Consider the following 271,884-nt stretch of genomic DNA (forward strand, 5'->3'; position numbering starts at 1 on the left):
ATTTCCATATTAGGATCACTCTTCTTTTACTACAATAGATTTTGTTTGTTTTCTCTTAATAAAAATCTCTCTTCCACACTTTAACTTCTATCACTCTTTAATTATAACAGTACTTATTATAATTTGTAGTTGGAAGTTTTCCTATGTCCCGCTCTGCCCCGACTGTGGTCCAGACAAATCTCTCTCACCTGAGGTCCCACAACCACTGGGACCCAAGTAAACACACAGAGACTTATATTATTAACAAACGATATGGATTATGGCTTTAGTCGCTTGGCAGCTAGCTCTTTCATCTTAAATGAACCTATTTCTATAAATCTATATGTTGCCATGTGGCCGTGGCATTACCCATCTGCTAACATCGTGTTGCTCCTTTGGCAGTGGGCTTACATCTCTCTGCCTCTGCCTTTCTTTTTTCCTGTCTCTTTCTTGAATTTCACACCAGCCTCTAAGCTGCTTTGCCATAGGCCAAAGCAGCTTATTTATTAACCAAAGGGAACAACCTATATTCACAGCCACAGCAATAATTAACAATTTTTGTATTAAATTATTTTTACTTAAGTAAATAATATTTTATTAGCTACTTTTCTGTAGCTGTGCTAAAGCATCATGATCAAGGAAATTTATGGAACAAAGAATTTGTTTTGGCTTCTGGTTCCAGAGTTAGAGATCGCACTGGCATGGACAAGCATGGCAGCAGGCATGGAGATAAGAGCAGGAGAGCTAAGAGTTCACATCTTCAACCACAAACACAAAATGGAGAGAGAAAAACTGGAAGTGAAGCGGGGCTTTAACCTCTCACAGCCCACCTCCAGTGGTGTGTCCTCACACAAGACTGCACATTCTAATCCTCCCAAAAGTGCCATCAACTGGGCCTCAGTGTTCGAATATCTGACCAGGTGGAGGAATAAGCTCCTTCACTTACATCTATGGTACCCAGGACTGATCAAATATTGAATATTTGAAATGATGAATGAAATTCTCACTCAAGAAAACATATATGCAAGCTATAAGAAATTAGCTATCCAAATATTAAAATAACATGAACTCAAATAGGCTCATGGAATAATGTTGAATTTTAAAAATGTGAGAAGCTGGATCTATAGCACTGTAAGAGGCCATGGAGCCATGGTGAAGTCCTCTGAATTCACATGGAATCATAATTTCAAATCTCAAACTTGAATTACACAATAATGCTGAATTCAGCTAACGATTATACAATGTGATGCTACAGGACCTGAGATATAGAAGTAACTAGAGGAACAACATAGAGCACAAAGGTACAAAAAGGGATTATATGTGAGTTAAGTACCCTGTGTCTTAAATACAATATGGCATTATCTTATGAAATTATAAAAATAATTTATAGTCACAAATGATAAGCTGAGATAAATAAACACAAAAACAAATCTAAAATATCTGCAAGCCTACTAGTGTACAACTAAAATTAATTTCTTGTTCATATTTTTCTATTTTATTATAATTTAGTTATTATTGGGTAACTTTTATCTTTAATATGATATGATCATTTTACTATAATCATAAGTAATTTCAATGTGTTGCTATTTTGAATGTTATTAATATCTACTCTCTCTTACCTTATCTATCTTCTATCTTTCTGCAGGGAGTTGAACATGTGTCTTAGAAGCAATGAAAGGAGAGAGAATAAGGCAATAATTGGTTTCTGATTTTAAAAAATTAAAAGGCTAGTATTTTTTGACACAGGAAAATTGCGTTTAAAGGCAAGAACTGCTAAGATGGAGTACTCAAAATACCTTAACCTTCCCCATCTAAAATTGCAACAACTACACCCAAAGGGTGTGCACTTACGGAGTCCTCCAATGGCTTGGGAAGAGCTACACCACATATGACAATAAATTGACAAAGTTTCCTTCTCAATGACAGGAATGTATTTCCTATGGTGTATACTTGGAAACCAGAAAGAAAAGACAGGAGGGTGTTGTGATACACAGATAAACACTCCAGTTTTTTCTCAGGTTTGGCCATGGTCTTACACTGGAGATTTTTTTAAAATTAATATTTGTTCCCATGTAATAAAAACAGGATTCAAATATGTTGTGAACTGTTATGTGAAGGCTACTGAAGGGATCTAGAAAGCAAGCCAGGAGAGCTGTAACAGTGGTCACAGAACAGCTCCAATGAGCTAAAATAGAATTAATACTCAGCCAGATGCCAATGGGTTGACTTCTGCTAGAGGAGATAAATGGGGTAGAAAAGCCAGCCAGAAGACCACAAAGCCCAGCACAGCTGAGAAAGATATGCAGTTTAGTTATACCCACTTCCTTCTTCTGGATCAGGTGTAGCTTAAATCACTAGAAACATTAAACCGAATATTGTTCCCAAACTCAGCAATTACATTGTAGGATTGAAATCCCATTTTCCTTAACATGAGTGAGGTTCTTCATCTTTGCGTCAACAGCAGTGGGAAGTCCTGTGCTTTGCATCTCTGTGGCTTCTCTCTCAACAAGTTTCTCAACTGCTTTTCAGAGTTAATTTGGTTAGGTTAGAACCACCAAAATATCCCAGAAGACTTTTAAGAACTGGTCAACAGCCATAGGAAGTAGAAATGAATAACCTGTCAAGACTCCCTTTCCAAGATAAGTAACACCAAAGTGGCAAAGATCTTAGAGACCAAAATACTATCTGCTATGATTTGTCTCAAACATATTTTATTAAATTCCTGCTACTATAGTTAAGTTCTTGGTATCTTTGTTTAGAATGAAACTAAAGTTGAGAATTCCTACATCAAATGGCCACAAAGCCCTCAACCAGGGAATTTTTTAGAAGGATGGTATTTGAGGATCCTGTCCTCAAGAAATAAGGCTATATAAAATACTGGGCATTCAGTTCACAAGGGCCTATCATATGAGTATGCTGGGTAACACAAGTACAGGGAAATCTGGAGGACTGTGTAAGGGATTGTGTTGATTAATAACCTAGATATATTCTAAAAGCTCTCATTTTCCTTGAGAAAAATATCCTGATTACCCTATATCATGTCTAATCAAAGGTAATTAATTCAGAACCTTACGCAGTTGGCCAAGAAACTATAATAACCAAACAAATGGCATTGGAAGACAGGCCATGCCCACATGAAAAGTGATGAGTACATAGGACATCTGTAGGAGACTCAGCTTAAAGAAAGCATTGGAAGAACCAGACTTGTTAAACATGTGGGCCAAGTTTCTTCAAAGGAAGGGAAAAAAAGACTGATGCCTGCTCACTCAGAAGGCTGGAGTGATGGTGTCTAACAACCAGATGATCTTTCTGATATTCTATGGAGCTACTCTTCCTGAATCCCCCAATATCCTGAGCATTGTTCAGGCCCTTAACTTGAACTTAGTCTCTCAGTAAATGGAACCCATCCTCATGAAAGATATCCCATGTACATCAGTAGAATCTATCCTTATGCTTATTACAAATCCTTCCTCCTTAGGACCTTGCCCTGCACAGTTTATCAGTCAATAGAACTCATTCTTCTTTGTTTTTGTTTTTTTCAAGAGAGGGTTTCTATGTATAGCTGTGGCTGTCCTGGAACTCACTCTGTAGACCAGGATGGCCTCAAACTCAGAGGTCTGCCTGCCTCTGCCTCCTGAATGCTAGGATTAAAGGCATGTGTCATGGTCACAGATGCTTTGTTACTTTGCTAAGGAGTGTCTATGTAGCTATGCCTAAAGCTTTGTTGTGATAATTGTCATGTGATAACCTTTTCCCAAAGTTTTACTGTGCCTAGATATGTAAGAGAAATAAGCCCTGAGGTCAAACTCCGGAAGTTTTGGCCCAGAACCTGCTGTATTGATCCTTACCTGGGTTTTATTCTTCACCTCAGGTGGAGTGTTTGCCTGCAGGCCATAAGGCTTGCAAGAGTCTCTGACAGTCATCACCCTTCAGTATCAGACAGTAGATCTTTAGTTATATACAGATTCACACCTGTGCTTTAGAAGGCAGGGGATGTAAGCCAAACACACACACACACACACACACACACACACACACAAACTGTCTTCATTTGTTTCATATTACTGTAACAAAATATATCAAAAAGTGGAGTAATTTTTTAAAAAAAGAGAAAGATTGAGAAAGAAGGGGGGAGAGAGAAATTAATTTGGGATCATGTTTATCCCCAGTTCAGGTGGCTGTATCTGGTCTGGTTCTGGTGACGGCCTAATGTTGTATCATACCATGATAAAAAAGCAGAAAGGGGTTGTGGTCAGAAAGAGCACTTGTGTAAGAAATAGCCAGAGATGTAGGTGACCTGCAGTAGAGTATCTCATGCTCACAGCTGTTAATCTAGAAGCTAATTCATTCCCAAGAGAACCAACGCCAACTTTTAAGGATAATAGCTCCTTCCTATGGAAGGGTTTCCACTAACTCTGGCCTCTGAAAGGCCCCACCACCTCTTAGCACCATTACACTGAGCCTTTGGAGTTCAAACAACATCCAAACCACAGAAAAAGAAATCCAGAGACTCACACAAACTTTGCAAAGAAATCCTTGCAGGACTCGGTTTATTTTCACCTCACTGAAGTAGCCAAAATCTCTTATAAAATTCTTGCACCAAGATATTTGAGTCTTTATAAATAAAAACCAAAACTGCAAATAAATATGTGATTATGACAAATGCTGAAGAAATAATTTGTAAAAAAAATTAAAGCCTTCAAAATCTCAATGAAGTTAACAATAACAAAAAGTTTCTGAAGTATACAATCTCAAGATTAGGTAGAAATATGTGTTCATTCAGTTTATTCCTATATATGACTTGTTCAATATATATTCCTAGATATGGCAGTTCATTTCTATATATGGCATTCCAAATCAATGGAGAAGTGAAATTTAATACATACAAAACATTTGGAAATAGTAATATGCTTTCTTTGCCTTGTACCATGTACCAATATATTTAGTTAAAGTTATTAAATAACGTCAAATATAAGGCCATAAAGAAACAAAATCAAAGAAACATGGTATTGAAATCATTTCATGCCATGGTTTCTAAAAGAGAAGCAGTCAAGTTATCATACAGTTTTTATTCTGGTGGTGAATATAAATATGAGTTTTGTTTATATTTCATTTCACTTCAAAGACAACACCATCTCATAATGACAGTCCAGGATTTTAATCCTCCAGTCCCATCATTCTAAGCTGCTGCATCCTTGGAGAAATTCCATAACCACTTTATAGCTGATGTCTTTCAAAATAGCATAAAAATGAATATAATAGGATTTACTAGAAAAATAGTCTCTAGAGTTAAGGATGGGAACATAGGTGAAGTTCAAAGCAGATCTGTGTAGTGATCACTCCATGAAAACCTACTCACTTTCATTTCTCATGTTCTGTGAATCCAACAAGCAATTTCAATAATCCAGGAATCTTCCATGTCCTTAAAAACCCCATCCATTTATGCATTTACTTCATTCTTTTTCTCTAACTTTAGGGGATTTCTTACTTCATCACTGTGTTCTCTAATTTGCTTTTTGTTTTTCATGGTCTGATGTATATTTTGTTGTCTGTTTTCCTTTTCATGAAAATGCTCTTGGTATCAAAATATTTCACTTTTCATTTTCTACAATCTTTTACCTCACTTTCATTTTTGCAATTTTTTCTCCTAGTCTCTTTAACATACTGAATTGAGCTTTCCCATTTTCTTCTTTTGTGTTAATCTGTTTCAAGTATGTCCCATCTTGCTTCTTTGAATTAAGTCAAGCTTCACAAACATAGAACTATTCTTCTCTCTGGCTTTCCAGAGGAGAAACTAGGGAATGTTTGAGCAACTGAGATGATCTATCAAACAACTGATCTTTTAACGACTTGGGGAGAATTTTTTTTAGAAATTGAAACTTCCTGCAATTTCCAGTTATTAGGAAACAAAAGCAAGTCAGGTGAGAATTTTACCTTTCTTTACTACAATTTTAATTAGCTGTGCCAGATTATTGGTTTTCTTAGCTTACCACAAAAGGATCAAGTCAGGTGAGACAATATTCCCTGCTGTAAGTAGTAACCTCAGAGGTTATACCCCACTATATTCATCACAAGTATTGAACTGAATACATTTCTTCCAAAAATATGTACCATGGCCCATCTTCCTCCTAACAGATATTCCCATCACAGACAATGCCTAATGTCTACTACCCACACACATAAACTAGAATTTTTGGTAATTGCAGGTTCAACAAATAAGCTTTAGTTGAATAAATAAATGTTTCCCTCCAAGTATATATAATCTCAGTTTATCTGTCCTTTCCTCTACATGCTTTTCTGGTATTTGTGCTGGAAGGAAATTCTACAAAATTAATTACTGCTTTGGTTTCTAAGGTTGACACTTTTTATAATTTCAAGGGGGAATTTATACAAGCTGGATGATAAATTAATTATAAAATTATCATATTGAGCCATCAATCCTTTCTATAGTTATTTTTTTCTTGAGTTTAAACAGTCTTGAATTTTATTTTCTATTTAACACAAATAGAGCTTAAATAGTATGGCATGTAATTCACTCCACACTCCTCTCTATGCTGATGGAGAGACTATAGAGACAATCACTCTTACTGTGTGTGTGTGTGTGTGTGTGTGTGTGTGTGTGTGTGTGTGTGTGTGTAGCTCTTCCATTACTTTTCTACTTCTAGTATGGTGTGTTCAACTCTGCAGGAAACAGCCTGAAAAGGAGATTTCATGCAAGCATTTTACTGCAGAATGCTTTTAATACTGTAAAATCAGAGAGAATATTTTTTACTGCAGAAAAAAATCATGAAGGTTTGAGTCTTTTGCCTGCTTTAAATAAATATTCAATGAGAATATTGATGGGAGATAAACAAAAAAGTGTACTCTTACATCAGAATGAGATAAGGAGGAGAAATCCCTATATCTCAGTGAGATTCAGAAGGATGTTCCCTTTTCAATATGGAAGAGAAAAATAAAAATTATAGGAAACTTACAGAAATACAAATGGTTTCTAGGGAAGTGAGTTGTCCTGAAAACCTAGACAATGCTCTGGGATAAAATTTGGTCTCTAGGTGTTGTATTTGATTTTCCTCTTCTTGGATACAAATTTAAACTTTCTCAGTGATAAAATTTTAATAAGATGAATAGAAGACAATTTTGCTTATTTTGAGTATACTTTGTCTCTAGACAGTTAAGGGACTTCAGAGAAAGCCTTTACCTATGCCTAGGGGGAGAGTGAGGAAAGGTAAGAGGCCTTCCAGTTTCCATTTAAGTATGTGTCCACTAGCCTAAAGGTCATAGTTTGGGGTGTTGTTTTCTGAATTCTAACAAGATCAACTCTGCTGTGGAATAATCCTTTTGTATATTGTGAAGATGTTTTGCTTTCATTGGTTTAATAAAGAGCCAACTGGCTAATAGCTATGCAGAAAGAGGTAAGGCAGAAGAGCCAGACTAAGAGAAGACTGGAAAGAAGGAGGATGGAATCACCAGCCAGACACAGAGGAAGCAGGAGATGAACCCACACACATAAACTAGAATTTTTGGTAATTGCAGGTTCAACAAATAAGCTTTAGTTGAATAAATAAATGTTTCCCTCCAAGTATATATAATCTCAGTTTATCTGTCCTTTCCTCTACATGCTTTTCTGGTATTTGTGCTGGAAGGAAATTCTACAAAATTAATTACTGCTTTGGTTTCTAAGGTTGACACTTTTTATAATTTCAAGGGGGAATTTATACAAGCTGGATGATAAATTAATTATAAAATTATCATATTGAGCCATCAATCCTTTCTATAGTTATTTTTTTCTTGAGTTTAATAAAGAGCCAACTGGCTAATAGCTATGCAGAAAGAGGTAAGGCAGAAGAGCCAGACTAAGAGAAGACTGGAAAGAAGGAGGATGGAATCACCAGCCAGACACAGAGGAAGCAGGAGATGAACATGGAATTAACAGACTTTATTACTCAAATGGACCTAACAGATACCTACAGAACAGAGAACTACTAAACATAAAGGAATATGCCTTCTTCCTAGCACCTCATGTAACTTTTTCAAAATTAATCAAATACTCAGTCACAAGGCAAGCCTTTTTATGAGAGAGAGGGTTTCTCTGTGTAGCTTTTTGGAGCCTTTCCTGGAACTCACTCTGTAGAACAGGCTGGCCTCAAACTCACAGAGATCTGCCTGGCTCTGCCTCCCAAGTGCTGGGATTAAAGTGTGCACCATCACCACCTGGCACAAGGCAAGTCTTAAAAGATACAAGAAAACTGAAATAACCCCCTGCATCTTATCAGACCACCATAGGTTAAAGCTGGATTTCAGTAACAGCAGAAACAACAGAAAACCTACCAATTCACAGAAACTGAACAATTCTCTACTGAATGATAACTGGGTCAAGACAGAAATAAAGAAAGAAATTGGGGACTTCCTACTGGAGAGATCTCATGCAAGCAACTTAACAGCATACCTGAAAGCTCTGGAACAAAAAAAGTGAGCATACCCAAGAGGAATAGATGGCAGAAATTTATCAAACTGAGAGTTGAAATCAATAAAGTATAAAAAAAGAGAACAATACAAAGAATCAATGAAACAAAAAGAGAGTTGGTTCTTTGAAAAAAATCAGTAAAATAGACAAACCCTTGTCCAAACTTCAGCTGGAAAGAGAATATTCAAATTAACAAAATCAGAAATGAAATGGAGAGCACTACAACAGATCCTGGGGACATACAAAGAACCATTAGGTCATACTTCAAAAATCTGTACTCCACAAAATTGGAAAATCTAAGAGCAATAAACAAATTTCTTGATAGCTATCACTTACCAAAACTGAATAAAGTTCAACAAACAATTTAAATAGACCTATAACCCCCAAAGAAATAGAAATAGTCATTAAAAGTCTCCGAACCAAAAAAAAAAAAAAAATGCCCAGGGACTTTTGGTTTTAGCATAGAATTCCACCAGACTTTCAAAGACCTACTACCAATACTCTTCAAATTATTCCACAAAATAGAAATGGAAGGAAAATTGCCAAAATCATTTATGAGGCCAGTGACCCTGATGCCCAAAGCATACAAAGATTAAACAAAGAAAGAGAATTAAGGCCAATTTCTCTCATGAACATTGATGTAAAAATACTCAATAAGCTACTGGCAAACATAAAATAAAATCATCTATCATGATCAAGTAGGTTTCATCCCAGAGATGGTTCAATATATGAAAAACTGTCATTGTAATCCACCATATGCACAAACTAAAAGAAAAAAATCACATGATCATCTCATTAAATGCTGAAAAAGCCTTTGACAAAATCTAACACCTCTTCATGATAAAATTCTTGGAGAGATCAGGGTTAAAAGGGACATTCCTAAACATAATAAGAGCAATTTACAGCAAGCCTATAGTCAACATCAAATTAATGGAAATAAACTCAAAGCAATTTCACTAAAACAAGAACAAGGCAAGGCTGTCCACTCTCTCCATATCTGTTCACAGTAGTACTTGAAGTTCTAGCTAGAGCAATAAGACAACTGAAGGGGATCAAGAAAATACAAATTGGAAATGAAAGGGTCAAAGTATTGCTATTTGCAGATGATATGATAAACAACCCCAAAATTTCTATCAGGGAACTCCCACAGTTGATGCACACCTTCAGTGAAGTTACTGGATACAAGAATAACTAAAAGAAAATCAGTAGCCCTTGTATATGCAAATTACAAATGGGCTGAGAAAGAAATCAGGGAAACAACACCCTTCACAATAGTAGCAAATAATATAAAATATCTTGAGATAACTCTAATGAAACAAGTGAAAGTGTGATGAAATTTTCAAGTCTTTGAAGAAAGAAATTGAAGAAGATATCAGAAAATGGTAAAATTTCCCATGCTTTTAGATTGGTAGAATCAACATGGTAAAAATGGCCAACCTACCAAAGCAATCTACACATTTCAACCTAGGCCACATCAATATTGAAATGCAACTTACATAACTTTAGAGGACAATACTCAAATTCATATGGAAAAATTAAAAATCCAAATGCTAAAACAATCCTGAACAATAAAAAACTTCAGGAGGTATCACTAACCCTGATTTCAAACTGTATTACAGAGCTATTATAATAAAACCCATTTAGTATTTATATAAGAACAAACATGTTGATCAATGAAATCAAATCCAAAGACCCAGACATAAATCAACACACATATGAACACTTGATTTTTGATAAAGAAGCCAGAAAGATACAATGAAAAAAAAAGCATGTAGAAGAATACAAATAGATCCATATCTATCACCCTGCACAAAACTCAAGCCCAAGTAGATAAAAGACCTCAAAAAAAAAAATACCAGATACACTGACCCTGATAGGAGAGAAAGTAGGAAAGAGTCTTGAGCACATTGGCACAGGAGACAACTTCCTGAACAGAACACCAATAGTGCTGACACTAAAATCAACAATAAATGAGCCTTTGTGAAACTGAAAAGCTTTTGTAAGGCAAAGGGCACAATAGAAGAAAACAACAGCCTACAGAATGAGAAAAGAGTTTCACCAATTTCACATCCAATAGAGGGCTAATATCCAAAATATATAAAGAACTCAAGAAACTAAACATTAAGAAAAACAAATACTCTAATTTAAAAATGAGGTAAAGATGTAAACCGAGAATTCTCAATAGACGATACACAAATGGCTGAGAAACACTTAAAGAAATGTTTGAAACCCTTAGCCATCAGGGAAATGCAAATCAAAATTACTTTAAGAATGCATGTTATACCTGTTAGAATGACTAAGATCAAAATCACAAGTGACAGCACATGCTGAGAGTATGTGGAGCAGAAGGAATACTCTGCCATTAATGGTAGCAGTGCAGATTTGTACAACCACTATGGAAATCAATATGGTGCTCCTTAGAAAACTGGAAATTGATGGTCCTCAAGATCCAGCTATACTACTCTAGGACATATACCCAAATGATACTCCATCCTACCACAGGACATATGCTCAACTATGTTCATAGCAGCTTTGTTCATAATAGCCAGAAACTGGAAACAACGTAGACATCCTTCAATAGAAGAATGAATAAAGAAAATCTGGTACATTTGCATAATGGAGTATTACTCAGCTGTTAAGAAAAAAAAAGTAGACATCATGAAATTTGCAGACAAATGGATGAAACTAAAAATAAATTATCCTAAGTGAGGTAACCCAGACCCAGAAAGACAATATGGTATGTACTCAGTTATAAGTGGTATTATATAAGTGATAATCATGTTATAATCCACAGAACCAGAAAGATTAGGTAACAAGGACACTTGGATCTCCTTGGGTAGAGGAAATAGAATAGATTTTTTTGGGTAGATTGGGGGAGGAATCAGGTTGAGTGGAGAGGAATGGAGGGAGAAATATTGGGACAAATGAGTGAAATTGGAGGGCATTTGGGAGCATGATGTGGAAACCCAGTGCAGTAGAAACTCCCAGGATTCCAGGAGGATGATGCCCTTGAGGACCCCTAGTAATGGAGGATTCAGAGCCTGAACAAGCCATCCTTTGTAACCAAGCAAGGCTTCTAATGGTGGGACCAGGATTCCAACCCGGGCATAAAACCTTAGGCCTACAATATACCCTACTGTCAAGAAGTACTGGGGCAATGGAGGCATAGAACTTGCAGGAGTGACCAACGATTGAGTAGTCTAATTTGAGGCCCATTCCATGAGAGGGACCCATGCTTAACACCACCTAGATGACCAGGAACCTGAGGCTAGATAGCCCAGAGACCTATGATAGAAAAAAATCATCAGAATGATTCCTAATGATATTCTTATATACTCATAGATTGGTGCCTAGCCAGACCAGTCATCATCAGAAACATTTCTGCTGTCAGCTGCTGGGAGCAGATGAAATGATGAACAGCCAAACATTAGGTGAAGAGAGAACCCAAATTGGAAATCTCTATCATGTCCCTCCCCTTGAAGTGTGGGAGCCCCATGTAAGAGGAGGAGGAAGAAATGTAGGAGCCAGAGGGGTAAAGGAAACCAGGAGAACACAGCCTAAGAATCAACTAAGCAGAACTCATAAAGTCTCACAGGGACTGAAGCCAGAGTCACAGAGCCTGCATGGGTATGTATATTCTAGGTTTTCTGCATATATATTATGGTTGTTAGCTTGATGTTTTTGTAGAACTTCTAACAGTGGGAATGGGAATATCTCTGAGTCTTTTGTCTGCTCTTGAGACCCTTTTCCTCCTGCTGGGTTGACTCACCCAGACTTGATATGAGGGTTTATGCCCACTCTTATTGTTACCTTGTTATGCTATGTTTAATGGATATTCCTGTGTGGTCAGCTTTTTTCTGAAGGAAAATGGAGGAAGAGTGGATCTGGGGGAGAGAGAAGGTGAGGAGGGAAGTAGAGGGAATGGAGGGAGGGGAAACTACAGCCTGGATGTATTGAAAACAAACAAATTAATAAATAAGTTATAAAAAATATCTTTCTGTAATAAAGATACTCCTGTCATAGCCGATGCCATGGGATAAGCAATACATCTTTAAAAATATTTGGAATGGACAGACAGCTCTGCAATTAAGAGAATCTACTGCTGGTTTGGTTACCAGCATCCATATCAGGAAGCTCATAACCATCTGTAGCATCAGTTCCAGGGAGACACACATACACACACACACACACACACACACACACACACACACACACACACACACACAATCACATACTAAAACATGTGTCTAACTAGGGTACAGTTATTCATACTAATTTCATTTCAGTTACTCTTAATTTTTCACATGCTTTGAGCTTCTAAAGAATTTTTTTAGATACAAAGGATTTCACCATGCTTTTTATTGAGATTTTTTTCCTTTCAGGATAAAACTATAAGCAAAGAAAAGAAGAGTTATCTATGCTTACCCAACTGTTTGTAAATGTAAATGACCTTAAAAGCATAAGCAGCACAAAGTGGGGTAAGGAAGGACAGAAGAACAGGAAAAATATGGAAGTTTTGAGACCCTGTTTAACACATCTTTCAGCTGATAAATGTTGTCAGAAATCTATGAAGGAAATGCATTAAAATTACCTGCATGGGAATTAAAAGTTTCAAATTTGTAATGGAAGAAGAGAAAGGGCAGTTATGCCACAAGTTAATGCACCTTCATTACATTACTACAGGGAGAAGACCCAAGAGATATTTGATGGTCAAGTCAAGAAGTATCAACATATTCTATAAGTTAAAAGAGATTCCCAGAGCAATTAAATATAGGGATGTTTAAGAGTGTTTTCCTCGAAGAAATGGGTATAGAAATAGAACACTGCACTATTTTATTCTTATTTTTTTAATTCAATATAATTATATCCTACTATCCCCCATGCTGGACACTGTATTTTGAACCACCCATTGTCTAATTATAATTCACCATCACATCATTTTAGTATTCTAAATATTCAACTATGACAATTAGAACAAGGCATCCAGACAAGAATTTTTACAAGTGATACAGTGGACCAGGGATCCAGTGCTAGCTGACTGACCAGTTCTATCAGGAAGGACATTACATTTCTCTTGAGTCACAATCTCTTTCTCTATAAATTCACAGGTGATTTTTATCTACTGCATAGAAATTGATGAGAATTAAATAAGAACAGGTATTAAGTGTCATGATACCTATATTACTATACAGATATTTGCTAAAGTCAAAGCAAAGGATAAAGACATTTTTGATAACAACTTTTTGCTTCTTTGGTAAGGACTTTGGTTTTAGCAAGGGGATTTGAAATATGGTGATGAATGACACAATATGGCCATCTGATAATATGAAGGTCTCTTGAAGAGCACCTGGGAGAAGAAACAAGCAGGAGACTTTGCAATATCCATTGTGTGGGGGCAAATGGACTCAGAGTAGAGGAAAGCTGTGTTCTCCAGTGAAGTCATCAGAGACTTAATTAGACTTTAGTTTTTCCACAATAACCTCTCTCTAGTGTCTGTCAGAGCTGACATCAGAAAACTACCACAATCCAAGGAAAAACCAACATTATTCATCTGGAAACTAAATGCATGCAACTCTGTAGATAGTAACCAACAAATTATATTAATCTAACTGTAGAGAATGATTAATGGACATGCTAATTCCCTCAAGAAATTCCTAGAAATGCTAGCAGTCATGAGAAATGTATGGTTACCTGTGAAGCTAAAGGATCTGTAAATGAGAGAAAATAAATTATTTATGAGAATAAAAGGGCTCCAGAACTTAGGGAAGAGAGATGAGCAGATGACCACTCATAAAGCTTCCCTGTGTCAATATTAAAACTCCGTTTTGTCAGTCAAGGAGAAAGGACAGAAAGAGAAGAGTTTTCTTGTCATGAAGTATCTTTTAAAAAGACAAATTCTGCATACTGCACGTCTTTTTCTGATGAAATCTCCAATTCTAAAGATAGTAAAATTCTCACTTGAATTCAGGTCATGTCTTCCCATGTCATTTTTATGGAAATGACCCTGTAAGAAATGACTATTCCTTTCCCCTACTGTCTATTCAATGCAGTTATAGATATTTTGAAGTTTCAAGGAATTAGCACCCAAAAGATAGTTTCTAGGTACAGCCACAGAACCTATATCCCAACATGTAAATGATGTAAGTCACGGTAGAGCATGTGGACCACCTATGACTACATCCCAACATTAAGGGTGCAGTCTGATGTATCTGCTGGCATTGGGTTGTTCAAAGATTCCCAGGGCATGCTCATGCCCTACCATCTGCTTTGATACAGACATCTTCCTTCTAAGCTTTCTGCACTCAAATAAATGAAACACTGGGAAATTGGGTTTCATATCCTTCCTCCCAAAATTATATAATACAACAAAGAAAGAAGCCATGACCAAGCATTTATCATGAAAATGTTACACACACTTTACTTTTATGTTCTTTGGTTGGGCCTGATTTTCTTCACGAGTGAAGGTAGTGACCCTTTTTGAATGACAGGGACTCTTACCAGCTGCCTCTGTAGTAAGGTCTAAAGACAGTAGTTACACTCACCTGTATTCCTATGGATTCCCTCACTGTACTCAGGCAAGAGCTATTCTCTGAGCTCACTTTATAATATCTCCCTTTAAACAATCATAAAAATGCAAGGACTATGAATTATGATGTTGGAAAGACATGTAGTGTTGCATTAAATATTATCTACATGTAAGTGAAATTTACATGAAGAAAATTAACATTTTCTTTAGAGCCTTGGATATTGAACCTAGAGCCTCACACATTGTAGGAAAGCATTACTACTGAGCTATAACACTAGACTTTTTATTTTTTTATTTTTATGTAAGGTCCTACTAAATTGTCTAGACTGGCTTTGAAAAAATTTTAATTACATTTATTGTGTGTGTGTGTGTGTGTGTGTGTGTGTGCACGCGCGTGCATTGGGGGTATGAGGGTATGCCAAGGCACAACTGTGGGGGTCACAGAACACATTGCAAAAATCAATTAGTTCCTTCTACCATGTATACCCTGGGGATGAAACTCAAGCCACCAAGCCCAGCAGCAGATATCTTTACCCACTGAGCCATGACTCCCGCCCATGGCCTTTACATCCCATCTTAGTCTCTCAAGTAGCTCAATTTACTGGTTTGTATTTCTCTTAATTTTTTCCTATGTATTTAACTCTTTTTAATGTTTATGTTAGTTATTTTTCTGTTGTCATGCCCCAATACCTGACAGAAGTGACCTAATAGAGGAGACATTTATTTTGACTCTCAGTTTAAGGGATACAATCTACTACAACACAGAAGGCACATCAGGGTCTGTGGTGGTGGGAACTCTGGCAGTCTGCCATAGCTTCTTTTTTACAGCCTGGCATATCATAAACTGCTGTGGGATGTTCCTCTGTATGCTATGAATATGTGTTGCTATTATTGGTTGATAATAAAGCTGTTTGGCCAATGGTGAGGCAGAATAAGGTTAGATGGTATAATCAAACTGAAGATGGAGATGAAGAAGGATGGAGTTGGAGCAGATGCCAGTCAGTCGCCAAGGAAACAAGATGTGTAGAAAATGAGGTAGCAAACCATGAACCACATGGCAAAGTGTCGATAAAAAATATGAGTTAATTTAAATGTAAGAGCTAGCTAGTAATAATCCTGAGCCATTGGCCATGCATTTATAATTAACATAAGCCTCTGAGTGGTAATTTGGGGAGCAACTGCAGAATGGGATGGGACAGAAAAACATCGGTTTACAAGAAACAGAGAGAACAGAGTCAGAAGAGGGAGCTGATCTAGACCTCTCAAGCCGCTCTCCTATCACCTTAAGGCTCATGTCCAAAGGGCTCTGCCCTCCCAAAACAGCACCACCTCTAGGATACCAAATGTTCAAACACCTGAGCCTATGGGAGACATTATGCATAGAGCTCTTCACAATAATATCAACCATAATCACTATTTCTGATTGTAGAATATTCATTTCAAGTGAGTAGAAATACAGTTGACTTTAGTATTTTGAGCTTCTGTCGTGTAAATGTGCTTAATTTTTTTCATTAGTTCTAATCATTTTTCTAAAGTTTTTCAGTTTTTTTTAAGTCAAAATTTTTTAAAGATTTGTTTATTTATTATGCATACAGTGCTCTGCCTGCATGTATCCCTGCAGGCCAGAAGAAGGCACCAGATCTCATTACAGATGGTTGTGAGCTACCATGTGGTTGCTGGGAATTGAACTCAGGACCTTTGGAAGAGCAGCCAGTGCTCTTAACCTCTGAGCCATCTCTCCAGCCCAAGTTTTTCAGTTTTTAAACCATATAAAATTGCATTTATCTGGGTCTGGTATCTCAGTACTATGAAGCAGAAGAATCACAAGTTCAAGGCCAGTCTAAGAAACTTCATAAGACTCTGAACTAAAATAAAACGTTTGGTAGCTCAGTGATAGAATGATTGCCTAGAATGAGTGACATTCTACAATCAGTTCTCATTACAAAAAACCAACCTTTGTTAGAAGAGGTACAATCATCTCTTAATATCTTTTATTTCTATTCTTACCTAGTCTGTGTATCTTAGCTGTGTTTTGGGGTAACCTTTCATGTTTAGCCAGATATTCATTCTAGAATACTCCTTAATTTCAGCATGTGCTTATCCAAGATATCAGCCAGAAATTAAAAAAAAATTACCATCTTCTGTAACTTAAAAACTGAAAAACTCCTTTAATTTGAGCCTACACTCTGCCTGGTCTTCTATATATTTTTCTAAATTCCCTCATATACATGAGCAATTTGTCAATTTTCCCAAAGAAATTTTTCCTTCAATTTTTCATCCTCTGCACTGTTTTAATCAACTGTAATCTTCTGCCCCAGGTGGAAGTATATTATTTATTTGACTTAAAATAATCTCAAGAAATGTGAGACTCATACCCCTAGACTAACAACTAACAGTTCTCTAATTGGACTCAAAACTCACTCAAAAAGAGGGAGGACACACCAGGTACTGGAAACCTAGCTAACTATTCTATCTATAAAGTCATCGCTATAAGAGAAGAATCTACAACCACTAATTTACTAAATAATTCCTAACAATAATTTATAAACATTTGTCCTTATACCCAAAGATAAGTATAACTTCTGCCCCTCATGAAGGAGACCTCTTTTTGCAACAGAGACCACTACAGAAAACCATAGCCAATCAAAGCGCAGAGTTGTGGATCACAGTCCCAATGGATATGTCTACAACACACCCCTGTACATAAGATACAGGGGACATTGTGAAAGACAGGCAGAAACATTGTAAGGGTCAGAGGACCCTTTGCTGTGAGACTGTGTTTCCTAGTCATACCAGAAGCTACACCCATAAAGTCTTGCCAGCATGGCATCACAAATGTGAGCTGATCAAGGATGACACCAATGAGTCATGCCAAAGAGGACAAAGAAAATCCAGTGGAAGCTCAATCCTACAAAAAAAAAACAAAAAAACAAAAAACAAAAAAACTATTGGCAACTGAGGAAAGCTGGGAACAGGAGAGGTGGCCTTCTCTGGGGAAAACTACACCAATTGGTCACAAAACTTCCAGACCTGAACACATACATACAAGTAACATTATATGGACTAAGCATATATGTATGTACAGATACATATGTGCATGCAATGGCAATTAGTGAAAAAAGAGACCATGATTTTGAAGGAGAGTAGGCAAGGTATATGGGAAAGTTTGTACGGAGGAAAAATAAAGAAAAAAATAATTATATTATAATTTTAAAAGGGAAGAAGTAATGCTTTAGAACCAATGTATTTTCTTGTCCTAAAATTCCAAATTATGTTGAACAGAGTTGATTGATTTACATCAGAACTTTTTTTTTAATTTTATGATTTGATTTAATTTTACATATCAGCCACTTTTAGTTAGTTCTCCAGCAGATTAAAAACTATTTGAGATCAAGGCCTACTTTATTTCCTACAAAGATCAGGCCAAGAGCTCACACCTTGAATACACACTTCTGTCTTCAAGACCTCCAGTGAGTTTGGAATGGTAGAGAAGTGAGAAAAGTGAACACAGATACAACTGGCACAAGCTGCCCTGTGGCTGTCACAATTCCTTCTTTACTTCATTGCTATAAATCTTTGACCAGTTTTCAGAATCATGACAAGGTTGATTCTTATAGTTTGTTGCTCATATTTCAGTGCTTCTGTGAAGGAACAGGACCCCGGAGCTGCACAGGCTGACATTTTCACAGATTCCTTCTACATCCCTATAATTTTATCTTAGTTGTGATGGACTTCGCTTAGCACATTAGAGAGCTTTTTGCACAGTGCTACTCTTTAAGTAACGTTATATGTTTTGAATGTAGCTCTGCTACTTACTAGGAGTGTAACTCTAGTGATTCACTTTGCAAACGTTGGCGCCAGCTTTTGTAAATTAGGGAATGACAACATTAAAAAAAAAAAACCTCTCAAGTTTTTAAGGAGTATCTGGATTTCAAAATGAAATAACATCTGCAAAAAACTTCATAAAACTATAGCATGATAAAAATAGCAATTACTTAAAAAGAAAAAAATGAATGAACTCTGTTTTATGTATCATGTTCTTTGTAGTCTTTGATTCTATACAAAGATTTCCAAACTGTTTGACTTTTCTTGTTTTATTCTGTCAACCTTTCCTGTCAATCTTAATATTATAATACTTTTGACACTCACCATAAGCACTATTTTATGAAATGATATTCTCAATGATGTAAGCTAAAAGCATGTCATACAATTTGAAAAAGAATGAGATTATCCTGTTAGTTATTCAATCTAAGAAAAAATTCAGTTAGAATATAAGATGATAACATTACTGAGGAACAAATACTTCTAGCGTTGTTCAAAATGCTGTTTAAAGACAATGAAACAAAGGAGAGGCCTTTACTATCTGGGAACTCCACCAGCCAGCTGTTCAGACAGTTCCTTTACTCAAATCAGTTTGCACATTCTAGAGTTTAGTCAGTAAGAATCATTTTTAGAGAGCTTGTTTTCTTTTCTTTTTCTTCATTGAAAAAAATTAAGACAATGAAGAGTAAGTTTCTGTTTTGTCCTGTGTTAAGTCCTTGCAAGTTTCTATTTGTAATAAACAACAAGTTATTCATGGCACTACCCCAACCAAGGTCTGTGTCAGTGTCCATGGCCCCTGTTACTACTGAAGGTTGTACAGATGCCAGGAGCCTAGGTTGACACCTGAGGCCATGTCAGTGTCCAAGGGTCATGCTGTTACCAGGGCCAAAAAGATTGGAGTGGCCTGCACTGCCATTTGGGGCCATGGTGACATCTGGCCCAAGCTGAGGTCTAAGGCCATATGTGGGTCTATGGCCCTACCACAGACAGTCTGAATTGATGACAGTCACTCTTGTTACCACTGAAGGCCATGAGATTGCCCAGGGCTTGGGCCACCACCTACAGTCTGGAGACCATACTGCTGCTGGTCCCATGCTGATATGGGAGGCCCATTCTTCCATCCAGTGATATCCAGGCCCAGGCTGCTGCTGCTGGCCATGTCTGGGTCTGTGGTCCTGCACAGTTGGGGTCTGTGTCAATGTCCATTGCCCATGTTACCAGAGGGGCCCATGTGAACCATGTTGAACCATGTGTTGAACCATGAGTTGAAACATGAGTTGAAGTACAAGGGCCTCACTGGCCTGGGGAGAGCTGCTCCCCCCCCTCCACCCCTTCCCCCCCCCCCACACACACCTGAGAGCTGATCTCTTGTCAGCCCCTGGGATAGAGGATTCTGGTGACCCCAGCATGGGAGAGCTGGTTCCTGCACTTGGGAAAGTTGGTCCCACCCCTCACCAAGGGAATGAGAGTGGTGGCTCCAACCCTCACCTGAGGTGGGTGGTCCCAGCTTCACAGCCCCACCAACTCAGCTACCACCCAGGCACATATCCAGGGCTTTAAGTTGGCACTCTATGACATCTAATCCATCTATGGCCTGCTCGAGTATGTAAAGGAACTGATCCTTCAGAACTGTAGGTGCAGGAACTCCATGACTTGGGGCAACTGTAGGATATTTGAGAAGATCCAGTGAGGGTCCAGCATTGATGGCATATCAGAATCCAAGGGCCTTGATCCTCACCAACAACACATTACACAATGAACATTTGCAAGTAAAGGTGTTTGGACAAAAAGGCATACTGCATGATACACAGAAGCTCCCACTGTCACTAAGAGGAATAAAGAAGGTGGCGGAGAGGCTGGAAAGATGGAGGAGTGAGTGGTGTTTTTGTTTGATTTTATTTTTCATTTTTCTCAGTTTTGTTTGGTTGGGGGGTGTTTTTTTTGTTTGAATTAATATTCTTATTTGTATTTTTTCTATTTCTTATTTTTATCTTATTTCTGTATTTCTTTTTAAGTTTTCCTTTGTGGAGGACACTACAGAGGGACTGGGAAATGGGTGGGATAAGGGAGCATGATGTGGAATTCCCAAAGAATTAATTTAAAAACTTATGTTAAGAGAACTGAAAAAAAAAAGAAGTTCCCATTCCTTAGATCTGATGTAAACTGCTTGCAACCCCATTAAAATACCCCTGTTCCTTCTCTTTCTTTTTTTTTTTTATATAAAGTTTTTAAATGTATATCCCAGGCTGGCCTCGAACTCATGATCCTCCTGCCTCCGCCTCCTTCAGCAAATCCTACTGGTGTGTGCCACCACCACCGGCCCTTCTCTTTCACTGTATCTTTCTAACAATGTGTAACAGCCAACTCTCTCATTCCTCTCACCTTATCTTTCCTATAAAGGAGACTTCAAGAGGCCATCATGGGCTGCTCTCTCAATTCCTGACTTAGGATGAGGTAGCTGAATAGCCAGTTCCAGGTACCCAAAAGTACAGCTTGCTTTAATTTCATCTTTTCTCCTAGTGACTCTCAGGTTTAACAACACCTCATCAAAACACAAAATCAGAAACCATAATATGTAAGCAAAAGACCAGTAAGACAAAAAAAAATGCCCAAGCAAAGCAATTTGAGATGAAAAGTCTCATTTTGTGTTTGCCATTTACTGAGGTCTACCCTGAGTTTGAAGGATGAGAAACAAATCATATGTGTCTTTTTAAGAAACTATGTAGGAGGCCGGGCGGTGGTGGCGCACGCCTTTAATCCCAGCACTCGGGAGGCAGAGCCAGGCGGATCACTGTGAGTTCGAGGCCAGCCTGGGCTACCAAGTGAGCTCCAGGAAAGGCGCAAAACTACACAGAGAAACCCTGTCTCGAAAAACCAAAAAAAAAGAAAAAGAAAAAGAAACTATGTAGGAGAACCATCAGAGTGATGACTTATGACCCCATACAGGTCTCACAGCAATTAAATCTTATTTGCATAAAATATCATGATCTCTGTTATCTCACTTGAGTCTGATATCAACAATACCATTGAGAAGTAAGTATTTCCATTGGACTATTGAACTGAGTTCAAAAGCTCTGCATGATTCATTTAAAAACAATCTGCTAGGAAATGAGCTAATCATAACTCAGATCTTGATTTGACATGAAGGCCAGTTGTCTTTCTCCAGCTTCAGATAACCTCTTGCTGATCTTGTTCCACTTGTACAGTTTTCTTTTTCCTCATTCCCACACTTATTATTAACACTCTTAGGAATCACACATCTTTTAAAGATCTGTATCTAGAGGGAGGCTGTGATCTCCTCATAGAATGTATGTGTTTCTTTATACAGAGCACTTGCTGTGACTCAATAGACCAAACATGCTTCTAAAAGGGTTCTTTCCCTTTGCCTGTCTAGGGCTCCTGTGCTGAAAAATCTTTCTTTGTGGGTCAACACAAATTTTCCCACCTGTTAACTTGAAGCTAAGGTGCTCTCCTCTGTGACACAGAGGCACATTAAACCTGGGCTATTTTATTAATTTGAAATCTTTTTAATATTCATGTGTATTATATTCATGTGTACATGTTCTCGTGTGTGTGTGTGTATGTGTGTGTGTGTGTGTGTGTGTGTGTCCACATGTGTACATGTGTATGAGGTAAGAGGTGGACAGGAGGTATCTTTCTCTATCTCTCTCCAGCTTATACTTTGAGACAGAACCTCTCTCTGAACATTGAGATAACTGCTCAACAAACCACAGGGATTCTCCTGCCTCTACAACCTCTAGCTAGGGCTAGAGCTGCATGTATATTCTACCACAGCCAGCTTTTACTTGAGTAGCAGGAATTCAAACCCAAGTCCTCATGCCTGAGTACTTTACTGCCTGAGTTGTCTCCCCACACTCCTTTTACATCTTTGATACACTATTTCCAACATTTAGGTCTTAAATAATTGTGTTTTGGTTGTTGTTAAAAATCCTCTTATCCCCCAAGAGCTGCTATGAATGGATACATTCACATTTTCCACAATACTCTAGGGATACTTTTTCTAAAACTCATAAGTGATGATGCCATGTACTTTATTGAAGTTCCTTTTTAAATCTGCTGTTGTAGAACAGGAATTGCCAAAATGATCCCAGACCAAACTCAGGCCTCTGCCTTGTTTTATAAATAAAGTTTTGTTAGAATACAGACATTTCCACCCATAAACATATTGTCTATGCCATTTTTATGCTACCACAGCTAAGTCTAATAGCTGCAAAAAAGACCATATGTTTTCACAAAGTCAAAAATATTTACCATCTGGTCACTTGCACTGAAAATTTGCCAACCCATGGTATAATCTAGAGCTCACAAGTTTGGCTGACATATGGGGCCATTTGTGAAGGTCCACTCACATTTTACATTTAGCCCACAGCATATTTACTTGAAATCAAAACCACAGGAAAATATTGGTAGTCTCTAGAGGTTTGCTTTATCCACGATACTCCAGGTCCTTCTGCCCTTTCTGTTACAAATACATTTTCCTTACTTATACACATCTTAGTGACCAGCTTAGCTTTCAGTCTCAAAGGATCCCAGGTTTATGAGCATCTCTAAGTGGCTCTTCCAAAGTAGTATGAAGTCCTTTCTGTCTCACCATATGCACAAAGAATCAATCATCATTTATCTGATTTTATAAAATATTAGTTGCTATGTATTTGATAACAGTTTGTATGCATTTTTGTTGAAATCATATTCTCTCACTTTAGTCCTAGTTTTTGAGATATGTGACACTAGTCTGACTCTTGATACTTCTGACTCAACTGTCTTCTTGCCCATTTTAACATCTTGTCCCTACTGATTTTTAACTCCTAGTCTTATTTTTAAAGCATTTTCAGATTTGTATAAAATTCTAATTGAGTGAAGAGTACAGGGTTCCACATCTTCCCTTAGTTCTTCCACTCCCCTCCCTACCACACATTTCCCCTCTTATCATCTCTTACAGCAGTGGAATTTATTTGTTATCATTGATGAGCCAATACTGACCCATCGTCATCTCAAGTCTACAGCTTACATTCGGGCCCACTCTTTGTGTTGTACATGTACAGGTTGCAGCTGCACTTGAAACTCCTCTGTATCCTACCTGTTCACCTTACCTCTACCCGACCTGGGCAGCCACTGATCTTCTCACTGTCTCTATAGCTTTGTCTTTTCCAGAACACAGTTGTATTTGTATTCTTTGCAATCTTTTCAGACTGGTCTTCCCACTTACCATAGTACACGTAAGATTCTTCTACATCATCCTGTGCCTTTGTGTCTCATTTGCTGTTGTCACCAAACAACAACCTATTCTCTTGAAAAGTTTCAGGGCTTTTTGTTTTTGCTTTTTTCTTAGGCATTGCACTATTGAAGGACATCTTGGTTGGCTTCAAGGTTGGGCAAATGTGAATAACAATGCCATAGAAATATGTGAAAACATCATTGTGTTTATATAAGTCTCTACTTTGTTTGGATAAATAACAAGGAATGCAATTGTGCTGGACCATAAGATGAATATTTTCTTACCTCTGTAAAAAGTAGTCAATCTCTCTTCAAAAGAAGGATAATTTTGCCCTCCCACCAATAATGAATGAGAGTCTTGGAGAGAAGCACATTCTCAGCAGTGTTTGGTGTTGAATTATTTTAGCCAACCCAGTAGATATGGTACTCGCCATTTTATTTCATTTTTCTAACAACACAGAGTGTTGGACATCTTTCACATATATGTTTGGTATGTGTGTAACTTTATTAATATGTCTGTTCAGATCTTCTGCCCATTTTAGTTAGGTTGCTTGTTTCCTTATCATTTAATTTTTCCAATACTTTTTTGTTGTTTTTACAAATATCATCATTAACATTACCATATTCATATCATTATCTGAATTATGATAACAAATAGTCATGTGGTCTTAGCAAATTGTAGATGTAACCAATCGTCTTATTAAAATAAGAAACACAGAGCCAATGTAAAAGAGAAAGCCAAGAGGTCAGAGCTCAGAGATAAAATCTTACCTCCTGCAGTGCTCCTAACTTCCCTGAGAGAGAGCTTCTTCCTGTTTGTCTGTCTTTAAATAGTCTTTCTGTTCTGCCTTCTCATTGGTTGTAAACCCAACCACATGACTGCCTCATCACTGCCTGTAAGTACCGCCCTCCAGGTCTTAAAGGCGTATGTCTCCAATACTGGCTGTATCCCTGAACACACAGAAATCTACCTAGCTCTTCTAACCATCACACTCTTGCTATGGCTCTAATAGCTCTGACCCCAGGGCAACTTTATTTATTAGCATAAAATTAAAATCACATTTCAGTATAAATAAAATATCACCATAGCAAATGCCAAAAAAAAAGCATTTTTACAAGCATTATTCCATGTAATCCTCCACACAGCATGGTTTACCTACTTTTATCCATGAAGAAATGTCTTAGAGAGGTTCATTAACTTATCATTAACTAGGATTCCAAAGCAGGCAAGGCACAGGCCTGAATTACAACCCAGTCTTAGAATCTCCAGGGTAAAAACCATAATCAACACACAGCAATCCTTCCTTTACTCAACTGATGCCATGTGACAGGCTTCTATCATGGAGAAGTATGCTGAATAACTATGTACATCTGAATCTCATTAGAAGAAAGATCTGAAACATACCTGCCTCAGACTGGGAACAGGTCTTACTATCTCTTATTCCTTTTTTTTCTTTAACTTAATATTTTCTTGCAAAAGATAAGGCTGTCACTCATGGAGACTATGTAAATCATCATACACAACGCTAAAAAATAGAGCTTTAATATGAACTGGTATAAGAGTCAGAGAAATAAATCCCGTTTATTTTGCTTTCTCTGCAGAAATTTAACTTTGTTTGTGTGTGTGCCAACCTCAACAGGAAAACTTGTACCGCAATTCGTTTCTTACTCACACTGAAATCTTGTGGTCATGTTTCAAGTCTCCACAGGAATCCCACTGTAGATTTGGTGAAATGCTATGCTTCTAAATTGGCTGTTAGGATTTTTAATGCCTATAATGAAGAGGAAGCAACTTATTGTCTAAGCTCACCTATTCTGAAGATGAGCATTTGAAACACCATTTTCATATCAATCAGCTGGTAGACTTATTTGTGAGCCTCAGGTAGAATTTTATTTTTAAGACTTAGCATATGAATGATCATATCTTATTTTTTATTTCTTTCTTTTATTTTTTTATTCATTTTACATACCAACCATAGATCCCCCTTTAATCCCTCCTCCCCGCTCCCCCTATACCCGTCTTCTCCCCCAACCCCTACCCCTCATTCCCTCCCTCCTCCAACAAGGTAAGTTCTCCCATGTAGTGACAGCTAAGCCTGGTATATTCAGTTGAGGCAGGACCAAACCCCTCCCAGCTGCATCAAGGGTGAGCAAGGTGTCTGACCATAGGCAATGGGATCCAGAAAGCCAGCTCATGCACTCACCAGGGATAGATCCTGATCACACTGCCAGGGGTCCCTCAAACAGACCCAGCCACACAACTGTCTCCTGTATGCAGAAGGTCCAGTCCAGTCTTATGCAGGTTCTACAGCTGTCGGCCTAAAGTTCATGAGCTCCCCGGGGCCTGGTTCAGTTGTCTCTGTAGATTTCCCTATCACGATCTTGATCCCCTTTGCTCACAAAATCCTTCTTCCCTCTCTTCGACTGGATTCCCGGAGCTCTGCCTGCTGCTTGGTTGTAGATCTCTGCATCTGCCATCAGTTACTGGATTAAGGCTCTCTTAGTCCAATTGGAGCTGTCAGAGTCTGTCTCTTCTTAAATAATTTGAATCTTATTTATTTTAGACAAATTAAATTGTCTCCTATAATTAAAGCGACAAAAGTGGAAGATGTAAGGGGTTTTTCCGCTACCTCAAGTTACAAATGGATCAATTAGCAGTTTCTAATTTGGTCTGCTATTCATTTCATATGGATCAATCACTAATTCAAATAAAGGAATCCTAACATACTTAGTTAGCATAATAAGGGTATCTTCCCCTAGAGATATGTCCACACCTCTGGACATTAAGATGAGTCACAGAAATTATACACACTTTCAAAATGTTATATTAATAATGAAAACAATGCAGCCTATTAAACCCAGCACAGTCCTTGTTTTTATACTAATGCCCAATCAAAATTTAGATCTTAAGGCGGACCCTAGAGTTCTTCTAGTTCCGACTGCCATACCTTTTAACTTTCTGGCCGCTGGCAGTGGTTTTATATAGTTAGTGACATTCCATTCCAAGCCAGATGTGGTAGCACATGCCTGTAATCCCAGCACTCAGAAGGCTGAAGCTGGAAGATTGAGATTTGGAGGCTAGCCTTGACTATAGGGTAAAACCCTGACTCAAGAAACGATGCAGGTGCCAGGCGGTGGTGGTGCACGCCTTTAATCCCAGCACTCGGGAGGCAGAGGCCAAAGCTACACAATGAAACCCTGTCTCGAAAAATAAAACAAACAAACAAAAAACCAGAAAGCAACAACAAAAGAAGAAACAATGCAGGTAACAAACAAAAATATATTCTGAAGTATTCAAATGAAGAGTATAGTAAGTGCATTTGTGCTACATGTTTTTTTCTTCTTCGGTGGTCCATCTCAGATCAGCTTTGGAAAGCATATACTGAACACCTGAGTAACATAAAATTCAGTTAGATATGAGGAACATCTGGCAATCTTTCTAGAAATTGTTTGACAGCCAAAATTATGAAGCTCCTCATGCTGGTTACAACAGAAAATAAATTACTCTCAACTGAATTGTGCCTCCCAGGATCCACACATTGAATTCCTAACCCCAGTGCCATCTGGTGACAGGGTTTGGTGAGTTCAGGAGGTCAGGATAGTGTGGCTTTCATAAGACATCAGCACCCTTATAAAAGAGACACCAAAAGCCTCTCCCTCTCCCTCTCCCTCTCCCTCTCCCTCTCCCTCCCTCCCTCCCTCCCTCCCTCCTTTTTTCCCTCCCTCTCTTTCCCCTCTCTTGCCTTTCCCTATCATTCCCCCATCATTTCCCTTTCCTCTCTCCTTTACTTAGTCTTAAAATGATTTCTCTTTTCCCTTTTCACCAACCCATGTTATTAGATATAAGTCCATAGAGTTTTATGATGAAAAAAGATCACTTTTGTTTGCTTTAATAAAGAGACAGAGGAGGAATGGTAAACATTCTGGAAATTCATACCTTAAATCCCCTTGAGGCTGTTGTCCCTCATCTGCCCTACAGATGAGCTGGCTGCTCTTGTACTCTGCAGGCCTCTCTTAATCCCCCTGATAAAGACACCATAGCCCTTACCACAATAAACATAAACACTACTCATCCAGTGTAGATTGGGAATAAGACATGTAGATGTTGATTTTTTTTTCATTTTGTGTTTAGTGTGTGCAGATAAGCACATGTGTATGAGGCCTGGTGTTTGTGTGTGTGTGTGTGTGTGTGTGTGTGTGTGTGTGTGTGTGTGTGTGTGTGTCAGAACTTCACTCACCCATGAGTGTGGAGACCAAAGTCTGACATCAGCTATCATTCTTTATTGCTTTCTTATTTTTCCTGAGGTAAGCATTTTGGCTAGGCTAACTAATGAGAGTTCCAGGCTCCAGCAGGGGTGCTACCAATACAGGACCTTTTACAGACGTACTAGGGATCTGAACTCAGGTCCCTTTGCTTCCATACCAAGTACTAAGCCATCTTGCCAGCCCTAAGCTATTTTGGGAAATCTTATTCAGCTTCTTTGTATATCTTCATGAGATGAGAAAACTGAGGTTCAGAGCTGTTAGGTCATTTACCCTCAAAACACAAAATATATGCACAGTACAGGACAAGGACCTGAAACCATGTCTTTCTGCTTCATTAATCCAGCCTGCTAACTTCATTGTCCCTTCCCTGTAGTCATGCTTTTTCATCAGGACTGATGGCTCCCCAATAATGACACAAAGACTTATTATTAATTATAAAAGATCAGCTGATAGCTTAGGCTTGTTACTAACTAGCTCTTACAAGTTAAAGTAACCCATTTTTATCAATCTAATTTTTGTCTTGTGGCTTTATTATCTTTACTCTGTACCATCCATGCTGTTTCCTCTCTGTCTGCAACCACCCCACTTCCTCTTACTAGTGTCCTGTGTGCCGGAAAATCCTGCCTAGCTATTAGCAATTCAACTTTTTATTAAATCAATCAGAAGGACACATCTTCACACTGTACAGTGTGGAAAGATTATTCCACAACACTTCTTTCCAGAAATTCTGTTAGAATGTGAAATAAACATGAATGGCAAGCAGAGTTCTCTACTCATAAACAGGTCACTCCTCCCATAGATAGGCTAATAACTGAGGTGCTCCCCACCATACCCTGACACCCTTTCTCCCACAGGCAGGTGAGAATGCAGGAACCATGCCGTAGCTGAGTTCTGTTTCAGTAAAGGAATGAAATAATTTCCTTATCTATTGTAAAGAATAGAGGGAAAAAATCTCTATGGCCTCACTCTCTAGATCACACATCTCCCTAGAAGGACGTCCATGCCTGATCCATCACTCTATATATGGCACACCCTGTGTGGCATGCATGCAGAATGCAGGATGCTTAGCAAATGTTCAAGCACTTTTATTAAAATGCTGAACTGAACTATTCACATCTATAATTCATGGATGCTATGTTTCATCATTTTCTCAGTCAATAATAATAAAAATAATAACTGGTGCACATAGCCCAAATTTCAGTGAGTTCTAATTTAAGGCAGACTTTATGGAATACTCCAAATAAAATTCTTCATTAATGCCTCTTCCAGCCCATCAGTAAGCAAATAAGGAAATATTGAGGGAATGGACATCTTATAGAATTATCCAAAATTATTAAGTCCTACAATATAGATTCAAGTCCAAAACGTAATCTCCTTTTAATAGTTCTAGTTTAACTAATAAAACTTCATTGCCCTGCATTAGGTAGCATTAACAGGAAGGAAACAGAAGTGTCAATATAAGAATGTTTCATGTTATCTCAAGTACTGAAGAGGTTTTTGTTCTGTTTTGTTTTGGTTTTGGTTATAATAGCAATACAAGGATTAGAGAGACAACTTAATGAACAAGGAACCTTCCTCATGAGAATAACAGTCTATGTTCACATACCTATAACCATGTAAAGCAGACCATGGCAAGGTAGGCTATATCTGTAACCCCAGCACCCCTACAGTGAGATGGTGGACAGACACAGGAGGATCCCAAGAAACCCATAGGCTAGCTAGCCTGGATTAACCAGTGGCAAACAAAAGACCCAATCTCAAAGTGCATGAAGGACAATGACTGAAACCCAAGATTGTCCTCAGAGAACACATACACCAGGGCACTCAAGTGCCTACACTCATACACACGAACATAGACACAAGTGCCCACACATACACATGATCATGAGCATACATGCGGGCATTTTATATACATGCATACAAAAAAAAACTTATAGTTTTATCTCAAAATCTAAAATGATATACAAATGTGTCCATGATGTAAATATGCCCTTAGTAAGAAATATCCCTCCTAGGTGAGAACCTGGATTTATGAAATTCTAGACAATTTAAAGTCAGCAACTGAGAGACAATTATTGGTGAAATTATTAAGGCCACTCCACTTAGTTAAAAAGGAAGATTTATTTAGTGGGTAACTTACAAATGAAGGGATAGGTAGGTCGCGGGGGGTCTGGGGAAGGTGTATCACAGTCCAGCGGTGTTCTCTAGAGCTCTGTTTGGTCCATCTCCACTGTTCAGGGTCCTGGCACCGAGAGAGCCCTTGCCCATCCAGCTCTCAGGTCTCCAGGTGCCTCCCCTGGCCCTGCCTCGTAGGTGTGACAGTTGCCAGAGTCTCAAAGGGGGTTGGAACTTCCAGATCCAAGCTGGAATGGCTACTCACTACAGACAATAGACTCTTTTGATGAAACAGTTAATAACATTTCTGAGAATCAGCAACTAATGTGTAACTTAAAGCAACCTCAGATAATATAGACACAAACTCCTATTAGGGAAGGATCTAGTAATTTCTTAGCGTGTGCCAAATTCTTATTCCTCTTTTATGCCAAAGCAGTGGGAAATGAGGACATCACATGTCAGACATAAGTACATCACTAACAGTAAATGTATAGCAATCTCAATGTTGGTGTTTTAATATTGTCAATTGCTTTATTTTTTCAGTGTTTCATATAAAATCAATATCTTGCTCAAGACACTACCTTTTGTTTCTCACTATATATAAAGTACCTCAAATCCATTATAGCTTTAAAAAGGTCAAAAGGTTTTTCAAAAAAAACCTTTACATCATTTATCTTTGAAGGGGATGAAAGACATAATTTCCTTTCTCTGAAACATCTGCTTGCTTTGTACAACAGCTGGGCCATCAATCGTGTATGGCATGGGCTGTCCAGTGTGGGCTGATGTGGTTGTTGGCCAGAATGGTAGCAAGCTCTGAGTTTACCAACCATGCATAGTCACTCCATCATCAGGACAGCTGTACAGGGGACAGAAAACCCCTTGCCACATCTGTGTCTACTTCTGGTGAAGTTTTATGGACAGAGCTGGGAGCTACTGCTAACCGAGGTTCTGTGGCTAGAATGAATGGTATGGATGACAAAGAGAGCCAAACAAGGCATTAAAGAACTTTTGAAACCTAGAATATTTATTAATTAGGTGAATGTTATCTGAATCCTAGTGAGATTGAAGGCAATTGCATAAATTCATTGAGCATGTGCATCTTGTATTTTGTCGATTACCTGGCTGTGATTATCTCTGATTTCTCATTGGGTTTTAGGCTTTTCTGAATGGATAATACTTAAAATCTCATCTAAAAAAAAATTTTACAACAGTATCAAATAAGTTTATAGTTTGTTGCAAACACTAATTAGGCTGTATGGATTTTTTGTGATCAAATATGCCAATAATTTATAAATAACATATTGTCATCCTTTAATTTAGGCTTTTCAATTTCTTTACAAAAAGGAAATCACTTATATGAATACATTAGGTCTATGATACACATTAAATTTATTTGTCAATGAGAATTTTTGTATGATACAAAATAAAACTCTGAATTTAGAATCTCCAGACTTTAGAAACATGAGCTCTCTGGATTTATTTATAAAGAAAACTAATATTCTCTTTTGCTTCTTATAGTTAAATATAGTTTCTTGTTGGATTCATAGCTAGAAGAAAGATGAGAGAAAAAGACATCAGGTGATATTTGCATAATTGTTTCCTGTCTCCTTATCAATAAAAAGGTTCCTATTACCATGCCAAGAGGGTGATGTGAGAGGAGCTAGAAGGAAGAATATATCCCCTCAAAAATCAAACACTAACAATGAATTCCCATAACTAGGAGATTGGGGTCATTTAGAAATTACTAGGCCATGAGGGTAGAGCCTTCTGAATGGTTTTAATACTGCAGGAAGGAGGCTTCACACAGCTCCTTTGCTGTTTCTGCTGTGTGTATAAAGTGAAAAAACAGTAACCCATGAAACATCAAACAGGCCTCCAGACTCATCAAACCTCCAACACCATCATTTTCTGTTGTCCAGAAGGTAACTAGGTATTGCTACTTATTATAACAGCCAGATCAAAGACCAAGCAGTCATTTAATAGACCCAGATAAATATTAGAAATTACAAGCAGTGTGATATTGGTGTACTGCAGGACATGTTTGTAGGAGGCTCTGAACCTCTTAGGAAGATCTTCATGCTGTCAACGCAAACACAGCATAAGCCTGTGGCACAGCAGTGGGTGATACAGAGGTAGTGTTCTGGTTAACCCATTTCATTGCACATGTCGAGGACCTCAGTGTGTCCCTGACTCCATAGGGGTAATGGGGTTGCAAAGGCCTACACACAATTTATATAGGAGTTTGGTTCAAACAAAGACACTCTTCCCCCAAGATTTGTAGGGAACTTGAAACTAGAAGCACAATAATAGCTGGTGTCCATGGTGAGTAATCCTGTTATATCTCAGAAGAAAAGAGAATCAGTGATGTCACAGAAATAATCACGGAGCTGACCTTTTTGGTTGGTCATCCCATGACAGTTCACCAAGTGAACCAAAAGACATCTTGAAAATTCAAGAAACACATCCCTGCCATCCTGAGGTCATCTTATCTCCCCCAATCCTCATTCTCCCAAGCACAAGAATAATCACTTACCTGAGTCATCCAAGCATAAAATGGCTTTCTCAAACAGGCAGTTTAAACTATTGGAAAGATAGTGAAAATTTGAAATAAATATAGCTATCCCTTCTCTTTACTCCTCCCTCTCATCTGTTGGCATGGGGGAGTGGAAGGGAGCTCGGGCAGAAGATCAGGACAGTTACAGAGGAATGAATACTGAAGTGCTTGCATAGACCAGTTAATAACACTGAATTTGTTGTTAAGACATGCACATGCATATGCACACACACTTATAAGTACAGCCATGCACACATACTCATACCCTTGAACACAGCCACACAGAGACACACACATACAAACACTTTGCCTTCCTTTTTATTTTTCCAATTGCTTTATAATAACATACTACATTTTGAAGACAAGAAACATCCATTTTTGAAAGCTTAACTGGTAGTTTCAAAAATTCTCAAGCAGCTATGAATTTCAATACACTGCAAAAGCAGTTGTAGCATTTTACTTAAAACACCACTCCTACATTTCTATTCCCAACCTTCTTCGTGAATTCAGATTGAACAGGTATAGGCATCCTTGAATCATGTGATGCCATTATTTATAATTCATAGCTAAGAAGATTTTCCCAAAAATTCCCATCTGAAAATTGTATCTCAGAAATGAATTAGACAGGAGAAGCAAGATATAAACACTTCACTTACACCTGGGTGTGATCTAAATCTATTTTTAAGAGAACATATAAGCAAGCCTGTGGCTGTTTAAACAGACAACTAAAACCTAATACATTATTCCAAGGGACTTGAAAACACAAAGCAACTACCCCAGGCTCCTTTTGAGTCATTCCTTAATGTATTTATTTCAGCTTGAATTAGGCTCAAAGTTGTCCTTAGATGTAAATAAGAAAAAACAGGAAAGGTGAAGTCGAAGCCACACATTTATTAAGTACTGCCTTCTAATCACTTTAAGTGCCCTATGGGGCTTCATTCTCCCAACAACACATAACTTAAGGAAGAGCTGTGCTCATTCAAACTCTAACAGATTAACAAATTGGTACTCAAAAAGGTGTATTCACCTGCTCACGTTTGCAGCAGGAAATGGTGAGACTAATAGACCGTCTTTACTGCTCCAAAGCCAGAGCCCAGTATTTTCACTCATGCCTTTGTTTGGGGCAATGACAGTAATGCTATATGCATAGCTCGCCTTTCCAACCAACTTGTCATATTATTCTGAGCAAGTGACTCATCACACACTTTGAGACACGGGTTGAAATTAAAATGAAATGAACATCACTTAATAAAAACTAAATCAAATGTATCTACAGCACAGAGATTTGAGGGAACCGTTAGATAAGAGGTGGTCAGCCCAGACTCCAATGTGGTGATATTTGATTTGTGCTTTAATAAAGCTTTCCTGGAGATCAGGGGTAAAGGCCAGCCATTTTAAGTAAACAAAAAGTCAGGTAGCACACGCCCTTAATCAGATCACTTATCAGGCAGGGTCTCTGTGTGTTCAAGGCCATACTAGGGAACAGAGCCAAGCATGGTAACACACTCCTTTAATCCCAGTACCAGCCATAGAGACCTGGAGGTCTGTACAGACAGTGACTAGGAAGTGAGGTAGCTGGGCTAAGAGCCAATGAGAGGGCAGAACAGCAAGTCAATAAGGCATGGGTAATACAGGAAGTAGCTCACATTTGGAAGCTACAGAGTTGGTGAAGTAAGGTTGGCTAGTGGCTCTCCCTATTTCCTTGATCTCTCTAAGGTTTTCATGCCTATATTTGGCTCCATGTTTTTTTTTTTTTTTTTTTTTTTTTGGTTTTTCGAGACAGGGTTTCTCTGTGTAGCTTTGCGCCTTTCCTGGAGCTCACTTGGTAGCCCAGGCTGGCCTCGAACTCACAGAGATCCGCCTGGCTCTGCCTCCCGAGTGCTGGGATTAAAGGCGTGCGCCACCAACGCCCGGCTTGGCTCCATGTTTTTTATTTGATAAGACTATTTAGAAATTTGTCAACACTCCAGTGCTTTCTATACACAATCAGACCTGTGCAAATTGTGGCCAAAATCACTTCAATTTTTCTAAATCTCTGCATGGTGATAATTAAAGGCTAGTCTTTCAGAAATGGAGCATGTAATATCATAAATGCATCTTACCTGGGACATATAACTGCACAGATAACGGTGAACACACAAGACTTTCTGGAAGATGCCACACCATTAAAGCAACCTTGTTTCTAGTGAGAAGTTAATGTTGGATAGTGTGCCAGATAGCTTTTTTTTCTTTTTTGTCAATTTGACACAATCTAAAGTCATCAGAGAGGAGGGAACCTCAACTGAGAAAATGCCTCCATAAGATCAGACTGTAGACTAGCCTGTAAGGTATTTCCTTAATTAGTTATTGACGGGGGAGGGCTCACCCCATTGTGAGTAGTGCCATCCCCTTGGGCTGGTGGTCCAGAGTACTATAGAAAGCAGGCTGAGCAAGCCTTAGAGAACAAGCCAGTGAGCAGCACTCCTCTGTGGCCCTGCATCAGCTCCTGCCTCCAGGTCCCTACTCAGTTTCAGTTCCCATCCTGACCTCCTTCTATGGTGAACAGCAATATGGAAGTATAAGTCAAATGAACCCTTTCTTCCCCAAGTTGCTTTAGTCATGTTTCATCACAGCAATAGTAACCCAAACTAAGACAGAAAATACCATTCTGGCAGTATCTCCTGGCACTTGTACTTGGATTGAATGGTTCAAATACCAGCAAAAATTCAAGTTACAAATGGGAGAACCCTAGAGGCCTTGCTACATTGATACTCAAATACATACATAAATAAAACAATTCCTGCATTTTCTAGCAAGAAGGCACAGAGCTGGGGATATCTTATCTGAATGTACTTTATGCATGGTGGAAAATCCCCAAAGCAAGTTGCGGGATAAAGACTGCAGTGCACACTATCTCTATGTCTTACCAAGTTCCAAGTAGAGCCAAGTTTTCCTATTTCAGCAGTGGCTGTGGAATTTTAGCAGAAACTCTAGCTAGAGCAACATGTGTCCATCTGTGACAACCAAAATGTCCCAAGACCTTCCCAGCATTCTTTGATCAGCAAAATCATATTTAATTGATAGCCATTATTTCCAACTGACAGCCATAGTTAGGACCAACTTTATGTTGCTGGCACTAAGGTTCTTCTACATGATATTGTATACATTAATGCCACTACCTTGGGACAAACAGGAAGCAGCTTCCTCTCCTCCAGCACCAAAATTCCCAGAGTTGAACCTTGGTAAACTGAATGTGAGTGACATCTTGTAGAAAATTTCCTAGAACTCACTGGAAGAAAGCAAAAGTCAAAGTTGGAGTGTTTATGTTAGGAGTAGTGGATGCTAGCAGCAGCTTGTACCCACTGTCAGAGCTACTTTGAAGACCTTTGCCCAGCTCCAGGGTTCAGAGATGCCACACTGATAGGTAGAGATTGATACACTTTCACCATAGAAATTAGCAAATGCCACACATGAGGGCATTTGGTTTTGTTCCTGTGTTTCGGTCATGTGTTCTTCCCAAAGAGTTGATTTTGATCACTTATCACCACCCCACTGGGTAAGAACAAGGCCTTCCTTACCCAGAGCATGCTGACGAACATGAGCAGCGGCACAAATTTTGTAAGATCCTATATATTTTTAGGTAATGCTTTTCAAGAAGGATGGCTCTGTCACAGAATGATGACTTTAGAAATGATATGAAACTATCTTTAGTCAATCACTTCCAAACTAAGTGTCAGAAGTTCTTTGCATTCCATCATGGGGCACAGCAAACATAAAGCAAAATTAGAATTGACAGACATCATCATCGGTAGAACAATTACACCGAGGTAGACCAACATACTCTCCTGAAATGCAGGTTGCTCTGATAGTTTATGAAGCACACTCAGAACTGGGTATGAATAGTGCATGCCTCAGATACCCATGAAAACAAAGCAAAGAGGTCCTTTGTCACCATTTGAACAGTATGCCTTATGAAAGGGAGAAAGGGAAGAAAGGGGAGAGGAAGAGAGAGAGAGTGAAAGAGGGGAGAAGGAAAGAAGGTATTGAAGAACAGGATTGTATATTTAGTTTTACAGTTCAAAAGCATTTTTCATGAAATAAAAGAATATTTTAACCTTGATTTTGAAAGAACTGCAATCACTAGAAAAATTGACCCTGAGTGATGACTCCAGGATATCTCTCAGTAAAATTACTTTAACCTTTCAAAATGCAGAGGATATTACAGGCTTATGCCAAGGATTATCCTCCAGAATGCCAGACTGCTCACTGACTTGATTAAAAGTTACAAATACAGTATTAGGATTATTACCTGGGGGGGGTTTCAGATACTCTGTGAGCTCAGCTTCCTAACGCCATGACCATTGGTTGGAACATGAACCCTCACTTGTAAGAAGTAAACAGATCATTTCTCTTTGTAATGTTTTACATTATGACCCTTTCAAAATGTGTAACTCTACATAAATAAATAAACCAATCACAGTCAAAATTGAGTGAATCTGTAAAACAAACTCCACAGTATTTCCAAAGTTTATATTTTCAAATTTAAACTTACTTTAAAATACCCAGAATCTCAAAATAAAGTTTGCTTATTTAATGCAATTAAATTATCCAATCAGTAGCTATGTAAAGTGATGGATCTGTTAATTATCTTGATTGTGATAATCACTTCACTACATATATACAATCATCAAATTGTGTCACTTGAATATCTACAATTTCCATTTGTCAATTATAGCACAATTAAAAGGAAAGGGTAAAAAAAAATTATCCAATCAGCAGAAAGATAATCTCTCAAATACATATAACACTCTCATATGCAGTATAAGCATACAGCCTTGCACACACACACACACACACAGAGAGAGAGAGAGAGAGAGAGAGAGAGAGAGAGAGAGAGAGAGAGAGAGAGAGGACATATATAAATACTCGTGATTGATCTTTTGTCTCTGAAGGTCTTATACCAAGATATCCAGTGTTGTCACCATTAAAGTACATTAATCTCCAAGCAACTATTATTCTGTCATTTAAAAAAAAATTACAGATCAGTTGTTCATCTAAGACAACCCAGGACACCCTGTCCTCAGGTAGCCTCCAACTAACAAGTCCTATTGTAGTGCACAGTGGGAGATGCTTTGTTACACCCCATTAGTTAAGCTATTTGTTCTCCTTTGAGATTTGACATAAACATTAGTGTAGCTATTATCACAGCCCTAAGATACATATGTGCATGATTTATCTGCTTTTTATCTCTCAAAACTATTGCACTCTCTTGACTAATGTGATATTTGGATGTGTTTTGAATTTTAATTATTCGCATCTGGAAGGCTTGCATATTTAAAATCTGTGATGCAAAGCCGGGTCTCTGGGATTTACAGTCGCAAGCAGAAGCATAGAATCAGCCAGCTATGTGAATCTGCAGAGTGACAGCACAGGGTACATCTCCCAGGATTTTGGGGACTCCCTGCTTTCCTAATACAACAGGACCCAAGGAAAGCCAGGGGAAAAAATCTGTTTCTCTATCATAAAGTTCAATTGTCATCTGCAAGTTCATCCCCACCAATACAAACAGAGAAGATCTGTCTGCACACAGGTGTCCAAGGGGCAGAAGGAACTGAGAGCCATAAGACCTTCAAAATGGGAGCTTGGTTAAAGAACTATGCAAAAACTATCCAATTATAATCCATTCATTGGCCATTATCTGTATGTGATATGTGCAGGAGAATTTAATTCAACAATGTGAGTAAACTATAAGAGAGAAAAGCTACTTATTTGTGAAGGGAAAGTGGTATTTATTGTACAGAGACAGAGACTGCAGTCCCTACTTGGTCATGAGCAGAGCTTTGTATCATCTCTCTCAACATGTGGGAGCCAAATAAACCCCTCAAGCATTATTCCCATGGTCATGGTCCCTGCCCCACACCCCTCACCTTAGAAGGACTTAGAGAACCACACTGCAGCCTAGATTTCATCTCACTCTCAACATACTGAAACTGATCCTTTTTCTTAACACAAATTCCACAGTAGCCTGAACCATCGTTTCTGGAGTAGTTTCCTGTTGCTGTTTCCCACCAAGCCTGGAACATTTTCTTCCTTGCCTTATTCTTATCAGGACTTCCAGTCAGTCATCACTCTGATTCTCCTGGGTGCCATCTGTCCTATACCAAATGTCTCCGTGATGATGAACAACCATGCAACTACCTTCCTCTTACCAGCTCCCACCAAAGCTGGCTCTCAGCTTCCCTTCTGTACTTGGGTATTGCCCACTTTTCAGAAAATTACATTCATAATAGGAAGGCTATTCATAATTATTGGGCCACAGCATCAATTCAATCATTACTTTATTACCAGATGAATATTTAGCCCAAGAATTGTGGCAAAAGGTGAATACATAATATCTCATGCAAAACTTCCACATACACACATGAATACCACATTGGCACAATTTACTAAGATATGTGTATTTGCCCAATGTCAAATACAAGAAACTCAATATTTCTCCTATCTGAGAACTATTAACTGTTAACTGTTAACTATAACTTGCTCCAGGTCTGGTTGTCAGTTATATCCATCTTGCTAAACTTTTTTTTTTCATTTTTAAAATTTATTTATTAAATTTAATTTTACATATCAGCCACGGATTCCCTTGTTCTCCCACTCCCCTCCCACCCCCCACGTCCTCCCACCCCCACCTCCACCTTCCCCCCAGCCCACCTCCCATTCCCATCTCCTCCAGGGCAGAGACTCCCCCGAGGATTGAGTTCAACCTGGTAGATTCAGTCTAGACAGGTCCAGTCCCCTCCTCCCAGGCTGAGACAAGTGTCCCTGTATAAGCCCCAGATTCCAAACTGCCAGTTCATGCACTGAGGACAGGACCCGGTCCCACTGTCTGGATGCCTCCCAAGCAGATCAAGCTAATCAACTGTCTTATTTATCCGGAGGGCCTGATCCAGTTGGGGGCTACTCAGCTATTTGTTCATAGTTCATGTGTTTCCTTTCGTTTGTATATTTATCCCTGTGCTTTTTCCAACCTTGGTCTCAACAATTCTAGCTCATACAAACCCTCCTCTTTCTCACCAATTGGACTCCTGGAGCTCCACCTGGGGCCTGACCGTGGGTCTCTGTATCCGGTTCCCTCAGTCATTGGATGGGGTTTCTAGCACGACAATTGGGATGTTTGGCCAGGTGGCCTTTGAATACTTCAGAGATCTATTCAGAGGGCCTGATCCAGTTGGGGAGCCCTGAGCCTTTGGTTCATAGTTCATGTGTTTCCATTTGTTTGGCTATTTGTCCCTGTGCTTTATCCAACCTTGGTTTCAACAATTCTTACTCATATAAACCCTCCTCTTTCTAGCTAATTGGACTCCCGGAGCTCCACCCGGGGCCTAGCCGTGGATCTCTGCATCCAGATTCCTCAGTCCTTGGTGGGTTTTCTGGCATGACTATGAGGGTGTTTGCCATCCCATCACCAAAGTAGGTCAGTTCCGGCTGTCTCTCGACCATTGCCAGCCGTCTATTGTGGGGGTATCTTTGTGAATTTCTGTGGGCCTCTCTAGCACTTTGTTTCTTTCTTTTCTCATGTGGTCTTCATTTACCAAGGTCTCCTATTCCTTGTTCTCCCTCTCTGTTCTTGATCCCGCTGGGATCTTCCGCTCCCAGAGGCTCTCTTTCCCTCGACCCTTGCCCTCCATTACTTCCACTCATGTCCAGGTTGTTCATATAGATCTCAGCCATTTCTCTGTCATTGGGCTATCCTCGTGTCATTCTTGGGGTCCTGTTTTCCAGGTAGCCTCTCTGGTGTTGTGAGTAGCAGTCCACTCATCCTTGTTCCACCTCTAGTATCCTCCTATGAGTGAGTACATACCATATTTGTCTTTCTGAGTCTGGGTTACCTCACTCAGGATGAATTTTTCTAGATCCATCCATTTGCCTGCAAACCTCATGATGTCATTGTTTTTCTATGCTGAGTACTATTCCATTGTGTATATGTGCCATAATTTATTTATCCATTCTTCAGTTGAAGGGCATTTAGGTTGTTTCCAGGTTTTGGCTATTACAAACAATGCTGATATGAACATAGCTGAGCAAGTGCTCTTGTGGTATGATTGAGCATTCATTGGATATATGCCCAAGAGTGGTATAGCTGGATCTTGGGGGAGAGTGATTCCCAATTTTCTAAGAAAGCACCGTATTGATTTCCAAAGTGGTTGTACAAGCTTGCATTCCCACCAGCAGTGGAGGAGAGTTCCCCTAGCTCCACATCCTCTCCAGCATAAAGTGTCTTCAGTGTTTTTGATCTTAGCCATTCTGACAGGCGTAAGGTGGTATCTCAGCGTTGTTTTGATTTGCATTTCCCTGATAATTAGGGATGTTGAGCAATTCCTTAAATGTATTTCAACCATTTGAGTTTCCTCTGTTGAGAATTATGTTTAGATTTATAGCCCATTTCTTAATTGGACTGTTGGGCATTTTGATGTCTAATTTCTTGAGTTCCTTATATATTCTGGATATCAGTCCTGTGTCAGATGTGGGTTGGTGAAGATCTTTTCCCATTCTGTAGGCTGTTGCTTTGCCTTGTTGACCATATCCTTTGCTCTAAAAAAGCTTCTCAGTTTCAAGAGGTCCCATTGATTGATTGTTTCTCTCAGTGCCTGTGCTACTGATGTTATATTTAGGAAGTGATCTCCTATGCCAATGCATTCAAGAGTACTTCCTACTTTCTCTTCTAGCAGGTTCAGAGTAGCTGGATTTATGTTGAGATCCTTGATCTACTTGGACTTAAGTTTTGTGCATGGTGACAGATATGGATCTATTTGGAGCCTTCTACATGTTGATATCCAGTTATGCCAGCACCATTTGTTGAAGATGCTTTCTTTTTTCCATTGTACACTTTTGGCTTCTTTGTCAAAAATTATATATTCATAGGTGTGTGGGTTAATATCAGGGTCTTCAATTCCATTCCATTGGTCCACATGTCGGTTTTTATGCCAACACAAAGCTGTTTTTATTACTGTAGCTCTATAGTAGAGCTTGAAGTCAGGGATCATGATGCCTCCAGAGGTTGTTTTATTGTACAGGATTCTTTTGGCTATCCTGGGTTTTTTGTTTTTCTATATGAAGTTGAGTATTATTCTTTCCAGGTCTGTGAAGAGTTGTATTGGTATTTTGATGGGGATTGCATTGAATCTGTAGATTGCTTTTGGTAAAATTGCCATTTTTACTATGTTGGTCCTGCCTATCCATGAGCATGGGACATCTTTCCATTTTCTGACATCTTCTTCAATTTCTTTTTTCAGGGACTTATCATATCAAAGTTCTTGTCATATAGGTCCTTCACTTGCTTGGTTAGTGTTACCCCAAGGTATTTTATATTATTTGTGGCTATTGTAAAGGGTGATGTATCTCTGATTTCCTTCTCAGCTTCTTTGTCCATTGTATATAGGAGGGCTACTGATTTTTTTTTAGGTGATCTTGTATCCTGCTATGTTGCTGAAGGTGTTTATAAACTTTATCAGTTCCTTGGTGGAATCTTTGAGGTCACTCCAGTATACTATCATGTCATCTGCAAATAGGGAAAGCTTGACTTCTTCCTTTCCAATCTGTATCCCCTTAATCTCCTTATGTTGTCTTATTGCTCTGGCTAGAACTTCAAGTACTATATTGAATAAGTATGGGGAGAGCAGACAACCTTGCCTCATTCCTGATTTTAGTGGAATTGCTTTGAGTTTCTCTCCATTTAATTTGATGTTGGCTGTTGGCTTACTGTAAATTGCCTTTATTATGTTTAGGTATGTTCCCTGTATTCCTGATCACTCCAAGACTTTTATCATGAATGGGTGTTGGATTTTGTCAAATGTCTTTTCTGCATCTAGTGAGATGATCATGTGTTTTTTTTTCTTTGAGTTTGTTTATATGGTGTATTACATTGATGGACTTTTGTATGTTGAACCACCCTTGCATCCCTAGGATGAAGCCTACTTGATCATGGTGGATAATTGTTTTGATGTGTTCTTGGAGTCTGTTTGCCAGTATTTTATTGAGTATTTTTGCATCGATGTTCATGAGGGAGATTGGTCTGTAGTTCTCCTTCTTTGTTGTATCCTTGTTTGGTTTAGGAATCAGGGTAATTGTAGCCTCATAGAAGGAGTTTGGTAATGTTCCTTCTGTTTCTATTGTGTGGAACACTTTAGAGAGTATTGGTATTAATTCTTCTTTGAAGATCTGGTAGAATTCTGCGATGAAACATCTGGTCCTGCACTTTTTTTGGTTGGGAGACTTTTAATGACTGTTTCTATTTCCTGAGGGGTTATTGGACTATTTAAGTAGTGTATCTGGTCTTGATTTAACTTGGGTATGTGGTACCTATCCAGAAAATTGGCCATTTCTTTTAGGTTTTCCAGTTTTGTGGAGTAGAGGTTTTTGAAATATGACCTGATAATTCTCTGGATTTCCTCAATGTCTGTTGTTATGTCCCCCTTTTCATTTCTGATTTTGTTGATTTGGATTCTCTCTGTGTGTCTTTTGGTTAGTTTGGATAGGGGCTTGTCTATCTTGTTGATTTTCTCAAAGAACCAACTCCTTGTTTCATTAATTTTTTATATTGTTCTCTTAGTTTCTATTTTATTGATTTCACCTCTCACTTTGATAATTTTCTGGTGTCTATTCTTCCTGGGAGACTTTGCTTCTTCTTGTTCTAGAGCTTTCAGGTGTGCTGTTAAGTCACTAGTGTGAGATTTCTCCAACTTCTTTATGTGGGCATTTAGTGCTATGAATTTACCTCTTAGCACTGCTTTCATAGTGTCCCATAAGTTTGGATATGTGGTGTCTTCATTTTTGTTGATCTCTAGGAAGTCTTTAATTTCTTTTTTTGTTCTTCCTTAACCCATTTGTGATTCAGTTGAGCATTATTCAGTTTCCATGAGATTGTAGGTTTTCTGTAGTTTTCGTTGTTGTTGAAATCTAACTTTAAATCTTGGTGGTCTGATAGAACACAGGAGGCTATTCCAATTGTTTTCTATATGTTGAGATTTGCTTTGTGGACAAGTATGTGGTCAATTTTAGAGAAAGTTCCATAGGGTGCTGAGAAGAAGGTTTATTCTTTCTTTTTAGGATGGAATGTTCTGTAGATATCTATTAGGTCCATTTGGGTCATGACATCAGTTAAGTCCTGTATTTCTCTGTGAAGTTTCGATTTGGGAGATCTGTCCAGTGGTGAAAGTGAGGTGTTGAGATCTCCCACTATTAATGTGTGGGGTTTTATATGTGGTTTAAGCTTTAGTAATGTTTCTTTTACATATGTGGGTGCCCTTGTGTTTGGGGCATAAATGTTCAGAATTGAAAATTCATCTTGATGGATCTTTCCTGTGATGAGTATGTAATGCCCTTCTTGATCTCTTTTGATTGATTTTAGTTTTAAGTCTATTTTGCTGGATATGAGGATGGCTACACCCACTTGTTTCTTAAGACCGTTTGGTTGGAAAGTCTTTTCCCAGCCTTTTATTCTTAGGCAGTATCTGTCTTTGAATTTGAGATGTGTTTCTTGTATGCAGCAGAAAGATGGGTCCTGCTTTCATATCCATTCTGTAAGCCTATGTCTTTTTATAGGTGAATTAAGTCCATTGATATTAAGGGATATTAATGACCAGTGATTGTTCATCCCTGTTATTTTTGGTGGTAGTGTGTATGTACTTTTCTTCTTTGGGGTTTACTGCTGTGGCTTTATCTATTGCCTGTGTTTTCGAGGGTGTATCTGACTTCCTTCGGTTGGAATTTTCCTTCTAGTGCTTTCTGTAGGGCTGGGTTTGTGGATAAGTATTGTTTAAATCTGGCTTTGTCTTGGAATGTCTTGTTCATTCCGTCTATGATGATTAAAAGTTTTGCTGGGTATATTAGTCTGGGTTGACATCCATGGTCTCTTAGTGTCTGCATTACATCTGTCCAGGTCCTTCTGGCTTTCAAAGACTCCATTGAGAAATCGGGTGTTATTCTGATGGGTTTGCCTTTATAGGTCACTTGGCCTTTTTCCTTTACTGTTCTTAATATTCTTTCTTTATTCTGTATGTTTAGTTGTTTAATTATTATGTGGCGAGGGGACTTTTTTGGGGGTCTATTCTGTTTGGTGTTCTATAGGCTTCTTGTATCTTCATAGGCATTTCCTTCTTTAAGCTGGGAAAGTTTTCTTCTGTGATTTTGTTGAATATATTTTCTGTGCCTTTGAGTTGGTATTCTTCACCTTCTTCTATCCCTATTATTCGTAGGTTTGGTCTTTTCATGGTGTCCCAAATTTCTTGGACATTTTGGTTCATGACTTTGTTGGCTTTAGTGTTTTCTTTGACTGGTGAATCTATTTCTTCTACTTTATCTTCAATGCCAGAGATCCTTTCTTCCATCTCTTGCATTCTGCTGGTTATACTTGCATCTGAAGTTCCTGATCGTTTACTCAGATTTTCTATTTCCAGCATTCCCTCTGTTCGTGTCTTCTTCATTTTTTCTATTTCCCTTTTCAGGTCTTGGACTGTTTCCTTTATTTGTTTCATTGCTTTTTCATGATTTTCTTTCAGTACTTTATTGTTTTCTTCCAGGACTTTATTGTTTTCTTCTAATTTGTTTGCCCTTTCCTCTAGTTGTTTATAACATTCTTGCCATTTTTTGTCTTTTCCTCTACATAAGCCTCTACCTTCTTCATGATGTTATTCATAAGGCTGTTTTCTTCTGCTTCTTCCAGTTTTTGATGTTCAGGTCTAGATGCTGGAAGCGGGCTAGGTTCTGGTGATGCTGTATTGCTCTTCATTTTGTTGTATGCACTTCTGCCTTGTGGTTCCTTCTTGGTCTTATCAGCACACTTGGTTCTGACAAAGCTGACAGATTTAGGAAGTCTCTCTCTCTTGTCCAGATGGGAGCTCTCTTGTCCAAATGGGAAGTCCAGGGCAGGATGGGAGCCCTCTCTGGTCCAGAAGGGAGGTCCAGGGCAGGATGGGAGCTGGGGGCCAGTCTCTAAGTCTCAGGAAGTGGCTGGGGTCTCAGGCGGATGGATGTGGGGGCAGGGCATGGAGATTGCAGGGTCTGCCGGGGGTCTTGGAGAAGGAGATCCTTCCCGGTGGGGCTAGAAGGGAACCTGGCCAGTGGCCAGAACCTGGGGCCAAGTTGGGCAGATCTTCCCCGAAGTGGCTGGTGCCCAGGGATAGGGTCCAGGCTAAGCTAGGACACTCAACTCTGGTCCAGAAGGGAAGTCCGGGGCAGGATGGGAGCTGGGGGTCCTAAAAAAAAAATCATGTTGTGGTTACCCAGCTCGGCCATGTTCTCTGCTCAGCTCCCTGCAGCAACTCTCACAGCACTGCACACAAAACTGCTGGCACCCGTTTCTCTTCAAAGCCAAGCTTCCCATCTTGCTAAACTTAATCAAGATACCACCCCTCCCTCAGAGGTGATGAGATTGGATTGTCTCCAGACAAGATCAGATCTTGAGAAGACATGAAGCTTCTGCTCTGATTTCCCACAGCCTTCTTGTTGTCTGTGACAGAAGCCAGGTGACTTCCTCTACTGTTCCCACATTATGAAATCCTCATCAGAATATCTATAATGAAACTTAACAGGAAGGCTGGCCCTGGGAAGTCAGGCATCTTGCTGCGTTTTTATTACACCATAGGGCTTTGCTCGAGAGCTGTGGTTTTGAATTGGCAGCTGCTCCATCTTAATGTGGAAATACCAACTGTGAACAGGAGACCCATATCTCAACACACACCAGTGGTATTCTCATATTCAGATCAGAACTTTTCCTTTGGGGAATATAGATTTGCTCTTTTCTGCAAGTAGTCATTGACCCAGAGAAAATGATAAGTCACTGAGATAAAAAATTGAACAGCCTCACAGTTTAATCAAACACAACACATTGGAGGATTATTTTTCCCTGTCTCTCTTTGACATAAACCATTCACAGCCTCCTTCCACCTTTGTTTCATCACTCATCAACTGAGAGGTTTCTTACATCCTGTCAAACTTTTAAGGGAAACAGAGCTAGAAATTGTAATATTCTGGGGGCAATCTAGTAAAGGAAAACGACTATGCAAAAAACTATGTACATATCCTCTATATGGGATAGATTTGTTTGCATAATAAAATTCCCAATCAAGAGTCATGTAAACAGAGTCCTCTTTGGGAGAAAACCAGTTTTTCCTTAAGCAGTAAAACTTTCCAAGCTGTTCTTGGAAACAGCTCACTGTGCTGAGCTCTGTTTCCTTAAGAAACTTCCAAGTTTCTCTAGCCATGTTAATAGCTTTAGGCATGGGACAGTCCTCTTAAGCCATGCTTTCATATATCAACAGCTCTAAGAAGTCAGGCAATATTCCCCAAATAAAATTATTTACCATAGAGATTAGGAACATAAATAATTTCATAGTATCATTTTAAATTCTTTGGTCCCAAGCTGGCACTCAGGTGACATCCCTTTGTCATTTTTCTTTACTATTCTCTCATAAGGTTTTAGTTTGAGTGATTTCTCTTGGTCTGCCTATGAGGGTGGGACATAGGGCTTGAGTCTGGTCTGGTGAATACCAGAGCAGAATTGGACATTTTTATTGCTAGGTTACCATCAGGGCTCCACAGATGTAAACTTGTCCAGCAATGGGCTGCTGCTGTCTGGTGCATCGTAAGAGCTCAGGGGATTTTTCTCAGTGTTCCCATCCTACCTTTAACCTCTGCTGTCCAAGCCTGCCTGTGCCACTCACCCAGGGCTTTTCTTCTGTCCCTGACTAGCAGTCTGGGCTGATGACTACCAGATGCTGAGCTCCTTGTGGTTGCAGAGAGGTTTCCCAGGTGTAGCCTTAACCTACATCTGACCTTGAGCACCTGAACCTCTCAGGTGTGCTTGTCTCGGCAATTCTGCATCCTCCTTGCTCCTTCAAGGTGGAAGAAAGTGCTCCCTGCCCCTACTCCACCCCTGGGTACAGACAAATGGTGGATCTCTGCCTGAGTTCTAAAGACAGATAACTTCCTTGTGTTTATAACACTAACATCTCAGGGTTCTTGCTTCTGAGTAAAGCTGTTTGGCAGGTTAGGAACCACTTAACAAACATAAATAATTACCCATACTCATCACTGTGCAGATATTTTTGAGGTATTTTCTGTATAAAATGATACACTAAAGAAAACTCAGATGGTTTATATCACCAAGTTATTATCCCAGTCATTAAAATAGGGTGAGAAAACAGCAGTATTATATTTTGTTCATCTGTTCTCTAGTTTGATTTTCAATTACATAGAATCCTATTTTTATAAACAAACCCTCTTTAATTTCTTGCTACTGCAAAGAATATAATGAACATTGTTTAAAGGTTTATGCTAGGGGACAGGGAGATAGATATCCCAGTGCTGAAGATGTCCTTGCAGAGGACCCAGAAATGGTTCTTAGGCTCATCCATACCCAGTGGTATTAATGACTACAGGCTCATAATTGAGAATTGGAGACACTGAAGGCTTTGAAGGCTTCTGCAACAACCTCTCCCCCCAGCAAGAAAAATAAAAAGATAAAAAAATAAAAGAAACAGTCTAGACAGGAAGGCATTGAAGAGAATTCTTAAAAATTGTGATAAATGTGCTAAAACGTAGCTCTTCACAATTGTTGGCTTCTGTCAAGAGAATGAGAAAGGACTGAGTTTTCTTTATGGGGCTGGCCACTGGGAATTTGATCTTGCTTCAGTGAGTATATGGCAACATAAATTGTACTTGGTGTATTTGGGGGCAGGAAGCACAGGATAGGAGGATGGATCTGGGAGGAACGGGAAGTGAGTGTGATCAGAATGCATTTTATGAAATTCACAAATAACCAATAAAAATATTATGTTGGAAAAAAACTAAAGGGTTGAAGCATGTTGTAAAAAAATTTGTAAGAATTAAAATTAAAGAAAAATAACATGGTTGTAACTAAGTTAACTATAATTCAAGGTTATTAAAATCCCTAAGGCTAAAATGCAATTCTCTGAGATAAAATTCTTATTTTCCGTCTATAACAATGAAAGTTTTTGAAAGATTGATCTGCCCAAACTAGCTCAAATAACAAAGAGTTTGTGCTTGATGCATTTACTGAATAAATATTTTGAGACTCAATAATGAGATTTCATCCAGATTCTGTTTATGTTTTTCAAAATTTCATTTGCCAAATAACCACTGCCATAACAATAGGAAGAATTCTATTCTAAAACAATTGTTTCTGTTTGGGGCATTCTTTCTAAATTACAAATATTTAAATCAATTTATAAAATTTGACCTGTTATACAAAACTGTGGTGTGTGTGTGTGTGTGTGTGTAAATCCCCCAGTCTTCTAATTTGATGAATAAATAGATCAATGACACTAACTGTCAAAATTCGCTAAAGCTTTCAGCTTCTGTAGGCTAGGATACTCTCTTAATTCTTCTAAATCTAAGATCTGTCCCTTTTTAAAAACATCTATTAGCTTCTAAACAAAAGAAATACTAATTGTCCTATGAAAGTTAAATAAAAACCTTTATGAGCTGTCTCTGTAAAGAAAAACATGTACTAGTATATGAGACTTTAAAATGTGGTCATTGAAAATCCATAATTGCTTACAGAATATTTCTACAATGAGTTCCCAAGGGGGAAAACATACCTGGACATATAAAAGTTAAAAACAGGTGAATTTCTTAACTAGGAAAGACATCTCATCAAAGACATATTTCAACGCTGGGAGAAAGGCTGAGTCAGAAACTCCTAACCATGCCTACTTCAAGAAACAAACACTTGGCTTCATATTCCTCACCCCTGACTTGAATCAGTTTCTTCTGACAACATGTTCTCATGGGCTTCAGGAAAGCTGCATGACGTTCATCTTCAACTGCAAAGACAAATGAGTGTCTCAAATAACCAAACTCAAAACTCCTCTCACCACACGTGCCACTCTTGTTTCTTTAATATTTCTCATGTAACTTTGTGTTTAAATACTTTGAAATTTTTCTTTAAATAATGTTCATCTAAATTCAAAGATGACTTGCTTTTAATCCCCAGAGTCCATATGATGAGACAATCAGTTCCCACAAGTGTTCCTTTGGCCTCCATACATATAGCAGGGCATTCACGTGTGTATGTATGCATGCATGTATATGCATGCAAACACAGAAAAGGGGGATAAAAATTGTTTTTTGTAAGGCTATGGATTAGGATAATGTCATATCATCACATTAATTATATTCTGTTATATCTGTTTTCCTACCCAGACCTCCAACCTCACATAAACCAAGATTTCATTTGTAAAAAGATTCTCTAGACACACAGTCTGGTTAAGAATATCAGGATGCATGCAGAGGATATTTGGTAAGTAAGGATGCTGACTGCCTTCATCTGCTACCTGTCTTTTCAACCTTTTTTAAAATTCTTAAGTTTATGTGTTGTTAATGTGGGTGCGAGGGGTTGGCCATATCACAGTGCACATACAGAAAGCCAAGGTCAGCTTTCAGGAATGGGTTCTCTCTTTCCAATATGTAGGTTCCAGCTATTAAACTCAGGTCATCAGGCTTCCTCTTATGCAGCAAACCATCTCACTGGACCTTCTACCTTCACTGCTACATACAATGCTGTGTTGATTTTTTTTAAATTGAAAATAGATTTTTTTCATACATTATATCCTGATTATGGTTCCCCCTGTTCTACTCCTACCAATTCTATCCCTCCTCCTCTCCCATCTGGATCCAACCCCTTTCTGTGTCTCATCAGAAAATAAACAGGCTTCTAAGGAGTATTAATAAAATAAATTAAAACATAATTAAACAAAAAAGAAATCAGAATATAAGCAAAACAAACAGAAAGGAAAGACCCCCTCTAAAGGCATAAGAAACAGACACAGAGATCCACTTCTTCACATACTCAGGAATCCTATAAAAAATATAAAACCAGAAGACATAATATACATGCATTCATCCCCCCAGTCCCTTACTCTACACCTAACCTCTGTAATTCTACAAATTGTAGCTTGCTTATCATTAACTTAAGAGCTAATATCTATGTATAAAATATATACGATATTTGAGATCTGGGTTGCCTCGCTTAGGATGACTGTTTTGTTTTTTATTTGTTAGCTTGTTTGTTGTTTTTATGGTACCATCCATTGTAGCATGAATCTTAAAGAGTCTTATTAATAAAATCAAAGCTGAGGCCAGTTATTGGGGTGAACACTGGAAGGTCAGAGAGACAGAACAAGCCACAGCTAACCTCACCTGGCCAACTTCTCAGCTGATCTTGTTTCCTCAGACTGGAAGCCTCTGTGTCCTCATATCTGAATGGCTCTCAGCTGAACTATGCTGCTCAAAACCTAAAAGCTTAACCAGCCAAATGCTTCTAGTTTCTGGTCTTCATGCCTTATATATCTTTCTGCTTTCTGCCCCACTCCCTGGGATTAAAGGCTCACTTTCTGGGATTAAAGGTATGAGTCACCATGCTTGGCTGTGTCCTTGAACACGTGGACTTCTTCTTCAGGAATGCCAGGATTAAAGGCATGTGCTACCACTGCCTATCCTAAGTATCTAGTGGCTTTTCTGTTCTCTGACCCCAGATAATTTTATTAGGGTACACAATATTTTTGGGAACACAATACCACCACAATCCCTTTACTTGCAAATTTCAAGTTTCAATTTTTTAATGCCTGAGTAATATTCCATTTTGTAAATCTATCACATTTTATTATCTATTCATCTGTTAACAAACAGCTAGGTTGTGTCTAATTTCTGATTATTCTGAAAAGAGTGTAAATGAATATGGTTGAACACGTGATAAGATTCTTTGGGTATATGCCCAAAACTGGTATATTTCAATCTTGAGATAGATCAATTTCCAACTTCCTGAGGAACTGCCACACTGATCTGTACAACTTTGCCTTTTCACCAGCAATGGGTAAGTTTTCCCCTTACTCCACATCTTTTCCAGCATGAGCTGTTATTTGTTTTATTGATCTCACCAATTCTGGTGGGTAGAAGATAAAATCTCAAAGTAAATTTTATTTGCAGTCTCCTGATGACTAAGGATGTTGAATATTTCTTTAAGTGCTTTTTAGTCATTTGAGTTTCCTCTACTGAAAATTCTCTATTTATAAATGTACCCCATTTTTTGATTGGGTTATTTGGGGTTTTTTGTATCTAGTTTTTTTTAATTCATCATATATTTTGGATAGTAGCCTTCTATGGTATGTGTAGTTGGCACAAATCTTTCCTCACTCTTTCCTCACTACCTTGTTCAAATGACAGTGCCCTTTGTTGTGCAAAAGCTTTTCAGTTTCATGAGGTTCCAAGTATTCATTGTTGATCTTAGTGCGTGTAGTACTAGTGTTCTGCTCAGAAGATCTTTCCTTGTACCAGTGAGTTCAAGGTATTCCCCACTTTCTCTTCTATTTTATGTTGAGGTCTTTGATCCACTTGGAGTTGAGTTTTGTGCAGGATGATTTTTCTAAATTCAGCCGTCCAGTTTGACCAGCACCATTTCTTAAAGATGCCGTCTTTTTCTCATTGTGAATTTCTGGTTACTTTATCAAAAATCAGTTGTCCATATGTATGTAGGTTTATGCCTTGTTCTTCACTTTGATTCCCTTGATCTACTTGTCTGTTTCTATGCCAGTCCAATGCTGTTTTAATTACTGTAGCTCTGGAGTACAATTTGAGGTCAGCGATGGTGAAACCAGCAATTCTATTATTATTCAGGATAGTTTTAGCTATCCTGGGTTTTGTTTATTTGCTTGTTTGCTGGTTTGTTTGTTAGTTTGGTATCTCTGTGTGTTTCCATATGAAACTGAAAATTGTTCTTTCAAAATACATGAGGAATTTTGTTGAAATTTTGATAGGGACTACATTGAAGCTGTAAATTACTTTAATGGAATGGCCATTTTTTACTACATTAATCCTACTGATCTATGAGCATGGGAGATCTTTCCATCTTCTGAACTCATCTTCAATTTCTTTCTTCAGTGTCTTAAAGGTTTTATCATGCAAGGCTGTCGCTTGTTTGGTTAGAGTTAACACCAAGATATTTTGTAATTTTTGAGGCTATTGTGAACATTATTATTTTCCTGATTTTTTCTCAGTCCATTTGTGATTGGTAAATAGGAGGGATACTGATTCTTGTGAGTTAATTTTGTATCCATCTACTTTGCTGAAAGTGTTTATCAGCTGTCGGAGTTTCCCAACAGAATTTCTGAGTCACTTATGTATGCTATCATGCTATTTAAGTTCTTTCTTTCCAATTTGTATTCCCTTGATCTCTTTCAGTTATATTATTTCAGAAAGACTTCAGGTACTGTACTGAATATGTATGGAAAGAGGGGACAACATTGTCTTATTCCTGATTTTAGTGGAATTGCTTTGAGTTTCTCTCCACTTAAACTGATGTTGACTATGGTCTTGCCATAACCCACATTTATTATGTTGAAGTATATCTCTTATATCCCTAATCTCTCCCTGAGTTTCAAAGTGAAGAGGTATTGAAGTTGTCAAAAGCCTTTTCTGCATCTACTGAGTTGATTAGGTAGTTTTTGTCTTTCCATTTGTTTATATGGTGGATTGCATTTATCACCTATGTTGAACAATCCCTGTATCTCTGGTATGAAGCCTACTTGATCACATCTATTTTGAGGTGGTATTGGATTCAGTTTGCAAGTATTTTATTGAGAATTTTTGCATCTATGTTCATAAGGGAAATTGTGGGTTTTTTTTTCTTCCTGACTACAGTTTCCCCTCCCCTCCCCCAGGCTCTCCCCTCAACTCTCCTCTCCCTAGATCCAACCCCCTCTTCCTCCTCTCAGAAAAGATAAGGCTTCCCAGGGACATCCATCATACATGGCATAACAAGTTACCACCGAACTAGGCATATGTTATCACATCAAGTCTAGATGAGGCAACACAGTAGGACAAGAAGGGTCACACAAGTAGGCAAAAGAATCAGAGACAGCCCCGACACCCACTGTTAGGATTTCCACAAAATCACCAAACTATTCAGCCATAACATATATGCAGAGGTCCTAGGTCAGACCCCTACAGGCTCCCTGATTTCTATGAGTGTGAGTCTTCATGAGTCCCAGTCAGTTGGTTCTGTTGTTCTTGTGGTGTCCCTGATCCCTCTGGTTTCTCTGATCCTCCCTCTTTATTCTCTGCATTCCTCCCTGAGCTCCACCTAACATTTGGCTGTGAGACTCTGCATCTGCTCCCATCAGTTGATGGATGAAGTCTCTCTGGTCTCTTTGATGACAATTCTGCTGGGCTCTGGTCCAAGAATACTATGCAGGCAAGTCAAACTCTAGGCAGATGGTTTTGTGGCTGAGTTGGTGTCCTAATCCCTCCATTTGAGGCTTTGCCTGGTTATAGAAGATGGCCTATTCAGGCTTTGTGTCTCCCATTACTAAAAGTCTTTGCTAGGGTCACTCTCATAGATTCCATGGATTTCCATTGCACTAGTTTTCCATCTCACCATTGAAATGGTCCCCAATTCCAAAATTCCAGTTGTTTTCCCCAGTATTTTCTCCCACCCTAAGCCCCCACTTGATCCCTCCTGTTCCCAACCCCACCCACCCCTAATCCACCCACAAAATCTATTTTATTTCCCCTTCCCAGGGAGATCCTTACATACTCACTTAATCCCTCCTTGTTACCTAGTTTAGTTAGGGTTTCTATTACTGTGAAGAGACACCAAGAACATGACAACTCTCACAGAGGAAAAACATTTAATTAGGGTGGCTTGTATTTTTGGAGGTCTAGTCCATTATCATCATGGTGTGCTGTGGATATGTTCTGTATGCTGTGAATGTGTTGCTCTGATTGGTTGATACATAAAATACTGATTGGCCAGTAGCCAGGAAGGACAAAGAGGTAGGAGAATGCTGGGAGGTGAAAGGCTGAGTCAGGAGACACTGCCAGCCTCCGCCATGAGAAGCAAGATGTAAGGTACAGGTAAGCCACAATCCACGTGGCAACTTATAGATTAATAGAAATGGGTTAATTTAAGATATAACAACTACATAGCAAGAAGCCTGAGACATTAGGCCAAACAGTTTAAATAATATAAGCGTCTGTGTGTTTATTTGGGTCTGAGTGGCTGTGGGTCTGAGTAGGACTGAAGAAAACTCCAACTACCATGGTGCAACATGATGGTATGCAGACAGACATGGTGTTGGAGAAGTATTCAAGTGTCCCACATCTTGACTTGTAGGGAACAGGAAGTGGTCTATCTCACTGAGTGTGGTTTGAGCACATATAAGACCTCAAAGCCCACCTCCACAATGACACATTTCTTCAAACAAGACTACACCTACTCCAAGGCCACACCTCCCATTAGTGCCATTCCCTGTGGGAGAACATACCATGTTTGTTTTTCTAGGTCTGTGTTACCTCACTTAGAATGATTTTTTTTTTATAGTTTCAGCCATTTGCCTGTAAGTTTCATGATAGCATTTAACAGCTTTATTTTCCATTGTGTAAATGTAGCACATTTTCTTTATCCATTCTTCAGTTGAGGGACATCCATATTGTTTCTAGTCTTTAACTATTATGAATAAACACAGTGGAGCAAGTGGCCCTGTGATAGGACAGAGTGCCCTTTACCTATATCCCCAAGAATGGTATAGCTGGGTCTTGAGATAGATCCATTCCTAATTTTCTGAAAAAGAGCCATGTTGATTTCCAAAGTGGTTGTACAAGTTTACACTCCCACCAGCAATGGAGGATTGTTCCCCTTTCCCCACACCCTTGCCAGCATAAGTGGTTTTGATCTTAGCCCTTCTGACAGGTGTAAGATGGAATGTTAAAGTCATTTTCATTTGTATTTCCCTGGTGGCTAAGGATGGTAAACATTTCTTTAAGTGTTTCTCAGCCATTTGAGATTCCTCTATTGAGAATTCTTTGTTTATATCTGTACCCCATTTTTAACTGGATTATTAGTTCTCTTGATATCTGATTTCTTGAGTTCTTTATATATTTTGGATATTAGTCTGGTCTTAGGGTTTCATTTGATGTGACAAAACACAATAACTAAAAACAAGTTGGGGAGAAAAGGGTTTATTTTGGCTTACACTTCCATTTTGCTGTTCATTATTGAAGGACAGGAATTCAAGCAGGGCAAGATCTTGGAGGCAGGAGCTGATGCAGAAGTCATGGGGGACTGCTTACTGACTTGCTTCACATGGCTTGTTCATACTGTTTTCTTATAGAATCCAGGGCTACCACCCACAATAGACTGGACCTGCATCCATATCAATCATGAATTGAAAAAAAGCCTTACAGCTGAATCTCATGGAGGTATTTCCCCAACTGCAGTTCCTTCCTCTCTGATGAATCTAGCTGTGTCAAGTTTACACACATAACTGGCCAGTACAAGTCCTCTGTCAGATGTTGGGTTGGTGAAAATATTTTCCCATTCTGTGGGCCACCATTTTGTCCTGTTGATAGTGACCTTTGTCTTATAGGAGCTTTTCAGTTTCATGAGGGCCCATTTGATTAATTGTTGATTTTAGTGCCTGAACTATTGGTGTTCTATTCAGGAACTTGTCTCCTGTACCAATGCATTCAAGGCTATTTCCCCACTTTCTCTTCTATCAGGTTCAGCGTATCTGGTTTTATGTTGAGGCCTTTAATCCACTTGAACTTGAGTTTTATGGATGATCATGGAACTATTTGCATTCTTCTACATCCAGTTATACTAGCACCATTTGTTGAAGAGGCTTTCTTTTTTCCATTGTATATTTCTAGCTTCTTTGTCAGTGTCCATACATGTGTGGATTTAAATCTGGAACTTTGATTCAGGTCCATTGATCAACCTGTCTGTGATTATGCCAATACCATGCAGTTTTTATTACTATTTATTTGTACAACTTGAAATCAGGGATGGTGACATCACTGAAGTTCCTTTATTGTATAGGTTTGGTTTAGCCATCTGGGTTTTTTGGTTTTCCATATGAAATTGACTATTGTTCTTTCAAAGTCTGTAAAGAATTCTCTGATTTTTTCCTCAGCCTGTTTGTCATTTGTGTATTGGAGGGCAACTGAATTTTTAGTTAATCTTGTATCCAGCCACTTTGCTGAAGGTGTTTATCTTTCACCAGTAGAAATGGGTTAATTTAAGATATAACAACTACATAGCAAGAAGCCTGAGACATTAGGCCAAACAGTTTAAATAATATAAGTGTCTGTGTGTTTATTTGGGTCTGAGTGGCTGTGGGTCTGAGTGGGACTGAAGAAAACTCCAGCTACAATGGTGCAACATGATGGTATGCAGGCAGACATGGTGTTGGAGAAGTAGTCAAGTGTCCCACATCTTGACTTGAGGATTTCCCCAGTAGAATTTTTGGGTCCCTTATGTATACTAGCATATCATTCTGCAAATAGGAATACTTTCACTTCTTCCTTAACAATTGGTATCCACTTGATCTCCATTTGTTGTCTTATTGCTTCAATTAGAAGTTCAAGTACTATATTGAACAGATATGGAGAGAGTGGACAGTCTTGTCTTGTTCCTGATTTTAGTGGAGTTGCTTGCAGTTTCTCTCCATTAATTTGATATTGGCTATAGGCTTGCTGCAAATTGCCTTTATTATGTTTAGGAATGTCCCTTTAATCTTGATCTCTCTGAGACTTTTATCATGAAGTGGTGTTCGATTTTGTCAAAGACTTTTTCAGCATCTAATGAGATGATTGTGTTCTTTTTTTTCCCCTTCAGTTTGTTTATATGGTGGATTAAATTGACAATTTTTCATATGTTGAACCATCTCTGCATCTCTGGGATAAAGCATATTTGATCATGATGAATGTTCATCTTATATTTTCTTGGATACAGTTTGCCAGTAGTTTATTGAGTATTTTTGTATCAATGTTCATGATAGAAATTGGTCTGTAATTCTCTTTCTTTTTTGAATTTTTGTGTGCTTTGTATATCAGGGTTACAGTAGCCTCATAAAATGAATGTTCCTTCTATTTCTACTTTGTAAAATAATTTGAGGAGTATTAGTATTAGGTCTTTGAAAATCTGGTAGAATTCTATGCAAAATCATCTGTCCCCGGGCTTTTTTGGTTTGGAAAATTTTAATGACTGTTTTTGCTTCTTTAGAGGTTGTAGGTCTATTTAAATTGTTTATCTGACCTTGATTTAACTTTGGTAAGTATGTATCTATCAAGCAAATTGTTCATTTCTTTTAGATTTTTCCAATATTGTAGAGTACAGGTTTTTGAAGTATGACCTAATGATTCTTTGGATTTCTTCAGGGTTTCTTGTAATATGCCCTCTTTTCATTTCTGATTTTGTTAATTTGTATATTCTCTCTCTGCCTCTTGGTTAGTTTGGATAAGGGTTTTTCTATCTTGTTGATATTCTCAAAGAACCAACTTTTTGTTTCATTGATCTCTCTTTTGTTGTTGTCTTTTTTTTCTGTTTTATTGATTTCAGCCCTCAGTTTGATAAATTCCTGCCATCTACTCCTCTTAGGTGTGCTTATTTCTTTTTGTTCTAGATCTTTCAGGTGTGCTGTTCAGTTGTTAACATGATATCTCTCCTATTCCTTTTTGTATCCACTTAATGACATGAACTTGCCTCCTAGCACTACTTCCACTGTGTCCCATGAGTTTGGGTATATTGTGCATTCACTTTCATTAAATTCTAGGAAGTCTTTAATTTCTTTCTTGTGGTCATTCAGTAGGGAGTTTTTCCATTTTTCAGTTCCTATGAGTTTGTAGGCTTTCTATTACTGTTGTTATTGAAATCCAGCTTTAACCTATGGTGGTCTGAGAGGATACAGGGGATTATTTCAATTTTCTTGTATGTTTTAAGACTTACTTTGTAATCGAGTATGTGACTGTCCTTGATAGTATCTCTTGATATTTCTCTCATAAGCATTCTTTATTCTATAGTTTGTTTCTGAGATAAGGGGAATGTTAACCTGTGTTTTCCAATGCTGCAATGAATCATATCCCCATAAATCTATTGTTATGTTAGCTACATATGGTTTCAATTTTCCTATCTGTCCTTCTGGCCCTATACACCAACCCATCTTGTATTCTGTTTTACTGGAGAGAAACTGCCAATCCCTAAAAGCTGAACATTTATTTCCTGAAGAGGCCAACCTGGATGTCATGATTTTGGTGCAGTTATTGTCTGGTGCATGGTGTTTGGTGCACTATGTCTACCAAACCCTCAAGTTCTATGCTGTTTATTTGTACTTTTAACTTTGGCTTTTGATCATCTTTGATCAAAAGATCATTAGAAGTTTGCCAGAATATTTGCTTTATAGTTTCCCCTGAAAATTTTGTTTTATTTTCTAAAGTTGTTCTGGCATCCATAGCCATAGGGTTTTTAACAACAGGCATAATATTATTTAATTGTTTTGTGGAGGTTTTTCCCCAATGCTGGCAACAAATTATTGAACTGAATTTGACACTGGGGCCTGTGAGACACCCTGCCAGATGTTTCGCAGTGGCAAAGGGTTACCTTGCCTGTCCCTTATTGATCTATATTCATTAGTCTAATGCCGGCCTTTACCACACTTTCTGCATACTCCAAAAGGCTGGGGCCTCCTATTTGAATTATTTCTATAATAAACGTTATTTCTAGGAACAATTTGCCTACACTTTCTTTTCAGATGAACTTGTCTGGCACAATTAAAACACCTAACATTTTAATTTTTTTTTCATATTTTTAGAAAGCAATGTTCCTATCCAAGTATCATCATTAGAAGTATGGGAGCCAATACCAGTTGTTTGTCTGATCCATTCTTCTATGGATGCTGACCTTGCCTTTAAAGGCCTAATCACCCTCTTACATTCTACATGAGCATTTTCAAAAGTCAAATATTTAATTAATATTTGTCTAGCATATGGATCAGATATCATTCTATTAACAGCTGGTGTTAATCTGTGCAAAAAATCAGTGAAAGCTTCTTTCAGGCCTTGTATAATTTTAGTAAATTATTCACTCCTCTTCCCTGATTCTTCAACCCTGTCCCAAGCTTTCAAAGCTGCTATATGATGTAGAATCAGGGTGTTATCATCCAACATATACTGTCTTTGCAAATCAGCATACTGACCCTCACCAAAAATGATCAGTATTGTACCAATGTAATTTAAATCATCAATCTTCCCATATTCTGCTTCTAACTTCAAGCCTTCTAAGGTAGCATTATAGAGAGGCCCTAGCACCCTGCATTGTTATGTCTCCCATTCTTAACATAGAAAAAAAATCTCTTTTCAATATTATTTAATTTTCTCCTGCTCTCCTAAAAGATTTCCCAAGTCCCTTACCAATTCTGTTAACTTCTCCGGGCAAGCAACAGCCGACTGCTAACATGGAGAATTTCAGACGGCAGACACAGCCGAGCCGGCAGGCATGACCCTTCTTTTCATGTGGTTCTACCACCCATTGGTGCACCAATTGCTGTCCTTTTATTTAATTGTTGCTGCCTTTTAAGCCATGGCTGTCCATATCAACAACTGCAACACGACCGATACCAGCAGCAGTTAGGCCCCAAGGGCCATAACCGGAGAGGATTCTATTTCCTCAGGCACTGGTTCTTTCAAAGCTACTAAGGGAAAACATCTAAGTCTCTGTTCCTCTGAAGAACTCAAGATTCAAAGGTTAAGGTGGAATTCTGCTCTTCAGAGAGGCTGAATAGCAAGCAGCTCACCTCCTCTCCTTGCTCACATCTTCCAAAAAGCCTTTGTGCTTCTCCCCACCTCTCCTTATAAACCCCTTTTCACCTGGCTCCTCACTACCACTTCCGGTCAGCTAGTTGCTGGCTCAGCCTCCTGAGTGCAGGTGAATTTTAGTTAATCAAACACATCTTTGCATCATTAAACACATGTTCCAGAGCATAAACAAGTAACACACCTTAAAATAATATTCTGCTGTGAAGGCAATACAGACTCCATCTTAGGGGAGGGCCACCATCTTAGACCACCTGCTGTATTCAGTTCCAGGAAAGACCTAAGGAATGTGCCATGACCACTCAAACAGATACAGGGTAGTATGCTCTTGTAAACATTTTGTCTGCAATTTATGGCCCTTGAAGATATCTAGATAATCCTGCTGAGCAACCCATATAATCCTGCTCAGCAAGTTGTGGTTCTCCACCAAAAAGTCCAACCCAATAGTTTCAAAGGTGGTTTCATGCCTAAAGTCAAGACCAATTGTTTCAAAAAATCACCTTGCCCCATATCCCTTCTACCGAATCCCAAGTTGCCAAAGCATGTAATTCCTGGCTTGCAGTTTTTAACCTACAAAAACTCTTTACACATGGGCCCACAGCTGCCACATTTCCCCCCATCTACCTAGTAGTGGCCCAGGTTTGAACCTGACAATAAAAGGACCCCGATGTGCTTGCATTGGAAACTGGCTCCTTGGTGATCTTTGGGGATTTTGATAAAGGGGCACAACACTGCAACAAAATATCTTGTTTTCTCCATCTATAATGACTGAAAGTTTTTCTCAGTATATTAGTTTGGGCTGGCATCTGTGGTCTTGTAGAGTGTGCAAGACATGAGAGTCTCCATTGAGAAATCAGGTGTAATTCTAATGGGTCTGCCTTTACATGCTAGTTGGCCTTTTCCCTTGCAACTTTTAATATTCTTTCTCTGTTCTGTATGTTTGGTGTTTTGATTATTATGTATCATGGGGACTTTCTTTTGTAGTCCAACCTATTTGATGTTCTGAATGCTTCTTGTACCTTTATAGGCATGTCCTTCTTTAGATTAGGAAAATTTTCTTCTATGATTTTGTAAAATATATTTTCTGGATTTTTGAGCTGGGATTCTTCCTCTTCTTCTATTCCTGTTATCCTTAGGTTTTGTCTTTTTGTGGTGTCCCAGATTTCCTGAATGTTTTGTGTTAGAAATTTTTAGATTTAACTATTTCATTGACCAATGTATCTGTTTCTTCTATTGCATCTTCACTGTCTGAATTTATCTCTTCTGTCGCTTGTACTCTGTTGCTGATGCTTGTGTCTATAGCTTCACCTCACTTACCTAGATTTTTCCAATTTGTGTTTTCTTTATTGCTTCTATTTCCACTTTCAGGTCTTAAAGTTTCCTTCACTGTTTTTTGTTTGTTTGTTTATTTGTTTTCATGGATTCCTGGGCATTCTTTAAGGGATTTATTGATTTCCTCCAATTTTTAATTTGTCTTTTCCTTGATTTCTTTAAGTGATTTTTCATTTCCTCTGTAAGGACCTATACATCATCATAAAGTTGGCTTTAAGGTTGTTTTCTTGTGCTTCAGCTGAGTTGGAATATTCAGGTCTTGCTGTTGTAGGATAGCTGGGCTCTGGTGGTGCCGTATTTCCCTGGCTGTTGTTGATTGTGTTCTTACTCTGGCATTTAGGCATGTGGGTTTTGGATGATAATAGGTCTAGGTGCTGACATCTGAGTTTGTTTTTGTTGGATGGGTGTTCATTGGTTTCCATTTCATCTTTGGTTCTTTGTGGCCTGGAATTCTGGTGGCCAGCCTGACCTCTCATCCTGTAGGGAATCGCTTTCCAATTTGGGGGCTAGACTTCTGGAGGCTCTTTTGGCTCTGGTGCGGCAGCAGGAGGGGACAGTGGTGGGGCAAGACTGGAGGTTGCATTGGAGTGGGGCTTCAGGAACTGAATCTGGGGAGTGGGGCACTTCAGCGTCCAGGCAGGTCCCGCACCTGTTCTTCTGAGTGGTGTGGCCTGCCCCAGAGCAGCTCAAGTCTGTCAAAGTTTGGAGGCAGATGGCCAGCAGTGAGGAGGGGGGTCAGGAAATTGTTTTTAATTTTCTTTTTTTTTTTTGGTTGGGTTGTTATGTGGTTTAGGTATCAGAATAAATGTGGTCTCATTAAACAAATTGGGCAATAGTCTTTGAGTTTCTATTTTGTAGAATAATTTCAGGAGTATTAGCATTAACTCTTCCTTGAAAGTCTGGTAGAATTCTGTGCTAAATCCATTTGGCCCCTTTCTTTTTCTTTTCTTTTTCTGTTTTCTTTTTTTTTTTTCTTAGTAGATTTTTAATAAATGCTTCTATTTCACTGGAGGTTATAGGTCAGTTTAAATTGCTTATCTGATCTTGATTTAAACTTTGGCATGTGGTATATATTGAGAAAATTATCTATTTCTTTTAGATTTTTTCCAGTTTGGTGGGGTACAGCTTTTAAAGTATGTCCTTGAGAATCTCTGAATTTCCTTATTGTCTTTTGTTATGTGCCCATTTTCATCTCTAATTTTGGTACTTTTGATCTTTTCTTTCCAACTTTTCATTAATTTGGCTAAGGATTTGTCAATCTTAACTATTTTTATAAAGAACAAACTCTTTGTTTCATTGATTCTTTGTATTGATTTGTTATTGATGATGTTTCTATTTTATTTATTTTAGTTCTGAGTTCAATTATTTCTAGCTGTCTACTCCTTTACAGTGTGATTTCTTCTTTCTGATCTAGTGCTTTCAACTATGCTGTTAAGTTACTAGCCTAAAGTTGCTGCATTTACGTATTTGTTTGTTTTATGTAGAAACTTTGTGCTATGGACTTGCCTCTTAGAACTGACTTCACTGTGTTCCATAAGTTTGAACACAATGGGTATTCATTTTCATTAAATTCTAGAAAGTCTTTAATTTCTTTCTTACTTACTATTTTGATCCATTTTTCACTCAGGAATGAAGTTAGTTCGGTTTCCATGAGTTTGTAAGCTTTCTATTATTTCTGTTTTTGATGATTGCCACATTTAATCCATGGTTGTCAGATAGGTTGAGGGGTTATTTTAATTTTCTTGTGTCTGTTGACACTTGCTTTGTGTCTGAGTATGTGGTCAATTTGGAGAAAGTTCTATGAGCTGCTGAGAAGAAGGTATGTACTTTAGTGTTTAGATGAAATGTTCTATAAATATCTGTTAGGTACATTTGTTTTATAATGTCAGTTAGCTACAACATTTCTTTTCTTGGCTTTTGTCTGGCTGACCAGTCTATTGGTAATAGTAGAGTATTGACGTCTCTCACTATCAGTGTGTGAGGGTCAATATGTGAATTAAGCTGTAGTAGTGTTTCTTTCACAACATTGAGTGCCCTTATTTTGAAGCATTGATGCTGAGAATTGCAAAGTCCTATTGGTGGATTTTTCTTAATGAGTATGGAATGACCTTCTCTGTCTCTTCTGATTACTTTTGGTTTGAATTCTAATTTGTCAGATATAAAAATGGCTATGCCGTCTTGTTTTTTATGTTCATTTGCTTGGAATATATATATTTTTTATCCTTTTATCCTGAGTTGATATCTACCCTGAATGTTAAGGGTGTGTTTCCTGAATGCAGCAGAAGGAAGGATCCTGTTTTTGCATCCATTCTCATAGTCTGTGTCTTCGGGGGAGGGGGGCGGGGGAGAGGAAGTGAGACCAACTAACATTGAGAATATCAATGAGCAGCACTTACCGATTGTTATTTTTTGTCATGATGTGGTTTTCTTTTCCCTCATTTTTTATTTCTGTTCTGAAATTATTTATTTTTATCATGTTTTCTTGGGTGTAGTTAACATTTTAGTTTAGAGTTTTCCTTATAGTACCTTCTGGAGATCTAGATTTGTAGATAAAAAATGCTTAAACTTGGTTTTATCATGGAATGTCTTATTTTTTCCACCTATAGTGATTGAAAGTTTCGCTGGGTATAGTAGTCTTACTGGCATCTATGGCCTCTTGGGGTTTGTAGAACATCTGTCCATCTCTTGTATCATGTTGGTGAGGTTTGTCTTTGAGGCTCCTGTTTAATTTCTAAATTTTTCATTTCAATGTTTTCCTCTGTTTGAGTTTTCTTTATTGATTCCATTACCACTTTCAGGTCTTGAATATTTTATTCATTTCCTTCCACTGTTTATGTTTTCACATGTTTCTTTAGTGGATTTTTCTCCTTTCTTCTTTAATAACTTCTATCATAATCCTAAATGCTATTTTAGGGTCCTTCACTGCTGCATTTTTTTAAACTATGTAAAGATGTGTTGCATTTGTTTAACCTTGCCTGCCTAAGGCACCTGATTGGTCTAATGAAAAGCTTAATGGCCAATAGCTAGGTGATAGAGTGATAGGCAGGGGTGACAGGCAGAAAGAATAAGTAGGAGGCAGAATCTAGCCTCCAGAGAGAAAGAGAGAGAGACACCCAGAACCAGCCAGCCAGCCAGGCAGCTGCCAAACAGACAGACACAGAGGACACAGGAAAGTAATATATACAGAATGAAAGAAAGGTAAAAGGCCCTGAATCAAAATGTAGATAGAGAGAAACCAGCTAAATTAAGTTAGAAGAGATAGTGGGACAAGTATAAGATAAGGCTGAGTGTTCATAACTAATAATAAGTCTCCATGTCATGATTTGGGAGCTGGCAGTACAAGAAAGTCTGCTATAGTTACCTGCTTCTTCTGCACTCCTGTGTGAGCTAAATTCTTTGAATAAGAGAACAAACCTAGGCCAAGATTCAGACCACCAGCAATGCTTTATCTGCTTTTACCTACTGTTTTTTAATTGGCCTATTGAGGTTGTTAGCCAAGCCTATCTTGCTAGGGCTTCCGAGGCCCAAGCTTTAACACTAACAACTCCAAAAACATTTCACTCTTCGGAATGTGGTGCATCCTGTTCCATGGAACCTGCCTGGATAGGAAAGGAGAGGATCTTCTAGTGAATGTGGCCTTTCCTTTCTTTTTGGTAGGAAGCATGTAGTCTTGCCAATTTCCACCTGAAGTATATTTCAGAGTCTTTTATATTCTATTCCCGGTGCTTCTCAGAGTTTAAAAGGGCAGTACAACTTGCTCACATGTAAGTCTTGAGTGGTTTGTTTTGCTTTGTCTTTTAATCATGTGTGTATGTCTCTGTGTGTCTGGGTGGGGTTATGTTCATGAGTGCAGGTGCCTATGGAAGCTAGAAAAAGGCATTGGATCCCCTGGATTTACATAGAGGTGAGGTGCCTGACATGGGCACAAAGAAACAAACTCAGGTCCTCTGCACAAGTAGTGTGTGTGCTGGTAACCTCTGGTGACACTCCAGCATATTTTTGTGTATGTGCATAACATATCAGTAGATACAGAGTTAGGAGACATTCTGATGTGAATAGCATGAACTTTAAATTTTTTCTATCCAAGTTCATAGGTTAGAGTCCAAAAAAATTGCATTAGTTTATCCTCTACAAGTAGTATATTAATATTCCTATTTCCTTGTAAGTTCCCACTTACTATTATATTTTAATATTTGCCAAATATACAGTGAAAGAGAATGTCTCAAGATCTCAAGATTTTTCATTTGAAGATTGCCAATGTGTGTGTATGTATGTGTGTGTGTGTTTGTGCTTCCATATGTGTATCATGGGTGTATGTATATGCATGTGTGTGTGTAGTAGAGGTTTTCCTGTGTTCACCTGGCTCCTGCAGCTGCTCAGACCCAAGTAAAAACACAGAGACTTATATTACTTATAAACTGCATGGCCGTGGCAGGCTTCTTGCTATCTAGTTCTTATATCTTAAATTAACCCATTTCTATTAATCTATAAGTTGTCATGTGGCTTGTGGCTTACTGGTACTTTTACATCTTGCCTTCTCTGTGTCTGGCTGGTGACTCCTGACTCAGGCTTCCTCTTCCCAGAATTCTCCTCTCTGCTTATCCCACCTATACTATACTTCCTGCCTGGCTACTGGCCAATCAGAACTTTATTTATCAACCAATCAGAGCAACACATTTACAGCATACAGAAAGACATCCTCAGCATGTATATATTGGTATATGTAGGTCTATGTGTCTATATAAATTTATATGTGTCCACATGTGTATCTGTTCATATGTATGTATAGGTGTAGGTGTATGTGTGCATATGTATTGTGTGCTTGCATGTGAATATGTGTACATATATGTTTATGTGTGCTACTGTATGAGTATATGCATGTGTCTGCATGTGTGTATAAAGGTGTAGTGTGTGTACATGAATGTGTGTGCATAATTATGTGTATGTATATGATATATGTTTATATGTATGTTTGCATGTGAATATGTATGAAAATATGTTTATATGTGTTCGTGTATGTGTGTGTAAACATGGGTGAATTAGATGTGCAAAACTGTGTGTTTGTATGTGTGTGTGTGCATGAGTTGGTGTATAAGTATGTATAGGTAGGAGGGGTAGATGGGTGTATCTGTGTACATGTATGTTTCAGAAGTATTTAAGGCATTGCCATTTTTCTATTGGGTTAATCTATTTATAAATACATTTTATAATAATATGTAAATATGTAACATAAAATTGTATATAATTTATATAAAATTATATACTTACATAAGTATATATTTCTATATTTTTAGAAGAGGGTCTTTCTCCTGTGAATAGCAATTTTCCACCTACTCTGCCACTTGTCTTCTAACATTGTTTTTGAGGTTGATTCTTGTTCATAAATATGAATATGAATGGAGAATATTTAGCAATCATTCTTTTATGATTTTTAAGTTTCATGCCATGCTTTAAAAGAGGGATTCACTCTAACTTGTACTTTAAGAGTCACTAAACTGTTATATAAAATAAAATAAATTCTACACAAATGTCAAGAACTAAGATAAAGCTGTATGAACCATCACATCAATAGGTCCCTAATATACCAATTTTTAAAAATCTTTTATTATTTCACTGAATTCTTATAAATATCTATAAAAGTAACATTGTTCTTTCCACAATGTTAGTAATAAGAGAGCTGAGATACAAAGAGTTAAGTACCTTTTAATGTAAAATTTAATAGAAAATGAAGGGACCAGAATTTTCCATGGTCTAAATAACACTGAAGAATATCATTGACCAAACTGTTTAGGTGTGTATTGGTAGATTTTTTCTTGCTATGACAAAATACTAAGGGCAAGCTAACTCTTAAAAAAAATGGAGGTCTGAGTAGTCGAAGGATTTCCTGTGTCTCACCTGGCCCCGTGTGGGGACAAATCTCTCTCACCTGCAGCCTAGCAACCTTTTATAAAACAATAACACAGAGGCTTAATATTAATTACAAACTGTATGGCCTATGGCTAAGAATTCTTGCTAGCTAGCTCTTTCATCTTAAATTATTCCATTTCTATTAATCCATGTATTGCCACATGGCCATGGCATTACTGGTCTGCAGGCATGTTGCTCCTTGGGCGGCAGGCTGGTGTCTGCTTTTCTTCTTCCTGTCTCTCTCTCTCTTGGATTTCTTGCCTGGCTATAACCTGACTTGCCATAGGCCAGAGCAGCTTATGATTAACCAATCATATATCAATACATATTCACAGCATACAGAAAGACATCCCACAGCACTTGGCCTTTTATGTCTAATTAAAAAGGAAGGTTTTAACTATAACATAATAAAATTACATATAATAAACAGTTATCAAGCAAAACTTACAGTTACAATATCTAGTCTATTTGTATTTGGCAAATTTAAAGAAAAGATTTTGTCATCTATCCTACATTTGTGAGTCTAAAGTTTTATATATAATTTATCTTTTATCATAATTAAGAAAAATTATAGTTATAACTATCTAGGCTTCAACTTCATCAAAGACATTTATTACCTAAATAAACAGGAAATGCATTGTATGCAAATTCCAAAATTCTGGAAATGACAGAGACAGCTGGCTGCCTGCACTGTCACCAAAAGTTTTTCTGCAATGTTGGGGCACCCATCTTCAGCCTATAGGCCTAGAGTGTCCCAATTGCTTTTCCCTGTGTCCTCTAGAATGTCTGGCAGTGCCCTCTGAAAAGCAGGAACCTGAAGGACCATTTCGCCTTGCAAAGTTCAGTGGTCATTTTCCTATGGGTCCTATATGTTCAGTTTATACAACATATCAAGGAGTGCAGGCAAGAGCAATTTCTTGCCTTAATGGCTATTTTTGCCATAAAGAAAGCAAACTACATGTGGAGTTTCTTTCATGACCATTATCCTCTTTGAAGTATTTGGTGCTGCCAGGAGCAGACATGTCTCATTGTCCAGAAAAGTCTAAGTTTTTAAAACATTTTAAATGCCATATTTGAAGTGTTTGAAGATTGCCTACCTAATTGAAATATATCTGTATATACCTAGAAAATTTAACTAATATGACTATAAGTGTAATTATCACAGATGACTAATTACTAATCTCTATTTCTTAATTATGCATTACAATTTTAAATAAGTTCCATAAACATAATACCTTAAATAATAATAGAAATATATATAGTATAACAAAATTAATTTTAAATTTGTATCAATAAAATAAAGCTAAAATCCATAGCAGTGTAAAACATTTTAAACATGTTGCTCTTTAAAAGTAGATTCAATAATCTACCCTTTTATTCTATCATATCTATATCATATCCCCATTTTAATAAAAATAAACATTTATAAACAATCTTTTGTGAAATTGGGCAGTTTCTCATACTACTTCCTGCTGGTTGGGGGTGCTGGCAATCTTATGGAGATCCTAAGAAAATTTGAGATAATGATCATGTCCTGGGAAGACCGTGTATAAACTTTGGTGATAGATACCATCTGTCAAGGTTCAGGAGGTCTCACTTGATCAAATCTGATCCATCTTAACCTGGAACATCTTTTCTGTGGAAACAAAAGTAGAGCCTCCTTTCCAAAGCCATATATCCTTAGACCCAAATTTTGAAGTCAAGAAACTATATATATATATATATATATATATATATATATATATATATATGTGTGTGTGTGTGTGTGTGTGTGTGTGTGTGTATCAGCCTTTATAATCAAATGTCTCTCTCCAGTTAAAAATCCTAAAGAGTGTAATTTCCATCTTTACATGGCCTATTATATTCTTTATATATTTTTTTAAGACTTTGTTTTATTTTTATGACTATCTGTACCCTTTCTCTTCTATCTCTCAAGCCTATGTACCTTTTTACACACACTGTAAACCATTTAGATTTTTATTAAATCTGAATCTGTCATATTATGAATCTGCAATCCTTCTCTGACCAGGAGAGATTTAAAATTGCTAAACTGCATGGCTAGGACCAACGCAGGGTCCTTGGCTGCTGACTCCACCACTTTTGGCTTCCCAACATGGCAGAGGTACCCAAGAGAGTCACACTTACCTTGCCAACTCTGGGGTCCATGCTGCTACTAGGTAACATGCAGTTGGCCCACAAACCATTTTTTTTTTTTGTCTGTATGAGAAAAACTAAATCTGCCATGCATCATGCTGTGGAGCTTGGAGACACCTCTGTGTACCAAGTTGGGAATCCACCATGTTGTGCTCAAGCCCACATGCAGCATCTCTGTACCATGGCCCACATGAGAAACAGAAGTAGGAAGCTGTTTTTGACTTCATTGTTGCAGGTTTAGAAGCCCCCACCCCCTTTTGCTTTTTACAGATGGGTTTTCTCCTTATAGATTTGGTGCCTGTCCTGAATCTCATTCTGTAAACAAGACTGGCCTCAAACTCACAGAGATCCTCCTGGCTCTGCATCCTGAGTGCTGGGACTAAAGGCATGCTCCACTGCTGCCCGGATTAGAAGCCCTTCTTAAACTCTTTAAGGTCTATGGAAATTCCAGTACCCCAAGTTGGTTTGCCAAGTGCAGTTGAAAGATTTCCTGTGTCCTGCCCAGCCTGTGTAGGAACAAATCTCTCTCACCTGCACTCCTGCAACTACTTATAAAATAATCATTCAAAGGCTTAATATTAATTACAAACTATATGGCCTATGGCTAAGAATTCTTGCTAGCTAGCTCTTTCATCTTAAATTATTCCATTTCTATTATCTATGTATTGCCACATGGCCATGGCATTACTGGTCTGCTGCCATGTTGCTCCTTGGGAGGCAGGCTGGTGTCTGCCTTTCTTCTTCCTGTCTCTCTTGGATTTCCTGCTTGGCTATAACCTGACTTGTCATAGGCCATACCAGCTTCTTCATTAACTAATCATAGCTACACATATTCACAACATACAGAAAGTCATTCTACAGCAGTCTAGTTAGATTGCAGTTTTGGAGACTAAACATGAAACAGCACAGTGCTGGCTCTGATAAGAACTCCATGGCCATTGGCAGATGGTGAGGTAGAGAGATATGAAAGGAATCACACTTTGAAAAGGCAGTGAAAGAGCTAGTGTGCCAGAGTCAGGGTTACAGCAGCCCCCTAGAGAACTATGAAGGATTTCCTTGAGAAGTCACTGCATCCCTTCCAAGGGCAGCTATAGATGAATTGCTAAACAACCTTATTAACAAAAAACACAGAGCCAAAAATTGGAGTTAAAGCTGAGAGATTAAAGGAACAGGATAATTCACAAGCCAACCTCACCTCATCAACCTTCAGTCTCAAAAGAGACTTACTTCCTGTATACCCATGCCTATATTTCTTTCTGTTCTGCTTACTCATTTCCTCTCTCCATCCAGCTACATCACTCCCTCTTTCTGCCCAGCTCTGTCACTTCCTGTCTGTCTGTACAGACCTCCACACCTTTATGGTTAACTAGTGTTGGAATTTAAGGCATGTGCCACTATGCTTGCTCTGTTCCCAGTGTGGCCTTGAACTCACAAAGATCCAGACATATCCCTGCTTCACAAGTGATAGGATTAAAGGCATGTGCTACCATTGCCTGACTTCTATGTCTAATATAGTGGCTGGCTCTTCCCTCTGATACTCAGATAAACTTTATTGGGGACACAGATAAAATATCACCACATTTGCCCTTTCTTTGTCTAATAAAAATAAAAAAGTTACAATAAAATAAATATATCAATAATGTCTAGTCCATTTGCATTTGACAAATTCAGAGAAAATACTTCATTGTCTATTCAATTTTGGTAAGTCCAATATGTACCTAATTCATGTTCTATTCTCTCTTGTATTACGAACAGAAAACTGTCTTTTATGTTTTTTAAATTTATGCACATTACACCTCTAAGTGACTTTCTTTTCTGAAATTGTTAACCAGGAAAACAGTAACTACAACTATCTAATCTTCAACTCCCTCAGAGACCTGAGAAGGATATATTAACTAGTAAAACAGGAAGTGCAAACAAGCAACTTTCAAAAAAAAATGTGAGTTATGATAGACACATCCAGCTGCCTGGAGAGTCACCCAAGGTTTCTCTGGAATGTTGGGGCATCATCTTCAGCCTACAGGCTTAGTGTATCTGACAGACTCATTTGTGAAGCAGGATGTACACAAGGACTACAGCTTGACCCCAAATTTGGTGCAAGTATTCCATGTACCAGATAAACTTGAATTCTGTCAGTATCATATCATGATTCAGGATTTTAAATTCTGGAAATTGCTGGCATTTTTGGAATTTGGCTTCCCATTCTTCTTGGCTTGTGGGTGGCTACATCTCCTTTATTAACTGCCAGTCTATCATTGAGAGGTCAGACTCCATCACCCTAGTTACTCCTCCAAGAATAACTGTTCCAGCCACTGTTCTACTGCACACCAGGAGCCATCAGCCCACTGCCTGCTCAGCTGCCTTCAAAGGAAGGGGCACTGGACCTTTTCCAGATTGCAAAGCCAGTTCAGCAATGGTGACATACTGTCCTGGCCCCATAGGATGTCTGTTGCCAAAGTTACAAGCACACTTGTCTTGGCAAGGATCATCAGTCCTTTGTTTTGTGTCCTGCTTGTCCATTTGGATAACATACTGTCATCAGTCAATGTGAGGACACTTTCTTGCCCAGTGGCTAACTTTTCCCACAGTGAAAGTTAACTCCATCTGGAGGTTCTTCAATGCTCATCATTTTCTCTGAAGTAGATTGGTGTTGCCAGGAACAGACATGTCTCATACTCATAAAAAAAAGAAAAAAATATATGCTATTAAAACATCTTAAATGCCATATTCTGTAACTCTCTGAAGGTTTTGAAGATATATCTAATATATAATCTTTGCTGGACCTTGAAAACATATAATATGACTACAAGTTTAGTTATAGTGACTAACTACTAACTTTCATATCTTTATATCTTAATAGTTGATAATAATAACTTTCAAGGATTAGCAAATTGCATTACAATGTTAAATGAACTATATAGGTACAATATCTTGAACAGGATTAGAAATGTGTGTACAGAATTTTCTAACAAAATCAATCTCAAATTTGTATTAATATATAAAAATCCAATCCAATGTAAAATATTTAAAAGTAGTAGTTACCTTCTAAGAGTAGATTCAATCATCTACCTTTTTATCTTATAATATCTATAGAAATCAATTTCAAGTGTGTAGCAATATACATAATGTGTACACAATATACAAAAATCAAATCCAATGTAAAATATTCAAAACTAGTAGTTGCCTTTTAAAAGTAGATTCAATATTCTACATTTTTATCTATGTCATATCTATATTCCCTCTTTCTTCTTTTCAGAGTAGACTCAATGATCTACCCTTATTCTATTAATTCTATATCATTTTTTCAGAGTAGACTCAATAATCTACCTCTTATCTATATCCACTTTTTTCTTTTTCTTTTTTTCAAACAAGAACCTTAAATCTAATCTAATGTGTTTAGTATTTTTCCTGACCATTAACAATAACAACTTGTAATCAACCATCCTAAACCATGACAATTACAAAAAAACACATTGAATAACCTAAAACCACCTACCCTACCTCTTGGGAATATGGGTGCCATGTTCATAAAATTGCTTCCTGCTGTTTGAGGGTGAAGGCATCTTTAAGGGATCCTGAAATGAAAATTTTTAGTTAAATGTCAAGTCCTGGGAGAGGTAGCTTTATCAGTTGTTGTCCAGTCTCAGAATAATGCAAACGTGCAGGGCTTATCTCAAGTCCTTGTTTGAGTAGTCTGCGAAGCTGCATCATCTCAGCTAGTCATCTCGAAATTGTCCTGAGCAGTTTGGAGTCCAAAGCTGATCTTTTACTGATGCTTGTCAGCTTAGTTAGAATCATGGATGTGGGGCCCCATCATTTTTTTTTTTTTTTTTTTTTTTTTTTTTTTTTTTATTATTATTATTATTTTACAACACCATTCAGTTCAACATAATAGCCACAGAATCCCCTGTTCTCCCCCTCTCGCCCACCCCTCCCCCCAGCCCACCCCCCATTCCCACCTCCTCCAGATCAAGGTCTCCCCCGAGGACCAGGGTTGACCTGGTAGACTCAGTCCAGGCAGGTCCATTCCCCCCTCCCAGACCGAGCCAAGTGTCCCTGCATAAGTCCCAGGATTCAAACAGCCAACTCATGCAACGAGCCCAGGACCTGGCACCAATGCACAGCTGCCTCCCAAACAGATCAAGCCAACTGACTGTCTCACCCGTTCAGGTGGCCTGATCCAGTTGGGGGCCCCTCAGCCTTTGGTTCATAGATCCTGTGCTTCCATTCATTTGGTTATTTATCCCGGTGCTTTATCCAACCTTGGCTTCAACAATTCTCGCTCATATAAATCCTCTTCATACTCACTAATTAGACTCCCAGTGCTCCACCAGGGGGGCCCCATCATTTTTTTGGAGACTTCAAATTTGCTGTGAGGCCTGGAATCTTTTCCCTGCAGAAAACTGATACAGACTCAAACACAAAAACATGTATAGACTGCTAAATGAAGCCTTTTTCCTAGAATTAGTTAATACTCTATATATGACCATTAATATCACAACAAACGTTTATATATATATTTACATCTTATAAATTGTGATGTAAAATTTATACCTTAAGGAAAGTTTAAAGAATCAAAATAAAACCAAAGAATTGTGAAATTAGAGCAATAGAACAGCCCCTTAATTTTGGTTTTCTTCTGTCCCATCTTTTGACATAAAACAATAATATTGTATTTTCTTTTAACAAGCATGGTAGGGTTTAGAGAAGGGGAGAGCCACTTTCAAACTCCAAAGCCCACTTTAATTTTTAAATAAAGTGGGACTACAAAAAGACCATTTGTGTTATATGTCTGTAGAGAAGAGCAGAAACAAACATTTAGGAAGATTTATGAAATTTTATATGTGATATACTAATAGGCAAATTTCCTCTTTTTCTTGGGACATTTTTTTTTTCTTGGATGATTTGTCCTTTTTCTTCAGATGTCTCATTTGTCCATTGTTCTTTGGATTCCTTAGCCTTCCTTCATTCTCCTGAAAGACAAAAACAGAAACACTTCCCCAAGCCTAACTTTGGGGAGGTTCCCTTTTGGCAAGTTATATCTGATTAAATGCAAACCATTTGTTGGTGGTATAAGTTAATTTAAATGGGATGGTCATGCTGGTTGATGAACTATGACCTCTCCTAATTAAGAGGTCTCTCTTGTTCAAATCAAACTTTTATCAATTGTGATGGTATCCATAGCTTTTTTTTCCCATGTAGAAACAAAAGCAAAACCTAATCCCCAAAGTAATACATATCCTGGTTTCCATTCTGAGGTCAGGATGCCCTTAAAGAACATAGGCTGATTTAATTTCATAGTTTTTTTTATTGTTCAATGTCTCTCCACAGCTGTTGTTCCTTTCTCATTAACACTGATAAAATTCAAAGTTAATAGAGCATTGGGTAATCTATATCTAGGGGTTTATGTTACTCCTTTCTGATTATTTAGCATATCCTTTAGAGTTTGATTTGATCTTTCTGTAACTGCTTGGCCTGTAGGATTATGTGGTATACCTGTAATATGTTTTATATTGTAATAAGCAAAGAACTATTTCATGTTACCAGAGATATATGCTTCAGTTTTTTCAGTTTTAAATTGTGCAAGTATACACATGAGGACCATAATTTCTAGTAAATGTGTGATTATAGAATCAGCCTTTTCAGAACTCAGAGCAATTGCCCTTTGAAATCCTGAATGGGTATCAATGGTGTGGTGTACATATTTTAATTTTCCAAAATCTGCAAAGTGAAACATATACATCTGCCAGATTCATTCCTCTGAATACCCTTTGGGTTACATCCTGCTGGTAGTGGAGTCTGATTATAAAAAGAACAAGTAGAGAATTTCCTTATAATTTCCTTGGTTTTTTGCCAGGTTATGGAAAAATTCTTTTTTAAACCTTTACTATTGACATGATGTTTTTTATAAAATTCTGAGGCCTCCAGCACATTTCTTATCAATAGTTTATCAACCTTGTCATTACCTTGTGCTAGAGGGCCTGGCAGACCTTTATGAGATCCAATGTGAGTTATGTATAAGGGATGCTTCCTATTCCTGATTATATCATGTAACTGAATAAATAACAAAGTTAATTTCTGACTCAGTGGGGATAAATTCTGCAGTTTGAATATATAAAACCACTCTTTCAGCACACTGAGAGTCAGTAGCTATGTTGAGAGTTTCCAAAAAATTCATTAATACCATCAGAATAGCACATAATTCTGATTTTGAACCGAATTATAAGGATTTTGAACCACTTCACTTAAGTTTTCTGATTTGTAACCTGCCTTTCCTTGTTTGTTTGCATCTATATAAAATGTACAGGCTCCAGATATGGGCATTTCCTGTACAATGAGAGGCAGAATCCAATCAGCTCTCTTTGTAAGTTGAATTATATCAATTTTGAGATATTTGCTATTAATCTCTCTCCAAAAATTACTGCAAGCTCTTTGCTAAGGTTCACTTTCTGCCCATAATTTGTCAATGTCATCCTTAGTTAAAGGCACTACAATTTCTGCTGGGTCTATTCCTGCTAATTGACGAAGTTTTGATACTCCTTTCAAAATCAACTCAGAACATTTCCACATAACTTTTTAATTTTTTACTCTGTTTATTTAGTAGAAATATTCATTCCACTATAATATCATCCCTCTGCTCTAAAATTACTGTAGAAGAATGCTTAGAGGGTAATATAACCAAAAAGCAATCAAGCTTTGGATTCACACAATACACATGTACATCCTGTACTTCCTTTTCCATCAAGGCCAACTCTCTCTCAGCTTCAGCTGATAGTTCTCTTGGACTATTTAAGTCCTTGTCACCTTCATAGGTTTTGAACAAATTATTCAGTTCATCATTTTTACCAAAATAACAGTCCATATATAGGAAATCCCTTTTTTGAAGGTCATTAAGTATCTGTAATTGATCTCTCCTAATTTGCACCTTTGAGGGTCCAATTTTTTGTAGACCTATTTTATATCCTAAATAATCAATAGAATCTCCTCTTTGTATCTTTTCAGGAGCAATTTATAATACCCAGCAAGGCAAAATTTTCTTTACTTCTTCAAACATTCTTTCTAAGGTATCTGCATTTAAATCAGTTAGTAAAATATCATCCATGTAATGATGAATTATAGATTTAAGAAAGTGTTTATATATTATTACCAATAGCTGTTATACATAATATTAGCACAGGCTTGGCTATTTAACATTCCCTGTGGAAGAACCCTCCATTGATATGTCTTAACCAGCTGAGAATTATTATAAATAGGCACCATGAACACAAATATTTCTTTGTCTTTTTCTTGTAAGGGTATTGAGAAGAAAGAGTCTTTTAAATCAATAACTATAAGAGGCCACCCTTTAGGTAACAGAGTAGGCAAAGGAATTTCAGCTTGTAGAGAGTCCATTGGCTGAATTTCCTTGTAACTAGAGTTTTCCTGCCTTGCCCACAGTCAGGACAAATCTTTGTCACCCGCCAGTCCCACAGCCGCTCAGACCCAACCAAGTAAACACAGAGACTTATATTGCTTACAAACTGTATGGCCATGGCAGGCTTCTTGTTAACTGTTTTTATAGCTTAAATTAATCCATTTCCATAAATCTATACCTTGTCACGTGGCTGGTGCTTACCGGTGTCTTCACATGCTACTGGTCATGGCGGCAGCTGGCAGTGTCTCCCTCCCTCAGCCTTCTGCTTCCCAGAATTCTCCTCTCTCCTTGTCCCACCTACTTCCTGCCTGGCCACTGGCTAATCAGTGTTTTATTTATTGACCAATCAGAGCAACAGATTTGACATACTGACCATCCATTTCCTTGTTAATTGCTCTTAAGTCTGTTACCAGATTTCATTTTAACAACAAATACAAGAGAAATCCAAGGGCTGGTTGATTCTTCAATGGAGTGAGCATTTAATGACTCTTGTAACAGCTCTTCTAGAGCCTGCAGTTTCTCTGTTGTTAAAGGCTATTGCTGAACCTATACAGGCTTGTATGTTAAACATTTTAAAGGTAGAGTTATTGCTGTCTTTGAAAGATCAGCATCTGCTATCCCTTCTTCTTGTACAATCTGGATGGCTGGTGACTGTTCTTTGTAATACCTCCTAATATTTCTCTCAGAAACACATGTTAGTTTATGGTTTGTTTCTGAGGTTGTAGGAATGTTAATCTGGGTGTACTATTGTTGTAATAGATTATGGCCCCATATATTATTAGCCACATATGGCTCTAATTTTCCTCTCTGTCCTTCTGGTCTTATACATTGGACCCACCTTGTGCTCTGTTTCACTTGAGATAATGTTCCAATCCCCAAGAGCTGAACATTTACCTCTTGAAGAAGGTCAATTTAAATGCCAAAATTCTGGTACAATTATTGTGACATCCATACCTGTGTCTACAAGACCTTTTAAGAAAACGTCATTTATTCATATTTTTAATTTTGGCCTTTGTTCATTTATAGGTTTGCCCAAAAATTCACTTTATGGTTTCTCCTGAATTTCCTATTTTCTCTGCTATAGCTGTTCTATCATCCCAAGCAGTATGGTTTATTAGAATAGGCACTTGGCTATTTAATTGCTCTGAGAAAGGGTTTCTTCTATGATGACAGGAAAGGATTGAACTGAATTTGCCATGGGGGCCTGGAAGAGGTACCCCAGGGAGTTTCCAAATGGCAAAGGCAAAGGATCACTTTGTCTGTCCCTTGTTGATGTACATTCATTAGTCCAATATTTACCTTTACCACACCTTCTGCATATTCCAGAAAGGAGTAGTGTTCTGTTGCCATTGTTCCTTGAAGAAACATTGTTTCCAGGAATGCCCTGTTTACATTCCCTATTTAGGTGATTTTGTTTACCACAATTAAAGCATCTGACATTATTGCTTTTCTTCAAAGCTCTTGAAATCTCCTCTTTTATCCACATATCATCATGGTCATGAGACTCAATATTAATTGTGTCCCTGATCCAATCTTCCAAGGGTGCTGATCTGGCCTTTAATGGCTTGATTACCCTTTTTCATGCTGCATTAGCATTCTCAAAAGCTAAAGATTCAATTAGTATCTGTCTAGCTTCTGAATTTGGTATCAATTTATTTACTACTGAAGACAGCCTTTGTAAGAAATCCATGAAGGTTTCTTTTGGGCCCTGTATAATGTTCTTAAATTACTCAATTTTTTTCCTGTTTCCTCACTTCTGTCTCATGCATTCATGTCTGACATGTAGCATAAAATTAGGGTTTGGTTATCATATAAACATTGGCTTTGTATATCAGCATAATCGCCTTCTCCAAAAAGGTGATCATGGTAAATTGCCATACCTCTAGTTCTACATCTTTGTTCTATAGTTTTAGCCTCCTCTTTCCACCATGTTCTCCACTGTAACTGTGGTCTGGCCTCTAATACCACTGTAACCAATTCTTTCCGGTCCTGAGGGATAATTCTATTACAAGTTGACCACGAGTGTAACATCTGTTTTACAAATGGAGAATGCATTCCATATGATACTATAGCTTCTTTGAATCTCCTCAAATATAACATTTCCACTGGAGTTCAGTTAGCTTTTACACATCCTTGAGCATTTGGCAGTTCCTGTAAGGTTACCAGGTAGATTAATATTTGTTGCCTGGTAATCTGAGGCTGTTTCTCTGTAACCATATAATTCAATCCTGAGATAAGTTCACTTTTAAATTCTTCTGTCTGGTTCTGAATTTCTCTATAATTTATTTTAATAGGTTTTTCTGAAGTTTTTATCTTGGCCCTCAAATTGACCAACCTTTTTAGTGCTAAAATAAAAAATGATCAAGCAAATAATATTCATAGTTGATGTTATACACATTTCATCAACATTAATTATCCTCTCATTTAATTGTTCCACTCTCAGACTGCCTAATGTTTTATCAAACAGAGACCAAATTCTTTCCATTGTAAAAATGTTTCCCATTTTTTTAATGTGGGAAATAATTCTCTTTTAACTAATTCCTCCCTTTAAGATATCTTAATTGACTTACTAAGTCTGTCAACTATGTAGAACAGTAGAAGTCTGAGGGAATTTCAATGCAGCTACCTATTGTAGTAGCAGTCTAAAATGAGAATCCAGAGAGAGCCCACTCTACACCAAGAAAAGAAACCCAAAGAGACTCCAGCCCACAAGGGGTGGAGATCTTGCCACATGCAGATCCAGCCTAATTCATAGAACTCAGGCCTACACTGAGGGCCTGTAAGGCCACAAGCAGCTTTTTAGTAAATTATTACCACAATTGTTGGAGTGCCAATTGTAGATGAATTGCTAAATGATCTTATTAATAAGAAACACAGTGCCAAAAATTGGAGTTAAAGCTGAGAGATCAGAGGAATAGGACAATCCACAAGCCAACCTCACCTCATCAACCTTCAGTCTCAAAAGTGACCTACTTCCTGTATACCCACACCTATATTCCTTTCTGTTCTGCTAACTCATTTCCTCTCTCCATCCAGCTATATCACTTCCTCTTTCTGCCCAGCTCTGTCACTTCCTGTCTGTCTGTACAGACCTCCACACCTGTATGGTTAACTAGTGTTGAAATTTAAGGCATGTGCCACTATGCTTGCTCTGTTCCCAGTGTGGCCTTGAACTCACAAAGATCCAGACAGATCCCTGCTTCACAAGTGATAGGATTAAAGGCATGTGCTACCATTGCCTGACTTCTATGTCTAATATAGTGGCTGGCTCTTCCCTCTGATCCTCAGATAAACGTTATTGGGGGACACATAAAATATCACCACAGGCAGCACTCTCAGTTGACATAAGAACTTCTTATGAGTCCCTACCTCTAGCAGGCTCCATAAATCCTCACAATGCCATCACCCTGGGGACCATGCTTCCAGCACATCAGTGATGAGGGCATAAATAAGATCCAAATCATGTAGAATATGAAGAATCTTTTGTGGGCTTCTCAAGCTGTCTCCTGTCTCCTGTTTTTGAATAGATTTGACAATCACAAATAAACTGAAAAAATTGAAGTCTTCTAATGAAGTCCATATTCATGAGTGGAAATTTCTAGTGTTTTTGCACCACCCATGTCTGCAATGAGTTATTATTAATTTTATAATGTGATTTAATCAATCAGACTTCAGAACCAAATCCATGTGCTTCTCTAAGCAGGGAGAGCAGTGTTAAATATTCTCCAAATTTCTTTGTACCTTAAAGATAGTTTAGGACAGAATTTAGAAGATTTAGTGAAATAGTACTCTTCTAAAAAAATTGGACACAAGACATAGGAAGGAGAAGAAAAGAGCAGACAAAGTTCATGAAGACATTAAATTATAATTTGATAAGGGACATGAGTTTGTCATTCAGTTGCAGAGTAGATGTCTTAACCACTGTTTTATTGTTGTGAAGAGACAGCATAACCAGGCAACTCCTAAAAAAGAAAATATTTCATTGTGAGCTTACTTGCAGTTGAAGAATTTAGTCCATCATCTTTATGGCAGGGTACATGGTGACATGAAGGCAAACACGGTGCTGGAGAAGTAGCTGAGAATTCTACACCCTGATCTTTAGGCACAGAGAGAGCAATTGGTCCTGTTTTGGGACTCTGAAACCTCAAAATCCACCTCTTTGATATACTTCATCCAACAACAACACACTTTCTAATCCTTTCAAATAGTGCCACTCTGGTTGATATATTGTGCGTGCCAATAAACTTATCTGGGGGTCAGAGAACAGAACAGCCACTATATTAAACACAGAGGTTAGGCAGTGGTAGCACACACCTTTAATCCTAGCATTAGAGAGGCTGAGCTCCATCTGGATCTCTTTGAATTCAGGGAAACAATGGGAACAGAGCCAGGCATGGTGGCACACATCTTTAATCCTAGCACTTGAGATCTCATGTCTTTGCTTGGGAAGGACACATGCCTTTAATCCCCGGAAGTGATGGCAGGAAGCAGAAAAGTATATAAGGTGTGAGGACAAGAAACTAGAAGCTTTTAGCAGCAGTTCCACTAAGATCCATTTAGGTGAAGACTCAGAGGCTTTCAGTCTGAAGAAACAAGATCAGCTGAAGAGTTGGCAAAGGGAGATTGGCTGTGGCTTGTTCTGCTTCTCTGATCTCTCAGTTTTCATGCCTATGTCTGGCTCTGTTTTTTTTTTTTTTTATTACTAAGAAACTTAGCAATTCACCTTACATTTAGTACCCAATGTTTGTGGCATGAATTCATGAAAAAAGCTGCTTGCCTATGGCCTTTCAGTCCCCAACTAAGGCATGAGCTCAAGCAGCTGGGTGTGGTGCCTCTCACTGGTAGGTTTTGCTGAAGGAGGTGGTGGCAGGAGGATCCCAAGTTTGAGGCCAGCCTAGGAGGTTTGCTGAGTAGAAGCTGCAGTCAGGGCTAGGCTAGGCCACAAACCCAAGCCAGAACACAAACTGTGGCAGCTGGACCATGGAGGCGGTGGCTGCTTCTCTGAGTTGGTGGCTGCTGCTCTGAGTTGCTAATTGCTTCTTATTGTGTTGGTGATGGCAGTGATGCTGCTACTGGAGATGAAGGGTTTACAGCTGCTTGTCTAGAGAATAATTGTGAAGACCATCGTGTTACAAGAAAGCATTGGCAAAGGTTGGTTTGGAGAAGTTTGGTGAGGCAAGTGGTGGTTCCAAGAGACAGCGATTTATCAGACTGATGTTACACCATGAAAACATCCTAGGATTGATAGCAGCAGACAACAAAGACAATGAATGGCACATGGACTCAGCTGTGGCTGGTGTCAGATTACCATGAGCATGGATCCCTTTTTGATTACTTGAATAGATACACTGGTCTTGCCCATCTTCACATGGAGATTGTTAGTACCAAAGGAAAGCCTTCTATTGCTCACAGAGATTTTAAATCAAAGAATATCTTGGTGAAGAAGAATGGAATCTGTTGTATTGCAAATTTAAGACTGTGAGCCATGATTCTGCCACAGATAAAATTGATATTGCTCCAAACCACAGAGTAGGCACAAAAAAAAATTCTGCAGGGAACCATGACCACACCTAACAGTGATTTTGAAATCTCTAAAAAGATGATGAGATCCTACAACAATGATTCCACATGGACTATGATAAAGCCACCCAAAGATCAGCTTTGGACTACAAACTGCACAGGACAATTTCGAGATGGCTGGCTGAGATGATCCAGCTTCACAGTCAACTTGAGCAATGACTTAAGATAAGCCCTACACTTTCCCATTATACTGTACAAATTATACAGCTAACTCTTCCAGGACTTGACAACTAACTCAAAAATTTTCTTTTCAGGATTCCCTAAAGATGCTTCCACTCCCAGACAGCAGGAAGTAATTTTAACATCCACATTCCCAAGTGGTGGGATGGGTGGGTTTTGGTCAATCAATGGGCTATGGATAATTGTAATTTGTAATTATGGTGTATAAGCATAATACCTTAAACAAGAATAGAAATATACATACAGTATAAAAATTAACTTTAAATTTGTATCAATAAATTAAAATCCATCCCAATATAAAATATTTTGAGATAAACAGTTGTTTTTGGATTAAAGTAGATTGAGTAATCTATCTTATTTTTAACATTTTTTTATCCTATCCCCTTTCTTCTTTAGAAAGAGATTGACTGTCCAATAACAATTTATAACCAACCCTCCTTAAGTGAAAACACACATTCATTAACAGTATTTTGGGGATTTAGGCATAGTTCTCTAGACTACTTCCTGTTGATTGTGGGCACCGGTAATCTTATGGGGACCCTGAGAAAATTTAGAATTATAGTCAAGTCCTGAATGGGGTATCTGTACGGTTGGTCAATCTCAACCAGTAACCTTGAAGCTATTTTGGATGCATAACTCAGAGGAAACTGTAACAGAGGTACATTGAAACATTGAATCATGGCTACCCATTTTTATTGGTGTCTGATTCCCTTGTTCTGAAAATATATAAACTTTTAAAGGTAAAATATATATCTGTGTTAACATAAATATAAATTGTGTGTTATTCACAAACCAACCAAAGATAACCTTTTGTTTTATGTTTGAGCAGGTAAAATATGCAGTCTTGTAGTTACTTTAAGTTGATTTTTTTCCATGTCTGTAGTTAGGATTTTCAGGGGTCTTCTTGATCAAACCTGATTTTCTTAACCCAGAATGAATCCTAGTCTCTCATTTCCTGTGGAAACAATAATATAACTTCTCCTCAAAAGTGACACATTTTTTAACTTAAATTTTTGAGTTAAGATATTTTCAAATATATAGGTTGGTTTAATATAGCAGCTTTTATACTTGAATGTCTCATAGTAGTCAAAATTTTTAAAGACAACACAATAGTATACATAATCCAGACTCTCTGTGTATTTTCCATTTTTAGGTGGTTATTTTTTATATTACTTTATTCCCCTTTTTAGTGACTTTAATTTATGACTGTTTGTACTCTTTCTCTCCCAAGCCTACACACATTTTTTAAACATGCTGTGACCTATTTATAGGCCTTTTTGTCTGAATTTGTTTTTACTGTATATCTTTAACTCTTTTTGTCTGTATGAGGGAAAACCCTAAATCTGCTGCACAATACATGACTGGGAAAAGCCTCTCTTCATCTTGTCCCATGTTGGAGAATGCAGGAACCTACCATGCTGCAGCTCAAATCTGAAAACCACAAATATGGCAGCCTGCATGAGAGATGTGAACTATGAAGCTGCTTTTGGCTCCATTTTAGTGTGTCTAGAATCCCCCTCCCCCTTTTTAAAGCTTTTTCAGGCTTTATGTGAATGTATGTGCCTCATGTTGAGTACCATTTGTAAACAGAGGTGGAGCTTTCTCCCCCATCTGCCCTATTATACCCAGCAGTCACTTCCCAAATTACAGCACAGAGACTTATACTAATTATAAATGCTAGGCCAGTGGCTCAGGCTTATTACTAACTAGCCCTTACATTTAAATTAATCTGTTTCTAATGATCTATGTATCACCATGTGGCCTGTGGCTTATATGTCCTTTAACATCTTGTTCCTTGGGCAGCTGGCTTGCATCTGCCTCGACTCTGCCTTTTTTCCTCAGTTTGATTGAACTGCCCAACCTTATCTTGCCTTGTCATAGGACAAGACTGCCTTATTATCAACCAAGGAGAGCAACTCATATTCAGAGCATACAGAAGGACATCCCACAGTACATTAACTACTACAAAAGTGTTTGTAACAATGAAATCCAGAGTAGAGGTTAATTACAGGTTTAATTCTTCCCCTTGAACAATATAAATACCCTAACGATCTTTATGGCAGGGCATGCAAGGGTGTTTTACAAAAGCTTATTCATCTGCATTGATCAAAACCCACATAATTAGATTTGCTTCAAGGTCACTAAGTTCAGTGGTATGTTTCCATGCAAACATTCACATTTTTTCCCTACCATCCATTTCAGTTCATCTTTACGCTCAAATTTGTCAGAAGCACATTTCTGTGTGCCCTCTGGAGCCAAGACAAATCACAGCAGCATCAACAATTCCCAAAACAAGCATTATATAAAAGTGTGTGCTATAAAAGTCCTCATCAAACCATTAAGATCTACTACTATGTGGTAAGTCTTTTAAATGTTTATAATAATAAAAATAACATTTCAAAGGAGAGGTTTATTAGAATCTAATGCAGACCCAGAGACCTGCAGCATGTTACAGGTTAAGTATTCCTCATCTGGAGGGTTTGACAGCAAAGGGGTTTATGATTTGGAATTTCATTGGATTTTAAAATCTTCTCATCTATATAATGAGCTATTTCAAGGATGAGACACAAACCCAAACACAGAATTCATTAGTTCCTTTCCTTAAACAGTAACCTGAAGATAATTTTCTGTATTATTTTCAATGAGCCAAATATTTTGACTGCCAGGGATGCCAGGAGGTCACAGATGGAATTGTCTATTTGTTACATGCTACATCTTGTCTGTGTCCAACAGATATGGATTTAGAGTTAATTATTGATTTTCTGGTTTCATACAATGGATTTTAATTACATTTGCCTCTTGCTCCAATTTTTCCCAGATCTAGCCTCACTTCCCCCTCCCTACCTCAACCTGCATTTTTTTTTATTTTCACCCATCAAGTCCATTTCTGATAAACAGATATTCTTGGATATATGGTGTTCCACTGGAGAGTGGTTGACCAACCAGGGACAGAACTTTTGAAGAAAACTGATTCTCCCTTTCCCAACAGCTATCAATTGCCTATAGCTCCTCAGCGAGGGGTAGGGCTTTACATTCCTCTCCCCTTCTCCATGCCGGGATTTGTTGTCCTGTTCAAATAAAGGGCAATGGGTATAATAACTGAGACATAAATCAAAATCCATGGAATCTCAGGAGCAGAGGGGAGTCTGTAGATAAGTCTGCATAATGAAGTAAGCAGAAAATCTTTCATCATGTACACAAGATTGTGCTCAAGTTTTCATTCTTGATAATTTCAGTCTTTTTCCATTCATTCAGACTCAGAGTCAATTCTCATTGTGTTTTCCATCACAAGCACTTTGTGAATACACACAAGCATGTGTTTACATGACTTAAACCTAAGGGCTTTGAGGTGAGACCTACTGCAAGTTCATATGGAAATCTCATGCTCACAGAAATCATCAGTTCATGTCCACATAGTTGACAAGAATGAAGATGCAATCAGAAGCTAACTTTCTTGCCAGGGTTCTTAAGATTATATGCAGTGACATCTTTAGTAGGGATATTCCTGTGTGTCAGTCTGGAAGGACATAAAAGATGTAGCTGGGAAATACCACAAGGGCTAGTTTCCTCTATACTGAAGTATTTCAGTGTATGTATATTCCCAAGATGGATGAAGTAGCTCTGTATGTGTGTATGTGTGTGTGTGTGTGGTGTGTATACATATACAATACATATAACATATATATTATTATAATATAATTTTTCAATGCTGCAATCTAGTTATATTTCAGAGACAGGTAATTTCCCAAATGATTACAAAAGTTCAATTACTGATTGGCATGTAAATCAATGGAATTCTTCATGACCTTAATTTATTCCAGCTCCTTGTATGGTAGTCTCAGTCAAGACCTAGACACTGGGCTTCAAAACATACAACTGGGGACACAAAGGATTCACCTGTATTTGAATTCAATTTTTTCCTTCTCTTTTCTTTAACATACATCCTAATATAGTAATCTTAAAGTTCCCATGCCAATTGGTCTGGCATAAATAAATGGTGCAGGCACTATTTAAATAACTATTATAAAGGATCACAAAATAAGTGAAAGTAATGAAAATTACTTCTGCACACTAAGACAAATGAGCCACTTACAGAAACTGTCTATTCTATAGCAGTATAGCAGGTGTCCATGATTATCTGGGCGCTTACCACACCAAAATAAGCCCCTTCAAAAGCTAAAATATAATGTAACTGACTAAACCTTAACAAAAACAATAATAATTATGATGATTTATTGAACATCTCTATACTGCTGTAATTATCTATTACCACATAACAAATTATCCAAAGATGTTGCAGCCTCAAGCAGCAATGCCTCACAATTTCTGAAGAACAAAAATTCAGGAGCAGTTTATTTGCTCATGAGGTCTCCTGAGATCATAGTCATAATGTCATCAAGCGCCCCAGTCACCTGAAGATTTGATTGAAGCTAGAGTCTTCATTCTAAGGTGGCACATTGGCATGGCTATTGGCTAGAGATGTCAGTTTCCACCCATGGTCCTCTCTTTAAGCATAACTGAGTATCTTATAGCTTCCATGCCAAGTGATCCACAAAAGGAATGCAGAGGATAAAACAGCACTTATGATATAGGCTCAATAGTTATAGTCATCAACTCTACTGTGAGAGAAGATAAGAATAACAAGATGTGGGACCCATTGCAGTCACCACGCAACTACGTCCCAAATCCACTTAACACTTCACAGGAACTGTTTCTTTTTTATTTGTTATAGCCCCATGGGATAAAATGGTTGCATTGGTGAGAATTTATGGGCATATAATACTCATATGTAGATAACACCCATCTATGGATCTGAAAATTAATACTTAGGTCTTAAAAATGAGCCCAAGTGGAAGCTTCTCTGGTGATGGCTGAGCAAGACACTAATCTGGTAACTTTGCTGAAGAGGAAGAGGAAAGATTCTAAGAGCCAATGGGGATGGAAGGCACCAAGGAGCAATGGCTTCCAGACACAACAGGACTGACATATAAAGGAACTCACAGAGACAGTGGCAGTATGCACAGGGCCTACATAGGTCCAAACCAGATGGGGTCCAAATGCTGAAATGGCGAATTAGACATGTTCCCCATCCCTAATCAAGAAGTTATCTCTGGTTGGCAACTATTTGCAAAGGGAAATTTGTTTTTTTCCAATGGAGTCTAACTGGGTATATAAACCACACTTAAGGGCAGGACCCATGCCCAGCAGTAGGTGGCCAACTCAAAACAAATTCAATGAAATTTTTGGAAATTTTTTTGCATGTGTATGTCACATAATGCTTTTTCCAGGAATTTTTTTTTAACCTTACTGGTGCTTATATAATATGGTTTCCAATTTTGTGTTTTGGGGGGTTTCTGTGTGTGCATGTGTCTCTCTGTGTGTATGCTCTTCTCATGCTTTTCCTTTGGTTTTGGTTTTGGGTTTTTTTGTTGTTTTGTTTTGTTTTCTGTTTGCTTTGTTCTTTTTTGGTTTATTTATTTATTGTTTTTATTTGCCTGTTTGTTTTATAGAGAAAGAAAAAGAAGGCTTGGAGTAGGATGGGTGGAGAGTTAGGAAGGATCTGAGAGGAGGTGAGAGAGAGGAAATCATGATCACAATACAATGCATTTCTAAAAATCTATTTTCAATAAAGAAAGAAAAGAAAAGGAAAAGAAAGTAACCCCAAAGCTGACAGACAGATGTATTGAAACAGGTTAACTAAGCATTCTTGTCTGAGCAGTGTGTGTGTGTGTGTGTGTGTGTGTGTGTGTGTGTGTGTGTGTGTGTGTATGTGATATTCAGGTACCCAGGGAGGACAGAAGAATATGTCAAATACCCTGGATCTGTAGTTTCGGGCAATAGCAGGCCACTCAAGTGGATGTAAGAAACAAACTCAGGTCCTCTGAAAGAATAGCAAGTGCTCTTAACCACTGAGCCATCTCTCCAGTTCTCTGTCTCTGCACTTTGCTATGGACTTTCAGTCATGAATGATATAAATCTAGAAAAACATGAATGTGGTTTCACTATTGGGAAGCTAAATTCTGTTCCTTGCTGTTGAAGAATAATTGTGGGGTTGATGCACACATAATGTTGAGTGGAGAAGAGCTGCAATGCAATGGCAGACGATGGCTGCTTCACCATGGCTGTAAAGGAGGACACAGAAACCATCGGTGAAATGACCCTTCTGTGACTCACCCACTATCTTGCAGCAGTGGCCTGATTAATTACCTAAGATCCAGCTTACCTGGCTCCAACTACTATCTATCTACTTTTCCAGGAAGAACTACATTTCAGAAAACAGCCCTTGGGACAATGGACTATATGTAATGTCCTGGAATCCATAAAGAGACTCTCCATTGTAAGCTAATACATCAGGAACAGATTTATAAATTTCTGTCTTGGTTGGGTCCACATTAGATGGCACAAATCTAAGGATAAGATCTCACCAGTGGCAGGCTTGTGAGATGGCTCAGAGTGTAAAGGCACCTGCCACCAAGCTTAACTCTTGAATTTGACCCCTAGAATCCACACAGTGGAAGGAGAGAATCTACTCCCACCCCACAAGCTGTCTTCCATCCTCTGTACATGCATTATGTCTCATGTACACACATACACAGATAACACACAATAAATAAGTAAACAAACATAAAATATAATTTAAAATGAATGTTTAAAAATTAAAGATCTTGTTGGTTGTTTGCTCAAGATCCTTCTTTAAATCAATAAGCAGATTTTTAAAGTAAAAACAGCTAGCTAGCTCTAGACATAGGAGCTCATATTCAGTCACTCCAAACTGATGTTTCTGACTTCATGAACAACAGAACACCAAGTCCCAAACCAAAGAATGGTGCCCACATTAGAGATTGTGGAGAAAGAATGCTCCTTCCAAAGACCAAGTAGGCATCCTTCCAAGAGCAATTCTCTCTTATCTGAGTTTATTAAAAAACATTTACTTTTGAAAAGTAGACATAACCTCCAGCACCAAATCCAGTTTCACTCTGAAACCTAATCTCTGCCACTTTATAAATAATAGCCAGATGAGCAATACAAAGGCAAATAAGGACTGGTGGCTGGAGGGGAAGCAATCTTGAGAGAATTGGTTTATCTCCTGGGTAGTGGAGACAACAGACTGATGTGCACGTTAGTTTGTTCTCTTTCACACCATGGGGAAAGAGCTAATAAGCAGCTAGGACACAGCTGTGGAATGCGTCCTGCAGCACAATTATTTGGGTTCCCATGGTTGCTCTCAGCTTTCTCATGGTATCATTTGATGGTTTCTGGAACTATGATTGCTTCTCTTTGTCCCTACAACGCTGGCACAGTATATGTCCTCAACTTGGGACTGCTGAGATCCCTTATACGTAACCACCATTTTCTCTAAGAACAAAGTTAAAGTTCTAGGTCCAAAAAAGCAGGTCTGTGATGGCAATCCAGTATTTTCACAGTGGTGTTCTCCCTGAACACTTCCATTCATGTTAAGGAGGCAGGTTCAGAGTCCCTGGCAGGAATTGTAGAACTTGCTATACCATATCACAAGACACAGCACCAAGATTCATTCCATATATACATATCTTGATGGAGAAGGAAAACCACTCCTCTGGGCATGCCTTAATCATGGTAGTAGCTGAACTGGGCTTCCCATATATCTATAAAGTTAAATAGTCAGTGCTCAATAGGAAAATTTTGTATATAATCTCCCCATGCCTTCTGCAAAATTCACTTAAAAGTAAACAATAGATCATTTACAGTATATCTTAGAAAGAAAATGTATTAATATAAATCTAGGTCAATAACACTTGACTACCAATAACCATGGTGAAAATGTTCAGCAGAGCTGACTGCCCATGAGACAGCCATGGCTTGACCACCTGCATTGACCTGAACCCTAGACTGTGCTCTGTGACTTCCATTTAGCCAGGACTGTGATGGTGTGGTATGACCTTCCATCCCTCCCTTTGTTTTCTCACCCACACAGAAGCAGCTTCAGTACAATCTTCCATATTAAAATTCTTATGTTTTCAAAAATCCCGGAATATATTTTCCTGTATACCCTCATACTTTAACTGGAAGTATGACACTAACTCAATTATTTTTTTTCCTTTCATTATCCTCTTGGATCAGGTGTTACAGGCAAGAATTCTAACACTCTTCAATGGTACTTCACAAAAGATTGAGAAATTTAATTAAACAAAGAATTGAAACAAAAATGTTAATGAGGAGATTGATATTGCTTTATATTTGTGCTGTTTTTAAAAACTGCCTGCCTTAATAAAAGACAGTGGTTCCTGCACTGGAGCTGCAGCAATCTCACACCTCCCCCAGCCTGTGGAAAATTCCACTGGGCACTCATGAGCTAATGACAGTGAAAAGTCAAAGACTATACTGTCACCATGGAAAATGTTTCACACTCTCCACACTCCCCGAAATAGTGTTGAGGAATCCCAGAGCTCCCCAGAGCATACTCGGAGCACTGTCGAAAAGAGCTTCTGAAACCAAGAAGTGGTGCTATTTTAAATAGGATGGTGAACAGGAGAAGATAATAGCCCTTGTGTAACCAGGATTTTATAACACAAATCCCAGCTCTACCAGCCCTTGAGCTACCGATCCCACATGGCCAATTAAGAGAAGGGTAATGGAAACTGTGGAGATGGCTCTATAGGTAAGGAGCCGTTGTTGCACAAAAACGGAGGCATGAGTCCATATCCCTAGCACCCATATAAAAAGCAAGGCATAGAGGTCAGGCAGTGGTGGCACACTCCTTTAATCCTATCACTTGGGAGGCAGAGATCTGTCTAGATCTCTGAGTTCAAGGCCACACTGGGCTACATGAGATTGATCCAGTATTGGAGAGAAACAGAGCCAGGCAGTGGTGGCACATGCCTTTAATCCTAGCACTTGAGATCCCATGCCTTTGCTTGGGAAGCACACACGCCTTTAATCCCAGGAAGTAATGTGGCACCGCAGAGAAAGGTATATGAGGCGTGAGAAGACAGGAACTCACTCCCTTGAGGCTGAAGATTTTGTAGAGAAAAGAACTAGTGACTGGCTGTTCTGCTTCTCTCATCTTTCAGCATTCACCCTGAAAAAAAAAAAAAAAAAAAAGCAAGGCATGCCCCTGTGTGCCAATACTCCCAGTGTGGTAAGGGGTAGACATAGGGGATGGCTGAGGCTTACTGGCTGCCAGCCTAGGCCCAGGTTCAGTGAAACACTATGTCTAAAGAGAGTAAGAGAAAAAGAGGGTAGATCAGGACATGCAATGTCCTCCTCTGGCCTCTGTGTATGTATACACATAGGCACAGGCACCCTCCTATATACATGCACTTACACAACACAGAGACACACACAGAAACACAATAAAATAAGCAAGTGATCAGTCTAATTAAGCAGTCATGGGCAAAATGTGTTCCCACCAATCATTGTCTCCGCTCTGCCACAGCAAGGTGATCCCAAAAGGAGGTGTCAAAGCAGTCATTGCACAAGGGAACAAATTTATTTCCTTCCTTCGAGATGGTCAGTGCCAGGATATAACATTGCATGCCAGATAACTGTCTTCAATGGGATTGGGTAGCAATCCTGGACTACAAGGCATGGTTGTTCCTGGAATCCAAGATGACTTCCAATTTTGGAGAATGAGGTCTTTCTGTCTTTATCCTTGAAGAGGGGTGACATAGGTTAGGTAGATACATACTAACTCAGCGATTGTTTTGTCTTTACAGAGTTAAGCAAGAGTCTAACCCAAAGTAAAGGAGACACAAACTGAAGACAGAAATGCTAGGCTTGTTCAGCTTTTAGCTACCTTGTGGGCCTAAGTGAGACATCAATGCCTTTTAATCAAAAGCATTTTCTGAGTGCCTTTTACACTTAGGTATGTGAAGCAATGCTTAAGCTTGTTCACAGTAAAAGAAAATCCTAAAGTCATAGTAAAACACTATTTATTAAACTTGTTTTAATGCTTTCTCAAAAGATTGACTGTTGAACTTACTGGAAATGCTGGGGAAAACCCTCCCACAGAAAGAATTTCAGAACTCGGAATGTGGGTTCTCAACAGCACTCTCAGGGCTGGAGAGATGGCTCATCAGTTAAGAGTGTGCACTCCTCTTGCAGAGGGCCTGAGTTCAGTTCCCAGCACCCATTTTAAGCAACTCACAGTTGCTATAATTCTAGCTACAGCATATACATCAGGCTTCTTCAGGTACCTCACATACCCACATGAGACACACACACACACACACACACACACACACACACACACACAATTAAAAAGAAGATAAATATCTAAACAGCATGTTCATGTGGAGGAAACCAGAAGTGCTCAATAAATAGCTGAGTTCCAGTCTGCAGGAGAAGTGTGCAAGGTGAGTCTTGAAAGATGTGAGAATGAGAATGTTGAAAACTGTTAGCATTGTGTCTAAAGGGTTCAAGAGTCTAAATGAGGCTCCAGGTTGCCATATGTGGTACAATTTCAACATCAATAAGAGTAATAACTCTAATTTATTAAAACTTTTTTAAAGCACTTAAATGTTGTTTATCTTAATAGCAAAAATAATAATAATGGCAATAATTGGTCAGCTTTGAAAAATTATGGTATTTGAAACATAGCCAATAAATGGAAATTAAAGGTGTTATCCCCTGGCTTTGTATAAGAATTATACTAACTTGTTACCAAATAGCAAAGGAAGACAATTTCTCTTTATGGAAGAATTCAGATAGTAAGTTCAGTAATGAGTCAATTCTACCATTGTATAAGTCCCAGGAATTATTCATTCTAATTGTCAATGATAGTTAATATGACCAAAGGAGAGATAAACATATCTCTTGTGGAATATGACAGACAAGCCCACCAATAAGGTACCCTTGGAGGGAAAAAAAAACACTGAATCAAAGTAAGCATTTAAATTTGGTTACCTAGTTGTCCAGTTGGCAAGAAGCATTTATTACATAGAGTCCAAAGGTATCAGTGCGTATGTGGCATTTCTCAAAGAGCTGCACCCCTACAGGTCACACATCTTAGACTTTCTTATCATGAATACTCCCAGACAGCCAGATCTTTGATAGTTCTTCCACCAACTAAATAATTTTTGCTGATTGTCAGGAGGTTTCCATTAGCACATCTGCAAGGAGATTTGACCAAATTGCTAGCCTTCTCTTGAACCAGAAAAATCCTCTGATTGATAGGACTATGAGAACGGTACTTAGCCATTCACTTTTTTTAATGTGTGTCCAGATAAAAGAACAAGTTAAAAGATCACAAATGGTGACATACTGAAAGGTCACAAGTATAAAGCAGACAAATTAATGAAAATGATTGTGTCAGAAATTGTGTGTGTAAAAGTTTCCTAAATTCTTGAATGGAAAACCACTGAATATTTAATAACACTATAGAGAAAACAGAATCCTTGTAGTAACTATGTCTCCTGGTGTGCAGAAACACTGTGCCATGGTTCATCTGCACAGAAGCTGCATGTGATAGAAGAGACTTCAAGATTAGTTTATAAAGATGGTGACTTCCATTTTTATTGAATGATGCTCATTGTATCTCACTCTCCCCATCCCTCCTCTCTTCCTCTGCCTCCTTCCTTGTCTGCTCCCCTCCTTATCTGCACTTAAGAGCACATCCTGCCTTTCCAGAGGACTGCATTTCTGTTCCCAGTACCTCCATTGGATGCTTTACAACTGTCTGTAAATCTAGCTTCATAGGATCCAGTGTCCTTTTCTGGTTTCCATGCAAATATGGACATATGTGGCATACATCACAAAGACACATACACACATAAATAAAAATAAATGTGAAAATACTGTTTTATTTCAAAAAAACACATAACTGGTAGAAATTTGAAAACAGCTTATCTAGGGAATTCTGCCTCTAGGTTCCTCTAAGTTGTAGACAAGCTGTCTGTGAGGTCTGTAGCCTTCTCAACGTGTAACAAGCTTGAGCAGTCTGTTTCTAAGTTCACTAATGCACTTGGCTGCTAGGCATCATTCCTTCCTGAAAGCTGGTTGAAGGCTTTGATTTTTTTCCCCTGTGGACCTCTCATAAGGCTGCCCACAGTATGAGAGAATGTAACACACACACACACACACACACAAAAGAGTAACAATAACATCTGTGCCAAATGGAACTTTGTTTTGCACTGAACAGGTATTAATGATTACATGGCAGGTCTGTAAGAATAGTGCAATGGAGCTAGAGGTTTATCTCAGTGGTTGATCTCTTGCCTAAAGTATGCAAGGCCCTGAGTGCAATCCCAAGCACTGCCCAAGAAAAGGGAAAGCAGTGAATTAAATAAAAACATGGATGATGAAGAAGAAAAAGATAAAATGGATCAAAATGATGAGTTATATGATCATTTTACTTCAATATCTCAGACTCACAAGACATAAAGAAAAATGGACATAAGGAAAAGGAAACATAACTTAAAAAATGATTAGGGCTGAGGGGAAAGGAGCAAAAAGAAAAAAAGAAAGGCAAATTAACTAGGAATTGCATAGAATGTTGAGCCACAAAACTTAGGAGTAGAGGGATAAGCCCTTGCCTCTTGACACAGTGTGCTGGCTTTTGTTCAGCTTTGGGATCTTGTTTGCCATAAGACAGTATCAAGAATGACAAATATCTTGTGAAGGAAAGATCCAACACTGACAGTGCTTGTTGGTTTCCTGGCTCATGACTGGAGTGCAGTGTGGCTCTGGGACACTGCTCTAAAATGGATACCACTGAAGAATTTTAAGTCTCAATCAAGTTTCCAGGCTTGTGAATACCTTGAGCCCCCTGGGAAATTGAGTGACTTGGGGTTTGTGACTTCTGGATCCCTTTCCAAAACATCAAATTCTCTGTGAAAATAGGCCTGCAGGCATCTTAAAGGCTACTAATTAAGTATGATTTGCATTACATTCTGAAATTGTGTTTCATTGGTGCAATATAAAACTGCTTTATTAGCCACATTTATGTCTTATTAACAATATAAAAGCATTGAGGTGACTTGCTTGGGTAGCCCATGTACTACTTGCCTCTTTGTTGCCCATATTAATTACAAACCCATCCTTGAAAGAGAGGTATGATAAGCTTGGCTGATGTTAAATAGGAATTGGGGCTCTTTTTCTCTTTCTCTCAGCCCATTCTCTGTTGAAATCTGGATGGTGCTTGGGTAAATGATGTTCAAGAGTCTCCATTTCTAATGCCCTTAATGAGACCATTAAAACCAAAAAGGGAGAAACTGTACATGTTACAAAAAGGAGGCCAGGGGGAGTGAATGGCTCGTGCCTAGTGAAAAATCTAATACTCAGTGCTTGCTTGGGAAGTCAGGTGTGAGGAAAAATCAGCATCCATCTGGACACTTAAATCTTAAAATAATATGGAGGGGAAATTCACAGAATTGAAAATGAAGAGGAGAGCAACAGATGCTAGACTGGGGAGAGAAAGTAGGGTAAGACTGTGTCCTAGCCTATGAATAATGAAAATATGACTGTACTGGAATATGAAAGCTGACAGCAGATAGCCCCAGAGCCTCGTTTGCACGTGTGCTGATTGTCCTGATTTTTATTGTTCATAAAACGTTTCCAATTCAACACATCAGAAAAATCTAAGAATTTGTACATTGGCCATCTCTTGATTGCCCTTTTATGTATCTAAAGGGACAGACCCATGCGTTTGAGAGGAATGTGCACAATGTTCAGCAAGGATGATATTGGAGGCTTTTCTAAACAGAGGGAAGGCATGCACAGAGCAGGGATACAAACATGGGCCATATCTATCTGTACTTCATTCTTTACATTGAAAGCCAGCCATCACACACACACACATACACACACACACACACACACACACACACACACACACACACACACACACACACTGAGTAAACCCCTTGGTTGAAGATATCATTACAACTTTCTAATTTGTTTCTTCATCCAAAAACACAGGACTTTCAAGAGGGCAGAGGGAATGACCAGGGAGAAATTTCATCACTACATTTTTATAGATTCAGACAATAAGTATTATTATGGTAATTAAATCCCAAAGAATTTCAGTAACAATAAGCACAAACAGTAAACTGTGCTGGTTAGTTTTTGTCAACTTGAAGCAAACTAGAGTCACCAAGGAAGAAGAAACCTCAACTGAGGAGTTGCCTCCATCAGATTGGCTTATGGGCATATCTATGGGACATTTTCTTGATTAATGATTGATGTGAGAGAGCCCAGGTAAGTGTGTGTTGTGCCCTGGGGACAGGTAGCCCTGGCTTGTATACAAAGCAATCTGACCAAGCCAAGGGAAGTGAGCAAATAAGAAGCATCCCTCCATGGTCTCTGCCTCCACATTCCTGCCTTGAGCTCCTGCATCGGCTTCTCTCAGGACCGGACCCTAACTGAAAGATGCAATAAACCCATTTCTCCCTCAGTTGCATTTAGTCATAGCATTATATGGCAGGAACAAAAGCAAACTAAGACAGTGTACTTTAGAAAACCAAAGCCAACAGGGCCTGGTAGCACACGTCTTTAATTCCAGGAAGCACTTGGGAGGTGGATTCAGAAGACCATGAACTCCTTGTCACTCTCAGCTGTATCGCAAGGCCAGTCTTGGCTATGTGAGACCCTTTCTCAAAAGACAAAATAAAAGAAGTCATAGCATAGTGGGATAGATTTTTTTCCCATTATTGAAATTATAGATTTTGTCTTTTCTGGAAAAATTTCAATTTCTTAACCATCACGGAAAGATGAGGATAAAAGTCACCAGACAAATGGGATGGATAAGGATGGAAGCATTCAGTCCAGGAAACTGAACACACGAGGTCAGTGAAGGAGTCTCCATAACCACAGACAGATGGTCAACTTTCCTCACTGCCAGGCAAGGTAGACGTCACTAAAAGCTCTCTAGTGAATTCCCTGCCTCAGAGTTTACAGGGAGGAGGAAGGTAGCAGATGCTTTGACAGCATGCATTCCCCATGGGTGGCAGGGACAAAATACTCAAGGAGTCAGAATCACACCACCAGAGGTGACTAAGAAATCTATCATGAACAGATGGATGTACTAGCGACAGCAAAGGACAGGAAGCAGACTGTCTCAGACTTTAGGAAAAACATTCGCCCATGCTCTGATGCTCTGATCCTGTACGTATGCACATTCTCAAAGGAAGGCTGCTCATTCCTTCACAGGCTTACCACACCCCTAGAAGACAGTCAAGAGTAGAGGGTGACGCACCAGCTTTGGGGGAGGAAATGTGTTAAGATCACAGTCCATCATTAAAGGAGGCAAGGCAGTAACTCAAGCAGGAATCTTGGAGGCAGGAACAGAAGCAGAGACCACAAAAGAACACTAGTTATTAAGTTTGCTTTCAAGGATTGCTCAGTTTTATTTCTTATATAACTTAGGACCATCTGACTAGTAGTGATTACCCACAGTGAGCTGGGCCCTCTCAGATCAATCATTAATCAAGAAAATTGCCACATAGACTTGCCAACAGGCCAATCTGATGGAAACAATTCCTCACTTGAGGGACTCTCTTTCTAGATGACTTTAGCTTGCATCAAGTAGACAAAATCTAACTGGCAGAGTAACCTCGTCTTTTTTTTTCTTCTATAGACTAAGAATAGTGCTATCTTTTGCAGACACCCTGACAATGTAGGGTCTGGTGGTACAACATGTCATCTTGATATATCAACTCAAATTTATTATTTATTATTATTGCTTCCTTTATTTGTTGGTGTATTCCCTCATGTATTGATGTTCCTATAAAATTCTGGACAGAATTTCAGTGATCGCTACTTGAGCTCAGTGGATTTCTAATTTGAAAACCCCATTTTTTAAAAAAGGAAAACCTCACTATATTTTGAAATGTTATTTATGTTTTGCAATATTATTATTAGCATATGAGGGGACCTTAAGTAATCTAAAGGAAAAAGAAAATCTGAGAGAGGAATATCTAGAGAAGGAAAATAACTATGAAAAGTACTGATATGTCCAAAATTTCCAAATTTACATAGAGGTCTGTGGTGCTATTTTATTTGGGCTGGAATGTGATATTTTATTTGTATGTTAATAAATAAAGTTTGCCTGGAGATCAGAGGTCATAGTCAGCCAAAAACAGAAGTCAGGAGGTGGTAGCATATGCCTTTAATCCAATCACATGGCAGGCAGAGTCTCTGTGTGTTCTAGGACACAGCCAAGCGTGGTGACACACACCTTTAATCTCAGTACCAACCATAGACAGGTAGTTATGAGGAAGTGATATGGCTGGGCTTAGAGCCAATGAGAAGGCAGAACAGGGAGGCAATAAAGTCGTAGGTTAGACAGGAAGAGGCTCTCTTGGGAAACTATGGCAATGTGGTGAGCTAAGGTTAATTGTTGGCTATTGCTCTGATCTCTATGGCTTGCACCCTTGTATTTGGCTCTGTGTTTCTTATTTAATAAGCCTGTTTAGAAATTCATCTACAGAGGTCTCATAAGTCAATACAGAATAAATAACATAGAAAGTGACTCTAAAGAGCAATTTCCTCAACATGTACTTGTATGATTCATCTGGGGTGTCCAGCAAAGGGGATGTGTAGTTTGAGCCCCTACAAGGCTGAGCAAATAGATAGATAGATCATGATGATGATGATGATGAAGAAGAAGAAGAAAGAAAGATAGATAGATAGATAGATAGATAGATAGATAGATAGATGATAGATAGATAGATAGATAGATAGATAGATAGATAGATAGATAGATAGACCACTGAAAAAAATATCCAACAGAACAAACAGCAAAAGAGTAAAGCTAGAAAACATAAAGTGAACACTATTGGGACACAAATGGAAGAAACCATGACCCCCTACTACTAGAACCTTCTTAGAGCAATTGAACTGAGTGTGGAAACACTGTCCACTGCATTTCATTTTGTCTTTTAAAATTCTAGTTGAGGGTCAGAGAGATGGTTCAGTTGTTAAGAGGACTTGCTCTTCCAGAGAATCAGGTTTAATTTCCAGCACCCATGTGGCAGTTCATGACAGTCTGCAATTCCAGTGTCAGGGGCTCCAACTCCCTCCTCTGGGTACTATGTACACATGGCAAACATACATACATTCAGACAAACACTCATACACATAAAATAAAAGTAAATACGTCTGGGGGGAAAACCTGGCTACTCTTCTCTTATTTCACACAGGAGGAAATAGTCACCATCACCAGAGACAAAGCAACTGGAAACTCAGTTTCTTTAAAGGCAATTGCTCCAATTTGAAGCTGGGAGTTTCTCACTGACTGTCTCCGTCTCTCCACTAGACTCACACTCTCTTTCCCGAGAGACAAAACGAAATTTCTTTCTCTTGGGAATTCTGAGAATAGACTTCATATTTGAGAGATGCAGCTCTCTCTATAGGAAAAATTAATGATATCTTTCCCCAGTGTAATTCCTTCCAGCTTTTGATTTCTCTACATTCTCCTTCTCTCAGCCTGGGCTACTAGTTGACCTACTTTAGGAGTTGAAGAAAAGACCCTGTAAGAGAGGAAAGAGTCAGCTCTGAAATGTCATCAGGATTTCTGGGTTTTAATGAGGCGGTGATAAATGCAAAGTTTCAGATATGATGGCAGCATCATCTCATACTGCCTAGAGGCTTATGAAACATGTACACTGATTGACAGTGTTGTCAAAAACAAACAGAATAGAAACATATACCTTGATGTCAATAACAGCTTTGAAATAGGCTGGATATCAATGTATAGCTCCAGCTTATAAAATAATTTGACCCGTATAAATTCATCAAAAATATTCCCCAGAAACTAAATGATTAGACATAACATGGTATTTTCTGTTATTGTTTGTCCCTGATGTCTGTTCTTCACAATTGCCTGGGTTCAAGTCAAGGTGCTGCTTTTCTTAACATCATTCCCACTTTCTTTACCTATAAATTAATGATGATACAATTTACCCATGGGATATATTTAGGAATAAATAAAACCATGCAATTGTAGTATATATACATGCTTGTGCATGTTTTAACTTTTAGCTTTGTTTGTGGGGTGCCCATTCTCTGGATCTACCAAGGCCAACCCCTGAAATGTGCTTATCATCTCAGCTTAATTATGCCAAGCTTCGTGTATTTGATCAATCAAGTCCCAGGTTCCACTAGACATCAGAACCACTTGCTGCTGGCTGTTCTAACCATTGGCATCATCTCTGTGTTTTAAGACTCCAGTGACAATGTGTTCTAAACTTGGTGGTCTTAAACAAAAAGAACTTGCTGTCTTCCAGTTCTGGAAGTCTAAAATCAAGGTGTCTAAGACTGGAAATAGAATCCTTCCTTCTCTCTTCTCAGCTTCTTGTCATGACTACTGATCTGTTTTTGTGGTTTAACTGCTGTATCACTCCAATCTCTGCTTCTCTTGTCACACAGCTTCTTGTCTATGTGCATCTGTCTTGACAGGTCACTTTTGCATTTTTACATAAATGCTAGTCATCTTGGATTATGGCTCCACCCTAATGACTTTAAAGACATCTGTGAAGAGCCTGTTCCTAGATAAGGTTATATCTAGACATCAGAAGCTCACATGATTTCAGTGTATTTCCTGAGGATACAAGTCAATTTATAATAACAGGTTTCTGCTTTGTTTGTATATTGATACTATTAGGATTTTTCCTTATCATGTGCCAGGCAACATAATTGTAATCAAGAAAAATTATGGTCCTTACCCCTATGGAAATATCAATCCATCGAGGGAGGCAGATATTAAAGAGCTAACAAAATAGAATAGTGGTCAACTGCAATGGTAGTGAGTTGCCAAGGTTGGTATAAGTATACATAGCAAGGAGTCCTTGCCTAATACACAGAAGAAGAAAGCTTCTCTTGGAACTGGAAAGACTGTGAGGGAGCTAGGTGAGTGAGTTGGGTAGAACTAAGCAGTAATCAAGGTACCAGAACCATATGGACACAGTTCCTAAGAACAGAAAGGAGATAGATACCTGAGAGGAAGCCAGGGCTGAGGATGTTTCTCAGTGGTCTAATACCTGCTTACTGAGTTGGATCCCTAGTACCAAAACCAGAACAGACCAAACCAACCAAGGAAAACAAAATAAGTCAATGTGATTAGAACAGAGAGAACAAGGGATGAAGGCATAGGAAAGAACCAAAATAGCTCTAAGGAATTTGATCCTAAGATATTGGCATCCATGGTAGAGAAGGCTGTTGTTAGTAACTATTTTCGTGAATGACACCATTGGTAACACTCATGCAGAAATACCTTCTGGGTCTCTTAGTAGAGCACTCTTAGATTCTGACTTGATTTGCTGTCTTATTTATTTATAATCAGTGTTGTGGTTGGTATCTTGCTGGTTTCTGTGCCTTGCCTTTATTTTCTTTCCACTCATTTTCATCCGTGTTAGTCAGCTTCCAACCACCAAGACATTGCCTTGACTTCAAGAAAGAAGATGCAAGGAGCATTTGATTTAAATATCTTTACTGTGCTATGTCGTTGGTCTCACTGAAAACAGCTCAAATAAAAGCCTCACTAAATGAAACTGGAAGAAACAGGAACATTGTTACATATGCCATTATGTGTTATATGTAAATATGTATTAAATTAAATAGATATAAATAGATAGAGCCAGTCTCTCTTATCTAGGTCCTATACCCTTTCATTCAGTAAATGGTATCAGTTCTGAAAATGTTCAGAACTATTTTTCCTGTCATTATCCCCCAAACAATTACTACTTATATATCATTTATATTTTATTTGTGTATTGAAGCAATATAGAAAGGATATGAAGTATAAAAGTATGAGCAATGGGTTATATTCAAATAGTCCACACAATTTTATATAAAGGACATGAGTAACTGGAGATTGAATACGGCTGTACACTGACCACACAGAGGGCGTGGGGGACATAAGAAAGAGGAGAGAGAAAGAAAGAGGACTAGAGTTAGCCCTTTAACAAGGTGTGAATAGAAAATGTAAACAATTATCAAAGTCATTTTAAGTCCCATGGTTGTAGACAAGATTTCTTCACCTGAGTGGAAATATCATAGGACCCACACCCTTATAAATTGAACAGAACTGGCATTTTAAGGGCTTTTATAAATTGGTAATACTAGATACAAACATTCGTGCTGTGGTGGTTATTTTCCTTAAATGATCATCTTTATTGGCTTGGAGACAGAACAAAGTAAAATCTATTTCATTTACAATTGTTGAACTAATGAAAGAGAAACTGTAGTGATTTGTCCAAACATTCACTCTATTCAGAGATTTGTTAAATGTTTGAGTGAAGTGGGATCCTATTAAATTCTAGGCTCTAAAAGGGGGAAAAATTACTTTATTCCACTCTGCAGCCTAATGCACGGTTTTCTTTGTTAAATCAGGAATCATAAATACCAAGGATTTAGTTTGAGTTTTGGATCACCCTATGCCTCCAGGATTAATGCCTCCTGGCACTAAGCAAGAATATTAAATTAAGGAAAATGCCAGTCTTATAGCTTTACTAAATGTAATTTATAGCTTAGCCATCATATTAAATCCTTTAATTGAAATTTGTAAAACAAACGGCAGTATTAGTAATTCCTTTATCAGCTTCCAGTTCTCTGCCTGCTTAACATTAGCCTCTAACCCAAGGGAAATATAGTTCCCAAGCACAATCCTTGGACTTGGGAAAACGTCATTGAATCTTCACATTACCTAACCTTCATGTTCACTATTCCTACAAGATAACACTTTCATTTATCACACAAATGCACTCATTTCCTTTCTGTGGTACAAATGCCTATTAACAGGGGCTTTCCAGCTTAATGTTATCTAGACTTCCGGCTGAGGCTGTAATTATACATCAGAAAGAACAATAGTTCAAATGGAATCGGGAGTAGAAAAGCAACCGAAGTGCCAGCTGAAGTGCTGGAAAGTCAAAATCCAAACACAAAACAATAGCAAATCTATGGAATCAGAGAGAAATGCAGGGACAAAGCTAATGAGAGAAGGCGAGTGCAGGCAGAATGTCATTATTTTCTCCTTCAAACACAGTTTGCTGCTTTCTATAACTGCTGCTTTCCAAATAACTGTACATGGGGGGGCGTCTCCTATATATTTGGTCATGTGCCTATAGACCTAGCAACCTCTCCCTATTGGAAAGGAAAAGGGAGGTAAATCCTACCTAGACCCTTAAACATCCCTAGATTCACAAACCATTCTGCTGCACAGAGTCCAGGTAGTGTGGGAGTGAGGGGAGGGTCTGCCAGGAGAAGCCGTCTAGGAGACAATGAGGGATGCTCAGGTGACCCCACCACTTCCCACAGACTTGAAGAAGCACAGCTGAGGGGTCAGGAGAAGCAGTTGCAGAAGTCAAGGCAGCGTGTAAGAGGACACAGATTTGACCATAACCTCTAAACAGTCTTGACTTGTACCAAAGACCAGTGACATCCACAAGGAAAACTAGAGCAGGCTCAGTCTGTATCATGTTGCAAGATCTTAGTGGGTAGAGCAGAGAGCTCTATAGCCACTCAAAACAGAAGCTCCAGCTGAGGACAAGAGACAATCCAATTGTCCATTGAAGGTACCTAGGGGCTTTTCAACCCTGCCACAGAGTCCATGAAAGCCATGTTAGTTCACATTTTTTTCTTACTCAAAGGACTGAGACCCAGGACATCACACATTGCACGTCTTCCCCTCCCTGCACTGTCACAAGCACAGGATTTCCTTCCCAGTGGCATATGCATTTCCTAGAGACACTGTTGTCAGCCACTATTTCTGTGGAATCAAGCCACCAATGGCTTTGAGCTTTGTAATCTACTATAGAAGCATATTCTCAATCTCTTAGCAAAGGTTTTTGTCAGCTATAGGTGACAATGGGAGGGGTGCTGTTGGGGTCAAGTTGGACAGGCTCTGAGGAATGTTGGTAGTCTGTGGCCAGGGTCTTACTTGGCGTTCTGGGTATAGGTGTGGCCTCTGGGGTTCTGGATACTGATGTGACCTCTGCTAGAGCAGGGTGATGGTTAGTTTTAATTGTCAACACAATCTAGAACCACTTGAGAAGAGGACCTCATGAGGGATTGTGTGGATCAGCTTGGCCTGTGGCTGTGACTATGGAAATTTGTCTTGGTTGCTTTAACTGAGTTGAGAAGAGCCAACCCACCACGCGTAGGTCAATTCCCTGGGTTTCAGTCCTGGAATGTGTAAATGTAGAGAATGAACTAAGCTCAAGTAAGCATCCATGTATTAATTGCCCTTTGCAGCCTGAGGAGTCCTAGAGGTAAGACATGGCAGTGACTTGTTTCTTGACTCTCTGATCTTTCAGCATTTACCCCAGAATCTGGTTCTGGGTTTTTTATTAAAAGACCATTTAGAAATTCCTATTACAGCCAGTTCTCCCACGATGTACTCCCACCTCATCTGTGCTCATGGAATTATTCAGGCAGCTATGTGGCTTGGGTTTGCCACCAAGGGATGGGGCTAGCTCTTCTGTGCCCATGCCACCAATTATCTCCTCTAAAACCTATTTGTCTTAACTACTCAATACCTGCAATGACCCCACAGATCACTTTGTATTCCATATTCTTTTGTTTGCCACTTTCTCTTTGGATTTGTAAAAATTTGTTGAAAATTTTCCCTAGGTCTTTAGTCCTCCATTCTCCCCAAATCAGATTCTGAATTTATCCTGTACATGTTTTCCTTTATGAAATGTGAAGTACTTCATCATTGAACTTTCTTGGAAGTTTCCTGCCTAGTTTGCATCACAGAGAGCGGGAAAGATGAGCCTGTACCCTCAATATAACAACTGAGCAAACCTCTATGACCATTAGTGCTGAAAGAATCAGAAGATAATTCTAACCACTGTCAGAAAAGAAGAATAAGCCATACATGTTTTCCACCTCTTTAAACTCATTTTGTCTCTGAGTTTTACAAATATGCTTTTGTTTTATATTCTATGTATGATGTGAAGATATGTCAGGCTAGGTTAAAGTCCCCTTCTAATGCATCCCTCCCTCCCAACGAGCTCATGCTATTCCTCAGGAAGCCACAGTTGTCAGTATGTCCTCCCTCCTTCCAGGTGGGTTTCAAGGAATTTCTGTTCACAAATGGCTTTAGGAAATGTATAGTGATATTGTTTTTGTATATTTAACACTAATTTTATTATATCCAAGCTACATTCTTCCTACTATACCATTTGAAATATCAGAGTCCTCAAAAGTTGTCATGATAGAAAACTATTAGACCTACATTGAAACCCTTTCCTCTGGACCTGTTTGTCAGGGATGATAATGAACTTGGAGATGGAAGAGGCTAATGCCATCGAAACTCAGAACCAAGAAAACTGGAAATGATTTAATTGATAGTGGGCACTGTATGCCAGATAAAAGAAAATCAGCCACCACATAAATTCCTTCCATTTTGCCAAGGCACCCAACACTTCATCAACAAGGTGTACAGGGTAGAGTCTGGTTGACACCAATGACCATTGCAGTTTTTTCTTCAAGACAAAATCTTAATGAAAAGACCAAATTAGTTTCCTTAAAATACCCAAGACCCTCTTCAAATTTGTCAGGATGGCTACAAAGATTAAGGGTGAGTACAAGGCATGTATTTTAAGGATCTCCCTTCAATTATTCTTTTCCCTTCATTGTTGAGAATCAGTGCCTGAGTTAGAAGGACTGGGACTGAGTTCTTTTCAGAAATTCATTACATGCAGCAGCTACTTTCTGACCTTTGCCTGGGAGTGATTTTGTAATGCACTCATTGTGGACGATTTTTAAACTCTAAAGGTTGATAAAGTGGCATTGTGCTATCTGTGGTGAAAGGAGCATCAGTACCTTGAAATTGAATTCTTTGAGGGAGGGATATCATGGCAAAAGAGAGAAAGAATTGTGTCTTGATTTTCAATATATTAACTTATTCAAAGAGCTCCATCTACTTCCAGAAAGGAATCACAGGGCGCTAGGTTCCAAAACACGTTAGAAATAATTCAGCTAGTGAAATAAAAATGCATAGAAGCAATGGAAGGGGCAGACAAACTGCAGTGATAGATCAAGGTCACACATCTTGTTAGTGGACAGGACAAGAAATACCCAGACTTCCTGTACTGGGTGCAATAGTGTGTGCTCTGCATTGTACTGCCTACTTAACTTGACATCTTGACCATGACTGATCCATGAATTGAATGATGAACTGGGATAGGGTGATGCCTTTGGGACAGAGTATGTTATGCAGGAAAGGTGCTAGAATGAACTTCAAACTTAGTCTGCCACTTGTGATGTAACTTCAGGTAAACTGATAGACAGGTTTAGTGTACCTACTTGAAAAGCCTGCAGGACACTGGGAGAAAGTAAGAAAACCTTCTGTAGACCACAGCAGGCTCTAGCTACCGAAGTGATGGCTCCTGTCTTCTCTGTATCTCTGTATATATATAAAAAAAAATGTCACAAGTGTGTGTAAGGTGCGCGTGCGCGCAGGGGTGGGGGGACAGAAGAGACAACAAAACCCAGGAATAACCCTTACTGGAAATATTTCTTACCTTGGGTTAGCCTATTTTCTTATTATTACTGAGCTAGTAAATAAAAGTGTCCAGTCTTAACTGTGTTTGACAGATCACAATGTGATCTTGAGAACCCTGGCTTGCTGGTGTTGCATTTGGATCTGTATTGGGAGCTGTTCCCTACAAATTCATGTTACTTTGCTTTCTAGCTGGTAGTGCTAGAGGGGACTAGCAGAACCTTTAGAAGGGGGGTCCCTCAGCAGAAGCCAGTAGGTCCATGGGGACAAGCCTTTAATAAAGATACCAAGACCCTGTCCACTTCTTCATGATTTAAAAAGCTTTCCCTGGCCATATCGGCCCCACCATAATGTTCAGCCTCACGTAGGACAAAAGTGATGAGCCAAGAGACTATGAGCTGAGCCTTCTGAATTCAGGAGCCAAACAAAACATTCTGAAATGTTTGTTGATGTTATCCCGGGAAAGACTGTCAGTGATGACCCTCTTAAATGGTACAGAACTATCTGGATTATGTAGTATCCCAAGATTAGTTACTTTGAGGCATCAGTAATTATTTCTTAGGTGGTATCTTCAGCAGTCAGAAAACTCATTTTTTGCCTCCCAAGTACGAGGACTAAAGGTTTGTGCCACCACTACCCAGCAAATATGTTTAATCTAGTGGCTTGTTCTGTTCTTTGATCTTCAGGCAAATTCTATTAGGGTACACAATATATCATCACAACTGGCCCCACACCTTGCTGGTCCACAGCACTCTGGTATATGTGGTGGCATGGGTGCCACAGGACTTTCCTCCTCAGCTAATGGTTTCTGGCATCAGTGAAGGCAAAGAAAGACTCCTCCTCCCTTAAGGGGCTGGCCACTAGAAATTTGACCAAACTCTCGTGAACATATGGACAACACAAAATAGACTTTTTTGGGGAAGGAGGACACACAGGAAGGGGTTGCACATGAAAGGACTGGGAGGTGAGTATGACTGGGGTGCATGGATTGGCTTCAAGTGGTTTTGAAAATTGCCTTATTGAAATTTTTAAGTTATTGTATCTTGACTAAATTGACATATAAACTTGTTTGTTCAACTAAAAAAAGAAGAGATATTGATTGTGTTATTATTCATCATTAATAATAATATGATACTGTGGTAGCTAATCTTGGTTGTATACTTCATATATCTGGGAAGAGAAAAGCTCATTAAAAAATTGCCTCCATCATATTGGCCTGTATCTTTGGAGCATTTTCCTGATTGGTATTTAATATAGGAGGCCCCAGTCCACTGTAGATGGTGCAATCCCTAAGCAAATGAGCTTGGACTATGTAAGAAAGGTAACTGAATTTGAGCTTGAAACCAAGCCAAGTAAGAGCATTCTTCCATTGGTTTTTACTTCAAGCTCTTATCTTGAGTACCCATCTTAACTTCCCCTTGATGTTGGGCTGTAATGAAAGCTAAAATAACCTCCCCCCCCTGCCACATTCTTTTAGCTATGGTTATCACAACAACAGAGGAGGAAACGAGAACAGAAATTCTTCAACAAGAAAAATGTCAATAACCTACTACCTACTAAATTTAATACCCTTCTTAACATGCATACATAAACATCTCAAATGAAAACATAAACATAATGCATTTCAAATAAATTGTGGATAGTCAGTGAAAATAATTAAATATGAAATCAAAAATTAAACAAATAAGGAAATTAGATCAAAAGTACTATTATAGTAATGTGGATGTGTCAGTGTATGGGACCAACATGAAGCAGCTGGAAAATATTCAGTCTCTACCTCGGCACAAATAGCACAGGAAAAAATCTAAACATGAGTTCTTTTTCATCAACTAAAAAAAGCTTCTCTGTTAATTAAACAGTATGAAAGAAATTCTACAAAGTGCCATAGGCTGTTAAGCAATCATAACAGATATGCATGTTAAAACCACCTTCCAGCTGAAGCCCCTTACCTTTTGTCAAGGATTCTTTGGAGTCTCTCACTAAAGTTGCCTCCAACTCCCCCCAAATCACTGGGTACTTCTGGATTTCCTAACAGTTACACATTTTCTATTTAAGTCAGGATCCTTGTGGAATATTTTAAATACACATGCAAATGTACAATTTTTTAAAGCAATCTGACAAGTGCAGTGGAATGCCTTGACCATCATGAAACTGTTTCATCTTGCAACAGGAAGAGAGAAACATTTTCAGTGTAGAAGAACAGTTTTTTTGAGCATTTCAGTAATACTGGTGATAAGCAACAGCACCCTGAATCAGATACATATAACATGTAACTCTTGTCATCTTTAAATTTGTTACTTAATGGGAGAGGAGGTCTTCATGAACAATAAATAGAATATTCAAAAGTGTGACATTGATGAGCAACAGCATCAGTAAAAAATTACCCCAATATCAAGAAAACAAATAATAGTAACAACAACCAAAAAAAAAAATTTTAAACTATGTGAGAATAGCATGTAATTAACTCAAACACTTAAGATTAAAGTGAGAATGGAGTCTTGGTCAGGTTGAAAATGTAACTAATAAACTAGTGAATTATCTGCACAGGTTAATAAAAGGTTAAATTTCCTGCCAATTTGACACAAAATACCAACTGAGGTAATATAAAAGCAATTATACCCCAGTGCCACCTGAACCTCAACAATAAACCGGTTAACAGAGGACACTAATTTAGAGAGTGTTTAAGACGACTTGCTGCCAAGGTAAACTTTAAACACTGAGCTATTTTATAGTTTATAGGTGACAGAAATTTAGAAGACAATTTCCCAAACTTGATAACAATACTCAAAACGTGCATGTATAAATCTTCAAAGACTGTTTTTTTCTAAGACACTAATAATGAAAGATTTCTATTACCCACTCTACACACCAAATCATCTTTATATTCTCCACACAGAAAAGCTACATTGCAGAAATCACTGTCCTATAAAGGGGCTATCAAAACATACAAAAGAAAAAAAGGACAAGGAAACAGGGTCTGTCCTGTTAAAGAGAAACACCATGTTTCTGAATTCTGTGATGCTTCTGATATTTTCCAGCTATTTAACTTTAGAATTTGGGCCAGTATTGTGCAACAGTTTTCTCTGAGACTGAAACATTACATCCTGCAAGGAAGCTCTTTAAGTAGGGAGGTAAACTACTCAAAATAGCTTCGGGAAGTTCCTAAAACTGATCAGATTCACTAGGCCCCTCCCTGCTAGAGTAAGCAATAAAAGTTATAAAGACTCTCAGACAAGCAAAGCTGCAAAGAAGACTCTGAGACAAGCCAGATCCCTGGAAGAAGCAGGTAGCAGCTGAGCTGCCTAGAAGAGGTTGAGACCAACTGAGGCACTTAGAAAAGACACTCCAACCTGTTGAGCTTCCTGCAGGATGTGTAGTGTGGTCCACGTTCCCAGCTTTTGTAAACTGTGTAGCCCACCAGTCCTAAAGTTGTCTCTGATGATGCAGCTGTCCTTGAGTTATTTCTGCTCCTATTAGTAACCCCTCATCCACGTTTCTGTAAATAACCCCAATAAAACTCATTGTTTCACCAAGTTGGAGTTGGTGGTTTCTGTACTTTGGTCTGCCTCAGCCTCCCTGTCAAGGGTGAGTAGAGGTGCCTGCAGCATCTCCCCATGAAAACTTTGGTCACAAAACAGCCAGTGAGATAGATAGATAAAGATGTTTTCTGATAAGGTTGATGTCCTGAGATCGATCCCTGAGACCCATGAGGTGGTAAGAGAATCAATTTCCACAAGTTGTTCCTAAACGCCACATGTGCACTATGACACACGCATACTCCACACACATACATACAAATGAATAAACAGACTAATTTTTAAAGTTTATTTACTTGTAATTATGAGTATACATATTTGGCCATGTGTGCTTATGTGCACAAGTCCAGGTGCCCATGAAGACCAGAGGAGCTGAAGCTGGAGTCATAGGTACTTGACGGTTGCCCTTTGTAGATGCTGGAAATCAAACTCAGTATCAACCCTTAACTGCTGAAGAACCATCTCTCTGGCCCCATATTTGTTATTGTTGTTGTTTTTGTTTTAATCTGGAATCTTGTTGGGGTCAATTTTCTCTTCAAAATGAGTGTTCTTTGTTGTATTTAATTAGTTTCTGATTCTATATTTTGTCACCAAGAAACTTGCCACTCCAAGTTATCACATCTACAACACACATCCCTCCTATAGCTGGATGAGATGTGGGTAGGATCAATGTGGGGACTTTTAACCCTTTCCTTTTGGAAGCACAGGCAGTTGTCTATGGTCCCGTTTGAGCATAGCTAGTCTATTTGTGACTCACTCTTACCTAAGGCTTGAGACTCAGGAGTGCTGATTTTTCTAGAGAACATTCTCTTCTTGGACTCCTTCTCCACCACCAAGCAGGTCCCTCAATGTGCAAGTTTAGCAAAATGACCAGAGAGCAGCCGAGAGCTTCAGTGTTCCAAGTGCACACTCTCACTCTGACCTGGCAGCTCTTTACCATCATGGCACTTAACGGCATTTCAGAATTCGAAATTGTTTAAACCCTGTGTTTCTGGTCGTCTGGAGTGCAGTAGTCAATCTGAACTGTCAGTCAGCCACAGTTCTGGACATAAATCTTTGTTTACCTGTTTTAAACCAGAATTACAAGGAGCCTTCTACTCTAGTGGCCATGGTCTTGCTCTTCTCTTTTGAAAGACAAAAGCAAAGCAAAACAAACAAACAAAAAAAGTGTTATTAAGATTACAAAAAACAGGCCAGGCAGTGGTGGTGCACATCTTTAATCCCAGCATTCAGGAGGCAGACCCAGGTGGATCACTGTGAGTTCAAGGCCAGCCTGGGCTACAGAGTGAGTTCCAGGAAAGATGCAAAGCTACACAGAGAAACCCTGTCTTGAAAAAAACCAAAAAAAAATTACACAAAAAATAATTCTAAATACAAAATTATTTTAACCCCAGTAAGCAAAATGAGATGAATGTCCCAGCACAAAGTCCTTGATGGAAATGTTTTGCCTGCTTTAGAGTCCTGGACAAGCTACCATTTTAAACTGTGTTTTCATTTTTGGTTTTGTTCTCAGCACTTTATAGTAGGCACTTTCTCACATCATTAAAAATGCTTAATGAATGTTTCAGTTGGTTGTGCAATAAAAGTATATGTGTGCTCTAAATTACATAGTGATAATGTGTGCAATTCCCTTTATTAACGAATAAGCATCTGAGGGTAATAAAACATGCATATGTTCACCTAAGCACTTCATTGCATAAAGTTCAACTCCGTAGAACATCCATCACCAACCCAAAGCCTGGCTAAAGCACTTGACTTCAGACCACCCCCTTGCCCACTCAGTACCTCTCTACCTTTAGGCAGCCACTGGACAGTGGGAGGAATCCCCCCACCCAAGCAATACCAAGTGTAGGTGTTTTGGGGTTACAGTGTACCCAGCTCTATTTCAAATCTTTCCTCCACCCAGGTATGAGTAACTGGATAGGAAGTAAACAGAAGAGGGTCAGATCCATAGTTAGAGAAGAATGTGCTGTTCTTAAGGAAGGGCTGCAAGCTGGAGAGAGCCCGTGTCCATTCACCCATTTTCCTAATGCTTCAGCTCAGAACCTGAATGTTTTCTTTGTGAACAAAAGTCCCAGGAAAGAATCCCACTTTAGGGTAAGGCTAATTAATTGATTAAAATTCTATCATTGTGGAAAGAGTAGAATGTTGCAGGTCCATACACTAACTACAATTTATATTGGACTATCTTTAGGGATTATAAAAGCCCGGCCTTATCCATTTCTTTGTCTGGCCTAACAATCTTGTAACTAACAGGTGAAACCTTTTGGAATATAGTAACAGAAAAAACTTATCAGCTAGCATCTGAGGCCTATGCCAAAATTTCCCCTGCCTTACTGTAAATATCTGTTAATGTTTCCACCAGTGTTATTTGCAAATGCCTTGATTTATGACTTTCTTTGCCCTGTTGCTATAAAAAAATGTCATGAACCCATATGGGAACATGGAATTTTGGGTGACTTGAATCTGTGTTCCAAGGCCATGGTCCCTCTTATAAAGCTTCAGAATAAACCATCTCTTATCCACTTTGAGGTGAGAATTGTGTTTTTGTGGCAAGAACTTCTACTCATTGACCAAAGAATTTTCATGTCTCAGCCAAAATATCAATAGATATGGTTATTATTAATACTTCCCATCCTTTTCAAACCAAGACAAACCAAGGGGAAATAGAAGTAAGAATTATGCATGAATGGCAAAAATCTACCCATATCCTGACCCTCTTTACACTAAAACCTGGCCATGATGGCTGGACCACATGGCCTTAGCAGCACTGAGCTAAGATGGTTCTTAGAAGGAACCTGTACATGTATATGAAATTACCATAGCAGAACTAGCCAGCCTTAATTTGACATAATTTTATAAGATAGAGGACTAAATAGCCTCTGCCTTTTACTGTACTTTTGGTGCTATAATTTACAATATAAACAAACAAGAATGAGCTTAGGTAAAAACAGGACGTGTATGAGCAATACCTTCAAGAGATTTTTATGTACAAATAAGCAAAGACATGGGATGGAAACTGGAAGGGGTACAGTGAATTTTGTTTTCTACTTAAGGTGGGAAATGCTATAGCATGTTATGTAAATATAAGTAGACCCTAGTGAGGATGAAAGTTGATTAGTACGGAACAGAGAATAACTGAAATACTATATTGATTAAACCATGTTTTCAGGCCATAGTTATCCATATTTGGCTTCTGAATTAACAATCTCATTCCCTGTGAGGCCAGAGCTGTGTTTTTTTTAAATCAGTATCTGTTATAGGTACTTAAATTATTTAAAGAAACTATTTCCATTCCATTAATTTTTTCTGGGACTTTTAACTTAGGAGAAGAAGTTGCTACCTAAACTCTACATATTGAAAGTATCAATAATAATTGAATCTCTTGAAGACTTTAAATCTATTTTCCCTGTCATTTTTCTCATTTACAACTGAGAACATAAAGAATGGGTTTCACTGCTTATAATACATGAGTAAGGGTATAGAATATAAGAAGAAATGGCTCACAGATGATGTTTACCATCTTGAAAATCAAAATGTATGGCACAGAAAGTTAATAAAGCAAAGAGAGTGTGGCAGTTTGAATGATAATGGCCCCCATAGGCTTATATATTTGAATACTTGGTCACCATTTGGTAGAAATCATTTCAGAAGAATTAGGAGGTGTAGCCTTATAGAAGGACATGTATTACTGGGACTGGGCTTTGAGGTTTCAAAAGCCCATGCCATTCCAGTTGGTCTTCTCTACATCATACTTACAGATCTGGATGTAAATTCTCAACTGCTGCTCCAGCACTGTGCCTGTCTGTCTACTGCCATGGTTCCCACCATTATGATCATGAACTCTAACCCTCTGCAACCATAAATCCCAAATTAAACATTTTCTTTTACAAGTTGCATTGGTTGACAGTGTTTTCTCACAGCAAAAGAAAAGTAACAAGACAAAGAGCAAACTCTCCTTTCTTAATATAGTTCAAAACCACACTGTTTGATAGAATTGCTATAACTCCAAACATATAAATCCACCCACAGCACTAGCCAATGTACAGAGAATGTTCTCTCTCTGGGGTAAGCAGCATGGTATTTTCACCTGAATAACATGCTGCTTTTCTTTCATACTCCATCATGTAAGATCTAAGATCCTTTTCAATGCATATGTTTTCCACTAGAATGGGTTTGGGGAAAGATACCAGGAATTACATTTGAAGCCAGTCACTGTGAGCTGCCTGTCAATCATCCCAATGGAGATGGCTAGCAACAAGCTGGCCCAGAGTGCAGGGATAATTAGGACAGGTGATAAAATTTTTGGTGTCACCAGTCTTTAATGTATTAAGCTATGAGACAGGTAGGACCAACTATGGACTTAATTTAGTAAAGAGTAATGAGGCCAGGTCTTAAAGGTGGCCCCAGAGGATGGCATTTAGAATTTATAGAAATGAGGAAATAGTTAAACAAGGGAGACCAATGAAGAGTTGCCAGTAAGACAGAAGAAAAACAGAAGAGTGGCATGCTTGTGGCAAAGAGAGATTATTCTAAGAGATCTGTCTTTGGGAAATAGTCAGGTAAAAAGAGAATGGGAACACCTGACTACATGAAATCCAAGTTATTAATGATCCTTGCACAGACAACAAGCATGAAAGGTTGAAGTAGAAAGCTCCTGATGTGAGATCAAGACAGAGTTTCACAGAAATCCACAATTCATTCTGGAGTTTTTCTGCAAGTAAGAAGAGAAAGAAATTGATAAAGATAAGGAAGTTTGTGTTTGTTCTTTATCAAAAAGAAAGACATGTTGCTTGATTTATGTGCATGATCAAGAAGAAAGGGAGAAGCTATGATGGTGTGAGAGAAGGGGAAATTAAATTACTGAAGGGATACTAGGGAGAACTAAAGACTCAACATACAAAAAGAGCATGTGGTTATGTGACTGATCTGACAATGGAGCCTAAGCAGTGAGATAATGCCCTAAGTGTGAGCTTACTCCCCTCCGTTGGGCTAACAGACCATATTAAAGCAGGGGCCATAAAATTATGAACCTCAAGTAATTAAATGCTGGGGGAGGAAAGGCTCAAGTTCTGGTGCCCAAGAGAAAATTTGCCTGGCAGGAAGGGATTTCATGGAGTTTGAATAGCTTATATCACAGCTCAGTTGGCATGTGTATAATCCCTGTCTTTTGTTGCATGTTTTCTATTAAACGGTAACACTCCTACTGATAAAGCACAGAAAAGCTAGGAGTACTTCTCTCCCCAATATGCCCACGCTATAAATAAATCCATTTTGTTTTACCAACTTCTAATTCCCAATTTCTTTTAAAATACAGGGAAACTGAGTGGTAAACTCATGGACCTAGGTGCATGGGAGCATGGACAGTTTCAAAACAATAAGAAGGGTAAAATGTAGCACATGTAGAAACCAAAGCAAGTGGAAGTTTGAGGTTGTGATAAGAGTTGGTGAGGCCGGGCGGTGGTGGCGCATGCCTTTAATCCCAGCACTCAGGAGGCAGAGCCAGGCAACCTCTGTGAGTTAGAGGCCAGCCTGGACTACCAAGTGAGTTCCAGGAAAGGCACAAAGCTACACAGAGAAACCCTGTCTCGAGGGAAAAAAAAAAAAAAGAGTTGGTGGGAGCTCTCTGACTTATTTACTTGTGAGCTAGATGAAGAACAAGAGAAAACATTGGAGGTTTAATGGTAGAAAAGGAAGAAAAGAATACCTACTCAAGAGCAAGGAGCTGAAAATGAACCTCAGGTATGTGGTGTGATTTCCTTATAGCTTAAAAGATGTCCTTGAGATGACTGAGCTTTAGAATAAATGGGAAAAAAAGCAAATACCGTTGTGTTTTACAATGTGTATTCTCGGTTTTGGCTCTAAGCTTATTGCCAGTGTTGTTCCCCAAGAAGTATGACAAGATGAAGGTGATCAGCATTGAAGGTGTCTGCAAGCAAAAACAAAATGATCACAAAATTAAAGTTTACATCACAAGAAGAAGAAAGTGTGAAAGGTGACAAATATGAAAGCATCAGAGCCAGATAGGTGGCTCAGCCAGTAAGAGCACTCACTGCTCTTACAGAGGACCCAGGCTTGGTCCTCAGCACCCACATGGTGATACACAACCATCTGCAGCTACAGTTCCAGAAGATCTGATGGCTTCTTCTGGCCTCTGCAGGCACCTGCATGCCCACAATGCACATACAGATACTTAGCAACACACCCATAAAATAGAAAACAAAATTGATTCTTTTTTAAAAAAACAATAAAATAACTCCAGATACATGACAAATAAATATAAAAATAATACATGAGATATCAAAGCAGAGTGACCATGCTGAAACATATTAATTTCATAGTAATGAATTACAATGGGAAAATGAAAACTAATATTTGATCCACCAAATGTCCCAGCTATCACACCTCTGGGTATTTACCTAGAAGACTGGGAGTTATCATATCCCAGAGATACTTGTACATCACTGTTTATTGTGGCACTATCCATAATAGCTAAGTTATGAAAACAACTTTGCTACCCAACAAAAGAAATAAAAAAAAACAGTGGGATACATACACAATATAATTTTTTTCAGCCATAAAGAAGGAAGTCGTGTCTTTTGCAGGAAAATGCAACTTGGGATAAGCATAGTAAATTAAGCCAGTATTAATGACAGATACCATATATTTTCTCTCTCATGTGTGGTTCCTAGATTTTATATTGATGCATAGAATCACAGATGTGCATGAAAATAGAAGCCAAAGAGACTAATATAGGGAAACAAATAGTACTGGAGGGAAGGAAGAGAGTAGGAAACAAGGTATGCAGCAGAGAATAGTCCTAAAGTAAATTATCCTTGTATTTAAATGCCCTTCTTATGAAAGCTACTACCAATGAACATATGACAAGTTAAATGTTATTAATAGCAAAAGAACTGACCAAGAAATAGAGATGAGAGAGCTGTATAAGAGCTTAAATTGGTTATTTGGAAGAAGGTCCAACTTGACACTTGTATAAAGGTGAGTGAGGTCAGAATTAGAACAGGATTGTTAAACAATATATTGAGGTTATCAATATTCCACGGGATTAGAATGATGCTTATGTGTACTTGGCCACTCAACTATAATTGGATCAAATGTGTCAGTGACAGGAAGTTATCACCTGGCTGTTCATGGCCAGGCAGCCACAGATGCCTGATACACAGATGAGTCTTCATGTAAGTAGCCTTGTACTCTAATCACAGGAAATGAGGTGGCCAGGACTTGCATGGAGGAAACAAATAGCATGTAAGAAAGGGCAATGCGGTACAGGAAAAACCTGCCACCTCCTCTGATATCGAGGTGTTATTCTTGGGGGTAAAGCTACAAGAAGTGTGGGGTCCTGAGGGAAGGTTTGGGATTCAGTTCAACCAAATCCAATGGTCCCTGGTCATTGTGTTTAGGGTGTACTGGAGTATGACAAATGGTGGAGATAGAAGAGCCACTCAGGAAACAGTTGTGATAATGGAAGTGGAGGAAGATGGTGGCTTATGTCGGGAAGGTAGTATGAGGTGTAAAGAAGTTGGCTTCTGAGAATTTTTTAATACAGCCTGTTTCACTGCACTATTAGTTTTAAGCTGGCCCCTCCAGAGTTGTTCATTGTATTTAACACTGTGAAAACAAATAATGCTATCAGTGAAATAATGAAATATTTCTTATATGTATAAACTGTATAGTGTTTGAATACAAAGACACTAAGAAAGGAATTCTTTTCTCAAATAGAGAATCTTCAGCAGACTGAATATTCAGCAATTTTTAAGTCTTCATAGAAAAAAAAAATCTACCCTGAGCTGCTTGTGTCCATTGTGACAGTTCCTAATAGACTCCACATTTCCCTATGAAACCTCCAGGGCCTCTCTTTACAGCCCACAGTTTCTCAGCCTTCTTGTCTTTCAAACTTTCACCAGAATGACCTGTTAATTTCTGCTTACAATATTGGAGTTTTCTAGCCTCAAGTTCCAAATTCTGAAATTTCTTCTACAAAACAAATATGAATGCCTATGAATCACGTTGGCATGTTTACCACAGCAACAGCCCTGCTCCTGGCACCATTTTTTGGTCGTAGTTTTTTTCCCTGATGCTACAATAAACTATCCTCAGGGCTGGAGGAATAACTCTGTGGTTAAGAGCACTGGCCACTCTTACAGAGAACCAGGATTTGCTTCCTAGCACCCCAAGACAGCTAGCAACTTCCTGTAACTCCAGTCCCAGGGGATCTGACACCCTCTTCTGGCCCACTTAGACACTGCATGCACATGGTACATAGGCATGCATGCAGGCAAACCACATAAAACAAAAATTGAAAAAAGCAACTTAGAGGAGAAGTGCTTCATTTTGGCTTATAGTACCTGGGTGAGGTGTGTATAAATCATGACAGGGAAGGCAGGGTGGCAGGAGCAGAAAGCTGCCTGGTCACATTGCATCCATGCTCAGGAAGGAGAGCTTGTGACAGGAAGTGCGGGCCAGACTATAAAGCCTCAAGACTTGCCATTCTGTCATGATGTGACTGTGAGGTTCCACCTTCTGAAGTCCACAATCTCCCCAAGCAGTGCCAACATTCATGGACCAAATATTTAAAGCCTATTGAGAACATTTCACACTGAAACCACACCGTGGATGTATGTCATATATATGAGTACATACATGTGTATGTGTGATGGTCATCAGTCATAGGGTCATCCTGAGCCATAATTTCATAATGACTATATATATAAATCATCAAGAAAAATAAACCATATGAGGAGAGGAAAATTATAAATTAATTGATTTGTGGCTATTAATGATAAGAACACCCAAATACATGGCTTCAACAAGTTTTCATTAAGACCACACTCAGACTTAGTAACAAGTTGTCAATCACTTTCTAATACAATTTTATATTCATTTTTGATCCTGCTGTATATCACTGCAGGGCTAATTCAGTTATGGCCTATTTATAGATGAATTGATCTGAGCATATCAATGTTTATTACTTATTCATGAGGAAACATCCAAGCACACCTCATTTTTCAATGTTAGCTGTATATTTGAATCACGTGGAACTTTTCAATATCCTGGAGATTGGAACTCACCCCCAGAGATTATGATCTCATGAATCTGGAGGGAGTCTACAGATAACTATTTTTAAAATGTAATCTAAAGTGTTTTAAATGTGTGCCAGATTATGAGCCACTAAGGAATACCTGCCAGTTAAACATGCCATGGGAAAAAGGAGCTTTCAAATCAAAACCCTAAAACCTGTAATTTGGCACAGAATACTGCTTTGGGCTTTTATTTCTGCAGCCATATTCATTGGTGACAGTGTTAAATTGGTAACACGGGGGATTCTAAGGCATCTCCCATAGTTATCAGATGTGAACCATTAACTGCAAATCACACGTAGTACGTGGAGACACAAATGATAAGTAAATTGATCCATGGCAATCCATTTAAGCAATCCAAGTCATGAGGAGTTATTTGTTGACATGAACTAATTAGTAAGTAGGTGGCCTGTATATCAAGACAAGGCCAGTTAACACAAGGCCTTACTTTTTATCAAGCAGCTGGGGGTAGTTTTTTTTCCTACCAAGCCTTAAAAATTGCTGAATATTCACTCTGCTAAAGGTTCAATATTTCATACTTTCCTGACTGACAACTCCAGACACTTCTTAAGAAAGTGTTACTGTGCTACCAAGATATTAACTCCTTGTGCAATCCTAAGTATTGCTTCTTCTATTGCTTAAACCCCCACAAATCTGGGACTGGAGAGATGACTCAGTGTTTTAAAGCACTTGCTATTCTTCCTGAACCCTTGAGTTCAGTTCCTAGCTCCCTTGTCAGGCAGCTTACAATCACCTATAATTCCAGATCCAAAGGATCCAACAGCTTCTTCTGAGCTCTGCAAGCATCCTCACATATTTGATCTTTACTCAAACAGAGACACTTATACATAAAGTAATGAAAATAAATACATTTAAAAAAAAAACCACAAACCTCTCAAATTTCATCTGGTGCATCATTTGATCAAGGCTCTTTTGGGGCCACAAAATGAGGAACATACAGTTTCTTTAGCATCTAAATAGTGAAAAGCCATGAGAACAACTCCCTCCAGATTCTAAATATTACCTGGTATTAGAGTAATCGAAGAGTTGCATGGTATTGGGTGGTGCTGGAGAAAGAGTTTTAAGTAGTGTATAGCATGGTCCAATGTGCTTTTACAAATAAATTTCGATATTTTCCAGAAAATAAAGATTGGAAAAAGAAATAAATCTGTGCAAGAAGATTAATTCAGAAGTGAAAATATCTTTTACCTATACCAGTGGTGGTGGAGATGGGAATGAAGAAAAATGAACTTATTCAAAATACATTTAGTGGCTTCTAGTTCAATATGGCAAGTTCTATGCTGCCTTTCCTCCCAGTGAGTCTCCAACAGCCAAACTGGGAAGACAGGAATTTGCCATGAAAGTAATAGCAATAAAAGTGTGCTGAAGATGAGAGGATAAATATGCTTAACGAAGCGGAGAGGATGGACATTCTGGAACACAGTCACTGACATGGCCTCCTAAGGCAGGCTCACAAAAGTGGGGCCTGAGGTTGTACAGTGTTTTCCCAAAATACTTAGGTGTGCGGGTATGGCCCAAATGGATTACAGGTGGCTACATTTTCGTAAATAAATGCCAGATCTATTTACAACCGTTACTTTAATCTCTGCATCACTCATGCTGCAGCCCCTTCTGAGGAGGGTGTAGTCCTGAATCCTTTGTAAACACCATCCTGTCTACTAGGTAACCCACCCCTACTCCTCTTTGTCCAGCTAACATAAACGCATCACTCATGCCCAAGCTGGAATCTGTCCCTCACTGAATCCTGTCCCCTTTCTTAATCCAGTTAACCTGTTGAATCACACAGTCACAAGCTTTCTTTTTCTTTCAAAAACACCACCCAATTTATAATTGTGTGTTTGCTTCTAACTTTGTGTAACGTCTGCCTTGAAACACTGTGGGTGTCCAATAAATAACTGTAGAATAAATGGACTAAAGAAATACATTAAACAAAAACTATTCAAGCTGTGGTGCTGCTTTCAGAAGCTGCAGCTTCTTGCAAAAGCATGAGTTTTAACTGTTTTCCGAATAGAATATACTATAGGTGAAAGAAGACACTGCTTCCTAATGCCCCACAAATCTGTCTTCAAGGGGAAGTCATCTGGACCTAGACCTTTCTTATAACTAGAAAGAAGCAACTCTTTTCTCCACTAAAAGGCTAAGCAACTAATAAAGTCCATGAGAAATGCATGAAATCAAGTTGTACCTTAATCCAAAGATGACAAAGGGACCAATAAAGTTTTCAGGTAAGACATTACCCATCTTAGCAAGAAGTAATGTGTACTTCATCCTGAGAATCCTCTATTTGACTTCAAAACTTCAGCAAGGACAGCTCAGAAGCAGGTAGCATGAGGCTTATGGGTAGAAATCCTGCCTGCTTCCCCAGATTATTGCAGCTGACATCTGAGATAATGTGGCAAGCTGAGGTGAGTTAATGATGAAAGGTTAAAATATGAGACACTAATTTAGTTAATCGTAGTGCCTTCATTTCCAAGCCATTTGTGATCCATTCATTTCCAAGACGAGGCTATTTCAACAGCACCATAGCTCATCATTAACACCTGTGAAAAGTCAGACTCGCTAATGGGGTCAGCTGAGATACTTAGGGAAAAAAGCAACACCTTTTGCTGGCTGTGTGTGTTGGATAGAAACATTTTTCCTCTTTAATCATTTTCTCAGCCATAGACAGATGACTGGCATCATAAGAATTTCAAGGCCACAAATTTGTTATCTGGAATTCACATGAAATTTTTCTGCCTTCATGATAGTTGAAGTTGTCTCCTTGGAAAAATTGCAAATGAGGTAAGATTGAGATTACAAAAGGGAGGAAGCATGTAGATTAGTCAGCAGTCAGTATTCTCCATGTTAACCAAGAGGATGTTTTGGCACTTGCCAAATGTTATGCACACAATGAGAGAACAATTTTGGAGGCAGAGCAGTTCATTATCTGCTGACTGCAAACTCGTGTTATAGCTCAGTCAAAAGTTAAAGGCCGGAGCCACAGGAATTGATGGTGTGGATCCCATTTGCAGCAGCTAAGATGGTCCAGCTCCAACCGTGAAACAGGAAAGGAAGACTGGGTGTACACTTCTCCTTCCTCTGCCTTTTGTTTTATCCAGGCATCTGTGAGTTGATTCTACCCACCCACACTAAAGAGGGTGTCCACTCTACTGAGTCCACCATTCCAGTCTTAATCTCTGGAAACATCCTCATATCAGATAGAAATAATGTTTAATATGGAAACAAAAATTTAGCCATCTCAATGTGGATAGGAAAGGAAAGGCATATACAGAAGTAAAAAGAAACAAATGAAATTAATCAGGAGCATTCTAGAACAAGACTGGCCCAACTCTTGCGTGTATTCATGCTTTTTTAGACATCTAAATGGATAAGATAGTTAAACTTTTAATTATTCTTTGGAAATTTTAATAAAATGTAGAATAACAGATGTCCCAGAATGAAGTTATTGAAGACTCATCTGTCAGCCTCATCTGTAATAAAACTGCGCAGAGTGAAAATTAGCTCCTGTCCGTAGGAAGCAACTAGAAGCTGCCTCTGCAGTGGTTGGTTAAGGAGAATCAGCAGAGGAAAGAACAGACTATTTGAAAGGCAGAGGAAGGACTTCAAGATTTCACATGAAAGGTCTAAACTTTTCCACTTTACAATTGACTTTAGATTTCAGTTGTTGAGAGGGGCAAACTGGTGTCTCTCCCAACAAAGGGACATTTATCAACAATTATATACAGGGACAAGGGAGAGAGCCCAAACAAGGCCTGGGGCAGCCCCACAATGTCTCAAGGGCAGTTTCTGCAAACCCCTTGAAACTTATTCAAGTATGTCCAAAGATAAAACCTCAGCAAATTAAAAGTATACTCATATAACAGCTGCTTATTTAACCAATCATATTTGAGATGACCTAACTGTTCCAGATATTCCCCTAGTTATGTTTAAAAGGAGCCTGCCCGCTCCTTTCAGGGTCACGGCCATTTTGTACAGGTGAACAACTCCCACATATGCTGGTAAATAAATGCTCTTTGCTCTAACATACTGTTTGAGTCTAGGGTCTTGCTTCAACATTTTCCATGAATCCTACATTTGCTGGGAAATGTTGGGGGCCCCAACTCATTAGTAGAGCATTTTAGGAGAGCATGTTCTGTTCTCTGCCAGTTGGTGAGTCTGGGTGTGTTTATGTATGTCATGGTTCAGTCTTTGTTCTGTTCTGGTGTTCAGACAAAAACTGGAGACCTACTGAGAAAGGGCAGATGTGCTGTCAGCTTCCTCCTGGTCGGTGAGTCTGAGGACACTTAGAACTCCCTTCTGGTGGAACCAGGGAGTTCCAATCTATTAGAGTTAGGAAGCTGCAATCTGGTTATGGTGACCACCAATGTCTGGGTGGAGCCTGAGCATGGGACATCTGTGTCTTTCCAGTTTCTTTTTCAAACACTGGTGGTCTGTTTTGTATATATATTTTGATGTTCTGTTCATCCTCTTTTGTGGTCTTTAAAAATATTATTATGGGACAGGCAGCAAGTTCCAACCCCTGGATCTAGTCTGGTCACATTTCAAGGATGGTAAACAGTGAGCAGGGAGTCTGGGGTTAATTGTTCAGCTGGAGAAGCTAGCAATCTTTTGCAGGACTACCGACTGCCAGGGACTCTGTGCCCACCAGCTACTGCACTGCCTATACAGCCACTGCTTCGCTCCCCTTCCTAAAACCAAATTCTTCATGTTGATAACCAAATACAATTTACAGCCTTGTGATAAAACCTCCCTCCACCAAGGTCCTTGGTACTTCTACTTTCCTGCCTTAACTCTTTCCTATCCTGACACTGCCTACAATATAAATTGTTAAAGATAATTAAAAAAAATTTTTTTAATGACAAATGACAACTGCTAAAAAAAACATTAAATTATAAAATGAACTGCTAAATTAAATCAGCCTATATACTTTAGGATGTCTTGGTTTCAGAATAAAAGTAAAAAATATATTTGGAACAAAATACACTTTTGCTTCCACAGGAAAAATAATATGGCTTCCTTCAAAATTAATAAAGATCAGATTTGACAGGGTAGACCTCCTGAGGATCTTGGCTACAGACATGAAGGGAAAAACCAGGAAGGACTAAAGGAAAGATGAAATATATGCTGATTCCTCTGCATGAAAACAGTCCTGAGACTAAATGAAATTTTTTTGCCTGTCCTGGATCTTGCTCTGTAGACCAGGCTGGCCTCAAACTCATAGAGATCCACCTGGCCTTGCCTCCCAAGTGCTGGGATTAAAGGTATGAGCCACTGCTGCCCAGCTAAATGACAAATTTACAACTAGTTTTCGCAGGACTTGGCCATTTTATCAAATATTCTTAGGGATCCCTAAAAGATGTTTTCACCTTCATAGAGCAAGAAAAAGTCTAGAGAACACAGTACCCACAATCCCAAAAGATGAAATAGATGTTTTTTGTCATTCAGATTTGGTGGGTTATAAATATTTGTCATCATTTAGCGGTATTGGTTATAAATTATTATTATTAGTCATGGTTAAAAAAAACCTACTCAAATATTTCCCATTGGTGTTGATTTTTATACATTGATACAAATTTAAGGTTATTTTTGTTATTATGTGCTACTCTTATTTAAGGTATTGTATCTATATAATATATTTAAAATATGATATATAATTTTAAAAAATACAGGTTAATAATTAGCATGTCACAGCCCTCTAGTTGTAGAGTTCTATGTGATCAGCCTTCTATTAAATGGCAGGACTAAAGCTCTTAGCTATTCAAAGTTTCATAGAGAAGTTCAAACCTGTTTCTTAAAAGTTGTCAACCTCATATCTATGGTCTATAAATAAAAACAACAGTCTAACTACTCCTATAATGTCTAACGATATACTTATGTCTATGGATAAAAAATTTCCTATAAAATAAAAAACATGGCCTGAGAGATCCATTTGACTAATGTATCTATAGGGTAACATGATGGCCTGGTTGTTGTCACCAAACTTAGATATGTTTTCAATATTAAGCCTAGGTTTGTTTAGTTCAGATACATTTAATAGATTATGGTCCTCAAACCTATCAAAGATCTGTTGAATATGACATTTAAATTACTTAATAAAAAAGCTTACTATGACAAACAAGGACTCCCAGTTCGTAGCAGTGACCCCCAAGGTCTCCAAAGACGATAATGGAACACCACAACAACTCCACTTGGATTGTTGGTAGTACTGACCACTGGGCAGTCATTTTAACTGATACATAGGCCATTTGAATTATACTTCATGTTATAATTTAACCTTCTCAGATCTCTGACAGTATTGAAGGCTAGGCTAACTATGCTTTGTCAGCTTAGCAGCAACAGGTAACCAGATTCTTCCACAAGGCTAATGCCAGCTTGCTAGCTCATTTTATATGTAAAAATCAAGCCTTGCTTTTACTAAAACTACTAGGTTTCCTATAGAGAAAAGATAAACAAATTTCAGATATAATTTTCCACTAAAGAAACATGATTTAAAATGACTGTTCTCAATAATAACTGCTAATGTCTCTAATAAATAATGAGATAAAAAACATTAAAGTCTATACAAATTTTAAAGATCTAAGAATGTCTTAAAATACAAGTTTTGAAAATATAAAAAAAAATTATAAAAGGCCAGAGAGGATATGAACTGTTTTTGCTTTCATTTCTCATACCTGCAAATACTGAATTTAAAAAGAAACCATAAAACATGTTAGACTGAAATAAACCACAGGAAGAACTTTAATAAAAAAAAAATTTGTGTCATCTAAAAAACAAAGAGACTAAAATAATTTTAAAAATTATCTAAACTAAAAATATCTGGGTGAACCAAAGGAATGGAAATTTAAAAAAAAAAGCCTGACCTAAAGATATGAGTCTACTCCTGCTATTTTATAGACACCTGTTACCTGATTTTTCTACAATATAGATTTCAATACAGATTGAAAATGCTAATGTATCTAAAACTTTTACATCTTTTTATAAACTAAGAATTCATATAAACTTCAAAATATTGAGAAAGACATAAAACTTGGATCCACTTTTCACAGATCAAAAAGACTCCAAATAAGTACGGCCTAAGCTTCCCCACCGATCTATTCCTGAGAATGATATCTCTCTCTCTTTCTTTCTCTCTCCTGGTCTTGAGACTCCTCTCATTCCCAATTACCAGGACTATGGTCCTGAAAGTTCCAAATGTAACATTTTTTCCTTTAAGTTCATAAATTTTAACTTCTGTCTCTAGTCTATATTTGTCCAAGGAGATTTCCACTTGGCTGACAGACACATCCAAGGATCAGCTATTGACTACAACCTGCTCCACATGACTGGGAGCCCTGGACTTGCTAAAAGCTGATGAGGACTAATCCATCCAATGTAATGCTCCGTGTCTCCTCAGCAGGATCAACAAAGCAGACACTTCTGACAAATGCCCCATTGCCTGAATTCCCTCCTTGCCTTTGACTAACATTCCAGACTTCCTGGGCCCTGACAACAATGTGCTAGTTTCAACAGGAAATAATTATAAAAGGGAATAGATTGATTCTTGTCCCCCAACAAAATGAAATGTTAGATCAAGAGGAAACTCCCTATAACAGGGGAGATAAGATAAAATAAGTAACTAGTCCCCATTCTCATTTTCATGTTCCTTCTAGATAAGGAACTCCATCAACCACCACAGGGCCTTTGGCCCTTCTGCTTCTGCTAATTGCTATTGGCTCTTGAATCACTGATGCCTTAACTAAATGATAATTCCTATATGGGTACCACTAAACTGATGATTATTAGATCCCAATATCAGCCCCTAGACTCATCTCAAGGATTTAAAATGGAGCCAGTCTCAAGGGAGGAGTGAAGGGTTTAAACTTTTCCACTTTTACAACTGAATTTAGGTTTCAGTTCTCTGAGAGGGGCAAACAGGTGTCTCTCCCAACAAAGGGACATTTATTAACAAATTACATCCAGGGGCGAGGGAGAGAGTCCAAACAAGGCCTGAGTCAGGCCCACAATGTCTCAGGGACAGTTCCTGCAACCCCCTTGAAACTTATCCAAGCATGTCCAAAGATAAAACCTCAGCCAGTTAAAGGTATACTAATGTCATTGCTGCTTATTTAACCAATAGTATTTGAGATGACCTAACTGTTCCTCAAATTCCCCTAGCTGTGCTTAGAAGGACCCTGTACGCTCCACTCAGAATCATCACCATTTTCTACAGGTGATCGAACCCCACATATTCTGGTAAATAAATGCTCTTTGCTCTTACATACTATTTGAGTCTCGGGTCTTCCTTCAGCATTTTCCATAGACCTCATATACAAAGATGGTTACAGAACAGAGGGAAGCACCAAGAAAAGGGCAGAGGTGGCACTTGGAAAAGAACCCAAAGCAAGCCTAGGTGCAGCTGTGCCTTTCCCCATGTGAGGAGAACCCGAGGATTTATCCAGCACTTAAGTCACGCAGCCCTGCTGTGAAGAGACAGTGGACATACTCTCAAACAAGCCTCAAATGTGCCTGCAGAGTTTGGTGAGAGAGTGTAGCCTCTCATGAAAATGGAATTTCACCTTAACTTACCTACCATAGATATAAACTACTGCAGCTTCCCAGGAATGAGTGACAGTAATCCCTTCAACCCTTCTCTGCATCTATCCAAAGAATGAATTGAGTTTGTATTCTGATTATCAGAATTGAATATATTCTGATTCTCTTCCTGGAGTTCATTGATTTAAATGAGTATTTTCCATGAGTATACTATGACTACTGTGGTTTTATTTTAGGGTCAAGTTGTAGATCACAGCCAATGTTAAAGCCTAAGGCTGAGAAGGTCATGGGCCCAAGTGGGGACATACTTCTGTTCCTTCCCCTATGTGGGCATATTGTAAAGCTTCCTATGTCGGCAGCAGTATGTTTGCTGCCTTAATTTTAAATGCCTTTTTTTGTCCTGTCCCAGTTAAGTTGTTTGTGTGAAAAATGTGCAGTTGGGTTCCATAGGGTGCTGGGGATCAGTTCCCCTGTGGTTTTTCCTGTTTGGAAAACAGTGTCCAGCTTGCCTCCGGATACAGAGTAACCATTCCTTGACCCCTGCTGTTAGAGGGGTATATAAGCCCATGTTGGTACGAATAAAGAGAGCTGCTTGCCTGATGAACTGAAACTGGGTGTCTAGAGTGCTGTTTAACCTCAGCATCCCTCACCAGATCTTATGCTCAAGTTGCACGGGCCTTGGCATTCCTATTTTTGTTTATGCCCATAGACAGCATTGGGTATACAGGCTCCTTTTGTCAGAGGGCAAAAATTAATGCAGAGATTCCTGTCTGGTCAAAGTACAGAGAATAAGTGACTAATGAGCACTGAACCCTAAGCAGGACATCTATATCTCCACCACCACCCACCCAAGGCCCAAGGAACATTGAAGAACATGGTAATGAAAGAATTTAAGAGTCACAGAATGAGCCGGGCGGTGGTGGCACACGCCTTTAATCCCAGCACTCTGGGAGGCAGAGGCAGGCGGATCTCTGTGAGTTCAAGGCCAGCCTGGGCTACCAAGTGAGTTCCAGGAAAAGCGCAAAGCTACACAGAGAAATCCTGTCTCAAAAAACCAAAAAAAAAAAAAAAAAAAGAGTCACAGAGTGAAGAAGAGTACTATGAAATGCTGCCATTCAAATACAACATGGTCTATAGCCATACCACCCTGAATACAACAAGTCTCATTAGATATAACATTGGCCATTGCAATCATGGACATACCAGCACAAGATTGGACCCTTTAGCATTTTGCCTTGAATGAGAATGTTCTCACCAGGCTCCACCCCTTGCTATGGAGGTCTTGACTGTAATGGTTGCTAAAGAGGGGGGGTGTCATTTTCTTTAATAGTATATCCATTGGGAAGAAAAATAATTCAGAGAGAAAGAAAAGGTAATAATAGAGAGTGATGCAGGTGACTATACACACAATAAATTGTATGTATTAATGAAACTATAGAAAATAAAACATTTAAGAAAAAAATGCTGACCCTTTTATAATGCGTGTATCCTTCTCTTCTCTGGGGCTGTGATGAACATGATATTTCAGTTCATTTATGTCTCTGAACTCTGGCCACAGGCACATTTTGGGGGCTTTCTTCTTGCTCATTTCCATGAACATTTCATAGAGTTCTAATTTCAAAAGGTAAATATAATTTCATATCACATACATATAGCAAATGCATAGACAATCTCTTTGATGAAAGGGCAGAAGTTGAATGCTACCTGATAGTACCCATCTTGTCAAATTAAGAAATTTCCAAAATGAACAACAGGTAATAGAATATAGTGGTGGGGAAATATCCTTAAGATAAACTTCAAGAGTATGCTATGTTTGGGAAAGGGATAGAATTGAGATATCTTGTTAGTTAAATTTTCTTCATACTAAATAAAACTTTATTGGTCTATGTATTTTATTTCTGAGTATATTTTATAAGTAAAAAAGTAACAGTGGCAAGAGAACTGTTCACATTTTGCCAAAACAGCCTACAGCGGAGATTCTCTTGCATTTATCCATTATTACAGTACATAAGAAATGTCAACCATTGAAATTACATTTCTAAAATTACACAAAATACTTGTGCTGTATTGTTTTCTGCAGTATTACTTTGGCACATCTCAAAAACCATATGCTTCTGGGTAGTATTTTTCTAGTGAATGCCATTAAGATTTTATTGTAAATAGTTTCCTAGACCAAGGATGTCTCCTTCCTTGCCTTTAACCCCTAGGATTAAATTCCAGGTGCAACATTTTTTTGTTGAATCAGTAATGTATCTGACAAGGCACTCATGATAGTGTAGATGCAATATTTCCTAAGCAGTAAGTAAAAAATAATCATTTTAGGAAAGAAGAACTCAAAGCAACTAAATTTCATACCTTCTATGTGGTTCTAGACCCGGTAGCAGGCTCTTATCCCCTGTAACTGAGCTAGGCCTGATCTCAACATAATGCGGCAAGCTTGTAATCACTAGTGATTGATGACATGGAATACACACTACTAAGAGTCCAATACTCTCAGTGGTATACTAAGTAGTCAGCACTATGAGATTTGAATTTTATAAATAAATGACTCCCAGCCTCCAGGCTTTCCCTGCTAGAAGTAGCTAGAAGTAGCCTGTCTCCACATTAAATTCATCTTTTTGAAACGCTGAAAGCTAGTGCAGAAACTCACAACTCACCAAATAGGTGTCAGCGGGTGCTCAGCCACAAATGGGACATCTATATCACACACTCTCTAATGCTCAGAGACCATCACAGAAGAGTGAGAAGAAAGATTATAAGAGCCAGAGGTTGAGGAGAGCCAGAACAAAAGGGTGTCTTCAAAACGTGGTAGAACTCAAGCATGAACTCCCAGCAGCTATGACTGGCTACATGACACCTGTACAAGACCAAGCCCGTCAACACTTCAGCTTGATTGAAGGGGTATCACAAACCCTCACCCCTAGCTGAGGAGCTAATGGCAGTTAATGAATGCTAGGAGAGAAACAAATTTCTGAAAGAGTGTGGCCCCTAGTAGATCAGGGATGCTCCCATGGATGGCCCATACCCATGTGTATATAGGCAGCACAAATTAGACTATATGAGTTATAAAAAAAGAATGTATGGAGTTGCAAGGATGGTGGGGTTAAGGTAGATGTGGGAGGAGTTGGGGTGAATGGAGGGTAATACAATCAAAATTGTAGGCATATATGAAATTCTCTAGGAGTTAATAAAAAGTTATATATTTCATAAGTACTGGGACCTGATCTTGGAACCTATAGATTTCTCTGTATAAAGTGAAAGGGTAGACATATATTGAATTATGGACGTTGTTATCTGTTTTTTATTATCTACAGTGGCTGCCCCTGAAGCAATGGCTGTATTGGTCATTAGAGATTGCAGATTAGAGATTGCAGCTCTGCTGCTACCAGCAGCAGTTTGGCTGCAAGGGCCGCAGCCTGAGGGGATTCTGTTCCCTCTGACACCACTTCTTTCAAAGCTACTAAGGGAAACTTTATCTAAACCCCAAGAACTCATGATTCAATGGTTTAGGTGGAATTTTACTCACTCAAAGAGGCTGAATAGCAAGTTGCTAACATTCTCCCTTTGCTGGTGTCTTCCAAAAAACCCAGAGTCATCCTCTCAGCCCCCACTTAAAAAACCCTTGCTACACACAGTTCCTCCTTACCACTTCCTGTCAGCTACTTGCTGACTCAGCCTCCTGCTTGCAGGTTAATTTCATTTCATCAAAAACATCTTTGAATTATTCACAAAAGCAGTAGGAAAAGTGCAACACACTTTAAAATAATATTCCCCAACATATGGAATCTGAGGTGATCCTTATATTTAGTCATATATGTCAGTAAAAAAAAAAAAAGGCAGACGACCATGTCACATAGAAAGAGGAGCTAATAACGCACATAGAAAAATGACTTGAAAAATGGAGAAAAAAATGGGAACAAGTCAAAGACTGCAACAGCCAAATAGAAACTGGAAAAGGCAGTAAACAGATTCTCCCTGAATATTCCCAAAGGAATATAGCCCTTGCAGCACCCACACTGATACTCACATGCTCTTCTCACACTTATACCATTCAGAAATAGAATAAATACATGATTTTTTATTTTTTTATTAAGAAATTTTTTATTCATTTTACATACCAATCATAGATCCCCCTTTTCCCTCCTCCTGCCCCTCCAGCCTCCCCCTCAAACACACCCCCCATTCCCTCCTACAAGAAGGTAAGGCCTCCCATGAGGAGTCAGTCTAGCCTGGTTCATTCATTAAAGGCAGGTCCAAGCCCATCTCCCTGCCTCAAGGCTGGATGAGGTGTTCCACCATAGGTAGTGGGCTCCAAAAAGTCTCCTCATGAACCAGGACCACAGGGCCCCTTAAGCAGATCAAGCTACACAACTGTCTCACCTATGCAGAGGGCCTAAAGAGGGATGCATGGATCACCCTGGGAAGGAGAAATAGATGAGATCTCCATGAGTAATGTGAGGATGAGGCGTGGGCAATGGAGGGTAAGGGATAGAGGATGAGAACCAAACCAATCTAGTGGAATGCATGATGTTTTAAGCAATCAGTTTCACAGTGAAATTTTGTAATGTCCTGTTCTGGCTTCCTCTTGCTGTGATAAAACACTCTTATTTAGCTTGCACTTCCAAATCACAGACTGTCATTGAGGGGAATCAGGGAAGAAGCTCAAGAAGAAACCACAGAGGGATGCCACCTGTTGTCTTGCTCATAGGCTCACACTTAACTAGCTTTCTTATACAGCCCAAGACTACCTCCCTAGTAATGGTTCTGATCACAGTGGGCCAGACCCTCCTACATCAGTTAATAATCAAGACAGTCTCCCACAGAGAAGGCATTGGGCAATACCTCAATTGAGACTCCCATCTCAGGTTATTCTGGGCTGTGTCAAGTTGACAAAGCTAACTAAGACACAGCCACATAAAACTAATACGGCATCAAAGCTGTACCAATCAAAGGCATATTTGACAACAGGCAAGACAAGGAGTTAAGTAATGGAACCGTAGGAATGTGGGGTTTTTGGTAACATATTTCCACTACCAGTCTGAGAGGGCAAGAGAAAGGAGAAGTTAGCCTCTTTAAACTCAAATAGAGCTGTGCAGTTCACCAACATGAGCTTTAATAAACTGAGCCTGTGGTAAGAAAGATGGTGTAAGAAATATCTCATACTCACCCCTTTTCCTCCCAGGCAAAGGAGACTTCTCATAAATTTCTCAAAAGATACAGTAGATAACACAGAGGAGCTAGCAATATGTGTATCCAAAGAATAAAGCAGAGAACATCAAAACAACATCCTATGCAATTGCAATGATTACTCTAACCATTTGGTTATTCTACTCTGCTTCAGACCCCAGGAACACTGCCACCCCATCCACCCTCACTGCTGTCCACCTCATTCTTAATAAATGCTTATTGTATACAATTGACAAGATTTTTCATAGAAAACTCAGAGACTCTAGACTCTTATTTCCTAATTTATTCCATACTGTTTCTTTTTATGAACCTTTTCTCTGGGGTACAGAATGGATGATGTAATTGTTACCAAGCATGTTCAACTCTTCCCAGCTCCACAGCTCTTGTGTGTGCTTCCTTCGAATCAGTAGCACTTGATGGTAGTGTCCTGCTGATATTCATGTGCATGTCATAACTCAACTTGAAGATCACAATTTCCTTGAGAGTTCCCTCCATCACATAGAATTGTGCATCTTAAATAGAATTTAGCCAACACCTTTCAAAAATAAGTTCGTTACAAGGATTGTCAACTAAACTGAAACCTGTTTGTTAATTTGTCGATTTCATGGTCACCTACTCTCTGTTTGTTTTTCCTATAACAAGATAATAAAATCTTCCTCAAACATCATTTATTTCAATACCATGTTTTCCTTTTTTAATAGAAGAGATGATTTTAGACTTTCAGATGAAGTTGGGTGTGCACTTTTGACTTATGTGATTAACAATTCATAGATGTGCTATTTGTTATTTTGTAAGACATATTATGAAGGGCTTTCCTCATGGGTGGTAGAAGGTAATGGGGGGTAGTAACTGATCTTTGGAACATTTCTTACATCTCTAGTTTCCATCTTTAATTTGTCGGTTTGGGGAATTTTTTTCAGGGCTTAGAGCAAGTTAAAATGACATTTTAATATAACTGAATGAAAAAAAAAAGAAAAAGGAGACAGGATACCACAGTAGCATGTACTCTAATCAGGTTCTATAGCATTTTAATAACAGCTATATTAGAGGAACAAATGTTAGATGCAAGAAAGCTGAAAGGAGATATTTTTCTGCAAAGTTATTGCCTCTTAACATCAGAATCAGCATTTAAAACACCCCTCAGCCATGATTACTGGAAAGAGTTAGCTACACCTGTGACAGTTTTTTAAATTAACTGTCCCATTTCACTATGACATCACCTTAAAAGGGAACAGTGAGCTGTGTATCTCTCCCCAAGGACTTTTATAAGGGATGGTATGAATGCATAATATATTGGCTTTATTGCTGTCAGAAATAAACACATACTTTCAAATATAAAAGCTAGGAAGTTCAGTAACTATATTTTGTAAATAACTATAGAACCATAATGACATCCTAGAAAGAAAAAGGCCTCATATATGAACGCCTTTAGAAATGCTCAAGTTCTTTAATATTTGAATTGCTTATAAATGTTTATCTGTGTTATGTTTTTCTTCTAAAAGCTATGAAGCTTACTTCATTGCAAGGCATAAGTCAATATTTGCATATGGATTTGAATAAACACAGCTTTGCTGCTGATTCATTTAGATGCAATGGACAGAATAAAATATATATTTTCTAAAGGAACATCCTCTTGGCTATTCACTGAGGGCTCAAAAGCAAATGGATGTTCAATGTTTCATATCTATCTAAACCAGTGGGGACTTAATAGCTGAATTCTCAAGGAAAAACATATTTGAAAATGAAGAACCCAGTGAATTATGCAGAACTGAAGTAGCCTGCTGTTCTCTGAGCATGGACTCACCACACCTTCTGCTTTGGAAGACCTCCTTCAGACTCTGTTATAAAAGCAAGACTTCTAATTCTCAGCAGCCATGGCAATTTTCTGGGTCCCAAGGTGACCCACAGAGGTCATAATTGATGCTAACTAGAAATGAGTCAACTCATCAAATTAATTGTGAGCCATAGTAAAATGACAGACTTTCAACTCATCTACAGAGATGTGCACGTTACAGAACACCTTCCCCCAATCCATGCTGATTATACTACAAAAGCCTGTGTGCCCATGCTTTAAGTATCCAAACAGCTCTGACTTCTGGATTCTTTCTTACATCAATCCCCACCCCTGTGTGTGTGTGTGTGTGTGTGTGTGTGTGTGTGTGTGTGTGTGTGTCTGTGTCTGTGTCTGTGTCTGTGTATGTATGTGTCTGTGTATAGGCATGCACATGCCAAAGTGTGTGTATGTAGATCAGAGGATAACCCAATTGTCAATCAGTCATATTCTACTTTGTTTGGGACAGGTGAAGCAGGGTCTCAATGCTTTACACTGATGCTAGCAGATGAGCTTCTGGGGGTTCTCTGATCTCTGCCTCCCACTCAGTATATGTGCATTGGGCTCACAGCCACATGTTCACACAGCCTTTTTTTTTTTACATGGATTCTGAGAATGCAAAGTCAGGTCCTAATTTTTGCTGGGGGAACACTTTACCCACTGATCTGCTCAGTCCCTCCATCTTCTCTTTGCAGATTCAGTTTTCTGACTTGCTGGCTATTCTAGCACACCTAATCCCAGAAGAGGAGGCTGAAACAGGGAGATTGTCACTCTGGCCAGCCTGGAATACATAGTAAAATTCTCTAAATAAATAAATATTGTCTGTTATTCTGAAACAAAATATTTAAAACCAAGATAATAATAATACAAAGGACTAGTGGGCATGTTTAAAAATAATTCACTTGATAAACTGAGTGAGTCAGTGATTCTGGTCGGGAACTTTAAGAGAATTTTGGATCCCTTGCAGCAAAAGAGAGGTGAATATTTTCAAGTTTTCCTGTATAGTTGAACAGGCTGTTTCATATTCATATTAAGCTTTAGGATCCATAGGTACCAGGGAGAAGTGAAGATCAGAAGTAAACTCTTCACTTCAAAGCTCCCCAGCCTACCAGAAAGCAATGTGGAAACATGTCAGGAATTTGTGTCCAAAGGAGACTACAATTCCAGATGACCCATCCCACAAGGCTTCATCAAGAATAGAGTGGAGGTGGGCCTGTAATACAGTACTTACTTAGAGCTATAGGTCAATGCAGCTTTATTTTATCAACCAATCAGAGCAACACATATTCACAGTATACAGAAAGACATCCCATAGCAGGTTGCACTAAATATGAGTAACAGAATAAAAATGATGGTAGTTCTAGAGAGCAAGTAGGCATTAGTTCTGACATTCAGATGGGCAAGAATTTATTTCTTCGTGTCATAAATTGCCTCTTAACTCCAACATTCTTTGCTAAGCTTGTGGAAAATTCAGCCCTAATCATTCTTGACCACGGCCCGCCCACTTCAGAATTGTGGCAAGGATTCCATGCCTTAAAACTTCCAGAAAATTGAAGAAGGCCCCTGAGTCCCACTCAGGTCTTTTACCTGACTGGCATTTGCATGTACACTTAATATCATAGAACAGCTGTGGTGATATTTTATCTGTGTCTCCCAATAAAGTTTAACTGAGAATCAGAGGAAAAAGCCAGCCACTATAGTAAACAGAGATCAGGCAAAGGTAGCACACACCTTTAATCCTATCACTCAGTAGGCACAGATCCATCTGGATCTTTCTGAGTTCAAGGCCATACTGGGAACAGAACCAGGCATGGTGGTATATGAATTAAATCCTAGCACTAACCATAAAGGTCTGGAGGTCTGTACAGACAGACAGGAAGTGACAGAACTAAGCAGGAAGAGGAAGTGATGTACCTGGGCAGAGAGGAAATGAGATGGCAGAACAGAAAGGCATATAGGCATGAGTATACAGGAAGTAGGTCTCTTAGGAAGCTGTGGAGTTGGTGAGGTGAGATTAGCTGTGGCTATTCCTACTCCTCTGATATTTCAGGTTTTAACCCCTATATCTGGCTCTGGGTTTTTTCTTAAAAGACTGTTTAGCACTTTGTTCTACAAACAGCTCACCTGTGGTCACTCTGCCCTTTCTTTCTGCGTTTTTGTTGTGCTGGAACTGAAGCAGGCCATGCTACCCAAGTGTTCTGCCACTGAGCTAATACCAAGCCCCTGGTGCAACCTCTGAAGAAACTGGAATCCACCTATATTGTGCAGGAATTGCCAGGAAGAGATAGGTTCCTTCTGTCAAGAAGAGCCTAAGACTCTCTTCCTCCTAAAGCTTTTAACAGCAAACAACTCAGTTTTTCCACATTTCTATCACATTTTTATCATTTTTCAAACAAATATTTCCCCTAGAAAATCCTGAAAGTTTTTCTAAAATCTCTGAACATGAGTCCAATCCTGACACAGGAAGAATGAAAGGCAGGATGTGTAAGAGTAAAGGTTTCAAATAGTAATGACCATGTTTTCTGTGTTGTTTATGCACCTACCACCTGCCAATCACCTCTCCTGGCCTGTGGAGACATTTCCCTCTTAACTTGACAAATGAATGGTATTAAATAAGTTTTTCAAGTTCTCACAGATAGCAAGGACAGAATTGGGATGAACCTGCCTTCAGACCTGGCACACCACCCCCTGCATCTGCATTTCCTGTGGATGTAGTTAGAGCTAAAAAGGTGAGCAGTGGAGAGCGGGTGTCTGATAGGTTGTAAAAAGAAACAAAGTAGCAAATGATGGATATTTAAAGGTAAGTAGAAAATAATGATGCTAAGAACAAGGTTGAGGGCAAATGGTAAACATATTAGAAAGTCATTGTTTTGAAGTAAAAGAACTGCCTATTGAGAACTTGGAAAGAAGTGACAAAAAAGACTTTATGGAATTAATGATGACTAGAAAATTTTATGATGCAAACTTAATATTCATGATAACTTGCCTATATACTATCAATAAATAAGCAAACCTCGAAGCTAAAAGCATATCATTTACAGTAACACGCCTAAAATATGAGGTACCCAGCAACAACTATATGAAGAAAACTGTGTCATAACATAAGTTCAAAAGAAATAAATCATGACATAGTCTTCCTTTAGAAATGGAAGACATAATGTTTACTGAGGTATATGTTCTCCTCTCATTGGACTATAGATTCTGAAGCCATTTCAATAAAAATCTGAAATTGGTATGGAGAGGTTATGCTGGGCAACAAACTGATAGCAATGCATACAGAAGCAAAAGAACAAAATTGGGAGTGTAACACTACTAGCATTTAAGAATTACTATTAGGAATAACTCCTCAACTCCCTGGAATCAATGAGGGTGACCCTAGTGAAGACATCTAGTAATAGGGAATACAAAGCCTGAACAGCCATCTTCTGTAACCAGGAAAGGCAAACTGCAATTTTTCCTGCCTGCAAAATGTTCTAAGGTCAAGGATATGCAAAACTTATGAGAGTGGCCAAGTAATGACTGGTCCAAATTGAGATGCATGCCAGGTGAGGGAGTCCATGCCTGACATTGCCTGGAGAGCCAGGACCAGAAAGGCTCAATAGCCCAAGGACCTAGGATAGAACCAAACACAGCTGGCAAAAAAAGTCAATGAAATGATTCCTAATGACATTCTGCTATACTCGTAGACCAGTGTCTAGCATAGTCATCATTGGAGAGGCTTCAACCAGCAACTGATAAAAACAAATGCAGAGACTCTCAGTCAAACAGTAGGTGGAGTGCAGGAAATCACAAGGAAGAAGGGGAGGAAGGATTGTTGGAACCCAGCAGGTCAAGGATACCAGGAGAACATGGCCCACAGGCTTTCAACTAAGCAGGATTCACAGGAGCTCACAGAGACTGAACCAACAATCAGGGAGCCTGCATGGGTCTGACCTACTCCTCTGCATACGTGTTATGGTTGTGTAGTCTGGTGTTCTTGTGAGACTCCAACAGTGGGAGCCGGAACAGTCTCTGACTGTTTTGTCTGTTTTTCTCCTACTGGGTTGCCTTGTCCAGCCTTGATATGAGGGTATGTGCCTTGTCTTATTGTAATTTGTTATGCCATGTTTGGTTCATATCCCTGGGAGGCCTGCTCTTTTCTGAAGGGAAACAAAGAAGGAGTGGATCTTGGGAAGATTGGAGGTGGAGGAGGGGGACTGGGAGGAGAGGAGAAGGGAAAACTGCCATCAGGATATAATATATGAAAGAAGAATAAATAAATAAGAAATAAATAAATAAATAAATATGTAGCAGGAATGTTAAAAGTTCTTATTAATAAAATCAAACCTGAGGCAAGTTATTGGGGTCCATGCTGGTAGATCAGAGAGACAGAACAAGCCACAGCTATCTCACCTCACCAGTTCCTCAGCTGGTCTTGTTTCCTCAGACTGGAAGCTTCTGTGTCTTCATCCCAATGGCTCTCAGCTGAATGCTTAACCAGCCAAATGCTTAACCAACCAAAAGCTTCTAGTTTCTGGTCCTCACGCCTTATATATCTTTCTGTTTTCTACCACCACTCCCTGGTATTAAAGGCTGGCTTTCTGGGATTAAAGGCATGTGTCACCATGCTTGGCTATTTCCAATGTGGCCTTGAACTCACAGAGATCCAGAGGGATTTCTATCTCTGGAATGCTAGGATTAAAGGTGTGAGTGCCACCATTTTCTAGCCTTTGTATCTAGTGGCTGTCTGTTCTCTGACCCCAGATAAATTTATTAGAATACACAATATTTTGGGGAACACAATACCACCACATAAATAAATAAATAAAATAGAATAGAATAAATAGAATAAGTCCTTAAATACTGAATTTAAGGATATTTAAAGGTTGAAATATTAGACAAGGAATTCAGAAGTAGTCTTTAAAAAATAGTCAATGGAGACAGGCCCAGCGGCAGCCCACAGAGACAGACAGGCCCGGCGGCGACCTGCAGAGACAGACAGGACCAGCAGCGGTGGCCCACAGAGGCAGGTAGGTCCGGCAGCAGCCCACTTAGGGAGACAGGCCCAGCAGAGGCAGACAAGTCCAGTGAGGAGGCAGGAAGGCCCAGCAGACGGTGGCCGAAACACAGTTGAAATAAAGACCAGAAACTGAGCTATTACCCACTGAAGAGCTAGTGAAAATAAGCTCTTAATCAAGAGCTTGGAACAGGGACGCCTTTAATCACAACATCCTGGGAAGAAGCTGTCTCCATGGGACGGAACCAGAACAAATGTGAACACTCTGTCTGAGGACAACCCAAGGCCCAGCTGCTGATCCTGCGAGACCCAACAACTTGGAGGTGTTGGCGAGACTACCCCACTCAGCTGAAATCCATCCGGGAGAGGATTCAGATCCCTACAGTTTGAAGTCTGAAGAAACAAGATCAGCTGAGGAGTCGACAAATGAACAAAACGTGACCTGGGAACACAGAAGAACGCGTTGCCCAGCCACCAAACCAGATCACCAGAATCATAAGTATATACTTCACCAACTGAGATCAGCTGCTCATGAAGAAACAGCCCAACAGCACCAATTTAACCAAGAATTCCTACTAAACCAAGACTAAAAATTAGAACAAGAGAGGCACTCTCAGACACAGACACCACCTGCACCGAGCAGAGGAAGAAATGAGTAGATGCCAGTGCAAAAATACAGGCAACAACATAAAGACCTATATGGCAACATCAGAATCTAGTGATTCTACACCTGCAAGACCTGAACATACCAAGACAGAAGAAACAGAAGAAATCAATCCTAAAAATGACTTTAAGAAGATGATAGAGGCCCTTAAATAAGAAATAAAAAAAATCCCTTAAAGAGGAAATAAAAAACTCCCTTAAAGAAATGGAAGAAAAAACAAACAAAAAAATGGGAAGAAATCAAAGAAAGCCAAGAAAAAGCAATTAAACAGATGAAAGAAACATTCCAAGATCTGAAAAATGAATTTGAGACAATAAAGAAAACACATGCTGAGGGAATGCTAGAAATAGAAATCCTGACTAAACGAATAGGAACTACAGAAACAAGCATAACCAACCGATTGCAAGAGATGGAACAGAGAATCTCTGACACTGAAAACACAATAGAGAAAATATATTAGTCAGTCAAAGAAAACACTAAAGACAAAAAAAGTCATAACACAAAACGTCCAGGAAATTTGGGACACCATGAAAAGACCAAACCTAAGAATAATAGGGATAGAAGAAGGAGAAGAATACCAACTCAAAGGCACACAAAATATATTCAACAAAATCATAGAAGAAAACTTTCCTAACCTAAAGAAAGAAATATCTATGAAGATTCAAGAAGCTTACAGAACACCAAATAGGCTGGATCCAAAAACAAAAGTCCCCTCGCCACATAATAATCAAAACACTAAACACACAGAACAAAGAAAAAATATTAAGAGCCGCAAAGGAAAAAGACCAAGTAACATATAAAGGCAAACCCATCAGAATAACACCAGACTTCTCAATAGAGACTATGAAAGCTAGAAGGTCATGGACAAATCTTATGCAGACACTAAGAGACCACGGATACCAACCCAGACTATTATACCCAGAAAAACTCTCAATCACCATAGGCGGAGTAAACAAAATATTCCAGGATAAAACCAGATTTAATCAATACCTGTCCACAAACCCAGCCATACAGAAAGCACTAGAAGGGAAAATCCAACCCAAAGAAGCTAAATACATCCATGAAAAATCAAGCAATAGATAATCCCACACCAACATACACCAAAGAAGGACAACACAACACAATCACAAAAAATAACAGGAATTAACAATCACTGGTCATTAATATCCATCAATATCAATGGTCTCAACTCACCTATAAAAAGACACAGGCTAACAGAATGGATAAGAAAACATGACCCATCCATCTGCTGCATACAAGAAACACACCTTAACTTCAAAGACAGAGACTACCTCTGAGTAAAGGGCTGGGAAAAGTCTTTCCAAGCAAATGGACCTAAGAAACAAGCTAGTATAGCTATCCTAATATCTAATAAAATAGACTTCAAACTAAAATCAATCAAAAGAGATCAAGAAGGGCATTACATATGCATCACAGGAAAGATCAACCAAGATGAAGTCTCGATTTTCAACATTTATGCCCCAAATGCAAAAGCACCCACATTCATAAAAGAAACACTACTAAAGTTTAAAATGCATATCAAATCCCACACATTAGTAGTGGGAGATTTTAACACACCACTCTCACCAAAAGATAGATCTACCAGACTGAAACTTAACAAAGAAATAAAGGACCTAACAGATGTTATGACTCAAATGGACTTACTAGATATCTACAGAACATTCCATCCTAACACAAAAGAATATACCTTCTTCTCAGCACCCCATGGAACCTTCTAAAAAATTGACCACATGCTGGCCACAAAACAAATCTCAACAGATACAAAAAAAATGGAATAACCTCCTGTATCTTATCAGACCACCATGCCTTAAAGTTAGACCTCAACAAAAAAATTATAGAAAACCGACAAACTCATGAAAACTGAATAATGCCCACCTGAAACATCAATGGGTCAAGGAAGAAATAAAGAAAGAAATTAAAGATTTCCTAGAATTCAATGAAAGTGAAAGTACAACATACCCAAACTTATGGGACACTATGAAAGCAGTGCTAAGAGGAAAATTCATAGCTCTAAATGCACACATAAAGAAGATGGAGCAATCTCATACCAACGAATTAACAGCACAACTGAAAGCTCTAGAACAAAAAGAAACAAACTCACCCAGAGGAAATAGATGCCAGGAAATAATCAAATTAAGGGCTGAAATCAACGAAATAGAAAACAAGAGAACAATACAAAAAAATCAATGAAACAGAGTTGGTTCTTTGAAAAAAATCAACAAGATAGACAAACCCCTAGCCAAATTAACCAAAAGGCAAAGAGAAAGCACCCAAATTAACAAAATCAGAAATGAAAAGGGAGACATAACAACAGACAATGAGGAATCCAGCAAATCATCAGATCATACTTCAAAAACCTGTACTCCACAAAAATGGAAAACCAGGAAGAAATGGACAATTTTCTGGATAAATACTGAAAGACCCCCGAAGGTAGTCTTCCCTCTGGAGAGACCCTCGCCCAGAGATCACACCGAGACCACAAGTCAGATGCAAACAGCAAGAGGCTTTATTCAGGAACACAGGTACCCGGGGCAACACAGTCCCTCAAGAGGCTCAAGAGACTGGCGCGCCCACGGGCTGGAGTGGAGGGTTTTTATAGGGTCTGGCAGCAGGAGCACGAGGAGCATGGTTTACAGGGTTCTGATTGGGCGATTCAAATGAGGCCAGGTTCAAACTCAGGACAGTTCGTGGTTTTTCCCCGAGCTCGACACGCCTGTTGACTTGGTTACAAGTTGTTTTTCTGACCTATAGTACCCTGTTCTGGGGCCAGGTGGCCGGCCGTAGACACCCCGTGCTTTTCAGACCTTACTCGAAATGGCGTTAGGCTAAGCTAGTATGCTGGGGTCTTTCATTCCCCCATTTTCTTATCTCAGGGAATGGAATCCTCCATTCATGGGGAAGAATAGGGATGTGGCTCCATTTCCATCTGGTTGAGTCGTTGGTATTGTTGGGTCAATACCAAGGTCTGAACAATAGAAACACGTTCCCTGATAAATTGGACAAGTCTGTTTAGGATGCAGGGCCCGAGCGTCAGAAGGAGCAATAAAATCAGAAGGGGCCCTATAAGGGTGGAGATGAGGGTGGTGAGCCAGGGGGACCTTCCGAACCATCCTTCAAACCACCCCTGCTGTTTTTCAAAGAGTTTTTGTCTTTGTTCTAATCTCTTTCTTAATTTAGCCATGCTATCTCTCACCACCCCAGTATGATCCGCATAAAAGCAACATTCTTCTCTAAGGGCAGCACATAACCCCCCTTCCTGCAGGAAGAGGAGGTCTAATCCCCTCCGGTTCTGCAGAACTACCTCAGACAGGGAGGTGAGTGACTTTTCCAAGGCACTCACGGATTCCTCCAGTGCCTGGATATCAGTATGCATGGCAACCTGGAGTTGTCTGAACTGGTTGGTTTCCATGAGGGCAGTGGTACCTGTGCCTATTCCGGTGGCGATTCCTCCCATAGTTAATCCACCTAGTATTAGGGCCAGGGTTAGCGAGACTGGCTCTCTTTTTATACGGGGGACCCCTGTTTCATATCAGGCATAGATATCTTCAGGTGTATGGTAGACTATCCTGGGGTACAGTTCTATGAGCACACAATAATCGGCCGTGTTAGCTAGTATTGAGGGGAGAGGCATGGTGTAAGTCCAGTGCTACAGGCCCAGTAAGTTCCGTTGGGAGCCACGAGATAATGGGGTCCTGGAACAAGTACCTGGGTGCGATTACACAGGTGTTGGTGGGTGTAGGGTACTGTCCCCAGACATAGTCCTTGTCCTGACACCTCGGAGATTGTGAGCTTATGCTGAGGTGTCGAGGCACATCTTGATGGGGGTGAAGAAGAATTGGTGAAGCTTCCGACTACGGCCACCCCCTCATAATAGGGAGGTGTGGAAACTAGGCATAACCAGCACTCCTGAGTCCGATTTGGGTTGGTAACATTGAGGGCTGAGTAAGTGCCCTCTATAAGATTCAATAGCCGGTCTCCCGTTCCGGGTCTGGGTGGCTGGAGGGTGGCTGGGGTTACAGCGGCATTTGGAGCCGTGCTTGGGCGAATGGCCGAATTGGGTCGGGGGGTAGCCCTCGGGGGTGCCGGAGCGGGTAAAGAGGGACGCTTTTGGTCAGAGAGAACCTGGTTGGGACCTATAAAGGCGGAGGGCTCTGTGATTTTAAGCTTAATCGTAAACACGACTCCCTGGTCCCGTCCCGTCATGTAAAGTCTAAGTCCCCATGTTTTACCTTTAGTCCAGTCTTGTGCTATCTCCCTTCCCTTCTGAGTGAAAGATATATTCAGGGGGTTGCAGGTGAAATTTACACAGGGGCCCCCTCCCTCCCAGTAAGTGTTATCTCTCCCTGACGTGACAGTTCCCCAGCAACTTCCTTGGGTAAGGGGACGCCATGAGTGGCTTTCTCCTTGGGTAGTCCTAGTTACCCTAATGAGGTCCCAAGTGGATGAAGGCTTCCAATAGGTATTACCAGTTGTTTCACATCCCCATGCTTTACAGAAGTAACTTTCATAACCCCCACATTGTCTAATCATCTTTCTGTCCCTACCATCCCGGGGGCAGACGTAGAAGGATAGTTGTGACAGGGCTGCTCTGGTTTCAGGGTGACTACATCCGTATCTCCCGTCACTACATTTGCAAGTTCCCTTACCATCCTGACAGACGTCTGGTGCTCTGGGGTTCATGGGGTCAGTGGTAGGGATGTCCCAGTCCTCTGACCCTGCTGCTAGTTGGCAGAGATCTGGATGCAAGTTAGGCCACCATGTAAAGGGGGTGTGAAGGGCGGTCGTTTGCCAGACCGTTTCCCAGTTTGTGAGATGACCTGCCAAGCACCGTGATTCCAGGTTCTTGGTCTGGTGTCGTCGGACCCAAACGGAGTCCCCGATCTGGAAGGGGTGGGGCACCACCGGCTTGTCTAGCTGCTCCTGATAAGCCTTGGCCAGGGGCTTCCAGATCTCCCTCTGCACCAGTTGGAGGGCTTGAAGATGTGCCTCTAAAGTAGGGGTGGTGGCAAAAGATGAAATATCAGGATGGAGAAAGTTTACAACAGGAGGTGGGGCCCCATACATGATCTCAAAAGGGGTTAGGCCGTGTGGGCCAGGAGTATTTCGGGCTCGGTAGAGAGCCAAGGGAAGTAGGAGCACCCAATCTCTAGTGCCAGTTGCAAGCGTTAATTTGGTTAAAGTCTCCTTGATTGTTCTATTAGCTCGTTCTACCTGTCCTGAGCTTTGGGGGCGGTATGCACAATGAAGTTTCCAATCAACCCCCAATAGTTTGGCCACCTTCTGACTTACCTGGGAGACGAAGGCAGGCCCATTATCCGACCCCAATATTTGAGGCATCCCATACCTGGGGAAGATTTCTTCCAACAGTTTCTTTGTTACCACGTTAGCCATCTCATTCTTGGTTGGAAATGCCTCGATCCATCCGGGAAAAGTGTCCACGAAGACCAGGAGGTACCGGTACCCGTAGAGTCCGGGTTTTACTTCTGTAAAGTCTATTTCCCAATGAACACCGGGACGATGGCCTCTTTGGCGGGCCCCCTTGTTTAGATGAACCTTTCCTGCGTTGACTTGAGCACAGGCTGGGCAGGTGGAAGTTACCTGCTGGAGTACCTGATCCTGGTTCTGCAGCACTGTCCAGGTATTTTCTCTGTCTAATAGGGTCTTCATTTTGTTTTTGCTCAAATGGGTCAATGCATGGAGGAATCTCAGCATATATCGGGTATGGGAGGTTGGCATGACCATCCGGTCCCCTAGTATATATACCTGTCTTCTTTGTTCCCAGTCCGCCCCCATTTTCTTTGCTAGCTCATGGTCTTCTGGGCTATATGGCACGGGGTCTCTCTTAGGCTGTGGTTCTTGTATAGCCATCAACTGGCTGTTTCCTGCTGGCTGGGAAGCCACTGTTCGGGCAGTCAGATCTGCCAGCCGATTCCCTCTGGCTACCGCAGAGTCATCCTTTTGATGCCCCGGGCAGTGGACAATACTGAGTTGGAGCGGGAGGAACAGGGCCTTTAGGAGGTCTAGGATCTCTTCTTTGTTTTTGATTTCCTTACCCGCGGACGTCAGCAGGCCTCTTCGTCTGTAGATTTCCCCGTGGACATGCGCAGTGGCGAAGGCATATCTGCTGTCAGTATAAACTGTGAGCTTCTTACCTTCTGCCATCCGGAGAGCTTGGGTGAGCGCAATCAGTTCTGCGCGCTGGGCCGATGTCCCGGGCGGGAGCGACGATGCCCATACCACTTCCGATTCAGTGGTTATAGCTGCCCCGGCTCTGCGTTCCCCCTCCTCCAGGAAACTGCTCCCATCTGTGTACCAGACAGCGTCTGGATCCTTAAGCGGCTGATCTGTCAGATCAGGGCGGGTGCCATGTGCTTCGGCTAGAATCTGGAGGCAGTCATGCTCCTCGGAGGGGCTAGGCAGTGGCAGCAAGGTAGCAGGGTTAAGGGAAACTGTCGACCCGAAATTTACCCGGTCTGAGTCCAGTAGTAAGGCCTGATAGTAAGTCATTCTGGTGTTAGAAAGCCATCTGTCCGGTGGTTGTCAGACCAAGGTCTCCACTGCATGGGAGGCCAGCACAGTCAATGGTTGTCCCAGAGTCAGTTTTCCGGCATCTTTGAGTAATATGGCAATGGCTGCCACCATGCGGAGGCATGGAGGCCATCCTGTAGCCACCGGGTCCAATTTCTTGGACAAGTACGCTACAGGTCTCCTCCAAGGTCCCAGTCTTTGCACCAGTACCCCCTTGGCAACACCTGAGTTCTCATCCACAAACAGCTCAAAGGGCTTGGTTAGATCTGGCAGACCCAGAGCCGGGGCCTCGAGTAAGGCCTTTTTGATCTGTTGAAACGCTTTCTGATGTTTCTCCTCCCATTGGAACATGGTCCCTGGTTTAGTGAGGGGGTATAATGGGGCTGCCAGTTCGGCAAAGCCAGGAATCCAAAGGCGGCAGTACCCAGCCGTACCCAGGAATTCTCGAACTTGGCGGGGGTTCCGAGGAGGGGGGATGGAGATTATCGTCTCCTTCCTTGCTTCTGTTAACCATCTTTGCCCCCCGCTCAGGGTGTAGCCTAGGTAGGTGACCTTGTCTCGGCATATTTGGGCCTTTTTGGCTGAGGCTCTATAGCCCTTCTGCCCAAGTCTGGCCAGTAAGGCTCGAGTGCCCTCCATGCACTCGGTTCGACTCCTGGCCGCCAGGAGTAGATCATCCACGTACTGGAGCAGAGTCAGGGTTGGGTGTTCGACCCGGAATCCGGCCAGATCTGCATGTAGGGCCTCATCAAAGAGGGTTGGGCTATTCTTGAAGCCCTGAGGGAGCCTGGTCCAGGTTAATTGTCCCGAGAGCCCTTTTCTGGGTCCCTCCATTCAAAAGCGAATAGCAGTTGACTTTGAGGGTGCAGTTTTAAACAAAAGAAGGCATCCTTCAGATCTAGCACAGTGTACCAGACGTGGGTCGGTGGGAGGGTGCTCAGAAGGTTATAGGGGTTAGGCACCGTGGGGTGTATGTCCTCCACCCGCTTATTGACCTCTCTCAAGTCCTGAACCGGCCTGTAGTCTCCTGTCCCCGGTTTCTTAACAGGCAAGAGAGGGGTGTTCCAAGGTGACTGGCAGGGCTTTAGCACCCCTTGGTCCAGGAGCCTCCGAATATGGGGCTTGATCCCCTCATGAGCTTCCCGTGACATTGGGTATTGTCTGATTGAAACAGGAGTCGCGGAGGCCTTTAGTGAGATCATCAGCGGTGGCTGATCGCGTGCCATCCCCAAGCCCCCAGTCTCTGCCCAGGCCTGAGGAAACTCTCTCAGCCAGTTCAGTAGCTCCTCAGGAGATTTTTCTGGGGGTTCTGCCTCAAACAAACGGTATTCTTCCTCTAAACTGAGGGCAAGGATTTGTAGGGGGTCTCCTTTAGGACCCGTGATTCTTGGTCCCTTCTCATCAAAGTAGATTTGTGCCTTCAATTTGGTTAATAGGTCCCGTCCCAACAGTGGATGGGGGCATTCAGGTATATGCAGGAAGGAGTGAGTTACTTGCCCTGATGCCAGTTGGACCTTTCTCTCGGTAGTCCAGTAATACCTCTTGTTTCCAGTTGCCCCCTGCACCAGTGCAGAATGCCGGCTAAGAGGCACTCCGGCATGGGTTAGGACTGAATGTTCGGCACCAGTATCAACCAGGAAGGTCACAGGCTGCCCCCCGATCTTGAGGGTTATCCTAGGCTCAGGGGGGGGCTCCTGGCCTCGACTCCCCTAGTCCTCTAGATTAAGGAGGTCCACGGTTTTGGGCTTGGGTCGGTGGTGTCCTTGTGGCTTCTTGGGGCACTCTCGGGCCCAGTGTCCCTTCTCCTTACAGTAAGCACATTGATCTTTATCAAGGGGTGGCCTCCTTCACTCTCCTGACCTATCTCCCTCTCTCCGCTGTCCCTGAGACACAACGGCGGCCAAAACCTTTTTCATTTCCCTATGCTGTTCCTTGTCCCTTTCTTCTTGTTTCTGCCATCTCCTTTCCTCACGCTCCTCAGGAGTTTCTCTCTTATTGAACACTTTCTCTGCTTCCTTCAATAAATCTGGCAAACCTAGCGCCTGCAAAATTTCCAACCACTGCAATTTGGTTCGGATATCTGGGCTAGACTGGTATATAAATGACAGGATGACACCTGGTGCTTGCCCTGGGTCTTCTGGATCATACGGAGTATACATCCTATAAGCCTCCTTCAGCCTCTCTAAAAATGCAGCGGGTGATTCTTCCTTTCCCTGTATCACGTTCCTTACCTGAGCCAAATTGGTAGGCCTTCTGGCGGCCGCTCGGAGACCCGCTAAGAGCAACTGGCGATAGAGACATAGATGCTCCCTACCTTCAGGTGTATTGAAGTCCCAGTCTGGGCGGGTCAAGGGAAAAGCTGCATCGATGATATTTGGGAGTTGGGTTGGCCTCCCGTCATCGCCCGGAACCTGCTTCCGGGCCTCCAGGAAAACTCTCTGCTTTTCCTCTACTGTTAAGAGGGTCTGCAGGAGCTGCTGACAGTCATCCCAAGTCGGCCTGTGAGTCACTATGATGGACTCAATTAGGCCGGTCAAGGCAACAGGATCCCTGGAGAAAGGGGGATTATGTTGTTTCCAATTATAAAGGTCTGAGGCAGAAAAGGGCCAATATTGTAACTGATGGTTGGGTCCTTCCCGGAGCGGGAAGGCTTTGGACTCAGTGGGGGGGCTGGCTCGGCGGCCCCTGAGGTGGCCCGCGATGGGGGACTGGACTGTCTCTTTGTCTTACTCCGAGTCCCCAGCGAGCGGGGTCATCACGGGGGGGGGGGGGGTGGCCGCCGGGGAGGTCGCAGCCGGCATCGCGACTAGGGCCGCCGCGGGCACAGCCGCCGGGGTCGCGGCCGGCACCGCGGCAGGGGCCGCCGCGAGCACAGCCGCCGGGGTTGCGGGTGACGCTGGGGGGGTCGGCTGGTAGGGCAGCGGTTCATTTACCAGCAGGTCTACGAGAGGAGAGTTAGGGTCAGGGGGAAGGACAGGGGGCTTGGAAGGCTCCCTGTGGGGAAGGACTGGGTAGAGAGAAGAAAGGGGGTTAGGAGGCGCCGAAGGCTGGGGAGTGAGAGGGGGTTGTGGGAGGAAGGGCTTGACCCAGGGGAATGGGTTTTCAACCAGGGATCTCCAAATGGTGATGTAGGGAACCTGGTCTGGATGCCCATGGGGGCTGGGGGCAAATACCTTCCTCTCAACCTGTGAAATGAGAGAGAGATTAAATGACCCTTCCCGTGGCCATCCTACATTCATCATGACCCACTCGGCCTCACAGAGGGTCATCCATTTATTTTTCTTGATGACTACACCTTCATTGCTCCCCCGGCCTTTGACGTCCGACCAATGGTCAGTAGTTAGGCTCAAGGGGGTAACGACAGTCTGTCCCATATTAGTTCCTGGATGGAGAAGGATTAGACAAAGAACACAAAACAAACCGACAACACAAACAAGAAACAGTTTCGCTGCGCGGCTCCGGTGTAAAACCGAAAGCAAAAACTCAGATGGGGACACGGAGTGTTTGAATTCTCCGTCCCCTACCAGCACCACGTATTCTTCTGATTCGGGGGTGGCCCCGAAAAACCGTGCCCCAGAGGGGACTTCAGACCGTGCCCCAGAGGGGACTTCAAACCGTGCCCCAGAGGGGACTTCAGACCGTGCCCCAGAGGGGACTTCAGACCGTGCCCCAGAGGGGACTTCAGACCGTGCCCCAGAGGGGACTTCAGACCGTGCCCCAGAGGGGACTTCAAACCGTGCCCCAGAGGGGACTTCCCATGCCCCAGAGGGGACTTCAGACCGTGCCCCAGAGGGGACTTCCCGTGCCCCAGAGGGGACTTCAGACCGTGCCCCAGAGGGGACTTCCCGTGCCCCAGAGGGGACTTCAGAGACCCGTGGAACGTCTTCCAGGGTCGCAGTGGTGAAGTCCGAGCTCGTCAGCTCCTTCAGCCCCACTGACTCCAGACCGATTCAGGCGCGCAAACAGACAACATTCAACATTCAGACAAACCGACAACACTCAGACAGGACAGAGATGACATACATCAAGGCCGGCCGGCTTACCTCCTGACAGTGGGTCGGTGGTCCCGAGGCAGGGGGTCTCTGATCCCGGACGAGCCCCCAAATGAAAGACCCCCGAAGGTAGTCTTCCCTCTGGAGAGACCCTCGCCCAGAGATCACACCGAGACCACAAGTCAGATGCAAACAGCAAGAGGCTTTATTCAGGAACACAGGTACCCGGGGCAACACAGTCCCTCAAGAGGCTCAAGAGACTGGCGCACCCACGGGCTGGAGTGGAGGGTTTTTATAGGGTCTGGCAGCAGGAGCACGAGGAGCATGGTTTACAGGGTTCTGATTGGGCGATTCAAATGAGGCCAGGTTCAAACTCAGGACAGTTCATGGTTTTTCCCCGAGCTCGACACGCCTGTTGACTTGGTTACAAGTTGTTTTTCTGACCTATAGTACCCTGTTCTGGGGCCAGGTGGCCGGCCGTAGACACCCCGTGCTTTTCAGACCTTACTCGAAATGGCGTTAGGCTAAGCTAGTATGCTGGGGTCTTTCAATACCACATGCCAAAATCAAGACCAGATAAATCATTTAAATAGACCAATAACCCCTAAAGAAATAGAAACAGTTATCAAAAGTCTCCCAACCAAAAAAAGCCCAGTACCAGATGGTTTCAGTGCAGAATTCTACCAGACTTTCAAAGAAGAAATAATACCAATACCCTTCAAAATGTTCCACATAATAGAAACAGAAGGAACACTACCAAACTCTTTTTATGAAGCTACAATCTCTCTGATACCCAAACCACACAAAGATGCAACAAAGAAAGAGAACTACAGACCAATCTCCCTCATGAACATTGATGTAAAAATACTCAACAAAATATTGGCAAACCGAATCCAAGAATACATCAAAACAATTATCCATCACGACCAATTAGGATTCATCCCAGGGATGCAAGGATGGTTCAACATACGAAAATCAGTCAATGTAATACACCATATAAACAAACTGAAAGGGAAAAAAACACATAATCATCTCATTAGATGCTGGAAAAGACTTTGACAAAATCCAACACCCCTTCATAATAAAGGTCTTAGAAAGATCAGGAATACAAGGAACATTCCTAAACATAATAATGGCAATTTATAGCAAGCCAACAGCAAACATCAAATTAAATGGAGAGAAACTCAAAGCGATATCACTAAATTCAGGAACAAGACAAGGCTGTCCACTCTCCCCATATTTATTCAATATAGTACTTGAAGTTCTAGCTAGAGCAATAAGACAACAAAAGGAGATCAAAGGGATACAAATTGGAAAAGAAGAAGTCAAACTTTCACTATTTGCAGATGATATGATAGTATACATAAGTGACCCCAAAAACTCTACCAGGGAACTCCTACAGCTGATAAACTCCTTCAGTAAAGTGGCAGGATACAAGATTAACTCAAAAAAAAATCAGTAGCGCTCCTATACACAAATGATAAAAGGGCTGAGAAAGAAGTCAGAGAAAGATCACCCTTTACAATAGCCACAAATAATATAAAATACCTTGGGATAACACTAACTAAACAAGTGAAGGACCTTTTTGATAAGAATTTTAAATCTCTAAAGAAAGAAATTGAAGAAGATATCAGAAAATGGAAGGATCTCCCATGCTCATGGATAGGCAGGATTAACATAGTAAAAATGGCAATTTTATCAAAAGCAATCTACAGATTCAATGCAATCCCCATCAAAATCCCAACACAATTCTTCACAGACTTGGAAAGAAACATACTCAACTTCATATGGAAAAACAAAAGACCCAGGATAGCTAAAAGAATCCTATACGATAAAGCAACCTTTGGAGGCATCACCATCCTTGAACTCAAACTCTACAATAGAGCTATAATAATAAAAACAGCTTGGTACTGGTATAAAAACCAACATACAGACCAATGGAATCAAATTGAAGACCCTGACATTAATCCATGCACATATGAACACCTGGTTTTTGACAAAGGAGCCAAAACTATACAATGGAACAAAGAAAGTATCTTCAACAAATGGTGCTGGCATAACTGGATGTCAATATATAAAAGATTACAAATAGATCCATATCTGTCACCATGCACAAAACTTAAGTCCAAGTGGATCAAAGACCTGAACATAAATCCAGCTACACTAAACTTAATAGAAAAGAAAGTAGGAAGCACTTTTGAATGCATTGGCACCGGAGACCATTTCCTAAATAAAACACCAGCAGCACAGACCCTGAGCACAACAATTAATAAATGGGGCCTCTCGAAACTGAGAAGCTTTTGCAGGGCAAAAGACACAGAAAATAAGACAAAAAGACAGCCAACAGAATGGGAAAAGATCTTCACCAACGCCACATCTGACAGAAGATTGATCTCCACAGTATATAAAGAACTCAAGAAACTAGACATCAAAATACTGAACAGTCCAATTAAAAAATGGGCTAAAGAGCTAAACAGAGAATTCACAAAACAAGAATCATAAATGGCTGAAAGACATTTAAAGAAATGCTCAACATCCTTAATCATCAGAGAAATGAAAATCAAAACGACTCTGAGATACCACCTTACACCTGTCAGAATGGCTGTGATCAAAAACACCAATGACAGTCAATGTTGGAGAGGATGTGGAGCAAAGGGAACACTCCTCCACTGTTGGTGTGAATGCAAGCTTGTACAACCACTGTGTAAATCAGTATGGCGGTTTCTCAGAAAATTAGGAATTGAACTACCTCAAGACCCAGCCATCCCACTCTTGGGCATATACCCAAGGAATGCTGATTCATACCATAAAGATACATGCTCAGCTATGTTCATAGCAGCACTATTTGTAATAGCCAGAACCTGGAAACAATCTAGATGCCCATCAACTGAAGAATGGATTAAAAAAATGTGGTACATATACACAATGGAGTACTACTCAGCAGAGAAAAACAATGAAAGCATGAAATTTGCAGGCAAATGGATGGAACTGGAAAAAATCATCCTGAGTGAGGTAACCCAAACCCAGAAAGACAGTCATGGTATGTACTCACTCATAAGTGGATTTTAGATATAAAATAAAGAACAATGAGACTACAACCCACAGAACCATGGAGGCTATATGTATAGCATGGAGGTCCCTAGGATGACTGTAGCTAATAATAAATTTTGGTTTTACTCAATTACTGAGCAAACCTCAATGAAACATCTCACTATTAAGATAAGAGTACATACTCTATCAAGCTGATAATAGAAAATTTAATTAATTAATTAATTTTAAACAATAAAAAATCAATAAAAATAAAAGAAAAACTTGAAATATTAAACAAACAAACAAACATTTTACTAAAGTTTTAAAAAGGGAGAACTAGGGACTCATCATTCCTCTCCACCTTCTATTCTTTCCCTTGTTTTATATATTTAAAATTTTTTTATCGGTGGATTCTGCTGGAGGATCCAATGCACATAAGCACTGGAGGGCTCCTGTTGCAAATAACCCTCTGGAGCAATGGAAGGATCTTTCTACTAGCACATGGAGGAGACCCGATCTAGTGTTGGTGTGGCCCCGGAGTTTGGCTTATGTCTTTCCTCAGGACAATGAGATTCCTCTTTGAATTCCTGAGCACTGAACGCACCCTGTGGCTGCTGCTGAAGCCCAACATGACAGAGACCTAATGGGTCTTCATGAAAAAATCTACCCTTCTGATGCCAATGGAGATTGAGAGCCCAATATGGCCAACTTTGGCAAGCATTAATGTAAGCCTAGGAACTGTAGCCATGAGATTGGATTCTCCAGAAGAGCTGCCAGCTAAAGTCATGCTGGGATCAAGAAAAACGGGCCTTGACAGTTCATGTTCCCGGAGTTGTATCCATACCAGTGGGTGTCCACAGAGAGAATTTGACATTGCTGCTGCTGCTGTTGCTGTTATAACAATGGCACACACTGCTGCTACTGTTTCTGGGATTACCATTTCATAATTGCTTACTACAGCTAGCACAGTGGAGACCCTGGCAACAAAAGTAGCTACCACAGTTAGTTAATATTTCATTCTATTTGGGCATGATAAATTTAATTCAGTAGTTATATACATCTCGATTGGCTTTGAAAATTATAAATTTATAAACTCAAGTTCCAGTTGCTTTTGGGATACTATCTTACAAGGACTCCAACGAACAGTATGGCTCATTAAGGAAGGGAATGGCTCAGTTGCCTTTAGCCTGCTGGGTATCCGTGAGATAGGACCTCTGTTGGTCTTTTCTATATCAAACACACACATTGCAAGCCTAGTGCCACTTTGAGATCTTTGGAAGCAATTAACCATGGAGCTCACACACGATTGATCCAGTATAATAATGAGTATTCAGAGACGGGTAATGCCTGGGGGCACTCACCAACCTAAGACAGAGCACCTGTGTGGCCTGGACAGGCATCTCCATGAAGGGTAAGGTGACCTGCTGACGTCCCACACAACCCAAGTCAGAAGCTCATTTTTTTAATAAAAGGGGGACCTGCAGGTCCCTGGCCCCCGTTTTGGGTAACTGTTGCCTTGCTTGTGGACCTTGACCTTGATATCCTCCCAATGCTAATTCCCTGCCAGGTTCCACCCGCCTGAATGCTTTAGGGAAGTTCCTTGTCTGTGTATCCTGAATAATGGGCATTAACAGTTTAGATGCAAGATTGTAAAACATCAGTAGCGAACTTCTGCCCTCCGGGGTCCTCCCATTGTGCTGAAATCCTGTATTTTACCTCCTACCCCCTTCAAGAAATGACATTCGACATTTAAAATTAAAAATATAAATATATGTATATATATATATATATATATATATACACATATATATAATTGAATGAATACTGCGAATGTAATCTATGAATACCACAAATGTGATTAATATCATGAGTGTAAGTAATGAATATCATGAGTATAATTTTAAAAAATAATAAAAAAAGGAAAAAAAACTTTAAAAAATTGTAAAAAAAAAAGTCAATGATTTAAAGAAGAAACAAAAATATGAATGAAGTAAGGACATCAATTCAGAATGTAGAAGGAAAAAGCATCAATGTCAAGGAGATTGTCAGCTATAGAGATGAGAAATTCAACAAGAAAATTTTGACCCTAAAAATATGGTAAAGATATTGAAAATGTAATACTATATTAGTACTATAAAAACAACAACAACACTGTACCACTATGGACAGTATCACCATAGACTAGATCAAGGAGAAGAAAGAAACCAGGGGTGGAAGACATGATTGAGGAAAAACTACATTCAGATACCAAGACAGAAACAAAATAGAAAACATAAAGCTAAAGCATTCAAGAACTTTGCAATGCTATCAAGAGACCAAGCTAAGAATCAACTGAGTAAAAAAGGGAGTTAAAATGAAAAGTAAAGCCACAAGAACTCCATTTATGAAACCATAGCAGATTATTTTCTTAAATCTGGGGAAATATATGGTTATCCAAGCACAAGAGGCATTGAAAACAAATAGACAGGACCAGAGAAAAGCAACTCCATGCTATGCTATAGTGAAAACTCTCCATACTATAAACCAAAGAAGCAATATTAAAATCTTCAAGAAAACAAAACATTCACTCACTTACAAAGGAACATGAATCACAACAGAAACCCTAAAGCCAGTCAACCATGGCATGATATATTTCATTGCTGAAATTAAGTAACTGTCAGCCAAGATAGCTGTGTCTAGCAAAGTTAGCGTGTAAAACAGATGGAGAAATACACAAATTTCAAGTTAAGTGCAAACTAAAGTGAGTCATGAGTACTAAGCCACTTTAGGAATCCTAAATACAAAGAAGGAAGAATGAAATGCTCAATCAGAGAAGCATAGCAAAGGATAAGTTTCACGAAAGGAAAAGATGAACAAAGAACTGGGAAGAAGTCTCTACTAAAAATACTCTGACAGAAGAGAGGTGAGGAAGGGCTTATTCTGGCTCACAGTGCAAGGGTGTGGTCCAGCATGACAGGAAACTTAAGGCTATAGGAACTTGAAGCAGCTGGTCACATGATATCACATCAGTAATCAGGAACAGAGAGAAATGAATGCATGTTGCTATTCAACAGAATCCAGGACCTCAGCCAAGTAAGGCTCCACCCATAGTGCATGGATTTTCCATTTCCAGTTAATGTAATCAAGATATAGCCGAGGGTACAGCCAGAGGTCCACAACCCATACTCTAGAGTCTGTCAAGTTGACAATTAACACTAATGATAGAATTGATCATTTCTAGCTCAATAAACCAGCAAACCTCAAAGACAAATGAAGAGAAAGAAAAGAATAAGCAATAATCCGGGAGAGCAGCCAACACAAGTACAGGAATCAGCAAAGCCTTCTAATTAATAACAGTTAAATGTAAATTGTCTTAAATTTTCCAATTACAAGATGGAGAACACTAATTTTTTTTTAAAAAAAAGAGAGAAATCTAAGTATTTGTTACCTATCATACATCTGTCAAAGAAACACAGACTTAGAATCAAAAGGTGAGATCGATATAGCGGGCAAGCAAAAGCCCCAAAGGAGTAAGGAGAGCTATACTTACATCTGCTGAAGCAGACTATAAGCCAAAATTAGTCAAAAGGGGTTAGGAAAATCACTACACCTTACTAAAGGGAATAATCCATCAGGAAGATATAACAGTCATAAATATAGTGCTGTACCCAATTTCATAAAACAAACACTACTGGACATGAGAAGACAGATAGGTACAGATATAATTAAAAGCACAAATTCACTATGCCAGTCTAGAAAACTCAGCAAAGAAACGTCAAGGTTAAATTGTACCATAGATCAAAGAGATGTGAGCCAGACCCACAGAATAGTCCTTCCAACAAGTGGAAAATACTTTGTTCTCAGCAGCCCTTGGAACTTTACTTCAGTTGACCATATTTTATGTCCATAAAAAGAAAGTATTTAAAAAATTTAATCAGTATAATTTCTTGTATCTTCTCAGATCACAATGAAGTAAAATTAGAAAACAGCAGCAAGAGAAACAAATTATAGAAATGCTTAGAGAATGAACAAAACTCTTGAACAAACAGTAGGTCATAGTTGTGTTTTGAATAAAGTCCAAGTGCTTAAACACTTTGTGATCGGCTGATAGGGCTGCTTGAAAAGGTTGCAGAACCTTTAGAAGGCAGAACCTTGTGGAGCAAGTGTGTCCATGCATACCTGGCCCCACTGGTTGTATTCTGCTCTGCCTGCTGACTGTCGAGGTGGCTTCACACTGTCTGACTGCTGTGACTTCCCCACCATGAAGGACTGTACCCATCTGAAACTGTAAACCAAATAAACTCTTTCTTTCCTAAGTTGCTTTTGTCAGGGAATTTTATCACACTAAGAGAAAAGTAACTAATCAAATCATGGAAGAAATCAGTGAAGAAACTCAAAAATTCTGTCTCTTTATACTACTTCTAATAGTATTTTTGACTTTATCTTATCTGTAACTGATTTTTACCATTTCCATTCTTACATTTATATAATCTTTCTTTTCGAGTTTTTTCCTAATCTCTTGCGATTTTTCTTCCTCTCCATAAAATTATTCTCAACTCTCTTTCTTCTTTCTGTCTTATTTAATCTTCCTTATCTTCTATTTCCTTCCCCATACCTCCTTCCTTTATCTCATTCACAATTTTCATATTTACTCTAAATCGTCTTTAACTTCCAAATACATTCTGCATTTGTTTTACAACTTGCCATTTTATAATTACTGGTGATATCAATCATGAGGCTTAAAATTAATTTCAGTATTTTTACATAGTGTACAGTTGGATGTTGTTGCTCTTGTAGAAGCTTGTTTTTACCCCTCTGAGTATCACTGGAGATCAAACCCTTGAAAAAGCTTCCAAATAAGGGAATACCTAAATTTAAAAAAAAAAAAAAAAAAGAGAGAGAGAGAGATACCAAATGAAGACAAGCACAGATCCCAACACAGAAATTCTAGATGCAAGAAAAACAGAGTGGCAGGATTCCTATAAAAGTATCATGACTTGCCAGGCAGTGGTGGCGCACGCCTTTAATCCCAGCACTCGGGAGGCAGAGCCAGGTGGATCTCTGTGAGTTCGAGGCCAGCCTAGGCTACCAAGTGAGTTCCAGGAAAGGCGCAAAGCTACACAGAGAAACCCTGTCTCGAAAAATCAAAAAAAAAAAAAAGTATCATGACTCATCAACTACTGGATATAAGATACTAGACTTGATAAATTGTTGGATACATGTTCCAAAAGCTTATTATTAAAAAGATATCAGGAACTTAGGAGGAGATACCACAAGGAAAAAAAATTTTATATAGGACCTGGAGAAAAAGACAAGACAGAGGAAAGTTTAGAAAAAAGAAATGGATCAACCACAAGAAAGAAAAATTTAGCAAGGATATTGAGACTTTAAAAAAGTAGAAAACTTGGAAGTGAAAAACTCAATGAATCAAAATAAAAATATAGTTGTGGTAGTTTAAAGAAAAATAGCCCCACAGGGAGTGGTGTGACCTTGTTAGAGGAAATGTGTCACTGTGGGAGTGGGCTTTGAGGTCTCTTTTCTCAAGCTTCACTTGCTGTGACAGTCAGTCGACTTCCTGTTGACTCAGGGTCAAGATGTAGGACTCTCAGCTCCAGCACCACATCTGCCTGTAGGCTGCCATGCTCCCTGCCATGATGATAATGGACTGAACCTCTGAAACTGTAAGCAAGCCCCCTCAATTGAATGCTTTCTTTATAAGAGTTGTCATGGTCATGGTGTCTCTTCACAGCAATAAAAACCCTACCTAAGACAATAGTCAAAAGAATCACCAATAGACTTGACCAAGCAGAAAAAAAAAGCACCAGGATATAGAACAACATAGAAGAAATAGTAGATCAAAATTCTATAAGAGAAAAATAATTATCAAAATGTCTGGAAACTCTGGGATAGTAGCAAGAAACCAAACCTAAGAATCCATAGAATATATGAAGGAGCTAACATAAAGCTAAAAGCTTAGAGACCTATTCAATGAAGCTTTATCAGCAAACCCCAAATCTTGAAAGAGAAACATACATTCATTTAGAACCTCAAATGAGTATGAGAATGGGTAAAAGGAAAGAATATGATCAAAATATAGTATGTGTAAAGAAGGTTATTTTTTTTCCAAATGATAAAAATAAAATAAACCAAAAAGATATACTCCTCCAAACAGGTGTGTCTGACCTTTTCACATTACAGCATGCCTAAGTAATCAAACTAGTGTGTTGGGCCCATCCACAGCTATCCTGGGAAATATACAGGCCCACAAATTGGACATATCTGCAGGAAATTGCAAAGATTAAAAATAATAATAATAAGCATGATAAGAGAGAATTCTTTCTTTAACATGTCATGGCTAACATTTCAAAATTATAAAACAAAGACACAATTATAAAACTACAAGGAGAAAAACAACTTAACTTCAAAGGAATATATATGTGTGTGTGTGTGTGTGTGTGTGTGTGTGTGTGTGTGTGTCTGAATGTACATATTTGAATAATATCTAATCCCTCATCAACAACCCTCAGCTAAGAAAGCACTGAGAAAGAAACAGCAGATCCTTAAAGTGTTGACCTAAAGTGCTATATTCAGCAATGCTATCTTTTAAAAATGACAGAGAAGCCGGGTGGTAGTGGTATATGCCTTTAATCCCAGCACTCAGGAGGCAGAGATAGGCACATCTCTGTGAGTTCAAGGCCAGCCTTGTTTACAGAGTGAGTTCCAGGAAAGGCTCCATAGCTACACAGAGAAACCCTGTCTCGAAAAACCAAAAAAAAAAAAAAAAAAAGACAGAGAAATAACATTTCACAAAAAGCACAGAACAAGGTTTATGAACAGCATGCCAATGTTGTAGAAGATTCTGAAAGTAATATTTAAGAGGAGATATCATAGAGGGGAAAAAAGAGTTAAAAAAAAAGTCTCAAAGTCTCAACCATAAGAGAATAAATAAATAAATAAATAAATAAATAAATAAATAAATAAATAAATACATAAATCCATGAAGGGGCTAGATGAACAAAACAGAACTAGGAAAGAATTTATCATGTCCAGAACAGTAACACCAGAAAATCTCTAATACTTAATATGAAAGAAAGAACAATAAGCTGACCAACCAGAAAAAGTGCCAATCTCTCAATATTCCATATACCTTATGTGTATAGGGCCTCCACTCACAAATAAAGAGATGCTCAATAGTGACTAGATTGGAAAACATGAACCAGCTATCCATTGTCTCCAAGACCACATCTTAACCAGTAAAGATACAAGGAAACTGGAGTCAATGGATGGAGAGCAGTCTATCAAATGAACAGGAGCTGAAAACAAGCTGGCATAACAATGCTGACATAATAAAGTAGATTTGAAACCAAAACTAAAAGAGATAAAGGGAGCCAGTATTCATAAGTAGAAAAATTCACCAAGAAGATACAACTTGGAAGATGTCTTAGTAGGCAATGAAGACCAGAGTGATCAGATCCTCAGAATCCACAAAAGTGATTGATAGGTGTGGTTATGCGCCTGTAATTCTAGCACTAGAAGGCAGATGGCGGATTCCTGGGATAAACTGCTTGGCTATACTAGCATTATAGGCAAGTTCTGGATTCAATTGAAAGACCTTGCCTCAATGAATAGTGTGAAGAAAGACTAAGGAAGACTCTCCACCTTAACCTCTACTCCTAGATATATACACATGCAGTATACACAGAGACGCATGCAAAGAAAAAGAAGATACAGTGATAGTAAATATTTATGTATCTAATGGTAAGGCCTCCAAATTGATTTTTAAAAGACCCTTACGAGTATAAATGATCAACAGTTTCTGATACAATAGTTGGTGATTTTAATACCCCATATTCATCTTTATATAGGATAACTAAATGAAAATAAACAAAGAAACTTTAGAAGTAAACTATACTGTATGTCAAATAGATTTAACAGATACCTGTGGACTATTCCATCCAATAGATATAGAATACACATTCTTTTCAGGACCCACAGAACATTCTCTAAACTAGATCCTTTTATATGTTTCAAAACAAGTCTCACCAAATAGTAAAGTATTCAATAATATCTTGTATCATATCAAATAATAGTGGAATACAACTAGAATTTAGTATAAAGAGAAGCTGCAGAAGCTACACAAACATGTGGGAACTGAATAATACACTCTTGACCAGCAAGTGGGTCACTGAAGAACTCAAGGAGGTAACTTTAAAACTCTTAGAATAAAAGAAAAATACAACTTACCAGAATCTTTGGAATAATTATGAGAAAGTTATAAAAGAAAAGTTTATTGCTAAGTATTTACACTTAATATCAGAGAGAGCTTAAGTAATTAAATCAATTATGAACCCAAGGTCTTAAAAAAAGAAAAATCAAAGCAGCAGGTGGTAAAAATAACAAAACATGGGGCATATATTAGTGAAATGCAGGCTAAAAGAACAATTCATAGAATCAATACAATCAAAAGGTAGTTCTTTGAAACAATAATAAGGCTACTGGGCTAATTTCCTTTGTGTCTATCCTTCTAAGTCACAGTCTATTACTGAGTCAGGGAAGAAACAAGATATCAAACAAAAACCAAGGAGGAATGTTACTTACTAGTTTGCACTCAGGGTCAAATTCAACAGTTGAGGCCCACCTGCCTAGGGATGGTACAGCCCACAGTGTGTTGATCCCTCCCTCATCAACTAGCAATCAAGAAAAGGGCCCCATAAATATGTCCACAAGTCAATCTGGTGGAGGCAGATTTTTCTCTTAAAGTTCCCTTTTCCGCAGCATGTCAAATGGACAACCAAAATTAGCTATCACAGTTACTGAAACTCTGGCCGAACTAACCTAAAGAAAAGATTCAAATGAAGAAATGTAGAGATGAAAGAGGGATTCACAAGAAATTTCAATGAAACCCAGACTACCACTGGGAAATACTTTGAAAACTTGCTTTCTAAAGACCTGGAAAATCAAGAAGAAATGGATAAGTCCCTGTTACCTACCAAAGTGAATCAAGAAGATACACTTAAATAAACCCATAATAATCAATGAAATTGAAGTAGTAATAAAATCTCCCTGTAAAGAGTTGGCCAGACTCATATGGATTCTCTGAAGAATTATGCAATACCATTAAGGAAATGCAAAAAATAATACCCCTCAAATGGTTCAACAGACTAGAAAGATAAGTTATATTGCCAAAGTGATTCTATAAAATCAGTATTACTATGATATCAAAACTGGATGCAGACCCAGCAAGCAAAAAATCAAAAATACAAAATAACGTCTTTTTTAATAAAATTGCACAATAAGAATGCAAATTTAATTAAAGAAATGCTAAGAAGACATTGCAGGCTGAAGGAAGCTTTATCCCAGAGATGTAAGGATGGTTCAGTAGTACAAACTAATACATGCAACACAGTGTATAAACAGACCTGGGACAGAATTTGCATTCCCAGTAGATGGAGTAAGGGACACTGGAAAAGTTCAACATTTGTTTTCCTTGTAAAAAGTCAAAAATAGCAAGTAATAAAGGAAATATATCTCACCATAATAAACCCTACTTACAACAAATCTATAGCCAATATTATACCAAAGAGGTAAAAACTGAAAGCATTTCATCTAAAATCATGTGTTAAGCAAGGATACAGTCTTCTCTTGTTCAATACAGTATTCAATCCCTTAGCTAGAGCAATATGACAAGAAAAAATGGATACATACAGTTAAAGAGAGATTCAAACCATCTCTATTTGCAGACATGATTCTATATTTAAAAGATGCTAAAGACTCCATAAGAGACCTCTCAGACCTAATATAATACATTCAGCAAAGTATCAGGATACAAAGTCAACATGTAAAAATCAGTAGCCTTTGTATATGCCACATAAACTTGTGAAAAAGAAGTTCACTGGCATGATTCATTTCAAAGTAGCTTCAACACAACACTCTAGGAACAATTTAACCAAAGAGGTGAAATACTTCCGCAACAGAAACACTAAAATACAAAAGAAAGAAGGTGAAGAACACAATAGAAGACGAGAAGATATTACATGCTCATGGATAGGCAAAATTGGTACTATAAAAATGTCTATAACACTTAAAGAGATCCACAGACTCAACAAAAATCCCTATTATGATTCTGTCTTAGTTAAGGTTTCTATTGATATGAAGAGACACCATAATAATGGCAACTCTTATAAAAGAAAGCATTTAACTGGGGCTAGCTTACAGGTTCAGAGGTTTAGTCTATTATCATCATGGCAGGAAGCATGGTGGCACACAGGTAGACATGGTGCTAGAGAATAAGCTAAGAGTTCTATACCTGAATCTGCAGGCAGCAGGAAAAACGAGTGAGCTACTGGGCCTGGCTTGAGCTTCTGAAACCTCAATGCCCACCTCCAGTCACACACTCCATCCAACAAGGCCACACCTATTCCAACAAGGCCACACCTCCTAATAGTGCCACTGTCTGGTGACTCAGCATTTAAATATACGAGTTATGGAGGGCCATTTCTATTCAAACCACCACAAATTCCAAGTGTGTTTTTCACAGAAGTAGGAAAGTATTCTAATATTCATATGGAAATAGAAAAGATCCCAGATAGCCTAAACCATCCCAAGGAAAAATAATAATGGATCTCAAATTATACTGCAGAGACATAATAACAAAAAATGTATGGCATGTGCATACTAAATAGAATAGAGAATTCAGAAATTAACCCTCACACACACAGCCACCCAATCACTGACAAAGGTGTTTAAAAAAATTAAGATCCATTCTGGCAGCATAGCACCAGTCAAAAGCCCATAGCTAGGGACATCAATGGCCATGGAGAATTTACTATTGATGCTTTGCCCCATGTACATGAAGTGAAGTGGATCTGAAATTCTCAAAGAACTAATAAAAAATAAAATAAAAGATATTGTCAAATAAAAAATTTTTAAAAAAAAAATAACATGAGAAAAAGCCTTTTCAACAAATGATACAGAAAAATACTGGATATTTATTGTTTAGGAGAATGAAACAAAAATCCATCTCTCTCTCACCTTGAACAAAACTCATCTCAGAATGAACCAAAAGCCTTAATATAAACCATGACACAATAAAAATGTCGTTGAAAATGGAAGAAATGACTCAGACATAGGCAAGTTCTTTCTGAAAAAGACTCTAGAAGGTCAGAAAAAAGCCGGAACTAACTTATAGTCACATGAAATTAAAAGGCTGCACAGCAAAGAATCTGGTCACCAGAGTGTAAAAAGAGACTACAGAATGGGAAAATCTTTGGCAACCATACTCAGACAGGGGACTGGTGTCTAGAATATTCAGACAACTACAAAATTAAACACCAAAGTTCATCCAAGTAAGAAACCTGGTTATTAGTTGAATGGATGGTTCTCAGAAAAGATATTCAAGAAGTCAATAAATATTTGGGAAAAAAATGTTCAATATCCTTCATCATCAAGGAAACACAAATTAAAATTATGCTGAAATTTTGTGAAAATGGATTGACTAAGTTGGGGGGACCCTCTCTCAATGTGGGTGACACCACTCCAGAAGCAGGGGTCCTGATGGGATAAAGGGAGAGAGGGAGAAGAGCCACTAGGAAAGCATATTCTCCACCCCCCTTTCTCTGTGTGTGTGTGTGTGTTTTCTATTCTCCATGAGGTAAGAACCTGTCCTATCATGCTGCTATGGCTCACACTGGGCCTTTAATCAATGGAGCCAAGAACTATTTAAATCATTGAAACCATGACCAAAACAAACACTTCCACCCTAAAGCTGTTTATGTCAGGCTTTTTTGTCACATTGAGAGAAAGTCTGGCTGACACCAACAATTAATCCTAGGAGTAGAACTTTTGCCATGATCTTGCTATTCATAAGCCTACAACTGGTTTGCAGGAGGTCGCTAGAAAAGTTTGAAGTTGCTGGATAGAAAAGTTCAGTTTGATGGATTCTGAAGAGTGCTTAGAAAGTCAGAATGCCAGTGGGAACACAGACAGTAAAGACTACACCGTAAATCCAGATGACAACAGAACTCTGTGGGGGAACTGGGCTGCTGGCCATTAATGCTATATTCTGGTTAAAATGTTGTCTATATTTTGTTCCTGTTGAAGACTTTGTGGGAAGCAAACTTTAAAGTTGATGGACTAATTAAACTGGTAGAGAAATTTTTAAGTTCATCCAACTGTCAGATGGATAGTGTTGGCCGCTTTTCATAAAGTTTAAGTAAAATTTGTGAGCAAAAAGCCAAGTGGCAAGGTTTGGGAAACTTGCAGTTTGCCCAGAAGAGAGTGTTCGAAGTTGGAGTCCAGAAAAGCTTGGCTGCTGAAGAGATCAGAGTCATTTAAAAGACGATGAGTGCTTTGTGCCAGGACGATAGGAAAGATGCCTTGAGTGTATTTGAGGAGTTGGCGAGATTCTCACCCTCACTGGCTCTAGGGTGTATCAGTTTAAACTCATTTGAAAGACTTCACTTTAGGAAGACAACTCCAGGGCTCCCTGCCCACACATGGCAGCCTAAGAAAGGTTTTCCCTGAATTCAGCCATCCAAACACAGAGGACGTTGTAGCCAGTGATCTGAGGAGACATGACCACTACTCAGACTGGTAGAGCTTCATGTCATCCACACCGTGCTGGTTTTGTAGGTTTTTACAAAGATCTCAAAGGAAATCCTGGGAGGCCAGGAAGTGAGTGACAGGGTTAGATTTCCTGTAGGCAACTCCTTGGACAAAAGAAATGAAGCTGTGAGGGTGACACTAAAGGATCAGTGAAGTCTCAAGAGGAACCTGCAAATACAGGTGATGAGCTCTCATAAGTTGAGGGTCCTCACTAATATAAACGCTCTCTCTCCCTCTCCCTCTCCCTCTCCCTCTCCCTCTCCCTCTCCCTCTCCCTCTCCCTCTCCCTCTCCCTCTCCCTTTCCCTCTCCCCATGTCACATCTTCCATCAAGTTAGTCACACCTGCCACTGTTCCTACCACCATGATGTTGCCTCACTAAAGGCTCATAATCATCAGAGTCAAAGATTACAGACTAAAATCCCTGAGGCCATGATTAAAAATAACCCTCCCTAAAGTAATCTATGTCGAGTATTCATTCCACCACAGTGACAGAAAGTCTGACTAATACACTATTCACTTTGGTCTTCTACTGAGGATTTCTATAGACGTGGAAGTGACCTATGTCCACATCCAAAGCTTAACCCAAGGCATAGTGTCCAGGGAGAAGAGGGAATGGAGATGGCGAAGGAAACAAAATTCCTCTGCAATTGATCACTGAGTGCAGTATGTGAAAGAGAGCAGGACGTGAGACTGATGATGTCACAGGGACATAACTTCAGGCTTGAATTCTGGTGTATGCCCTTGTTCAAAACTGAGGGTGGGACAAGAAAAGGGGACAAAGTCCTTGGGAATTAGAAGAGTGATGGCTGCATGAAAAGAAGCATAGAATGTAAAAAAGAAAGCAGAAGAGAGAAGGACCTAGCACCATCCCATAATTTAGTTAAGGCACATTCAACAAAACACCAATTTAGGACTCTGAGGGACTGGCCTGTGCCACACTACTGTAGTGCATATAGTAGCTGGGGAATTTTACAAATGTTCTCCGTGACTGCCTAGCAGGCAGCAATCTTCCACTTGGCTCTGCAGCTAGTTTCCTGGAAACAGCAGGCAATGCTCTGAAGAAACCAGTTCTTCAGCTTCAGAGAGAGAAAATTGGTCAAATCAATCATAAATAGCTAACCCAAGAAGCAGTGCTCAGGGAGAAAGCTGTGCTGTCCTGAAGAGGAGCGTGGACTTTAAATCAAAGACATGGGTATCGCGTACAATTTCTTCTACTTAATGAACTTGAACCCAAAATAAGTTACTCTCTCTTACTTCCAGGTTTTTTTTCTCATTTAATATGTAAATACTAGTGCAGGCCTTGGGATTATCATGGGTACAAGTGGGGTGCTTTCTGTGAAGGGGCTTTGTAAGGTGCTATGCAAAACAGAAGGGTTTAAAGTTTCTTCTTTAAAGTTTAAAGTTACTTCTGTTCAGAAGACTAAGAAATCTTTAATTCCATGTGGAATCTAGATGGAAAAGAATTCACCAGAAAAAAAAATAGTTTCATACTTACTAAAGCAATCTCAAGTTGTTGAACCCATTGTAAACACTTTGCAGCTTTTTCTGGACCAAGACTCTTCTTTGGAAACCAAATAACAAAAGGTACCATACCTGACTACCACTCATTATAGCCTAGGGTCAGAGATTGTCTAAGAATCTCTACTTTGGAATTTGGAGGTGTTTTTAAGAAGTCCAAGAATATTTGTTTAATAAGGGTCCCTAATTTCTCTGCAGAAATATTATCTAAAAGCATTAGTGATCAGGTACTCAAATTCTAAATCACCACCCAGAAACTCGTACTAGAGATGTCTGCCACAACTCCTAGGCTGCTCCCATGCTGCTAATTTCTTCAGCAGAGGGAATTGTGAGCAAGCGTAGGCAATCCCTTACAAAACCTATTCTTGAGAATAATATTGTTTTCTGGTCATTGGAAATGTAATAAACACAGTGGTATATAGCCTTGGGTACCAGACACGAAAATTGGGGCCTCTCCCTATCCTAAAAGTAGAGTCTAACCCTCTACCCTGAACTAGAGTTTCTCTTGTACTCAACCCATGACCTCTCACCTCTCTCTCCCTGCATCTCTTAGATCTGTTGAATCATCTACTGATGTTGATAACATCACTCAAAACTGTCTGACTCAACACTGTTGTACAATAAGCCAGCCCCAAACCCCCACTTCTTATTGATGATCTCAGCAAGGGTCTCTCACTTACCATGGCACGGCTGATCTAGGGTAACCTTAACTTCAACAGCCTGGCTCTTCTATGTCTCACATCCCTGTAGCAGGCTAGGCTGGGCATCATATTATGGCAGACCCATGACAGGACCCTAAAAGGAAAAAAAGAAACATATACAAGCACTTTTGCTGATCTCAGCTTTCATCAAGTTGCAGATTTCCTCATTGTGCTGCTGCCCATACCTTCATGCTGCCTTGCTCTTACCTCCAACCTGCACCCTTGAGCAGTATCCACTTTCTTTTAAGGTAATGGTCTGATAATGTATACATTGCTTCATAGCATATTTCCATTCTTAGTCATACAGAATCATTGTATTTCCTACTATAAAGCTTTATTCTATAGCAGGGATCAAATACTCCTTACTGAATGTTTCCATGTAGCTTCTGAGCTACAGTAGTTTTTAAATTAAAAACCACTGGGGAGAAAAGTTTTAAAAGAATACTATTTTGTGGTGCAAGAAAATTTTATAAAATTCATATTCAAGGTCTGAATATAATGAGTACTTTATTTACTTATTGAGTACAGATGTCCCCCCAGCACAGCAGTGAGTTCAGTCATTGCTGCTGAGACCACAAACCCCCAAAGCCTGCTTGATACTTTGTCCTATATGGAAAACATTTTCCAACACCTCTTCTACGGTGGGATCACCACAGACTAACAGCAAAGCAGTTGTTTTTAGGGGTATGTGTGGTTGCACTGTCAAGGTCTAAGCTGTGTGAGCTGAAACAGGACCCTGCTCAGCTTTTGATATGAGAGCTAACTACTCTAAAAAGGAAATAGTGTGTTCACCCTTGGAATTATTTTTTCACTTAATTTTCAGAAATGGAAATGTTGAGGCAAAAGCAAGAATGTTTTAAGGTTTTTTTATTCATACTTTCAGGATGAGATATGGAATCACTTAAGATATAATTTTATGCCCATTTTTAAGTAGCTGTTACTATTATATTACTTTTGATGTGTAATTTTACCAAGCTTTGCTCGGTCTCTAATTGAGATAATAGTTTGATTTTTCATTTCATATTATGGAAATATGATCAGTTATGAAGGAAATGCACCTACACTAACTTTTAATTTGTTATTATTCATCTTTAAATGCAAAATAAAACAATTTAGTACAGAACTTTATTTAATACAAAATATTGAGGCTGATTTCTCATGACTCACCATTTCCTATCTAGACCTACAGCTTACACAGCCTGAGAAGGAGAGAACTGCCCCTACTCTACATTCTGCTGTTTTCCCTGGCTTCCTCTGAGATGCCCTTTTAGACCACATCAGAAAACATCTAATTCCTTCCTTTCATCCATAGAAGAGTCCTTAAAATTCTGGGCATTTGTACTACTTCTGTGGTTTACCAAGATTTTACCAAATGCCTGATTCTGAGAGGCCAAAAAAGATTTAGCTAGATTATTCCCTATATCATATAGCCATCTCATTGCCTGATGCACTGAATCAACAAGAGAAGTAAGGCTGCCCAGCCTAGACTGGAGTGATTTTCTGAGCCAATGCTTTGCTTTCTCAAAAGGGCATTCACAATGGTGCCCCTGTCACTCAGTTTAGTGGCTCTGAAGATTAATAGCAAAATTTTATTAGAATCTCTGGCTCATGGTGGCTCTCTCTCCAGTACTTCAGGGTCAGTGCAGACTTTTCTACATTCACAGGGTTTCTGGGAGAAAAACTTGTTTAAAGGCTAATGATACATTTGTATGATATCATCTATGCAGGAAGCTCTTCTTTTGACAGTAGAAACTAGAGACTACCATCCACCTATTAACAATTTGGCACATAGCAAAATCCTTTACTCCTCTGTTCCACCCATCCCTGCTTCTGTCCACTCCCCTATATGCTCCATCCCAGTGTGCTTTAAATTCTCTGCAGTGTCCTTTGGGATATCTGCCGACATCCTCTGTATGGCTATTCTCTGAATTAGTGCCCTCCTAGTTGGCAAATAAGGAAGAGGTAGGCACAAATGTTTGCTTAGGTGTACATTATAATCCAAAAGGAAGAGAACACAGTGTGAGACAGAGGTTATGAAAGGAAATTCATTGCTAAGTCCAAGGATAATTCAAAATCACAAACAAGTTCATGAGGCGGGATTCATAGCTAGACAGAGAGTGATGGGAATGGGAGGCAGTATGAGACAGATATTCTGTCTACAGTGAAGGTGGCTGCCACTTATGGAATGCTGGGAGACCTGGGAAGTCTTAACAATAAAGAGTAAGGAAGGGCCCAAAGTTTCAACTATACCTAGTATTTAACCAACTCCAAGGATAATTTTATGAATCTCAGTGAGGAATAAAGTCTATTGCTGTCCTTGTTTACCTGGATGCTGTAACAAAATGCTATAAACCAGGTCTAATGTAATCAACAGAAATTTGTCTCTCAGAGTGTTGGGGGGTGAAAGTGCAAGATGACATGACATTATCAGCATACTCAGCATCTGCCTAAGAGATGGCATCCTCCCCTGTGTCCCAATGTGATAAAAATGACCAAAAAAAAAAGCTATGTGGGGTCTCTTTTATAATAACACTTATGAACTCCAAGAGGTCCTACCTCCTACCATCATCACCTTCCAAATTAAGATTTCTATGTCTGAATTTGGGGAAAACACAGATGTACAGTCAATGGAGATCATTCAAAATCAAAATTCAGAAATTTGTTATAAGATTTTTTTAAGGAAAAATTCCTTTACCTCCTCTAGGCCCACATGCAAATTCTGCATTATCTTATCCAATGTATTTTAAAAGGTTAAAAAGATAAGTGCCACCTTTGAATTTGTTCAACAAGTTAAGCATGTACATTAGAGCCAATTATTAGAGGCAATTGGCTTGTAATTGTCCTGTATAACAATGTGATGCACAAGTGCCCCTAAGATTTGAGTTTCTTTTAGAGCTAAATATAATAATAAATATCCTACATGCTCGCTGAAAGGCCTGTGACAAAACACTGCCCTCTCTAACTGGACATTTTTCTTAGAGTGTAACACAGGAGATGATAAAAGGGAAGAGACATTAAGCAGGTCACCATGTGTTTCAGACTTGTCTTGCTGGCCTCTGGGACTTGTGGGGCTCGTCATAATCCTGTGGACTTTACCCTGGATCAGACTCAGTCTTCACAATGATAGATGGTGGAAGTGATCTCTGAAACTCCCCTCTTACTAAGAAGCTGCTCACTGAGGGAGAATCACACCTTATTGATGGTATGGCCACTGATAGGTCTCCATTCTCCAGTAGATACCCACACCTATGCACATATGGGCAGCATTAATTGGACTTACTGGATTATCAAAAAAGAAAAAGAAAAAAGATACAGGCATGAAGTTGGAAGGGGAATATGTTGGAGGGTAGCAGAGAGCATGAGAGGGGGAATGAGTAGGTGTGATATTTCCTCGTATGTGTATATGTATGTATATATATTCTCAAGAATTAAAAAAAAACTATTTTTAAAAATTCAAAACAGGTAAAACTGTGATATCTGTCAAAGTCATCATAAATGATCCATATTTTCCCTCTCCCCTTTCCTCTCCTCTCCTCCTTCCTACAAACTAATAATGAAATAATATAACTGTTGACAAATATATTTTTATTGTGTGATCCTTAGACTAAGGTGGCATCACTGCCATGGATTCTTCTGTAAACAAAGCAAAGCCCACCTTGATGACCAAAGTAAGACTTTGTCAGAAACTGCCAACTGATCATCTCACTAGAACTTTACCCACTTCAACCAAATTCTTTCTTCTTGCTTTGTATCCTCTAAAAGTTTTTAGAGGGAATGAGAGGTCCTTGAGAGCTTGCAGCATAGTAACTAATGAATTAACATGCGTGTTGCATGCATATGTGAAATTTCACAATGGAACCCATTATTCTGTATATTAATATGTACTAATAAAAATAAATTTATAATAAAACAAATGTTATAACAATAAAATAATAATCTGAAAGAAAAACATATACAAACTGTAAATTTGTTTTTCCGAGTAGTTGTGCAGTGTTTGGAAGGAAAAAATAAACAATTCCAAAGATTACTTGAATTCCACAATTTGGAAAAAGGAGAACCATCACATTAAGAAAAGCTCACTGATTAACATGCAGAGAAGCCAATTTATGGTGTTGACTTTAATATAACTACAATATAATCTCAAAAACAAAATAAATGGTTTTTAAAAGCCAATACAGTGGTGCTGGGTTAGGAGGCAACATTAAGACTCTAACATTTTGCTTAAGGAAAGGGTTTGGTAGAAAGCCAACCAACAGAGATACAGAGAGCATTCTCTTCTCTGTACAGTGATATTTTATTTGTGCTGAAATGTGATTTTATTTGTATGTTAATAAATAAAGTTGCCTGGGGGTCAGAGCTAATAGCAAGCCATTTAGCAGAAGTCTGGCAGTGGTAGCACATGCCCTTAATCCCGATCACATGACAGGCAGAATCTCTGTGTATTCAAGGACACAGCCAGCATGGAGACACATGCCTTTAATCTCAATACCAACCATAGAGACCTGGAGCTCTGTATAGACAGGCAGTGATGAGGAGGTCATGTGGTTGGATTTACAATCAATGAGAAGGCAGAACAGAAAGTCAATAAAAATACAGACACACCGGAAGTAGGTCTCTCTCTCAGGGGAAGGGCGGCGGCAGCAGCAGGTGGTAAGAAAGTGGTCTCAGCTCTTGGCTATTGCTCTCTGATCTCTGGGCTTTTAATTCTGCATTTGGCTCTTTGTTTCTTATTTAATAAGACCATTCAGAATTACTGAGGCTGCAATGGCTTGTAAGATTTCCTGGGGCCACTTGGTTGCTGAGAGATGATTCTAGTATGTGAACACAGACCCTCTAGCTGCACAGCACCATGTGTTGCTACATGACCACATATACACTGTGCAGTAGCCAAGCAAGAGGCTTAGTCATTGGTGGAGGCAGATACAGAGATCTATGGCCAGGTTCCAGGCTGGGCTCCAGGAATCCAATTGATAAGAAAGAGAGAAGAAATACTGCAGGTGAGGGACATCAAGAAAAAATACAATCTGACAACAAAAAATCAAATGGAAAAGTAATGATTCAAAGCTGGAGACATAGTTCAGCAGTTAAGATCTCACACTGCTTTTGTAGATGACCTGTGTGCAAACGTCCAAAGCAGGAAACTCACAACATGCTGTAACTTCATCTCCAAGGAATCCATTGTCCTCTTCTGGTATCTGGGGGTGTCTGTACTCATGCACTCACACCTTCATACTGACATACACACACATAACCAAAAACAAAGATAAATCAAACTATTACTTCTCAAAAGAAAAGTAATAATTCATAAAGTAAGGGTTTAAAGAGGAAAAAAAGAGGACATGATTATATTTTCCTTCAAAGTATAGCTCTTATATAAACAAATCAAAATTTGACAGGTCAACAAGTATGAAGAAATGTCAACTAGAAAAATAACTAGATTTTCAATTGTCCAAGATTAATTTTAAAATTATGATAAATTCATTGACTTTAAACAAAATGAATGATTTCTTTAGAATGATAAAGACAAGATTTCCTTTAAGATAGCACAAGGTCTAAGAGTTTTTAAGGGCAAACTCCAAGTTATAAACATCTGAGTCTTTCAATGTCACTCAGCTCTTCCAGAACACAGGAACACACCAGGGGGGAATAAAACACTCTTTAACTCACCCTATGAGGACAGAGTAACTCAATGCACCTTGAATTGAAATTGGAACAGGACAAGGATGGCAAAGAGAATAAGGAGGGATGTTACAACATAGAAAGTGTAACTGTTCAAAGTGAAATGCCAGCAAATACAAGTTGGGAATACATGAATATGGATCATTCCAGATAAGGAACTAAAGGAGTGATTATAAATATGTTTAAAGAATTATTTAAATCCTCTTGAACACAAACAGCTGAATGTAATAAAGAAGCCAATACAAGATACAAATAAAGAATTTCATACAGAGAAATCCAGAAGGAAAACCAACTGAAGGACTGAAGGATGGTTCAGCTGGTAAGAAGAAGAAACCAAGTTTGGTTCCAGCATCAGAAAACTTATGACCACCTGTAACTCCAACTCCAAGAGGTTTGACATCCTCCTCTGGCCTCCATAGCTACCCAAATATGAATATGCATATAAATACACACAGAGACACTCACCCACACATAATTAAAAACAAAAAAATCTTCACTAATAGTTCCTCAGTTAGAGAGAGAACGTCATGTCCATCTGCCCCTACATGCTCAGATTTTCTCTTACTTGGTCTTCTGAATGTCTTTTGCATGCTGATACAACCATTATATGTTCTTACGTGTAACTGCCCTGTTGTGTCTAGAAACACTGCTTGATTGTAGTCATCCATCACTCCTGGCTCTTTCAATCTTTCTGCCTCCTCTTCCAATATGATCCCTAAGCCTAGAAAAGGAAAATTTGGTTTTCTTTAACAGTGTGGCCTCAGGTAAGTTGACCACACTCTGTTGATGGCTATTAAACTGGGTGGATCTATAAAAGAAAATGAAGACACTAAGCCTATCAAGTACAACATGGGAGGTGGATTTGGGAGGAACTGGGATGATTATGATCAAAATACAATGTATGAACACCCCATTTATGAATTATATGTCAAAAAAGAATATTTTTTAAGTGAAGCAACCTAGCATTAGGAAAAACACTCTTAAAGTTCTCCCAAATGTTCAGCTAGTAAAGCTCAGCTTTGAAATTTGAATACATTCCAATGTCTCATCCCTGATGAGGTCTCTTCAAGGATCGCCAACTTTTGGCTGGGTTTGCAATGACAAGATACATGTCTTCATTGACAGCACCACCCAGGCATCAGGCTCTTCTGTGCACCTATCACCTGGGCTTTTGCTCTGATGAGTTCTACAGTTTGTTATGCAGATGAAATGAGATCATGAAAATGGCTTGGAAAGATGGAAGTCTAAAAATGGAGGAAGTGGTTCCTTGTCATTCCCCCAAAAAAGCTTTAGCAAGCAGCTCCCCAGGGAAGGCAGATTCCTTCCTACAAAATGGAAAGAATAAACCCACCTAGTATTTTCAGCCTAATTCCAATGGTGTTTTGCTATAACTAAGCTTTGAAGCTGATAAACCAGTACATTATTTGAATATTTCTGTCAACCCTTTAAAGTGAAAAAAAAAAAAAAAAATGAAGCAGCAGCCTTTACCAGATGACTGAATGTTTTCCAAGTAACATATCTCATGGATACAGGACAGGAAGTAATTTGAAATACCAAAGTATATTTCTAAAAAGCCATAATACTAATGCAAAGAAACAGAGCTTTTAAAGTTAAAAAAAAATAATCTTGGTCACACTGTGAGCTTACTTAGCATTTCTTTTCAAGAAAAAAAAAATCCTTTGTGCTGACAATGGATTTTAGGTGGCAAGGCCTTAAGCAGAGAAACAGCCTAAAACAAAGAGGGGAAGTACCAGGAGAACCAGGCTAGAGCAATTGTAATTTATATTACAATATAATTTAAAATGAGGGCTGATGATCTCACCTCCAGGGTCAGCTGTCACATCCTGAAGGATCTGGCCATCTGCAATGCTCTATGAGTTCCTAACACAAGCAGGAGCCAAGCTCTCCAATTATGAATGGAATATTAAAAACTACTGTTAAGATTCTCCAAGTCATTTCAGGTATTGTTTTCCCGCTCATAAATTACAGAGTGGGAGGTAGTACAGCATTCTCTGTACTGACCTCTTCTTGACAAGCAGCTTGAGTTCTGAGTCCCATCCACCTACTAAGAGACAACCAATACTAACTTGGTTTCTACCATACTAAACCCCACTCCCTGTCTCCTTAGCCTTCCTTTGACTTCCTGTCTGAAGAAGCTTGTGGCTGTGCAAAGAACATGTCACTTGTTCTAACCCACACCTGACCACTGCCCTTCCCTCTTTCTTAGAGCTCTGCCAATCGCTACTGCTCCCTTGAGAGGCAGATGTAAGTGTGTGTTTCTCAAGCTCTGAGAGACATTGGTGGAAATACAATCAGGAGAGATGAGGCCTCTGCTTTGTAGCTTCCATGAAAAGATGGAATCTTAACATAAATAGTTGCTAACTAACAGACACAGCAGTTTAATCAACTTCCCCAGCTCTAATAAATTCCCACTCACTCACCTCCTTTCTCCGTTACTCTCCCTTCAAAATGCCCACCCATTTCCACACATATTAGAATTGGCTCCTTCCCTGTTACTCCTTGTTAAGAGAACAAGAATAATTTGTACCACTAACGCCTGGCTTCATTTATCACAGCCAACACACACACACACACACACACACACACACACACAATGTGATCAAATCCAGTGAGCTTTCCTCTTCATTGTTTCGCAGAATTAACCCATTGCCACCTCTTCCTTCCTCACTTTGCCCCTACTAGCAGCAGTAGGTACTATTATTCCCATTTAACAATTGAAAACACTGGGCTTAGCATGTACCTACCTACAACTTTCCCTAAGAAATTTACAAATGGTGAAACGTGGTGTGACCCAAGCTTGAGTCCTTAACCACATATGACATGTTGACAGGCATCCAAATATTTTTTCATTAATTTATTTTATTTATGTCTATTTTGACCTGAATGTATATATGCATACCATGTGTGTGCCTGGCACCAAATGGAGGTCAGAGAAGGGTGTGATTTCCCCAGGAACTGGAGTTTATGGATAGTTGTGAATCAATATGTAGATGCTGGAAAACAAACACAGGATCTCTTGTAAAAGCAACAAGTGCTCTTAATCTTAATCAAAGAGGCATCTATCCAGCCCAGAATCATTTGTTTTTGAGGCATGGTCTCACTATATAGCCCAGACTAGCCTCAAACTAGCAACGACAGACACACTACTCTAAGGTCATCTCATCAATGAGAGACAAATTCATACCTACAAGTCATCACAAGTAGTTCTTGTCTGAGTGTTTATCTGCCCACATTCTAATGGCAAATTTGATGAAATTTTTTCTCAGTAAATATCACTATAGATATGCTTATTTTAGTAATTAAGGAAACAAATAGTGAACAGTACTCAAAGGTAAACCAAATCACATTGTAGCCAATTCTTTAAGAAAGGAAGTTGAGTCCAAGTAGAGAGCTCTTGGTTACTATTCTTGCACATTAGAGTTGCCATGCCATGCTGGTGATTGATGTTGTTCATAAGCATCACAACTGAGTAGTACTGTTCATGGTCTCCTTCCTTTGAAAGTCCCAATGAACACATCTACAAAAACTCCCTTACCTAAGGATCTGGGGACATTGTGAAACAGAAGGCAGAAAGATTGTAAGAGCCAGAGGATTGGGAAGTTTGTTGTGAGAGTATGTCTCTTAGTATTTATATCAGAAGATATACCCAAAAAGTTTCATTAACATGACTGCCCAAACATAACACCAAAAGACATGTCAAACTTGTTGGTGGAAAGTCTACAAGGTTCAACACTATACACACACACACACACACACACACACAAAAAAAAAAAAAAAAAAAAAAAAAAAAAAACCACTACAGGCAACTGAGGAACGCTGGGAGCAGGAGAGGTAATCCTCCTCAGGGTAGAGCACACCAATTGGTTAGCCAGTGCCAAACTTCAGCCCTAGAAACAAAAATACAAGTAGCATTACATGGACTGAACAAGTTATATTTGGAAATATACATATATTTACATATACATAGAGACATGCAATAACAATTAGTGAAAAAAAAGGCCTGAGTTTGAAGGAGATATGGAGGGGTATATGGGAGGTTTGGGAGGGAAGAAAGGAAAAGAAGTGCTGTAATTACAGTCTCAAAGAATGATAAAGTCAGTATAGTCCTCAAAAAAAGAAAAGAAATTGATAAATTCTAAAAACAAGCTTCTTATTTTAAAAATAAAGATGAAAGACAAAGTACAGAGCACATGGTACAAGTACTCCATTCTCCCCATTATCTCTGGACACATCTAGACCTTATGCTAACCATGTGGGGGTGGGGTAGCATAGGTGTCCCTACTTCTTCCTGAGCAGATCATGAGATTAGCCAGGACAGAAGCTAGTGATTCCATGACCTGTACCCAGTGGCATGTTCATTCACTTCACTATGTTGCCCTGGATTTTATGGTGGGTGATTTGGGCCCAGGGTCCACATTGACACCAGAACCAGTTTCCATATATCTCTTGGAGCTAAGCAGTTCTGATTCTAAAGTAGCTGGACATACTCTACTGTGATTCCTTCAAGGATAGCCTGGCAGTTACTACAGGATTGTAGCATTGACTTGGGAGCTAAATTCTACAGGACCAGAGAAGGGATCGCAGCTGGTGTTCTCATATTTGCCATATATACAAAGCTCTCTCTGCCAGCAGTTATCAGTCTCTAGTAAAAGAGCTGAGCTCCCTCCATAAGATAATTCATACCTATTATACAGCTTTACCATATCCTGTCCCTTGAAGTGACGTGTCTAGAATCATCATCATCATCCAGTCAGTGACAAAAGTTGATCCCACATTTTGAGCTGTGTCTATAGTCAGCAACTTAGAATTCCACTATTAGACCATAATTTAATAAGTCAATTATGAAGCAATTTAGGTACTAATAGACTTCAGCCTATTTAAGAAATAATCCAGAAAATGGGACCTGTGTTTGCACATTATTTATATTCTGAAGTTAAAGATAATTTGCAAAATGAAAAAGTGAATACCTGTATTTGATGTTCTCACAACAACCATGATGCATGTCTTGTTGAGCTAACAAGTTCTGATTTTAAAGTAGTTGGACCTATTGTACTATGTTTCCTTCAAGGATGGCCTGGCAGAGTATGAGGAGTCACTACAGGGCTGAAGTATTGACTTGGGAGGTAAATTTCACAAGTCCAGAGATTGGAATACCAACAGTCCTCCTTCAGTCACCCCCTTCCCTTGTTCTTTTGGTCAAAACAAGACTAAGCTCCATAGGAAGAACAAATTGGCCTGTGTTAATCTTTATCTGTCCTTTAAAAACTTTAGTTTTTCTAGCTAAGAGCTTTATGAAACTCTTCTTCCTACAAATAGACCTACACATTGTAAAGCACAGACCTATATCTGCCCAGACCACACAATTAAGAATTCTTAGCTCTGGTATTGGCATAAAAACTGACATGTGGACCAAAGGAATCGAATTGAAGACCCTGACATTAACCCACATACCTATGAACATATAATTTTTGACAAAGAAGCCAAAAGTGTACAATGGAAAAAAGAAAGCATCTTCAACAAATGGTGCTGGCATAACTATTGGGGAAAATTATAAAGGCCACTCCACGTAGTTAAAAGTAAGATTTATTTAGTGGATGACTCACAAATGAAAGAATGGATAGGTCGCGGGGGTCTGGGGAAGGCGTATAGCAATCCAGCGGTGTTCTCTGGAGCTCTGCACAATCAATCTCCACCATCCAGGGTCCAGGTGCAGAGAGCGCGCCCAGAGCGAGCGCTTGCCCATCCAGCTCCTAGGTTTCCAGCACCTCCCCTCGCCCCGCCTCGTAGGCGTGACAGTTGCCAGAGTCTCAATGGGGGTTGGAGCTTCCAGATCCAAACTGGAATGGCTACCCACTACACATAACTGGATATCAACATGTAGAAGGCTGCAAATAGATCCATATCTGTCACCGTGCACAAAACTTAAGTCCAAGTGGATCAAGAACCTCAACATAAATCCAGCTACTCTGAACCTGCTAGAAGAGAAAGTAGGAAGTAGTCTTGAATGCATTGGCATAGGAGATCACTTCCTAAATATTACACCAGTAGCACAGGCACTGAGAGAAACAATCAATCAATGGGACCTCTTGAAACTGAGAAGCTTTTGTAGAGCAAAGGATACAGTCAACAAGGCAAAGCGACAGCCTACAGAATGGGAAAAGATCTTCACCAACCCCACATCTGACAGAGGACTGATATCCAGAATATATAAGGAACTCAAGAAATTAGACATCAAAATGCCCAACAGTCCAATTAAGAAATGGGCTTGCCGGGCGGTGGTGGCGCACGCCTTTAATCCCAGCACTCGGGAGGCAGAGGCAGGCGGATCTCTGTGAGTTCGAGGCCAGCCTGGGCTACCAAGTGAGTTCCAGGAAAGGCGCAAAGCTACACAGAGAAACCCTGTCTCGAAAAACCAAAAAAAAAAAAAAAAAAAAAAAAAAAAAAAAAAAAGAAATGGGCTATAGAACTAAACAGAGAATTCTCAAAAGAGGAAACTCAAATGGCTGAAAGACATTTAAGGAATTGCTCAACATCCCTAATCATCAGGGAAATGCAAATCAAAACAAATCTGAGATACCACCTTACCCCTGTCAGAATGGCTAAGATCAAAAACACTGAGGACACTTTATGCTGGAGAGGATGTGGAACTAGGGGAACTCTCCTCCACTGCTGGTGGGAATGCAAGCTTGTACAACCACTTTGGAAATCAATTTGGTGCTTTCTTAGAAAATTGGGAATCAATCTCCCCCAAGATCCAGCTATACCACTCCTGGCCATATACCCAAGAAATGCTCAATCATACCACAAGAGCACTTGCTCAGCTATGTTCATATCAGCATTGTTTGTAATAGCCAAAACCTGGAAACAACCTAGATGCCCTTCAACTGAAGAATGGATAAATAAATTGTGGCACATATACACAATGGAATCCTACTCAGCAGAGAAAAACAATGACATCATGAGGTTTGCAGGCAAATGGATGGATCTAGAAAAAATCATCCTGAGTGAGGTAACCAAGACTCAGAAAGACAAATATGGTATGTACTCACTCATAGGAGGATACTAGATGTGGAACAAGGATGACTGGACTGCTACTCACATCACCAGTGAGGCTACCTGGAAAACAGGACCCCAAGAAAGACACGGGGATCACCCAATGACAGAGAAATGGATGAGATCTACATGAATAGCCTGGACATGAGTGGGAGCAATGAACAGTGAGGGTTGAGGGAAAGAGAGCCTGTGGGAGTGGGAGAACCCAGCTGGATCAAGAACAAAAAGGGAGAACAAGGAATAGGAGACCATGGTAAATGAAGACCACATGAGAAAAGGAAGAAACAAAGTGCTAAAGAGGCCCACAGAAATCCACAAAGATACCCCCACAAAAGACTGTTGGCAATGGTCAAGAGACAGCCGGGACTGACCTACTCTGGTGATGGGATGGCCAAACACCCTAATAGTTGTGCCAGAAACCCCATCCAAGTACTGAGGAATCTGGATGCAGACATCCACAGCTAGGCCCCGGGTGGAGCGCTGGGAGTCTAATTAGCAAGAAAGAGGAGGGTTTGTATGAGCGAGAATTGTTGAAACCAAGGTTGGATAAAGCACAGGGACAAATACCCAAACGAATGGAAACACATGAACTATGAACCAAAGGCTGAGGGGCCCCCAACTGGATCAGGCCCTCTGAATAGGTGAGACAGTTGATTGGCTTGATCTGTTTGGGAGGCATCTAGACAGTGGTACCAGGTCCTGGGCTCGCTGCATGAGATAGCTGTTTGAAACCTGGGACTTTTACAGGGACGCTTGACTCAATCTGGGAGGAGGGGATTGGACCTGCCTGGACTGAGTCTATCGGGTCGATCTCAGTCCTCGGGGGTGGCCTTGATCTGGAGGTGGTGGGAATGGGGGATGGGCTGGGGGGAAGGGGAGGGGGGCAGGAAGGGAGAGAACAAGGGAATCTATGGCTGTTATGTAGAACTGAATAGTATTGTAAAATAAAATAAAATAAAGAAATTTTCAAATTAAAAAAAAAGAATTCTTAGCTCAGTCTCTGGAATGTAGGAAAGAAGTCTGGCAAGTTAGCTGCTCTGTATATTTAATCAGTGTGGAGCACTCATCAACCTTGCTTTGCTTTATTCCTGTACCTCTCAAACCTTTGATCAGTGAGCTTGGTATATCTAACATCTTTTGAAATAATACTTAAAGAATTAATGTGATACAGCAAGATTTGAGGCCAGGATCTCTGGCTTTGAATTCCAGGTTAGTTTCTGACAAGCTAATCTTAATAACTGTCTTCAATCCTTAGAATCACCCTAACCTGCCTCCCCAAAGCATAACAATCATACATAATGAAAGAAGGTTTATGTGGGCTTTTGTTTGGAGAAGAATGACATTTAGGCACTTACGACTTTAGGGAAATATCTATTGATTTGCCTTGACATGTATAGTGAGTGATCTAATAATCCAATCGAGAAATTTTAAGCACCATTTTCAGGTGCTGGACTTGGCAGAGGTATTCTTCCAAAAAGGGGCAAGTCACAAGAGCACAGGTTGGAGGCTGAGTAGGATTCAAAGAAAGATGTACAGTGGCCTCCACAAAGGACATGGTAGTCCATGGATTTTGTAATATATCTCACACAATTAGGAGAAGAGGGGCAGTCTGGCATGACAAAGAAGAAGATGGTCCCAGTACATTGTCCCAAGTCCACTGTCTGGAATTTTGAATGACCATCCACCGAGACATCACTGGTTGGTCTAAGTGGCTCTGTCAGGACCAAATGAACTGTGCCTATATCTATCAAAAATTTAACAGACTTGCCCTCTACCTTTAATGTAACCTTGGGCTCCTAGGAACTCAGTGGAATAGAGCCCTGGTCTCATAAGTTCTCACCCAGATGAAGAATGGATCATCCTTCTTTCCCCTTCTGATTTGTGCATTCATTTTTCTAATGTCCCTTTTTATTTAAGAAATTTTTTATTCATTTTCCATATCAACCACAGATCCCCCTCTCATCCCTCCTCCAGCTCCTGCCCCCCCAGCCTTCCCCCTCCAAACCCACCCCCCATTCCCTCCTCCCAAAGGATAAGTGTTCCCTTGGGGAGTCAGCAAAGCCTAGTACATTCAGTTGAGACAAGACCAAGCTCCTCCCCGATGCATCAAGGCTGATCAAGTTGGCCCATCATAGGTAATGACCTCCAAACAGCCAGGTCATACACCAGGGATAGATAGATCCTGATCCCACTGCCTTTTTGTTTGCAATAATCACTTTGGTCCTTTATTGGTATCTCTTTTTCCTGGTAGTTCTGACTTTTACTCTAGGATCCCTTTTATCACTGTCCCTAAGTACTGCCACTACAGCTCTGGTCAATCTTTTATTCTGCTTTCCTTTCATGGAGTCATAGTTGTTGTCAACCTTTTGAGCAATCTCCAATAACTGGGACCTGTTCATACCCTCAAACCCTTCAACTTCTGAAGTTTCTAATATCTGGAGGGGACTGCATAATTAAAGCAATATTGGTTGCTCATTGGTTTTCTGGTCTGTCTGGGTCCATGAGGGCAAATACCCAGTAAGTTTCACAGAGGTGCTCCTGGAGCATAGCATGCAATTCTTAGGGCTCTTGTATCACCTCACTCATCTTAGACAGATTGGTAGGTATTTTAGCAGCTGCCTTCAATACTCCTAAGAGGGCCTGATGAAGAGTGGTCTTAGTGATAAGGCACAGGTCTTAAGCCACAGGGGTAGGTTTTGCACCAGAGAAAGCCATTGGTCAATATAGGGAAATTAGTTGGGTTGGCCAAAGTTTCCTGGGTTTACCATATTCCAGAAGGCTTGAGCCATTGGGGGTCCAAATAGCCATTACTAGGACTCCCAACTAAAAAAGAGAAGCAATTGATTTCACAGACTGTCCAGAGTCTTCAGGAGAGAAATTGACAAAATATCCATTCTCATCAACAAAACCCTACCTGAAGTATTTTATCATGCACTTTACACCGCTCACTCACCCTACCATTTTAAATCAGTTTTCCCAATCAAGAGAATGGGCAGAAACACAGAGAGAGACACCCAGATGCCAGTAGCCATTAAGAATATACAGCAGATGGCAACTGATAGTTCAGGTGTCAACCCACCAGACAGATAACACTCTGATTGGATGAATCTCATCAAGCAAGGCTTATGGTACCACAGACACTGAAAACTTGTTGCTTCTATCTGTAGTTTTTCTCATGTGCCACTACATTTCTTCCCTAAAAAAGAGCTATGGGTGTTTCCCCACTGCTTGTATGTTTATCTCATGTATATATTCCATCTGTGGGCACGCATATAGCTGTGAGTGATTAGGAAGATGATTTCTGCTTAAGGTATATAATTCTGATGACTAGAAATAATACTAGGATATTTTTCATACTCAGACTGACATAGGAAAATAACTGTATTCTCAGCCACAAAGACAGCTTTTGAAACATTTAACTAGGACCTCAGAGCAAATCCAAAATAGAGACAAATGCACAAGGGCAAGTTCCCGGGTATCTGTTTGTTGAACCAAAGCCTGGCAGATAATAGCAAAGACACAATTCCCTGCAGCAACTGCCTTTCTGCACATACTTCTAACCTCAAGGTTCAGCCAACTAACTATTCATTGTTTAAGTCCTGAATTTCAATGTCACTCTCTTTCTGAGAACCCAAACCATTCAAAACTATATGCCTTCTTTATTTACCATGCCTGGTCAGCATGACCTCCCTAGGCTGAGAGAAACTATGTGACTTATCATGTGTTATTAGAATGGGTAGGATCTATGGTGATATTTTATTTGTGCACCCCAATAAAGCTTGTCTGAGAACCAGAGGGAAAAGCCAGCCACTATATTACACACAGAGGTCAGGCAGTGGTAGCACATGCCCTTAATCCTAGCATTCAGGAGACAGAGATTCATCTGGATCTCTGTGAATTCAAGGCCACACTGGGAACAGAGCCAGGCCTGGAGGCACATGCCTTTAATCCCAGCAGTAGTTAACCATAGAGGTCTGGAAGTCTGTACAGACAGATAGGAAGTGACAGAGCTGGACAGAAAGAGGAATTGATACAGCTGGGCAGAAAGAGGAAGTGAGATGGCAGAGACAGGATATTGGTGAGAGTATACAGGAAGTGGCTCTCTCTTGGGCTGAGGATTTCCTAGGGTAAGAACTTGTGACTGTAGCTTATTCTGCTACTCTGATCTCTTGGCTTTCACCCCAATATCTGGCTCCAGGTTTTTTATTAATAAGACTGTTTAGTAATTAATATTACAAAGACCCTGTATATGTAACTCATAAATGTCCAGAGTTTGGCTGTTGAAGGAGGTGGGTGTGAAGAGGTGAATGAGTGAGTGATCGAGCAAGCAAGCAAGTAAGTAATGTAGAAGAGAAATACAAGTTATGAGTGAATAAGTATAGCAGAATAGAGAGAAGAAATGTGTGTAGAGGAGAACTGTGAAAATAGAGAAATATAGAAGAAAGATATATGCTGTGTGGAGACAGAGATTTTCAAAAAAAAAAAGATATTTTAAGGTGAAGTTAAAGAGAAAGTTACCATCAGAAAGCATTATTACCCCTCAGATGGAAAAGTCCAGCCCTCACCTCATTCATGGATTTTGTGTGTGTGTGTGTGTGTGTGTGTGTGTGTGTGTGTGTGTGTGTGTGTATACTCTGGATGCAGTCTTGGAACAGGACCTCCCAAAGGCAGCTGATATCCAGAGAGACAAATGGTAAAGACAACCAGGAGTAGCTTAAGTGCACACCCTTAAGCCAGGGGGTCCTGTGTCTTCTCACAGGGATCCTGAACACTGGAATTAGGGTCATGTCCAACCTTTCCTAACTGCCCTATTCATAAGGTGCCATAAATAGACTCACCTCTGGAGGGGACAAATCCAGATGACTTTCTGTAACTTCCATTTAGGGTGGAGATGGTGGGAACCTCTGGGATAGTAGGAGCAGAAGTATGAGAAGTTCCTGGAGCCCTAAAATGTCTTAGGGTGCAAAACCCCTAGGAACTGTTTCTTTTCCATTCTATCACCCCAAGATGCCCTTGATGCCCTGGCATCTGTTTCTGGGGAATCTCACTGGAGCCTTCAGAAATGTTGCAAGGTAAAGTCTATCAGAGAATATCACATGCACCTCTTAAAGCCATAGAGAAAATCTCTATTTCTAGCCTGTAGATGCACAGGGAACTTGCCCAAAGTCCCAGCTCTTTGTCTTTTATGCACAGAAAGGCATCCTGGTTGTCACACTTCGGTTAACAATAGGCAGAACCACAGAAGCCAAAAGGCAAGATTAATGCACAGTTTGTACATTTAGGGATGCTTTCCTCAGGAACCATTGACTTAGCCTTTGTTCAGGTTTTGAGAGGTAGCCTAGGTCTTTCCTTCTGTTTTGGCAGGAGTTGCAGCCTTCATGCTGGGTTTCAAGTCCTGAATGGGGCTTCTAACATGATGTCAGTTATGCTAAGCTTAGTCTGGGGCCTCTTACAAGCTTAACTCACAAACCTTAAATAAGGGTTTATGTTATGATGCCATATAAATATTCAATCAAATATACCTGAATACTGGTATGAAGGTATTCTGAAGATAAAGCAAGTTTTTATAATCCATAGACATGAGTAGAGCAGATCACAGTCGACAATGTAAGTGGGTCTCATCCAGTCTTCTACAGGTCTTTAAATAAAACTGAAGTCTTCAGAGGAAGGGTTCCTACAAGACAATCTTGAGACAGGAAACTCAGTAGCAACTTCTTCCTAAGTCTCCAATCTGTGAGCCATAGCCTTTCCTTCAGAATTAAATTATCAGAGCCAACTGCACACTCATATCTGAACAATCATAACATCTCATGATCTCACGATTGTGGTTTCCTCCTTTCAAAATCCTCTATACAAGATCCTTTGTAATTCCTCTTCTTCTCAATACAGCATTAGTTAATTAATTGATTAATTCTGTAATTCCTCTCAGCCCCGGTCAAGGTCCTCTTTTATAGACTCCACTCCATCCACAAAGGACTTTACCTACAAACACACTTCATCACCACCCACATATTGCTGACTCCAGCCCAGATTTCTCTGAGGTCCAGATTCACATAGCCAGGTGCTCTTCAGAAAGCTCTTACCTATATACTCAGATACCGTGTTCTTAGCATATCAGGGAAGGAGATCTTGTCCTACAGGAACAAGGGGGACAATGTTCACAAGAGGCTGCTCAAATTTTCTTTTCATCCTTTACCAAGCTTGTTTCTCCATTCAACAATGTAATCTGAAAGTCAACAAAGTCCTTCTCTAACTTGAATTCTGCCCCCTGAGAAGTTGGCCATTTCTGTGACTTCAGTTCATGGAGAACCACATCAGATCCAGGGGCAAATTGAGAATGAACAACAAATCCAGTCCTCTTCAGTACCTCCACCAGGCCATGTAGGCCATGTTGATAAATGTAGGGTTTCAAATATGTCTCAGTGGCTGCACTAGATGTCCCTCTAGCTTCTCTACTCTGTTTATGAAGATTAAAAAAAAAAAGGATTTTGTATCTATTCATCGCCATGCCATTTTTATTTTTGCCCTTGGCATCTTGCAAGTTGAGTAGGCTCCACTAGACATAATATTTGCTAACTTACCATGCAGAATATCATGCCCATTCTGACAAATGAGCAGTATCTTTTGATATTTGCCTGTGTCCTATCAGTTTTTCAATGGAACTCATGACAAAGCTCAAACATAATTGCTAAAGGTTCTCCTTGCTCTGACATTCTCTGAGTCAGCAATTGTTCCAAATCTTCTGATCCCAGTTACCTCTAGGAGTTTACATTGTGCTACATTCAGACACATGTTTTTAATCTGGAGCATTAATGTCTGGAGACACACTAGTAAAAACGCACCTCTGGTGTGTGAGCTTTGAAATACTTCAGCAACAGTCTAATAGCCCAGTGTACCTCCCTTAGTGTTCTGTCTTTGAATACGATCTATCAGCTTAAATACAGTGTATCTGCTGCTCCATCTCCTTATTGCCTTTGGATCTTCTTTTCCAAAGCCTCTACATTTTTACGGAACAAAGGCTGTGCATGATAGTGAGTACATGAAGATATGCAATTATCTGTTCTGGACAGATGAGGAAACATGATTAGAAGGGGTAACAGCAATGATGAATACCTTCTGAGTCTCAGATAGGAAGCTCAAGACTGATCAAGGGCACCACTATAAAGATCAAGCCTTTATTTTCATGCTTTTGGACTACCCACCCTCTTAGCTGGTGAAGATAAACAAGACTGATATTAGTTTTCAGTTTCCACCCATCTGTATCTAAGAGAAAAAAATGGAAAAAAGCAATTTTTATCCAACTACAGATTTTGAGTCATTTTTTTCTCCAAGGAAATATCCTAGGCATATTATAAAATTCAATCCATGAATTTAAAACAATAGCTTTGCAGTTAGCTTTGAAATCCAAACTCCAAAACACCTGGTCTGCAGTATGCTGTTTCTTGAGCACACTATAGACTCAGAGAATGGCTGATGTACTGAAGTTTACCATTGGTTTTTCAACTTAATGATGGCTATGTTAGCTGATTTTCTAATGGATGTGACAAAATCATTGTTAAAAGCAACATCAGGAAGGAAGGTTCATCTTGGTTCAAGGATACAGTTCATCCTAGTGGGGAAGACATGGCATCAGGCTGGTCATATTGCATCCACAATCAGGGTTTAGAAGAGAGAGACAAAAGCTGGTGCCCTGCTCAATTTACTTTTTATTCAATCTTGGACTCATGTCCCGACAAAGCTCAGGAATAATTGCAAAAAAAGCGGGGGTGGGGGGGGTGGAATGGTTGTAAGAACCAGAGGTAGTGAATGTCTAGAGTAAACCAGTATTTACTGGACATAACAGAGCCATTGTACACCTAAATACTTAAAATGTCCATACTACCAAATGAGATCTACATATTCAATGTAATACACATCAAAATTCCAATAACATTGTTCACAGGAATACAGGGCTAAAAATCTAAAATTCTTATGAAAGTATAAAATATCCAAGACGAAGGAATTCTGACAACAAAGAGCAATGTTCTAGGTACTACTATAAGTAAATATAAATTATAAGGCAGAGGCACAGTACCAAATGTTTCAAGAACAGACACGCAGACAAATGCAGTAGAATAGATCGGAGGACCAGAAATAAACCCTGACAACTACAGCCATATGATTTTTAATAATTGTGTGTGCCAAAAAAAATTAAAGAAAAACAACTTCTTTTTCAGGTTGTTCTGGAACACTGGATATACATAAGGGTGTGTGTGTGTGTGTGTGTGTGTGTGTGTGTGTGTGTGTGTGTGTGTAATTAGGTACTTATCTCTCACTATGTACAACAATAAGTTCAAAACTTAATTGGTCCTTAAGGTCAGATTTGAATCTTTAAAATCACTATAAGAAAACATACAAGAAACCTCCAATGATGTAGGCACAGGCAGTGGCTTTCTGAATGACTCCCACAGCTCAGGAAACAGTAAAATAAATTGACAAATAAGATTATATAAAAACTAGACATCCTCTCCAGCAAAGGAAGAAATAGAATGGGAGAAAATCTTTGCCAGCCAGTTATCTGGCAGAGCATTAATGTTCAAAATACATAAGAAACTCAAAATATTAAACACCAAAACAACAAATCTAAATAAAAATGGGCAACACAGATTCAGTTAAATTGTGCCAATAGCTGATATTACATAAAAAATGTTTAACATTTTTAGCAAATCAAAACCACGTTGAATTTCCATCCCATCTGCCAGCATGGTTATTATCAAGAAACAAATAATAAATGTTTATGAGAATTTAGGAATTAAGGAAACCTTATACCCTGTTTTTACGGACAAAAGACTCACAAGTGCTATGGAACTCAGTATGGACAGTCTTCAAAAATAATTGAAAGTACAATTAATCCAACTACACAGCTCCTGGGTATGTGGCTAAAAGAATCTGAACATACCATAGAGACAACTGCACACCCATGTTTATTGTTGCACTAGTAACAATAACCAAGAGATGAGACCAGCCTAGATATCCATCAACAAAGGAATGGATAAAGAAAAAGTATCATGACCACACAATGAAATCTTATTCCCTCATGAAGAAGAATGAAACCACATCATGAACAGGAAAAAGGAATTAGACTGGGCATCAACATCTCAGAATATAAGTCACTGGCCAGTGATAACACATGCCTTAAATCCCAGCACTCAGGAGGCAGAAGCAGGTAGAGCTCTGAGTTCAAGGCTGGCCTGTCTACAGAGTGAGTTCCAGGACAGCCAGAGCTACACAGAGAAACCTGTCTCTGAGGGGGGAAAAAGACTATTAGCTAGACTCAGAATGACAATGTTGCATGTTCTCTCCTAGGTGGGATTCAGAGGCAAAAGTTCTAGGGAATAGAATGGAAACTATTAGAGAAGAGGAATGAAATTAAGGGAATTGTGGTCAAACCTGCAGGAGAATAAGGAAGTGTGTATTATTAAGGCATGCTATATGCATGTATGAAAATATCACAATGAAATCTTTTGTTTTTTACAATTAGTACACACTAATAAACATATTTTCTAAGTACTTTGAGTGGTTCATACCCACACTAAATTTGAAAGAACCACTGATTTAAAACATTGACCATCTTTTGGGGCTTGTATATCATATGCCTATTATGGTATATTATGCAATTCAAATAATAGAAAAAACAGAGAAGTACTATCCAGCTAAAGAGTGTTGATATCTACCTATGGATTAAATACTAAGAACATATAGATTCAGGAAAATGTGTAGTACCATGCTTAGCGAAACACTAGATACAATCAAGGTATTATTCATTCATTCACTTATCAATAAATGTTTGCTAATCTTACATCAATGCCAGGTACTGCTATGACCCCTTCTCTCATAAGCCTGGGAATGGTAACTTGATAAGAGCCAGAGGATCTTCGGAGCAGCTGGAGGCCAGGTTCTTTGTTGCAGAACTCTTTCATGTGCTCAGAAATGCTCAAGAGATTGAACAGAGCCCAGTAAAAGTGACTATAAGCATATCCCAGGTTGTAGATTGCCCATCTTCTGAGACTGGTGAATCCCATTTGTATTTAACTCTGCTACAGTGGTTCAAAAACAACCAAGTATCAATAATGTAAAGTGACAGGCAATTCCAGGAAAATAAAATGTTTATTATCCCTCAACACTTTCTCTACTCTTATGATACATGAAGTGACTAAAATCTATGAGGCACAGACACAGTCTTGGTTAATGGAGATTTTCACAGAGGCCAGCTTATCAAGCCTCTAAGCAATAAGAGATTAAGACAGCATGAGTGGAACCATAGTTACAAATGACTTTCAGCATAGAAGCAACACTGAATTCTTAGAAAGGAGGCTTTTCTGAGATAGAGTTCAGTTCTCCCTTGTATCATGGTAGCCCTAAAGAGAGAGAAAGGGTAGGGGGAGAGAGAGGAGAGAGCACTCAAGGAAGACATGGTCCGGAAGACATTAGTACAAATACGAAGAGAAGAAAGGTAAACAGAGAAAAGGGCATAGCAGGTAACTCTGGGCAGGGTTAGAGAGGAGCAGGTAGCAGAGTTCAGGTTAGACAGATCACACTGACACCTGAACTTACTGCCCTACTCCAACCCCTTCACTCTTATAGAAGGGACAGTAAATCCCACGAGATTCAGTCTTAGGTTTTCCACAGAAAGCACTGTGGAGTTGAAAAGTCTTCTAGCCACACTGAAAATACTCACCATCTACTTTGTAAACAATTTTCATTCATAAAATTATGTCAGGTAGTGCATGTGGCCAGGGGAAAATGAGAACACTTTGCTTGTAATGGTATGGAAGAGATGATAAGAAGTGATTTTTTTTCATAAATTGACTAGCTGATCCTAAAATTTATATGGACTCAAATGAGCCAAAAGAGTCTTAAAAAAGGACAAAGTCAAAGCATTCATACTTCTCAGCGTCAAAACTTGCTACAATTCTACACTAATCAAGATTGTCCATTACTGGCATAAAGGTGGACATAAAGATCAATAGTATAAAATAGAATGGACAGGTGTTGGTGGCACACGCCTTTAATCCCAGCACTCAGGAGGCAGAGGCAGGTGGATTTCTGTGAGTTCGAGGTCAGCCTGGTCTACAGAGTGAGTTCTAGGACAGGCTTCAAAGCTACACAGAGAAACCCTGTCTTGAAAAAAAACAAAAACAAAAACAAAAACAAAAACAAAAAAAAAGCTAGAATGAATTTGGGGCTGGAGAGATGGCTCAGAGGTTAAGAGCACCGACTGCTCTTCCAGAGGTCCTGAGTTCAATTCCCAGCACCCACATGGTAGCTCACAAGCAATCTGTAATGAGATCTGGCACCCTCTTCCATACACATAAAAAATAAATAAATCTTTTTTAAAAATAGAATGGAAGAGAAGGGAAAGGCAAGGAAAAGGATGGGGAGGGCAGGGGAGAGGGAAAGAAAGGGGAAGAACAAAGGAGAGGGGAAGGTAGTAAAGTTTGCAATAATTCCCCACATTTGATGGCAAATGACTTTATGGGGGGTGGAGGGCTTGACAATTCAACATCGAAATAGTAAATGACTCTTTTTAAGTGGTGCTGAGCACTTGATTATTCACATGCAAATGACTGAAATGAGCCCCTACTTCACACCAAGTAACTCAAAACAGATTATATCCCAATCATATCTGAACTATAAAACTTTTAGAAGAAAACAGGGAATCTTTGCAGTATCACATTAGGCAGCAGTTCCTCGGATACTATGCAAAAAAGAAAGAAAGAAAGAAAGAAAGAAAGAAAGAAAGAAAGAAAGAAAGAAAGAAAGAAAGAAAGAAAGAAAGAAAGAAAAGAAAGATTAGACCAAGACTACATCAAAATTAAAACATGAATAGTAGAGGTATCCAAACTCCCTGCTAACTGCTTTGGAGCATCCCAGAGAACTAGAGAAGGAGGCCATGTTGAAAATATGGACTACAAGCCCAAACTTTAGACAGCATGGAGAATTTCCCAGATGATACCCATGCTGACAGATAACTGCAAGCAGAATCCTCCAGTTCAGACATTCCAACAAGGACAGGAGCCAGAATGATCAGAAGATGCACAAATATTTTCTTATGACAAGATGATGAGGTATTTCCTACATATATATAAAGAAAAGTGTATTTTAATACATTTATTAAAACCAAATATTTATTGGCACCATGATGCATATGTATTTGGGCTCCATGAAGTGTTTAATCTTCTATAGTTCAAAAGCCATTATACGTAATACTTAAAAGTTTAAAAAAAAAAAAAAAACTAGTAACAATTGTTTGCAATGTTTGTGAAAAAAAAAAAAGATAATGTCTTTCAGGTTTTTTAATACCTTTTACAATTCATCAAGTAATAAAACAATGATGGGGAATTGACATAAATGATCCACAAAAGAAAATAAATTAACAAATGTAAAGTGCAAGTATGTGAAATGGTGTTACTGGAATGGGAACTAAACTGATAAAAATGCCATGTGTGCCTATCAGGTTGATGAACACACAGTGAATAACGCACTGGCAAGGTGTCATTGGAAGAGAGGTTTTTGGTTCTGCCTGTGGCAGTTGAAGTCACCAAAAAAAGGATCCAGATATGGTCCTGTATGCCAGTATCCCAGAATTCTTGTGAGTTCAACAACAGCCTAGGATTCATTGCACTGATATATACATATATGGAATGCTTCTAATGCACTAGTTAGAATACATGGGATTAATTATTAATTGCACTAATTCTTCTAATGCACAAACACACATGTACATACACACACACACATACACACACACACACACACACACACACGTGTGTGTGTGTGTGCACGCATGTATATGGAATGCCCTAATATGAGTCTCATCTTCGTTAGTTCACATTGGATTATGTTGCCATGACATACAGTGATAAATAAACATATTAAATTTTATTTAATTGGCCATGGATTGGCTGTGGCATTGATTCACACCTTTCAATTCTGGTTAGGTGAATATTGCTAACAGGGTTGTGCTGCTGTGTGACAGTGGGAAATGGTACTAAAAACAACAATGGCCCTCAGTGGTTCTGCTTGGCTCTATCCACACATTCCTCTTCATATGATGTTGTCCTATGATGACATGGTTCCAACAAAGAGATTGGTGGAACATACTTAGACCCATTCCTATGCCAACCAGAGATGGAAGCCTGAGTACTGTCACGTAGCATCCAAACCCCATTCTCCAATCCAAAGAATGGGTAGTCCTGTCAAATAGTCTGCACCCCACTCCCCTATCTCTGTTGTATATTGTGGGCCACCTATTAGCTAATACGGGTCACTGTGATGCAGAACCTCTCTTTCTTCTGAACCCTTTGATAGTAGACACTTTGCTCTCCCTTGTGAAGCTCAAGCTTCTTACATGACACCTCACACACACAGCACTATTAATAAACCTCCAGCCTGAAAGATGATTCCAACTCAGTGCCTCTCTCTCTCAACCTTTCTTTCCCACATCAAAATCTAACAGTGGACAACCCAAAGTAAGGCTGAGCTGCCTGATTTCAATAAGAGAACCATTAGAATTGATTGGACTCCTCCCCTTTCTGACACTAAGATTTTAGTATTCTATGGTTCTGCTAACGGCATCCACAAGCCAGTGAGAACAGTGAAATGGAAGAAGATAATAAAAATAACCACCAGTGTCTCTTGGTTTTGAAAGTGAAGTACATGTGGGAAATGACCCTAATTATAACCCAATTTGCCTGTCATTATCTTACAGAATGGATGGGACAGGCTTTTGTCTCCCTCTAACAAATCCAATAAATATGTTTTGTGCATCTGTTTTTAAGTCAGTACCATATTTCAGAAAAACAAATATTGTTATTGTTTTCCATGGTCATTATTGCTAACAATCAAATATATTGTACTCTCTTAGGAGATCTTACCCTGACTGATCGGCACTGTGAAGAGCAGATTTCAAGCTGTATTGTCTGTATTGTCTTATTAGGTCTCCACCATCACTTGCTTTATTTCCTAAATTGCCTTCTTTGAATCACGGAGTATCCATGAGCCCCAATCATACTATGATCAATATAAATGTATTTCTGAGATGGTTTCTGTCTATAAGCACATTAGTGGAGCCACCAATATGAATAGCCAGAGAGAGGTTGCTGGAGTGAAACATTTTGCAAAGCAGGGCTATTCACTACTTTATTCAATTTTTTCTCTCTATCTGAGCTTGAACAGAATCTTTACTGAGTGACAACTCTCTGATCTATTTTTGTCCCTTCCTTCTGCTGTGTTATTGAGACAGAGGAAGTAAACATGAGCAATCCAAATAGGAAACTTTATTTCATTTGTTCTCACCCTGTCTTCAATAGTTCTTTTTTTAAAAGATGAAACTTCCTGTTTTAAATAAATTATTTAATTCATTCCAAATCTCAAACAAAAACTAATTTAGGATTCAGTTTTAGTGAGTATCCATCCAAATACCTGTCGCCATGGACCTTCCAACAAACACAGCTGCCTGATGGGGACAATGAAGGTCACACCAGCTGGAAGAGCAGCGGGGGACAGAGGGTGAGGATATTGAAGCCAGATGGGCTTTCTAGAAAAGAATTTGAGAGAAGGGTTGCAAGCTCATGCCCTGATCTCAAGTTCCACACAAAATGCGAGCATCTGGCTCTGATGAGCTAGAACCAGCTGGTCCAGCTTGAGAAAGCTGGTAAGGCTTCATCACTCCATTTAGAATGGCTATGTTCAAAAAGGCTGAAGGTAGTAAGCTTTGGGGAAGGTGTGGGGAAAAGGGAATCCTTGCACACTGACAGTGGGAATGTAAATACAGCCACATGAAAAGTAGCATAGTGTTTCTTTAAAAGTTATAGAATAAAGCTACCATATGATCCATGAGTTGTGCTATATGTATATATTGAAAGGAAATGAGGTCAGCACACTAAAGAAATCTCTGTACTCTCATGTTCACGGCAGTACTATTGACAGTAGACAGGAAATGTGAGCAACCCAAGTGCTCAACAACTAAAGAATGTATAAGAAACTATGATACATAGAGACCGTGGGATACTACTCAGCCATAAAATAGAATGAAATACTATCAAGGGGAACAGTACAGGTGAAACTGGAGATGACTGTGTTAAATAAAATAAGCTGAAAAATAAGTACTTTGTGTCCTCACCCCACAATGGAATTTAAGAGCTGGTCTTGAAAAAGTTGAGAGTGAAAAAGGTATTTATTGGAAACAAAGAAGGATACCCAGAGAAGAAAGGATAGGTGTCTTAGGGTTTCTACTGCTGCGATGAAACACCATAACTAAAGCAACTTGGGGAAGAAATGGTTTATTTGACCTATACTTCAACATCACAATTCATCCTCAAAGAAAGACAGGATCAGAACTCAAGCAGAGCAGGAATGGGAGGCAGGAGCTAATGCAAAGGCTATGGAAAGGTACTGCTTACTGGCTTGCTCCTCATGGCTTAATCAGTGTGTTTTCTTGTAGAACCCAGGATCACCAGCCCAGATATGGCACCATCCACAATGGGCTGAGCCCTCCCCCATTAATCACTAATTAAGAAAATGCTTACAAGTTTACCTACAGCCCGATCTTATGCAGACATTTTCTTAATTAAGGCTCCCTCCTCTCAGATGTCTTTAGCTTATGTCAGGTTGTCATAAAGCTATCCAGCACAGTGGAAAAAGGTTGGTCAGTAGGTACTATGATATAGTTGGTCAGACTGACTATGACTGGAATACACAGTAGGGTGATTTCAGGCCACCATGGTGCCTTATACCATTGAAAAACCTAAAATAAAAAACTTGAAAATCTTTACCATAATGAAATTAAGCTGAGAAGTACTCAAACCCATCAGACAGAGGTAGGAGTGTCCCTGGTTCAAGGCCAGTCTAGGCTATACAGTGAGTTCTTCATTGTAGTGTAAGACCTTGTCTCAGAAAACCAAAAACCAAGCAAACAAAATCTAAGGGCTGACTAAAGAAAAAGAAATAAATATAAATGTCCGAGAAATAAATGTATCTAACCTAATTTAAATATTAAATATATCTACATGCAAAAAGACATTGAATATTACCCCCACTAATACAATGTTGTTTGTTTTTATACCAGTCAAAAAATTAATTTTAAGAGCTTTCAGAATTCATATAAACCAGTTATCAAATTGTTTGTAGCTTGATATTAGCCATGGTAGGAGTATTTATCCTGTATATTGGCAGCCAAGGCATTTGTTTTCAAAGAGTCAGTTGTTAACACTAACCAACATCACCCTGCTCTAGGAAGTGGTTGCTATTCTGAAACCCAGGGAAGTGAGAGGTCCACATCTCTCTTCAGGATATCCACTTAGTATTCAGAGACCCAAAATGGACATCAAGAAAATATTATCCCGTCACTGGACACTCATCGTTCCATCTGTGCAGGCTTTCTCACCATATGACCAATGTTCAAAGCCACTGATGAAGAGCCAGAACAAAGACACCATCAGAGGCCACAGCCTCACCTGGTTCTGCTGGTCTCCTGTTCACAGTGGACAGGAGAGCTGAAAATGAGGCTGTGGAAAGCAGGAATGTGAGAAAATACTGAAGCTTTGCCTATGGTATTGTAATACGTGAGAGGGAGGGGAGATGTTTATTAAAAAAAATCCTCCAGGCAGTGCTTCCTCTCTTTTTGGAATGACATAATGTAAGATGAAGCATACATATACACACAAATACAGACATGCAAACCCATATACATGCATACACATGTATAAACACACACATATATGCATACACATACACACATTCATGGAAACAAGAGGTCTGTCTCCACCTGCCACTGAGTCACAGAATCAGCTTCAAAGACAGACATCCACGACCATTGCCTGAGGCTGCAAACCAAAGCCCTAGCAAGAAAAACTCTGGGAAGGAGGAGAAGCTGCTTATATATGACCAATTCCTCTGTGTGTGATCATACCAGAACCAAGATGGGATGGGAGTCTTGAATCTAGGTTTCATTTGGTCAGAAGGAGATGGCCTAGCCACAAACCCAATTTGTGGGGAGAAGTGAGAGCAGAAGTGAGGGGGCACCACTCAATAAGATCCCAGAGGGAAATAAAACTTCAAAGTACATTAAAATCTCAAACCATTATGATGGTCGGCTTTCATTGACAACTTGATTGAGTCTGGCACTAAGAGACACACCTGAGTGAGTCTGCTGGGGGTATTTTCAAGGGTTTACTGAGAGGGAAGATGCTCCCCAAAGTGGATAGCACCTTGTACTGGTGGCTGAGATATGGAGATCCTGTGGGACAACAATGTTCCTGGCTTGTCCACCTTTGCTTCTTGCTGGTGAGTACAATCCTTTCCATACCATCAAACCCGTCTTCTTCAGCTCTCCAGCATGCAGTGAGGACAAGAAGCTTTCCAGGAACATCCCCGGGCTTCCAGCACCAGATTGGGACTGCTGTGGCATCCAGCCTCCTGAATTGAGGAGTCACTGGGTTCTCATCCTCTCCAGTTTGAAAGCAACCATTGTTGGACTATCCAGCTTATATTGCATAAGCCAATCTAATAAAATCCCTTTAGTAATAACACCTGTCTATTTCATCAGTTCTTGTAGTGGATAGCCATTCCAGCTTGGATCTGGAAGTTCCAACTCTACTGAGACTCTGGCAACTGTCACGCCTACGAGGGGGGAGCAGGGGAGGTGCCTAGAGACCCGAGATCTGGATGGGTGAGCACTCTCTTGGTCCCAGGACCCTGAATTGTGGAGGTGGACTTAGCAGAGCTCCAGAGAACACCGCTGGACTGCGATACACCTTCCTCAGACCCCGCGACCTACCTATCCCTTAATTTGTAAGTAACCCACTAAATAAAACTTCCTTTTAACGACGTGGAGTGGCCTTAATAATTTCACCAGTATCTGGCGCTCATGTGGGGCAAATTCCAAAGGCCTGGGTGGCTCCCACCCTCTCCTCCCTGGCTGGCAGGTACCTAAACCCACCTGCAAAGTTCCATATAAGCAGGGAATGCATACAAGGTTCCATTCCCGAAAAAAGGAGCAGCTAGTCCGGTCTCAGTTCCCTAGCTTAGCCCTGAGGCCAGCGAAAGAGACACTGGCCTGTTCCCTGTGTGCTGGCTCTGGTTTCCACCATCTCGACACTGGCCAATATTGCTAGCAAGCCCTGTTTTGGAACTGTACCAACGCCACCTGCTGGCTGAAAAGTGCTACTACATGCCCCCAAAACACAAAAGGTAAGCATATTGTTTCAAGTAAAGGTACTTGATAATTTTACACCTTAAAATTGACTAACAAATTTTGACTAATTCTTGAAATATGGCCGACAACATTACCTCACAAGAATTTAAAAACCTTTTTGCCTGTATGATGAATGACATCTTCCTGGAAATATACGACATTCATAAGACATATCTGGCCTGTACCATTTTGGCATTCATCATAATAATTCACACAGTGTTCAAACACTGGTTTAAGAACAAAGATGAGTCATTATTGGGACTGATACAGGCTTTAAAAGATAGCAATGAAGGCTTACAGAAAAAGATTCTCTTTCTGGAATCTGCTTTAAAAGATAGCAATGAAGGCTTACAGGAAAAGATTCTCTCTCTGGAATCTGCTAACCAGGATTTACAGGCTTTCAAAGATAGCAATGAAGGCTTACAGAAAAAGACTCTTTCTCTAGAATCTGCTAATCAGGATTTACAAAACAGGCTTGTACCCAAAATTGATTTTATTGATAATAAATATGAATATCTAATGGATAGAACACTAACTCTCCAGAGTGAAATTATGGCTACTCAGACACTACATAAGGAAGAAAGATTACCATTAATTGATAAGATAAGGTCCATGGAATCGTGTGTTTCTGAGGAACATAAAAACTTCTATGATTCCATGAGAAATCTGGAGTCCCTTGCAAGAGAGGAGGTTCACTCCTTAGAACAGACCCTAGGTGCTCATTTGCAAGCCCTAGAAGAAACTCTCAGTAAACATGATAAGGGAACTAATAAGCAGAAGGTCAAGACCATAGAGGTTGTAACATCTCCAAATGGCTCTCATACAATGGCTTATCCTGTTATCGTCCATGAGAAGCCAGCAGATGACACACACCCCAAACATATAATACATATACATTACAACCAATTTCAGCAAGAAACTTTAAAAATATAAAGGAAGCAGTAGTTATGTATGGGATACACTCCACATACATAAAACAGATGTCAAATTCGTGGTCTACCTCACATAGAATCATTCCAGATGACAGGCATCAGTTAATTTCAGCTGTTCTAGAATATAGCCAGCATTTACAGTGGAAAGCTGGTTGAGAGAAGAGGCAAAAAAATTAAAACAACAAGGTAAAATCAGAGGTTTTGTGATCTCCCAAGATCAAATACCTGGTGAGGGATGTTTTGCTGACAGGAATGTAAAAGCCACTTATGATGAGCATACAATATCCCTATGCCGTACAGCAGCTCTAAATGCTTGGGGGGAAATTTGAGAACCTGGAAAACCAACTGAGGTATACACAAAGATATTTCAGGGACCGCATGAACCCTTCACTGATTTTTTACAAAGACTGAACACAGCTATAACAAGAGCTGTGTCAGATAAAGAATTAAGAAAAGTATTAACTGAGTCTTTGGCGTTCAACAATGCTAATGCAGAATGCAGAAGAATACTTATATCATTAAAGATCAGATCAGCTCCTATGGAAGAATGGATTCAATATACTTATGGTGTTCAGTCTCTTAACTACAGTAATGAGGCTTGAATAGGAGAGACAAATCCCAGAGGTGAAAGAAGGCCCTGTTGTACCAAATGTTTTAAATGTGGTACACCAGGTCATATAAGTAAAAACTGTACATGGGGTACTCCTAAAAGTAATACTCCTTCTAGGAATAGCCTAAACAGGAGACCCCAACCACCTCCTGGATTATGTAGAAAATGTGGCAAAGGCCGACATTGGACCAGTGAGTGCAGAGCAAAAATAGATATACAAGGCAACCCTTTACTGGCAGGAAATGCCTCAGGGGGCCTCTTGCAGGCCCCCAAATCAAACATAGTACAAACATTCCCAGCCACTGTGGAAGAAATTCCTCTCCAGGACAACTGAATAAACCAATGCCTAATGTAAAAATCGATACTGCAATGGATGATAAAACAGCATTGATAGATGGATCACAGTTTACAAAGAACATTATAAAACAAATATTTTGGCAGACTTCCATAAATGAACAAAGACCAAAGCATAGAATTCGAATTAATGGCTTGGTTCAGGAGGGCCTGGTAGACAGAGGTGCAGATGTGACTATAATTACACCAAAATCATGGCATCCGAATGGGCCTCTTTAAGAGGTAGATGTCCAAATTTTAGGGATTGGCACCCTATCTCAGATAAAACACAGTTAAAGATGGGTTGAATGCATAGGGCCGGAAGGACAGAGAGGAAGGTTGAAGCCATATGTAGCAAATGTAGCAGTAAATCTTTGGGGCCGAGATCTGTTACAATAGTGGAATACCCAGATTAAAATTCCTACACTCTCAGAAAAGGAATACAGACTAATGCATGTTTCTAGGAATAATATCATGACATGCTATAAAAATCAGTCACCAACCATTCAGGCTTTTCACAAACAGAGCATGACTGTTGTTGAACTCTCAGAAGTACCAACTGCCTTACCTTTAAAATGGCTAACTAATAAACCTGTCTGGGTTGGACAATGGCCTTTGATGAAAGAGAAGCTACAAGCTTTAGAACAGCTGGTTCAAGAGCAGTTAAATGTTCAACACATTGAAGAATCTACCAGCCCTTGGAATTCTCCTGTATTTGTTATTTTAAAAAAATCTGGTAATTGGAGAATGCTGACATATCTGAGAGCTATTAATAAAGTAATTCAACCAATGGGCTCTCTACAGACTGGGATGCCCTTGCCATCTCTGCTACCCACAGAATGGCCTATAATAGTTATTGACTTAAAAGACTATTTATTTACCATACAAGAAAATAATAGAGAAAAATTTGCCTTCACAGTACCTAATTATAATAATTCTCAGCCAGTCAAGAGATATCAATGGAAGGTCCTCCCACAGAGATTGTTAAACAGCCCTACTTTGTGCCAATACTTTGTGAAGAAACCATTAGAGATAATTCGTGTAAAGTTTCCACAATCCATAATTTATCACTATATGAATGATATCCTATTAGCTGATCCAAAGTTAGATGATACATTAGAAAGCATGTTTGAAGAAGTAAAAAAAAAGTTTTGCCTCACTGGGGACTGCAAATTGCTCCTGAAAAAATACAAAGAGGAGATTCTATTAATTACTTAGGATATAAGATAGAGCTACAAAAAATTAGACCCCAAAAGGTACAACTAAGGAGAGATAGATTGAAGACTCTTAATGATTTTCAAAAGTTATTAGAAAGCATTTCCAACTTACTGGGTATCATGGGAATACCCAAAGATGGACTACAAAATTTGGCTAATACTCTAGAAGGGGACAAAGACTTAAATATTCCAAGAGAATTATCAGCCGAAGCTGAGAAGGAATTGGCTCTAGTAGAAAAGACAATTCGAGAAGCACATGTGGATCGTGTGGATCCAGAACTTAAATGCATTCTTGTCATATTCCCCTCCAGACATTCCCCAACAGGTATTTTGATGCAGAGGGAAGATATAATATCAGAATGGATATTCCTACCACGTAAACCAAATAAGAAATTAAAGATTTATATAGAAAAGATCTCTGATTTGATTCAAAAGGGTAAATTAAGACTTCGCCAGTTGACAGGAATAGGCCCAGCAGAAATTGTAGTACCTTTAACTAATGAGGAAATTTTATCACTATGGAAAGATAATGAATACTGGCAGAGAGCCTGCAGTAACTTTTTGGGAGAGATTAACAACCACTATCCCAAAAGCAAGAGAATAGAATTCATAAAGAAGACTGAATGGGTCCTTCCTCACATTGTACGACAAAAGCCAATTTCTGGAGTCCTCACATTCTATGCTGATGCAAATAAATCAGGGAAAGCAGGATATAAATCAGGAGACTTAAGTGAAGTGGTACAAAGTCCATGCAGCTCTGTACAAAAGGCAGAACTGTATGCCATGCTTATGGTCCTGATGGACTTCACAGAACCCCTCAATATAGTCATTGACTCTCAATATGCAGAGAGAGTTGTTTTACATATTGAAACTGCTGAATTTATTCCTGATAATACAGAATTAACTTCATTATTCATACAATTGCAGGAAATCATCAGAAAAAGGGAATATATATATATATATAAAACACATATCAGATCCCATACAGGTCTGCCAGGACCTCTAGCACAAGGTAATGATGAGATTGATCAGTTACTAATAGGTAATGTGCTAAAAGCCTCAGAATGTATTAAGAAATACCATGTAAATAGCAAAGGTTTGAAGAAGGATTTCTCCATCACTTGGCAACAGGCTAAGGATATTGTGAAAAAAATGTCCTAATTGTTCCATCTATAACCAAACTCCATTACCTGCAGGGAGCAATCCAAAAGGTATACAAAGAAATGAAATTTGGCAGATGGATGTGTTTCATTTTGCAGAATTTGGAAGATTAAAGTATGTACATCATACCATTGACACCTATTCAGGATTTCAATGGGCAGCTCCTATGAGTTCTGAAAAGGCTGATTCTGTGATTACACACCTATTAGAAGTTATGGCCATCATGGGAATACCTGTACAAATTAAGACAGACAATGCCCCAGCATATGTCTCCAATAAAATGAGACAATTCTTTGCTTATTACAATATAAAGCATGTTACAGGTATACCACACAATCCTACAGGCCAAGCAGTCATAGAAAGATCCAATCGAACCTTAAAGGATATGCTAAATAAACAGCAACAGGTAACAATGACTCCTAGAAATAGACTGCATAGTGCTTTGCTAACCTTGAATTTTCTCAATGCTGATGAGAAAGGAACAACAGCTGCAGAGAGACACTGGATAACAGACAAAACTCCTGAGCTAAACCAACCAGTTTATTCCAAGGATGTGCTGACATCAGAATGGAAACCTGGATATGTTCTACGTTGGGGAAGAGGTTTTGCTTTTGTTTCTCCAGAAGAAGAAAAGCTATGAATACCAACAAAATTAATAAAAATTCGATTCAAACAGGAAAAAACCCTTGATGAAGAGAAGTAAAAGATCATCTACCAATGTGACATCTCTACAAGTTGTAAGAAAAATTTAACAATCAAAGGGTGGGGTAGGGTTCTGTTTTTGTCTTTCCAGGATAACGGAAATACCCATCTTCCAAAAATCATAAGGCCTTGGATATCTGGATGTTTACAGCAGAAAGAAAGAATCTATTGGTACCAATCTACACATGGTAAAATCTCACTGTCTAACATCTCTCTATCAATCTAGAAAAGTTGTGGCTCCAATTCAATTATAAGCCAAGCTGGCTTTGGAGATGGAATTGGCTTACTCCTTCTCTAAACCCAAGCATATTGCTAAAAGAACAGTTTGAGATTCTTCAGTCTCATATCAGAAGAGCCCTCTGGTATGGGACAGAAGGAAACCAATAAAAAGGGACCTTTGTCTTCTAAATTCTAATTCTCTCCATGCTTACTCTTGATTTCTTAGAATCCTTTCTTACATGCTATGTCCTCTTTAAATCCAAACCTCCCATTTTTTATAACAAATAAGTTTTTCCAATAGCAATCTCAGAAGTCTCCAGAAGGAAGATGGAGCCCCAACAACAACAACTCTACCCAATCCAAAATGATGCCATGGTAATCATCATCATACTACACTTCTTGCCAGAATTTCAGACAATCTTACCTACTACTGTAAAACTTGCTGCATAACCTATAGTTAGTCTAACTGAGATTTAACTATCTGAGCCTTCTCACAGTACCCAACAGAGATAACATCACCCCCTAAATGGCAGGAAGCAATTCTAAGAAAATGACATCTCTTCTCCCTTAGGTTTCATAATTCTCAGGATTATGGATGATGGTTATAGGGTTGGGGGTAGAAGAAAATATTAGACTCTGTAGCTAGAATTTTCCTGCCTTGCCCACAGTCAGGACAAATCTTTGTCACCCGCCAGTCCCACAGCTGCTCAGACCCAATCAAGTAAACACAGAGACTTATATTGCTTACAAACTGTATGGCCATGGCAGGCTTCTTGCTAACTGTTCTTATAGCTTAAATTAATCCATTTCTATAAATCTATACCTTGCCACGTGGCTGGTGGCTTACCGGCGTCTTTACATGTTGCTTGTCCTGGCGGTGGCTGCAGGGTCTCTCTGCCTCAGCCTTCTGCTTCCCAGAATTCTCCTCTCTCCTTGTCCCACCTACTTCCTGCCTGGCCACTAGCCAATCAGTGTTTTATTTATTGACCAATCAGAGCAACAGATTTGACATACAGACCATCCCACAGCAAGACTCAGTATTCCAAAAAAAAAGGGGAAGAGGGAGAAGAAATGGAATGGATAGGTATAAGATATTAAAGTAGATCATTGTATATACTAGTAAACAAATTTAGTAAAATAGCAACCTTAGATAATTTGCACTGTAACTTGTACTGTTATGGATTCTTATATGTTGATACAAATGTAAACTATTCTTATATTCCTGTTTAAAATAATTTGTATATTGATACTAATACAGAACTATATTTGTTATAATGTACATATATTTCTACTCTTATTTGAAATATTTGTATATTGATACAACTGTAAATTTGTATCTGTCATACTGTATGCATGTTCTACTTTTGTTTAGGATGTTCAGTATGTTGATATATATTTAAGATTATTGTCACATTGCATATCGCACTATATATTCCTACCTCTATTATAAATATATTGTGTATTGTCACAATTTTGAAGTCTTCGTTCTTCACCATACATTTGCTTATAGACTGTTTACCTTGTTTACATGAAGCCTTAGTCCTTAGGTTATTTTGGTAGATAAGACTTATAGATTTATAGTCACCTATGCCTGTCATCTCTATAGTTACATTAGTTAGATTATCCAGATTTACAGATACATAGGTCAGATGGACAGGTAATCATCAAACACTTCATAGACCTAGAGAATATGGCATTTAAATAACTTAGAATTCTGTTGACGTGAGACACAATTGCTCCTGACAGCACCAATTTGATCCTGAGAGAATGTTGGACTTCTAAGACATTTCCATTTGGAAGTTTGTCTTCTTGGCACAAAATGGCCTACTGGGCAAAGAACTGCCCTTGCCTTGATGGCTGACAGTACAAATGCAGTGCTGTCCTCTCTGGACAAGCGGGACACAAGGAAAGTGACCACTGCACTGTGCCAAGACAGGGTAGTATGGTCTTTCAGAATTCCTGCTTCTGAAAAATGGTTGGTCAAATACTCTAGGCTTGTAGCCAATTTGAATGCACCAACAATGCTGAGAAACATTAGGTGACTGTCCAGGCTGCCACCTGTCTTGGTCTACTCTTGCAAGATTCCCAAAAGTTGCTTGCATCCATCTACCATTTCTCAGGTACCATTATGTTCTTTCTCAGGTCTTTGATGGGATTGAAGACTAGCAGTTATAGTTAAAACTTAGTATATATAATATCTTAGATAGAACATATTAAGTATTAGATTCAGGTTCTTTAGGATAGGACACCTTTTGGAATGATCTTACCTATGCTCTATACTTCTCTGGATTTTAGTATGTGTTTCTTGCTAGATATTGTTTGCATTGGTTGTAGTTCCATCTTATCTAGGTCATTATCCCTCATTACTCCTGGACAATATTTGATAACCATTCCTTTGTATATAGCCTTGTATTAGTTTAGAACCTTCTTATTTAGACAAAAAGGGGGAGATGTAGTGGGTAGCCATTCCAGCTTGGATCTGGAAATTCCAACCTCCATTGAGACTCTGGCAACTGTCATGCCTACGAGGCAGGGCCAGGGGAGGCGCCTGGAGACCCAAGATCTGGATGGGCAAGCGCTCAGTGCTGGGACCCTGAACAGTGGCGGTGGACCTAGCAGAGCTCCAGAGAACACCACTGGATTGTGATACACCTTCCCCAGACCCTGCAACCTACCTATCCCTTAATTTGTAAGTTACCCACTAAATAAATCTTCCTTTTAACTACATGGAGTGGCCTTGATAATTTCACCAATAAGTTCTATTCTCCTGGAGAGCCCTAATACAACTATGAAGAACAACCTGAAAAAATCAACAGTAGAAAATAGATATGGTGGTATAGGCCTATAATCTCAGCACTGGAGAGACTAAAGCAAGGGAACTGACAGTTCAAGGCCAGCCTGAACTACATAGAAAGAACCTTCTAAAAAATAAAAACAAAAAAATTAATAATATGTGTGTAGCTGTACTAGATCCAGCCCATTGATACCCTGTCATAGAAGGATGAAGGATTCATGGAATTCCACCTCTTGCTGATGAGTTAAAGTAAATGGTTGATGGAGAAAGAAGAGACATTTTCTTTAGTGGTGTAACCCATGCTTCTGTAAACAACCTACTGAATCAAACAAAATAAAAGAGGTATGAGATTAGAAGGAGGACTAGTTGAGAAAAGGAAGAGTATTCATGGTAGTGGAAAAGGGCAGGAGAAGGAATTAGGGAGGGATAAACAGGATCAAAATGCATTGTCTACATGTCCACAAAACGTCATAACAAAATTCATTATTGTTTATAATTAATATATGCTAATAAAAACATTTTAAATCAACAATACAAATTTTATAACAACAAAAGTGTTAATATAACAAGGGAATCCATTTTTCAAAGTACAGTAAGATCATGAAACAAAGTGGAACAGTTAACAAAGACAAACAACCAGTAACAGAACCCACGCAAAGGACAATCTATTCTTGGCTTGAAGCCTACCCAGAAATCTGTGTCTCCACAGTCCATAGTGTAATGGAACTGACTCCTGCAAATACTAGGTTTCCCAACATGTGCCCTTGTGTTGCTCAGCCTTGTGGAGAACAGCTCTGAATCAATCAATGTATGTCCTTCCAAAATACCAGTGAAGTTCTTTCTGCTTTTCTCATAGGCATTGAAACTTGGAAATCCTCACCCTTCTCTCTATAACACAGATGTTCCAAATAGGAACAGAAATTGTTAAGGAGTTCCTGACCCCTGGGAAAAGACCAGGGACTCCATCCAACTATAATTAAAAGATTTATTGATTACTGCTAAAGGACAACAGTCTCTGAGCCAAACATGGAAAGGAAGGAAGGGAAGGATTTTTTTAAAGGCAAAAATCACAAGAAAACTAAGAGCTGTTTTGCTCTGCTAAGATTAGGTAGTCAAGGTGACCTGAATGTCTGTATATGCATGTTACAGAAGCCAAAAAGCAGTTAGTCATAACATAACAAGTAGATTGTCACAGCTGTGTATTTCTGGATGGGGGAATCACTGAGTCAAGATTACTGGTAACTTATCTTACAGGTTCTGGAGTCAGAGACAAATGGCTAGTGAGTACCAAGATGGATGCTTAGCATAAAACTGAGTTTTTTTCAGACATCACAAAATGAGCATGGCTTGATCTATGCTCAGGATGTTTGACATGACAAGCCTGAGTCTCCCAAAGCCAATCTTGACATTGTGATCATAGGTAGGTGATATGCTGGGGTATAACCTAGGTGAGTCAATAAGGAGTTGTGGAGCAAGGTAGAAAATAATAAACTACAAATTGAGGTTACAGCTTGTATCTGATGTCCCTCAGAGGTCCATGTCTCCAGCTTGGGGATTATTAAGAGGTGCTAAATCTTTAGGAGATGGGCATAGTAGAGGACGTTATATCATTGATGGTGCATCCTGGAAATCTCAACATCAGGTCCTATTCTTCCTCCTTCTTTGCCTCCAGGCTGTCATGATATAAGAAATTTCCTCTTATATGGGCTCTTGCCATGATGTCCTACCACATCACAGGTCATAAAACAATAGAATCCATCAGCCATGGATGAAACCTTGGAAACTATGAACTAAAAGACACTTATTAACCTGAGTATCTCAGGTATTTTGCTTTAGCAATGGAAACTGACTAGCACTGTTGAGTTTATCTGGAAGGTAATTTCAGACAGTCTGTGCCTCACCATGATTCCATAGAAACTGTACCTCAGAGACCTTCCTTCCTCAAGGCAAGGGAGCTGGGTAGTCATGCTCCAGGCATTTATTAGCATCAATTTCAGATATTTTTCACTCTGTATGCCTAAAGGAAGGCAGCCACCATTGCCCAGAGGCAGGATATAAAAAAATATAAAAAGCCACATTGGAACAAAAAACACCCAGGAGCCCAGGGACAGAATCACAGAAAAGGTAGTCATCTCAAGAGACATAAGCACTCAGCTGTCACCTGCCATATTTAATCTTGCTGTCAGTAGCTAAGAACATTTGTGGTACAACTCCAGAGAATTTAGCTAACAAGGAAGACCCAAAGAGGGATGCATGAATCACCCTGGGAAGGGGAAATAGATGAGATCTCCATGAGTAAACTGGGGAAGAGGTGTAGGCAATGGAGGGTAGGGGATATGGGATGAGAACATAAGGGAATGGGATGGTTGAGCTGGAACAGGGATGGAGTGGAAAAGCAATGAAAGAGATACCATGATAGAGGGAGACATCATAGGGATAGGGAGAAACCCAGTGCTAGGGAAGTTGCCAGGAATCCCCAAAGATGACCCCAATTTGGTCTACTAGCAATAGTAGAGAGGGTGCCTGAACTGAACTGGCTTGCCTCAGATAGCAGACCAGTGAATACCCTAACTGTCCTCACAGAGCTTTTCTCCAATGACTGATAGAAGCAAATGAAGAGATCCACAGCCAAACACCAGGCAGAGCTCCAGGAGTCCAGTCAAAGAGAGAGAAGAGGGATTCTATGAGCAAGTTCATCAGAATCATGATGGGGAAACCTGAAGAGATGACCAAACCAAACTAGTAGGAACTCATGAAAGTTGGATCAATGGCTGTGAAGCCTGCATGGGACTGGACTAGGCCCTCTGCATGGCAAGACAATTGTGTAGTTTGATCTGCTTGGGGGTCCCCTGGAGGTAGAATCAGAATCCATCCCTGGTGCATGAGCAGGCTTTTTGGAGCCCACTACCTATGATGGGACACTCATGCAGCCTTGAGGCAGGGGGAAAGGCTTAAACTTGCCTCTGTTGGATGTGCTTCCCCATGGGAGTCCTTGTCTTCTTGTGGGTGGGAGTGGGTATGGGTTGGAAGGGGGAGGCTGGGGAATGGAAGGAGGAAAGAGGGGGATCTTTGATTGGTGTGTAAAATGAATGAAACAATTTTCTTAACAAAAAAAAGGAAGTTTGTGGCAAATGATCATAAGTTTCCAGAAGGTGAGGAGGCAAGAAATAGAAGGAAAATATCATTCAGAATCTATCTCATTCACAAGTGCATGTAAAGAATATGCCAAAAGGCCTGAGTATAAATGAGCATTGGCAGGTGGCAATAAATTGCCCAGATCTAGGTGAGCCTCAGAACTTAAACTTGCTTCAATTTTTCACCAAAAAAGTGACCCCCACAAGTCATATCACTCACTTATGAAGTATTTGAAAGTATGAAAGATTCATTTCAAAAGTTATTGGCAATTCTACATGTCATAAGGTTGTATATTCTGTATTAACTTTGTATAAGGACATGCAGCACTGTTCTTATAATTAGAAGGTCTGACAGAACAACTTCAGCACATGTGTCTCTTTCTCTGAGTAAATTATTAATGAAGGCCCAGTTAAGTGGTAAATGAACCAAGGATTTAAGAAACAATAATGTAGTATCATTGATGCTCATAGAGAAAGTTGCAAAGAAGTCTCAGACTTAATAATTTACGTCAATGAGTTTATGTGTGGATGCTTTTATTGAATCAACCAGGGTAATCAAAACACACTTCCTGAAAACATAAAATAATTGTTATGAAAATACTTCTGTTGCCTTGGTGACCACCTACAACTCCAGAGTATTGGCATGACTAATATAACTTCTGTTTCTGCACCCCTTTCTTCTTGTGGCAGGCATAAGGATAGAGATTTGAGTGAAAGTTCTCTAGCAAGGCCCATTCCTCAAATTAACACCTTTATAATTCCTTGAACATGAAGAAGTCAAGCTGATGACTGCCTAGATTCTTTATTCCTGCTGTATAGTATTCTAGGTACTGGTTCTCTGCATGATACCAAAGGAGAAAAATGCACATCAACCCAGCTACAAGTACTTCAATCTGCAATGGTGTCCTGCCTGTAAGACATACTAGTGTAATAGTGGCACAAAGCTTATGGGAGTAACCAACCAAAATCTGATAAGGCCTATCTACTAAATGGAACCCATATCTGACACTGCTTGAGTGACCAAGAACCTGAGACTAGATAGCCCAGGGAACTAGTGAAAAACCAAAGACTACTGTTCTACAAAAGGAATGCAGCAATAAAATGACTCCTAATGATATTCTGCTATACACATATATCATCAGTACCTTGCTCAGCCATCATCAGAGAAGCATCCTCCTGTAGCAGATAGGACCAAATACAGAGAGCCACAGCCAGTCAATATACAGAGAGGGAGAGATTTTTGGAACACTCAGCCCTAAATGGGATGTCTCCATCAAATCCTTCCCCTTAAGGCTTAGCAAACCCTGTGGAAGAGGAGGCAGTAAGAGTGTTTTGCATATATATTACAGCTTCTGGTTTTGTTTTTATGGGATTTCTGAGTATGCAAACAAGTGTGTTTCTGCATTTATATCAGCATCTTGACCCTCTACTTGGACTCATTTTCTTCTGTTTGTTTGTTTGTTTGTTAGTTTGTTTTGCCCTGCTCCAATTTGTCTTGTTTATCTTATCCTATTTTATTTTATCTTATTATAATTCCTTTGGTGCCAGTTTTTTTTTTCTAATGAAAGACAGAAAGTGGATCTGGATGGAAAAGCTGGTGGGAAAGAACTAGAAGGAACAGAGAAAATCATATTCAGGATATATTTTGTGAGGAAAAAAATCTGTTTTTTAACAAAATGGGAAAAATGACACTTCCTGGGAATCCACAGGCCATCCATGACAGGGAAGCAGGCAGGCTAACTGCAGATCTTCACCTCTCCCTCTGCTCCTCCAGATCCAATCCCCCAAGCTTATTCCCAGCTATGCAGCCAGATGCCTCTTGCAGTCTCCCTTCTCCCCCTGAACCCACCTCCAGTGGATCACACAGGTCTTCTTCCTCTCTAAACTTCCTTCCTCCCATCATTGTTTTGTACCAGCCCCCACCTCCAGCAGGCACTCCATAGGAACCCACAGGGCACTCAGACCAGGGAAGCAAGTAGGCATTGCAGATCTTTACCTTTCCCTCCATTCCTCTAAGTCTAATACCCTGGTCTCATCCACCACTCAGCAGCAGACCTGCTGTGGCCTTTCCCCATTCTCTACTCCCATTCCTAGGGGACTAAGTATATCTTTGAGGAATACCCTTATTCCCTCCCTCCTATGGACACCCCCCAGCACATCTCCATTCCTTAGTGTTAATTCCCAATACTAAGAAACATATTTTACCTAAAATCACTAGTGGCCACACCTATCAGGACTTCAGACGAATTTCTTTCTGGGCAACACAATGACCACACTCTCCTAAGAAACAGAAAACAGAAACAATAGAACAAAACACCCACCCAACAAAGACAAAACCAAATATCAGAACCTAGAATTATTATCTTCTCAATCCTAGACACCTAGACACTAGTGTGAAAACACAGTCAATAACAGCCAGGCAATACATCTTCCCTAGAGCCTAGCAACCCTACTACATCAGGCCCTAAATATCCCAACATAACTGCAGAACAATAAAATGACTTTAAAACAGCCTTTATGAATGTGATAGAGACCCTTCAAGAAGAAATTAATAAATAGTTCCTTAAATAAATTTATGAAAACATAAGCAAACAGTTGAAAGAAATGAATAAAACCATTCAATACCTAAAAGTAGAAACAGAATCAATAAAGAAAATCAAAAGTGAAGGAAATCTGAAAATGAAGTTTTAGGTCTCTGACAGGAACCACAGAGATAAGCTTCATCAACTGATTATAAGAGATGCAAGAGAGAATCTCAGGCATTGAAAACAAAATAGAATAAATGAGTATATCAACCAAGACAGAGCCTGTCCCAACCAGGAAACAAGGCCTTTTCTAGGGAGCTCAGTTTTCTCCTATTGTCTCCTACCCTATTTCTTGTAGAGTCCCACACAACTGCATACAACCATATGGAGGAACTGGCCATTGTGTTCTGATTTTGAGCATGACTGAGAGGGGTGTGTAAGACAGATGGAAATTAATTAAAGCTCTGTAATTCTGATTTGAATTTTCAGGGACACCTGCATTACTGACCTCCCATCTCTGTCAATCAGCAACATCAAGGACAGTGACCAGCTGGGCAAATTCCTCCTGTACATAACATGATCTTTTATATCACTTCCCACTGAGTAACTGGGGCTTTGTGAATTTGTTGATTCCAGCTCTAGTGAAGAAAAAGTTCAAGATGAGCCTTAAATAGTTTGTTATATTAAATAACAAAGAAACTAATAAGTATCACTAGAGATGTGTCAATGGGCTTCAGAGATATCCTGGATAAACCTCCCACTAGCCAAAGAAGGAGCATGTCAGTGATCCATAAGACAATCATTGAAATGGATCAGAACACATCAAATAGAGCTGATATCTGCAAATGCATTCTGCTCTCATAGATGATGCTTCGACCTTTTTCCTCACATGACAGAGGATACAAGAAAGCTCACTTGAGCCTCTTTCCTAGTGGCACTAATCCCATTCATAATGGCAGGACCCTAGTGACTTACTTTCCAAAGGCTTTACCTCTTCATGTTATTGTGATAGATACTGGGATCCAACATATGAGCTTGGTGTGGACACTGACATCCAGACCATAGCAAAGCCATACACAATCCTGAATGCTTACATATCAGTTTTCTGAACAGCAAGCTTTCACTCAGCTCCAACACAGCTGTTCTGACTCCTTATTAAAACAAGCAAAGCCCAGTTAGGATTCCCCAACAGCCCTCTAAAGGTTCTGCACAGAGGAAGCTAGACACCATGATGGGCATGTTTCTCAGTAAGAGTAATAACTGAGTGCACAACTTACAAGCATTAATGGGCCTTAGCTTTCTCTTTGCACTAACTTGGTGCTAGGTTAGACTCTGCCCAACACAGATATTAACTTTGGTTGAACCAGCCACCACCTGCTCGGCTAGCACATTAGACATCTGCTAGAAGAACCCTAAGTACTTGGGGAATGCAGATCCTCATTGCCTTGGATGTAGGGTTCAAAGTCCAGGTTCTTGGGGTCACTGGGTATACTGAGTCTATCCCTGGACTCTAGGCACCTCAGTCTTTCAGAGAACACACCAATCCATCCATCTGACTCATATCCACCTTAATTCCTCAGCAGAAACTTCTCAAAGCTTTAACTTCTTTTTAATCAGGTCAAATAAAAATGTTTTTAATTAACTGTCTTGGCTTTTCTTTCTCATCCCCAGCTGCTTTCTGCAATCTGGCAGCTCCAATCTGTCAGCTTTAAGTAGACTGCTTCTGTATTCATTGCACTTTTCCCATCCCTCTACTGAACCACCCTGGACACCCATGGGGTTGTCCTCCATGCTACAGAGACAAAACACTAGGAGAAGCATTGTTCCAGACATGTAGAACATACATCCTTGGGGTGTTTCCAGAGAATCTGATAAGATTGATAACACCTAGAGAGAGATGAGGACCATACTTTAGGGACCCAAAAATAATCCATTGAGAAGGCATCTTTCTGACTTAAAGAAAGAATTGACCAAATGAAGGAGGAATTTTGCAAAAGATATGAAAGACAAAGAGCCACAGAAGCCTTCCCAATGTTTCCAAAAGCAAGAAAATCTATGCTTTTGGGATTAATGAAACAATGAATAAAAACAAATATATGTTACCAATTTTTCTTGGAGGTCTGTAAATTCTCTCTACCAGGTTGAGTAATATGCAAATTAATACACTGTCACTAGTTTCCTGAATCTGACCAGCACAGAAGTAAGATAGTCTCTATCTTACTGTTACTGAAGCGAAGGAAGCTTCAGCAGCAGGGGAGTGACAGATCTGAGTCTTCATGGAGGCCTTGCTAAAAAGGAATGCCTCAGATAAGGCAGAGAGGTAGACAGGTGTGCTGAAGATGAGCCAACTCTAAATCCCCTGAGGTGATGAAGGGTGATTGGACGTAAGCCAGGAGTTCTCCTGGGCAAGTCACAGTATAAGCATCTTCCACAGACTCCCCAGCAAACTGTGGAAACCACACTGAGTCCATTCTTCCAGAGTAATCAAGCTTCCTAAAAGCGACTTCATCCAATCCAAAGTGGTTATGCTTCTCTGGAACCCAGATGGCTGAGGAGAACCTCAGGCTGATTTAGATGTTGAGGAGAAAAGGAGATAGGTGGAGAGAACAAGGGGGGGCATAGGAGGAAACAAAGTATGGCTTTTATATTAATCTTTTAAAGTTCATACCTGATTTGTTCTTTTTAATGGTCTGGCTGGACCCAGTTCCTCTCAGCCTCACATATCATTTTACACACGTTCACTCCTGTGCATGAAAAGTTTCCTCTGAATATACACCAAAAGTATCATCAATGCAAGGACAGCTTCTGCTCCTCTACAGTCCCATAGCTCCTAAAGCACAGCACACAGCACACAATATACAACACACAGCACATGGCACAGCTGGAACCTGGTAGGTGCCTGCTGTTTAGTATATAGGTCCATTGATCACAATATAAATAGAACAGATAAGTTGTTTTCAGAAATGTGGCCTGTGTGAGGAGAGGTCTCTTAGGAGTTTCTTGTGATCACTCCTCTTGCAAAGATCTGGAGGGGAAAGAATGCCCCACACAGTTTATAGATTAGTGTAATTGAGTCCCTGATGGAGTGTGTGAGTCATTGAAAAAATATGCATTCTGCCTCCCAAACCTCTTGGGAAAAAAGGCAGCTGATCACAGATGTAGATCCTCCTTCCCACGCCAGCATTGCCCTGCAGCAGACAGCCTGAGACTGGGACTGAAGATCCCTAGCTATTTAATTAAATTGACAGAGTCAGTTACTTTTTCTTAATCAATGCTGTGATTATGTCAGTTACAAAAGCCTGCAATCCCTCTTCCAACTTGGCAGAGTAAGGGAAAACACAGCGTGGCCAATGCATATAAAGGGGCTTCTGTGACATATGTCCCCAGGTGGGACAGGAGATGAAAATTCCAATCTCCTTCTGCCGTGAACTTCATCTGGGGTCTGGAGTAAATCTCGACTAAAGTGCACATACTGATTAAGCGCTTGCAGGGAGTGAAGCACTCTGCTTGCCATGAGCAGGAGATGATAACAATAAAAATGTCCGACATATCTTATGCTTAGCAGGTTAGAAAATACTTTGACCTGCTCACTCGTGCTATCCTCGTTACTTTTCTGAAAAGCAGACATGCCCACTGCACTGCAACACAACAGAGGTCTTAATGGGCTAGCCACAGACCTACTGCTACCAAAACTGTGAAGAAACGTCTGTAGGCGCATGTTGGGACTCCAAATTTATCACACTTTGCAGAATATGGTGATTGGCCAATGAATGAGATAAAAATGTTCCCCCAACTTTCCAGTCTGACTTGTGTGGGTGGAAAGTAAGGCAGACTTGATAGACAACAAACATGAAAACCACAACTAGATTTTTTTCTGGTTTAGCAACATCCTGTAGGATTCTCTTTTGCAAGGCTAGGTTGCAGCACAGAGCTGAAGCTCCTAGCCAGCCATAGGCTCATGAGGGGAACGACCCAGACTTGCAGTGCACTGTGTTGCTAAGCTAGAGCGTTTGGTAAGCAAGGTATATAAAATGCACATTTAACATACAGTATTTTCAGCCGTGAAGTTTTCAACTAACAGTAGATTTATTGGGATGGGTGTGGGAAGGAATTTCTGCATATTACAGTCATTACAGTGTGGATGGTGAAGGAAGAAAAAGAATATGCTTGGTCCAGTGAAACTGGGTAAGTTGCTGGGAGATGGGCTGGCTTCCAAATGCAGACCCACCACTGAGCACATCTAAGATCCAGAGTTGAACAGCAGGGCCCCCGTGTGGACATAGAGAACATCCTCCTCTCTAAAGACAAGCTGGAAAGTCCTCCAGGCTTGAGCACTATGTCTTACAGACAAGCAAAAGGATGCTGTGATTATCCTTGCCTTGGAGAGGAAAACCTGAGGCGGGATCACTGTACAGAGCATCAATAGATGCCCAGGTACAGCCACATGGACTCCAACCAGACATCTATCTCCTAAACTTTAAGCTACATGTTGCAGTTTCTTTCCAAAGGGGGCCTCAGGGACTCAGTAGCACATCTATGTAAGGACATGATCTCCATCTCCCTGCTGACCCTCAGGACACAGTGGCTCTTACATCTTCCCAACATTGTGTAATGGGGAGAGCAATAGCTCCAGAGTAAGAGCACTTGGATGCAACTCCACTGTGCCATACAGTATTTGATGCTCTTCTCACTGACAGTGGGGGCCTACCTGTCTTCTCTTACTGAAATGAAGTGAGCTGTGAGGAGAGGATGGCAAGTGGGAACAGATGGAGTGGGGGAGGGGTTGGGATGAGGGGAGGGGCACTGTGGCCAGAATGTAAAATAAATGAATTTTTTTTAAAATAAAAGAATACCCCAACAATAGACTGCTGGCAATGGTCGAGAGACAGCCCAAACTGACCTACTCTGGTGACGGGATTGCCAAACACCCTAATAGTTGTGCCAGAAACCCCATCCAAGGATTGAGGAATCTGGGTGCAGAGATCCACGGCTAGGCCCTGGGTGGAGCGCTGGGAGTCTAATTAGTGAGAAAGAGGAGGGTTTATATGAGCAAGAATTGTTGAAACCAGGTTGGATAAAGCACAGGGACAAATAGCCAAACAAATGGAAACACAGGAACTATGAACCAAAGGCTGAGGGGCCCCCAACTGAATCAGGTCCTCTGAATAGGTGAGACAGTTGATTGGCTTGATCTGTTTGGGAGGCATCTAGGCAGTGGTACCAGGTCCTGTGCTCATTGCATGAGTTGGCTGAAACCTGGGCCTTATGCAGGGACGCTTGGCTCAATCTGGGAGGAGGGGACTGGACCTGCCTGGACTGAGTCTACCAGGTCGATCTCAGTCCTCAAGGGGAGGCTTTGCCCTGGAGGAGGTGGGAATGGAGGGTAGGCTGGGGGGAGGGCAGGGGAGGGGGCAGGAGGGGGGGAGAACAAGGGAATCCATGGCTGATATGTAGAACTGAATGATATTGTAAAATAAAATAAAAGAAAGAAAAGAAAAGAATGAGACTGCTTCAAGAAGCAACATGGAAAGGAGAAGGTGTTCTGTGTGCAAGAATATGTGAAAAATTAAGTTTGCAGGAGGGAAAAAAAAGGATGGGAATGTAGACAACTTCAAACAGGTAAAAAGGCTTTATTTCATGCCAGAGAATTTGTGCCTTAGTACTGGTGCACTGTGGTCAGGGCACCAGACCCAGCCACTCTCTAACGAGAATTCAAGAAAATACAGATTCTGTGCTTCAAACTGGGATTTCTGTAGTGAAGGATAGGGAAGGGGAAAGGGGGTGCATTTGGGGAAGAATGGTGAAATTCGCTGTTTTCTTTAAACATGCTGGTTTTGAAACTACAATGTTTATTATCTCTTTTTGCAACCACTGGGTGTGCAGGGTTGAGTCACCTAATTTGTTCCTGCAATCCCCACAGAATTAACTTCCTGGAACTTTAAGCTCAGGTTAGTGCCTTGGCTGGATGTGACAGGATTGTTTATTTACTGTGGCTTTCTTAGTCAAAACATGCCCTACACCTCTTGCCTTGCTTATTAGAATGCTTGGCCTGTGGTAGTCCCTTTATGGATGCTTCCTTGTGACACAAGGTGCCATGTTGAGATGGGTCCAGGTAGAGGACACATGTAAGTGATCTGGGCAACAGTTCAGACATCCTGCTCCAAGAGCCACACATACACCTGTTCAGAGCACCTACAATCCCAGAGCTCTATGGAGCAGAGACAAAACATCCCAGCTGTACCCACAGGAGCTGGAGGATAAAAGAGTTCTACCATGCCACTGAGTTTGGGGACAACTCATTACACACCAGAAGAAAATGAGAGTATAACATCTTCAAGTAGCATTTGTGGGACTTCAGGGAAATAGTTGCCTTTTTTTTTTTTAAAGAACCCCTTCCATGCCACAGTGATTTTTAAATCTCATTTCACACATCCTTGTCAGGTCTAAATGAGACAAAATACAACACAGGTCAAACCCTACAAGGGAGGATTTCTAAGTGAGATGAGAATGGGACTTTGGTTTATCTCAAAAAGGTCTCATCTTCCATGTTGTAGAAGCTCCTCTGGCACATACTCCAGGGACTCAGACCACAAAGGGTCAACTCTGCCCCAGACCACTTCTACTCAGCCTTTTTGTAGGTAAAAACCTGGTGGAATCAGAGGCAGCCATAACAAAGTCGATTTTTTTCTGTCTGAATCCCCTCTTTCCTGACTCAGAGTCTAAACTTGTAGGAAGAGACCACATGCATTGGCCTCTTCTGAAGCCTGCTGACCTTCCACAGTGACTCAGCAGTGGTTTGATGCCACAACCATTACAATCACTCAGTAGTAGTACTTTGGGGGTCTCCTTACCTGTCCCCTTTTCTACATTAAATTGTGCATGAGTCTCATAATCTAAGTTTAAATATGACAGGAATATATGTACCCAGAATGGCATAGAGCAGGGGAAATAATTATGTAGGTGTCCTTCTTTATCAGGGGTCAGTTCATTCAAGGTAGCAGGAGATCCTAAGAATTCTAGGAGCTAACTTCCTGTCCCCTCAAGTCTGGGCCTGGAAGAGGAGAAGAGGAACAAACTGCTGCTCTACTTGTGTGTATTCATTATTTTTTCTTTTTGCCATGACAAAATACCTAGCAAGAAGGTACTTATGGTAAATGTGATGGTTAAACTTCCTTGTCAACATGAGTAGATTTAGAGTCACCATGGAAACACACTTGTGAGTGTATCTATGTGTATGCTTATAGGAAGATTTAACAGAGGAAGGAAGATCTACCCGACATATGGGTGGCACTTTCTTACAGACTTGGGTCCAGGCCTGAATAAACCCAAGGAGTTCAGTGAAATACCAGCATCCATCTTGCTCTGCTTCCTGACTGCTGATTCAGTGTCCTTGCTGATTCAGTGTGGCCAACTGGCTTATAATCCTGTCACCTTGACTTCTCGGCTATGATGGACAGTACCCTCAAAATGTGAGCCAAAATACGTCCTTCTTTTTGCCAGGCATTTCATCACAGCAAAACGAAAAATAACTAACATACTAAGCACGCTTTATTTTTGCTCATATTTAAGGGGACAGAGTCTATCATGGAGAAGGGACAGTGGCAGGCGAGGCTTTCTGCTGAGGCAGCAGGTAATTGTTCATATCTGGGCAGATCAAGAAGCAGAGAGAATAGTGCCAGTACTCACATGGTTTTCCTATTCTTCCTCTTCTGTTTGCTGTAGGACCCAGCTCACAAGATGGTGCCACCCATATTCACACAGTGTGCCTTCCTGAATGTGGACTTTTGTGAAACATTAGGCAATGGAAAAAAAAGGTTTCTGATCATGAAACAACCAAAAATTAATTTAAAACCAAACATGGAACAAATCCAAAGTCTTTGCCAGTATTTACCTGTGTTGCAGAGTGTGACTTCACTGTAACCTTGGTTCTGAACACAAATGTGTACTTTGCACACCATGCCATGCCAAAGAACACTTGAATTTCACTTAAAAATGTAAAATGAATTTTGATATGTATTTACAAAATTTCTGAAATGGCCCTAGACATACCCCAACCATTTTGTACTAAGTATTTGTGTGTGTGTGTGTGTGTGTGTGTGTGTGTGTGTGTGTGTGTGTGTTTAACAATATATTGGTATATTTTGGAGGTGGCTGCTGAGTTGTAAGCATTGGGACAGCTATACTCACATAGATTGATGTGATCCTACCTCTAAGCTTTCATCACTTCCAATTAATGTCATCACACTATGAATCCATCAGTGGGTTGATCTGTTGGGTAGGTCAGAAACCTCATGGTCTAAACACCTTTCAATGATTGGATCTCCCAGCCGGGGTCCAAGTTCTCAACACTGTGGTGGAACATTTCACATTCAAACTGTAGGAGAGAGATCAAAGCATGAGAAGAACTCTCCAGACAGAGGAAACTATAAGTCACATGGGGCTAGACAGAAGGGCAAGGGGAGGGTGGCTTGAGCTGAGCAGGTAGGTCAGCTGGAAAAGCTACTATAAATCCTCACACTTCAGTAAGGCATGTGGACCTCACCCATGGGAGTGATGAGAAGTTGTCAAAAGATCTTGAGAAACTTGATCTTGGGCTAGAGAGGTAGCTCAGAGGTTAAGAGCACTGGTTGTTCTTACAGAGGTCATGAGTTCAATTCCCAGCAACCACATGGTGGCTCACAGCCATCTGTAATGAGGTCAGGCAGACATAAGAACATCTGTTCAGGAAGCCATGAGCTGGTTCCAGAAAGAAACATGGCTTAGAACAGGGTTGTCTCCATGGAAATGGAGACATTAATGTAGCCTGTGGGATACGGAGCATCATAAGCACATACCCTGATGCTACCAAGAAAAAGTTAAAGCTGATAGAGCTAATCTCTAGTGAGAAGGAAACCGAAGCTGCCTTCTAGCATCTCCAACAGAGGCTGTCCAGGGTCAACAGGAGGAAGCTTGCTCCTTCCTGAGGCAGCCCTTCTAAAGACCCCCACTGGTGTCTCATTTTATCGAAACCTCACAACAGCAACAACTCAGATGCTTGCCATCTACCTTGTATCTAGGGAACCAACTTAGACAAGGAAGGACCATACTCTAACATTGGCTGTCACACCCAAGGAGGGGATTGATTCATTGGCTCATTGACTTGTCAGAATTCTAACACTTGGACTATGGTGGCTGCCTGGTTAATACTCAAAATTCCACTTTCAGTTCCATCTCAATCAGTTCTTCCCGTCCACAGTACAGATCTTCTCACCATCCTGTGGAACAAAGGAAACACCAGCCCCAGGACCTATCCAGAACTGACTGGTCAATAAACAGACAAAATGTGTGCACGAGGCCAGGTCAAGGAGCAAAGGAGCAGCCATGAAGAATCCCAGAGTATAAGAACAAGAAGGATCTTCCTCAGTGCCAGACAGTGGGCACTGAAGTGTAAGTGAGCAAAGGGAAGAGATGTGCACCAAGTCAGAACTTTGTCATAAGTCACAAAAGGATAGAGACAGCACAGTTCCAGCCCAGGACAGACACTGGAGGCCTTTTAAGCCACATGTCAACACACTAGAACTTGGACAAGGAAGTCCCACTGGGCCCAACAGGACACCTGATAGCTCTTTGCCTTCTTGAGTGAGCTGAGAAAGTAACTTTGGATTTTTTCACTGATTCCCTTGTCAGCCACACAAACACATGTAAAGAAAATGTCAACTTCTTCCTCTCTTGGTGGTGGAAGAACCTGAGATATAAAAATGCTTCTCTTCAGAGTTACAACACTGCAGACACCCAAGGGGCCCTGTGTAGGAACAAAGTAAGAAGCTTCAAGCAAAGATTCTATGAACCACCAAGAGGCCCTGGAAATTATCCTCAAAAGATGAAGCTGTGACTGGGGTTCAGCAAGTGAAAATCTAGTCATTGTGGAGAAGAAAAGGCATCACCCTCAGAACCTAGGGAGAAATAGCCAGAATCACCTGGCCAGTGAACACAAAAAGTGTACACACAGGGCCAGAGCAAGGAACAAGGCAGTTCTCACTTTAGTGAAAGAACAGAAGAACATGGATGAAAGGGCTGAGGATCCAAGGGAGGGGTGCGCCTGCTCCATGATCAGAACTTCTAACCACGTCTTACCCTGTTACTATGTACATGGGGATTTCCAGCTCATTTTTGGCTATATGATTAGTTTCACTTGAGAATAATTCCAGGCTTCCCAATACAATGGCAAAGATGGCTCCCATACAGTGATCACCTGGAAAAGACAGATGAGCAGCATGAAATGGCAGAAGGAAGCCTGGAGCCAAGAGTGATTCAGAGTCCCTGTGTCTGCAAATTGCTGTGGAGCATTGGCACTAGGTGATGAGTACTTGGGCACCAGCTCCCTGGGCCTGGGGATCACATCAGGAGAGTTCTCTGCATACATCCCAGGAAGAACTTGAAGCAATGATAAAGGAGGGACTCATCAGTGGATTGAATAAATGAAGAACAGGACAGACTTTTCAGAGCTGTCTCAGCATCGGTAGCAACACATACCCAAAGCGGAGGGATTTTAAAGTAACAGTAGTAGCCCAAAGGGGCTGCAAGAAATGACTGATACACACAGGCAAGTATCTTAAAGCTGATGGGCTGAAGGCATGAAGAAAATGCCACTGTGTGGGGACCTGTAGAAAGTCAGAGAAACTTTTCTAAATTGTAAAGTAAGGGCCAGTGAGATGGCTCGGCGGGTAAGGGCACCTGACACCAAGCCTGATGGCCTGAGTCTCAAGCTCTAGGACTCACATAACAAAAGGAGACAACCACCTGCCACAAATTACTTGTGGGTCCACTTTCATGCACCCCCCAGCATACACACAGCATATATAATCAATCAATTAAATAAACAATTTTAAAATGTTTACAAAGAAGCACTATTCACAATAGGTTAAAGTTGATAACCAATGACAGATCTATAAAATGAAATATTATTTCATATTAAAGAAATAGACTGCCACCAGAGGGCTGGAAAGATGGAACTTTCTTCTATTGTAAAGAACTCAGTTTTGATGCCCAGCACATAGCAGCTTAGAACCAACTACAACTCCAGTTCCAGGACCGCTAACACCCTCACCTCCATGGACACCAGACACGCACATAGTGCAAATACATACATCCAAGTAGGCACTCACACATATGAAATAATGGACTGCTACATTTGTCAAGATGTATTGAAACTCAAAGTGCTAGGCTGGGGAGATGGCTTAGTTGGTAAAGCACAGGGACCTGAATCACTCCCAAGAATGAACATACAAAATGAAATAAGTAAGACCTCTATCATTCTTCAAGGTAGTTTCCAGGGCCAAAGACTTACATGAAACATTGACTGACTGACTGGTTAATTTAAAGGATGCACCTTACTTTGTAGCCCAACCTAGCCCTGAACTCATTATGTAGCCCAAACTAGCTTCTAATTGGTGATCTTTCTGCCTTAACCTTCCATGTAGTGGGATGGTAGACATGCTTCATAACATCCTGTTCACTATTTCTTCTTTCCTTTTCTGGGCAGTCTCTCTTCTGGACTCCTTGACAGAAGATCTTATCATACTTTGTGGCTTCCAGACCAGTGTCCAACAGATAACAAAGCTTGATAAGTATTTGTTAACTGGAATTCAACTCTAGTGATGAACCTACCCCAACTAGACACACGGGAACCAGGATGCCTCTTCCTGGCAGCCCTTGGTGGCTCCAGGAAAGAGCCCAACTTCTTTAAAGTCATAGAGATAAACAGCAGAAACATTGAACCTACTTTAGGGGACTATATCAACAACTGTGTTAGCCTGGGTTCTCTAGAGGGACAGAACTGACAAGAATAGATAGATTAGATAGATGGATACATACATACATACAAACATACATAAGGAGAGAGAGAGAGAGAGAGAGAGAGAGAGAGAGAGAGAGAGAGAGAGAGAGAGATTCATTAGAATTGCTTACAAACTGTAGTCCAGCTACTCCAACAATGGCCAATGGAAAAGTTATGCAGTTCATGAGACTGGATGTCTCAGCTGGTCTTAAGTACACACTGGAATCCCCAAGAAGTAGGCTCTAATGCCAGTGAAGGAATCTCACTTGCCAGTGAGAGTGAAAGCAAGCAGGTAAAGACAGCAAGGTTCCTTCTTCCATGGCCTTCATATAGGCTGCTAGCAGATGTGTCCAAGATTAAAGGTATATCTTCCCACCTCAAAAGGTCAGATTTAAAGTGCATCTTCCCACTTCAAATGATTTAATTAAGAAAACCCCTTACAGATGTACTCAGTGCTTGGGTTTTGTTTTGTTTTGTTTTATTTCAGATGTAGTCAAATTGACAACCAAAAATAACCATCACAGCAGCAGAACCCAACTTTGAACAGGCTGTCATGCAGAAAGCAGAACACAGCAAGCATGTTGATTCTGATCAGCGACTCCTTGCTAGTTATATGGCTCAATTGTGTGGCTTCATGACAGGATGCCTCAGTGTTTCTATCTCTCAAATTGGTAAGCAAAACTTCTCTTCCTTCCAGAAAAGAGATTCACTGAAGAAGCTAAGGCATAGGGCTCCTAGTACTAATAAGAAGATAAGAAAGTACAGGATTAGTTCCCAGCTTTGTGAAAGACATTTGACCTCTCTGGGACATCAACTTTTCCTTCATAAAGGAGGGGTCCTTTTCCTCTGTTTCTGTAAACCTTTAGATATGGAAGACATACTATTTGCAGTTGATGTCTTGTATATTTTTAGTTGTTTTTACAGGTATAATTATCTACCCATTTAGCACCTCTAAAATACAGGCATATTTTAAAAAAAAAAACTTCTGATAGAATGTTTATAATTAGATACACTTGTGAACACAGTACGATTATAACAGAGGTAAGGTGATTTCCCCACTATTTTGACAATGGTTGGGAATGATGAAGTACTGCCTGTAACACTGAAAAGCAGAGTTTTACACCTCAAAATGAAGTGTTTTAATGGACTGAAACAGTGGTTGCCCCTTAGAGTGTACTACACATCAAATTATTGCTATTGCAATAATCATACCATGATTCTAATGCATTCCATTTAACAATGGAGACTGTATTTGCTAAGTAGTTGGAGGTAAATTATTGCTTATCCATTTGGTGGTTCTTATACAGCACCTGAGCAAAAGTTAAGGGCAAAATGTAAGGCCTTATAGTCTAAATAGACTTAATTTCAAATGCTCAAAACTGATCTTTGGTCTGCCTGAACAGAACCTACATGGTTTCATTCCTTTTGTCAAAATCTCCTTGGATAATAATTCCTTAATTGCTTCTTGGATGGAAATATTCATCATGGGGGCTGCCTGAATATAACCAAAATTACAGAGTTTCTTATCCCAGAAGGTTAATGCCAAGGCAATTCTCTTCCAATCTTCTCTTTCCTGACACACAGTTTATTTGGAGCCAATCAGCTTTTCTTTTGAATTATGGTCAAGCTAATTGTCATTTCTCCTCAGAATATCTTGGTTCCTTGAGGAGGGAAATCATGTCTAATTTATCTCTGGATTTGCTATGTACCCTATATGCAATGATAGACTTGGCCTGGCTTCAAACAATGAAACTGATTTAAGTAAACCCAGACAATCCCCTCCTACCAATTACATCACTGTTCCTGTTTGGGTGTGTAATGATTTGCCATGTGGTTGGTTCATTCAATAGACTAGTTTGAAGGGGAGCACAGGGCTTAATATTTAACTGTTCCTTAATGAACAGAGATTAAACTTCAGCCTTGTGATTGGTTTTGTGTGTGGTACTGGCAGTTCAAAATAAAAGACATATGCTGCCCGCCCTCTACCAACTCACAGTGTATTAATGGAAGATTGATTTTAAAATGATGAATTAACAAAACAAACTATTAGGCAGTATAATAGAAACAGAATCAGTATGTTTGTACTTTGGTCCTCTTAGTTTGACAAATGTGTAATTAAAAAAAATAATAAAAAAAAACTCTCTTGAGTTTTTTTTTTGAGAATCTATCCAATTTGTAGGTGCTTAAGGCTTCCCTTTTGAGAAGAAGATCAATTTCCATAATTGAGAGGTCACCAACTAGTAAAGGTAAGGCAGAGGGCAACCACCCAGAATTTCAGACAGAAATACTTGGAAAATTCAAAGGTATACAGATCAAGACGATGTTTGACTCAGTCTTAAGTTTATGTTGGAGGAACAAGAGAAGAAATGAGTTTTTCACATTATGTATTAAAGCTTCACTAAAACCAAAAGATGAAGTTTGAAAAAAGTTTATTTAAAGAATTAGTAAATTGAAGATAACAGGCTACAGGACAGGGTAAAGCCATGTCTCACAAGACCCCTGATGTAAGACCAGGGCAAGAGAGTGAGCACCTACTTTCGTAATAGTTAAGAAAAGAAAAGGTAACCAAAAGAACTCTCTATGTGTATGTGGGTCTGTCTGTCTGTCTGCATGTGTTTGTGCCTGTGTGTGCATGAAAATGTCTCTTGGAGTTAGAACGTAAAATTCAACAAATATAGAAAGAGAACTCATTGAAAATTTGCATTGGTTATGAATTGGGGAAAATATTAACTTTGATTTCCTCCTTAAATCATATATTGAATAAATTTCTAAATGAATTACAGAGCTACATATTAAGACATTAAATTCCAATTACAGAAAAACAAGACTATGAAATTGGAATATCAAGTATGTAAATTTGGAAGTAATAGAAGAAATCACAAAGAATAGATCATCAGATTTAATTACATACAATTAAAGTTTTTTGCATAGCTAAAGAAACCAAAATAAAAAGGCAGATGAGACAAGAAATGCTTCTGTAAATATATTTGTAGAAAAAAACAAAGAGGTAATGATTTTATTCTGTGATTAACAATGGAGCATCAATTTGAAAAGGAAAAACAAATAGTAGATGAATAAGTAACATATTCTTAAAAGAATAAAAGGTATTATTACCATTATTCTATCATCCTACTTATTATTATTAAATAACATTTAACAATGATTACTACCTGGCATTATGGAAAGTGTTGAATATACTGTCTCTCTTGTAGACACTAGTTGATAACGAAGTTGACTACAGGAGATAGACTTCCCTCTGGGTTCCCAATTGCTGGCTCTCTAAATAAACATAGAGACACAATTCAAAAAGTTAGTTTCTGGTTTTGCTTCACTGTGACAGGCAACAGAGGTGGAATTGGAGTTTAACTCTGAAAATTGCCTCTGTCACTCTTCTACTAGCCTCTCCATCCCTTCTCCAATGTGCAGATGAGGAGGAAGAATGTCGAAATGACTCTCTGAAGATCAGCTCCCATGGAAACACAGCTGCCCGGAGGAACCAGCAAATGAGGGGATTTGGATCTTCTGAGGCCCATGTAGGCTTGTAAGGTTGTAAGGTTTCCCCTTACAAGCCGGCTATCCATGAGCTGCAGACATCCACCTACACACAACACTGTCCCTGAAGACATGACAGCTACATATTTTCTTTGCTGTTCGTTCCCCAAGTGTGACCTGTGTATTGGATAGACAAAGCTTGTGAGACAGAGTCAGAATATCCCTTACCTTTGTCCTAATGCCTCTTTACTTCTAGTAATACAGTCATGACATTAGTATAATTGTATTAATGACATTAATATATAAAATGGCATAAATAAACAAAATGGCATCTTGAATTATCTACTCTTTATTGTCCTCTCCCTTTCTTCTTCCTTCTTCTCTCCCTCTCTCCCTCCTACAGACTCTACTCCCTGCCCCACAAGTTCCTCCCAGGTCTTACCACATAGATTGACTCAATAAACACACATTCTTTGGCAAGGTTTCCATTGATACATTGACAATGTGTTAACATAACAATTATGTGAACATCACTTACAGCCTGTTAGTTCAGCGTTGTGTCAGCTCTTAACACAATTACCTTCTATAGACATCATGGGAGAACTACACAGATGAGAAACTGAATCCCAGAAAAAGGTGGATAACTGTCCAGAGTGCATAGTTGCAGGGACCAGGAGCAGTACCAGTCGAATATCCTCTAGGCCCCAATCAGAACCACACTACAGAAAACCATTATTGCTTTCCCCTAACTGAAATTGCCTAATGCCCTTTAAATTTGCTCAGTAGGATGAGCTTTTATTTTTTTTTTCATCTGTTCCTGGGATAAATTCCCAGGACTTTCCTGATCATTTCTGGTTATTATAAAATCCTAAAGTCATTTGAAATCACAAAGCTGGGTCTTGATTGGGAAATCAGAAGACTCAAGCTGTATGCAGTCATCAGCATTTCAATCTTAATTTGAAAATAAGGTTCCTGGCCTTTCTTCGCTAGGGCTTCCTGCTGGCACAGAGCATCCTTCCTGCAGTCTATTTTTCCTGCTTGCTGGCTGTTATTTTTATATCAATTCCTTGGGTTTTTTTAATATGGAAGTTTCTGGGCATGCACAAACAAAAAGACACTGCTTATCTTGACACTGACCATCTGGCCAATACGTGGTTGCTATTGTTTCAGCTACCACCACTTGCATCCTGTTACCTGGGCGTCTCTTCTTTCACCATTACATCTTCCCCTGCACCAGGCAAAGGAGAATTAAAAACAGCGGTGGATGCTCTCACCACAGCCAGAGTGGAAAGCGCCATGCACGATACCATGAAGCAGAATGCATGGTCTAGAGGGGAGGCTGGTGAGAAAATAATGGCATGCAAACATAGTCTCGTGTTCCACATTAAAACACTGACTCTAATGTAATTTTCCATCAAAATGGGGTGGAAAAGAGATGAATGGCCTTGTGAAAACTACCATTTCTCTAAGCTTAAGTCATCTCAAGGTGAAAGTTCAAGATATAATCAAGTACATGATGCACACCTATATGTGCATCTCAACTGTATGCTCAACGGTCAAAGGCTGAGGCAGGAGTATTGGCGTTCTCAGCTAATATGAGATCCTGGGTTCAATGCTCATCACTGTACAGAGGGGGAAAGAAACCTACTGAAATAGAATTAACAATAAAATCATATCTAGACACCTGTCAGAAAGTGTGGTAGGCTACTTGTAAATCTTTTCTCCCTCTGTTTCCCCAGATACAATCCCCCAGTCTCATCCCCAGCTCTGTAGCAGAAAATCTACTACAGCCTCCCTTTCCTCTCTGACTCCATCCCCAGTGGATCACATGATTTTCTCCCCCAACCTCCTTCCCCTAAGTCATCCTATTATCCTAGTGTCCAACACCAGCAGACATTCACTGGGAACACACTTGCTGAGCAGGCCAGATAAACAGGTAAGCCTATTGAATACCTTCACCACTCCTTCTTCCCCTCCAAATCCAATCCTCCAGTTTTATCTCTAGCTTTGCAACAGAATACCAGATGCAACCTTCCTTCCCCTCCTACCCACATCTCTTGTGAATTGCACAGAACATTACCGCTGAACTTACTTCTCCCAACCCATTGCTTTATCACAGCCCCCAACTCCAGCAGGTACTCCCTACTAACCCATAGGTCATGTCTGCCAGATAATCCAGTAGGTTACCTGTAGAATTTTCCTTCTCCCGTTTCCCCAGATCCAATCTCCCAACTTCATCTCCCACTCTGCAGGAGAACACATATGGCAGCCTTCTCTGGCACCATGCTCCCACCTCCTATGGATCCCACAGATCTTCCCCTTCTAGCCTCCCTTCCCCCACTCTTTCCTTTTTCCCAGCCTCCAGCCCTGGCAGACAACCTCTGCTAACCCTAGAGCCACTTTCACCAGGGCAACAAGTGGTCTGACAGTGGATTCACGATTCAACTTCTGCTCCTCCAGATCCAATCCCCTAGTCTCATCCCCAGCCCTGTAGCAGAAAACCTGGTGCAGTTTTCTTTCCTCACTGACCCCACCTCCAAAAGAAAAGAAAGATCCTCAAACCTTCCTTCTCCCAACTCATCACATTGTCCCAGCCTTCCACACCAGCCAGCATTCCCCGTGAACACACCAGATGAGCAGGTCAGAGAAAACGGTCCGCAGAAAATTTCCTACCAGGCATCACAAAACCATCACACCCTCCTAAAGTCTAGGGAGGAAACAGAAACCAAGGAACAAGACACCCAACAGAGACAAAACTAGATATCATGACCCAGACCTATAATCATCTCAATCACAGATATCTAGATAGCAACATAACAACACAATCAGTAAAAGCCAAGGCAATATGTTTCTACTGAGGCCCATCAACCCTACCACAGCAGGCCCTAAATATTCCAACATGGCTGAAACACAAGAAAAAGACCTTGAAACAGCCTGTATAAAGATGATACTGGTCTTTGAGGAGGAAATTAATAAATCCCTTCAAGAAATCCAGGAAAACACAAACAAAAATATGAGGAAATGAATAAACCCCTTAAAGAAATTTAATAGAACACAAATAAAATGTGTGAAGAAATTAATAAAACTGTTAAAGATCTGAAGATGAAAATAGAATCAATGAAGAAAACCCAAACTGAGGGAATGCAGGAAATGAAAATTTGGGAATTCAAACAGGAATTAACAAATTACAAGAGATAGGAGAAATAATCTTAGGAGTTAAAGATATGATAGGAAAAAAATGGTCACATCAGTCAAAGAAAATATTAAATCTAACAATTTCCTCACATAAATCATCAAGAAAATCTGGGTCACCATGAAAAGACCAAATCTAAGAATAATAGGAAGAGAGGAAGGAGAAGAAACCCAGATCAAAGACTCAGAAAGTATTTTCAACAAAATAATAGAAGGAAATGTTTCTAGCCTAAAGAAAGAGATGCCTATAAAGATACAAGAAGCATACAGAGCATCAAATAGATTGGACCAGAAGAGAAAGGCCCCTCAACACATAATACTCAAAACACTAAATGTATAGGACAAAGAAAGAATATTAAAAGATGCAAGGGGAAAAGACCAAGTAACATATAAAGGCAGAGCTGTTAGAATTGTACCTGACTTTTCAATGGTGACTCTAAAAGCCAGAAGGGCCTGGAAAAATGTGCTGTAGAAACCAAGAGACCTCAGGTGCCAGCCAAGACTACTCTACCTAGCAAAACTCAATCACCAAATGGAGAAAATAAGACATCCCCGATAAAAACAAATTTAAACAATATTTATCTACAAATTCAGCCTTTTAGAGGTTAGAAGGAAAACTGCAACCTAATGAAGTTAACTACAACCATGAAAACACAGGGAATAATAATCCCAGACCACCAAAATCAAAGGAAGAGGGACACACACACACACACACACACACACACACACACACACACACACACACCATTACCACCACCACCAGCAGCAACAACAACAAAATAACACAAATCAACAGTCATACAGTCATTGTTCATTGGTATCTCTCAATATCAGTGGTTTTTATTGCCCAATAAAAGACACAGACTAACAAAATGGATATAGAAACAGGACCCATCCTTTTGCTGCATACAAGAAACACATCTCAACATCAAAAATAGACATTACCTCAGGATAACGGGTGGGAAAAAGATATTCCAAGCAAATGCACCTAAGAAAGCAATTGGTGTAGCCTTCTTTAATATCTAACAAAACAGACTTCAGACCAAAACTAATCAGAAGAGATAGGGAATACATACTCATCAAAGGAAAAATCCACCAAGATGACATTTCAGTTCTTTTTTATTATTTATTTATTTATTTATTATGTACACACAGAAGAGGGTACCAGATCTCATTACAGATGGTTGTGAGCCACCATATGGGTGCTGGGAATTGAACTCAGGACCTCTAGAAGAACAGTCGTGCTCTTAACCACTGAGCCATCTCTCCAGCCCCAACATTTCAGTTCTTAACATTTATTCCCCAAACACAAGAGCACCCACATTCTAAAAGAAACAGTACTACAGTTTAAATCATACATTGATCCTTAAAAACTGATAGTGGGAAACTTCAGTACTCCACCCTCTCCAACAGACAAGTTATATAGACAAAAACTAAATAGAAATATTAGAGCTAACAATTGTCATAAAACAAATGACATAACAGATATTTACAGAACATTTCACCCAAACACAAATATATATACATATATACTCTTCTCTGCACCTCACAGAACATCCAAAATTTACCACATACTCAGTCACAAAGCAAGTCTCAACAGATAGAAGAAAATTGAAATAACTACCTGCATCCTATCAGACCACTGCAGATTAAAGCTGGATAATAACGACAACAGAAACAACAGAAAGCTTACAAACTCATGGAAACTGGGCAACTCTCTACTGAGTGAAAACTGGGTCAATACAGAAGTAAAGAAAAAATAAAGACTTTTTAGAATTCAATGAAAATAAATACACAGGATACCCAAACTTATGGGACATAGTAAAATCAGTTTTAAGAGGCAATTTCATATAACTAAGTGCCTACATAAAAATCTAGAGAGATCTCATACTAGCAACTCAATAGCACACCTGGAAGCTCTAGAACAAAAAGAAGAAATCACACCCAAAGGGAATTAATGGTGAGAAATAATCAAACTCGGTGCTGAAATCAATAAAATAGAAACAAAGAGAACAATACAAAGAATCAATGAAACAAAGAGTTGGTTCTTTGAGAAAAATCAATCAGATTGGAAAACCCTTATCCAAACTAACTAAATGACAGAGAGAGAGAATATCCAGATTAACAAAATTAGAAATGAAAAGGGGACATAACAACAGATGCCAAGTAAACTCAAAGAATCATCAGGACATGCTTTAAAAACTGTACTCCAAGGATAGAAAACGGTGTTCACAGATGACAGTGCCCACAGCCAAGCTGCAGCCCAGCAGGTCTACAGGAAGCCAACTCAAGGATAGCTCTCCATGGTGCTGCTGGCAAGAGGCAGGGCCATCTCTCCTGCTCTCAGGGCCTTCTACCACCGACATGGGGCAGGGCCAGCTCTCCCAAGCTCACACCACCCCTCCATCCACCTCCAAAGCCAACTCTGCTGTGCTACCCAGGCAAGATGAGGGCAATCCTCTGGAGTTGTGGAGCCTGTGAGGGGCAGGGCCAGCTCTCCCGGTCTCAGGCCCTCAGGACCAGGTCTCTCACACTGCCAACGGGAAAGATGGGAACAGCTCTCCCCAGTGCCACAGCCAGTAAGAGGCAGGGCCAGCTCTGGGCAGCTCTCAGACATCAACATGGCCCCAGGCAGTAGCCCAGACCAGGGATATCCCCATGGCCTTTGGTGGTAACATGGGCCATGGATAGCTATTCAGATTGCTACCATCACAGGGTCATGGGCCCAGACATGGCCCTCAGCAGCAGCAAAGGCCAGTGCATCCCTGTGGCCTCAGCACATCAAGCTGTTCCTCACCACCCTTGCATCTCCAGTTCTGCCTGTCTTCACAGTACACAAGCCGTTCCGCTTCTCTTTCTCTCCCACCTCTCCACCATGTACTTACTCATCATAGTGGCACCAATCCTGCCTGTGCTTCATGACTGCAGGTCGGGGGCATCTCAGGTGTCTTCTGCCCCACATGTGCCATGTGGCTGTGGGTGGGGGAATCTCAGGTATCCTCTACCCACCCAGGTGTCCTCTACCTGCCTGGGTCTACCAACACTGGACGGGCCTGTGGGTATCTTCCACCTGCCCAGACCCAGCAGCACCAGACAGGCCTGTTACAGATAGGCAATTTAAACAAACCTATAACCCCTGTGAAATAGAAGCAGTCATTAACTGTCCCAACCAAAAAAAAGCCTAGGGCCAGACAGTTTTAATGCAGAATTTTACCAGACTTTCAAAGAAGATTTAACACCAGTACTCCTCAAATTAGTCCACAAAATAGAAACAGAAGGGACATTTACTAATTTGTTTTATGAGGCCACAGTTACCCTGATAGCGAAACTACATAAGGACCTAACAAAGAAAGATAATTACAGATCAATTTCCCTTATGAACATGGATCTAAAAATTCTCAATAAAATTATTGCAAACTGAATCCAAGTACACATTAAAAAGGATAAATCATGAATAAGTAGGCTTCATCCCAGATATATATAGTTCAGTATACATAAATCAATAAATATAATCCAACATGTAAACAATCTTAAAGACAAAAACAACTACATGATCATCTCATTAGATGCAGAAAAGGCCTTTGATAAAAATCCTGGAGAAATTAGAAATACAAGGGACATGCCTCAACATAATAAATGCAGTTTACAGCAAGCTATAGCCAACATCAAATTATATGGAGAGAAAATCAAAGTAATTCCAATAAAATCAGAAAAAGACAAGATTGTCCACTATCCCCATACCTATTCAGTATAGTACCTGAAGTTTTAGCTAAAACAATAAGGCAACTGAAGGAGATCAAGGGGATACAACTTGGGAAGGAAGAAGTCAAAGTATCTTTATTTGCAGATGATGTGATAGTATACATGAATAACCCTAAAAATTCCACCAGGGAAATGTAACAGCTGATAAACACTCTCAGGAAATTAGGTGAGTACAAAATTAACTCACAAAAATCAATAGCCTTCCTATATACAAATGACAAACAAACTGAGAAAGAAATCAGGGAAACAATGCCTTTCACGATAGTCTCAAGTAATATAAAATATCTCAGGATAATTCTAAACAAGCAAGTAAAAGGCCTATATGACAAGAACTTCAAGTCTTTGAAGAAAGAAATTAGTGAAGATATCAGATGAGAGAGAGATCTCCCATGCTCATGGATCAGTAGTATTAACATAGTCAAAATTGCCATCTTACCAAAAGCCATCTACAGATTCAAAGCAATCCCCATCAAAATTCCAACGCAATTCTTTATAGAGGACAATTCTCAACTTCATATGGAAACACACACACACACACACACACACAAAAAAAAAAAAAAAAAAAAAAAAGGAAGAAAAAAAACCCCTCGGGATAGCTAAAACAATCCTGAACAATAAAAGAACTGCTAGAGGTCTCCCCATCCTGATCTCAGTTACACTTTCTGAAAATAACTCCAGTAGTATAGGCACTAAGATCAACAATTAGTAAATGAGACCTCATGATACTGAAAAACTTTTGTAAGGCAAAGGACACTGTCATTCAGACAAAGCAGCAGCCTATGAAATAGGAAAGTATTTTTTACCAACTCCACATACAATAGAGGACTAATGTCCAAAATACATAAAGAACTTAAAAATTGATATCAAAAAAGCAAATAACCTGATTAAAAAATGGATAATCTCAATAAACAAAACTCAAATGGCTGAGAAATACTTCAAGACATGTTCAACATCCTTAGCCATCAGGGAAATGCAAATCAAAGTTACTTTGAGATTCCAACTTATACCTGTCATAATGGCTAAGAACAATAATACAAGTGACGTCTCATGGTGGCAAGGATGTAGAACAATGGGAACACTCCTCCATTGCTGGTAGGAGTACAAATTTGTACAGCTACTTTGAAAATCAGTATGACAGTTTCTCAGAGAGATGGGAATCAATCCACCTCAAGGTCCAGCTATACCACTAGGATATACACCAAAGGCACACTTGCTCAACCATGTTCATTGCTGTTCTATTCATAAAAGCAAGAAACTGGAAGCAACATAGATGTCCCCCAACAGAAGAATGGATAAAGAAAATGTGGTATATTTTCACAATGGAGTATTACTCAGCTTTTTTAAAAAATGACATCATGAAAGCTGTAGGAAAATGGATGGAAAAAGAAAAAAAATCATCCTGGGTGAGGTAACTTAGAACCAGCAAGATAAATATAGTATGTATTTGCTTATATTCAGATATTAGCCCTTAAATAAATGATAGCCAAGCTACAGTCCATAGACCCAGAGAGGTTAGGTATAGAAAAAGGGATGGGGTAAGTGGAGAGGGGGAACACATGGTTCTCCCTGGAATGGGGGGGAATAGATTTTATGGGTAGACTGGGATGTGACGGTGGGGGTTTACAAAAGTCAGAAGATCAGGTGGGAAGGGGGAGGAAAGATGGGATTGAGGGACAGAATGATGTGGGGACAGCTAGTATTGAAGAGCATTTGAAGAGAATTTTAGCGGCAATATGGAACCTTAGTGCTGTGGAAACTTCCTGTAATATATGTAGGCAATCCTAATGAAGTCTCCAAATAATGAGATAATGAGGAAGGTAGAGCCCCTACTGGCCTTCTCTTGTCACTAAATGAAGCTTCCAGTGCCAGTATGAGGTTTTATCCAGCTGAGTTTTGGATAAAAGGATCCCATGAAACACCTACTCAAGCCAGGCTGTTGCCAAGACAATGTGCTGCTCTCCACAAACTGACAGCAAGACTCCCATTGCTAAAGACAACACCCACACAACTCATTGAACATGGAAAGGTTGAGCTGGGGCCTTCATAAAGGCTTCACCTCCATGGTCTAGTGTCTATGTCATGGAAATGTACTCTGCAGGTTACCAAAAGAGAAAAATAAACACCAACCCAACCACAAAACCTTTGACCTATAATCGGTCCTGCCTGCAAGATGTGCTAGGGCAATGGCAGCGCTTTGTGGGAGTGACCAACCAATGTCTGATTTGACTTAAGGCCCACTCCATGAGAGGAACCCACACCTAACCAAGAAACAGAGACACCAGAGACTAGATAGCCTAGAGACCTAGGGCAAAACCAAATCCTACTGATCTTGAAAAAAAAAGTAACAATAACATGACTCTAATGATATTCTGCTATACTGATAGATGAGTACCTTATTCAGTCATCATCAAACACAGAGACCCACAGCAAGACATTACACAGAAAGAGACCTTGGAACACATAGCTCTCAATGGGATGCCTCAATCAAATACGTCCCCTCAGAGCAGGGAACCCCACAGAGGAAGAGGCAAAAGGAGTGGGGGAGGAAAAGGTGATGGAGGACACCAGGAGAACAAGGCCCTTTAAAACTAAGCAAAGCTCATGTGAACTCACAGAAACTGAAGCAGCAAGTACAAAGCCTACATGGGTCTGCACAAGGTCCTCTGCATTATACTACAGTTTTCAGTTTAGCAATTTTATGGGACTCCTGAATATGTAAATAAATAGGCCTCTGATTCTTTTTCCTTTCTTAGGGCTCTTTATTTTTCTGTTAGCTTGTCTTGTCCAACTTTGATATGATGGTTTTCAATTTATCTCATTATATTTTATTTTATTGTGTTTTGTTGTTATCTCCTAGAAGTCTGTTCTTTTCTAATAGAGAGAAAAAGTGTACATCCAGACGAGAGAGGAGATGGGGAGCATCTGGGAGGGAAAACAGTATTCAGATAAAAAACCAAAAAAAAAATTTAAAGAATCATATCTATATAAGGTATTAACCTTGATATGGTTGATACATATAACCATTAATCACTACAATCATGCTCATTAACAGGACTTCACTTCCCATAGTTAACTTTTCTTTCCTTTTTTGGTTTCATCATATTACCCAAGCTGAACTCAACTTGATACCTTCTCTTAAGTGATGCTGGGATTATAGGTGTGTGTGTGGTCAGTTTTCCAAAGTGTTTCCGATAGAACCCAGGGCATTCTGCATGCTAGACAAGCACTCTACCCCAAGCCAGAGTCTGGCCCTACAGGTTTACTCACACCCATTGCAAAAGGGAGAGCTTGTCTAGTTTCTAAGACTGAATAAGAATGCCCCCCCTTAGGTTCATATATTTGAATGCTTAGTCATCAAGGAGTTGAACTGTTTAAGGATTAGAAGGATTATGAGGTGTGGCCTTATTGGAGTAGGTGTGTCACAAAGAGAGTAGGCTTTGAAGTTTCAAAAGCCCACACTAGGCTGGGAGTTTCTCTTTCTCTCTCTCTTCCTCTCTGCCTACATGTCAGGATATGGCTCTCAGCTACTGCTCCAGTGCCATGTTCCCACCCATTTCAAATATTTTGTATATTCATACAAATGTAAATTTATATCTGTCGTACTGTATGTATGTTCTACCTCTGTTTAGGATATTTTGTATATTGATATATATTTAGGATTATTGACATATTGCATATTGCACTATACATTCTGACCTCTGTTAAAGGTATTTTGTGTATTGTCACAATTTTGAAGTCATCGTCCTTTTACCATACATTTGCTTACAGACTGTTTACCTTGTTTATATGAAGCCTTAATCCTTAAGTTATTTAGGTAGATAAGGTGATTTATAGTCATGTATGCTTGTCATCTCTATAGTTATATTAGTTAGGTTATCCAGATGGACAGGTAATCTTCAAACATTTCATGGACCTAGAGAATATGGTATTTAAATAACTTAGAATTCTGTTGACATGAGGCACAATTGCTCCTGGCAGCACCAATTTGATCCAGAGAGAATGTTGGGCTTCTAAGACATTTCCATTTGGAAGTTTGTCTTCTTGGCACAAAATGGCCTACTGGGCAAAGAACTGCCCTTGCCTCAACTGCTGACAGTACAAATGCTACCCTTCTGGACAAGCGAGACACAAGGAAAAGTGACTACTGAACTCTGCCAAGACAGGGTAAGATGGACTTTCAGAATTCCTGCTTCTGAAAATGGTCTGTCAGATACACTAGGCCTGTAGCCATTTTGAATGCACCAACAATGCTGAGAAACATTAGGTGACTGTCCAGGCTGCCAGCTGTCTCAGTCTACACTTGCAAGACTCCCAAAAGTTGCTGGCATTTCTCAGGTATCATCATATTCCTTCTCAGGTCTTTGATGAGATTGAAGACTAGCAGTTATACAACTTAGTATATATACAATTCTTAGAGAGAACATATTAAGTATTAGATTTAGGTTCTTTAGGATAGGACACCTTTTGGAATGATCTCTGTAACGTGTCATTTACCTGTGTTCCAGACTTCTCTGGATTTTAGTATGTGTTTCTTGTTTGATATTGTTTGTGATGGTTGTAGTTCCATCTTTTCTAAGTCATTATCCCTTATTACTCCTGGACAACATTTGATCATCATTCCTATTGTATATAGTCTTGTATTAGATCAGAACCTTCTAATTTAGACAAAAGGGGGAGATGTAGTGGGTAGCCATTCTAACTTTGATCTGGAAGTTCCAACCCCCATTGAGGCTTCGATTGATAACTGTCATGCCTACAAGGTGGGGCCAAAAGAGGACCCTGAAGACCGAGATCTGGATGCGCCGGCTCTCTTGGTTCCTGGACCCTGGACGCTGGAGGTAGACCCAGCAGAGTTCTCCAGAGAATACCATTGGACTGTGTTACACCTTTCCCAGACCCAGTAACCTATCCCTTTACTTGTAAGTTACCCCACAAAATAAACCTCCCTTTTAACTATGTGGAGTTGCCTTAATACTACAACCATTACACTCCTGATGCATCTTTCAAAAGTTACAGTGGTCAGATGTTGATAGTGGTACCTGTGGGAGCATCAGCACTGGTTTTCCCCATCTCAGAAGTAGCTGGATGCCAGATCGTGTGCTTGCAAAACAGATTAAATGGCTTGACAGGAGTGTCCCTGGCAAGGCTCTCCCCACCCCCTTCTCCAGATAGCCTGCAGACCCTGTGTCTCAATCTCCCTACTCTGCAGACTCCTGAAGCCCCACAGCCACAGTAACCAGCCCTGTGGTAGACTGTTGCCACTCTCATTTTCAGGCCTGATGCTGTTCCCAAAGAGAAAATAAAACCAAATACAATTCAGCCTGCCGCTGTTCATCTGCGGTCATTTCAGAACGTTGCTACAGTGATTAGCGAGGACTAGACAGTCAATATCCTTCCTTCCTTCTTTCCCAGATGCTCCTCCACCTGACTGTCATAGCTGAAGACCAGGGCCACTCTAGCTATCAGCACCATCTCAGGTGTGAGGCTTCTACTCAAAATATTGGAGAACAGACCCACCTAGGGCCTGGGACCAGGGCCAGGCAGCTAGCACTGTTTACATGATCCCACCCAGGCAGGTCAGCCTCCCAGACTGGCCTGGTCCTATGAGGACACATGAAGGCCATGAGGAGTCTGAGCACTGTTAGCATTGACGAGACAGGAGATGGAAAAGGAAAAGGAAACTATTCAACGGGGTCTCTGCTATCTACCTCTGAGGCCCTGGGAGACTCCTCAGTGTATCAGTATCAGAGAACTATGTTTGGGTGGATTCTTCATTCTCTCCAAGCTCCTCAGAGACTTTAAAGACCTTGCCCATGCCCTCCCAGCAGGAGGCTGTCTTCAGTCTCATGCTGTCTTCTTTTCTAATCAAAAGATAAGGGTAAAACACAGCTGAGTGATAGGTGACTCACAATCATGCATGAGTTTGGGAGAAGGAGGCCTGAAGTCTCATTCAGGTCAATACTGATGTGACTGAGCCAGGATCCCATCTTTTACGTTGGTGGTACTCATAGGAACCATCAACATGGATTACAGTACACACTGTACCAGCCAAGAGACTCATAGACGTAGTCAAAACCTACCTGTGAGAATGCACAGTGCCTCCACAGCCAGCCCTCACTGTTGCATGTGTTTGAAGCCAATAGTGTAGCAAAGAAAACGGATTTATGAGAAATGACTTCTGGGTGATAGCAAACCTCTTCAGAGTTGCTGTTTCCATCTGATGCAGAGTAGTGTTTAAAAGTATCACTGGCCAGCAGCTTGCACAGAACAGGGCATGAGCAGCAAGCCGCTGCCATAGCCTTTCAACCCTGAATGCAATCTGTCCCAAAGGCTCCTCTGTGGCCTGGGTCTGCAGCAAGTAGCAAAAGATGGAGCTGTGGCTATAGAAACAAGGTTCTTGAGGCCTCACTAATGGAGTTCCAAGAGCAGCCAGAGCTGAAGTCTAGCCAGCCTGCCTTTCCAGCAAACCCCAAAGCCAACCTGGAGACTAATCCTGACCCATCAGTGTTGTTCCACACACTTGTCTCATCTGCCCTGCACAGGGCTGCCTCTCCTTGAAAGCTGAGACCTTTGGAAACAGAACTGTGAATATGGTTCTATGCTGACAGTGCCTGCATTCCATTCTCCAGCACCATTAGAGATCAGAGCCCAAGCATTGTCCTGAATGGAAGAAGGAGAGAAGAGAATCTGGTTAGTCTGTTTTAGCTAGTTTTCTGTTGCTGTGATAAAACACCATGACCAAGAGCAAATTGTGGAAGAAAGAGTTTATTTTAGCTTACACTTCCAGAGGCCTAAGACTCCATCCTAGCGGGGAAGCATGGCAATAATCCACAGGCATGGCCACAGGAGCAGGAAGCTGAGTGCTCCCACCTTCAAATGCAAGGACAAAGCAGAGAGTAAACAGGTAATGAGGCAAGACTACAAATAACAAATTTGCTCAGCAAGATGCCACCTCTCCATGATTCTACAACCTCCCCAAGTAGTGCCACCAACTAGGGATCAGTTGTTCAAATATCTGAGCCCATAAAGGGTATTTTTTATTTAAACCACCGCATTCTGTAGCAGAGCTTTAGACCTACAGAAAATTCTGCACATGGTCCTGGGATTTGCCTGTTCATGCCCAGCACAGGGCAGATAACTGTTACAGAGTTCCCGCATCTACCTAAATACAAAGGTATCCTTCAGGCCAGGAGCTAGGCTGTTACAGAAACAATGCAAGCCTAACAAGAACTTAATGTTCCAAAGATTCCTGAGACACAGAAAAGATAATTAACTCACCCAAGGTCACACATCTTGAAAATGGTATCTGTAACTCCAATTCATCACTCTTGAATATAGGATTCCTGCATCTTCACCACCAGTTTTCACCACCAGACAGAACAGTCTGGAATGAGATAATAATGCAGAGGTCAGTCCTGCCTGTGTTGCCCTGTTCACTTCCCCACTCCTCTGATCCTTCAGGCCATACAAGCTAGAAATAGAGAAAAGAAACCAGGATGGAGGCCGAGTCAGGTACGTAGGACAAAAGCCTCTATCCCAAGCCCCTCCCCCTTGCCTTGCTGTCCAGCCCCTTGCCTAAGGTGTCCCACCAAGTCTCCTTCACGGTCCAGTATTAAGCCACAGCCATGCCCTCCATCTCCTGTGCCACCCACCTGAGCCCCCAGCAGCCTTTCTCCTGGGTGTACGCCCAGCCTGATGACCTTCCAAGTCAGATGTGGGGTGACAAAGATCAGAGCTCCCAGTGGCCTCTTAATTCCCAGTCATCCTTCTATTCTTGCCCTAGCTAGGTAGGCCTGGCTCCTTCTCAGCTTGGCCTATCTCCTTGGGTACTCCAGCCCAGGCTAGCTGGCATGGCTCATGCCCTACCTTCCTCAGAGCTGGCTCCTCTTCTCTTCAGTGTTGCCCCAAGTTCATGTCTGGATGGCTCAGCTATCAGGTGCCTTCATATGTCAATTCAAGGATATCCCTGTAGCCTTGGCTGGCTCCAGGCACCAGCATGGGCTGTCCACTCCCCATAACCTGCTGGACATTCCTCTTTCCTCATTTAAATCTTATTCATCATTACTGGGGACCTCCCGTACACAAGGCATTAGAGTTACACGACCTAGTTAAGAAAATTACCTTGGGCTGAGCTGATGGCAATAATATCTTAGAGGTAATAACCATGCTGCAGATGCTATCCCTGAGTGCTTTGTATATATTAACTTAACCCTCATGGTGAATTTCATAAAATAAGAATTGTTAATGTCTTCATTTTACAGACTACATCAAGGCACAGACAGGTTAGGGAACTCAAAACGTCCAGAGAAGGGTCTGGATCCTCCTGCCAGACTCAGATTGACACACAAGGGGGTCAGTGTTAGTACAAGAAGAGCTTAAATCATCCCAGCCATTTACTCAAATCAGTTCAAGTCCAAGTGATAATTTTTAAGACAGTGTCTATAACTAGATCTCCTCCCCTGGGAAGGGGAGGCCTTTGGGAGAAATGTGCCTTTATTAATTACTGTGACACTTTTTACCCTGGTCTGACTAGTTCTAGAATCTTCCTTGCCCACTGGCCACTGGCCAGCACATCCAGGACTCACAGCTTACTTCATGTGTCTAAGGCCAGACTTCCCAGGGGATAGCAAATAAATATTTTCCTTCTCATTCTCCAGGAAAGATAAGGCCACATCAGGCTAGTGCCCTCTGTGTGTGTTGTTGGTGCCTAGGACCCACCCTGTGGGAAAGCCTGGTGCAGACATTGCTAGGGCGGGCTCTCCCTATACCCAGCTGGATGGTGCCACCTGCTGGATGTACTGCAGGCTCCTCTGTGACTGCTGCACCAGCGACTGGACTTCCTGGGTCCTCTTCCCTTTCTCTGCCCAAATTTTAGAAAAGGCTAGGTCTCCCTGTCTTGGATCATTCACACGCTAGATCAATAACAAAACTTCCCAGTTAGTACAAATCTGTACTATTTGCCTTTCTGAGTCCCTGGGGCCTGCAACCCTCCTCCCAGGTACTCTCCCAGTCACCCCTGCCTTGGGGACATCTAATATGTGTTTTCTAACTTATGAGGACTCTGGCAGGATGTTTCCAACACGAAAAAGCATCTGTTTGGGACAGCATACGGTGACTATACACCTGCCTAAATAAGCCAGGTGCTGGGTCTGTGTCACACAGACCCCTAACAAGTGGGGACAATATGGCTACACATTGTCTTAGTTCTCAAATATTATCAGAACAAAACAGTTCCTCTGTGAACTGTGTTCAGAAGGGCAGAACCTTTGGTAAGCACTCTAGGCAGTTCCTTTACTGTCCAGCCTGTGGAAGTGGAGACACAGATGCAAAAGCAACATCAATGTCCTACAGAATAATAAACGAGGGCCAGACCTTGACTCTGAGAAACTTCCCAGAACCACACTAATCCACTCCGTTTCATCTAAACATGGAACTCTTTCCCTTTTTTCTTTTTGTTCCATAGGCCCTCTTTTCCTTTCCATCTTTTCTTCTTCTTCTTTTTTTAACTGAAAATAGATTCTTCTCTCATACAACACATCCCAACCATAGTTCCCCCTCCCTCCACTCCTCCTAGCTCTCCCCCACCTCCTACTTGCCCTCTGCCCTAAATTCACTCCCCCTCTTCAGAAAAGAGCAGGCCTCCAAGAGGCAACAACCAAACAAGACAAAACAAGATACAGGACAAGGCTAAAGTCCTCATATCAAGGCTAGACAAGGCAACTCAATAGGAGGAAAAGAGTCCCAAGAACAGACAAAAGAGTCAGAGATACTCCTGCTCCCACCATTGGACGTGCACACAAACACCAAGCTAACAGCCATGCCATATAAACAGAGGACCAGTGTAGACCCATGCAGGCCCCATGCTTGCCTCTTCAGTCTCTGTGGGCCCATATGAGCCCTGATTAGTTGATTCAGTGGACCATGTTCTCCTGGTGTCCTCCAACCCATCTGACTTCTACAATGTTTCCTCCCCATCTTCTGCTGGGTTCTCCCATCTCTGTGGGGAGGGTCTTGATGGAGACCTCCAATTTAGACTCTCTCTATGTGATGTCTGGCTGTTGGTCTCTGCACTGCCCCCATCTGCTGCCAGAGGAAGCCTCTCTGATGACAACTAGAAAAGGCACTGATCTATGAGTATAACAGAGTATCATTAGGAATCATTTCATTGTTTTTGTTTTGCCAGTGATGTTTGGTTCTACCCTAGGTCTATGGACTCTCCAGTCTTCAGTTCCTGACTATCTAGCCAGTATAGGGCATGGGCTCTCTCTCACAGTGTAGGCCTGAATTTAAGCTTTTCATCTTTTCTATATTGAATTTTGTCCCCTCCAAACACATATGTTAAAGACCTGAAGTCTGAGTAGAACTATATCTGGAGACAAGCCTTTTAAAGGGGGAAATTAAGTTAATATGACATTATTAGAAAGGGCCTAATCAAATCTGACTAGTCTCAGTCAGAAGAAAAAAATGGATGGATTTTAAGAGGCACCAGAGAGGCCAGCAAGATGGCTCAGTGGATAACCAAGCTTACTGCCAAGCCTGATGACCTGAGTTTGAAGGGTCCAGGAATATAGAAATATAAAATTATAAACTTAGGGAATGGAAACTGACAGCTATCAACTTGGCTAGGAAAAAAAAAAAGAATTAACCTTTAACTGGGCCCCTCCATGTTTTACGGGCAGCTCTGTCAACAACCCAAATGTTAGTTGTTGTTGTTGTTGTTTTAAATAAAGATTGCCCTTTGCAGTCCTGGGGTTAGCTATTCTTCAATAACCCCCTACCACTCACTACCAAAACCAAAGTTAACTTTTAATGAGTTCTATGTGACAACCTGCCTTGCATTGTTTCTTATTCCCCTCCTATGGGAACCTATCTATGTCAGGAGAAGTTGCAGATTTGGACAAACATCAACTAACTGAGTCAGGAAGGGCTGCAGGGATATACAAATATTGTTTAGCCAAAACCCCTTAAAACCTTGTTAATGGAAAATTGTAAAAACCTAAAACAATTTGTCTCTAAAAGTTTGACTTCAAAATTGTAAAAATTCCTTTGTCTATGTCTCATGCTTACCCTTTACTATAAAAAGAGGCTCATAACCCCTCTCCAGCTGCCACAGTATCAGAATTCCAACACTGGCTGTGGTCTCAGCTAGCTGATTAGCTGTTGTGCCCTGCAGTGTTTTATAATTTTATTTTTTTTATTTTTCTGGAATAATATTTTTATTTTTAGTATAAATATAATTTTTTTTCTGGTTTAATAGACTTTGATGGTCTGTCCCTCATTATTGCGAGACCCCTAATCCAACAACTTCAGTCCCTGGGATCCACATAGTAGAAGGAGATATGTCTCCTGCAGAGTGTCCTCCAACCTCACAACCACGAACACATGCATGTTCACATGCATGCATGTGCACACACACTACCACCACCATGTCTACCATCATGTCCACCAACATGTCCACCACCATGTCCACCGCCACCACCACCACCACTACCACCATGTCCACCACCACCACCACTACCATGTCCACCACTACCATGTCCACCACCACCATCACCACCACCACCATGTCCACCACCACTACTATGTCCACCACCACCACCACCACATCCACCACCACCACCATGTCCACCACCACCTTTACCCTACAAAACAAAGAAACAAATGAGTAACTACGTTTTTATTATTTTAAGAGATACAGAAGGAAAGACCACAGACTGAGAAAGCATCCCTTGGTCTTGGACTTATCATCCTCAAAACCTCAGGAACAATAAACTTGTTTTTGGGCAACCTTGTCTATGGAATTTGGTTAGATAACCCAAGTAAGTTAATGTGCCCTCTTAGCTCAATAGCCCCCTGCAGCTTGATGAGAGATGGAATCAGCCCCTAGGGGCAGAGAAGATTTTCCTAAGTACAAACCCAGCCCCCAAAGAGCAGGGTCAGCCTCAGCTAATACATGTGCTCTCTTGCTCTGTCTGGGGCATAGTAGTATCAGATCCAGTGGAAGGAAATCCCATACTGCACAGCCTAGCATGGCCTGCCTGGGACTCTACATGACCTCTAATCCCACTACCCAATGCCACCAATTCCCCCTGTGGAGAAAATGATTCATAAACCACAGGGTCCAACTGCAAGGGTCACTGAAGGGCAAGGTCACCTCTCCCTGTGGCTCTAAAGAGAGACTGCACTTTATGGCTGTGTGAGATGTTTACAACAGAGACATTTGTTTCTCAAACTGCTCTTAGGCTGCTGGAGTGAGTTTCCTCTAAAGCTGAGAAGTGCCCATCCATCTGTTTGATGGCAACTTCCCTGGAGGCAGGGAGAGCAGAGGCCTGGGAAGCTGATGGTGTTCAGGGCTAGAAAAGAAAGCCACAGTGAGGGTGTGTGTTGGGACAGTCCCTGTATGTGGCCATATATTTGAACCAAAATACAGGTTACATATTCACTAACCTATAATCATAAATATAAAATACAAAACACTCTAAAATCTGAAACATTGGACATCAACTGTGTATAAACAGACAGCATACTTCTCCATGGTATGGCCGAGGGGAAGGTTTTTCTTTAGATATGAGTGAGAGTATAGCCAGAGGTATCTGGAAGAGTCCAGAGCAGAGAGAGAAATTAGTATACTGGACATGACCAGCAGACTGGACCTGGCCATGAGAGAAGCAGCAGCAGAATAGAGAGAGAGGAGGAGCTGAAGAGAAGAGCAAGAGAGCATGTAGCCAAAATAGCAGGGTTATAAGGAGAAATGAGAGAAGAAGGCCGGGAGTTGGAGAAGTTTAGGGCAGCAGTATGGGAGGAAGTGATACTGAGGGAGCCCAGAGGCCAGCATGCACATTGTTATGCTAACAGGCACCACTGACAGTCATTTGTCCCTTCTGCCAGTGATAAGGGAAATGGCTCCGTTGGTAGAGGGGAGCCAGCTTCACATTTTCTAGAAGAATGCCAGCTTTTGCCATCCACCGGAATTTGGGGAAATGGAGTTTCCTTTGGACCTGACAAATGGAATATCACAAGCAGAAAAAGTCTACCTTTGATGTCACCTGACCTGTGTGATCAACATTCTGGCACACTAACAACAAAGGTGTAAAATGACCCTCAGATTGTATGGATAGAGTGTATATAAAACAAAGATAAATTCCCCAAGATATCTTAGTAGTGTAACCCCAAATTTAAAATAAATCTAAAATGCAAAAACATTTATAGTCAAGATAGTCACAGGTATCTGGGAAAAAGTTATAGTGAATCTGGATGGAGAAGGGGGAGAGACAGAGAATGAGGGGAACAGAGAGAAGGAAGCAAGACAGAGGTGAGAGAAAGAGAGGGCGGGACAGGAGGAAGGAGAGGGAGTCAGAGTAATAGGGAAAAGAAACCAAAAGGAGGAAGTGGGGAGGGAAGGAAGGAGAACTAATGGTCCCAATATGTTATTTTTATTTGTGTAAAGTGTTTTACAAATATGAATCACATTTATCACAGATCCAAAAGCATTTCAACATTAAAACTTGTGTCATTTCAAAACTTTTCAAAAGCTATGTTCCATTTAGATGGAGTGCAGCTGGGTTGGACGTTCTGAAAAGCCCTGGGGAACAGAAAGCCAAGGCTCATGCTCAGGGAGTTTGTGATCAATGGGGCAGGCAAGCTTAATTCAAGAGCAGAGACTGTAGCACAGGAACAGGACTGGGAGGCATGATCATACAGGCAGGTGTGTGCGGACTCAGGCCAGTCTATGAAACTGCAAAATGCTCAAAGGGAACACAGCTACAATCCAACATCAGAGTCTCACTCAAAAGCACTGAGGTGTGGGCAACATCCCTTTTGCTCCCAGGAAGGCAGGTTGACCTCAAAGCATTAATGGGTTTGCATTCTGTATGCTTCTGTCTCCTCATCTCAGCCATGCTAGAGCACCCAGCTCAAACCAATACGTCACCAGGCAGGTACCAGCCACATAAAGACAGCCAAAGTCAAAATTACTTGAAGCTAAGAATGGTGAAAAGGAAGAGAGATGTCTAGACCAGAGGTAGTAGTGGAGAGTGCAGGGCCAGCTCAGTGCTTTGGGAATGCCAGCAAAAGACTAAGCACCAAAGGAAAGGCCTGAGGCACATGCTGCCCTTATGGGAAGCTTTTTCAACTGCTCTTTGGGGGACTTGGACACCATTGGCATAAATAGGAATGTGAAGAAAGAGCCTAGTTTCTGACCATGTAATGTTTATGTCTCTATGATTCATAGTAATGGGGGACCAGCCAGTGTTGTTACAGTGCCTTGTAATACATAGAGAAGAATTCAGAGCATTTGCCATCATGCACTTACCCTGCTGGCTAGCATCCTGTGGCCTTCAGAGCATCTCATGTGCTATCTAGCAGAAGTCTATACACACAAAGTCTATACCACCAGTTTAGGAAATGCTGGTTCTTGGAAAAAGCCAGAGCAAAGAGAGAAGCAGGAGGGCAAATGGAGGCAGCCACACAACAGAATGTCCATAAGTAGAATGGCTTATGAACCCATGTGAGAGATGTCCTGGTTCTTCTAGGCTGCCTCACAGTGAGGAGCAAAACCCAGGCCCTGCACAGTGATGCACATGCCTCCTATAAATGTAATTCTATTTATGCCCCCACGGACAGAATGCTGTGAACTAAGCCCCCCAGGAATTGAGCTGGTGCAAGAAACATAGATGAAAGTTTAGCTCCCCATTTGGGAAGACCCACCATTCAAGGTTCTGACAGGTCTGATAGGAGAAATTGATGGCAGGTGCAGCCCAAGCCATGCAAATGAACAGGCAGTGTGCACATTTTAATCCTGGGAAAATGAAAAGATGTTCAAGAAAGAAAATGTAATCATTGAACCTACTTGACCTGCAGTGAACAATATTTTTAATTAAATTGCAAGGACCTGGGTGGTTGAGGAGACTAAAGGAAAGATGAGGGGTACAGGAGAACTGAGTCTACCCACCACCTACAAGAAGTCCACAGATAATTACATCCAGCAGAGAAGCTGAGAAACCGCTCTCAAATTCAGAAAAAGAACAGGAAGTGTAGAGATGTAGCTGACAAACTAAGGGAATTGGGATGTCTAGGGAGTGGATGGGATAGAAAAGGGGGACCTTCAGCCCCTCAGTGACATCCAGTAGACCTCTAACTTCCTGCTCTGAGACTCAGTTTCCCTTTTTGAGTCATTGTGGGCTCAACTGAGTGACATCTTCTAACTGTCCAGTGTTCAGCTGTCCTACCTACAAGGCAAGCTTTAATTTCACCTGTTCCCAGATTGAGGGCCTGGACACAAGAAGGCACCTGGGAATTTGTATCGCTGCAGCTGGAGGCACTGAACATGCTGAGCAAGCATCTCTTCAGGGCAGAGACTGACAGCCCTTCCAACAGGAGGCATTGTCCCTTCTGCCTGCTGGTGCTTCCAGGACCGCCCCACTCCATTTTCCTGATTCCACTCTACAATCACTCACTAGAACTATCTGGTGGGCAGGGCCAAAATATGTGCTCTACTACTGGGCTACACTACCAGGTATTTTTTTGTTTTTGTTGTTCTATGACAAGGTCTTATTACCTAGCCCAGGCTGACTTTGAATTCACAATCCTCCTGCCTCCGTCTCTTAATTACTGGAATTGAAAGCATGCATGCACCACTGCATACAGCCTTTTAAATGCATTTTAATGTCATGGTGAATATTTGGTGTTTATATTGCTGGGCTTTTTTATATTTGGTTTGGCTTTGACAGTGTAGAATCAACAAAATATTATAAAGCATTTCTCTGGTTCAGTCACTGATACCATCCTGCTTCACAGCCTGATAGTTTGAGTTCCTCTTTGTTACAATGGCAAGGTTTTCTCTTCTGTTGTTTCCAAAATGCAAGCAATGCTGCTTGACTCGCCTTCCACCTTCACCTATTGTAAAATGACAGCATCTTTACAAATCTCACGGGGTACTGGATCTGCACAGGGAATGAAGTACAGAAGCTGGGATATGGGATAGATGGAGAGACACAAGAACAGTGTCCTGTCCAGCGAGCTCCCTACATTCCTGAAGCTCATCCTGCAGCACTCTCTCCTGTTGCCTCATGGTTCATTAACATCCTCAGCACAGTGACTATCTGTTCTCTAAATGGCCAAAGGATTTCCTGATCCTCCTGCAAACTGGGGCCATAAAGATTTCAGCCTCAGCCATGTTTATCCATCCAGATACTGCAGAGCTCAACCAACTGGTCTCACATGTGCTACTGAAAGGAACTCCTCTGGAGCTTGGAACAGGTCAGGGACCTGCCCAAGACTCAGCATGTGGGCCCTTCCCAGAGTCCTATGTTTTCAATCCAACTTGCCCCCACCCCTGGTTCACCAGATCGGGGTCATACACCTGACACTTCTAGTACCATGCAGGATATGGCATGCATGCTGGCCTAGACCCCAAGACAATCCTGTCAGGCCCTATCCCTGGACTTACATCAGATGATCTGGTGTACTCTTTGGCACTATTAGAACTCAAGATAGAAAATTCTTTAGTAAAATGTGATCTGCTGGACTTCTACCTTCCAGCTTTGTCTTTCTCTGGTTTGAGCAAGGGTGCTGCTTTTCCCACATAATGTCCCTGCTGTGGGTTAAGTGATAGAAGATTTTCTTACTAGCTTGACCAAGGAAACCAATCCCATGCATTCTCCCAGTATCTACAGTCCAGACCATTCCATTCTGTCTCATTGTTCTACCTTGCAGGATCTTGATATGCCTCAGTAGCACAACTGTTCTGTAAAAGTTAGTAGAATTCACCCATGATTTTACTGTCACAGTTAAAAGTTACACAGAGCTCTTGAAACACTGGGCCCAGCCCACCTGTGCCCACTGGCACCTCTCCACCAAACCTCAGGTATAGGCATGAGATAGAGGTAACAAAGGCTGCCCCAGAGGCAGAAGAACCTGTTGATTTTTTTTTATGCTGGACCGACTTTGGTAGAACGAGTTGTGGCATTTTCTAGATGTTGCCAAGAGAAGCAGATTCAACATCCTGTCTTCTGAGCATCTCTATCCCTGCACTCTCCCTGTTAAAAACATAAAATTTTTCTGAACACATTTCTGCCCTTGCTATGAGACCTTGTCAAAATCAGAGGTTGCTTGGGTGCCTTATAGTCCTTGTCTCCTGAATTATACAGAGAAAAGAAAAAAGGAAAAAAAAAAAAAAAAAAAAAAAAAAAAAAAAAAAAAAAAAAAAAAACATGGTCCAATGACTCAAGAGTAGAGCCCAAGGCCACAGGAGGAGTTAACAACTGGGCTGGTACCAGGATCTGGCAGACAGACTTCTGCTTCTTCCCTAACTCCACACTTAAATAAACATTCATACCTCAAAACAACGCTCAGCATCCTGGCAGCCCCTGAAGGGCTGCACATGACTATAGAAACAGAGATTATTAGATGGCAGACTTGAGTGATCAGCATTACCTGTGATAGGGCCAGGGTTTTAGCTAAGTCAAGAGCACTGTGATGCAAAATCAATACAAAATCAACATTTCCCAATATGAAGTCAAAGGCTTTGACTGTGTACCCCAGAGTTTACATATTGGAAACATACATTACTGAAAGAGTCTTAAGGGATGCACCTTGAAGAGGGGTCAGGAAGACTCTTCATAAATAGGTTAGTGTCCCTATTGCAGAAGTAGGGTCCTTATAACAATGAGCTTGCCCCTTCGTTTGCTCTCACTAGCAATATGACGCCTTCTGCTACATTCAGATGTAAGAAAAAGACCTTTTCCAACTAATACTATCTTGGAATCCCTGGCCTGAAGAACTGTGAGCCAAATAAACTCTGTAATTATAAATTATCCAGCCCATGGTATCCTGTTATAGAAGTCTAAAATGGATGAAGATGGGAGTCACTGGCTAATTAATATGATAGATATCTGTTGCACATGTGCAAAGACACACACATTAAGCTTAACAAACTTTCTGTGCCAAAGTAAGAGAGATGTACCTCTCTCCTTATCAGGCCCCATGTGGAGAGCTGCATTCACTTTAAGAAAATTGACAAGCCAGAGCATATGCAAAGAAAAGCAAACCACAGCAGCTGACTCAAAATAGCATGAGAAATTGTTTTTAGAAGCCCAAGAGAAAATTTGCTTATAGAAGAGGAGACTAAACATACATTATAGCTGTATATACGTACAACTTCGCTAGCTAAAAAAACAATAATGTGGAAAGGGGAACAGAGTTCATGGGTCATTGTAGAGGGTACAGCTGGCTTCAAAAGCAAGAGCAAAAGCACATTTCAAACACCCAAAGTCTTTACATTGGAAGGCTGCTTTGTTAAGCCCCAAGCTCATCTTTTCACAATATCAAGGTGGAGGTAGGAGACAGCAGAGGTCTTGCTGAGTTGGATCTAAATGAAACTCAGACAGCAGGGATATGATTGAACAAGAGCAAGTTGCTCTACAATCTGGGTGACTGTAAATTCCCTTTGCTAATGTTCAGAGTGAAGGAAGATGAGGGAAAATGGGGAAGGGTGTGGGAACTGAGCTACCCTCTAGGAGTCAAGGTCAGAGGAGGTGGCAGTATGCTTGCCAGCCTATGAGCCTGTGACCACCTTTTGTGATCCAATGTTAATTATGAGTCCTCAGTAGCATGTTGCTGACTGTATATTTTAATCATAACATACAAATATAGAAGGTGTGTTTGTTTAGTTTTTCATAAGAACATGGGGCCAGATATAGTGGAGCATACCTATGATCCTTACACACAGAATACTGAGGCAGGAGTATTGAGAGTTCAAGGCCAACCTGGGCTACATACTGAAACCTGATCTCAAAAGAAAACTAAAAAATTGGCATCCTGGTTTACCTTCTGGGTTCTTTATCAATGGATTCTTTTGGCTCATGGCTGCAGAACAGAGATGGGAAAGTTAATGTACACTGCCCAGACATCTTGATTTCTGGTGAAGACCTTGTACTGTTTCATACATGACAAAAGGGTAAAAAGGGAAGTTACTGCCTATAGGAGAAAGAATGTATCAGGGACAAACTCCCTACATAACAATCCATTCTCAGGATCATGAAGTCAGCCAGAATCTGCTCCATTACAGAACAACCCACCCCAGAGATGAGTACAGTGACATATATCCATATCCATAATCTTGGAAGTAGAGATAGAAGGATCAAGAGTTCAAGGCCAGCCTCAGCCATACAGGAATTCCAGTCTAGCCTGGCCTATACCAGACCCTGTCTCAATGAGCCAAAAGCAAGGAAAAAGAATGAGAAAAGAAGCAACCCACTCCCACAATAATAGTATCAATATTAATTCATTCACTAGGATACATAGATCCCCCTTGACACAGCCAACTCTTAATGACCCCAACACTTCTCAACATCATTACATTAGCAATTAAATTTAGCATGAGTTTTTGGAGAGTACTAATCATATTCAAACCATAGGGTGACCTGATTTCATCTCCCTTTCTTGCAACTCTGCCTCTCCCTGAACATCCATTTTCCTCTTGTTCTCTAGAAATGACTTCATTGAATTCTCCAAGATCTCAAGTTTGTAATTTAACATTTATTCTGAGAGACTACTGTTTCTCTAATTTGCTTAAGTTTGACAACTACCTGGAGTGCCTATTAAAGAGAGCGATTGCTGGAACCTAGCCTAGATGCAATGGTTTGGAGTTTGGAGGACGGGGCAGATATACCAGAAATTCTCATTACTGTGCTGTTTGAAAAGCTTTGCAGAGGTGACTCAGGGTAACTGAATGTTTTTGAGCAGGGTGTGACCTAAATACAGCCATGCTTCTGGGAGATTATGTGGTGCCTCTGGGGAAGCTAGACCACCAGCAGCTAGACATAAAGATTCTGTAATGAGAGCCCAGTGCAAGGGTCCTAGGGTGCATCTCTAATACCTGAGTGGAGGGATAAGAAGTAAAGGCCCTTACAGCAATGTCCCTCATGTCCCCACATGGCCACAGTTGAGAGGCCAGCATAAACATATGGGGGTGGGGGGGCGACACAGTTGGGTTATCCTCTTTGTAGATTCAGAGCTGGTGTCTAAATGACTCTCAGCTTTAGATCCTGCCCAGCCCACCATATTCCGATCAAAGCTCAGCCTGCTTTGATGCCTTTGGCCAGGTGCTGCTCCTCCTTTGAACGTGCTGCCTGTGCTAACCATCTCTCCTTACCCTGTTCATTTCCTCCCAACCCCATCTTAGGTGTGTATGTGTCTCCACACTCAGCGACTAAGCTATAAACTCTGGAATGAGTTGAAGTTCTGCTTCCTTTCCCCCTGATTTGTTCCAACACACCTTGGATGTGTCTCAGAGTGGACATCAGAAAAGCAGGTCTTGGGGCTGTGAAGATAGCTCAGTAGGTAAAGTATTTGCTGTACATTCAGGGTGATCTGAATTAAATCTCCATTACCCACATAGAAAGCTGAACAGGGTGTATACACTTGTAATCCCAGTGCTGAGGAGGGAACAGCAAGTGAATCCCTGGGACTCACTTGTCAGGCTAGCCTAATTGGCAAGTCGCAAGTCCAACTGGCTCACAAAAGGTCCTCTCCTACATGAGCTCTTTCAGTCTGTCCACTGGCTTTGCAGACAGCAGGGATTCTTCCAGTCTGCCCACTGAGACAGCCATACTTATCCTGGAAGAAATCTGCAAAGGACCGGTACAAGCAGGAGGCCCAGCTCCAAGGCCTTCTCCAGCTCAGCTGCCTCTTCTCCCTCCTGCTCTAACCTGGGCCTTCTTATATTGCCAAAAGCCTTCTTCCTTAACACCACATATGTGAGGTAGGCTGCTCCTGTGCCCCACAATGGTAGTGCAAGTGCAATGGCTAGTTTCAAGCAGCGCCCTATTTAAAAAAAAAAAAAAAATCAAGGCAAACCTGAAAGGTTAGAAGGGCTTTGGAAAGGCAATGTCCTCTTTTAAAATTGAACTTTTTTTCCCCTCCCCGGGTGCTCTGTACTGGTTTGAGGTTTCATCATTTATTCCTTGGCCCACTCCAGAGGAGAGTCAGCCTGAAATCCTATATCCAATCAGCAGCCAAGTGCTGCCAATCTTGTCTCCTTATCTCAGACACGCCCCTTTCTCTCTGTCCTGAGCTTGTAGCTGCTGATTCCAGCTCTTGTCTTCTCTCACATGGTGATTGCAGTTGCTTCCTAACCAGTCTGCCTGGCTACAATTTCCCGGAACAGTCCACTTTTCCTTCCCTGTTGATAACTTCATTGCCCTTTAGGAAACTTAAACTCTAACCCCCGAAAACATAGCTAGTACTTCCTACTTCCTGCCTGCTGCCTTCAGTCTGTCCTACCCAGGACTACACTCAGACTTTGGGCATCTTCTGCTGTGTTGACCCTCACAGAGCTGCAGTGTAGCACATGGGGAAGCCATGCAGGGTTAATGCCCATATTCCTCACAGAATGCTGTTCTTCTTCCATGCCCAACATGTCACTTCCATCCCTACCTAGAAGAGTTCCAATCATGTACTCAGAAACACTCTGTTCCACTCAAACTCTTCCAGGGAAGCATGGGGTTGGAACACTTGGCCCTTTCTCTGGATGATGTCACATTTTTCAGACTTACTCAACAGCTGGCCTCTCACAAAGCTGCTCAAGGCAGAGGCTTTTCCTCCTTTCTAAAAGTGCAGCCCACTCTGTGAAGTAAGCAGAATTCTGCTAAACTTATTGATTGTAGGAAACTTTCATGAAAATTGACTTCATTAATTCCCTTTTAGTATATTATAAGATTTTGTTTTATTGTATAGCATCATACAGACTGAGCAGGTTTTATATATCTGTATTTAGGAATACATATATATATAAAAACATATACAAACATATACCAACAATTAAAGAAAAATGCCATAAATATGAAAGCAAGTAAGGTGGGTAGTTATATAGGAGGTTTGAAGGGAGGAAAATGGGGAAGGAGGAATTAGGTTCAGCTACAACTAACAGTGACACAAAACGACAATGGCTCAGGCCAGGTAAAGACCAATACTTCCCTTATTTCAAAATCTGAAGGTCAGCTGGTCATCAGGCTGGGCTAGCATCTGCAGAATCACAGCCCATCACTATTCCTAGGGGAAAAAATCTCCAGCACATCCCTATTACAGCAATGAGGAAGTAGAGCGCTACAAGAGGCAAGCATCCCTGAAGATACTATGTATCAAAACCACTGGATCCTGTCACCTGGAATATAGTCACACAGTGTATTAGTTACTTTCTTATTGCTCTAATAAAACTCCGTGACCAAGGCAACTTACAGAAGAAAGAGTCTATTTGGGCTTATGGAGTTAGAGTCCATGATGGCAGCTGGGACACCAAGCTCGGAGTGTACATCTCCAACTGCAAGCAGGAGAAACAAAGAGCACACCCGAAATGTTTTTAAACTCATTAAGCCCACTCTAGTGACATACTTATTCCAGCAAGGCCACACCTTCAAATCCCAAACAGTGCCACCAAGTAGGGACCATTCATTCAAATGGCTGAGACTCTAGGGGGACATTACCTTTCAAATCACTGCATATGACTTACCCATCTGCAAAATAAAACAGGAAATGGAGTCTTCATCCCAGGTAGCAATGTGTCCCAGTAAACTGTCTGTATCTGACATAGTGCTTAATATTAAGTACATTGTCAGTATTATAACAATGTTATTTCAAAGTGATGATATAAATAAATTACTCTTCTTTATAAAAGAAAATGTGGGGCTGGAGAGACGGTTCAACAATTAAGAGCACTTACTGGACCCCAGTTCTGTTCTCAGCAGCTACATTAGGTGTCTCACAACCACCTGTTACTCCAGCTCCACAGTATTCAACACCCTCTTCTGTCCTAAACAGCCACTGAACTGTTAATGCAAATGCACACAGATATGCACGTACGTATGCACACACACGCACACACACATACACACACACACAATGTGCCAATAAAAATAAATATTTTTTAAAAAGAAAATGCATGCAAGCATGCATATGCTGATGGTGTGCTCAATCAAAGGGATTCCAGCTACACTAAGAAGCCTAGAAAGCATGAAAGAAAATGACTACTAAATTCCTCATGCACTGAGGTCCAGTATGGAGGTCTCAAGTGAATTCCACTTAGCTATGATAGTGGAAATCATGTACAATTTATAGCGCATATCCTATGTAATGTAGAAGCACTGGATGCATTCTCAATGCAGTCAAATACAAGTATGCACACTACCACAACCCTTACTTCACACTCTAGAAATAAAAGCCAATGCTGTCAGAAGAGAGAAGGAAACCACAAGGTCACAACAGCACATAAAGAGGAAATGGTAAAAATAAGAAATAATACAACAAATGGAAAACATTACAGTGACAGAAATAAGTTCTAATTTAATGACAATAACAAAAAGAATCCAAGTGTGTTAAACTTACAGTTAAAAATGAAACTCTCACACTATATTAAACAAATGCATATCCACTAGCAGTTATCTGATACATGCAAATTTGAAACCAAAGAACAGAGAGAAAATCTATTTAAAAGATATCCAGCTGAATAGGAAGCAAAAGAAAGCTACAAGAACAATATTTGACAAAATGAAATCCAAAACACAAACAGAAAGATAACATATTGATCAAAACAAATAGCAGAGTAGGAAAACATAATCATGAATATTTATGATATTACATTTTAATTTCAAAATGTATAAAGCAATGACTAACTTCAGAAAAATATTGAATCAACTCTTATATTTGAAGCCTTAATACTCTCTCAGGTACTAAGCAATAAATCATAAGATGTCTAAGTGACTGAGTTATTGAATACAGAGGATTCTGTGTCCAGCAATTATAGAGTATATATTTTAATTAAATATTAAACATAAATCAGAAGATAGGCCACCTTAAAATGTCAATAAATTCTAAGCACTCATGATCACAGAGTATATATTGTCTTCCCATAATATATAACATTAGAATTTAATAGCAAAAAGTTAGTTTTGAAATCAAATGAATTGTGAAACAAGGTCATCCACTACTAAAATTTGGTCTAACAAAACCAGAGATAAAATTTGTACTTAAAACTCAATAACAATCAAAATACTTCATTTCAAGATTTTTATGGAAAAAGTTAAAACAGACAGTTCAGTCCTCTGTACATTTATTAAAATATAGTGTTACACACAAACATTCAATTCAAGAAGTTATAATAACACTTTCGTTACAGAACCTAGAGAAATCAAGTTGAACCAACCTGTAAACTTCTTCCCTACTGCTTAAATGGTAGAATGGCACCCTACTACAAGATGCCATGCAGTCCAGTGGAAAGTTAAAATCCATCGATGGTCTTCACTATGCCAGGGGTTGACCCAGCATTCTACAATATCAACCTGCTAGGTAAGATGCGCTCACTGGTACAATACTGGCATGACAGTGATGGAGATCACCAACCACTTTATTTTATGCTTGGATCTGAGGACCTGTCCACAATAGGGAATTTAAGCCTATACTATGAACTTGGTCAAAATTCCATGGCTCAGGAAGCCTTGGACTCCAAGGGTACTCTACTGCTGCTGTCTAGCTAAATGAACATGTTGTCAAACTATCTTTAAATATCTGTGTTTACACTCATAAATTAGTGCTGCTTTCAACTTTTTTTTACAGTGGCTTCTTTTTACAGTGAGCAGTGGCTAATACAGAGATTCACGGCTGAGAATAAGTGACTGTTGAGTGCTCAGCCCTAAATGAGACATCTATATTAAACTCTGTGCCTCCTAAGGCCCAGGGACCATCTCAGAGTGGTGACAGTGAGACCTTAAGAGCAAGAGGATCAGGAAGAGTGGTGTAAAATGCTGACTTCAGAACATGATATGGCTGATGCAGCCACTGTGGTTACCTGCACAAGATGCAACCAGTCAATAATTTCAGTATGGATTGGGAAGGCATTCATGAGGACTCACTGCTAACTGAGGATGTACGGGCAGTTGATGGTCACTGTGGTGACAGGAAATCATTTTTCTTTGGGGATATGGCCACTGATAGGTTGCTCAGACTATGGTAAATGACCCTATACCCATATACATGTGAACAACATGAATTGGATTAAATAGGATTTGGTATATTTTTAAAGAAGAGGACATGAAGGTGGGAAAGGGATATGCTTGGGGAGGTCAAAGGGGAGGGGACAGGGGACAGCTTGGAGTGCTAATGATCAAAATACATTGTATTCATGTGTGAAATTATAAAGCCATATATTAGAAAATATTATAAACAAAAAGAAGTTTTGAGAATTATAGTAGGACAAAGAAAAAAGAAATACTATTGTCAGTGGCAAAAGTAAATAAAAATCAATGTTTTAAAATTTGACATTCTATAAAAATAAAAAACAGCTGTTTGAAAAACTTAACAAGAAAGTTGTTTCTTTCTGAATGGGCTGATAAAGACAAAAATATAAAATAAGCTAACTACTGAATGGACTAGAAAATATCTGTAGACATAATACAGGAGAAAAGATATTAAATACAGCCACCATATGTAAATAAATTTGAAATTTTAAATAAAAGGACAATTCTTGGCAGGAAGAAAACAACTTTGAAACAGTGAGCATCTGTTTCACTCAGATTCCAGCTCCTCTGATAAAGGATTTCAGCTCAGACACAGGCAAGCTCACCTGTCATCCTTCCACCCTCAGGTCCATCTCATCTCTGTGAAGACACCCATCCTATAGCACTCAGGTCCTAGAATGGTCCAAACCTTGCATCTGACCACATTGCATTCCTCCATGGATCTGAGGGACTGTCACAGGTGGGAAAGAGCAGCCTAAGATACAGAGTGACAAATATGATCAGCATCCCAGGTGAAATTCTGGAAGTCAAATGGTTCTTTTCAGTAAGACTAAGGAAGATGGAATGTACTGTGGACATCAGCTAACACATAGATACTGGGTCATCAATTGTGTTAAATATGTATCCATACCTATAACACTTTAAGATGAGGAAAATAGGTAAAACTTCTATGAATACTTCCTATCTGAAAAACACTTCTAACAGCAAGCAGATGAATAGTTGTTGTCTAGGGTTCATTGTTTGGTGTGTTGATTGGTTCATTGATTGATTGGTGATTGATTGATTGATTGATTGATTGATTGATTAGAATGATTGATTGATTATAGGTGAGAGATTTTGTTGTGGTTTTTCTTATATCATTCAATTCTATAATTCTCTGTATAGTAACTGATTTTACTACAATTTAATTCCTAAATTAGCGCAGATTTTACAGATTGAGACAGGGGTCCAGCCCCACAAGACCATCCTAGCTTCTGATACTTTTCAAAATCTTAGGCCACTTGTAATCTGACAGGTGATCTATAAAGTTTGGGTTGGGGTTCCCATTACCTCCTCCTTAGGCTCCATAATTTCTTGGAATGGTTCACAGAACTCAGAATAACTATGTGTTCAATATTACCAGTTTATTATAAAGGATACAACTTATTGGCATGAGCATATGGCTCTGTGGGTAAAGCACTTGCCATATAAGCATGTTCAGATCTCCAGAACCCCATAAAGCCAAATATGTCAGCACAGACATATGACCCCAGCATTCCTATGGCCAGATGAGAAGTGGTGACAGGAAAATCCCTGGAAACTCATGGACCAGCTAACCTAGCATAAGCTCACTGACCAGATAACTTAGAATGTGTAGGCAGGAACAACAAAACACTGTCTCAAATGAAGTGGAAGGCAAGGACTGAGACTTGAGTTTGCTCTGATTGCCACATGTGTAGTCTGACATGTTTGTGCCTCTAGTCATACACACGTATATGCACATTGCACACCTGCATATGTATACACACACACACACACACACACACACACACACACACACACACATACACACACACAGTTTTTTTAATCGAAAAGGACAATATTAAGGAGCAACTGAATAGAAGAGATACATGGGCAGGGTAAAAGAGAAGGGTTGCAGAGCTCACATACCTTCTCCAGATGCTTCTACTACTCCCCCAACTTCTCCATGTGTTCACCAACCTGAAAGCTCTCCCAACACCATTGTCTAGGTGGAATTCTTAGCCTGTCAGGCACAATTGAATAAATCTTTGGTCTTGTTTGTTATCGCATTAGCATTAGGGGTGTTTGATTGGGGCTTATATTAAATATTTCTTTCACCCAAATTATTTATGGAATGCAAATGGGTTCTAAAAGCCTGTACCAGGTGCCCAAATCAAAGATTGAAGATGTATTCCCTGTTGTACCAATATCATAGGTTTAGGACCAAAGAGATGGCTCAATGGATATAGGTGTTTGCCTTGAAAGCCTTACAACCCAAGTTCAAGCAACAATTAAAGTTTAGATCCCAGCATTTGGCTAAAAGGAACTCCTCCATGAGTCAGAGCATCTGGTGTGGATCTTTTGAATCTAGATGGCTTGGACTGTATGCTATGCTGCCTCCCTTTAAACACAGGTCATTCTTAGTAGTCAGCTCTGAGTTCTTAACAAGAACTGGGCCCATTGGGTCCTTGCCTAAGCTCCCTCTTCTAGGTTAGGCTGCCAGGCTCTGTCTAAACTGAATAAAATATTGCTGGGTTGGAGACTCAGTGGTTAAGAGTACTGGCTGCTCTTCCAAAGGTCCTGAGTTCAGTTCATAGAACCCAGACTATGACATAGCCCACCCCAACACCCACCTCATCTGTGATCTGCTGGCGCATGTGAAGGGGCCAGTCCTGCAGATCCAAAGCCACAGGCTCTCCATGACACAAGGCAACAACAAGATATCCAAGAGGAATCCCAGTGAGGGCCCATTATTGAGGGTGTAGCAGAAGTCAGAGGCCTTGATCCAAACCGATTGAGAGATCTAAAATTTCCTCCATTTTTCAAACCAGGTCTAAGTTCCAGTTTTTTAAACAAAGGGCTATTAATCAACAACTGTAGCTAAAGTTTTCCTGGTTCTGTTCAGCTCCTGCAGCCCTGTGGCTGGCCGCTTGGACCCAAGTAAACACACAGAGACTTTTATTATTTGCAAACTGTATGGCCTAATGGCGCAGGCTTCTTACTAGCTATTCTTATATCTTAAATTAGCCCATTTCTATTAATCTATAAGTTGCCACGTGGCTTGTGGCTTACTGGTACTTTACATCTTCTAATAGCGGCGGCTGGCAGCACCTCCTGATTCAGCTTTCTACTTCCCAGAATTCTCCACTCTCTTTGTCCTGCCTGTACTTCCTGCCTGGCTACTGGCCAATCAGCACTTTATTTATTAACCAATTAGAGCAACACATTCAGAGCATACAGAACATCCCACAGCAAACAACACCCATGACAGCAGAGATGAGGGAGAGAGCACATATGAGGCCTGAGCCAACCCCCTACAGTATTTCAAGGCAATGGCCAAATAAGGACAGTTCCTGCAGCCACCCCCACCCCCACCCTACCCCCTGCTCAAAATATGTCCGGATTTGTCTAAACTTGCCCAGACTTGCCCCATTATATCCAAATATGGTAAAACTAACTTCAGTCAATCAAAAGTATACTAGTGTAGCCACTGCTTGCTTAGCCAATCATGTTTGGGATGACCTAAGATCCTGGAGTTTCCTCTAGCTGTGCTTAAAAGGAGCCTACGTGCTCCATTTTGTAAAAGTGGTCAACCCTGCATGCTGGTTGTTTCTGCAGAATACATGTTCTTGGTTTTTACATAATATTTGAGTTTGGGATCTTTTTTTGGCCATTCTCAGACCCTTACACAGTGATTCATTACAATGAATACTTACAAGTAAAGATGCATGGACTAAATGCATGGAATACTGTGTGACTCATTGGGCCACACTACAGTTTCCATTCATTTTGTTTTGTTTGTTTGCTTTTGTTTTTGTTTTACTTTTAAATTATGTTTTGTTTTGGGAGGGGGGCTGCAAGGGTAGAGGGCAGAAACTAGGGGATGGGGAGATTATATCAGGTGCCTGATATAAAATTCACAAAGAATTAATAAAAAGTTAAAGTTAAAGTTCAAAAAATATTGCCTCATTTCATAAGAAAGCATGAAAATAAAACAGAATAGACAGCTTCTAAAAACCTTTCCAGTTCTAAGGAAAGTCCCTAAATTTCTCCATCAAAGCTGCACAGCCAGACTCTTAACATCCCCATATCCTTCCTCCTGCAGACACTTTATTTTCAGTTCTCTGCAGTTTTGCTAGAAGTGAATGAAACCCCCTCATGAGCCTCCAGCTTGCTTTCCTCCCAGGCCGCATATGAAGCAAATGCCTATGCTTGGAAACCTGGGGTGGGCTGAGGGGTAAATGCCAAGCAGCCACACATAGAAGCTACTTCAAAAGTAACAGATGTCATTTCCATCCACAGCCCCCTCACTCATCTGGCAAAGAGCAGGGAGAGGATTAGAAAGGAAGAGGGTTCCATACAGTCAGGCAAAATTAATTAGCTGCAATTTCACTGCAGAGCTGCCAGGTAAATTTCACAGCACAATCACTCCAAGTTCCTGCCTTTGTATAGCAGTAACACCGTATACGCTTTCAATACTGCATTTTCCTCTATACATGGACAAGCAGAAGGTGCCATGCTTGGCTTAGAATCTTAGGATAATCACTTTTGTACAGGATTGCACATTAAGAATCTCAATAGCTTCTGGTCCCATTTTTTCCTCCTCTAACTCTCATCTTCCTCACTCCAGGGAGGAGGGGGAGTGCTGGAGTCCCTTCTCTGGGCCCACAATCAGTGTACTGCTTAGCAGAGCCAGGCCTTTGGAAAAGCTGCAGAATGCACAAAGGGGCCTCTGATGTGATACTAATTAATTCTGGACATTTGGCTTAACTTTCTGGTTCTTTGTTTCCTCATCTACTCAACAGGACTAGTAGCATCTGCCTCAGAAGGCCCCAAGCATGGCATCATATAGGACTGTGGAAGACACAGTCTGAAAACCTAACAGCAAGTTGGTCCCAGACAATGTCTCATTAGCCAAAACTAATTAATTAGCATGAAGATGAATGCTCATGGTATTATGGGCTCTTACACTCCATACCTGGTGTGGGCCTTGCAGGCTGAGCCCTGGCTGTGTCGGGTTCTGCATAAATACTAGAAGCTACAGACATGGGTGGGATGTCCATCTCTACTGCCCACTGCTGCTTTTTGGGAAAAAAACATGTCATTCCTCATGTCTGTTGTTGCGTCTTCACCAAAACATCGATGCAGTCATTTATTTGTAATGGATTGTCAAGAAACCTACAGCCCTATGATTGAGCTATAAGGGTGACAAGACACTTTTCACATGAAACTAAGCAGTTAAGAAAATAAACTGACATTGGGGTGTGATCCCAGCCATACACGGGAGTTAAGTAGTCAACTCCATCACCATGTTGAATAAAGCCTGTCTCTACAGCCTCAAATTCCTGGTTTCCTTGCCTCTAAAAGGGAAGGAGGATACCTACCTATCTCACTGTGCTGTTGAGGTGTGCCTACCTCCACATACCTAGTACATAATCATTGCTCAACTATTGGTGAAATTATTAAGGCTACTCCCCATAGTTAAAAGGGAGGTTTTTTTGTGGGGTAACTCACAAGTGAAGGGATAAGTTACAGGGTCTGGGAAAAGTGTAGCACAGTCCAGTGGTGTTCTTTGGAGAACTCTGCTTGGTCTACCTCCAGCATCCAGGGTCCAGGAACCAAGAGAGCCGGCCATCCGATTCTTGGATCTTCAGGGTCCTCTTTTGGCCCTGTCTTGTAGGTGTGACAGTTACCAAAGCCTCAATGGAGGTTGGAACTTCCAGATCAAAGCTAGAATGGCTACCCACTACATCTCCCCCTTTTGTCTAAATAAGAAGGTTCTAACCTAATACAAGACTATACACAAAGGAATGGTTATCAAATATTGTCCAGGAGTAATAAAGGATAATGACCTAGATAAGATGGAACTACAACCAATGCAAACAATATCAAGCAAGAAACACATACTAAAATCCAGAGAAGTCTAGAGTGTAGGTAAATGGCATGTTACAAAGTTCATTCCAAAAGGTGTCCTATCCTAAAGTACCGGAATCTAATACTTAATATGTTTTATCTAAGATATTATATATATATATACTAAGTTGTAACTATAACTGCTAGTCTTTAATCCCATCAAAGACCTGAGAAGGAATATAAATGGCTGAAGACAGATGCCCCAACTTTACAAAGGAACATTAGGTGACTGTCCAGGCTGCCAGCTGTCTCTGTCTACCCTGCAAGACTCCCAAAAGTTGTTCATATCCTTCTTCCATTTCTCAGGTAATAGTATATCCTTCTGGGGTCTTTGATGTAGCTGAAGACTAAATAGTTATAATTTCCTTAGTTATGATAAGAGATAATTTAGATATAAATCCTTAGACTTACACATATAAAAAAGATAGAATATCTTCTTTAATTTTGTCAAATACAAATAGACTAGATATTATAAATAGACTAGATATTATAACTGCAATTCTTGCTTGATAATTGTTTTGTTATATGTAATTTTACTATGTGAAAATTGAAACCTTCCTTTTTGAAAATAAAGAAAAGGGGGAATGCTGTGGATATTGCTCTGTATAAATAAAACACTGATTGGCCAGTAACCAGGCAGGAAGTATAGGCGGGATGAGGAGAGAGGAGAATTCTGGGAAGTGGAAGGCTGAGGCAGAGAGATGCTGCCAGCTGCCACCATGAAAAGTGAGATGATAGATACCGGTAAGCCACAAGCCATGTAACAACTTATAGATTAATAGAAATGGGTTACTTTAAGATATAAGAACAGCTAGCTAGAAGCCTGCCATGGCCATACAGTTTATAAGTAATATAAGCATCTGAGTGATTATTTTATAAATGGGCTGTGGGACTGTGGAGGCTTGGCTGGAGCTGGAGAGAAAAACTCCAGCTACACTCAACAGAACTCTATGGGGCCACAGCCATGAAGCATACACCACAATGCAGCTTATTGACTTTCCAATTTGCATTTAAGGAAACTGAAAACATGGAAAGATCTTACTAGATAGGAGAGGGGTTGGGGATTTCAATGTTTTGATCATACCTGATGGCCCAGAAAGCACAAAGGAAAAAGAACCCCATCACAGCAGCAGCTGGTCCTACACAAGGAGTAACAGAAGGAACTGGAAAGAGGATACAATCTATACCTTGACAGCCCTGTAATAAATCTATACCACCAGGAGCCAACACAAAGAAATCCCTGTGTCAAATGAAATGACCTTTCAGTAACCCCCATCATGATCCTCAGTCTGCTCTCTGCTGCTCCACATAAGAGATCTGTACCAGCCTTGAAATGGTACCTCTGGTCTCCACTAAGGACTCCTTGTTCCTTTCAAAGTGTTCAGCTCCCAGAGACACGGTGTTGCCTAGAACGTATACTCAACACTGGAGCTGGATAAATGTGGAATGAATCTAGGTCAACCTGACCCAGTTGCATTACCCTCTTAACACTCAATGCCTGGGGTTTGAGAGATGGCTCCATGGATAAAGCACTTGCCACAGAAGCATAAGACTGGAGTTCAGATCTCCAGCACTCATAAACATTGGGTGCCGTGACTACCTGCTTATAATCACAGCACTTTGGAGACAAAGTCAGGGGGTTCTGGAAACAAGCTGGCTGACTGAACTAAGTAATTCAGGAAGCTACAGATTGAAGTAGAGACTTTGCCTCTGTGAAATAAAGTGGGAGCAATCAGGAAGACAACAAATCAAGCTCTGCTGTCCACATACACAAAGCACACATGCACATGTACCCTTGCACCCATGTGCATCCACTCACATGTGAGCACACATCCATGTATACTATACACACACGTGCACACGCACATGCGCACACACACACACCTCATAGACTAAAGACTCAGTGTCTTTTCTGTAATATGAAAAATTTAATTTAAAAAATGCTCCATGCAGTATTTTGCATAATCTGACCACCAACCCTACATTATATTAAATGTTCACTAATGTTGCAATTTGACATTGAGAAAGGAGAGCATAACTCCTAATGCTCTGGGAGCAACACAAACGTAATGCACACTGTGTACTCTTTTTCCGTGCAAGCTCTTCTGTTAACATTCTAACAGCTTTAACCAATCTCACGTGTATATCATGATGATACATACACTAGACTCCCAAACTGTCTAGTTCCCTCCTGCCACACCAGCTTATGGTGCTCAGTGCCCTTTGCAGACTGGGACCTCTACAAACCCATTCAGACTGTCTTTGTTCTAAGTTCTGCAAACCTTCTATACCTTCCCCTGCCTTTTGCTACAGCCCTCCACCAAGGCCTTCCAGCCACATTAGCTCCACTTTGGATATTTCCATTGATCCCCAAACTCATCTAGCATGGCATCCATGTGGGTGTTACTTAGGAATGAATTTAACTTTGTCCTACAAAAGGTCTGGCTTTGCCCTTGGCTTCCAGGATAACTTCACTAACATTTGGAAAATCACGCTGATATGAGTAGGCCTCCAACAAGGAATGTTTATCCCTCAGACAAGACACTCTGTCCAGTCACCAAGTCCTCTATGGTTATCACTTACCCCTGTGAGAAGGCAGGAGAGCACACACATCTGTCATGCCCACTGTCTCAATCAGAGAAAGGACTATTTCCTCAAGAGGGTGGTGCTATAGCTTGGATCTTAAATATCCCCCCAAAGACCTATACATTAAAAGCTGAGTTCCCAGCTTGGTACTGTTGGGAGGTGGTGGAACCTTTAATGGGTGGAGACTCCTAGGAGAGTTAAGGTCACTGAGAATGTGCCCTGGAAGATGATTACAGTAACCCAGTCCTTTCTTCCTTCTCTTTTATATTGTGGCCATGAGAAGTACAAATTTACTGTTCTATAGACTCTCCACCATGAGGTGCTGCTCCACCCTTCACACAGGGGCCTAAAAGCAATGGATCTAGTCATTTACCGACCAGAATCTTTAAACTGAGAGAAAAGTGAGCCTTTTCTCTTTATAAGTTAATTTTTCACAAATATTCTATTGCAATAAAGGAATCACAGATAGGCTTACAATTCATGATCAAGTCTAAGAGCATATTTGCATGGGGTTGGCCCCTCCATAGTAAGTGGTAGGGCTAGAGTTAGAGCAGTCCAGGCTTGTCAAATATACTGATGCCATGGGAGTTCTGAGCTCTTCATCCCTCTATCCGAAAGGTCTCCCCATGCTAGGATGTGAAACCCTCTCTTCCACAGAACAACAAAAAGAACCTGACACCTCCCAAGACATGGTCCCTGCAGACATATGTGGACCCACCAGCCTTATTGGGGAGTAGAGGGCAGTGCTTTTTCTGCCAGAGACAGCATATGGAAAGCCTGACGTGTTGCCAGTGGAATCTGTGCTGGAGGTACCCGAGAATGAGACCATCAATCCCTCCAGGCCTGCCCCACTGAATATTCGACTAAGCCTGCCTTCTGAGAGCCAGGGAGAAAACAATCCTTGTGTCCCAGGGCAGACTTCATGACGTATGCATGTCATGTTCTCACACATCTAACTGTTACTGGTTCTTGTAATCCTCCTATTCTATTTGCTCTTTATGATTTTCTTTCTCTCTCCTGCGGTGGTTCCCATGACATTAGAAATGATATTGAGATTGTGACAGTGGCAGGAGTTAGAGCTGCTCTGCAGGTCATGGGAGAACCCAGAAGGCTGGTGGCAGAAAACTGCAGATGGAGTGACATACAGATAGGATAGAAGACAAGAGTTGTCCAGAACTAGTTAGAAGACAACTTGACAAATTACAGAGAGATGAAGAAGGACTTAGGCAGAGAGGAAGCTGGCAGTCTGGTCCCTTAAACCATTGCTTGTGCTTCTGTGCTTTCTGAGAAACCACAGTAGATGGCCTCTGGGGTGATTTCCTCAGATGTTCTGATAATTATTAACCTGCCAAAGAATAAGCTGGTATGCTTTGGCTTTCTTCCTGGGAACTTCTATGTGCAATCAAGGGGCGCGGGGTACACTTTGCTGATTTACAAAAAGAACTTTTGAAACTATTGTGAAGAACCCAATCACCTGTTGAATTTTCTCATCCCCTATTTCCTTGTATCATTACAATAAAAGACTGGGGTTGAGTCAGATCGGGAGAAGCAGGAGGAGAAAATGCACATCTCCAGATCTGACAAGACTCTTCAGCTTTCACCAAATCCTGTGTCCCGGTCTTTTCTTGCACCTGCCAGACATCCCTGCCCTTCAAGACCCTGGAAACCACTG

At 40.0% G+C, this 271,884-nt stretch overlaps 3 long non-coding RNA genes across 5 annotated transcripts in view; 2 read left to right on the plus strand and 1 right to left on the minus strand.

Moving 5' to 3' along the window:
* Positions 1-81,115: 81,115 nt before the first annotated feature.
* Positions 81,116-222,232, minus strand: LOC121832188 (uncharacterized). Of its 3 annotated transcripts, XR_013042220.1 has the most exons (4): positions 188,667-188,976; positions 188,106-188,269; positions 169,810-169,924; positions 81,116-81,372 (listed from the first exon to the last, which is right to left on the minus strand). It is a non-coding gene; the product is annotated as an uncharacterized LOC121832188 (long non-coding RNA). The 3 variants fall into 3 exon arrangements; XR_013042219.1 differs by lacking the exons at positions 188,106-188,269; positions 188,667-188,976 and adding an exon at positions 222,132-222,232; XR_013042221.1 differs by lacking the exons at positions 188,106-188,269; positions 188,667-188,976 and adding an exon at positions 174,977-179,176.
* On the plus strand, positions 219,504-230,174 carry LOC121832187 (uncharacterized). The gene is made up of 3 exons (XR_006075718.2): positions 219,504-219,614; positions 226,748-226,931; positions 229,660-230,174. It is a non-coding gene; the product is annotated as an uncharacterized LOC121832187 (long non-coding RNA).
* A 41,567-nt stretch (positions 230,175-271,741) lies between these two features.
* The window catches only part of LOC143267145 (uncharacterized), a 3,368-nt gene continuing 3,225 nt past the window's right edge, over positions 271,742-271,884 (plus strand). Inside the window, exon 1 of the long non-coding RNA XR_013042057.1 lies at positions 271,742-271,884. This exon is cut by the window's right edge and continues 506 nt beyond it. This is a non-coding gene — a long non-coding RNA (uncharacterized LOC143267145).

This window comes from Peromyscus maniculatus, chromosome 9 (assembly GCF_049852395.1).
Source record: "Peromyscus maniculatus bairdii isolate BWxNUB_F1_BW_parent chromosome 9, HU_Pman_BW_mat_3.1, whole genome shotgun sequence".
NCBI lineage: Eukaryota > Metazoa > Chordata > Mammalia > Rodentia > Cricetidae > Peromyscus > Peromyscus maniculatus.